Source organism: Brienomyrus brachyistius, chromosome 18 (assembly GCF_023856365.1).
Source record: "Brienomyrus brachyistius isolate T26 chromosome 18, BBRACH_0.4, whole genome shotgun sequence".
Lineage (NCBI taxonomy): Eukaryota > Metazoa > Chordata > Actinopteri > Osteoglossiformes > Mormyridae > Brienomyrus > Brienomyrus brachyistius.
In genome coordinates, this window is record NC_064550.1 from 11,798,848 (window position 1) to 12,062,252 (window position 263,405).

The 263,405-nt window shown below is 43.8% G+C and overlaps 16 protein-coding genes, 2 long non-coding RNA genes and 6 other non-coding genes across 42 annotated transcripts; 10 read left to right on the forward strand and 14 right to left on the reverse strand.

Moving 5' to 3' along the window:
• Positions 1–21,011: 21,011 nt before the first annotated feature.
• Positions 21,012–26,794, forward strand: si:dkey-175g6.2 (golgin subfamily A member 6-like protein 7). Of its 9 annotated transcripts, none has more exons than XM_048983913.1 (6): positions 21,012–21,243; positions 22,955–24,873; positions 25,020–25,047; positions 25,194–25,238; positions 25,504–25,794; positions 25,896–26,794. In XM_048983913.1, the coding sequence occupies exon 2, from the start codon at positions 23,001–23,003 to the stop codon at positions 24,843–24,845; it is 1,845 nt and encodes a 614-aa protein (XP_048839870.1). In that variant the 5' UTR covers positions 21,012–21,243; positions 22,955–23,000; the 3' UTR covers positions 24,846–24,873; positions 25,020–25,047; positions 25,194–25,238; positions 25,504–25,794; positions 25,896–26,794. The 9 variants fall into 9 exon arrangements, with proteins under 9 accessions (XP_048839870.1, XP_048839871.1, XP_048839869.1 ...); XM_048983914.1 differs by having other exon boundaries at positions 25,197–25,238; XM_048983912.1 differs by having other exon boundaries at positions 25,194–25,794.
• A 2,144-nt stretch (positions 26,795–28,938) lies between these two features.
• ap1s1 (adaptor related protein complex 1 subunit sigma 1) lies at positions 28,939–35,704 on the reverse strand. The gene is made up of 5 exons (XM_048983918.1): positions 35,490–35,704; positions 31,853–32,031; positions 31,077–31,185; positions 30,195–30,332; positions 28,939–30,015 (listed from the first exon to the last, which is right to left on the reverse strand). Exons 1-5 carry the CDS (start codon positions 35,490–35,492, stop codon positions 29,968–29,970), a joined length of 477 nt encoding a protein of 158 aa, XP_048839875.1. The 5' UTR covers positions 35,493–35,704; the 3' UTR covers positions 28,939–29,967.
• Positions 35,705–36,453: 749 nt separating this feature from the next.
• On the reverse strand, positions 36,454–41,826 carry LOC125713204 (plasminogen activator inhibitor 1-like). The gene is made up of 8 exons (XM_048984164.1): positions 41,574–41,826; positions 40,637–40,861; positions 39,575–39,769; positions 38,820–39,018; positions 38,217–38,317; positions 37,577–37,663; positions 37,188–37,271; positions 36,454–36,991 (listed from the first exon to the last, which is right to left on the reverse strand). The coding sequence occupies exons 1-8, from the start codon at positions 41,824–41,826 to the stop codon at positions 36,951–36,953; spliced, it is 1,185 nt and encodes a 394-aa protein (XP_048840121.1). The 3' UTR covers positions 36,454–36,950.
• Positions 41,827–48,236: 6,410 nt separating this feature from the next.
• trnas-uga (transfer RNA serine (anticodon UGA)) lies at positions 48,237–48,318 on the reverse strand. Its single transcript has one exon. It is a non-coding gene; the product is annotated as a tRNA-Ser (tRNA).
• Positions 48,319–48,977: 659 nt separating this feature from the next.
• trnaa-cgc (transfer RNA alanine (anticodon CGC)) lies at positions 48,978–49,049 on the forward strand. The gene has a single exon. It is a non-coding gene; the product is annotated as a tRNA-Ala (tRNA).
• A 6,348-nt stretch (positions 49,050–55,397) lies between these two features.
• Positions 55,398–68,849, forward strand: zgc:152891 (uncharacterized protein LOC767741 homolog). Of its 2 annotated transcripts, none has more exons than XM_048984408.1 (15): positions 55,398–55,544; positions 57,230–57,408; positions 58,676–58,901; positions 59,047–59,128; positions 59,648–59,737; positions 59,922–60,037; positions 61,053–61,225; positions 61,480–61,623; positions 61,704–61,907; positions 63,695–63,781; positions 64,473–64,642; positions 65,989–66,110; positions 66,354–66,454; positions 67,436–67,606; positions 67,870–68,849. In XM_048984408.1, exons 2-15 carry the CDS (start codon positions 57,259–57,261, stop codon positions 68,047–68,049), a joined length of 2,016 nt encoding a protein of 671 aa, XP_048840365.1. In that variant the 5' UTR covers positions 55,398–55,544; positions 57,230–57,258; the 3' UTR covers positions 68,050–68,849. The 2 variants fall into 2 exon arrangements, with proteins under 2 accessions (XP_048840365.1, XP_048840366.1); XM_048984409.1 differs by having other exon boundaries at positions 55,461–55,544; positions 57,219–57,408.
• A 1,570-nt stretch (positions 68,850–70,419) lies between these two features.
• On the reverse strand, positions 70,420–70,501 carry trnas-cga (transfer RNA serine (anticodon CGA)). The gene has a single exon. It is a non-coding gene; the product is annotated as a tRNA-Ser (tRNA).
• A 2,600-nt stretch (positions 70,502–73,101) lies between these two features.
• Positions 73,102–73,173, reverse strand: trnad-guc (transfer RNA aspartic acid (anticodon GUC)). Its single transcript has one exon. It is a non-coding gene; the product is annotated as a tRNA-Asp (tRNA).
• A 2,286-nt stretch (positions 73,174–75,459) lies between these two features.
• On the reverse strand, positions 75,460–103,066 carry st6gal1 (ST6 beta-galactosamide alpha-2,6-sialyltranferase 1). Of its 4 annotated transcripts, none has more exons than XM_048984102.1 (8): positions 102,805–103,066; positions 102,485–102,583; positions 86,892–87,479; positions 86,484–86,742; positions 85,304–85,401; positions 84,967–85,068; positions 84,432–84,606; positions 75,460–79,210 (listed from the first exon to the last, which is right to left on the reverse strand). In XM_048984102.1, exons 2-8 carry the CDS (start codon positions 102,494–102,496, stop codon positions 78,951–78,953), a joined length of 1,494 nt encoding a protein of 497 aa, XP_048840059.1. In that variant the 5' UTR covers positions 102,497–102,583; positions 102,805–103,066; the 3' UTR covers positions 75,460–78,950. The 4 variants fall into 4 exon arrangements, with proteins under 4 accessions (XP_048840059.1, XP_048840056.1, XP_048840057.1 ...); XM_048984099.1 differs by lacking the exon at positions 102,805–103,066 and adding an exon at positions 88,698–88,829; XM_048984100.1 differs by lacking the exons at positions 102,485–102,583; positions 102,805–103,066 and adding exons at positions 88,698–88,829; positions 100,917–100,969.
• Positions 103,067–103,544: 478 nt separating this feature from the next.
• On the reverse strand, positions 103,545–103,616 carry trnae-cuc (transfer RNA glutamic acid (anticodon CUC)). The gene has a single exon. It is a non-coding gene; the product is annotated as a tRNA-Glu (tRNA).
• A 467-nt stretch (positions 103,617–104,083) lies between these two features.
• On the forward strand, positions 104,084–104,155 carry trnaw-cca (transfer RNA tryptophan (anticodon CCA)). The gene has a single exon. It is a non-coding gene; the product is annotated as a tRNA-Trp (tRNA).
• Positions 104,156–108,255: 4,100 nt separating this feature from the next.
• On the forward strand, positions 108,256–117,093 carry asl (argininosuccinate lyase). 2 transcript variants are annotated; one of them, XM_048983225.1, is made up of 16 exons: positions 108,257–108,515; positions 108,669–108,863; positions 110,881–110,964; positions 111,739–111,795; positions 111,946–112,043; positions 112,847–112,924; positions 113,302–113,379; positions 113,727–113,779; positions 113,910–113,972; positions 114,537–114,651; positions 115,675–115,759; positions 115,850–115,909; positions 116,002–116,085; positions 116,226–116,306; positions 116,387–116,493; positions 116,646–117,093. In XM_048983225.1, exons 1-16 carry the CDS (start codon positions 108,501–108,503, stop codon positions 116,788–116,790), a joined length of 1,398 nt encoding a protein of 465 aa, XP_048839182.1. In that variant the 5' UTR covers positions 108,257–108,500; the 3' UTR covers positions 116,791–117,093. The 2 variants fall into 2 exon arrangements, with proteins under 2 accessions (XP_048839183.1, XP_048839182.1); XM_048983226.1 differs by lacking the exon at positions 112,847–112,924 and having other exon boundaries at positions 108,256–108,515.
• A 703-nt stretch (positions 117,094–117,796) lies between these two features.
• On the reverse strand, positions 117,797–127,378 carry LOC125712787 (aldehyde dehydrogenase family 3 member A2-like). The gene is made up of 11 exons (XM_048983224.1): positions 127,209–127,378; positions 125,908–126,070; positions 125,322–125,553; positions 122,771–122,856; positions 122,449–122,657; positions 122,227–122,344; positions 121,989–122,130; positions 121,428–121,594; positions 119,981–120,080; positions 119,656–119,894; positions 117,797–119,147 (listed from the first exon to the last, which is right to left on the reverse strand). The coding sequence occupies exons 2-11, from the start codon at positions 126,067–126,069 to the stop codon at positions 119,133–119,135; spliced, it is 1,470 nt and encodes a 489-aa protein (XP_048839181.1). The 5' UTR covers position 126,070; positions 127,209–127,378; the 3' UTR covers positions 117,797–119,132.
• On the forward strand, positions 126,403–134,219 carry LOC125712789 (uncharacterized). The gene is made up of 2 exons (XR_007383400.1): positions 126,403–126,502; positions 128,850–134,219. It is a non-coding gene; the product is annotated as an uncharacterized LOC125712789 (long non-coding RNA).
• Positions 128,287–150,795, reverse strand: LOC125712785 (serine/threonine-protein kinase ULK2-like). 2 transcript variants are annotated; one of them, XM_048983222.1, is made up of 26 exons: positions 150,035–150,795; positions 149,602–149,736; positions 148,888–148,980; positions 148,677–148,718; positions 146,835–146,867; positions 146,151–146,187; positions 145,052–145,225; positions 144,498–144,571; positions 143,425–143,526; positions 143,160–143,218; positions 142,417–142,499; positions 142,154–142,204; positions 141,656–141,732; positions 141,147–141,261; positions 140,373–140,559; positions 138,737–138,838; positions 138,056–138,186; positions 137,710–137,957; positions 137,423–137,568; positions 136,054–136,157; positions 135,026–135,159; positions 134,398–134,555; positions 133,383–133,501; positions 131,623–131,780; positions 131,004–131,139; positions 128,287–130,247 (listed from the first exon to the last, which is right to left on the reverse strand). In XM_048983222.1, exons 2-26 carry the CDS (start codon positions 149,689–149,691, stop codon positions 130,207–130,209), a joined length of 2,694 nt encoding a protein of 897 aa, XP_048839179.1. In that variant the 5' UTR covers positions 149,692–149,736; positions 150,035–150,795; the 3' UTR covers positions 128,287–130,206. The 2 variants fall into 2 exon arrangements, with proteins under 2 accessions (XP_048839179.1, XP_048839180.1); XM_048983223.1 differs by lacking the exon at positions 148,888–148,980 and having other exon boundaries at positions 149,602–150,795.
• A 3,129-nt stretch (positions 150,796–153,924) lies between these two features.
• Positions 153,925–155,674, forward strand: LOC125713436 (homeobox protein prophet of Pit-1-like). The gene is made up of 3 exons (XM_048984559.1): positions 153,925–154,085; positions 154,468–154,649; positions 154,878–155,674. Exons 1-3 carry the CDS (start codon positions 153,959–153,961, stop codon positions 155,463–155,465), a joined length of 897 nt encoding a protein of 298 aa, XP_048840516.1. The 5' UTR covers positions 153,925–153,958; the 3' UTR covers positions 155,466–155,674.
• Positions 155,675–157,669: 1,995 nt separating this feature from the next.
• On the reverse strand, positions 157,670–163,541 carry vtnb (vitronectin b). The gene is made up of 8 exons (XM_048984558.1): positions 163,382–163,541; positions 162,406–162,525; positions 162,138–162,314; positions 161,258–161,397; positions 160,987–161,143; positions 159,691–159,843; positions 158,674–159,003; positions 157,670–158,005 (listed from the first exon to the last, which is right to left on the reverse strand). Exons 1-8 carry the CDS (start codon positions 163,464–163,466, stop codon positions 157,884–157,886), a joined length of 1,284 nt encoding a protein of 427 aa, XP_048840515.1. The 5' UTR covers positions 163,467–163,541; the 3' UTR covers positions 157,670–157,883.
• A 3,998-nt stretch (positions 163,542–167,539) lies between these two features.
• On the forward strand, positions 167,540–178,935 carry LOC125713466 (solute carrier family 13 member 2-like). 4 transcript variants are annotated; one of them, XM_048984628.1, is made up of 13 exons: positions 167,540–167,749; positions 168,045–168,199; positions 170,954–171,082; positions 171,253–171,389; positions 172,474–172,700; positions 173,566–173,749; positions 174,089–174,211; positions 174,807–175,016; positions 175,682–175,818; positions 176,212–176,327; positions 176,426–176,587; positions 176,891–177,028; positions 177,111–178,935. In XM_048984628.1, the coding sequence occupies exons 2-13, from the start codon at positions 168,098–168,100 to the stop codon at positions 177,240–177,242; spliced, it is 1,797 nt and encodes a 598-aa protein (XP_048840585.1). In that variant the 5' UTR covers positions 167,540–167,749; positions 168,045–168,097; the 3' UTR covers positions 177,243–178,935. The 4 variants fall into 4 exon arrangements, with proteins under 4 accessions (XP_048840585.1, XP_048840583.1, XP_048840582.1 ...); XM_048984626.1 differs by lacking the exon at positions 167,540–167,749 and adding an exon at positions 167,770–167,850 and having other exon boundaries at positions 175,745–175,818; XM_048984625.1 differs by lacking the exon at positions 167,540–167,749 and adding an exon at positions 167,772–167,850.
• A 2,064-nt stretch (positions 178,936–180,999) lies between these two features.
• Positions 181,000–195,626, reverse strand: LOC125713299 (protein unc-119 homolog A-like). Its single transcript, XM_048984303.1, has 5 exons — positions 195,117–195,626; positions 183,318–183,431; positions 182,521–182,620; positions 182,056–182,228; positions 181,000–181,390 (listed from the first exon to the last, which is right to left on the reverse strand). The coding sequence occupies exons 1-5, from the start codon at positions 195,412–195,414 to the stop codon at positions 181,278–181,280; spliced, it is 798 nt and encodes a 265-aa protein (XP_048840260.1). The 5' UTR covers positions 195,415–195,626; the 3' UTR covers positions 181,000–181,277.
• Positions 195,627–198,051: 2,425 nt separating this feature from the next.
• Positions 198,052–199,811, reverse strand: LOC125713301 (beta-crystallin B1-like). The gene is made up of 5 exons (XM_048984307.1): positions 199,743–199,811; positions 199,480–199,598; positions 198,879–199,011; positions 198,542–198,684; positions 198,052–198,220 (listed from the first exon to the last, which is right to left on the reverse strand). The coding sequence occupies exons 1-5, from the start codon at positions 199,809–199,811 to the stop codon at positions 198,052–198,054; spliced, it is 633 nt and encodes a 210-aa protein (XP_048840264.1).
• A 4,018-nt stretch (positions 199,812–203,829) lies between these two features.
• On the forward strand, positions 203,830–205,815 carry LOC125713302 (beta-crystallin A1-like). The gene is made up of 5 exons (XM_048984308.1): positions 203,830–203,883; positions 204,073–204,191; positions 204,309–204,450; positions 204,961–205,103; positions 205,668–205,815. Exons 1-5 carry the CDS (start codon positions 203,830–203,832, stop codon positions 205,813–205,815), a joined length of 606 nt encoding a protein of 201 aa, XP_048840265.1.
• Positions 205,816–208,104: 2,289 nt separating this feature from the next.
• Positions 208,105–221,988, forward strand: LOC125713300 (Golgi SNAP receptor complex member 1-like). Of its 2 annotated transcripts, none has more exons than XM_048984305.1 (9): positions 208,105–208,240; positions 212,606–212,702; positions 213,013–213,100; positions 213,471–213,578; positions 214,899–214,990; positions 217,998–218,072; positions 220,731–220,760; positions 221,360–221,442; positions 221,668–221,988. In XM_048984305.1, exons 1-9 carry the CDS (start codon positions 208,210–208,212, stop codon positions 221,790–221,792), a joined length of 729 nt encoding a protein of 242 aa, XP_048840262.1. In that variant the 5' UTR covers positions 208,105–208,209; the 3' UTR covers positions 221,793–221,988. The 2 variants fall into 2 exon arrangements, with proteins under 2 accessions (XP_048840262.1, XP_048840263.1); XM_048984306.1 differs by having other exon boundaries at positions 208,199–208,240; positions 212,606–212,872.
• A 610-nt stretch (positions 221,989–222,598) lies between these two features.
• Positions 222,599–230,903, reverse strand: LOC125713303 (trafficking regulator of GLUT4 1-like). Its single transcript, XM_048984309.1, has 3 exons — positions 229,741–230,903; positions 224,118–224,244; positions 222,599–223,814 (listed from the first exon to the last, which is right to left on the reverse strand). Exons 1-3 carry the CDS (start codon positions 230,149–230,151, stop codon positions 223,798–223,800), a joined length of 555 nt encoding a protein of 184 aa, XP_048840266.1. The 5' UTR covers positions 230,152–230,903; the 3' UTR covers positions 222,599–223,797.
• A 3,205-nt stretch (positions 230,904–234,108) lies between these two features.
• On the reverse strand, positions 234,109–240,805 carry LOC125713304 (uncharacterized). Its single transcript, XR_007383532.1, has 2 exons — positions 240,311–240,805; positions 234,109–234,636 (listed from the first exon to the last, which is right to left on the reverse strand). It is a non-coding gene; the product is annotated as an uncharacterized LOC125713304 (long non-coding RNA).
• Positions 240,806–263,405: the final 22,600 nt, after the last annotated feature.

Genomic DNA, 263,405 nt, shown 5'->3' on the forward strand with positions numbered 1-263,405 from the left:
GTTCATATCATAAATCACAAGAAAAGGGCAATATTTTTCCTGAAACCCATGTCACTGTACACTGCACTGTCCCTTGTGGTAGCAGTTGTCAAGGGGCCGCATGTTTGCTCTTGCCTGATGTTCTGGCTTGGTCCATGGAACAGATAACCATGGTTTCCAAGAGCACAAAATCTCCCTGAAGAATTACTGAATCTGTTGGTACCAGAGCCAATGGGCTTCCTGCTCGGACTCAGTGTTCAATCCACCTTGGCACGGGTGCTATCTTTTAGACCTGACACTAAATTTATAACTGCTATATATAATATAAAAAAGCAGACATGGGTATGTCAGGTCCAGAGAGTAAAAGTCCAGACCAAGATTTTGTTTAGACCGACCAGTTGAGTACTCTGTGACTGTGACTCCTTTACATTTAACTGGGTGGTTGAAATGAAATTTTGGTCTGGATTTTTACTCTCTGGACCTGAATTGCCCACCTCTGATAAAAAGCATGCACAATGGTAATAGTGAGATTCACATTGTCTGTTTTGTGTATTTGTCTTGCAAAAGAAGATGAAGGTTAATCCCTCAGGGCCAGATTTCGATTCTCTGGTTACCATCAGTTCTTGTAACTATCCCAGAAATTCAATCATGTGTCAGTCATTCAGGTATACAGTGTTGTCATTGTTGTTTGTGGTGTGAGGATTTCTCCAGGGAAAAGGTTTGTCTACAATGTGAAAAGGGTTTTGTATAATGTGAGATTTTAAAATTATTAGTACAGTATGTAAAAGCTTCAGCAAAAATGTGGAATTATTTCCGAGGAGTCTTTTACAGATGCCTATTTATGAAAAGGAAATATTTATACTGCCCCCTGCTGGATTGGACTGTGTCCTTGGCTTGACTTTCACCACAAAAAAAAAAAAAAATGTAGTGCCTTTTGTCTTAGAAAGTATAAAGTGATGTGATGCTAATTTGGAAATACAAGACAATGTACAGAGCTGTTAATGAAATCTCTGCCTGGGCTAAAAAATAATAATTCAGTCATTTTATTGATCCCCATGAGGAAATTTTTTGTCACGCATCCCTCAACTTGCCCTTGGCAGGTGAGAGAAAGCTGGGCAAGAAGGGTTAGCCCCCCCATAGCAGTGCCCAGGGAGCTGGGGGGTTAAGGACCTCAAGGCCTCAAGCCTACAGCTGCCTGCTCAAGCACCTGCAGGTGTGCTGAGGGCGGGCTCAAGCTAGCGATCGTCCAATCACAGACACAGAGGTTTAGCCCACGAGCCACGCACTATTCCTATCAACAATAAATGGCTAAAGAAAACCAACTAGTACACAAAATTCCTTTAATATATACAAGAAGCAAGCAATGCTCAAAAAGGTCTATAGAATGAAGTAAACATTTCAGATTTAAGTACTAGAAATCTTATTACAAACCTCTAACAATATTTCTCTTCAGAGTTAAACTGCTACTCATCTAGTTTCTATTCATGACCTTATGTACTTGTATTGGTGCAAATATTGATACAATCATCCTTATCTATGCCTCACAGGAGCCTGCATGGCTGGATTCAGGTCTTCCAGCCTGTCACAGTAACAGCAGGCCTTTCATACAGGGATCATTCCTGCCAATCTCTCGACTTTCTGTTCAGCAACAATAGCCTTTGTGAGGCAGTGTTTCATACAAGGCTCATCTGTACATGGTATGAACCGACTGCCCTGCACATAAACACAACAGGTTAAAACCATCCAAGAATTATGTTTGCTTTCTTAAGAAGGTATCATTCTGGCAGTGTGATGTTGCCAGGGAGGAGTCCATGTAAATGCCCAGATCTTTCTCAGGAAAGGCTGCTGTTATCTCTCCATGCGGAGCCCGTATAAAAACACAGCACTGCCTTCTGTGTGATTCATTCTGAATTAGTCCATATCAGATTTAATCGGCCACATCTCCCTCACTCTATGTTTCTCTTTCTGATTTAACGTCATCACTGCCTGTTCATTTCTGTTACGCTACTACAGAGCTTATTTCTATGCTATCAGCCAGTTCACCTAATTTTCTTCATAACTGATAAGGCTGACAAAACCTTTGTCATTTTATAGATCTGAAACATGAACCAGCCCAACACAGAACACTGATTGGTGCCCATGATTAATACAAGCTCAAAAATAGTCCCTACCCTCAAAATTATGTTTTACTACCTGTCAGAAATTTTTTGCTTAATGTAGGTTTGGTTCCCTCCACTCCATGCCAACCTGCCCTGACTTCTGCCACTGGACCTGCTCCTCTAGCTCATGGGTGTTTTACTTACATAAAAATGTTCTCAGAGCAGAACAAAAAATGATTGGTTCAGAGAGATAACCAATCAGATTGTAGAGGAGGTGGGTCTAACCAACTAGAGGAGGCAGGATCAAAACATGTGATTAGTTGATCTCTCCTCCTTGAGTTGCTTGGACCCACCTCCTCTACAGTCTGATTGGTTACCTCACTGAACCAGTTATTTTTCTTTCTGCCCTCAGAACAAGTAAGTAAAACTCCCATGAGCCCCTCTATATCCATGATTGCTTTCTCAATATCCACACCACAATTAGCTGTGCTCTTTGCTTCTTAAGCTCACCAAGAAGTGCTTTCCTCTGGTCTTATTTGTTCCACTGTTTCCATTAACCAGTTCATGATAAAATATTGATTAGTCCTCCCATTTCCATATGTTATGCTTCTGTCCAGCACCCAGGCCAGTACATTCTCCCATCTTCATCTTCTTGGGGTAAAATGATGTTAGAGCAGCAGGCCCACAAAGTGAAACTGCGGGATTACCTTTCAGCAGTGTATTACGGTAACCGGCCCTTTGTAACGCTACTGCTAGCTAATTGTTTTAAGTCTATTTGTAACATCGCCATAGCCCACGTGAAGAGCTCTGATGTAGCTTATGTTGTGAAGAGTGCAATTTAAAAATAAACTGAAAAGAACTGAATGCAACTGAATATAGCTCACTGGCTTCAAAAGAGGAATCTACAGCCACGTGTGGAATTCTGCTTCCTCTTCAACAAACACCTGTACAAAATATGAATGCACTCATTTACTACACTGCTGTCACCCTTCAGTACTGCGCCTGATTGGTTTATTTGCTCGCTATATATACTTCCTCATGATTTTTTTTACTACTCCAATTTTGAAGAATGGCTTAAAAACGTTTTTTTCTTTGTGTGATTGAATGCTGACTCTCATCGTGATTTATATACGTTCCTTCGCGTGCTGAACCGATCACTGAATATTTAGTCTTTTTTCACCGTACGTTGCAAACGGCATCTCTTTATGTGGATTTCCTAAGCTTCAGGCATCTAAAAATATACATTTTCTCAAAATACATAAATGTAGCCCTTCATGATATATTTGAAATTCATCCAGCCATCTTGTATGAATTACTTCTGTCTTCTTGTATCGTACATTTACTTTACTGCAGCACTGGATTTTCAGTTTAGATTTACCCATTAATGAGTAACAGTGTATGTCTAACATAAGAAGACCATGGCCTCAATCTATCATAGTATCTGTCATCCAGGTGCCATCGCTCGGTCCAGATGATTAAAGCCAGGTACCGGGTCGATAAGCGAATCTTGCTTGATAGGAGATTTCCCAGAAAGTGTCACCCAGCCATTGCTAGTCATTTCGATCGTGTCTTTGTCATTCAGCAAATTCACTGGAATAGTGGCACTATTTATGTACATGAATCATGTATCAGTTCATAAGCCTAATATTTGTTTTACTTTTGTTTATTTTGATATATATTCCATCCTCGTTCTATCTACTTGGTCTTTCTGAAGAAAAACACAAGCATTCACACTAGCTATATTTGTAGTGGATGTTCAGTGTGTTTAGTTTGTCTTTACATTACCTAAAAAGAAATGCATATCTCCCGGAAAGCCTCTATCCATAGATCCAAAGGAGCCAGACCATTCATGGTCTGTCTATGCCCTGTAGCGGGCAGCCATTAACCCAGGAATAACCAGCAGCAAGGCATTGCAGCACTGAAGTTAAAACTACAATTCCCACAAGGCAACATTGGTGAATCACTGATTAGCTAACTAGAACTTCCCAGCATGGCTTGGTCGTCAATTCCCAGGAAGGGTCTGATCATTAATGCGGTGGAAGAAGCTCTCAAAATGAGACACATGGTAATTTTTCAAGTACGTCACAAACTGATTCAGTTAATTATATCAGTCAATCATCAATTTAGCAAGTTAATCAGAAATTAGGCCACAGAACAATTCACTCATGATGTTATTTGAAGCTTTACGTTGGCAATGACTTTTAAAGACTTTTCTCAAGCTGCATGCATAAAATAAACTGCCTCAAAAACATTTTGCCATTCTTATAAGCTTATAGGACCAGACTGTCAATTCCAGCACTTTAAATGCTGCTGTAAAAAAGGACAATTTAACACAAATATCAGATACTGACTCCCAAAGCAAGAGAAGATGCTTTCTTGTTTATTAAAACAAGACCCCTTGCATTCCACTGTCCTGTGTCTCCAAAACACTCCTCCGATTCCCACTTACCGCCACACAGTCAACATGAGTCGCTGAGTCGCGCTGTGTTTATTTGATCATTAGCCGGCCAGCTGCCGGCAGATAAGCGGACTCATTAGCATATGAAATTAGCAACATTGCCATTCAGTTGGGGAGATTGAGAGAGAGGGAGAGAGGGGGCTCACTCATGAATGCATTAGTTACTTTGATGATTTTAAATGGGCTCCCCACTCCTACGTTCTCCCAAAATATGTAGAACATAAGAGCATCGAGCAGTTTAAAGGTTGCATGTGTTTCCTTGGTGACAACTGCCAATGAGATCCTGACTCTGGAAGCGTTATTTGTAGGATAATGTATAGAAAGCTTGGAACTGTGGATCACAGCTGTAGAGAGTGGCAAAGCTGTAGAATATGGCTGTGCTGTGTTAGAACGGTGAAACAGAGGTATAGTACAGTAGAGCCCATCGCTATAACAGAGGTAGAGTGCAGTAGAGCTCATTGTTATAAGAGAGGTAGAGCTTAGTATAAAGCTCATAGCTATAACAAAGTGTCATGACCTGCTCGTACAATCCTCCTGTGCGCCACGCCCCCTCATTTACCACGTGTGCAATCCCGATTGTGGCCAGCTGTTTCGTGTTATTTCTGCTTAGTCCTGTGTATTTTAGTCCACGTCTGAGTCTGTTTCCCTAGTCTTTTCACGTCTGATCGTGTAGTGCCGCCTGTTCCATGCCCCTGCTCCGTTTCCCCAGTAAATCTTTTGTATTCCTCTCCTGCTTCCTCGCTCCGTGCACCACAATCGGTCTCGACAGAATGACAGACCTCCCAAAGAAGACACCCAACCTCATGGAAGAGGAGTACCTCGTCCTCATGGAAGAGGTCAATTGTAGCCTTCGCAGCCTGAGATCCAAAAGCCTCTCGCGGCAGGGGCTTTAGCCGTCCGGAGCGAGGACATCCTGGAAGAGATGTCCCCGCCCGGCGACGCGCACCTAGCTGAAGAGGTACACGAAACTGTCCAGCGGCTTCGAGAAAGGACAGTGAAGGAGATGAGGTGGCAGGTGCCTCTCGACAGCGAACTGCCCCACGATCAGCTGTCTGAAGCACCCCGGAGCTCACTGAAAGCTGGGAGAAAGAAGTGAAAGCGGGGTCTCCGTAAACAGGAGGACACACCGGAGCTCTTCCTAGGGGCTACCTGGATCTCCGCTGTTCTCTCTGCCGCTATGCTGCCAGTGCCGGCAGCTTATCCCTTCCAGGGAATGCGCCTGGCCCTTAAAGGGGCCATCCCGAGGGTCCCCAAAACCCCCAGGAGGATGGCACCTGCGGCTGGGGTGCAGTCCCCTGCTCCACCCCCCGCGGTTAATGCACTAATCTGCCTGCTCCAAGTTTGCCTAATCTGCCTGTTCCTGTGCTACCTGACCTGCCTGTTCTGCCCGTACCTGCCCTGCCTGTGTCTTATCTGCCCATTCCTGTGCTGCTGGGCCCGCTAGTTCCACCTGCTGCAGCGCTTGAGGTCCTGCCGCCTGCTCCGCCTCTTGCACCGCCCGGGGGCCCAGACTGCACCTCTGCTTGCTGCTCTGCAGGAGGCCCCGGCTCCGCCCATGCCTGACCCTCCGCCTCCTGCTCTGCCCGAGGTTCCTCTGCCCCTACCTCCTGCTCCACCTTTTCTGGTTCATATCCCAGCTCCCGTGACACCAGTCCCAGTCCCCGAGGAGGTCCGGACTGTCTGGCCACCGCTCCTTCCCCCTTGGAGGTGGAGGAGCTCGAGTGGGACCCCTTAGGGATCTCCCTAATGGACCCTTCGGGTGCATCACTCCAGCCATCACACCAGCACGGTGGATCCCGGTCAGGGCCCCACCTTTCGGTGTCCCGAAGGGGGAGAGACACAAACGCAGGGGTCGGGTCCCACCCACCCTGCCCCCTGGCTCACTCTTGGTTCCCCGGGCTCCTTTTTGGCATTTGCCTGTGGATTCTCCAACCTCTGCTCGGCTGTCGCCTGCGGTCACGCCTGCCACACCTCCTCGCCTACGGTCCTGACTCCGCCGCCTTGTCAGTTGCAGCAGGCCTCTCTGCTCCAACTCCTCGGTCGCCTGCGCCTTCGCCAGCTGTGGCGTCCCCTTCGCCTGTGTCGGCTCCTGCTCCCTTCTCTCCTTCGCCAGTCAGCCCTTCGTCACCCTCCTAGCCTTCATCCCCTGTCCCTATGCCTTCCTACTTGGCCACTCCGATGCTTCCTCCTGCATCCTCCTTGCGTCTGCCGAGGATCCCTTCGGCTCTGACCTTGCGGTCGCCTGCTGCTCCTCCGGCTTCCGCCTTCCGTCCTCCAGGGTCCCCTCGTTCTCCCCATTGTCCTCCATCCTTTCCCTTTCGGCCTCCTTATTTCGTCCCTCCTGTCTCTGCTCCTTGTCCCTCTGGGTCTCCTCTGTTCACTCCTGGTCCTTTTGTTCCTCTGTTCTCTGCGCCCTCTGTGTCTCCTTTCCCGGTCTGCCTGTCTTGTGTCAGGTGTTGTCTTTCTTCCTGTCTCTGTGCCTGTTCTGTGTGTCTGGTTCTGTTTCCGGTCTCCCATTAATATTCCTGCTTTTGTCTTCCATGTCCGGCGTTCCCGGTTTCGTCTCGTCCTTCGCCTCCCCGGAATGCACGCCTTGGGGGTGGGGGGGTAGGTTCTGTCATGACCTGCTCGTACGATCCTCCTGTGCGCCACGCCCCCTCATTTACCACGTGTGCAATCCCGATTGTGGCCAGCTGTTTCATGTTATTTCTGCTTAGTCCTGTGTATTTTAGTCCACGTCCGAGTCCGTTTCTCTAGTCTTTTCATGACTGATCGTGTAGTGCCGCCTGTTCCATGCCCCTGCTCCGTTTCCTCAGTAAATCTTTTGTATTCCTCTCCTGCTTCCTCGCTCTGTGCACCATGATCAGTCTCGACAGAGAGGTAGACTGCATCACCGTTGAACACAGATGCAGAATGGAGTCAAAGCCACAGGACATAGATGCAGGAAGTGTTCACGCTTTGGAACATGGGGTAGAGCTCTTATACAGCCTGGCTGTGCTTTGGAACACAGTTGTACACTGTGACTGAGGTTCTGAACACAGTTACAGAGCTGTCTAATGTGGTTGTGGAAATTGGTTGAGCTTTGGAACACATTTACAGGAGACCTTTAGAATACATTTACTGGAGACCTTTGGAATACATTTGTTTAGCATCCTAAGAATAGTATCCATGCCATTGGAGTCAATCCATATATCAATAAAACAAATGTAATTTTCTTCAGTACGTTCATAGATGGCCGACATAAAGTATAAAAAAAAATACATCGTTGACAGGTAATCGAAAGCCCAGGAAAGCACAGAGACATCTATCTGACTATCGATTTATTTTCTAAACTGCCTTTCTATGTGACAGTCCAAAAACAAATGTACAACATATGAAAAATGACTTTCTGACACCAAGAAGATACACTTGGGTAAGACTTAATGAAACACATAAACGAGACAGCAGATAATTATGCAACAAGCTCCATACAGTGATTTGAAAGTTCAAGCTGCTTGTGCCTTAAGAGATCATCATTGATGGGTTTTTGGGAACATGAGATGAGAAAGACATTTGGAAAGACATTTTTATCGAGACCTCATTCTTATGAGTGGCCTAGTATGTACTTGTCCGTCAGATTGAACAAAGAGGAAAAGACTCAGTACAAGCAGGAACGCCTATGCATGGATGAGGCGGACCCTGTACAAATCACTGCTAGTTTATCATGTCTGTGCAGATTTGTCACTAATAAATACCAAGTGTGCTGGAAAACGATGATAATATCATGAACAGGATGTTAAAAAAAAAAATCCTTATTGTCATACTGACCCAGCAACCCACCAAGGAAGGCAGTTGGGTCTGTGAGTCACTCGGTCTATTCGTCCCAATTAGCCATGACTGCACCTTGACGGGGGCCGAAGCCGGATAGACAGAAGCGCAGAGCAGTTGGGCCATGGAGCGTGATCATCCTCCCCAAACTTCTCAGGTCCTGATTAATAATAAAATACACCGAAGAAGATGACAGCACTCATGTTTGGATAAGCTGAGGTCCCACATCAGCACGTTTTGCCTTAGTAGAGAGAAACATTCCTGACATTTACCTGCAAAAGACCAAGTATATATAATACAACAATATCATATATTAAGTATCATTCTAATACTTTTATCTTACACGGCCGGGTGCTTGCAAACTCCCTTTCCCCCTCCACTGCCACAGAAACAGGGAGATGTTGCCTCTCTCTCCTTCGCATGGATCCGAGGCTTGTAGTTGTGGGTGTCTTGGATGAGTCACACCGTCAAATTACCCCGTTTAAAGCGTCTTTCAAATTACTTCCCTTCCAGTCGGGTGCAGCACTGATAACCGATAACAATTTTCATTTCTTCAAGGAGATTTGGAGGACTCCAGCGCGTTTGTTCTGGGGTATCATGTGTGTGTGTGCGTGTGTGTGTGCGTGTGTGTGTGTGTGTGTGTGTCCCACACATTCATTTGTTCAGGCTGGACAGCCCGTCTGAGTTGGTTTAACACTTCTGCAGTTGTTTCATTCAAACATTTTTATTCATTCTTGGCCAAATTTGATTCTAAGCAGAATGTTGGTCCTTAAACAGATTTCTCTTTTTTGTCTTCGAAATATTTGGTAACAAATACTTTGAATAAATAAAAAGAACAACAGGACCACCAACCGGTGAGATGGAATTAAATACAGGTTTGCCAGTTCTCATGCATCTGGTGTGACTCTCACGCTCATGCAAGAAATCTTATGGCAAATCTAGTTTATTCCATTGTAAACCTAAAATTAGCTACATCAAAAGCATTGTGGTCGTTTTCAAACCCTACAGACTATTTACAAGGTAATAACACTGTTAAATACATGCAAATGGTTGCAGCCTTGTCTCAAATTGAAAATCTCACGCCAGCTAGCTGACCGAAGTTGGCAACCCCGTAAATGCAAAATGGTGCACTGTGACTATTTGACCGCTTGCTTCTGGAATTAATTTAATGAATGATAAGTTTATACATTCCAGAGTTATCGCTCTGAATACTACTGCTCAAAAACATGAAGAAGAAGAAGGCAGCTTCCTGTATTGGATAGAGCATTATTATTGACCCAGCATCACATGTTTAGGTGCTGTTACTTCAATACTGGGCATTGCATTGGTATTTAGATGTATCTAAGTTTGAACACCTTTTCAGTTGCCTCTATAATATATAATATATTACTTCAATATATAGTATAAGTTGTTTATAATTTTTCATGCACGTTTTTTAGATAATTGTGATACAAGATGACTTACTGGTACAGGTTTACAATGGGCTTTAATCATTTTAAAGTGCAGCGCCGTATGTAAAAAATTACATCCAAAAACCAGTTTGCCGTTTTGTCGTTACCTACAATGTGCTACAACCTTCACGTTCTCGAAATAGTAATATATAAAATAGGCCTAAATATTAGTTAATAAGAAACAGAGCTTCAGAATGGCAAGGATTATCTTTCAGTTTAGACCTTGTTGAGATTTTAATGGCGAATACAAATTCTTCACATCTTGAATCATGGTGAACTGAGATTGTTAAATAGTTTGATTAACTAGGGTGCCTTCCTTGCCAGGTAGAAATAAACAATACAGACTCCGGGGTTAAAACCATGTCTGGAAATGGCTGTTCGTTGTATATTTCTTTTCTATGTATCATTTGAAAGCTTTGTAAGTATTTTTTCAGATGTTCACACGCCTGGCGGCATTTGTGACAGCTTATGCCTCGTTCGCTCGTCTTGTTTGACAGCAGTGTCACGCGTTGCTTGCACACAGCAGCACCCAGAATGAAAACATACTGTATCAGTGGAAACAAGATGTCTGACTCCCTGCTTTGTATATGCAAGGCTGTGTTTGCCGTGTTGATCAGCTCCGGTAAAGGCGGGTGCTCATGAATATTCATTAACAGCAAGGGCCTTACTCGTCTAGATCTGATTCCAATCATTACATCAGTTTGGCTAGAAACGGTAAAACCAATCTAAATCAGAATACATTCCAAGCCCGCCTGCTCATGAATATTCATTAGGGTGGCTTGCGGCTGTACCTCCTTCAACAGCAGTGGAGACCTCGTAATGCACATGCATCATAATTATATGCATGGTCAGCCTGGATAGAATTACGAGGTACAACTCATGGAGAAAACTGTGGCTTTCAAAATGTTTTTCATGTTTTTCAAAGGCCTGGTGTTTGTCCTCAGTCACCTCCTTGGCTCCAACCTCCGTTGCTGCTCCCGACCAATCAGGGGAGCCTGTGGCTCTCTGACCCCCAAAACAGTAGGGTGGAGGTCTCATAAACACACTGTGTCCTTGTTGTTTTTTTTTTATGTCAAGCTGGCCAAAAAAACGTGGTAAAACTAGGCTGAATTTATTTCTGTTTCTATTGTAACTGTGATGCTGGACTGGGGTGCTGTGTTGAAACAAAGGCCATAGGACTGGTCTAGTTAGAATGATTAGTTGTGGTGATGCTTGTCTAATCACACAGAACAAAATTCAAATGCAATTAAAAAAGAACTAAATACACAAAAAAAAATCTAAATACACTAAGTGCACAAACACTAATGTGGTTTAGAAGTACTTGCTAAAAGAAAAGTTAGTACACTGCTCCTTGAGCATTGGGTTTTAAATTCAAAGTTCAGGATAACACAGCATGCTAAACAGTAGTGAAATATTATAGGCTGTAGCCTGAAGACACAAAACATTATCCATTTTCGACTGATGTAGAGCAGTGTCTCCCAATCCGGTCCTTGGGGACCCAGAGACAGTCCATGTTTTTGCTCCTCTCCCGGGTCCGAGTAGTAACACAAACGTGGACCGGCTTGGGACCGGCTGAGGACCGGCTTGGGACCGGCTGAGGACCGGCTTGGGAAACAGTGCAGTAGAGATGCCCCTTTCAAAAGAAATAGCTGAGATTGTCGACAGAAGACATCCAAAAACCTGTTTGCCGTTTTGTCGTTACTTTTACTATCATTGCTGCATCAATTAAAAAAGGAAAAAATCTTGGATAGCGAGCAAGAAATCCTTTTACAAATATTATTATTCCAGTAATGAAGACATTAGCATGGCAAGGCTGAAATCTTTATAGATTGCATAAAAAAAATATGTGTGCAAAGCCCTTTGTAGCATTGCTTTACAAATACGACAGCTCTGCAGAAATACGAATAATCTTACTAGACATCTTTCATTATAAACATATTTTTATTTTCTTGACATGAGGTGAGATTTCCTCTGTTACCCATTAAAATAGACTCTTAGTATAATAAAGAGGAGCAGATTCCAAGCACCGTGATATCTTACGCTGTTGAGTTTATCTTCTCCTGAAGAACTGTATGTGTATATACTGTTCTGTAAGGTGTAGACCACGGAGACTGGGGTGCTGGAGGCTGGGTCTCTTGGGAAAACTGTTACCATGGCAATTGAGCGAGAACCTTTGACTGACAGAATTGCATGTAACTGTTCAGATATAACTACACTTTTTCTGAAAGGACAGACAAACTCCCACCTCTCTAACCCTGGCAAGAAAAAAAATCTCATGGTCAGGTTTTAAGTAGCTTTAAAATATATGAGTCAAGGGCCATCTGACTTGTGCTTCATGGGACAGACTCGAAATCTATGATGACCCTGTCCAGGATAAATGGTTGTATGATAGATGGATGATTTCTCCAAGCCCATTAAGAAGTCAGTCAGGAGACCCAATGAAGTAGATCATCTGTGCTATGAAACAGTCAGAGATCTCGGAAGCTCACTGCCTCTTTAGCCTTTATATATAGCGGGTTCTGTTGCTGGTTTGGTCTTTGTTGTTCACTCATCGCCGTGGCGATGCGTGTGTAGTAATCCCTGCAGAAAAAACAGCAGGACGAATCCCCGCTTCAAGTTTGTCTTTGAATGAGTGACACTCTACGTGCCGCCCGCAGGCACCGTAGACACCTTTGAAAGATTCAGCAGACATTTCAGGCATGTTTTACAAATTCCACCGCAGGCTGGATTTAAAACCGGGGTGGCACAGCGGAAGAGTTCCTACATTTGCTGAGGGTTTAAGCAGGTACTCCGGATTTCAACCACAATCCAAAGGAAATGTTACAGTCCCTCGCATGCTGTTCTTCCTGGGATTTGCTTTGGATCACTGCAGCCCAACCTGGATAAACAGATACCGAAAAGAGACGGCTTTAAGGACTGACTCAGCCTGACTCCTTCAGAGGAATTCCAAGGTCAAACGCATAATCTCTATCCCTATAAAATATTGGCTCAGAACATTGAAGAGGTTCGGAAGCAAACTCCTAGAAGAAAGCAGTAACCATTAGCAACCACTGTCTGTGCTTTTTTAGCAAAAAATTCTGTCATTCAATCTATGGTATACACTGGTATATTTTATTATAGGTGTTGTAAATAGAAACATGACACTGAAAACATTTAAGATAAATATAAATATGCTTGTAAAATTGCTGCACTTACCCAGTCAAATCTCATGGCTCTGGATATAATTTGGAACTATATATTAACAGCAAGCATGTCCAGTACAAAATCCATAAGGCTGATTACTTCTGTTGCCGACTAGAACCATTGATTCAAGAATTCAAAACTAATCAATGGAGAGTCACTAATGGTCATTTCTCTCCAATGAATGTGAGAAGGTGCATTAATTTTTTTTTTACGTACAATAATGTGCAAAAATCTAAGGCAGTCAAATAAAATAATGTTTAAATTGTCTTCACGTTGGTGTAAAACTACGATATTTTGTCTGTGAAAGTGTGTCAGCTTAGCCATTTGGAAACCTCTCATAAAATTGCCCCAAAATTTGCAGCAACAATCCAACGGATAAATGGACCTGCTCTGAGGCCCCTGAAGGGAGGCATGGAACCAAAGCAGCATCCATCCAGTCGTCCAATGAGATATCAATAACTTTTCGGAGAACAGAAGAAATTCACGCTAGTGTTCGTTTGCGTATGAGCTAATGCTAAATTGGATTTTTTATTCGTAACAAATATACACTTTCTACTCAGATGAATAGCCTTAAAGATTTCTTTGACTGTATAACACTTTTTTTGCACAGTGCTGTACAGCTATGAACTTTACAGGATGAAACTGCCAGTGTTAACCATCGGGTTTTTTTACAAGTGATTTAATAACAATAACAATTAAATCACAATAAAAATGAGTGTCTGTTACCATCTCATGTTTAGTCTGTCCCCTTTATAAGATTAAGCACCTGTATTGCATTCATTTTGTGCAGTTTTATGATTATCCATCTGTTCCTCCATCCAGATCCTAATCACCTATCTCAGTTGGGGTCACAGGATTTAAACACTAAGTTGGGAATTTGGGACCTGAACATGCTACCATTTTGTTACCGATAGATATCCGCAGAGGTTTGAGGGCAATATTGGAGACGTCAGCCTGTATGTTCAATATACTTAACTGCTAAAGATCTTTCTTATTGTAATTCTGTAGCTCTAGGCTTCCTCAGTCTAGCACATTATTTCCCAACCCGGTCTTCAGGGACCCCCAGACTGTCCGTGTTTTTGCTCCCTCCCAGCTCCCGGTAGGACAGTGTGGCAGGAAGCTGGGAGGGAGCAAAAACGTGGGCTGTCTCGGGGTCCTCAAGGACTGGGTTGGGAAACACTGGTCTAGCAGGCACAGTCTGCTGCTTCTCCCCTCTCCTTCTGCACTGCTTGTCAGCCCCGATGTTGTTTCTTCAGATCACATACGCCGCACTTGTCTTGCTTGACAAGGACGTGTCTTGTGGACAAGAGTTTTCCTTCTCAAATGTCAGTACAAGTTTAGCCCCTGGATCCTGAGAGATGTGGCTTACCTGGTCTGCTCAGCAATACCATGGGCTGCACGGATCCCTCCTTAGGATGTAGCCCAGCTAATTAAATCTCCCTATTTAATTCGCAATGAAATTGCAATTCTCACTTGAAAATATATATAGCAGGGTAGCATTCGGGACAAACTGTGCACACTTTGAAGTAAAGAAGGTTAGTTTTAAAAACAGCAAGACATACTTGTCTTTTGTGTGACTCTCTGTCACCTACGTATCTGGCCTTGCAGGTCAGCGAATGTTCCGCTTTCAGCTCACAGGAGTCATTCTCACACTAGGAATTGTTGACGCAAGACTCCCGCTGAATGGGTGTGAGCATATTCACTGTGTCAAACAGCGCCTTGTTCCCCTTCCCCTTATGAGAATGCAAAAGTGATACAAAATCCTTTGTCTTTTGAATTAACAGTACTGTTCACTCAGAGGAGGCTCGTGTTTACATCACGAACTTAATCCTGTAACCAAAAATAAAGTACCATCAACTCTTCCCTTTGCAGGAGCACCTTTGTGGGTCCTGTGCACGCAGGAGACAAACCCAGTGCCAGGGGTGTCTGGTTCTGGTGCTAGTGGAGACAAAGTATGTGCTGGTGTTCATTCCAGATCAGCAATTAAGAAACTAATGGGACTGATTAAGCCTCACTGACACAATGTTTGCTTTTCCTTAAGAAGGCTGTTAGCTGAAGAGAGTTGAAAAATCTGCACATATACTTGTCTTCCACGATCAGCCCCTAAAAAGCCTTAATAGCCTCCAGCAGGGCTGTGTCACTCTTTAAAAACTCACAGTTTCAAAGGGCAGAGCCAATGAATAAGAGTCAATGAATAAACCAAGAATCAGATATTAGTCTATATACACATATATATATATATATATATATATATATATATATATATATAGGGGCGGCATGGTGGTGCAGTGGTTAGCACTGTTGCCTCACACCTCTGGGACCCGGGTTCGAGTCTCCGCCTGGGTCACATGTGTGTGGAGTTTGCATGTTCTCCTCATGTCGTCGTGGGGTTTCCTCCGGGTACTCCGGTTTCCCCCCACAGTCCAAAAACATGCTGAGGCTAATTGGAGTTGCTAAATTGCCCATAGGTGTGCATGTGTGAGTGAATGGTGTGTGAGTGTGCCCTGCGATGGGCTGGCCCCCCATCCTGGGTTGTTCCCTGCCTTGTGCCCATTGCTTCCGGGATAGGCTCCGGACCCCCCGCGACCCAATCGGATAAGCGGTTTGGAAAATGGATGGATATATATATATATATACACATTAGAACCCAACCCGAACATACACAGATATTTGTTCATATATTAATATAAAATTAAATGTAAATATTTTCCACTTTTTCAGTCCCACAATGCCAAAAGTCTTGTATCTCATGTTTGGTTACTTATGGTTAAGGTTAGAGCTGAGTAGAAGTTACGGCTGTCATTGTTGAGATTAGGGTTTTTGCCCATAAAAATTAGTCCCCACAAAGATATGAATACAAACATGGGTGTGTGTGTGTGTGTGTGTGTGTGTGTGTGTACAGACACTACAGAATTCACTTTGGATTAATAGATCTATTAATTTAATGTGAGGACAGAAACAATAATTAAATTTGCTTTCATGCAGACTGCTGTTCAGAGGATGAAATCTGCGTACTAACCATTCTTTGGCCAGCGGCACTATGTGCCGTTGATGTCGCGCATGGGAATGCTGATGCTGAATTCCATTTGAATTACAAAGGGAAAGCAGAATTAAACGTTTAGTTTGGAGTACTTCAAAATTCGGAGACGATTACGGGAATTGGATTCAGTATTTCCTTCTGTTAAGATCAACAACTTTGTTAATGCTTTTTTAAATGTTATTGGGGGGGACAGTGAACTGGTATTCATATCAATAACATTGAGGAAATAAACGTGACTTTTTGCAATAATTATCGCATTCATTTCGTCTGGAATATAGAGAATTTTCTGAGAATGATTTGCACTCATACGTGCCTGCTAAAATATTTTGAAAAGAGAAAACCCTTATAAACGTGATTTTAAAAAATATTAAAATCAAATCGCGCAATGGAACGGACAGAGAATTAAAAGATTTGTCGAGAGGCATATCCGGCAGAGTTTAATAGCACTGTGAGTAACGTGGCCTTAGAATGACTGCAATTGCTGCATTTATCTCTATCCCTCAGGACAGAAATAAAACGGCAGCCGATCGCAGACGACGTGATTCAGGTGATCGCGTACCAAAACCGAAATACCAGTCACACGCAAAAGGAAAAAGTCTATGCTGCCCGGGAATATAAATGGACACTTCCCCGTGCTCGTATTTGCGCTTCATGGTGAGCTATGATAAGCTGTGAAATAAATTCAAATAATGATAAAAGGTACTCTCCGTAAGCGCACAATCTGCGCCTGCTGCAGAGAACCCAGCTTAGTTAAACGTTACTTGAGACACGTACATCCCAGAGGCAGGGCCGGTTGCCTAGGGCGCCATGTCTTCTGAGGGGGTGTCGACTTTACCCCCCACCCCCAAATCTCTGTCACACACTCCCGGGGCGCACCGTCCGAGACAATTTTTGGTGAAATTGGGCGGTGAAGTTTGCCCGGGGGCGAGGGGCGCCAACTGTGAACTTTGCCTAGGGCGCCATATGGGCTTCGACTGGCGCGTATATGTGTGCTTTTTTGCCCCTAAGGACTCAAATAAATAAATTACTTTTACTATTAGGAGATCATAGTGGGTTATTTGCCACCAGCTGTAACTGCAAAACGCCGGGAGTCGCACAAGGCAAAGTGCGCCTGGGGAATTTAATGAAATATCCCGTCCGTTATTGCTTTGTACAGAGGTTACTGCCTGTTACTTTTTACGGTCTGCATTACTTCCTCTACAGAAGTGTACCTGCATTGAAAGGGGTGTTTTATGTTTCGGGGATGTGAATTTTGAAAGAGTGTGTGGGGAAACAGGCGAGAAAGAAATAGGGGGAGAGGGAGAGATTAATAGCGGGGAACACCACCGCCGCGCTGCTATCGCCCACTGATCTACATCGCTTCATTATCTCCACTTCGAAACCGAACTCCGAGGTTATCCATCAATGGTGTCGCTGGTTCCCGTAGGGTTCCGGCGCGTTATTCCGAGCCAGAAGGATAAACAAGAGAGACTGGCTTCATGACGAACCTTACAATGGGCTGGATACGAACCATCCGCTGTATAATAAAGTCTGAAGCAAAGCGGAAGCATATATACAGTGCTTCATTAGAGTCTGTCTCGTTATAGTGGGTTCATTAGATCTGTGTAGGCAGGGGGTAGACACTGAAGTACCAGCATCTCTTTTAACTTCGCCAGCTGGGTCAACATCTGTTTTGCTTTTTTAATGTGGCTTCGGCGTACCGTTGTATATAAGCGTGGGGAAAATGTGTGAAACACAAGCGCTCCCTTGCACAGCAAAACAAGAAAACGCGAGAAATGCTCAAAGTAAAAAATAAATAAATAAAAAAAACAGCTGTAGGAAGAACGAGACAAATTCTTAACTGGAATTTAAGCCGTAAATTGTGACGTAGCGGAGTGCAGCCAACCACCCAGGTCCCGGTCGTTTTATGAATGAATGCAGGACCTGGGAGGGTGCTGTGGGCATTTCCCACATTTAGAATATTAAACAGGGCGCGCTGAAAGGTTGCCGTTTTGTTTTCAAAATGTCAGTATCCGTTATTAAAACAACAGCATGCAAATACACACGTGAGATAACGGGGGTTGTGTTGTGAATGAACGGTGGGTTAATAGGGACTTCTGCAGTCTGCCATAAATACAGTATTTCATGCAGGACTGAAATGCGGTTTTCGCAATTAATTAATGTATTTCCTCGCGTTTGGCTTTAGATTTTTTTCTCCTGCCCTCAAAAAGGTCGCTGTGCTTTCTTTTACAAGGTGAGCAACGTGACTCTTGCAATTTGCATTTTTCAGTACAAGCGACGAAAGTAATTTTCTGAAGCCTGTGATCTGCGAGTCGTACACGAAAGAAATTTTAGAAAATCTTAATAATTGCAATTTAGCAAGCTGTCGCAATTGCAAAGCCCCCTGCCAGCGGCTGCCAGTCTCAAATGCGTATCCTGGGATTATCAGGGTGAAAGCTGCCCCTAAGCGGCGGTGGGGACCCTGAGCCTGTGCCGCGTGGTGTGGGCGCGAGGCTCCTACACGCCATTAAGCGCTAGCCGAGGCGGAAAAATATATTGCGAGGTAGAATTAATCGCGTCAAACATTTTCTCCATATGTGCATATTGTGTGATTCATAACGTATGTCATTACCATTAACCCGCATATCTGCAGCAAGGTTATCTAGATTCGTTAGATCTATTTCTGTTAAAATAAACCAATTGGTGTTTCGGGATAAGATTTCGATGGAGAAACAAACGTAACTTTTTTTCTTCCCTTAACTTCTTGGTTATTATTGATACTGCCAAATTTATTACTATAATTAAGTGAAACAATTCTGGTAATGACAATGAGTCGTACATTCTTAATACCATGGAGCATTGTTTCCAAAATTTTTATTGCTGTGTAACATTAATCTTGCAGTAGTATGTTCGTTGCTACTCTCGCTTATTTTCTCAGTGTAATGCATTTTCAAGCATTATCCGTTAAAAGTGTTCGGGCGGGAACGGAGGAGGTGAGTCACACTAGGAATGGAAAGGAGAAAGGGTCTGATCAGTTGGAATTCTGAGTGGCAGACCGGAATGCTAAGCCGTTATATCAGAATCTGGCTTCAATAACACCCCATTAACCATGGCTACTCATGCAACAATGCAGCCACACTTAAATTCCCATTCACACACACACACGCACGCTCACACACATACATACATACACACACAAACGCTGCACTCAGCATGCACTCTGAATCAAATCAATCACAGTATGCAAAATTGCACCAAAAGCGATCCTAAATTAATTTCTTTGAGATTGATGCTATTTTCTGTTTCGAATATAACCCGCGCGTATTGCAAGAAACGAGGTCTTGGCTCAAACAACTTGACATCGTCGATAGGGTTTTAGCAAATTTGAATCAGGAAACAAGTTTCTTCTAATTCAAATCTTCAGCATATCCAATGCATCCCCATGAAGTGTCCTTGTAATTAAATGCAAGGCTAAGCTATTAGTGAACGTCAGTATGAAGTGTGAAATTATCAGTGAAACATCTCGTTTAATGCATGGCTTTTTTGGGGGAAACGTATTATAGATTGTTATCTAGAATTCTTTCATGCAATAGTCTCTCTGTTAATGACAAAACTATTTATGGATTCTGAGTCCTACTCAATGGGGATTAATAGCAAAATCCCACGTGGTAAGAACCCCGGGTGAGTTTTGTTGTGGTTCCAAAACCTGTTAGATTTGTGTATTTTATTGCGACCAGATTTCACTCACCATTTTATTGGGTTTATACATGAGAGTCGGCCAAGTATCTGCAGTTATTACAAACATGACACATCAGCCAGTTCATTGTCTACTCTGTTATATTGTGTTAAGCAATTAATTTAGGTGATATACTGATTTTGTAGTGCCTCTGTCATGCGGACAAATGCGTACAGACTCCGTTGTTTATAGAGAGATCTACTCTATATATGTAGGTAAAGAACCATATATAACTAGTCAACCAGAATTAAAATGCCGTCTCTGAACAACTGGTTAAAATTCATTGAATTGCCAAGGCGCCTTGCTAAACTCTTCAATGTGCTTTTTGACTGGTGCTGTGCTCTATTAAATACAATCAGGTTAATCAATTCGTTTGAAATTTGACAATTGAGGGTACATTAAATGTTTAAATAGTAGGCAATCTCGAGGAAGGAATATTTCATTACAAAACAGCTTACTCTGGTTTAGCACAGGTGAGAGTGACTACACGTGCGCGCCATTTCTTTTAGTATAATCTGTATCCCTTGTAGCTGTCCACCTGTGGGCGTGTGTCTGATCAATGAAATACCTCCAGGCGAAATCAAGCAGAAATGGGAATTATACAGAATGTCAGGAACCGAAAACGAAGCTTGACAAGGGAGAGACTGATGGCGGTGAGTGTGTGTGTGTGCTGAGAGTCAGAGACAGCGCGAGACAAAGAGCAGAAAATTGAAGGAGCCCAGGAAATTGAGCGGAAATTGAGCAGCTAGGCTGAACTGTATGCGTCATGGCCGTTCCACTGGACTGACGCCCCTCGGAGTGCCGATTAGAGGCACCCCAGTAGCCAACTGATCGATAGGTCGAAGAGTAGAGTGGAGGATGCTTGTGTATGGGTATTTTGGGCGTGGGGAGAGAAGCACTTGTAGTTCTCCCAGTTATCCTTGTCACGTACTCACATTTTTGATAATTAATGTCACAGTTTAATTATAATTCGGCAATAGACCCAAGACAGAAGCGGAGGTGCCAGAAGGATTAAACGGCTACTTTAAACATGCTTAAAACATCTGCCATCTCGGTATATTTCCCCTCCCTTTTCTTCCTTCAATGAAAAAAATAGTATTTCATTCATCCTGTTTCCGTTCATTCATCAGGGCACTGCAGCGTAGCGAAGACTAGGAGTTCGTTTCTGACACGAAAATTCTTATCAATGGAAAGGCTGACGTCAATGAGGGACGCTAATGTCTGGTCACGTGGGCATGCGGGTATAAATACATCGAAGTGAAGCTGGCCGTGGTTCTGAAAAATACTCTCCAGCGCTGCACTGGCGAAGTTACTCTTTTTACGTTGTGAATGACACGCAAAGATGCGAACACATGAAGTAGTTTTTAATGAATAAAATACATCCTATTGTTAATAAACACTAACATTTCAAAGGAAAGTAAATACAACATTTGATCAACCATTTCAGAAGAATCGACAGAGAAAAACCGAAACTTTAAAAACAATTTGCACTTACCACCATAGGATTTCAGGTAAGAAATCACTTTTATACGCACTACAATAATTATCTTTCAGCGGCAGAAATTTTTATTGTTGAAGTAAAAATTGTAGCCTACTAGTAGGAGTAAGACGTGTGAAGTTATTAATATTCTAGTAAATGACACGTGCCTATTGATTTTCCTCGAAAAGCTTTGTTGATTAATCTCATTATGATAGGAAGATTAATTCAAACTGAAATGGGGATGGGGGAAAGGCGAATAGATGGAAAGCACAATAAGCAACAGATACAACGGGGTGGATCGGGCGCTGGCAGTATTTACAAGGTGTGACTGTAACTGATGATGCGAACCTAGTCGCGGATTTTCATGAAGGGATTCATACTGCGGCTGATAAACATATCGGCAAAAGGAGACGCACTATTTAAAAGTGACATAGTGTAGAACGCAAGTAAATACAACTTCTGCGCTTTAATCAGTAAGATGACGCAGCGCGTTCATGGGGGTTTTCAGTTGCATCCAACGCCGAAAGAGGCAGAGTTAACAGGGAGATATGCATTATTAATATTATATGGGGAAAAAGCGCCAAATGCTCAACCTGAGCGTGGTCTTAAGTAGTTGAAGGGCATCGAGAAGCATGGAGCCAAATAAAAGGAGACAGAGGGACGTTGTTAGAGACGTCCAAGTATTGAGCATAGATGGCCGTAACATTTGTAATAAGTAAAACGGATGAGTGAACGTAAGGCCGAGGGTTAGACGTGATTGTCTTGTCATTTAAAGTTACCTAAATTATGTTTACGGACTAGTCCTGGCGTCAAATGATTGAGTGAAGTATTTTTTCACCAGATCATCTGGTCACTTGAAAAGACTCTCGTGCTGATACGAAACATGTTTTAAATAGAATGCATTGGTTTGCAAGGCGCTTATTTGTAGCTAGTATGTTGTATATGCTTAACGAGTGTATTTTCAGTTTGGTACGTCGCTATTAGAAACGGATAATACATTTTCTTATTGAAAATTTTGAAATTTTCAGCTCGTCAGGATATTGATGTCCTTAATGCTGTTTTCTTTTGGGGACTCTAGGTGAAATTGCATCAGTTTTATTGTCGTTTTGTTTGCTGCAGCACTCAACAAGTAATTGTGCTGAACTTCAGCGTCGAAGTAGATTCTTATACTGAGAAGAAAAATATGTTCGTTGGTGAAAATATCCTGCGACATCATCAGCACGAATTATGCCTTAAATATAATAAGCACGATTCAATATTAGACCGACTAATTGATTGGGTTTTTCTGCAGGCAGTCGCGCGGAAAGGCGCCCTACGCCTTTTAGGCTGATGAGTAGAACGACGCAGAATAGCATAGACTGGGAAACGCCACATTTTCCCGTTATTAACGTGATTACCTTTCTCACCAAATCATTTAAACAACCCGATGAACTCGATATGTAAATAAAGCGAATACCATATTGCTACAGTTACCAAAAAGTAATGTTGTAAACACTTTGGTTTTTTTTCAAGCTGTTTTGTATGCGCTCATGCACTGTGTTAATAACAGGGATTATGCAAATGCAACCATAGTGAATTTGACAATAATAAATCAGTTGGTGGTACTTAAAAAGATAAAAGAGCTTTAGAATTCAAACTGGCAAACTATAACCAGTCATATTTAACCTACACTGGGTCTGTTGCCTTACTCTGAAAAAAAGGTAGCTGCCATATGACTCTGTATGTGTGTGTGTCTCTGTCAGGTGCTTCAGTCCCGCCCTTTGCCCCCATTCTTCACTCTGATTGGTCATGACCCTGTGCCAGCACGCCTCCAGAGCTCCGATCCTGCTACTCCTCTTGTACGGTGTTGCTCAGCGCCTCAGCATCGCCGTCCCTGTGGTCGGCGACCGGGACAGTGATGCAACAGCTGCCTCGGAGCAAACAATGCAGACTGAGGCCAGGGAGCAGTGGGAGAAGGAGGTGAGCCTGATACAGAAGATGCCGGAGGAGGAGCTCCTGAAGGATATGGATCCCAGGACCCTGGCTGTTGCTTTGCTGGACACCATTTCCCAGCCGGTGGAGAAGGTGGGGGACGAGAAGCTCGAAGCAGTAGGGGGCATGCAAAGGGTTCTTCGAGGTCTGGGCGAATACATTATGCCCAGCCCACCTACCATTGCTGAAAATGTGTACAAGGAACCTGAAGGAGGGGAAGAGGATGAGAAAAACAGGCCAGGGGTGGGACAGCAGGGGTTGGAAAGGCTGACGAAGGAGGAAGCAAATGATAATGAAGCTGAGACCTCAAAGACAGAGCTAGCAGGTGAGGAGAGGCTGGGGAAGGAGGAGGAAGAAGATGACGGGCAGCAAGATGAGGCCATCAGGAATCTACAGAGGCTGCTAGGGCAGTTACAGAGACATGATCTGGGGACAAAGGATCTAGAGAAGCCGGTGCTTTACAGAGAGGTCCGGGGGTATTTCCCAAACATAGACTTGGGCCTCCAGAATAATGATATACTGCCCCCACTGAAGGGTTATAAGCTGTACAACCAGCAACTTGCCAGGGCGGGGAAGAAACTGAAATGGCAAGAGGAGAAGAGTAGGAAGACACAGCCGAAATTCAGTCAGATGAACTTCATGAGGGACTTTGAAGAAGAGAATGAGGGAGATGGTGAGGAGGAGTTCCTGACACGTGAGGAGGAGGAGGCGCAGGCCCGGGCTGAGCAGGAGGAGGTGAGGAGACAAGAAGCCGAGGCCCAGAGAGCGCGGGCCGAGGAGGAGAGGCTGGCCGACATCGCGTCCGACCGCGTCCTGCAGTACATGGTGAAGAAGCAGGCGGCCAGTTACGCAAATCAGCGGAGGAAGGCTGCCCTGGCCACCAACGCCGTGGAGGACAAGCGATCGGAGGAGGAGGACGACGACGAGGACGACATCGACCCTCAGACTATCGACAAGCTGATCGAAATCTCCAGCAAACTGCACCTGCCCGCTGACGATGTTGTTGACATCATCAGTGACGTGGAGGAGAAGAAGAAAAAGAGGAAGGACATGCCGCAAAATTTGCCTCGCTATCGCCCCCTGGTGCCCCCCCCAATCCCAGCCTCCCGGTACTCTTCCACTGTGAAATCACCGCCATTTAGCCCTTATGGCAAATGGTTCAAGGGCAAAGCTAAGCCTTGGAAGCAGGACTTCTGGTCCAAACCTCAGAAGCAGTTCCTTGCCTACCCTTCATACCCATTCTACCAGAAACCATACCGTGCTTACTATCCCGTGTACTTCCCACTCCCAAATCCCAAATCACGTTACTTCTCCAAGCCAGCACTGTCCTTTGATGAGCTGCTGGGAAACTCCATGGACCGTGAGTTTGACGTTCCGAAGCACAGGTACCGGCCCTGGGGTCAGAGCCGCCCCAGAAAGCGTCCTGCACGTTTGCCGGGTCCCTACATCCCCAACTACATCCTCCCCCATCCCCGAACTTACATGGTTCCCAAACCTCGGCAAACACCCCGCCTTCGCCCCTCCCTCTACTATCCCCCCCCAGCCCCTGTGGCTTCCCAGGATGACAGCTACTACAACCTGAGAGGACAACAGCAGGATAGTGACGAGGAGCTAGAGAACTTCATTGAGAAGGTCTACTTGAAACGCAGACTGTTTCAGTAATAACCGATAATGAAGTGAAAACTGAGAGGTAAACAAGCTATAAAGGACTGAGAGAAAGTGAGACAACTGGAGAGATTGCTCTGATTTTTTCCACTTTCTTGTATTGTATTGAAAACGGGAGACATTACTTGATGATTTGATTACTTGATTATATGACCTTCTTGTTTCATTTAGGTAATCTCCATCCTGACCTGGTGTTCAGGTATATCCGACCTGGGATCCATCTTGCATGCATTGACTTTTCTTTAAACCAATGAAATGCAAGAGAAAAAAAAAAAACGTTTACACCTTTTCTTTTTGTCGAGTGCCAAATACACCCAGAAAATCAAATGCTTCTCTCTCCCTCAGAAGGACACACACACAGACACACACACCTAGACAGTCCCTAGGCAGGTAAACCTGTTAAATTAATATAATAGTTTGTACTTTGAGCATAAAATATACAGGTATGAAATAAAGGGGGATCAAACAGTTTCATACAACTTCAGACCTTGACTCAAGCATTTCTGTGTGCCTGGAAGTAACATATTGCTCTGTGACCTAAGTGTCTGTTTCAGTTTGTTACACTTTGATCAGTGTCATCTGTGTACAGGGTTTTTTTTATGATCTGTTGGTCTTTTTGTAAACCAAACACTTGGTGTATCTTCTTTTCATACAGCGGTGCGAAATGAATTCATACATTCCAGCAGTTAATGAGAAACGAAACATTATTAATGCAAGCTGTGACCAGACCAGAGTTCTACTGCCTTACTCTCCCTTATGACAAGGTTGCACCATGAAAACATCACACCAAAGCATCAGGAGGTGCAGTTTTTAACATTTAGGGAGAAGCAGCTTCCTTTGGCCTTGCTCCTGGAGCTTTGCTGAGTATTGCTTCTTCATAGGGCTGTACTGCTCCTCTCACTGGAGGGAGTGGATTGGCCCATCTGGACCAGTTTTGGTTTATAAGGTAGACGGGGCCGTGGGGGGGGTTGCGTGGTCTTTTACATAGGAGTGTAATAGGTTATTTATTGAGCTGGCCCTCTCTCTGTCTGCCACTGTCTGCCCCAGTGCCCCTGCTTTCTCCTACCTGACCCCATTGTCTTCCCTCCAGGCTCAGAACATTCATCAGCTTGGCGAATCACCATTTGCATTCTTTATAGCATCCTCACACAAGCCCAGGCGATACTTGTATGACAGTAACACTCATGCAACGCCGCAATGACAATCCACAGCTAAAGATCCCAGCATGACGACCGCACAGCGGAGGGCCCACTGAGACTTCACTCTCTGAAGCTCTTCGGCGGCCCACGCGGCCAAACCGAGGCACTTTCCTCACACGCTTGTCCGTTTCATTCATAATTACGGCATCCATAGCATCCTGGAGTGGCAGATGCAAGGGGTGTGATTACCGCTCACGTGGAAGTCCACATCTCCTTTCTCTGTCTTGCGCTCTCAAAATGACCACAACAGGTTAAGCCGTTTTTTTTTTTACAGGAAGTCATGAATGTAAAACGTATAAAAACAGGGGGAAGTCACGGGGATGTCTGTTTTATTCATTTTTTTTTTTTTTAAAAGAACTTGGAGAAAGGAAAGTGGAACAGTGGAGAAAGTAGGGGAAAGGGAAAAGAGAGGGATCGTGCAAAGGAGAGGAAAGGAAGGGCGAAATCGATTGCACGTATGTGTGTACTTGCATCTCTTAAAAACTAAAAAAAACTGTGGGAAAACGTTGTTTCTTTGAATAAATTTGCTCATTAAAAAAAAACGTTAAAAAAAGAAAACTTGTGACAATGACTAGCATACACAAGTAAAAATGTTGAGTCTTGTAAAAGGAAACTGTCCTTGATGTCTCTTCCAAATTGTGAATTGTACAGTATTTAATAAACATGCGTCTGCAGTGTGTAAATAAAAGCATGTCGATTACTAGTTTTGCTAAAAGAGAAAAATAAAAGCAACTATTTTATTAAAAATCAGCTTTTTAATGCCTTTTTGGAAAGATACACGTTAAGTTTATTTTGGTGACAGAAGAAACCTGGTAATCTAAATCCAGAAAGAGAAAACGACCCACACCCCATAATCTGTAGGGGTGCTCCGTATGGCTTGTGCACTGGACCAGACACGCTTAGGCCTAATAGTCAAAGTGGAGGCCATATTATGCACATTATTCTGTCATTGTAATTTTTCTTGACATTGTTTCATCCCAACTTCCAGCTTCAAATCACTGGAATCTGACCAGCAAAACAGAGCAGTTAGAATCAAATCGGCACACGGGACGATGAACGGCCTGTGTGCTCCTGTGGCTCCCCCAGTAGGTCTGTCTCTGTGCTTATTTTTCATCACATGAAAACAAGCTTTTCATTTATAGCACGGGTCTGCCATAAAGGTTGCAGAGACTGCTTGAAATGGAACGCAGAAGTGCACAAAGGCACAGTGATATCTGCGCAGATGTTTCCAAAAAACATTAAGCGATAGACCGGAATGCACATATATATCAGCTGGAAGGCTCTCACTAACACACAGGCACGCACGCATGCATGCGCACACACACAGACAGTTTCCCACGTGACTGGCATATAGAACGCTAACAGAAGGCACAGAGTGAATAAAAGAGGGACGGGAGCGCAAAAAAAAACAGCCTAGTCATAACGTGTGGAAAGAAGATAGAGGGAAACAAAAGGAGATCTGACCAGCGCCCCACGTCCACAAGCCAGGGAACAACAGAGAGGGGGCGAGGAAGGCGATGATAACAGGAATGATTGATAGGTCACATGGTGGAGAGGTGAGTCATCCACCTCCAAGCATCACGGTGGACCCCGCGTGCTACAGCCAAGCGGCAAGACACGCAAGGGGGGAGAGAGGCCATGTGCTCCGAAGGGGCCTGAATGCAGACCACACCCTATGCTCCATTATTACAGCTGATGAGCAGCGGGGGTGGGGGCAATTTTCAGCAACCCATCTGCGACGCAAGCTGGCGGACCGGCCAATCATCAGCTTTATTGTCGAGATCTAATGCCGGCCTCGGCGAGGGGAGGGCCGCTTGATCGCCTGTGGATCATGGCGCGAGTGAAATCCAGGACAACGGACCTTCGATACATTTATAGGTGTCACCTTTTACTGGAATAAGCCGGAACAGCTATAAGAGAGGATTTTGAGGATTAAAAAAAAAAAAAAAAAAAAGTGATCATATGACCCTCAGAGAGCCACTCCCTCCAATGCGAGACACACACACACACATGCAGGAGCACCATGTGGATGCCGGATCAGAACCCTGTGTGGATTTGTGGATGGGTTGGTTTAATGGTTAGGGAAGCGCACTTGTAATTGAAAGATCGCAGGCTCAAATCCCTGACCAGCAAGGCACCACTGAGGTACCCTGAGCATGGTACTTCCCCCAAGCCCTGCTCCCTGGGCACTGAATTAGCTGCCCCCTGTTATGTCACGATGTCACATATGGGTTAAATGCAGAGGACACATTTGGTTGCTGTGCACTATGGTGTGTCAACAATGACAACTAATCTCTAAATTTGCTCCTCACCCTGCCTCCAGTCGTCTACCTGCCTGCACTGTGCCGGTTCCCACATTCTCCCATCCATGTCACTGCAGCTTCCTTTCTCATTTATTCTTTTTTTCTATTTCATTTACACACAGCAGTCCCTATCTAACTACTGCAACACACACAGCTTATGACACACTGTTCACAGACCCAAACACAGGGGATTAAGCATGGCAACACACACACACACACACACACACACACACACACACACACACACACACACACAGACAAAGAAATTATTTGACTCTGTAAACAAAATACTGGATTATAGACATACATTTCCCCAGAGGAACGAGCATTAAATGATTGGTTTACGCACAAACATAAGATTATACACACACTTTCCATTACCCAGGCCGAAACACTGACACACAAACAGAGATAAACTCACCCCCCCCCACCTCCCCAACTGAAGAAACAGGCAGATAATGACACTGACTCAGAGTAGAGTGACAAAATGGGCTGTTTCCACCCACACACACGAGCAGCAGCTTACCACACCTCACCAGCACAACAAAGTCCGTCTTTTCAAAGCACCACAAATGCTAATACATGGTATGGCGTTAAAATTCTTTTTAACCATTTATTAAAAAAGAAAAACAAAAAAAACTTTATTTGCACATGGCTCCTTTGCTTTTGTGCGCTGTCACACAGTAAATTGAAATGCCTTCCCAACCTGACCCTTTCCCAGGAAACCTCTCATGTTAGGTGCACAGAAGATAAAAAGAAAACTGCCTGCGAGATGCTGTATCTGATTGGCTGCATCTGCCAGCCCGCTTCAGCCTTTCGATGCATTACCACACCAAGGCATTTTATAAACGGTGCAGTGGGTTTGAAGTATTCGGTCTTTTGCATCCCTAATACCGCAGTATTAGATTACAAGCAAAAAGACCGAAAGCTCTTTGGAAAATGCAGGATTATAAAACATTTGGGAAGGGGATTTTAATGATCTCCCCCCAATCTTCTAAAGGTAATAGATCACTCCTGTAAATCTCTCTCGACTGCCCCCCGCCTCCCCCCCCCACCCCAACAACCACTGCCACCCCAATGGGAAGTGACTTCCGACTTCGAATAAATGTTCAAAGCCATCGTCAGACTGTTTTGTTTTGGAAGGAGTCCACAGAAACATCTGATGCGGCCCCTTATGGGGTAACACCACCAAACACTTCCCAGGGATTTCATTTCATTGTTTTTCCACAGGGTCACAAATGTGTCTTGATTCGGACATGCAAAGAAAAGGCAGGAGGACCCGAGAGCAAAATCTGATTCTAAATGCGTTCCCTCTGTTTTTTTTTTTTTTACACATAACACAGCAGCCCAACCCACAAATCAATTCCACAAAAAAACAATACAACAGAAACAATTTCACATTATTTCCACAAAAATAAAACAAAGCCAGAATTGTGAAAATTCCCCCCCCCCCCCTTTTTTTTTTTTTTTTTGCAAAGTTCAATGGCAGCTTCTCTGGTGCAGGTCATAAGTCACACCACCCTCTGTGTTTTCGATTGGCTCACCACGCAATGCCAGGACACCCACTTCCTCTGATGCAAGCCCCTCAGCCCCCCCTCCCCCACCCCAAGATGAAGGTTAGGCCAGACCCATCTCCTCCAGCACACTCCTCGGAGACTCATCCTCCTGTGATTGACGGCGGTGTGGAGGATATCAAAAAAGAAGAGAGAAAAATATTATATCTCCAGCATCGTTACCAGAATGATGCCACAGCCTGTGCAACCACTGTCAAACAAGCATGCACAATCACACCACTGGATAAGTATACAAGTAAACAAATTGACCAAACATCTAAGGTTGGCTACCTCCTGTAGCAGGTCGGCCTGCTCAATGGCCTTCAACACGCTCTTCTTGGAGGTGTCTTGAATCTCACCCCCCATGAGAAACTCATCCAAAATGAAGTACGCCTTCTCAAAGTTGAAGATGATGTCCAACTCGCACACCTGGAAGATGAGCAGCCCCAAAATGATTAGTGGAGGCGAGAACAGATGAATACTTCACTCAAATCCACACATCGTCCATCCATCCATCCATCCATCCATCCATCCATCCTCTGTAACAGCTTGTCCTATTCAGAGTTGCAGGGGGTCCGGAGTCCATCCGAGGCTACGGACGGAAAGCAGGGAACAATTCTACACACATGGAACTCTGGCAAAGACAACAGTGGCAGGCAACATTGCTAAGCACTGCACCACCATGCCGCCCCTCAAATCCAAATGTGTTTGTATTTTTTTTTTACCCAGCTGTAAAACTGAAGTGCAGCCATCTGTCATGCTGTGTTTCACTGCCTTGTTTATGCTCATACGAAGCAAAGCATGTGCTCATTATAGAAAACTTCAGGCCAGACTTAAGTAAGCCCAACAGAAATCAGTCTGCACCAACTGAAACTGGACGACTGGGCAGTCTGCTTTCTTTAGGACTTGTGCTTGAATACAGAATTTAAACAATCGACGGTTATGGTTTCTGCCCTGTCGTCTCCATTTCCCAGTCAAATCTGCATAAGAGAACATTACAGGTCACAGTTAAATTAGCTTAGAGAGAAGGACGCGAAACTAATTTTGTTGGAGTTAAAGGTAGAGGAGAGGGGGCATGACACGGGCTGACTCCGGGTTCTGAGAGAAAGGATGAGAGGACGAGAGAGCAGAGAGAGCGTGAGGAGGAGGATGGGAAGGCAGCGGGTGACTCACGCTGCCAAAGTACTTATCCAGTAGCTCCACAAAGCGATGGATGACTTCCAGGGTAACCAGCTCATTGTCCTGCTCCTCCACAGCACAGCAGAAATATAGGCTGGCATACCTAAAGGGGGGGGGGGGAGTTAACACACATACAGGACCCACGCATGCATGACTCCGTTTCCAATCTCGCAATAATGTTCCGTTTCCATGGATTGTTTATCCAAAGTCGTCGGCCGACACAATCTGATACACACTCATACACCGATAAACACCCACAAAGAAATGCGCAATTCATGTGTGCCCCCCCACACACACACAAACCAAAGAACTGCCTTACAGATAGTAATCGGCAGATAATTTGTACCCGCATAATTATCAGCTGTGTAACTGCAGCTAGATACCCCCCCCCCAGCTATGTTCTGTAACCCCACCCACCCAGTCATGGAACTTATTCTCATTATGATCTGTGTGTATGTGTGTGTGTATATTATATATATATACACACACACACACACACACACACACACACACACACACACACACACACACACACACACACACACATATATACATACACACACACACACACACACACACACACACACACACACACACACACACACATATGATATTACATTCACTTCCATTTAGCAGACATTTGTCCGAAGCAACATACAAACGAGGCCAACACAACATGAGCAAATGCAAAGCATACCAAAGCATGTGCGCGGTATTCCGTGTTGTAAATGTGCACTGAAATTTACACTCCCCTGCATAAAAGCTCCTACCTCTTATAGACAATCTTGAGGTCCCTCCACTCCAGGAAACTGCACATCTTCGGTTTTCGCGCCAGCACCACCTGCATGAGCTCGCGCACCATCTTCTTCCTGTCACGCTCGGCGGCGGCCGTGTACCACTTCTGCAGACGCAGCTTTCCTTGCCGGCTGAACAGAAGCATGAAGCGCATCTGCAAGGACCGGGGGAGTGTTAGGGATCGCTACAGGGAACAGGGCCTGCATCACCGGCCCGCTGCAGGCTGCTACACAAAAAGCCCATGGCCACGCCAAGGGTCCACTTAGCCATACAACACAGAACGGAAAGTCAATACTGCTCAGCAAGTGAAAATGATACAAGACAGGGCTTTTGACCAGGTTAATGAGCTCACAAGCACTACATATAGTTTCATCCAAGGGTTCCTTAGTTTGTGGTTTTTACCAACTTTTTTTTATGGAAACACACGTGTGAGAATACAGAGGTTACTTCACACATGGACACACGCCACAGCAGATGGCAGATCCCAATGAAAACACTGTTTGCTTCATATTATTCTGACAGCACTGATATCATCCATAACATGGTGACTGGCTTTTCATTCCCAGGTTCCAGAGAGCATAGGGGTGCTCAATACTTACTTGCAGCAAATGTGCCTTCAAGTAATGCATCAGAGACACTCCCATTACAGCCATGGTTGAAATCGAAATCCCAATGCATTATGTCCTACTAGGTACACATCTACCTGGTAGCTAAGCCTCAAAGCTTTGATCTCCAAGCATGTATCTAGTAGAGATCTGGGGGGAGGAAGGAGGGGATTTAACCCTATTGTATAACAATAGTCACCATTTTAGCTTTAGGGGAAAAAAAAGATAATGAGAAAATCAAAAGCAGTGTTAACTAGGAAGGCTTGTCCAATGAATTATTTAAGCGGCTCAAAGAAATGGCAGCCCTCCCCTGGGTCTCGCTCTGCTGCCTTCCCATTGGCTCCCTTCTGCCTTCCAGTGCTCATGTGCACTGTGAATGGCCACTATCTATGCAGCACCCAACTCAGTCATCCCTGCTTCTGGTTTGAGCCACCCACACTTTTAATCACTCAACTCGAGGACCATTAAAGCAAACCAATGCATGCTTTGGTTTTAAATAGAATACTGTGGTTTTCTCACTAGCTGCTTTTCCAGTACTGAGAATTTTTTTTTTTAATGCAAGGAGTCAGTCCAGACTTAGAGCAATTCCTAAAAAGCAGGATTCTTAAGGTGTCCGTATGCCTGAAAATGAAATTGATGGAATCAACACAGTTTTAGCGGCACGATATCATATGAGCCATATTCACCATGGTGATCGCAGTTTCAACGTACTGCCCATGCAGAGTCCCCAGACTTTTTCTTTGGTTCTGATCCCACTCACTGTCCACGACTGACTGACATAATGTGATGCCATGGGCTGCGCATCGACAAATAGTAAATTACCATGTATTTATGCTGTAACTAATAAATGCCATAACCCTGTAATGTTCGCCGCGGAATGTGTGTACTTTGTTAGCACGTGACCGTGAGCGTCGCGTAATTTGCCGGCTTCCCCGTCTGTGCCGCTGTAATACTAAAGCGATCGCGATCGCCTAATAAAGAGAGCGACCTCCAGTCTATAAGAGCTGCCATCTCCATTATCAAAATGCCTCATGCATTCGCCATAATACTTTTTTTTGCACTCTTTATGAGTTCTCTAGGGTTGTGGAGTGACGGTACAGATGAGATGATTTAAGTATTCATTATCATTCTGTGGGGATGTTGCCTAAAGTATGCAGCCACCTTAAGGGGGGGGGGGGGGGTAGGGGGCAAAGAAAAAAGCAGGTCAGCATGCACAATAAATAGCTACAGTAAAGGCACAAAGGAAGAAGAGCATCTGAAAGACAGCACTGGTTAGTCCAACATCTGCTATTACAAGCTGAATTCGAAAAGGCTGTAGTGTTTCTCACCATTAATCCCGAGTGTACACAGTGGACAACAAAGGGCCCAGGTGGGGAACAGGTGAGCAGCTTCTCATAGTAGGCTGAATTACCATGTATTTACAGATCTGATAGCGATAAATGTTTATCTGCAATGACTAACAGAGCGTACAGTGTCACACACCTAATGTTCACAGTTTGTATATATATTTGAGGCATTTATGTAACAGCAGCAGGTTAACTAGCTTCTGTGATTTTTAAACATTCTGTATTGAAAAATTTCTCTCGCATTTCATCCAGTACTCTCCTACATATATTCATGCCACCGATAATTCTGCTAAGAAAGTTAATGGCGGCCATATTTCATTTTTTTTCCTTTTAGAATTTTACAAGCCTGGGACTGCAAACTTGACACACACGACACACTGTCTGTGTCACTAACTTACATACAGAAGCACACCAGCAGGCTGGCACTAGACTCCGACTGCGAAGATGAGCAGGCCGCTCCTACTGCTATCCAAATGGAACACTCCGCTCATTTAGCCTGACATCAGGAGATAAAATGACACAATGACAACGCTCGGCAGTTTTTCGGGGATGTCTCTCCGTAAAACATGGATGCGAGACATTATGCTGATCGTGAATCAGTGTTCAAGAACACTTTTTGACTAGGGCAAGTTTCACGGATGTGGCAAAAAGGAGGAGTAAACACAGTATTGTGAGAAGGCAATATCAGTATGTCTGTACTTGGACAAATGTCTGTGGCAAGACCCATCAGTGTTCACGTAGAAAAAAAAGCTTAGAAGGATACGTTTTTAAATAAAATGATGTCTGACGTAAAAATTGCATTTTGATGTGTCATGGTGTTGACATCTGATTGTGAGAGCCCGAACAATGCTCAGACGTAGCACTTAGCACACCATTACATTTCGGCCAGCGAAGCTGGAGATCCAGAATCTACACCGGCCAACTTGAAGTGGCGTGCGCGAGTTGCCATGGTGCGGGTGCGCACGAGCTGTGCTTTCTGGTTCACGCGTGTAAATTACGTCATTTATTAGCGCAGCGACATACACGTCAGCTCCCGAGGATCACATTATATGGAACGCGAATATTTCTTATATATATATACAGTGTATATACTGTGCCCATAAATTAAGACTTTAGCTATGGAAATACTTGTCCATTCTCCTAAAATTCAGTAAACAGTGAGTCAATATATTAATGATTTAAGAGCAGATTGACAAGGTTGGTGCAACTATCTTCAAATAGCCGAAGTCTGTAAAGAATGCTACAAAGCACTGAACAAAGGTAACACAATGTTAGCTAAAGAACTGTCGGATACTCCGGATTTTCGGAGAGGACGGCTCAATCTACGATGTGACATCTGAGCAAGCCCAGACGTATCTTTAGTGCAGTTAATGAGCCTTGCCAGCATTTGATATTCCTTCCGTTCACTATACCTACCGGGGCGTGACAACTCAGCATTAGCTGGCTAACTAGCTATCAGGCTAGCTGTTTCCGATATCGTTGTCACTAAGTCTTACAATCACTGTTGGGCAAAAGGCGCACAAAAATAAGTTTACTGTGCATTAATGTGAACTCACAGCTCTCTGTCCATATCGGTGCCTAACAACCACCCGTATCTGAACAGTCACCGGGTCGTTATAACGCTCACATACACTCTTGCTAGGTGCGATAAGCAGACTTACCATCTTGTACGTTTCTCTGCTTTTCCCCCAGATTTCTATTTACCTTTTTATCCAGTAGACCTTTCCTTAGAGTCTACTAAAATTTTAAGTGTTTTTATCTCTTTCAGAAAGCGAAACGGTTACCATTTCAAATGTACATTGCGTACAGGTAAAGGGTTCCAAACACCTACAGCGAAACGAAAGGAACGAGGGGAAGCGTCGTACACCTTCCGCACATGCGCATTGCGTCTCGTGGCGGAAGGTCCCATGCTTTCCATTCGGTGTTACCAAGGAAACCCAGCTTCGTCTACGTATTGTAAGGATAAAGATTACGTGGTTGTCAGGGCAACCCGTCGTGGAATTTAGCCAGCGTTGTCAAGCATCATCAGTTGAGGAATTAAAACAATAAATTTATCCCTAAACACATCAACAATTCCGCCGTTCATACAGTATAACGCAATATCAGAAAAATCTGGTATTGGTAAGAAAAGGCATGTTTTATGTAGCGCGTGCGATGTATTATTATTTAAAAATTTCTGAGCACTAAAACCTGCAGGAAAATAAATCTGTATGGTTAGAATAAGATAATATTGTGTCATCATAGCAATAAAGGTGAAGTGTCTTTCAGATACAATAGCAGTGATTGCACGAGGGAATTTAGTGTGATTGGGCTTGTTAAATAATCAAATACTAATCCAAAATCTGGCAGCAATTATGGCAATAAGAACAAATATAATTGCAGTAAGAATAGCAAGCAGTTCGTTCTTGAGACTACAGGGGTCATTGTTGGTTCACACAGCCCTATACTTTAATAGTAGCCATTTGTCATTGTAAAGATTTGTGCCCATGCATAATAACATACAAATATGTCGCCAAGAAGAAATAAATAGATTTATTATAAAATATAAAACCTTTGACAAAATTGGAATGTTTAACAAGCATTAAATTGCAAATAAAATAAATAATCAATTAAAATGTTATTTTTTTATGTTATGGTTCTCAAAAGGATATGCATTTTTGAAAGATTAAAAAACACAATACGATAACAAGAACAGGTGAGAAAAGAATAAGCTAAACTGCTTTGAGCTGCCAACTGTCTCCTTCAGCTCAATCCCGGTGTTTCCTCCACATCTTCCCCACATTTTGCATGCATGCAGTTCTTATTATCCTGTGTTTATTGGCATGAGTCTGTCACTGCATCGTATGTACACTTTGAACTTCAACAATTCAAGGATGATCCACTGCATCTATTGCAAAGGCTTGTAGCTCAATGCAAGTGAAGCACGATCCAATACAGAGTGGAGTGATATCAAACCCTTAAAGAGTGAAGTCACCCCCCTTGGAGTGGGGGGGGATTTACCACCTTGGGTAATTTGCCATCCCGACCTTGCCAAGATCTGTCACTACCATCATCCAACAGCATTTTTTTCTGTATTTGAATGTGATAATCAGGTTCTGGGGGGGTGGGTGGGGGTGTTGAGTTCACTGAGGCCGGTTGACCTCACCCATGAACAGGATAGCACCTGGGGGCAGACACACAAACCGCAAATGTTGAAAGACATTCTATGACATTTTCCACGATTTCGTTTTTTTCCGTTTTTTCTTAAGCTGCCAGTGGTCTGATAAGGTCCATGTGACTTAATGCAGGAGGACGACAATAAAGAAAGTGCACAAAATAGATGGAGTGATGACAGAGAAGGAAAATGTTGGCTGACCGACCTGTTGGCATGTGTTGAATGAGAAAAAGGAAAGATCTGTCCAGGGTTATCTCCTGAACAGCCATCCGGGCGAAAAGGATTGCAGCTAAAAGGTGGGAATCATTTTAGAGATGATAATTATTAAGCATGTAGACCTCAAGTAGACCCAGGCATAGCTAAGAGAAGCTTTTAAATATCTCCCTCTGATTGGCTACCTAGCGCTCTGAGTCATCCTGAATAATACAAATCTACGTCACATCGTTGTCTGTGTTCATTGAACCATATAATCGATTGACCCAGAAGTGTCACACTTTCATCACCCCCTCCTCACAAGTGTTTTATTTTCAGGGCTAACATTTTACATTCAGGGTGAGAGCTGAGAATGGGAAGGCTGTGCAAGTGTAACGGTACCTGTGGCTGAGGAACCATCGGTTCCCTCTTCATTCACCTCCACTTTCACTCTCTGCAGCACATTGGACACGTATAGCTTCTCCACAGCTAGGATCAAAAAAGAATCAGGACCCGTTTTCAAAAACATTGCCACAATGTAGAGAATATCTATATTGGGAATGATATGGACAGCTTTCAACAGTCCAAGGGAGAGAGGATTATCTCATTGGGTAATATCTGGAAATATATTTCAGATGGACAAGGGGGTGAGAATAAAATATATTCCTGGTATAGTAATATAGTAATAAGTATAGTATAGTATAGTACAGTATAGTAAAGTAGTAATAAGGTATTAAGGTATATACAACTTTAAGTGTGATGATGACTTTTCTTTCATGAAAATTTGATATCAGTGGAAGACATAATTATTTCCATCCATGTGGCCTGCAGAGCATGCTTAACAATTTTCTTTGTGTGGGATCATCATAATTTGTACATCAATCTAGCTGATGTTGTTAGGATGTAATGCAAGGATATGTGGGAGTGAAATATATTGGTTTAGTCCCACTTAGGGAATATTCCACCTACGTTTACATTCAAACCAGCTTGTTTAGCAGCTGCTGTAACACCAGTGCCCGACTGCAATGCATGTGACACTCACTGGTGATGCGTGAGAAGTCAGCATTCTTCTGGCAGAAGAGATTCCCCAGGCCCTCGCTGGAGAGACTGGCCTTCAGGTCCAACTCAGACTCTATGATGAACCTGCAGACCACAGAAACAGGCACATGCTCAGTTTAATAAGTATACTGTTTACCTTCATACTTACTTTGTGTGACAGAAAAATAATCATACATATAGTTTTATATGATCAATACTCACCAATACTCAATCAGTACTCGCCATTTCAGTTTTTATGGGCACTTCTTAATTTACACTCAATCAAGCTCAAGAGACATCAAAAGAGAAAAGCTACAGTATATACTCCTATACTCATAAATTTTACACTGTCACCACACAACTGCAATTTTGCCCACTGCACTGTGAACTTATAAAGGCTAAAGGAGGTGGTCATCACTTTAACGCACTAAGACAGTACCTATCCCAGCAAAGCCAGTAATATTACCAAGGACTCCTGCACGTGTTCAAGAATATTTTACCCTCAAATGAATGAATGACAACAGTACAATCAGCTAATTAGACAAAAGACATAGATGGACAGAGATACCTATGGATATGAGTTTAATAAGTCTAAGTCTCTCCTCACCTGGGCAGGACTAGCTTCAGAGGGACCTTTTCTAGCTTGGCTCTCCACTCCTGGAGGCTGTGGACTGAAAGCTCCTTGGTCAAGACTGAGAGCGGGACATGCTGAACAACGGGAGCTACCAGCAACATACTGAGGTTGCCCCGTGCGTAGGGCAACTCCACCACATTGTACTCCACACTGGCTGCAGTAACAAAGCGACCTGAGGGGAGAAGAGTCTTTTTGAAATCACTTCCACCAGTGGAAGTGGTCTGGTATTGTATGCTTCCCTGGCCACCAAGGAAGAGTTATCTGTTTGACTAGTTATTAATCCCCTACAGTCTTGTACTGGATTTATGGTTGGAAGATAGGTGGATAGATGAATGGATAGATGGATGGATGGACAGATTGATGGATAGATAGATGGATGCACAGATGAATGGATAGATGAATAGTTAATAGTTAACACTTCCCTTTTGGCATGGTATCGAGATATTAAGCAGTATTTGGATTATCAGTATTTCCTGTAGTTTTCGTTTTTAGCTATGCACAGACGTCACAGGAGATTTCAAATGATGAATGACAATCCTGATAGGATAGATCATTAGGTGTTTAAATCACTCTGCGTAATCAAAATAATTGCACCTGCTGCTTAAACAATGCTTGATTAATCAGGGTTCATTTTCTCTCAGTCGCTTGTTTTTTTCTTCCTCGATCTTTCTCTCATCCCCCCCCACCCCACACACACGCACTTCTTTCCAACTTTATTGTTCTCTCACCGCAATAATGACGCCGGATATTTTTCATCATGGGCACAACAACAGAACTTCCATCGGAAGAGAGAAAAGGTTGCTCCTGAGTCAACTTGGGATCAAAGGGAAACTTCCAGAGCCCCTTGAAGTTCATGGCATTCAGCAGCACCAGGCGGCTGTCCTTGGTGAAGATGCCAGGCTGCAGAAAAGCAGGAATTGTCCCTGCGAGAGGGGAGGATGACACAGGAAGTGAGGGATCAGTTGTCAGAGAGTGGCTTACACAGAACAGAGAGGACACTTAGTCTCACAGGAAGGGTATGTCTTTGCAACAGCTCATGGGAGTTTTACTTACACAAAAGTTGAGGGTAGAACAAAAAATGATTGGTTCAGAGATCCAAATCAAATTATAGAGGAGATGGGTCCAAGGAACTAGAGGAGGCAGAACCAACCAATCAGATGTTTTGGTCCTACCTTTTCTAGTTGCTTAGACCCACCTCCTCTACAATCTGATTGGTTATTTCTCTGAACTAATCAGAACATGTCCCTGGCAACTAAGAACACTTTTGTGTAAATAACTCCCACAAGCTCTAAAACACTGTTTTATACAGAAATTGACAAAATAATCTCTATGGCAAGTCTTGTCAAATTACATACACCTGGATAATTATCACTGAATTCTACAGCAAACGATCACCAACATTATTTACAGTTTGAGCTACTTTTTGCAAGTACTGAGCAACAGTAAAAATACTGGGGGGGCTAATCACCCTAGGTATATTTTGCCTACCAGGTAGTTTTTGGTCTGATTGTTATAATCGTCTATGAAGGAAGATTGACCAGCCCATCGTGATTGACTGGTTGCCGACCATTGCTCTATAGGAACACATAGACTGTTCCAAACTAAAAAAACAAAGTATTTAGCTTTTGTTGGGAAATCTTCTGCGGGTGCATGACAAATATTCATTGATCTGTGTCATGAAGTGCAAGTATACTTGCATCTCAAAGGATTTTCATTGTATGACGTAAAATATATCACAGCATAGACACGGTTGCCTGACACATGGCGGGAGTAGGGGTGTCCATTCTCACCTTCAGTCTGCTCTGAGACCCAGCTGTTGACAAATGAGAGAGCCTCGTCTGGCCTAGAAAAGTCCAGTGGCAGGGGGCTACTCTGGAAACCCTTATCAAGGGCCCAAAGGAAGCCCTCCTGCAGAACCATGTCTTGTTCTACCAGCATTATGCTGGCCATCTGAACCACCTGTTCACTGGAGAGCTCAACATGCAGGAGATGTTGTTTTTGGAGGGACATAGGATCTGATGGTTGTTGTGAAGGGAAGAGTTGGAATAAGTGAGAAGTGACATAGAAATAAATTGAGAAAAAAGATGTTTACATTGGGCGGTTTGAAGTGGGTGTTTTTTCAGTGAGATCTGTTTCTTTTTAAATAAGTGACCAAGACGCATTTATCTGCTGGTCTATGTCCTGCTCAATCTGCAGGTTTGCCTGTGGGATTTACACAACTGCAATTCTGGCACATCTGCAACAGCATGTAGTTACTGTAGGCAGCATTGTCTAGTGTATTAAAGCCCAAAATCAGAACAATAATGACATTATCCTAATAGTGAAAATCATTAAACAGCTGCATTTGAGATAAAAGACAGTGAAAAATAACAATCAACCACATTTATGACTCATTATAACTAACTTTTTATATATAAGTTGTGGCAAGGATATGAATATTCATGAGCAATGACACCTACATCACTTCCTAACAATACATGCAAAACTGTTGTAACTTTGCATGAAACTCTGTAATAATTCTTTCATCCGTACATTTTTAATAAATGGTTATCTAGTCCGTTACTTGGACCTTGGTTCGCATACATTTGGCAACACATGGGAAGCCAATCTATCACACAAGTTTTCTTGTTAAATATAAATGTGCATTGAGCCTTAATCTTAATCTTTACAGAACCTTGTCAACACAGCCTTTCCTAAGAGCGTACAGGGGTCCTTAGGTGTCCTCACCTTGAAGAGAGTAGCCCAACCTGGAGGTCAGTGTTGTCAATGTCTCACCGGAAGAACCTAGCTGTAGTATTCCCAGAACAGAGGACACTCCATAGGGTGAAAATACCAGGTTCTGCTTCGGGGGGTTAGAATAGGAACCAGGCACCAGTCTGGAGTAGATCTGCAGGCCAAAATCTACCTGGCTGTCCAGCATACTGATGTAAAGTCCCCGCACACACAGGCTGAGGCACAGTAAGATGTAGACACACTGCATTCTGGGAAGAGGTGGGATGTAGGGAAACAGCAATGGGATCAGGAAAGACGTATTATATGTTTGATTTTTAATTTAGTCTGTTTTTATATAGCAAAAATCCCCATAAATGGACTGATTTATGAGGTAGTTAAAAATGGTTTAAACAAAAAAAATAAATCAAAGTATTGCTAGGCCAAGTGCTTGCTGGAGATGATTGAGGGGAAGAGGCAAACAGGAACCGTCAGATATGCTGCCTGTTCCCCAGCAGCCCTTCTTTTTCATGCAGGTCCATCATTGTTATCTTTAATCAGCTGATTATTGTGCATGTCGAGATCACAGCATAGCTTAAGGCCAATAACTGAAACATGGAACAAAATACGGAATTTCAGGACGGAAAGTAACCGTGGGTAATGAAACACAGAGAGTGCAATTTACCTTTCAAAGCTGAGCAGATGGAAGATCTGTACCCTTCTGACTTTGAGATTCTGGCTCCAGAATATTTTCCAACCTTATATAGAAGCTGAAAAACACTCCCCACGACTGCCCACCCCCCCCCCCCCCCCCCACACACACACACACACACAGGGTACTCAAACATAAATACGACAGCAGTGATATTATGACTTTGAAGTCAACTTATTGTACATGTAATCATGCAGACACTAGCATTATCTGACTGGGTCGCACACACACAGACAGTGGGTTCTGTTGGCCACTGAGAGGTGTCCTATTTTCCACTCTCCCCTGGCTGTCTCTGGCGTACGTGCAGATAAACATGCTGACTCATCACTGCCCTCGTAGCCCAATCTTTCACCCCCTGAACCCCAATCCCACAGGACCGATCCTGCCTCAGGGCCACCTGACAGCTCTCTGAGGTCTTGACTGGCCATACTATTGTTTGACAATAAAACACCGGGGTGCTATGCTGTAAATAGTATGTATCTCTGTGATTGGTTATGAAAAGCTATGAAAACCAATCCTGACCAACACTCATGGATGCGATCCAGGCTTCAGTGAAGGACCTGTCTGGTTGCGCATAGCCCTTACTGTCTTTCCTGGAGATCATTATGCTTATACAGAGACAGAAACCTGCGCATCTCAATCACAGAGATAATCTGTTGCTGGCCATTGCACTCATATATACAGGTATACAAGAAAACCTAAGAGCGTCTCTTACAATACCATGTGGAAAAATATTTTCAAAATGTGTGATCTTAAGGTTGTGGATCTAGTGTGATTTACCTTGGCTATACTTCTCAAATATACTGTGTATAAACAGGACACAGTGTACAGTTAGCTGTATAATAATCTGGGATAAAAAGAATATATATTGGTTTACGTGATAAACCTGAAAAATGATTAAAAGAAGAAAATAAGATCCATTAGTTCCGTGAGCATAAGACAACTTGTTCTCAGAACAGGCGTGGATACCATGTATCTGTCAACGATAAGGCAGAGGATGAGGGTCAGGTCATCAAGTGTTTTCAGGAAGTTACAGTGAGGGATGTTGGACAACTGTACGAATGTTCCATCTTCTTTCATCACCATGGTGATTGGTAAAAGGAAAGTACTGAAGGTGTAGGGGAGAAAGCTCTCTTAGCTTTGAAAATGGTGTATCTTCTATTATAATTTATCCAAATCAGTCATTTTTAAATTCATTTTTGCAGGTCGATACGTTTACTGTAAAACACACTGACAATCAAGTCAAAAGCAACAGTACCCTTGGGTTCTTGTGCTTAGCCAGTCTGCATTCATTTACATTTTGGTAGGTATATATTCCTTTACGTTTCTACTTTATTTGTGTTTATTGAGTGTATTTCCCATTTCTCATTTTTTTCACTTCATTGATTTCAAAATAGATAATGTGCAATACTCTGTTGACACCAGAAAGGCCTTTGGAACAGAGCAGCCACCGGGTAACAAATTCTTTTTATGTGTATGAATTTAGAACATCTGCTCTGTTGTTTATCGGAACAGGCACAGAAATTGACTCTGGAACCCTGAACACAGATCTCTCCGTTACCATGGGCAACAGATACGGAACGCTCCAGAAAAAGTAAGAAATAAAAAAAGAACCAAAAGGGAATTAAACACTGCAATTTGCACAAACAGTTTTTGTGCTGTGACAGAACTTGAGTTGCTCAAGTATTAGATGCACGGTAACATCTATGACAGGCTGCAGCTCACTGAAGAGCACTGTGACATTTTCACCCCCAGCCTTTCCTGCAGGTGCGAGTCCTTTGATTTATGGCACAAACCTTTTGTGCTCAGTTTCTGTGCTTGTTTATGGCTCTTCGGGTGATATAATGCATGGTTACACTTATAGTTTAAGACGCACCTCAAAGCACAGATCAATACCTGTAACCCAGGTGAAATTTACCAATGCAGGGAATCTAGACCGTATGCCAAGAAATGTTTGTACTTCAAACTAAATTTTTCGTCATTCAAGGTTTTTGAGATATTTGACTTCGATTCGTCTACACGCCAAACTAAATATTTGAATAGCATTAGTTCTGCTTATCTGAGAACTAGTTCACAGTTTGTTATTTGATTTTGTTCCACTAGGAGAAATTCTAACATCAAGCAGGTAATAAACTTTTTTTCCCACAACTACTTTTCACAAGATCTTTCAAGTGTCATGGGAGCTGAGGGTAGATTGGATCAGATACAGGTAATGTGGAGGATCAAAATGATGAGAGAGAGGTAAGTTTGTGCGCATTTGTCTGGCAGATGCTTTTGTTTACAGTTGCAGTGAGATTTGTATTACTGCTTAAATACTGAATAATGTTACTGCATGAGGCACTGAGCTGAGGAAGGGGGAAACACAAAAACATTTTCCCCAAATACCCACAACACAGGAGGGAAAAGAACAGCATACGCAAGACATGCGGGGCCGGTCAATCTTATAGGCAACATAAGGTGCCACCTTTTGAGGGGGTGCCAACTTGCCAGCCAATTCCATTTCACCTTAAGTGGGGAGCGCCAGCGGTCAAACTTGCCTGAGGCTCCGCATCGGCTAGGACCAGTACTGAAGACGTGCATCGCTTAACGACAAGGAGCAGAGTATACTTACATACTATGCGTAACATGGCACACTACTTTATGGTAAACTTTATTTATAATTAGAAAGTAAAATAACGATAAATAGTACAGTAAATACATAGTATACATAAGTATAGTAAATACAAAAACCAGTAACATAGTTGTTTATTATCATTACAAAGTATTACGCAATCTGTGATAGGTTGGAGTCCCATCCTGGGTTTTCCCTGCCTTGCACAGGATAGGCTCCAGTCCCTCCCTCCCCCCCTCCATGACCCTGAATAGGACAAGCGGTTACAGCAAATGGATGGATGGAAGCATTACAGTATGTACTGTACAAAACTGTATGCGCTATTCATTTATATGACTGGCAGTGCACTAGGTTTCTTTACACCATCATCACCACAAACCCGTGAGTAATCCGTTGCCCTACGACGTTACGGTGGCTTTCAGCTCCATTATGATCTATAGTATAATGGGACCACTGTCGTGTATGTGCTCTGTTGTTGACCGAAACGTCATGGGATCCATTGTTATGAATGAGCTCTTGGCACAAGTCATTAAACAACATAATTGACTTATGGAAAGCTTCTCCCTTCTATCTGCCAGATCCAGATAGTCACCGTTCCCTGCAAGTTCAGCAGTTTCATATCATTTACATTTAAGTCTGTTTATGATTTTGTCCAAAGCAACGTACAAGTCAGTGCAGTAAACTTCAAACTATAAATAAAGGAAACTTTGCACTGCTTAAATGCAGCACTGCACAACATGAAAGCACTATATGTTGGGCCAGAGGTAGAACAGTGTCTCAGGGCCAGGTTGGGTTACCATAGCAATTGATGTGCCTATAGAAACATTATTAAACTCCAGCTGGCCCTGATTACACTAAGTACCTTGTTAAAAACAAAATAGGGTTAGCTAGGCACTTGTGAGGAATAAGAAGAAAGTAAGAAGTGTGTTTAGGTGTGTGTGCTTGGGTATGTTTGGGAAGTGCCAGAAACCAAATATAGTGGGAAATAATGTCTTCGAAATTAGTTTCTCCGTTCAATATGTGTGATACAGCTAATGAGACTGCATGTTGTTCTCATTGCCAAGGCTGTCTGGTTGTGATATTACTTGCATGATATAAACCTTTTCATTTCATAATCTTTGTCCTTGTGTTTTTTCTTTGCTAATGTGAAATGTATGGTGTCTACCATCAAGTTTCCATCCCTGCTGGGCGTAGAGTTTACAAATTCTTACATAAACAGCAAGGTATGCACCCCAATGCCATTTGCTTTGTACTGTTAGCTATATACTAGAAAATAATCACAATGCCTGGTTCATGATATCTGTCTTTCTTTGATCTCGGTCCCACTGTGATTCTGATCTTAAGCAAAGAGCCTTTCTAAGGTACTGGACAAAAAGGAAGGTACAGTTTTGGTCTTCTACTTTCAATTTACTACTACTAAAAAAATTGCACACATTTTCTATTCTTTATCGTATTCAGATTTTTATAAATCCAGTAAACACCATGCAACGCGTATTTTGGTTTTCTGAAACGAGAAAGATTTTCTTGTGACAAGTATAGTAAGATCTGACTAAATAACCAGCAGGATATTAGCTAAATTAGCCAGGGTACGTATTGTATGAGGTCCGAAATTGTGCTTAGCTTAGTGGATTTCCGTGTATTTCTTTTTATTCGAGTACGGCTGCTCAAAGAACTGAGATGTACATAAGAAAAATGCATTTTTAAAAATTATGAATATTGTAAGGATACGGGACCATATATTTCGTAAGCTATAAGCAAATAGGAACACTTTTGATCACGATTTGGCAATGCAGGAGCTCGGAACCCCAACAAGGAAGGTTGACTTGCTTGGGAAACTGTCGTTTGCGGAACGCGGTATACGTGGGCACCGTACTGTGAAACGGCTTATTCCTAAACCTACTTTGATTACCTGGCAATAAAATACCAGCATATACTTACATGGCACACTATACATCATTCCCTTGCATCACATTCAGTAAAATGTAGATCTTATTTTATGGATCATCGACCTTTTTGTCTTACTTCAGTGGACACCAAAACTACCCTGTTGTTTCTCACGACAAAAAAAAAAGCTGCGCTTACTTTTCGCAGGACCCGTTTTATTTTCGTGTTCTGGGGTTTTTGCCCAACTGGAATCTTTAAAGAGCGACGATTATTTTCTCTGCTATTATTACCATTATTTCGCAGAGCGTGAAGTGGGAGCGCAAATCAATCCGACGGTTTCCACGGTGACGCAAGGAGCGCAACGGACAACCATGAAGAGAATATGTATAATAACCTACATAAAAATCACGAAAAGAACAGAAAATTGATCGCCGAAGGGTTTTAATGTTACAAATCACATCCAGTACACTGTTATATGTGTATATCATACTCGTGACTCATCTCAAGTTCTCTCTGCAGCTGTTTTGTAGTTCACACCAGGGTTTACGTGGCGAGAAGCATTAACTTTTTATGTAATCTAAAAACATAACAACACATAGGAGTAGCGCAATGCACTTCTATATATTTCTGAGAAATCATCCTCTCGCCCCAGGCACCTACACTTACTTCCATGCCACAAGGGCCTCCTTCGCTTGTCTCACTTCATTGTAAAAGGGTGATGTACCCCTGAGTTAATGGCGTGCAGCAATGCGGCTACGTTCTCATCTTTAAAAATGTAACCCTTTTTGTCTCATTTGGTTTTGGGGTATAATTAAAAAATATGCTATTGTATTCTGGGTTCGATTATAGTATTCACGAAGTCCAAAGCTTTGACCTAAGAAAAACTTACGTTTTTTTCTTTTTTTTCAAAGCAACGCTAAAAGACGTTTGTTTCTCATTGATATTTGGCTCCATCTTGTGCCTGAAATAGAAACTGGAAAGATTTCAGCTGCCGTCAGAAAATATTGGACAACTAGTCGAATATACGCGGAAAGATCCGTCAATGTTTTTTGTCTGTGCACTGGTTATAGGCCAGAGGGATTTCGAAGCTTGTACTAAATTCTTTCTTTAAAAATCTGACGGCCTTTATCTTAAATTTATAAAGAGATTTCTGAGGATGTATTGTACTCATAAGAAAGCAAACGACGAATATTTTCTTTTTAGTGTCCCTTAATTAAGTACCGCACCATATTCTGTCAAATAGATCTACTTAATGATAAGTAGCCAAGTGATTGATTAAGCAATAGAATTGGTCCACTTAGGCGTACGTATTTTCAGAATTAGAATAGCACCTTTAACTAGAAAGATATGTGGATTGAGAAAGTTCATAACTAAGACAAAGGACCAAAGCGGTCGACATGTACACAGTAACGTCCAGCAGGTTCAGAATTCAATGTTTATGGCATTGACTTCAAATAAGCAAAAAATCGACATACGCTGCGAGCAGGGTTCGAACCTGCGCGGGGAGACCCCATTGGATTTCAAGTCCAACGCCTTAACCACTCGGCCATCGCAGCTGAAGCTACCACAATACGTATGTTTGTGCCATTAAAAATGTAATATTTGAAATAACTTTCTTTTTATAAAGTAAAAATGCGCTGAAGCATTAGAGAAGGAAAATTCATCGTCCTAAGGATGTTTACAGTGAAACAGAGATCCCGAAGTCTGTTCCCAAAAGTCACAACCACCTAAGCACAAGCTTACGTTTCCCTCTTGGTGAAATGAACTACATCCGGTAATCAGACTCATCGGTTTCAGAAACATCTCTATTAGCTTAATCCCACTCCATGTTCCCTACATGCGTTGATTAAATGTTTGTTTTCTGGTTATTGTTTTTGTTTAGAAGATGCCGTTTTAAGTCATGCTCAGGTTTTGGCATTCATTAGAAATAGCTGAGCTGCAATGATGCCTGGTCGACTCCTTATAATGTGCTATTTGCCTCACTTCTTCGTCACGTTGGACAAAATCTACCAAAAATGTATTTTAAAATATGTATAAATGAATGTGGACTGGTTTGACTGTTAAATTAACAAATTAGCACATTTCTCAGTATCTGGTTTGGAGTTTCTTATTTAGAACCAGTTAAAAAGAATGGACAATTTTTATGCTTCTGCATTAATTCCAGTGCCTTAATAGTGGTATACGACCAGTGAGGAAGTGATGCAGGGGCGGGTGTGGGGATGTAGCTCAGTGGTAGAGCGCATGCTTCGCATGTATGAGGCCCCGGGTTCAATCCCCGGCATCTCCATTCGGATTTTGTCCACTTTCGTTTAAAGCTGGTTCACTTCTCATCACTTCATGGAGTAATGCCGATAGCATTGAAACTGACCGAGTTACTAAATTGCCCATAGGAGTGAATGATGTGTGAATGTCCTGGCCCCCCATCCTGGGTCCCTGCCTTGTGCCCATTGCTTCCGGGATAGGCTCCGGACGCCCCGCGACCCAGTAGGATAAGCGGTTTGGAAAATGGATGGATGGATGAATGGATTAGAAAGAATGTCCTTGCCAAAAAGTTGCATGCACATCGTGAGGCGTGCCAATTTGAGGTTTACACGATCTATTTGCTCTAAAGAAATCATGCAATGAGACGATTCTGTCGTGACTTGCTCGTCCGATCCTCGTGTGTGCCACACCCCCTCATTAACCGCGTTTGCTGAGCCGGTTATGATCACTTGTTTCCTGTTATTTTCGGCTTGTCTTGCGTGTTTCAGTCCGCGTTCAAGTCACTTTCCCCAGGTTCGTCGCCGTCTGCCCTGTGTTCCTCCCAATAAAACCACGTATCCTGCACCCTTGCCTGCCAGCCTCGTCCTTATCCGCTGCCCGCATGTTCGCCGACCAGCGATCATAACAGATTCCTTTCTCACAAGTGTAAATTTGGGTTTGAGCATGTCCCTGACAATATTGTACGAGTACCGTGTGTGTTTAGAGGGATGGGGGATTTGGGGCCCGTATCATGAATTTCTTTCTTAGCTGGACAACTTGTCAGGTTTAGTAGGGGTGTAGTCAATGCATGTAAACGCTGTTTATGCATTTTAATAGCAAAACTCACCTTTTTTATGATAGTTTACTCGCTTGTCATTATGCATTTTAAAAACTTTAAGTCAAAAATATACCACGTCATTCACTGCATTAGCCTACAACAGCGCACAACACTGTGCACACTCCCTCTCCCGCTTCATTCGTTGGCAAGGCAGCCACTGCTTACAAACAAGCAAATTGATGACTGGTCCTGCTGTGTGCATGACTTGCAATGGAACATTTCACAAGAATTGCAATGCAAAGACGAATCTGCTTTATCTGTGCATTCTGTTCTTCACAAAAGTGATAATAAAGGTTCTGTGTTTATTAATTTCTCTTTGTTGATATTATTAACCTACACTTCACAGTAAAGGTAATACATTTTTCCATGCTGGGGGAGCAGCAGGAGGGTCCCATGGAGTTTTTTTTTGTCTAGGGCCCCCAGAGTCCCTAGAATTTCCTCTGAGTATGAAAAACCGCAGTAACCGTAACCCGATCAGGAAGGTGGACATCCCCTCCCAGAAGCTATGTGGCTATATAAGTGAACCTGCGAATCCGAAGCTATACAACCCGGTGATGTTCTAGTCTTGAAATCCCCAAATTTCAAGTTTAACGTATACACCTTAAGGAGTGTATTATTAATGTTTTGCATGAACTTCTTTAATTTTAATCCTTCCATCTTCGATGTGACAAGTCTTCCATTTCTTCGAGTTCAATTGCGTTGCCGTGTTGTATGCCCGATCATATTATCCTGTTGAAATCTCTTATTGCCAGGGCCGGTGTTCTGACGAGTTGAGCTACTTTGTCGAGTTAGGCTACCGTAGTGCTAATCGATAGCCCAAACCCTAACCCTAACCCTAACCCCGACCCCTAAAACCTAAATGGTAGGCAGTCGCTTACTGAGCGTCTCTTTCATCATGGGTTAGAGGGCAGCTTCATCTTGTTCGATTATGTATTGTACCCTAGATCTTTTTTATGTACCTTGTTAATTGTCTTGTTTCTCCATGGGCTCATTGTTCTGCACGTTTGTTTATTGCTGCTTGTGCCTCAGTTTTCTATGTCTTGCAGTCTTTGTTTCTCCTAGTGCATGAAGCCTTAATATTCGTTAATGACCCACCGCTCCCCGTGTTTGGTTGATTGTCATGAACTGCACCCACCCTTCAAGCAGCCTTCTTCGTTATCTGTGTATTTTAATGCCTGCCCACATTCTGATCCTCGGCTGGTCATTTTATTACAGTGGCACATGGCAGATGACAGACGATCCGCGCTGCAGCTTACGAAAAAACAAGGATTTTTATTAAAGCCGAACAAAAGAAATAAATGGCGGGGAGCTGCGGCAGCGATGAAAGCCAGCGCATGTGAGTGAACCATGCCAAGCTACGGTGGAGGCATCACTCATCATCTGAGGCCTCTTGCTACCGTTGGGGAGGTCAGGCAATTTGCATGAGATTGTCCTGCCCCAGGCCTTCAACGCAACTCCTCACAGCCACCGGAAAACACCAAGCAAGCAGTGACACGAGGGAGTCGTCACGTACACTGCCCAGCAACAAGGAAATAACCCAACAGCTCTTTGCCGTCAAGTTGGCCGGCAGGGTCATGACTGTGAACTGTATGTGAACTGCATTTTGAAGGGCACGCACTGCTGAGCCCTGGTGAATGCGGGGTCCACCATCACCCTCAACCATCTGAGTATTTTCCCAGACAAGAATCAGCCAGTCCCACCAGGAGGGGAGGGGTGACCAGTCCACCTCCATCACTAGCATGTGCACCCCAATGGAAGGGAGGCAGTGCTTCCGAATCACGCAGTCATGGTGAATCGTGGTGCAGGAGGTGCGGCTGGCAGACATCCAGGACGTCTGCATCATCGGGTTGGACTAGTTGTGCTGCCTGGTGTCAGTCATCAATGTACAGCCTCAGTGACGAACAAAGGTACAAATTGGTCCCCGTTTTTCTGACAGTGCAGCAGGAGAAACTGGCTTCGGATGCCCAGCCTAAGATTACAAGTGTAAATAATTGTGTAAATGATATTTGAAATGTGTAATTGTGTCTGTGAACTGTGTCGTGTTTTAGTGAAGTGTGAAATATAACATTTCCCTATTTAGGTTTAATCCCCCATGATTGTGTTTGATGTGTGTAGTAGTGGCTTCCTCTCTCTCTGCTGCTGCTAGCATTCTCCGGCAGTTGTGCACAATAAAGCGTTTTGTCTGCTATTAGCGGTTCTGCATGATGTTTTTCAATGAATTAAATGGCACAGTCTTTGGGGCACGGCACAGTGGGGCAGTGGCATCTCCAAACTGACATACAGTGGGGCAAAAAAGTATTTAGTCAGCCACCAATTGTGCAAGTTCTCCCACTTCAAAAGATGAGAGAGGCCTGTAATTTTCACCATAGGTAAACTTCAACTATGAGAGACAAAATGAGACAAAGAAATCCAGATAATCACACTGACTGAATTTTAAAGAATTTATTTGCAAAGTATGGTGGAAAATAAGTATTTGGTCACCTACAAACAAGCAAGATTTCTGGCTCTCACAGACCCGGAACGTCTTCTGTAAGAGGTTCCTCTGTCCTCCACTCGTCAACTGTATTAATGGCACCTGTCTGAACTCATTAGCAGTATAAAAGACACCTGTCCACGACCTCAAACAGTCGCACTCCAAACTCCACTATGGCCAAGACCAAAGAGCTGTCGAAGGACACCAGAAACAAACTTGTAGACCTGCACCAGGCTGGGAAGAGTGTATCTGCAATAGGTAAGCAGCTTGGTGTGAAGAAATCAACTGTAGGAGCAATTATTAGAAAATGGAAGACATACAACACCACTGATAATTTCCCTTGATCTGGGGCTCCATGCAAGATCTCACCCTGTGGGGTCAGAATGATCACAACAACGGTGAGCAGAAATCCCAGAACCACATGGGGGGACCTAGTGAATGACCTGCAGAGAGCTGGGACCCAAGTAACAAAGGCCACTGTCAGTAACACACTACACCGCCAGGGACTCAGATCATGCAGTGCCAGATGTGTCCCCCTGCTTAAGCCAGTACATGTGCAAGCCCGTCTGAAGTTTGCTAGAGAGCATTTGGATGATCCAGAAGAGGATTGGGAGAATGTCATACGGTCAGATGAAACCAAAATAGAACTTTTTGGTAAAAACGCTACTCGTCGTGTTTGGAGGAGAGAGAATGCTGAGTTGCATCCAAAGAACACCATACCTACTGTAAAGCATGGGGGTGGAAACATCATGCTTTGGGGCTGTTTTTCCGCAAAGGGACCAGGCTGACTGGTCTTTGTAAAGGAAAGAGTGAACGAGGCCATGTATCGTCAGACTTTGAGTGAAAACCTCCTTCCATCAGCAAGGGCATTGAAGATGAAACGCGGCTGGGTCTTTCAGCATGACAATGATCCCAAACACGCCGCCCGGGTAACGAAGGAGTGGCTTCGTAAGAAGTATTTCAAGGTCCTGGAGTGGCCAAGCCAGTCTCCAGATCTCAACCCCATAGAAAATCTTTGGAGGGAGTTAAGTCCGTGTTGCCCAGCGACAACCCCGAAACATCACTGCTCTAGAGGAGGTCTGCATGGAGGAATGGGCCAAAATACCAGCAAAAGTGGGTGACAACCTTGTGAAGACTCACAGAAGATGTTTGACCTCTGTCATTGCCAACAAACATTTCATTACAAATATTGAGATACTTATTTACCACCTTACTTTGCAAATAAATTCTTTAAAATTCAGTCAGTGTGATTATTTGGATTTCTTTTCCACATTTTGTCTCTCATAGTTGAGGTTTACCTATGGTGAAAATTACAGGTCTCTCTCATCTTTTTAAGTGGGAGAACTTGCACAATTGGTGGCTGACTAAATACTTTTTTTTGCCCGACTGTATATAACTGGTAAAATTATTCATGCATGATTAGTGTTGGAAATGATGCTTGTTGTCATTTATGTGTCGCCTGTAAGTCTGCAGAGTGACACTTAGGCTGCTCAGGAAAGAGTGCAGGCTAAAGTGCACAAAACATGTATTCTTGCTGATAGATGCTAACTGCCGAGTTTCAGTTAAAGCTATTTTGAAATGGATGTTGCGAAATCGCTTATACTTGTACGTCTAATCGTTTAGCATCGTAAGCATGGTGGTGCAGTGGTTAGCACTGTTGCCTCACACCTCTGGGACCCGGGTTCGAGTCTCCGCCTGGGTCACATGTGTGCGGGGTTTGCATGTTCTCCCCTTGTCGCCGTGGGGTTTCCTCCGGGTACTCCGGTTTCCCCCCACAGTCCAAAAACATGCTGAGGCTAATTGGAGTTGCTAAATTGCCCATAGGTGTGCATGTGAGTGACTGGTGTGTGTGTGTGCCCTGCGATGGGCTGGCCCTCCATCCTGGGTTGTTCCCTGCCTCGTGCCCATTGCTTCTGGGATAGGCTCCGGACCCCCCATGACCCAATAGGATAAGCGGTTTGGAAAATGGATGGATGGATGTATCGTGATCCTTCTACTGTTCTGTAATTAGAAGTGCTTAATAAAGGGAACTGTGAGAGAAGCTCTCCTCCGAAGTCGGCCGAGTCGAGTCAAGAGACAAGTCTCTGTGACCGGACCGGGCTTCCCTGCTGTGAGATAAAGAGATCACCGGTGTGGCGTCTTGCTTTGTATCCAGAGACTGGTCACCCAGCAGGGGTTCAACACCTAGGCTTGAACCCAACAATTAGAAAGAATGTCCATGCCAAAAAGTTGCAAGAGGCGTGCCAATTTGAGGTTTACACGGTCTATTTGCTCTAAAGAAATCATGCAATGAGACGATTCTGTCGTGACTTGCTCGTCCGATCCTCGTGTGTGCCACACCCCCTCATTAACCGCGTTTGCTGAGCCGGTTATGATCACTTGTTTCCTGTTATTTTCGGCTTGTCTTGCGTGTTTCAGTCCGCGTTCAAGTCACTTTCCCCAGGTCTGTCATTAATGTTAGTTCGTCGCCGTCTGCCCTGTGTTCCTCCCAATAAAACCTCGTATCCTGCACCCTTGCCTGCCAGCCTCGTCCTTATCCGCTGCCCGCATGTTCGCCGACCAGCGATCATAACAGATTCCTTTCTCACAAGTGTAAATTTGGGTTTGAGCATGTCCCTGACAATATTGTACGAGTACCGTGTGTGTTTAGAGGGATGGGGGATTTGGGGCCCGTATCATGAATTTCTTTCTTAGCTGGATAACTTGTCAGGTTTAGTAGGGGTGTAGTAAATGCATGTAAACGCTGTTTATGCATTTGAATAGCAAAACTCACCTTTTTATGATAGTTTACTCGCTTGTCATTATGCATTTTAAAAACTTTAAGTCAAAAATATACCACGTCATTCACTGCATTAGCCTACAACAGCGCACAACACTGCACACACTCTCTCCCGCTTCATTCGTTGGCAACGCAGCCACTGCTTACAAACAAGCAAATTGATGACTGGTCCTGCTATGTGCATGACTTGCAATGGAACATTTCACAAGAATGACAATGCAAAGACAAATCTGCTTTATCCGTGCATTCTGTGGGGTCCCTAGAGTCCCTAGAATTTCCTCTGAGTATGAAAAACCGCAACCCGATCAGGAAGGTGGACATCCCCCCCAGAAGCTACGTGGCTATATAAGTGAACCTACGAAACGGAAGCTATACAGCGATCAGGAAAATAGCCCGAGGTGTAGACAGCCGCTATCTCCCGAATTATTTCGGATCATCTTTCAAACAGCAGGTAAGCAACTTTGTGCCTTGTGTGTTTTGACATTCGGATTTTTTTCGATAGGTAATCCTGTAGTTAGTTAATGCCCAATCACTTGGCAGTTTGACACAACTGATGGTTAATTGATGGCATCACGTTTCGCAAGCTGGTACAAGCCGATAGAGATTATGACTGCAGTTTAACACCGGAATCGTAAGGTTTTGTTTTAAATAATAACGCCATGGAATCAACATATGAAATGTGCCCTTTTAGTGTATTCCTGGGGTCAGGCTGAAATAAAGGATATTGCTTTTCAAAAGCTTGTTTTCTGAATTAGTTAATGTTGGAGTTAGACTCCACCGAGTCCGTTGATGAGGGAAGGATGCAGTCTGAGGCGAAGGTTGGTTGCAAGTCAGCTCTCGTTAATGACGTCACAGATTTAAATCAGGGAGCACACTTAGATGCACAAAACAGTACATACCAAGAGTAGCTCAATATCTCTTGTCAGGTTCTGGTTTTTATAACCCAAACAGGGCGTTTGCCGTTCTTGTTGACTCTCCAGTTAGCGTAACATGCAACTATTATTTTGAAACTGCTAGTGTTAGTCCCCACACCCGTTCCCTTTTATCTTATCTTATTATGTTGCAATTAAGCAGCGTCAGCGACCCCCTCCCTTGTTATGTCCCCGCATGTCAAGCGTAAGCTTAATGTCACCGCGACCCTGTCAATGTACCTTCTGCTTTTCTAAATTTACTTGCACTTCGATGAGGGCCGGAGCCCCCCTTTTTGTCCTGCCTATGTTCCAGTTCCAGTTAGTTCCCCATTCTCAGTGTGACAAAGGTTATCACGCGGCCTAGCCCCCCTTCATTAAGTAGGACTGAAATACAGAAACAAAACTCATCAGAGAAGCCGTTGAAAAATCCCATTTGACTGGACGGTAAAACAACGTTGGCTTTGTGTTATTCTCGGGAATGGCATGAAAGTCATTTTCAATTCAAATAGGACACAAGTTCTGTATGTCCGTCGAGATAGCGCATGCAAATGTATTTACATTTGCCATTTTCCACCTAGTATTACATGATCGTAGATACAGCACACGACACTCCACGGAGCCGGTGGTTCCATACAGTTCACTACTGCTGCAGTAGGGGGCGTGGTGTTTAATCCACCGCGTTTTAATGTAAGTAATCAGCAGCTCATTACCATGATTCACCATCGACCGTTCACATCTACCCAGGGGCAACGTCGGTTCCCAGGTGGTGGTCTGAATCCTGACTCAGCTGCATTGTATCCAACACGATGATGTTCTAGTCATAGTTTTGCATGAACTTCTTTAGTTTTAATCCTTCCATGTTCGACATGACAAGTCTTCCATTTCTTCGAGTTCAATTGCGTTGCTGTGTTGTATGCCCGATCGTATTATTCTTTTGAAATCTCTTATTGCCAGGGCCAGTGTTCAAACGAATTGAGCTAATTTGTCGAGTTAGGCTACCGTAGCCGTAATCGTTAGCCCAAACCCTAACCCCCCCCCCCCCCTCAAAAAAAAAAAAAAAAAAACCCTTACCCTACGCCTAACCCCTAAAACCTAACCCTAATCTCAAAACGGTGGAACTGCACATGCGCAGAAAGGCTCGATAGCACGTCTCGATAGGTAGCATTGGTCGATAGAACACCGGCCCTGCTTGTTGCACTACGTAATGTTAAAAGGTTACCTGCAGACCATACACCAGCAACTATACGAGCTCTGATGGAGGAGGAGTACCGGGTCACTGTGAGGACGGCGATGACCCCAAACGCTGGTTCCTATGGTACAGCCCAAGTGACGCTCCTCGGTACCCAGGCAGTGAGCCCGACTGTCTCTGTGGGCAATGGGAAGCAGCGACTGACACCTGGTTCGGTAAGTATCAGTTTAGAGTGTATGATAAACTCCAATTGTTCTATGAGGGAATCTTTCTCCACTCACACAAACACTCGCAAATTTTTCAAATCCTTCCAACATCCACTTACGTTAGTTCCAAGATGCCCAGACTGACTTGGTTTTTGCAGGAAGAAAGAATAATTGGTATAATTTATACAAGTCTTTTCAAATACCCAAAACTACAACCTCTTAAAGCTACACTTTTGAGGGGATTTTTAACTGACAAGTTACAGTCATTTCAAGCTATAATGGAGAGCTATTTACCAGAAAATCTTGATCGTAAAGGGTCTCGGTAACATTAAATGTGAACGTCTATTTCCATTTTGTCGCTGTCCAATGAAAAAGCGCATCTCCAAATGTGACGAGACAAGCTCAGCACCGCAAGTAGAAACCTGTTATACCAGATAGGATCTGTGACCACCAGTGAATGCTTTAAATGTTTATATTGCACATACATGGATTGTTATCAGGAAGACGAAAATGTCAGTGTCAACAAGATACACACTAATCTTGCTTTATATTGACAATTAACAGTGATGTTAGTTAGCTAGCTATCTAGCTATCAATGTTAAGTTATTCAAATTAGGGATATAAAGTAATGCACACAAACTACCATTAGGGGAAACTGCCATGTTCCACACACTAAGAGCAGATGCAAAATTCAACCCTCCGGTGCTGTTCATGTACATATAAATATAGGCATTAATCTTAAGTAGTACAGGCACAAATACTAGTTAAATAGATGATTTCATAAAACGTTTTTCCATTGGTCAATTATACAAAAAATTAAGAGACCACAGCACATTTTTTTTGCTTCACTCATTTCTCAATTTATGACTACATGTCTGTGAATAATATATTTCTTTTGCTAACTGCAGCCTGGTTCTGTTCGGTTTCTCACTAATGGAAGTCTCTGGCGTTAGGAAGTTGCTTCACCTTATTTTCGTGTCCTACTGTCTTAGAAATTCTGAACCTTAACGCATCCTGCTGCTCATGATTTAAAAATGCAGATTTGTTTAAAAATATAGAGTGGTCTCTTAATTTTTCCCCAGGCTGTATGTCAAATGCTATTAGTAGATAGAGGATAATGAGCATATCTATAGTAAAAAGTCACTAGGGTCAAAAACTGGACATGTGTGGTTTTCATCAGACAGCTACGAATTGAAAGATCTCTTTTGGAGACTGGGGGGGGTCAAGGGTGTGATTAGTTATCTGGCCCTGCCTGATGGACGCTCTCACGTTGCAGGAGTGTGTCATCACTATTAGGACGAAAGAGTCCCTTGGATCCGTAGCATTGGTGCGCCTGTGTCTGGAGGGCCGGTCTGGCTTCCCTGACTTAGACTGGTTCTGCCAGGGAGTGGAGGTGGCAGCACTATCCTCTGCTCGCAAAAGAAGGCGGCATATAGAATATTTCCCCTGCAGTAAATGGCTGCGGACAGCAGATGGCAGCATCGTGCTGTGGAGTAGACGAGGTCTGTGTTGTTGATTTTGTTCTTTTGTCGTTTTCGGGGTTGCTTCTAAACGTGCCCCATAAATAATAATGGCATTTTAAAGATTCTTCTTAACGATAATTTCATGCTGACTGATGCATCTGTCACCTTTGTTTCTTCTGTGTAGTTTGTATCGTGAATTTGGAAACTGTAAATGTGCTGAAAGATCACAGAGTTCAGGAACTGCAGATCAAGCAGAAATATTTTAGGTACAAGAAGTTCTCCTTTTTCCTGGACCTTTGAATGAGCTTCGCTTTCTCATTTTACCTATGAATGTATTTTGGCCTTTCTCCTCACTTATGAGCATGCTTTATTCTCAGCCAATGAACATGGTTTGCTCTATTGTTGTACCTGTGATTGTATTTTACTTTCTATTTAAATGTAAGTGTTGATTCTGTCTCTGTGTTCTTTTGAGAGAACTTTGGTCTATCTTACTGGCCAACTCATATTTATCATTGTGGTTGAGTGGTCTAAGACAGTGATTCTCAACATGGTCCTCAAAGGGCCCCAGACAGTCCACATCTTGCTCCCTTCCAGCTTCCTGCCAGACAGTCTACATTTTTGCTCCCAAAAACATGGAGCATAAACATCGACTGTCTGGGGGTCCCCGAAAACCAGGTTTGGAATCACTGGTCTAAGATGTAAGAACTAGCTTTAAGTTTCCCTGAAGGCCATTTGGCTTATTGCGTATTTGAGGTATCCGTGTCCATTCTGTCCCTATCCTGCAGGTGGAGCACTTTTGCTGAAGGTCTCCCACATTGTGTGGACATGACAAGCGTGAACCAACTTGGCCCAAACATGAGCTACATGCGTCAAAGGTCTTTAGAGAGGACTTGCATGGGGAAATCTTAATGAAGCACATCATAGAATATTTGTGTGCCACACTCCAGTGGGAACAATGAAATAGATGGAAAACACACAGATTTTCTTTCCTTGTTTAGTGCTAATTTGGGCAAAAAAAAATATACGCTTACGGCCTCCCCTACTGTTGTGTCATCTCAGCCCAGGTTCCAATCTGCTGTATCTCAGAGGGTTTGGGGAGATGGCATGTTCCTGGTCTAGTCTGGAGGACATGGAGATACTGTTTGCTCATAACAGTCAGGGGAAGACCACTGCCAGTAAGCTTAATCCTCCCCTTGTCTTCTACGGCCTGATGGTCTGACTGCTCTTCCAGTTCATATTTCTCCCTTCAACCTATCTCCTCCTTCAGTCACTATATATATATATAGTGTAAATATTTAAGAGTAAGACTCAAACCCCTACGGGTAGGAGGTGGTGATGCTATCCACCCAGCTGCCGTGCTGCCCTACCATAGCTTCTACACTCTAAAAAAAATTACCATGGTCTGGTTAAAGTCCGTGCCCCCACGATTCAAGTGGTTTCATAAAATGCATGGATGGATGGATGGATGGATGAATGGTTAAAGGGGAACTCAGCTCTTTCCATCCATCCATCATCCATCCAACCGTCCATCCTCTAACTTCTTATTCTGGCCTTGGTCAGGGGGACCTGGAGCTTATCTCAGACTTCACAAGGCTGGAGTACATCCTGGATAGGTTTCAATTTCAGGGCACTAGCACACAGTTACACTATGGACAATTTAGAAACACCAGTCAGCTTAGCTGAATATCTTTGTGCCGCAGAAGGAAATTGAAGGTAGCCTACATGATATGGGGAAAACATTCATGTTCCACACACTCAGAACAGATGCACAATTCAAACCTCTAGTGCTGGAGGCGTAAAGCAGCAGTGTTACCCATCTCACCACAACAGCAAAGACGTACCATAACTAGTGATGGACAAAATAACCATTTGCTGTATTTATAGATGGTGCTCTCTGTCCAAGAATGGCCACAAAACATGTCCGAAAGCAAACCAAGAGCGCCATCTACTGGGGTCAGAAAAATACAGCAAACGGTTCATGACATGTCATTTTGTCCATCATTACCCACAACTTCATCAAATGATTTAAAACTAGTCAAGATGGCTTGACCAATTTTTAAGAAAAACATATCGATGGAAACAGAGGCCATAATTTTCATGTTTTGAGTGACTGTGTAACCCACTCCACAACTAAGGCTTCCATTGTTGTTGGCTTCTACTTAACTTTTTGTCCACATTGCTGCTTTTCAGAGTATGTCCATGATCACTGGAAGGAGGACTCCTTTTTTGGCTATCAATGCCTCAATGGCTGCAACCCTCTCATGCTTCATCGGATCCAACACGTCCCACCCAACATGTCTATCACACCTGAAATGCTCCACCCTTTCCTGCCTGAGGACTCCTCATTGGAGCAGGAAATAAAGGTGTGTCTTTGTGTACATGTTCGATATGATGGTGCATAGTGCTGCTAATTTTGTGGTTTTCAATATAAAACTTTAATCTATTTCAGTTTGTGTATTATAACAATACCAAAGATGATACTGGTAATTGTGATAATTTAGGTTGAAATAATCATGAAATAAAATGTTCATACTCTTTCATTTCAAGTATCAGTCTTTGCTGTGCTATAACGCAAACCATGGATGATGCCTGTTTAATGTTATATTGTGTCTGGCAGCTAGGAACTATTTTCCTCCTTGATTACAAATTGCTGGAAGGTGTCCCACCTAACACAATCAACGGGAAACAGCAGTACCTAGCAGCCCCTCTCTGCCTTCTACACTGTGACCACCAGGGGGTGCTAAAACCAATTGCAATTCAGGTACTAAGCCCAAATTTCCTGTTTTCTACTTTGAGGTTATTCCAGATATTCCACCCTAAATTCGTCATATTTGTCTGCAGGTGCAACAAACTCCCGGCCCTCAAAATCCAGTGTTTGTTCCCTCTGACCCTGAATTGGACTGGCTGCTGGCGAAGACCTGGGTTCGCTGTGCAGACTTCCAGTGCCACCAGCTGATTTCTCATTTCCTGCGCACCCACATCCTGGGGGAAGTTGTCTGCATCGCCACCCTCAGGCAGTTCCCAGAAATACACCCTTTATATCAGGTATGTGCACTGTGGGTAGCTTAATTTTACTCCTCTTTATGATTGTAAAAAGAAAACGTTTTCAAATAGCAAGTCATTGGATCACAATAGAACTCATTAATATGATATATTTATAATTCTATTACAAATAGCAAAAATAAAACAATGTTAAAACTGGCATCCAATCTAGGTTGTACCTCACCCTTGTGCCCTTTGCTACCTGGGCTGTGTTTCTGGCTCCTATCTAATAATAACCAGGATAAGCAGTTAGAAGACTGAGGGACAGTACTGAAAAGAATCTGGCTTTTTGTATTATTGAGCTACTTCAAGAGAGGGGGAGGTCAAGAGGCATGTCAATATAGGAGTGGGAGGAGGGGCGGAGTAGATGGCATCCAATTATGAAGTCCTAAATTTTAAGGGCTGTCCAACAAAAAAGAACTTTGTCCCTAACTGGTGAATATATCACAGAGGTGTATTTAAAATCGTTATTACTCAGCAGGCAATTTTTGGCATTAGTATGAGATGGCATGCTATGTGGCTTACATGGTATGAACACCAGCTTGTCCAAAATCTTATCCTGAAATTAAGCGTAATATTGTCAGACTGGTCCACCCTTTGTTGTTTTAATAGCCTCAGCTCTTCTGGGAAGGCATTCCATTAGATGTTGGAACATTGCTGTTGGGATCCACTGCTATTCTGGTTGGCTATCGGTGATGTGTTAACGGACCCTTTTCCGTGAGTTTGTGCAGCCTAGCACTTCCCAAATGAACCTGTGCCCAGATGTGTCCACTTTACTGCTAGTGACCAGGACAAATATTGGCAGTGATTTGCTGGAATGATAGAATTACATCATAAAAAAGTCACTAACCTCTTCTGTACAAACACCCATTCTGCTGCTAATGATTGTAGCTAGAGATTGCATGTCAGTAATGGGTGTGGCTTAATTACACACAGGTGTCAGTAATGGGTGTGGCTTAATTACACACAGGCGTCAGTAATGGGTGTGGCTTAATTAGCCAGATTCTCTCATTATTAGGGGCGTCTACATACCTTTAGCCATGTACTGAATATTAAAGCTGTATCTCAGTTGTGGTATATATGTGGAGATTTAAAACAGAAAGTCATGTAGAGATGCACATATCATATTCACATATCATATTTGATGGGTATTCAGGACTTGAATGCAGTTGGCAGTGCTTATATATTACTTGGGTTAAAGGCTGCAACAGTTAAATGACTTTCTTATTGTAGAAGTCAGGTATTATTCCAAAACTGTTACTTCTACTTTGAAGCACCATAAAAGGCCGTAAAGACCTAACAGTGGTGTTCATTGAGTTATTTTTTTAATATGGGACCCTACTAAGCACGTCTGCACGAAAAGCACTTAAAAACTTTGCAAGAACACCGTTATAGATGCATAATACAGCTAATGACACACAGTAATGAAATGCAGAGAATAAAGAAAGCAGAAACTCCACTCTTCTGTTCATCCGGGGGGTGGTTAGCGGGTTAACCCGCGGCGTGGCTGCATCCGTGGTGCAAGTCTGGGTTGTTGGCTTGGCATCTGACACTCAGCTGATGTTCTCTTCAAGCCGAGAGACAGCTAGGCATGGGGGAGTAGAAGGAGACAGTGGGTTCCTACTGATGAAGGTGTATGTCAGACGTGCATAAAAGTATGCAGCAGGAGGTACATAGCAGCAATAGAAGTGTTATTTTACAGTCAGATTGATACTGTAGATCTTTTTGATTGGACTGCTGAGTTAGGTTGATGCTGAGCTCTTGATGCTGACTGGTTTATTGTGTCCTAGCTTTTGATGCCACATATCTGGTCCACTCTGCAAATCAACATCCAGGCGCGGATGTCCCTCCTGGCTTCTGGCGGAGTCTTTGACAAGGTCTCTAAAAATGAGTTTGTGTGTTAATGTCCGAGCTGCCTAAGACTGTGTGTTTCACTATGTCGGGTCCAGCCTATGTGGCTGACCCTCGCTGGGTAACCGATCTCTGGGTACAAAGCAAGACGCCACACCGGTGATCTCTTTATCTCACAGCAGGGAAGCTCGGTCCGGTCACAGAAACTTGTGTCTTGACTCGACTCGGCCGACTTCGGAGGGGGGCTTCTCTCACAGTTCCTTTTATTAAGCACTTCTAATTACAGAACAGTAGAAGGATCACATGATACAGCTTGATTTCCTTTAATACCATATATAGTTGATAACACATGAATGTATCTATTAGTACCTGCTGTTGCCAAGCGGAATAAGACAATTGGCCGTATAGGCACATATAATCTATTTCGAAAATAGCTTTAACTAAACTGAAACTCTGCGGTTAGCATCTATCAGCAAGAAAACATGTTTTGTGCACTTTAGCCTGCACTCTTTCCTGAGCGGCCTAAGTGTCACTCTGCAGACTTACAGGCGACACATAAATGGCAACAAGCATCATTTCCAACACACTATATCTGGGATTTGTTTTGAATGGAAAAGCAGTGTGAAGTCTCAATAATGCCTGAAACAAATATTTCTAAATGGTGTATATGTTTACACCATGCGTGTGTGTTTGCGTGTGTGTTTGTGTGTCGACTAGTCCATCGGCTGCGGCCTGAAGGGGATTCCGGTTTTGCTGCGGAATGCCACGCAGCAGCTGAGCTACCGTTCTCTCTGTGTCCCAGATGATTTGGAAGACCGGGGCGTAGGTTCACTGCGCCAGAGCTACTACGCACAGGATGCCCTGAGAGTGTGGGCCATCCTCCACAGGTATGATGAGAATGACAGAAAAGAAGTAAGAGTAAAGGAACTGATTGTGATGTGCTGCCGGTTCCTCATTCACGGTTCAGTTTATACACTTGGCCAGTCAGAAATGTATTTTCCTTACTGATCACTTCCTGCCAATGGACAGGTAGTGAAACCTATTACAAGACCATAAATCCCATTGTTTATTATCATGAGCTGTTACTGGTTAAACTGGGCTTGCAACCAAAATCTCTGACAGTTCAAGCTCTGACAAGATTTATATTTTTAGGAAGAACCAGTTTCTCTCCAGCGAAATCCAGTCTCCAAATGTCTTTGAAAACAAAGATAGGAGAAATGTACATATACACTAGTGGCCAAAATTGCAGAAACACTTCCCAGTTTTTAGAGATTGCAGAACTTTATTCCAGTTACTTCAGTTACTTATTTAAGTATATAACCAATGTATATTTGTAATATTCTTTGATTGTTTATAAATATTTCCGATGGGCTGGCCCCCCATCCTGGGTTGTTCCCTGCCTCATGCCCATTGCTTCTGGGATAGGCTCCGGACCCCCCACGACCCAGTAGGGTTTGGAAGCGGTTTGGAAAATGGATGGATGGATGGATGTTTATAAACATTACCGCTAATATTCATGTAGTAATTTTTAAAGTGTAGTGCCAAACATGCTACGTGTTTCCACAGTTTTTGCAGCTAGTGTACAGGTATCAATGGCTGGTGGCTGTTTTGTGGAAGAACTCACTCATAGTTGATACAGTCAAGTTCATAGACCGAGTAGAGTAGCAAAGTAAAAATGCTAAGGTTCCCATCAGGCAACTCCAATATCTCCACCAAATCAAAAAATTTCCCACGCTTATTTACACTTGATAGATCATGTTCACTGCATGATACTAACCAATTACATTAACACAGAAAATGCTGTACTCGCTCAGAAAACATAAAACATGTGCACGTGAGACAGCCGTTCACATACCCGTTTATAAAGGTCAATAAGGTTATGGTACTAAAAGGATTTTCAGAACTTTCTCATAAACTTCATTTAGAGTCTCATCCAGACTCAAGCTTGAAGAACTATAAACTAGTATCCTTTGTATGTAGAACAAAATTGCAGTGTCCCACTGCACAAACTCTTCAAACACACTTCTGGGATCTTTGCGCTCTCTAGCCTACAGCCTATTTATTACTAATTACTTCATAATGAATAATTTTTGAGCACAATGTAAATTTCAGGTCATCAAGAATAATAGTTAAGCACAAGACTAATATAAATCCCCAAATCCCAGTCGATTAGTCTGAGGTTATTCATTGGAAATGTAAGACTGCAGACCTGAATGTTGATCTTCACTTCCAGCTTTGTGTCTAACTGGGTGGACCTGTACTATGACAGCAACTGCAAGGTCAAACAGGACGTGGAGTTACAGAACTGGATTCGGGAGATCTTCACACATGGTTTTCTGGAACTCAGTCAGTCAGGTCAGAAATGAATGTAGGCTTCCATGACTGAAAATATAGTAAAACTGAATGTCGTTTAAGTTTAAAGTGTGACATTTTTTGTGTCTGTTGGACCATTTTTGATAAAACTAAATAATTTTATCTACTGTCAAATTTCCCAGTAGACAAAAAAGAAAGTTACATATGATGTGGATGTAAGGAACACATTGCAATGGCCCTTGTCATCTCATCTTGTCTATATTAACTTGAGGTTTTAATTCTCAGGAATTCCACAGTCATTCCAGACTAAAATGGAACTCAGCAAGTTTGTTACCATGATTATTTTCTCCTGCTCAGCATTGCATGCTGCAGTCAACTTCTCCCAGGTTGGTGAAACTGCCCATTCGTTATGACTTCGAATGGCCATACAGCAGCGTTCAACTCCTAATCTAATATGAACAAGAACACGGGCTTAGTGTAAAGCAGTGAAGTGCTTAATGTAGGGCAGGGTGTGTAATGGTAATCCTTGGTGGTCAGAGCACTTGGAGGAGATCTTGTGTAGATAAGTGAGGACAACAAAAGGGCACAGAGAAGTTATGGCAATGCAGTCATAATAGAATAGGATAGAAAGGTGACCACTGGACATCAGGGAATTAAGTGCTCATATGCTAATAGCACACACATAGCGTGGCACTTTAGCTTTGGATTTGCTTTCCCAGAAGCGTGATCTTGACACCAGGAACTAGATACATAATGAAAAGGGGTGCTTTAATGCATAGGTTTACCTGGGCTGAAGTGCAGGGGATTCAACTAACCTTGTTTAATAGAATTTTAAAGCTGGAATTGCCATCCATCCAGTATTTTAAAGGACTGATAATCCCCCTAAAAATTTTTTAATCTCCTGAAATAGCCCTGGGCCTCTGACCACATTAATGTGACTCCTGCTGACTACTAGTGATGGACGAAATCATGCTTCATGAACAATTTGCTATTTTGTTGACCCCACTATGTGGTGTTTTTGGTTAAAAAATGTGCACAAAGCATGCCCCAAAGCAAACCAAGAGCACCATCTAGTGGGGTAAAAAAATACAGCAAATGGTTCATGAGGATTCATTTTGTCCATCATTGCTGACTACATACAGATAGTCTTTATAACCAATCAGATAAATCATTGTATCTTTGAAGGTCCTATTGAAGTTGCCAGTCCCTCCAATTCCCTGATTGTTTTCATGTATTACGAGACTTAGTACTGCAAATACAAACATGTTGATGCAGTTTCAGACTTGGTGGGGGGGAGATGTTAGATATGTGAACTTTAAGCTAAGTCAAGGCAAACCAAACCACTTTTCTGCCCAACATGCCCCCAGCTGGAATTTAGCCTGTGGATGCCGAACAGCCCGACAACTATGAACCGCCCTCCACCCCAATCCAAGGGATCCGTAACCATGGACGACTTCCTGTCCATCCTGCCAGATGTCAACGTCACATGCAGTGTCCTGACTACCCTATCTCTGCTATCCCAACCAGGAGCAGACTTTGTAAGTTTGATCCAGTGTTGCCCAAGAGGTTAGCTAGTCATAAAGAAATCAGCCCACAGTCAGCTGGCCCATATGGTAACCCCACAAACACATAGTAACATAATAACATTTAGAACACATAATTACCAATTAAGATAATCTGGAAACAAAATATTATAAATCACTGCAATGAACAAAGAGCTTCTTTCGGGTCCTAAAATACCTCTTCATTTAGCACTGATGAACCAAACATTACATTGAATTACACTTCCCTTCACTACCAGATCCCTCTGTGCCAGTACCGTGAGGAGCACTTCAGCAGTGATGCCCCCCGCAGGCTGGTAGAAGTACTGCAGAGGGAACTGAACTCTCTTTCTGCAGAGATAGCAGACCGAAACAGCCAACTGGAGCTCCCATACCCTTACCTTTCTCCAGACCGCATTGAGAACAGCGTGACCATCTGAGACACAAATTCCAGTGTCTTGACAGAAGTGCCAGTGAAGCTTTGCATCCAGTTTCCACTATTCATTTGAACTACTTAAATACCTTTTTTAAGAGCTTTTTCTATGTTTTTTTATGCTGTATTGTTTTATAAGGCTGCACTTCAAGTGAATTGGCTGCACTGCAAATGAAGTGCACTGAATACGACTGAATCGCACTTATGCGATACACGTCATATTAATTTTAGCAGATGATTTTCTGCCTTTAACCTGCATTAAAAGGACATAACTCTATAAAAGCATTTTGCCGTTTCTTTCGACATTCAAAGTTTGTCACTGTGGTAGGACAATAACGTGCATAGCGACTTTCCATAAACCATGTAATGTAAAGAAGACAACTATATTAGCGATATGCAACACCGCTACGGAATAAGTGGTGCAAAAGCAAAAAGTAGCGATTATTCATTTTTGTTGGACCGAGTAATGTACAGGATAGAAATGGGAGTATTGCACGTTGCAATATTCATATTTTTCGTATCCATTATTATTGATCATTGAAATTAATTTACCCTGGAAGTGCAATATTGTTGAATGAGCAGCAGCTAGTAGCAGCTGAGTAAAGGAACATAAAGACAGCGTGTATATACAGCATGACCATGATAAAGAGCTAAACAAGGGAGCAGTTGCTTTTGTAAAATAAGAGCGGAGGTGGTATGACTGGGGAATCGTTTATAGTAATGGTTACGACATGTTTGTATCTTTAAGTTGGCATTAACTCACAAGCTAATAAATAGGTGAGAACTGGCAGATGCTACTGAGCCTGTTTTCAAAATAAGTATATTGGTATGTGTTATGTAAGAGTGATAGTATGTTCATATTGATGATGATATGTATTCCACCTGTTTCTGGAACTGCTTGCCCTAGTTGGGGTTGCAGGTCCAGAGCTTATGGACACAGGAGAGGGACCTACCCAGGATGGGGCACCAACCTGTCATAGCGAGTGGTCATGTATCGTTCACATGTAGGCAACTGCAATCAACCTTCACATGTTTTTTGGGCTGTTTGGGGGAGGTTATCCAGGGGAAGCCCCACAACAATGGGGGGACCATGCATGCTCTACACATGTGGAGCCATAACAGTGGTTTTAATCATGGCCCTGCAGGTGTGAGGAAGCAGTGCTAACCACTGCACTGCTGTCACCCCACACAGGTATGGTGTATTTACTTGTGAAAGTTTCCCTTTCCTCAGCTTGGCTGGCATGAGAAAAGTATCTAGTTACTTGAATAGCTTTGAATTTAGAGGAGGCTGTACCAGTTTATAATTAGAATTGCTCAGAAACTTTAGATTTCAGTAGCAATTATGATCTGATTTCACTAACAACCAACAGCAATTCGACATTGACGTTCTTCAGTTTAAAAATTTTACTTAAAAACTATACATTCATACACAGATTCGTTCAGTTGCAGAGCATTCTGTTACAGGGCTCCAGTGTTGTTGAATAGTCTACCAGTCAACATCCCAGATTCAGACTCACGCACGATATTTAAGTCAAGGCTAAAAACTCACTTGTTTGGTCTAGCATATGGTGACAAAGCTGATAGCTTGTTCTTATCTCCAGCCAGGGTTACAGTCTGTTAATTGGGGATCAGCGTCATTGATTTTGGATGAACTGTGTATTCAGTGCTGGTGCCCCAATGCTTCCAGTGTCCCATGTGCTGGTGGAGTGCTGGTGCTCAGGGATTCCTCAAACCTGTGTCTCCCCCCCCAACTAATTAAGCTGCTATAGTTAATTAGAACTACCAGAGCCTCCTTATCTCCATACCGCACTACTAATTACTTAATATAATTTAACCTGTTTGTCACACAGTTTTATTAAGAAACTGCTCATTTCTCCCCAACACCGTAAGGGATTCTGTTCTGGAGCTGTTCTGCATTTATGGCTGGTCTACACACACTTTGAGACTTTGTTATTTTGGACTACCTCTGCTGGGTCAGGGAGGATGGTTCCTCCCAAGGTGGCTTCTAATGAAGGAGTTTCTTCTTGCTACTGTTGCCTCTGGGTTATGCTCTGGGGGATTTGGGCGGGGATGCTGTAAAGTGCTTTGAAACAATGGAATGCTTTGAAAATGTGCTATATAAAAATTGATATATGGATTGATTGAACCTCATCTAAAGCTAGATGTAGCTTGGATAGGTTATCTTGGGGAGACTGTTGCCCAAAGAGCAAGCATACTACTAGATTAGTTACTGACAATAAGGCCCAGTAAAGATAACTTTCGCATTCGTTGCGGGCGGACAATGAGGATCTCTGGGCGGCCAATAGATTCAGATGAGAAGGAACCGGTTGATCACTGACGTTGGTCAATATGCAACGGACATTGTTTTTAAAATCGACGCTGCGAGCAGGGTTCGAACCTGCGCGGGGAAACCCCATTGGATTTCGAGTCCAACGCCTTAACCACTCGGCCATCGCAGCCGACTCCATAGTGGTTTGGTCGCCGTGATGCATGCCCTCGATGCATGCCCGATGCGTGCAAATAGGTTCGCTGGGATTTGGTGGCGCTTCCTATCGGTGTATGACTGCACAACGGGGATATCAGTTTCACATCTGGTTATCACGGATTATTGTAATGCATCCAAAGTAAAATATAGAAGCCTTTGTGCGTGCACGTTTTACCATTTATGGCTTTAATTTGTAATTATTGTCTTTGAATCCGCACGTCGCTCCGTATTCCGAGCATGAGATTTTCGACACCGTTTTCCAAGGAATTTTTTGTTGTTTGTTTTAATTAATGTGTCGTTAATACATTTTAATTGGATGGTTGCGCATGGTCATGGGCAAACATAAAACAAATCAACAAAAAACTGACACATTATTTCACAATTAAACATTTTTATTGCGACATTCGCAGTATTGTTAATGTTTTACGGGAGCAGAGTCCTAAACATCCCAGAAGTACAAAGAAGGCCACAGTCGCAAGATAAAATGTGAAGCTATTTGCAAACAATGTAAGGTCAATATTCATAGTGTAGCGAACAAAGTCAGTAGTACCAAATTGCGGAAAACTCGTGTTGATGACTAAGATGGGAAATGAACTTATCCTCCCCGGTATGTGTTGTGTCACTTCCTGTATTGTCATTTTTCTCCTACTGATTTATCTCTGATTGCACTGTAGTTTATCTTGTATCCCCCAGGCACCGGTTCCCTAACCTGTACGTGTTGTAATCTAGTAATAAACCATACATGAGCACTTTATAAGGGTATTCTTGTTAACTAATATGGAAATGTGATTGGGAAAAAAGCTAGTCAGTATGCCACATTCATTTGCATACACACACACACACACACATATGTGCGTGTGTGTCTGTAATTATTTTACTTTGTCCATGATATTGGAACTGTTGGTGTTACAAAGGTGATGAACTGCACAAAAGATTACAAATGAACAGGACATTTTCCTGACGCCAAGACAACCACATAAATCATCTGCAGCATGAACAAGGCCAATTTTTAAAAATATCTGTCAGTATAAGTCTAGTCTGAATATGCTCTGGCAAACAGAGTGATCATAAATAATACGTTAAATGCTTTTAAAGTGAATCACGTGTTTAATCATTGTTAGCTGTCATTACTGGTGGGAGGGGTGGCCTCGGCCTCCAGCTGTCTGGGAAGGAGAGAAGGGTAATTGGTATATTTTTATATGCAATCCAGGGCCTGTATCATAAAGGGATTCATTGGAAAGAAACCGGATTTAGGTTCAATCTTTTTAGTTGGGTAAGTTGTTATGGTAACAGACTCTGCATGAGAAACCTCCATGATTTTGGTTGAAATCTAACAGATGAAAACATATAAAAGCCACCTATGACATCAATAGGAATCACGACCTGGCCTTTTTGTCAAGAATTGTGTGGATGTGGTCCCTTTTGAGGTCCCTTTAGAGACAGGTGAAACCCATTAACCTTCATCAAATACCTGGATGAGAAGTATCAATTTTCCTCTGACGATATAAAATATTTGTGTCAGTCACTCACCGAGCGACCTGCATGAGCTGCGTAATGACGGCCCCAGTAACTACAGTTACTTACTTCAGCATGACTCTCCTCCAATTTGGAGAAATAATGGAACTTGTCATTGCTGTTGTTTTTTTTCGTGAAACCGTTTCATTAATTTCTTTTCTTCATCTTTTCTGGAGCACTAATTTTGTCTTTAATCATTTTTAATTATTACAGAAATATGATCCTGTAATATCACCGTCAATGCTTTCAGTATGCAGATCGAGTGGTAGGGCTGATTTAAAACTTGCATTGTGTCGTACATCACCCCCAGCTCCGGGTCAGCATATAGTGTAGTTTAATCGTTAATATGAAATAAAGTGCGTGTGTATAGACGCAACGTTTCAGGATGCGTTAGCAGAAGTTTTCTCTATGAATTTCGTGAGCCACCAATCAGCTCCAAAGAACTCTGATGTCATGTGTGCTCTTGCCTAGCGATAGTCTTCATCCCGCCGTTCCTGATCTACATCACAGCTACGCCACAAGAGAGCAAAACCGGATACTTTGCTGAGTAAGAAAAAAAATAGAACGGATGACGCAGGGTTGCCAACTTTGGTCATTTGGCTTGCGTGAGATTTCAATTTTGGGACGAGTCTGCAGGCTCATTTACATATATGTAAAACTGTTATTCCCTTGCAAATAGTCAGTAGGGTTTGCAAACTACCCCAACGCTTTTGATGTACCTCATTTTAGAAAAAAACTAAAACTCTGATCCCTCATACTGAATATCGTTATTATACATGTACTCTGCATGCTTTCCCCAGCGATGCTACATATTATGTAAAATAATATATTGCAGCATCTGGCGTACCAAGGAATCGTGGCGTCGGCAAAAAAATTAGAAAGCTTGTTTGCAGGGGAAAATAAACGCCCTTTTATTATTGGATTAGCATTTCGGTTTTGTAAAAGGTAACTGTGATCATGTAGTTTTACTTCACTTTTCGTAAGGCGCTCTATTTGTAAAAGCCGAAGCGAGAATATTTTTGCATACAGAAATCCAAAGAAGAAAAAAATGTACTTAGCCTCCCCGTCGGGGAATCGAACCCCGGTCTCCCGCGTGACAGGCGGGGATACTAACCACTATACTAACGAGGAAGTGGCGTTAAGTAACCTCCAAGAGCTTTTTTTTTTAATGATATATAGTACTTTACCATGTCCAAAGTGTGTTAAAAGTTTCGCATTTCAGAACTGAAGAGTTTGGTTTTTTAGTAGCGCGCTGTACGAAAGAAGAAACAGTTGGTTCTACTGGGGCTTGAACCCAGGACCTTTTGTGCGTGTACCTTCTAGCGACCGGCCTGCTGAACATTTCCTAACAATGTCCTAACGCCTCCTAACGATGTCCTAACGTTTCCTAACAAAGTCCTAACCATTCCTAACAACATTGCAATAATTCCTAACATTTCCTAACGAGGTCCTAACTCAAATCCGAACACTGCGAACGGAGGGGGCAAAAGAGCCAATCAGTTGAAACAAACGATGGGCTAAAGGAACCAATCAGCAATCAATGTTTTATGATTGGATTTTTGTCACGTGACAAGCACAGTGCGTGACAAGCGCATCGTATTTTCTCAGAAAATTATCTTAATATTGCTGAATCGAACTTAGCTACCTGTCAATCGCTAGCTTGTTATCCAGTTGTTAGCCAGATTTATGGAAACGAGCAATTTGTAGTGAAACGAGGATACGCTGTTCAAGTAGAATGAGTCTAGGCAGAGGAGATGGAACAAACTGGATTACTGTTTTACTTATGCTGCACTTTCCTCTGCAAGTTACTCTGACATAAACTTACCTGTCAATCACTGATATTTAACTACAACATATTTATTTTACTCATCTTGTTTGTTGGAATTATAATTAGCTTAGATTTTAAGAATTTCTCAAATAATCGTTACTTAATAAACCCACTAAAGTTATTCATACAAACCTTATTTCAGTTTAAAACTATTACTTTGCCATCAAATGATAAAGCTACTAGATAAATGTCAAGTTTACAGAATTCCTGTTCACCCTCCTGACCCATGAATGTACTGCTGTGTAGAGCTCCAATATCACCGTCAAGTTTGCTGACAACACAACGGTGGTGAGTTTCATTGACATACTGGATGGCGATTCACCAACTAGTGGGCTGGTGAAAGTCCAGCAATCTGTCTCTTAACATGGACACAGCTAAAGAGATGATTGTTCACTTCAGAGAGCCCCATGCTGGTCATCCCTCACTGAACATCCAGAACTCTGCTGTCCACCTGCACTTTGTCATTTTATTGCCTTTTTAACCATTACTGCCACTGTTACTAATACTCATTATTTATCACTATTTATTACTAATAATCTTTTTTTTTTTAAATCTCCCTGCGAAGCTGGAGGAGCTGGCTGGTGAGAGGGAGGGCTGGGTATCACTGCTTAAACTGCTGCCCCCGGATAAGTGGCAGAAAATGAGTGGATGGATGGATGGTGTGACAATAAAGCTGAACTTGATTTGACTTGGTACTTATGTCCATAGGACTTTACAGTACACCAGATGGAGTCACATATAAAAATGCCTCATACGTTTGCTCTGTGGTTACTTGAACATACACAAAGTCAGTGTTTAATGAATGGTTGGAATGAGAAATGCTGCCACCACAGAGGTAAAGGTGCCTGCCTTCCTTCAGAATATAAAAGCCCGAATCAGCTGCTTATATGAGGTAATAGAGTTGGAAGGCATTCTGAACCGTAATAGGACATCTCCGGTGGTAATTTTTCTGAGCGGTTTTACTTTTTTCCATTTGGCACATTTGTGTGTGAGTGGAGGAGGCGTGTCTACTTGATTTCTTGAGAGAGAGCGTCAGGTGACCAAATTTACAGCTATTGATTTGCCCTGGCCCTGGGTTCCCTGCCGGTGCATCCTGCTTTGTTTGCCCTCAGTAACCCTGCTGACATCATCCCCAAGACTCAAAGCATGTGATAGATTCCCAGTTTTCTTCTATCATATGTTAATTCTGGTTTATTTATCAATTAATTATAATTTAAAGTGCTGTTGAACTCAGAATTCAAGAGAACTTTTGGATACTTTCTTGGTGAGGCAGTCTTAACTTTTCAGCATAAAGGCAGTTCTGTTTCACAGAAAGGTGCGATACTTTGCTGTCTTATCATTGGAGTGACATATTTAGGAAAGAGACACATCAACCTGAAGGAAGAGAGCAAATGGTGTCCCTCAGTCTGAGCATCGCTATTTTGATTATATCAGCATCTTTCCATTCATCCTTAACTCAGAGATCTTGTGATTGCAGACAAGATTAAAATAAGTTCTGCCTTAACTAACCCTCGCGATGGTACTAATAAACCGTTCTACTGAGAAGCCAAACCGTTTGTCAGCACAATGATGCCACGGGATGCCCATCATGCAAGCACTCATCTTTTTATTTTGCATGAAGTAGTCTTTAGTTATGATCCACGTACTTTTACAGAAATTATAATACACATATTCAAAGCAATAAAACTTAGAAAAAAAATAGAAAAACAATAGACTACATTGTCTCAATGCTCAGGGGCGGATTAATTTATCTGGGGGGGGCCCTAGGCCGACACTCAGGTGTTTCCGTTTTCATTAACTGTTCCTTTATTCCTGAGGTGGAGCAGGAACATAATGTCTGCCAGAGCCCTGGGGTTTCCGAGCCTAGGGCTGCCTACACATTAATCCGTCCCTGTCAATGCCGACTGAACATTTTAGCATCAACCATTTTGGCAGTACTGGGGATAGTCATGAATTCCTGCCAAAGAGACAGTTAGGTCTAAGTTAACGTTCAGCATCTCAAATACAGTCCTGGTGGCGTCTATTGATCGGTCAGTCGGCCAACATTTCAAGCTGAGATTTTGATCAAGACCCCACCTGCTTTGCGGCGAGGGAAGGCAGGATTGGCAGCCATTTGCAAGGCATCCAAAATACTGTAGGAAACCAGAGGTTTTTCAGTGTGCTCTGCTGTTTCAAGGATTCTCATTCTAATGGATGAATGAGATATAAAGAAAGACTCATACAAGTGGGAGACTGCCTTGGGTTTGTCAGACACAACATTCACTAGATTAGATTAAAATCACATTTAATATTCAGCACTCATTTAAAAAATTAGTCTTTGAGTATCTAAATGCATAATAATATCCTTTAGTAGCTTTAAATAACTTCAAATAACTTTAAATTTGGGAAGTGCACTAAAGAAAAACGAGAATGAGTCACAGTTTGCCACAGAAGTCAAACAGTTCACAAAATATCTGTACTGTAGAAATCAGGGTTCAGATAAACATCTTATCAAGCTTTTTCCCCGGTATAAAACGGCATGTTCAATACTTCCTCGTCAGGATACATTAAGACCATTCATTCCCAAAGACTGATCTCTCAACAGTGACCTTGGATGTCAGGTTTCAGCAGGGTTCATCGACATGGGGGCGGGCGGGGGGGTTCCATGGCCATCTTCTCAAGGGAACTGATCAAGGCCTCAGCAGATTCCATAACACGCTGCTGTTAACGCTCTTAACTGACACTTGGAAATTTTGGTTAGGAAAGATATAAAGTTACTATTTTTTTTTTTTTGGATTTTAATCAATTACCAAGGCAGACACTACAAAATCTCAGGAACAACCTGTTTCAGGGGGGGGTCCTGCAAGTTTGGTTTAATTTTATATTGTTATGCAACGTGCAACTTCATATAAAAAAATAAACGAAATTTAACAGATCATTTCTCAAACAGAATACTTAATAAAAATACTAAATAAAATATTAAAATATATATTTTTCTTGTGAAGCAGGCAAACAAATATGCATATATAGATTTTCACATTTATTACCCAACAAGAATACAACAAGAATACAGGGCTGGTGTCACAAGCAGGACTCAGAATGCTGAAGTGAAAATACGTTTATTCAGAATGCAACCCAGAGCACCCTGAATTGGACAGCGAATCCACAGCTCCAGGTTATCTGCCTCATGGTCCCTGAGACCAATCGGTGGGAGCCTGCAGGACAGGAGTAACCAATGACACTTAGGGCTGCTGACTAGATGTGTAACTCTGGCACACTGGGTAAACCAGCAACAAAAGCCGGCATGCACCGATCAGGAAATGAGACTGGAATAACAAGACAATCCTAACAAACCTAAATCAAGATGCCATTTGTACAGCATAGCAGCTAGGGAACTTGGAATTACTAGAGTAACAAGTATACAATACAGATACCCAATAAAAAAAAACATGAAACCTGAGACAAGACATCAACTAACTTAAAACAACATACAATCACATAGGGCGTTTCTCAATATCAAGAACACAAAGATCATACTTATTACTTCACTGGACTGGTGTTGCTAACTGAACCAACTTGGGGCGCAATGAATTATAGGACTGGTTTCGTTTGGCAAGGATGCAAACGATGCATCCTTGATATCCAGGGAGTGGCAAGTACGACATTCGAGGATTTTTTATAATCATCTGAACTTTTGTCCTTGAGTTTTGGAGCTGGTCTTCGGCGATGGAAGATGACATAAAACGGGGACATGAGAACACATGCACGGTCAAGTGTGCATACTGAGATGCACCCACAGCAAGCCAGCAACCCTAATCAAAATCTGGAAATAAAACACTGATCAAACCCAGCCCCATATATCAGAACCCTACACCCCTCACTGAAATGAACACTGAAGCTCAAACACTGGATACAAGACTGAGCCTAGAACAAGGTTCACGCCTCAGTTTAAATTCTAGATTTGGAGCGAGCTACTTCCAGTTTAGAGCATGACCACATAGCCCTTGCTCATATCAAGGATTCAATGCAGCACAGCTATAACAGTTGGAGGGAGGATTCTGGATATGTAACAAGTTGGGGTAATTATGCGAAGTTTTAGAAATAACATGTTTTGCCATATGTGCATTGTCATGTAGCTGTGAGCCAAACATCAATTCATCATTTCTATGTACCTGTTACGTTACTGTGTGTTGCATCGTAGGTTTTTGTATTGTACAGGCCTGAATACAAAAGGCCAGAGTCCATGTACGTGGTCAGGTGTCTGGGATCTCGTTCCATTCCATTTTTCATTGCATTGTCACCCGCAAGGTGGCCCGATAGAATTCTCGGATTTCAGAGACTTGGCACTCATTATGCGGCTTTATTAATTCACATGCACTTTGTTTATTCTGCAAAAAAAATCCTTGGTTACCTTGTGGGATGTGAAGTCATGGAGGGAGGGGTGTCTGAAGTTTAATTTGGGAGACACCTTCCTGACGTCTGTCATTTTCTGTGCTTGATTTCGACAGTAAGAATCAACTGAAGAGTGTCATTAAATCAGGACCTCGTCATAAGGAGTCTTTCTTTCCGTAATGTTAGCATAGGAATTGATTTATGACAGCTCCACCCCACCCCCGTCCCCCAGATATTCAAAACAAGCAGGTGTTGCATTATGTTAAAAAAAACAAACACAATGAACGCATTCCAGGAATCCAGAGGATGGCAGCAAAGCTTTAAAGCCTGTTTATCACAGTGTGGAATCTATGTACGTTTCATAAAAAGCAAAGGCTGTTGTGAAGGGTGGGGGCGGAGTGCTGGAAAGCCCCCAGGTGATGTGACCCACATCCCATATGGAGGAGGGACACCAGTCAGCAGGCGGCGGGGGCGACGGGATGGAGCTGTGTGATGCCTCATTCAGTTACAGAGGATGCCGCTGCAGCGCGGGCAAATGTGACCATCTTTGTGTTGTTACACCGCAAATCTGACGGGTTGGAGTGAGGCCTCCCAAGTCCACAGGCTAAAGCATGAGTCACTCTGCGTGGCTGGCAGTGAGGGAGCCAGGAAAACTGTAGATGAGTAAAGCTTCAGTTACAGTGTCGCTCCACCGACACAATCCGGTTTCTCAGTGGGCTGTGCTAGGTGTGCAATTAAAGGTGCTAAACCCGGGAAGAGTGACCCGGCCGAGGTTGTAGATGTCCTGATCTGACCCCAGATTCATCCTCTTCACCAGGTTCTTTTCGTAAAGCAGGGGGTGGTACGCGCCGAGCGTGCACGCCGCGTCGTAGAAGTGCTGGTAGTAGTGGCACAGCTCTGTCTTGCGCTGCGAGGGCAGGAACTCGTAGACGTGCACCACCTCACATATGGACATCATCAGCATTGTTCCTTAAGGAGGAAATGCAAAAATAATCAGAAGACAGACCGCTTAACTGTTTCTGCTTTTTATGACGTAATCTAGGTTTGTCCTACAAGGTTTCACCGATTACAAATGTCAGAGTGTTTTTACTGTCTTTCTAGCCCTCAAACTACTTTTTATAGTTATTGTTGCTAGAACTGAGGTAACGGTTAATGTCCTTAGCTGACTGGCAATTTACAGTTTGACTTTCCAGTCAAGCTAAAATGATGCTGTAGGGGAATGAGCATTATAGTGAAACTTTGGAGAAAGAGAAAAGGACACAAAACACGCCTGCCATTCATCACTGGGCAAAGAACGGTCCCTGGCAAACAACATGCATGAGCTCTCAGCAGTTACCGGGAGCAACGGGGAGCACAGAATGGGCTTTACAGAAACTTGGCTGAGATGTGAAGCTCCCAGTCCTGCAATGGCACTAGACATCTTTCATACTGTCCAAGCTAAAAGGCATGAGAGTAAAAAGCGGTGAAAAGCATTGACTGGAAGTGGCTATTTTTGCCAACAACAGATGGCGTAATCTAGGGCACCTCACTGTAGAAGCCCAGGTATTTGACTGAGATATTATGGTCTAATTCGATGGATTGTGGCTATATTACTAACCATGGGACTTTTCACATACCAGTTCGCACTGCGTGTCCCTATCCCCACCCCCCCGCCAATGCCATTACTGCAGGCAAGACGATGCACTGCATCTTCAGTGAATTTCTCACAAAGTACGCCAATGCCTTCCTAGCCATTCGCTTGTTTTTAAGTTACTAGTCTTAGTTCTAGTAGTGCGATAACGTTCTGGGAACATCAGGAACTTTAAACGTTTCAATACCTTAATTGTAACGCTTGGTAAACATTCCTAGAAAGAACAACTATTATGGATCATGGTGATCGCCGGGAATTAATAACATCTCCCTCAACCGTCTTCTCTCACTGTGATAAATGTCCAACGAGAAGGACAGAGATACTGGGCTTATGCTACTCAAAGGTCAAGGATGCTTACTGCCCTTTTGCCTCGGACAGAACAGATGACAGCTTGGTACATTTAATCCCTGCTAACCCCAACTAGAAAACGAAAGGTATGGATAAATGAACCCAAGGAATCTATGAGAGGCACCGTAGATGTGATGGACTGGGATACATTTCATAAGACATGCATTAAGGAGACTGATGGATTCAGCCGCTGTATTTCAGATGATATCTCTATTTGTGTAGACATCACAGTTCCCATAAAACACTGCACTGCACTGCCTTCCTAAGCAGGAACCATGATGTGAGAGATTAAGGGTGTGCAGGCAGAGCCAAAATAGAAGCTCAGTGAGGGTGGGAATGAGCACAGTGACAAGCACAGAGTAGAATGAAGGAAATCACAGACCACAAGCGGAGCAGGGGGGTGTATCCAGAATCACACACTTGTTTGTGCTCGGCGGTATGACCAAAAAAATCTGCATAATAGTATTTTTAAAAAATCAGGTGGTTTCATAGTACATCACAGTATTTGGTATGGTTTTATTAATTATTATAAAAAATTGTTAACGTTTGGATTGAGCGTATAATCAGCATGTTTTATTAGATTATTAATGTATATTCAGCTCAACAGCAACGGTTTATTGATTATAGCCATGTACTTAACTCGATAAGAATTGTTTCATTGCCATGTTTTGTTAGATTAACGATGCACATTTACCTAGACAGCAACTAGTCTTATTGATTATAACCATATATTTTGCTCCATAGAGACATAATTTCTGATTATTTAGCTTGATAACAGCATGTTTGCTTAACCGGCATGATTTTAATAATTATTACAACAAAGTATCAATATTATTAGGGATTTTTGCTTCACTGATATGTACTTAATTGCAGACCTAATTATATTATATGTAATCCAAAATTTTAAGGCACCGATTGAAGCAGTAGCTATAATTGCAAAAATGCCGAACAATTACATACAGAAAATTGTTGTGTTATAAAGTTCTCTCTTACTAGGAAGGGTATGTACAGTTAACAGGGGTCCCCTCTCAATACACTCCGCACAGCGATCCATAGTGCTTCTGCTAGCGAACAATATTATATTATTTGGTGCCTATTGAGGTGTTGCAGTTGTTGTTTCAGTTATGCTATGGTATAGGAGTATACATAGGTGATTCTAGGGACTCTGGGAGCCCTAGGCAAAAAACTCAGTAGGGCTGTCCAATTCTTCCTCCTCCAGCATGGAAGGAATATATCCAATATATCTGTGTACATTAATAATATCAACAAAGAGAATTTAATAAACAGAAGTGCATTCAAAATAAAAGACCAACAGAATACACAAATAAAGCAGATTGTCGATGCAATGTACTATGTGATTGGCCGCCCTCGGGGGCCCCCCTCCCAGCTCGGGGCCCCAGGCCATTGGCTGCCGTGCCTGTCCTGTCGCTGCGCCTCTGACAGTATATGAATAATTCATACCATACCAGAAATTAAAGCTGACATATCCCAGCACTCCAATGTAGTAGGCAAAATATAGTATGTGAAGTGAGCAGTATGTTTGAATGCTCAGTATGGATGAGAGGGTACACCAACGATACCTGGATGACATTTTGTGAAATTGCAAAGTGTGCAACCGATGGACATTATGCTATCCCACAAGGCCGCTGGAGCCACAACCAGAGATGAAGATGTGTGTCGTGTGAATGCAATTTAAGTAGAAAAAAACTGCTGTCATAAGCTGACTCAAATATTTATTTCTTTTGTTGAAATAAACTGTTTTTTTAAAATAGCTTTTAACTTTCATTGGGGTTAAGCTACATCATTAATAAATATCAAGTAATGTACAAGATGGCAATTATAGATAGTGCATGCTTACTGTTCTCATGCATACCTACAGTACATACTGCAAGTAGTAGGTACCTAACAAAATTCAGTATGTACTGTGTAAATGTGCAATCTGGATTCACCTCAGGATAGTTATATTAGCACTTATGTCTTATTTGTGCCTTAAACTGGTCGTTCACACAGTACTGTCCAACCGCTATCCGTGGACATGTTGCTATGATGTCTGTATGCACAAAATATGGTATAATGTGTTGTAATTAGCTGCTATTACTAACAACAGCTAACAATGAACCCATTTACAACTAGCATTGCTAAATAGCTTTCCGACTTTTTGCACTGAAACACGGATAATTCAGGTCTGATATCATTCTTAGCTCGGACTTCCAACCTGCAAGATAAATACAGCGCAGCATAATTCATCCCTTCCTCATACGCAACACCCCGTTGTCTCCACCCTGCGCATAGCATACCACTTCCAAGACCTCAAGGCCTTCTTCCTCCAGAGACTGCATATTACACTTGACCAGGTAAGTCTATAACTAGACAAACTCCCCACAGGCAATGTGGGCTCATATGAGATTTGTCTACTGGGTGCTCAAAGCATGTGCTTGTCGGCTGTGTGGAATTTTTCAACACATTTTCAGTAGGGGGGTGGCAAGGTGGCCTGGTAGTTATCACTGCTGCCTTACACCTCTGCGTCTAGTGTTAGGGTAAGTCAAAGACCCCAGCTCTATATGTGTGGAGTTGTTGGTTGTTCACCCCCCCTCCCCCATAGTCCAAAAACATGCTCTGATGAATTGAAGTTGCCAAATTGTCTATAGGTGTGAATGGTGTGAGTGCCTGTGATGGGTTGGCGCCCCATCCGGGGTTATTCCCTGCCTTATACTCATATCTCTGCACCCGTGCTACCCTGCATATGACAAGTGGGTATAGAAGACTGATGGACCTTTTCAAAAGGTGTCAGAGCAGTGGAACATATCCTACATAGTTCCAGGGCCTCAAAAGGGTTATCCCAGGGCAACTGAGCATTACAGCTCAGTAGCTTTAACATCACAAATCATGAGAAGCTCAGTATAACTTAAAGGGTACAACTCAAACAGCTCCGATCACTAGCCAAGGACTATGTGGACACTCTGCAGTTTTTCTACCAGGCATACATAGGGGTAGAGGATGAAGTGATCTGCATGCTCCTGTCCCACTTAAGCAGAGTTAGCAGTTTGTTGTCAGCCTGAGGCCCGGAAACTGTGTGTTGATGATGAATGATGAGCAACATTAGAGCACTCCAGTCCACCCTCTTTGTTCACCCTCTACACAATAGTCTTCCGGTAGAATTCCAAGCCACGCCTTCCTCAAAAAAAAAAGACTCCTCCAGTCCTCAGAGTATCGGCACTGCTTTTGAATACCTTTCGTAAGACATCGACAGAAATAATACCAATGTACGCGTCAGCATATCAGGGAGGATATTTGGCCCTGTGTCACAGCCTTGCCTGGGAATGTTTCTCAAAAGAAAGTTCTGCAGATTTAGCAGTTTCAAAAATTCATAGAAAACTAAGGAAGTGAAATTTTCACAAGAACGTACAGCTCTAAACACAGAGAGCCTGGAGGCAATTTCAGAAAAGGGAACAATAAAAAGGGTATGTGTCACAGCCTTGCCTGGGAATGTTTCTCAAAAGAAAGTTCTGCAGATTTACCAGTTTCAAAAATTCATAGAAAACTAAGGAAGTGAAATTTTCACAAGAACGTACAGCTCTAAACACAGAGAGCCTGGAGGCAATTTCAGAAAAGGGAACAATAAAAAGGGTATTTCCCATCATGACCACTATTGGCTCATGTCTGTCAGCACGCATCCATCAGATCAGTGTCCTTAGCCACCCGCCCATCCAGCCCTAATTTGCCAAGCAGTGCCTTCACCTAATAGGCAGAGATTCAATCCTGCCAAGAGTAACTGGACAGTATTCTAAATCACTGTCTACATTTGTGTGTCTACCGTTGGCCTGGCTTAGTACTACCATGCACGGAATAATCAGCATCTTATTTGCATCACCGTTCATGTGTTAGTCTTTTTCCCCAGTCTTTCCTGCTTGGGAACGGTAAAATCTATCTGTCTATCCAGAACAGAATGCCTTTATTGTTAATGTGCAAGCAGCAAGTACAATAACAATTTTGTCTTCTCATATCCCATCCTGTTCTCCTACGAGACACACAAAGGTCGGGTCGAGTCTTTTCAGACCAAGCCAATCACTGTCTAACAATTGCTCCTATAGAGACATCAGAATTTCTTAGTGTTTTTTTTTTTTTTATTGATTACTCTAGTTTGACTTGAAAGCATGTTATAGACAACGGGAACTGCCATTACTGTGTGCAGACACAAAAGCAGACACATACCTAGCAGGCCAGATGAGGGTGGATTCTTCTGAATGGGCTCAGCCATATTGTCTTGGATTCGCTCCCATAGTTGCCACTCAACCTGCGGGTGCATGATGTAGAAAGGCTGCTGAGGATGCAGCCGGCGGTACTTCTGGTACTGCTGGAATATGGGGTAGTCTGTTCTGTTGTACCACTGGAATTTGGAGAGAAATGCCGGGATTTACAGTTCAGCGATCCAAACGACAAGGCCCAAACAAATATATCCAGCAGCAGCCCTGTTTCAGAAACAGGATGCCTGCTGATATGGCGACTTGGGAGCTCATGGGAGCTTACACAGTAATGAAGAAAGAAAAATGATTGGTTCAGAGAGATAACCCATCAGATTTTGCTTACATGTCAGACCAACCAATCAGATGTCCTGGCACTGCCTCCTCTAGTTGCTTGGAACCCCTTCCTTTACATTCTCATTGGTCATCTCTCCAAACCAATCATTTTTGTGCAGCTAAAATTCCCACCGTGGCACCTCCTCCCAGGTTACCTTGGGCTTGCTTACCTCCATCAAGTTAGCCGAGTAAGGAGCAGGGTCCCACCCCACCAGGATCCCAGCACTATAAAGGGAGCTGGATAGGAATCGGTGATCTTCTGATGCCATCACCTGTACAGTGCAGAAATAATGTCCATCTAAAATGGTCGCAATAAACCAGTGAATCAGCCCTTATTTCACCACTAGGAGGACCTGCCTTACAAATCCTCTCCAGCTTTACTCCTACACAAACACAATAATAAGGTCCTTTAAAATAACAAAACACCTTCTTTTCACAGTGTGAATCACAAGACCAGTTAGATTAAACAGGGGGACAGACGGAGCTACAGACACAAGCAACGAGAACCTGGGAGTTTATAAGGCGAACTGTGGTCTTGGTGCCGACGTCCTTCTCATAGCCAGCAATGGGGGCGGCGTTGAACCTCAGCACCGCATCATGGGAGTCTGTCAATGACAGTCACGTACCGTCACCATCTTCTACAAAAACACACCCTATTGAAGTAATACATTTTGCAAGCCCTTTCTTAACTAACTTAGCATTGTTGTTGGTGAAAAGTAACAAAAATGCAAGGTGGTAGGAACGCGTGAGATTCCCCACAGCGTCTCACGCTTCTACAGGTCCTGAAGGTTTATGGTACATTCTGCTCATTCCCGATTTACACCTGAAATCCAGAACTATTCAGTTAATTATTAGTGAGCTGAGGCATAAAATACAAGGTGCAGAAATAAAGAAAGAAATTAATAACCTCAGGAAACTCAAACCAGTGTCTCTCAGAAAGACGCACCATTACGGAACATATGGACGCTTTTACTCTATTGTTTAAACTATTGTTTTTTGTCACAGTTATCAAATATATATTTGTGTATCTTCAGCAGTGTGGGATCCCTATAAGGCAATGCTTCCCATCCCAGTTATCTGGGACCCACACAGGGTCCATCTGCTCCCTCACTGCTGCTAGTGGACAGAGCAAAATCGTGGACTGTGTGCTGGTCCCTGAAGACCGGATTGGGAGACGCTGCTCTGAGCTGTTTTCATTTATTAACTGCACTGCTTGTCGGCGAGGCGGCTGCCAGATGTGAGCCATCGAGCCCTGAGTCATCTTCACAGAGGCCTCCGTGGCTGATGAAGCAGACGGTGGCATCTCGCAATGGCTCTTCTGTTTACACACAAGCAGGTGATGATGCTGGAAGGCATCCGCTGTCGCCTACCTGTGTTGTTTACGTGATCTAGGGTGTGCTTTTCGGTTATAACAGATGGGAAAGCAGAACCTCTGCTGCCTAAGGCTGAGCCAGGAGTGGAATGGACTGTCTGAATATGGATATCTGTCATCTGCTGTCTTCACTCACATCACACTTTGTTGTGTGACACGAACGGATGAAGCAGAATCTATGTAGGTCACCAACCTACACTTTCAGCTTGATAACAGATGCTGATAACAAAAACTCTCAGTGTTTTTTACGAATCTACACACACAACTAATACTGTGAGGAAGGCAGATTGTTAGGTGATGGGGTGGCTCTCTCACCAATCTCTCTCCCCAGGCCTGAGTTTCTCAGCGAACCCGCTGATGACACGACCGCACAGCTCGCAAACGGTCCCAGGGCAGAGGTCAGTTGTAGGGAGGGCAGCTCAGAGCTCCAGGGCAGCTCTGAAAAAGGCTTCAGGTTTGGGGTGATTGTGGTCACCTTGATCCTCTCCTTCAGCTGGCATAAGAGCTCTGGTCCACTCAGCTTGCGGCCCCTTGAAGTGGAGCCCTTAAACTTTACTCCATACTTATTCATGGCCTAGGTGGGGGGAGGAGGTATTAGAAAATAGGTTATCATCAACAACTTCCCGATCAGGCCCACAAAGTTACTTTTTCAACTGAATGGACTGAGCAATCATATTATAAAGCCTGTAAAATATAATAATGTCCTGAGCCTCCCCTCCATACCTGGTAGTTCTGCACCACTTGCTTCAGTCTTTTTCCAAGCAAAGCAGTGGACATCTCGTCATTCCACACCTCCCCCAACTTGCTGTGGGGCCCGAAGAGTTCGGGGTCTACCGGACCCCAAGACCGACCTGTCCCAGGCTTCCTTTCCCTCCCATACAGGAGCCTCTTTAGGGGCCCTGGAAGCAGCCAGGAGAGGCCCCACCTGGAGCCCCTGTCATCACTCTGGGATCTGGCCACCCCTGGCTCAGCTACCGTGCCATTGGACGCAGGCAGGCGGGAGAGCACAGGAAGAGGGCGGCGCGGGTCTCGGGGAACAATGCCAGGCAGGCTCAGAGGGTCAACAAATATGGACTTGGCATTGGCGCCGGCCGACCGCAGTGCTTTGGCAACGGTGCGGGCGCGGGGCTGGGCACGGGTTCGGGCCCGCACACCGAAGATGGCGTCTGTTACGGGAACACTGTTCTCAGCACAGAAGGCGTAGAGGAGGCCCATAGCGACGCAGAAGACAGCCATGCAGAGCACCCCCCGACGTGCCCGCCGACGCATCCGCCAAAGTAAGCTGACACGGTCTATTGCTGCGCCGGAGATCTGCAAGGAAAAAATAATGCAGCCACTGTGACAATGTTCTGTAAACCTTGAGGAAACGTCCTACCCATTAACATGGATTCTTATCTTCGCCATAACCACTTATCCATCACAGGGCACGGGGCTGGGGGACAAACTGGACGGAATGCCTGTCTTACTACTTCACTACTGCAAAGAAAACTCAACTTCAATTTTTGGTTAACTGGAAACTCTAAATTGTTCCTAATATGTGTGACTCTGCATGCATGTGTGTCCCCTCCAGTGCTGCCAGTGCCCGTCCTTGTTCTAGTCCTCCTGTTTCCGATCCCCCGTGATCCTGTTTGTTTACCTTTCCTACCCAGTCAGTTCACTAAAACCCCTTTCTGTTTCGCCAACACGCCTGCCCTGGAGTCCCTCGTCCTTCAAGTCACGGCATTTCAGGTAGTCTCCCGCCGTGTGCTTCCTGGAAGAGGATCCAGGTTCACAGTGACCCTGTGCTGGATGAGCAGTTATGGAACTTAAATGTGCAAAGGAAGCTTAAGAGAAAAACAGCGGGGTTGGCAACACAACCAGCATGTGCCTGTTCCTGCGGCATCACACTTGCAGCCTAATATATAGACAAGTTTCCACTGTAACGATGCTGGTGGAAATTTCCGGTGGCACAGCTTGATAACATCGGTGACGCCATGACAATAGGCAACAAACAATTAGGGCATAATGCAGACCTTTAATAAATACAAGATCCTCAGCAAGGATGAGTAAATGCAAAGTACATCGATCAGCCATAACATTAAAACCACCTCCCTAATGTTACGTAGGTCCCGGTCATGCTGCCAAAACAGCTCTGACCCGTCGAGGCATGGACTCCACAAGACCTCTGAAAGTGTCCTGTAGTATCTGGCACCAAGACATTAGCATTAGGACCTTTAAGTCCTGTAAGCTGAGATTTGGGGCCTCCATGGTTCAAACTTGTTTGTTCACACTTCCCACAAATGTCTAATCTGGGGAGTTTGGAGGTCACATCAGCACCTTAAACTCTTTTTTATGTTCCTCAAAGCATTCCTAAACATCTATTGTAGTTTTGTGTGGAGCATTATCCTGCTGAAGGTAGTCACTGCCATCGGGGGATACCCTTGTCATGAAGGAGTGTAGTTGGTCTGCAACAATGTTTAGGTAGGTCATACATGTTAAGGTGACATCCACATGAATCACAGGACCAAAGGTCTCCCAGCAGAACATTACCCAGAGCATCGCACTGCCTCTGTTGGCTTGCCGTCTTCCCATAATGCATCCTGGTGCCCTCTTTTCCTCGATGAACAACGCACACGCGCCTAGCCATCCACATGGTCAGGGTTCCCACTAGTCATAAAACACCTGGAAAATAGTCAACCAATTGTGAGTGCTCATGTAACCGGTCCCACTCTACCTCACGCCGTGTGGTGAGACCGATTAATAAAAGGGCAAAAATGTCTATTCAGTTCTCTCTGCGTTGTGTTGAAGTTTATTGGTGGTGTGTGTATGGAGGACGGAAGAACCGCTTAACCGCTGCTGTTGGACATGCGGCATAGTCCATTTATTAGCTGATGGAGTTAAACAAAACAATCAGTTACATTTCGATTTCCCAAACTGCTGAACTCTCCCGTTCACCTCTTCCCGCGAACTAGACACTGTTCAGAGGAAAATTTTGTGTACATATGTATACAAAAGACAAAAGAAACTGGACATACATGATGGAGTTAAACAAAAGTTACATTTCGATTTCCCAAACAGCTCAACTCTCCCATTCACCTACAACATATGCGTAAATGCGTATGAAATGTACATTGTGTTCATTATTTTAATTTTCTACATCCAATATGCCTTTATTAACAATGGATTATTAAGAGAACTCGCACCTGTGCTCTTATCTCTCCCCACGAACTAGACAATGCTGAGAGGAAATGACGCAGGTGGAAAATATAAGAGAAGACAGAGCGGCATAGTGGGAAATGTAGTTTCTCCATCAGATTAACCAAATAATTAAACATACTATTAACTATTAATTAAACTATAAAGCAATTTTTGTATAACTAATATCCTAATATCAAAACCAAGCCTGTTCCACTCGCATATTCAAAACTTCACATGGCAATATTATTTGTTTGCTGAAATATTTTTCCAGGATATTTCGAGATTTTCCAGGATATTTTACTTTTTCTCTCAATTTCCATGTGTTTTCCATGACTGGAAAATCGGTTGACTATTTTCCAGGTTTTCCAAGGCGAGTGAGAACCCTGATGATGTAACATGACTCTTCATACCAGGCCACCTTGCACTGTGTCACGATCGGGTACAAGCAGGCAGGCGATCGTGCGGGCAAGGCGTGCAAGGAGCAAGCGGACAGGTAAAAACGGGGCAAAACGGGAGTTTAATTGGGAAGCGTGGACAGGGAAACATCTCACGCATACAAACATCAATGACAGACAATGCTAACAGGTAAGACCAGGACTTAAAACCAGACAAGACTAATCAAAGTAATCAGATACAGCGGGGTACAATCAGGGAAATACACGTGGGAAGGCAGGGGGCGTGGCACACACGAGGAGCAGACGAGCCGGGCATGACACACTGCATGTTCTAACATGTTTCTATCATTGCCACCACTAACATATTCAGCAATTTGTGCTAAAGACGCACCCCTGTGGGATCAAACCAGACAGATCAGCCTTTGCTCCTCACATGCATCAGTAAGCTTTGGGCACCCATAACCCTGTTGGTGGTTCACTGGTTGGCCTTCTTTGGACCATTTTTGGTAGGTATTGATGATTTCATATCGGGAACTTGCTGTTTTGGGGATGCTCTGACCAAGTCATCTAGCCATCACAATTTGGCCCTTATCAAAGCATATGATCGCCCATTTTTCCTGCTTCCAAAATATCAACGTCAAGATCTGACTGTTCACTTGTCTAATATATAGGTAAAGCGCCATTCTATAAGACAATCAACGTTATTCACTTCACTCATAATGATATGGTTGATCGGTGTATGTAATAAAAACAGTATTCACCTGTTTGTTTTCTGCAAACACTCATCCTATTCATATTCAAGGGAGGTCAAGAGCCCAATACACTAGACAGAGAACAACCCAGGATGGAGCACCAACCCAGTGCAGGGCACACTCACACACCACTCGAGAACTGAAATTAACCTCAGCATGTTCTTGCACTGTATGGGGAGACTGGAAGAAAGCCACAACAACATGGGGAGAATACGCCAACTCCACACACACACACACACGCACACACACACGCTAGAAACTTGAACCAAGGTTCCAGCTGCATAAGGCAACAGTGCTAACCACTGAACCCCAAAAAAATACACTAGTTCTGTTCATATATAGAGCTTCATTATTATGAGGGATGATGCCAATGATGGTGGCATCGTCTGTCTATCTTTTATTAAGCTATCCTCTGATGTGAGCTTATTAGTGGACATGGACAAGGAAAGCAGGGAGAGTGTAGATAAGGTAGGATTACTCGGGAAGTATAGTAGCTGTTTTAAGGCATCGTGGCACCTTGCACAGTCGCAGAGAGTGCTTAGAGACGGCAGTAGAGCTAGGGGTTCAGCAGGAGGCACAGTGACTGAGCACAGCGGGGGTTTAACTTGTCGGGACCGGAAGCATCCTATTGTTCAGCTTCCTAAAGGCATTGATGCACCTCTTCCGCTGTAACATTGAAACAATATACAAAAAATATATGAAAAAAATACACATGCTGGAATGCAGGAATCGGAACATGTGCTGCTCAAATGAAGGATTGCAGCACTTCCTCAGTTATCCTGAGTTTCTTCACTGAAGATTTTTCTTTTATATTCACTAGCGACTAATTTAGATGCTGGATTTAGGCGTACCTGCAACCTGAGGCCTGTCTTCTAATGTGATTTGCTTCTGCATTCAAATATCATTGGGGGAAAATAGGCCGCTTGTTCAGAATCATGGCTGGGAGAGGTCCAGCTGCACTAAGCGGGTTTGTGGGTCAGGAGAAACGGGGGGGGGGGGGGGGGGGGGGGGGGCACAAACAGTCCGAGTAGGCAAAAAGGCATCTTTATGCTGGTTGAATCTGATCAGGGCTGAATTTGGCCATGAAGACCTCAGATCCATCTTGGCCTGGCTGGTTGGTACACTGTAAAAACGAAAACTTGAAATTGTTCACCTTATTGTGATTTTTTATTGCAGTGAACAAAAAATATTACTTTGCACTGTAAACTGTATCATATATTGGTAAACCCCAGTTGGAGGCAGGTCAACTACATTGCGCATGCTCATTTCAGCTCATGGGTTAAACGGGGTCTCGAAGCGATACTGTGGGTAGTTTTCTCCAAGCAACCTCATCTCAAGTTAAAATTGACATCCAAAAGGTAGGGTTTTTTTCATTAAATATTATTGCAAATGCCTTTGCAGTAATAACATGTATATTAATTTTATTTACTCAATTGTGTTTTCGATATGCCAACTCATGCTGCAGGATAGATAGCGGCATACCTGATCTAGCTTAACTGGTAAACAATCGGAGTCTGAGGAGCATATTGTAAGTACAGTTTCGCGAACCGATTGTTTAAACCAAGTTTAAACTCTAACGCAGCTGCGGACGTCTGCTGGTTCACGTTTTACATTTTACAACCGTAAATGTGTCCTTACAATTGTACATGCAGCAGTAATAACTGCAGAAGATATAGGATTACGGAGCGCAGCTCTGTTCTGTAGTTTCACGAGAAGTCGTATTACAATAATAAGTATCCTGCTAAAACTGATGAACTCAGACTAGAGGGTGTACGTAAAATATATTATTATCTACAGTCTACATCGTTTTATTTCAGAAGAATTAAATGAAAACTAGAAAAATGTATAAATATCTGCTGTATGTGTTGCTGTACTTTCAAATGTAATTTCTAATCTCATCCTCTATAGTCAAATAATGCAGTTACAAAGAAGAAAGTATAATCAGATACCTGTTGCTGTAGTTATGTAAAATGAAAAGGTGTTTACAGAAATAAAAATATAATAGAATGTGTGCCTAAATAATAATTTGATTCTCCACAAAACGGGTAACTTATTGCAAAACCGTTTAAAAGATACTTTATGAACATGAGCATTTAGCATCATTTCAGTCATCAATTCATCTGCCAATAAATGTGGCCACAATGGATTGATTAAATTTTATATACAAATATTCACCACCCAGGCTAGCCTTTTGTCATGAAAACAATGACAAACATTGGATTGGATTGGATTTTTGCTCTTTTTACACTATAAAGAATAATGTGGTGTGAATAAGTATGGACAGACAAATGTTTTTATCATTACTGCGGTTTTCCTAATCTGTCTTGAATAACAAGGCTCTTAATTCTCATTGCAGTTGTACTGTATGAAGTGCCACTTCTGCAGTTTTGCCAGGTTGAGTCAAGAAGGCCTATTGAGGCATCACCGACTACGGCACGTAAAAGGAGCTTATTGGCCCTGTGTCTACAGTGTCTGTGTGTGTACCTTCACAACACCAGCTGCTTTAAAATCACATCTCACCAGATTACACTGCGGGACTCAACAAAGGCAAGACATCAACTTTTTTTTGTGATTTATGTGAATTTAGAGAAATTTGTTCAGAGCGCACATTTTTTTCTCATTGGACATCATTTAAAAAAATCAAGAGGCTGTGTGTTGTCTGATTTTAAAACTAACAGTCTAAAAACCTTTAGTTCACACAGTAGAAAGTGGAAATCATAAGAATTCAAAGGAGATTAGAACTCGTTTAAGAGTGCATTCTGATAATGAAACCCTTGCCAATGACCCTAATGCCACCGATCAGCCCTTACATGTATTTGTTGAGGTAGAGACATTACAAAGTGCTTCCCGGAAGCAGTGGGCACGAGGCAGGGAACAACTCAGGATGGGGGGCCAGCCCACACCATTCACTCACACATGCAAGTCCAATTAGCCGGAGAAAACCCCACAATGACATGGGGAGAACATGCAAACTCCACACACATGTAACCCAGGCGGAGACTCAAACCTGGGTCCCAGAGGTGTGAGGCAACCGTGCTAACCACTGCACCACCATGCCACCCCCTCAAGCCAACATTCAGGTGAAAATGGAAAGGTTGACTATGTAGACAGTGAGACTCTTGAACTTGCTGCTCTTTTTCTGTGCATGCAAACAGTTTTGCATGTTTCTAAAAGTGCTTTACAGAAAACAGTTTTTGAGCTTAATGATATTTTGCACTTTTCAAAATTTCAGTCCCTTCAAAAAAATCAAAGAGGTGTCAGTACTTCAAAAACAATAAACTTTTGGGAGTGCAAGAGACAAGTATTTCTATAGGTCTGAGCATTGATGACTTTGAAGTATGTAATCCTTTGGGAACATCTAGAAAAATTCATAAGATTATTGCTGTCTGCTGGGTTGTGCTTAATTTACCATCTACATTTCGCTCTACACTGCCCTTAATTCAGCTAGCTGTTCTTGGAAAGAGTGTTGATGTTAAAGTGTCTGGGTATGATGCATTTCTTTATCCACTGATCAAGGATATAAAGTCTCTGGAAAGGGATGGGGTGTTTGTTAAAGGAACAGTATTTTGTGTCTGTGCTGATAACCTTGGAGCCCACAGACTTGCAGGCGTTTTTGTCTTTCAATGTAGACTAGTTTTGCAGGTTTTGTATTGATCGAGATCAGATTGCAACTGTTGAACCAAGAGATTTTCAATTAAGAACTGTACACAGGGTTTCCACGCGGTAGTAAAAAGTAGTAAAAGGCAGTACATGAAATCAGAGAAAATTAAGGCCCTTGAAAGGTATTAAATGGAATTTGACTTGGTAGTAAATTTTTCAACATCCAGCTCAATATATTACGAGTTTCCCATTTTCTACGTGTTTTAACGTCATCTAATTAAAAATATATAATATACATGCTAGCAGGACCTGAGTCGGAATTAATAGCCTATCAGAGTGACGCGGATGCCATTTCTCCGCCTTTTACCTCAGTAGAGCCAGGGTGATCTAACGTGTTCATTTTAGCAGAGCCTCTGAAATTACCTAATAGCCACTTGGTGGTGAAATGGGGAAACGAAAGTTTAGTAAAAATTGGCTTCATAACCCGTCATTTAAAGACTGGCTTAAGCCGATCATGGGGAATGACTTGAAAGCATTCTGCAGTATATGCAAAAAAAAAAAAAACACTAAATCTAACCTGGAATGGCGTTACCACAATCAAATCTCACCGGGAATCCGCCAGTCGTCAACAGCGGATTCGCGTGCGGGGGGAGCATTTCCCTACTTCGTTGTTCGGTGATGCTACACGGACCGGGGCAAATGCAAACTTAAGGTCAGCTACGAGCACAAACATTGACATCACACCACCTCAGCAGCAACCTAGTGCGACTAGCACCTCAGTGGCTGCAGCAGACAGACCGCAGAGCTTACTGTCATCAACGTCGGCTCTCAGAGCTGAAGTTCTCTGGTGCCTGAACTCCGCAGTTAGCCGTCATTCGTACAATTCGAATGAGGGTATTGGGGAACTATTCGGAAGCATGTTCACTGACTCCGATATAGCTAAAAGTTTTGCATGTGGCAAGGATATGACTGCATACATGATTCAATTTGTCATTGCATCGCATTTTAAGAAATTAATTGTACACAATACAGGTACTGTATATACAGGTAATATTGTTAAACTTTTCTCTTAAGATTTATTTTGGGACATGTTCAAACTTTTATCTCACGTTGCATCAACCAATAAATACCAGTGGTTACCACCCATTACTATTCCATGGACTCTTTGGACAGGTTTTTAATCCAAGGTGTTACCTTGTGATGAAATAATTTACTACTTTAGTCTGTCTGTATGAGAATATGTGTCTGTCTTAGTGTGTGTGAATGTTATTAATGTTTATGGCTGTTGTCAAGTTTCATTTGTTTTAAGAAGTGTGAAGTTGACTTTATTAGGTGGGGTTAAGGGTTATGGTTAGGATAAACCCAAGGGCTAGAGGTAAGGTAAGGACAAACGAAACTCAGCTTGACACTGCAAAAAAACCAATAATATTTAATGAAAATACTCAATAAAAAACAGTTAAACTATGAGAAAGTGTCATTTGTCACTACAAAGCTTTCATCTTGGGTTATGGAACATTACAGATGTTATCAGCTTGTCAACAGCAGCACCACAGATATTGAAATCCTGGATCCAGAGGCTATGAATGATTACCACCCACTGGCTGTGTACTCTGAAGCTGGAAAGTTGATGGTGACTCCAAGGATGTGCTTGCTGCACTGAATGTACTGGTTTGTGCCATGGTTTGCTATTTGATGTTATGTAGAATACTTGTGAATTGTAACACGGCTTTCAATTATTAATCAGCATATTTGAGCTCAGTTGAAAACTGCACAATTAATCTCTTTCTTTTCTTCACAGGCTTTGTTACTGCGAGTTAACACAAATCCCAAACTCATCCGCAACATCCAGTTGACTAGGACCCCTGAATCTGTAGAGCAGCTGGAAGAGGAACTACGGGAAAAGCTTGACCTCGAAGGTGAATTCTCTATACAGTATGAAGACCCTCATTTCGGTAACGCATTTTGTAACCTGATGGACATTGCCGAGTTGCCTGCAGAAAGGGCTGTCTTGCACATCCTTTGGAATAATGATAAAACGCCATCACCACCACAAACACTATCACATGCCTCCTCCATCCCCTCCCTTGATGCAGCCAGCATCAGTTCTCAAGCCTCTTCACACAGTTCATCTTCATTTATTCAGACCTACATGCGCAACATCTCACAGTGGCCTGATCCACTTACAATTCCATCTTTCTCTTATGATGTTCAGTTAAAACCCCGTAAGGGCATCGATGGGCAGGAGAAAACTGGGACAGGTTTAAGCGTAACAAGAGATTTGAAAATGGAAATTCTGGACAAGCTGGCACAAGAAATATTTGCCTTGAAGGCATAACCCCGAGAAATATGAAATTGAATCTGTAGCCTCTGAACTTCTCAGCAAGCACCTGTGCCTTAGAGAGCCCGGTAGTGGCTCAGGATATGACGGCTGGACAACAAGCATTAAGTACAAGCTCGGAAACTACAGATCAAAGCTGCGTCAGGCTGGCTCTAATGAAGTTAGTGTAAATAAGAGAAGAGGGAGGGAAGAAGATGGCAATGAGGGTAGGTTCTCCTTGAAGAAACCTAAGAGAGGTGACATTAACTATGTCCCCGAACATGCAGAAAAGTATGATGATGAAACACTAGAAAACCAAAGATGTGTCCTAGTGGATGCAATGAAAACGAAAGGGAAAGACATGGAACTCATAAGACAGAAGATGGACCTCACATTCTCCCTTAGGAGAAAGGAAATTGTGGAGGTGGAGCCCAAGGTCTTAGAAGTCCAGGAGAGACGGCCCACTCTGTTTCTTGAAGAACTGGCAAGGAATTTTTTTTTTTTATCTATAGTGTTATTAATAGTTTTATGACATCAAAGATTTCCCTTCATAACTGCCAACATATGCTAGATTGTTTATCATCACTAGGTTGATGTGAATGGGTTTTTCAGGTACAAAATAACTGATTTTCTAAATAAATCATTAAATATAAAAATCATTAAATGTTTTTTTTTTAATATTTTCGTTTTGTCTGCTTTTGTTGTTCTATGGATTTGTGCAGAGTTCCGCCGTGTCACCACTAAGGACCTGGTGGGGACCTTTAGAGCTGCGTTAGGCATGTACTCTCCTCAGCTGCTCAAACTGTACCGGACAAGGAAGGGAGCCTTTATGCAAAACATGGAAAACCTTCTGCAAAAGCTTGATGAACAGATAAACTTATGTATTAAGCATAGCAGAGACACTTAAATTATAGTGTAACAGAGTACACTCTGCTGACTGGACTGATGGCGGGGGGGATGGACAAAATCATTGTCACATCTGTCAGCCTTCACTGGCAAACGGTACTGGAGCCCATTGTCTAAACCCTAAACAAACATTTTTTTCCCCTCATTCAAAATGTTTATTTGATTTGATTTAGTGATACAGGCAGTCTCTGAAGTTCCACATATTCATCTGTTATTCTGTTTCCGTGGTTGAATGCATTTGCTATATTAAGCTAAGAATGTGCATCTTCAGTGGATGGAAGTGGGGAGAACAGAGTGTGACATAAAATAATAATCCAGGGCATTTATTGTCATTTTAGCCCTACTGCATGCATAGTTTAAAAGCCCTGTAGTTCAGAGGGAGCCTGCAGGTTTTTTGTAGCAAGTGTTTTAATTCTAACGCGCTCCGCACAATAAACGTTGTTGTTCTACTTGCCAGCAGACACCACGGTAAAAAAAAGTCTGCCAACTTGAGAAATGCTGTTATTGGTAACTAAAGGCCCGTTGTTTTTTGCCTTTTCTTTTTCGAGACATCTGACATTGTCCTGCATCGAAGAAGAACATCTCTCGAAGGCCTACCCATATTTGTCCGTGAAAATTCAGCAAAGCTATTCCTGACATGCCTGGCGAGTACAATATGGGTCTTTACCTCAGTTATGCATACACATTATGTACGTTCATTATGAAGATAAACACTAGATCCGCAAATAAACTATTGGTAAAAAGAATTTGGCAAATCTTTTTGTTTCAGCAGGACACAAGAATAATTGAGAGGGAGATCAATGGTGTCCTCACTGTTCTTGAACATGATGATGGATCTACCGCACTGTCCACTGTCATCAACGTTGTCATTGTGTTAGAAGAAGGCATAGTTTTCAAAGATCTTGCAGACCTCCCCACTGCCTTTGCTTGGATTTTGTTTTCTCTATGCCTTGAACATGGAGTTCCCAAAAGAACACAAGTACAAATATCGTCATGTTTAAAGGGTAATTAAAATGATTTGTAAAATTTAAAAAATGTCTGGTGCTATTTGTAATTCTCAGTATATTCAACTAAATTATGAAGTTTTTAGTCATATAAAAGATACTCAACAGTAGATATTAAGTTGGCACAATGTTTGTTACAGTATACAAAACTCACAATTTAAAGTTTTTAAGTATATAAAAGGTAAATTAACAAATGATAGTTGGCACAAACTTAGGTATTTGAATTGGCCTCAAAACTCAAAAATCGAGTACAGTAAGTTGCCTTGAAATTTTAAGTTTTCTCAACTTTTTTACGATGTACTAGGATTGGATGCTATTAAGGTAACAGTACACTGAGGTATTCTGAAATCTAAGCAATAAAATTCACAGAGCTGGGGGTGGTGATATAATTAGGCACCTCGTTCGGCAAATTTATCAGAAGTGCTGCTTTTGAAAATACTGTCAAAATACCATATACCGTGGTAAAATGCCTGGAAAGTATGACCGTATGAGAAATTGGGTACCACTCAAGCCTAGTTGGTACAACTCACATGTACATCTCCTACTGCGGGGACGTGAGCCAAAGCTACCCAGCTCCTTCTCTGACTGTTAATGAAGCTCAGCTCATTGTTAGTGTTTCCAGGCATCCAGATCCAGCCAGGCGTAAAATACTTAACACTAAGGCATCTGAATGTGGTCTTGTGACGCATGGCCTTCTACAACCTGTATTTTCAGTAGTGGAATGTCAGGAACACCAGCACCTCTGGCTAAAGTGGGTGAGGGGGCTTTTACCGGGCTTTCTCTGAATCTGTCACACCGCATGCAGTCACGAGAAGTAAATAAACCCGAATGGAAGTCAGAGTAAGATAAAAAGGGATAGAGGGAGTTGGTGTACGGAAAATGAGTTTGCATCGGTACATATTTGTTTAAGAGACACGGACAGACATTTTCCATGTTTTTCTTTTTAAAAATCACTTTGGGTTACTACACAAAGTCATTTTATATCAGGGTGAATCTCCACACAGTTCAATGACAGGACAGGTAACACGCTACTATTACTGTCCTAGAGGTACATTCTATTACCTATAGTTCTAGGATACATCTACCATTTGCTAGGGGTAAATAATTCAGGACATGCATAATGATGGCCTGTGATGACGTTGTCCTGTCCAGGGGGTTCCCTGCCGCTCATTTTGCTCTGCCAAACAGACGTTTATACCCATGTATATATGCAGATGATTTGGATCAAGTACATTTTCAGGCACATTTAGAATAATTAGGACAGTTAAGAGGCTTCAGGCTTCTTCCATCTGAATGCTCATATAACACTTAGGCATCTGAATGTGGTCTTGTGACGCATGGCCTTCTACAACCTGTATTTTCAGTACTGGAATGTCAGGAACACCAGCACCTCGGCTAAAGTAAACAAGTACAGTAAGTAAGTAAAGTACAGTAACCCTTTATCCAAAGTGAATTAAAGATTATATTGATGACTATATTATATCATGGAGTAATCGTTTGTAACTATATGCAGTGTATGTGCAATAAGGGAATCATTGTACGCTTGAATGCATAATCTTGAACAGTTTTACAGTTTTGTGCGAAGATTACATTAAGGAATTAAAATACTGAATTTTAAAATAAAATGATAATACACAGAAGAGATGCGTTTGGTTTACAGTTATGCCTGTAGCCTCCTGGATAGTCTACGAACCACCGGTGACCCTGAATAGGACAAGCAGTTACAGGAGATGGATGATGGATGGATGGATGGATGGATGCTAAGAACTGTAAACTACTGTAAACAGTTTCCAACTCTCACACATTTGACATGACACTCGTGTTTTCAGAAATCTTACAGCAAAACTATATTATTCCATTATAAACCTAAACCTAACTACATCAAAAACATTGGGTAGTTTACAAGGTAATAAAACTTTTACATACATTTTTTAGATTTTACAAAAATCTCACCCCAGCCAGCTGGCATAAGTTGGCGACCCTTGCGTACATTCCTCTATCTTATTTATTTTTTGCATTTCCTGCTTTAACACCGAAATTTCCATTTTTTAAATAATTAAATTTATCTTATCTTAGTTCAGGTTTGGTATGTCCTTCAAGGATACAACAACTAACCTCAAGGCTGATTTATGCTGCATAAAATATATGCTATGTAAATGTAAACCATGGGTGACTGCATATCCTACCGCCATAGCCCGTGTTTACATTTCTAGGGGAGATGCGTGTCAGGCTACGAGTCTCCGCGGTGCCTACACCCTGAAGTATAAATCAGCAGTATAAATTTGCAACCCTCATATTAATAGGCATTACATGACAGACAACACAGCCGCCTTTCATGATTCTTACAGTATTCCTGGCTGAAGCGGTGCTCCATATTACAAGGGCTACCTGTGCTTCAGAAGCACCAGAAGTAATGCACCCACAGATTCCGTGACGGATTGTTCACAAAACTGCCACAAATTTGCGACTCCCTTCAAAAACAAACTATCTAGGTTGCGATGAATGTTTACAATACACAATATTACACGTTTTCCTTTAGGAGAAGGCGATCACTCAGAGATGTATTCGGCTGTACAAATAAAGTCAAGTAAGCCTACCATGTATCGGAGAAGTAAGGCCTGTGTGCTGTTATTCCACCAGCCAGATAAATTCTTCTTCAAGACGCACAATCTCAAAAGCCTTATCTTGACCTCTCACACAGACGCGTTCTTAGGGCGGCGCAACCCGTGCGACCGCTTCGAGCCAGACTCTGCTGTGGGCCCAGCTCAAACGGGGAAACTTGCCTAGATATTGATAGGCTAAACAATAAGTTATTAAATACATTTTCTTCATTGGCTGCATGCAGCTACATTTCACCAGAGCACGTTATTTTTTATTAAATAATCGGGCTGTAACGGTACGAATTCCGTATAATTCGGTACGTCATTTTCGGTTCTGTATGCAATATGAAATGAATACATTTATTGACACGGGCAGAACTAATTTTACAAGCATAAGTTCCACGTGAAAATGTGTACTAATTGTGGTTGTGAGTTGGTGATGGCTAAGGTAGGTTACAACGAGCCAAATATGGATGTTTCTCAATCCCAAGAACTCAAAGATCGTACTTGACGTTTTCGCAAAACCGGTCTCCCAATAGGCATCTTTGATATTTGGGGCGGGGCAAGAAGGATATTCGGGGATTTTTACTCTCCTCCGTACTTCTGTTCTTAAGTATTGGAACTGGTCTTCGGCAACGGGAGATGACGTAAACGGGTGCCGGAGAAGACGTCAAATATGCATAATGAGATTCACGATTTGGGAAATTTTAGGTTTCTCAATGAAGTACACAAGAACTGGGGAGAGTTAGAGTAGTTGATTAGGTGTGCAGGACCGAAGCAAGGCAGAAATAGACTGCAAGTTAGTCTCCCCATGGCATTTAAGACGTTTTTATCAGGAAATTCTGACCGGGCTGAAAAATGGTAGGGGTAAGTTTTAGGGTTGTTTAACGGTACAGATATGCGGTTATACTGGGTAATAAAGAACGCGCGATTTAGTTGATTGTGATTATGATATTATATATATATTTTTTTGTTTTACACATGTTTTTTTACGATGTGTAAATAAGCGTCTCTTAAGTTTTGTTATCCAGAAACATGCACGGGTGAACTGGCTTTGAATTCTGGCTGTTACAAATTGTGTTTCTGTTTGCGGTTTTAATAGAACTAATAAATAATTTCAAAATAGATGAACATTACACCTCAACAAAATATACACTGGAAATACACTTTAAATCCTATCAATCGCGTACATAACCTAGGCCAACATAATCTGTGTGGCCAAGCTGCCATTTGGCGCCAGCTAGTCCAGAAAGTTATTCATCACAGCTGCACCTGTCTTACAATGACCGAGGAGCAGCAGGCACAGTGATCTCCAGTACTTGGTTTATGTTGGCCTCAACTGGGCCCCAGAATAAGTTGGCTCGCCCTGGGCCCCGCCCCTACTAAGAGATGTGCATGCTCTCAGATAACCAAACCAATGGTTTAATTTACGTTATCTAATACTGGACTGCGTGAGTCAGATCGCAAGGAGCGCTTTACACGAAAAAATCTGCTGTTTTATTACTTGGAGTGTCTTATGTATAAATCTCCGCTCGTTTTATGTAATATGTGGAAACCGTGCTTACCTTATACCCCATTTTAACGGTTTTTGTAATCCTCTCCTTAACTGCCAGTTGCTTTCGGTTCAGTCATCTCGCATTAGTGATCACTTTCTCCCGTGCAGACTAAAATAAAAAGTATCGCAGGAAAAACATCTATTACCGTCTTCGACATCAACATTTAAGCAATTGTTTTGTACGCCGCATCTATATAACAGAGATGCTATGAATACCGTACTATAAGAAGGGTAGCACTGACATTGAAACTGAATATGAAAAGGTCATAATTCTTTAGGCGAAGACAGATCTAGGTGATATACAAGTGATACATGAATGAATGGCCTTACCGTTCGAACTCTGCGGCAGTTTCGTCTCAGTTGTATGCAGTAATAATAACGACGTGAATTTTTTCATATGCTACTGCATCACTATTCCGGCGACAGCTTGATAGACAGCGCTACGGAGTCCGGAGCGCTGCGGCAAAGCCGGTGAGACAGATACGCACCAGCACCGCACCAGCTGCGCAGTGGAGACCGCACCGAGATCTGTGTTTTACTGCAGAGTAGGAGAGCCGGGTGGGGGAGGAGGGAACGTGTGCTGTGTTACGTGTATTAATAAACCCTCCTAAGGCTGTAAAAACAATCACGCCATCCCATTTCAGTCCCAGTTCAACGGTAAACCAAACGCGAGCCTTCTATTTTTATCCTTTTATTTTAAAATTCAGTATTTTATTACTTAACGTAATCTTCGCACACAAATAAAGCACTAAATGCCCAACTGTGTATCGGTTTAATTTCTGGTATTTTTAATCCAGCATCTACAGGGCAAGATCTATCCTAGGTCCACTGGCTCAATGGCCAAAGACCACACGCATACCCGTACGCTACGATCACGTCATTTAGCTCGTTCGTTGTATTTCATGCAATTCGTTTGTCGTAATGTTAGGATTTGTAGCACAGGGAAATCACTAGGACATTTTCTCATTTGGATTTTGTTTGCTAACAGCCGCGGTTTAATACGAAACGTGATATAAATTCGGCGTGGCTTGGACTTCATAATAAATACCAAAACTCGTGAAAAGCTTTCATTCCCTGACCGGGAATCGAACCCGGGCCGCGGCGGTGAGAGCGCCGAATCCTAACCACTAGACCACCAGGGAAAGCTAATGGAAGCTTTCTCAAAAGTGGAATATAGATTTAGTTAGCCATTTTACTATTGGCGTATGTATTTTTGAAGGGATTAATTTAATTTTCTATTACCGTTAGCCTGTAATCAAAGTAATATTCATCGAGCAATTCCTAGACTTAAAAAATCCTGAATAGGAGTTGCAAGTTTTTGTTCCCAGAGAAATGCTATTCCTGGCATTTATTTGGAAAAGACCGTTTTGAATTATACCGTTTCAGTTCTCTATATTTCAGGCATAATTATTGTTACGTTAAAAACGTTCAAATCGTGGGATTACTTTGTAATGATACGCTCTAATTTATAATTAATTATAATAAACCACGCGATTAATTATTTGTTGTTTCCCATAGTCTCAGAACACTAATTCAATTATATAATTAAGTAGTAGTTTGCTTTATAGCTATTACTTTAGGGATACCCTGGCCGTTCCAAATAACGGAAGACCTCGTGGCGCAACGGTAGCGCGTCTGACTCCAGATCAGAAGGTTGCGTGTTCAAATCACGTCGGGGTCATACTTTTGTTTTCTCAAATTCAGTAAATTGGTAAGGACATTGATATGTTCGCTACTGTCACGCTAATGTCTTCTCTTAGATGTACTGAATACAGAACAAGAATGAAAGAGGGCACGGTGACATTTCAAGTTACACTATTTACTGGTATCTATAAACATTTATTATAAGAATTAACCCTTGAACCCTTGCAGTTGTAATCATATAGTACACAATGCAGATATTTCCTCCACAACATACATAGCATTAAATGGATTTGTTCAGTCCTCTCCTCCTCTATTATCTTCATATGACAAAGACACCTGTTACTATGATTATCTCACTGACAAGGAACTATTTATAATTTCCTAATTGCATGTATAATTTGAGTGCCTTAGTTCTGCATTACCTCCTCCCTTCTGGGATTTGAAGACCTTCCTGCACAGAACCAAAAGAAAAAATTTACATGTCTCCCGGTGAATTAAAAATTCCTCACCAGGCACCAGATAGATAGACTTCTGTTTCTGTGTGTCCCGGTGAACGTTACGTGACGGAAAACCAGAAATAAAGGCATTCTTTCACAGCACTCAGTAACAAACAAGTTTGCTATTGCCTGACTTTGGCAGTCCGGACTGCGTTTCCATGGAAGCGGACTTGGCCAGATGTCGGGCCAGGCAGTTGGATTTCCCAAGAGGGCGTGCAAAGGGAATCGCGGTTAGACTACGTTATGGCTTGCCTGACCATTTTTCATCCTGTCTTGAAAAATCAAGAACAGTCAGGACATAAACGGCCGGCTGAGACAGCACTATCGATGTAAATATTGAGGGTATGAGAAGCCCAACACTCGGCAGAAAACAGGCACCGTAAGTCATTAGTGTCAGTTGGTAGCACTGCTGAGAGCGGCAGCTGTACACAAGTATGAGGGTGAGGATTACAGACACACAACACTACAACGTTCCACACCGGAGGCTTAGCATTCAGTCAGCGGCTCACATGCTTCGCTGACTATGACCTACTATTAAACAGAGAGGAAAAAAACGCACAAGGCTGGAGCACAAATTGACACTGTACACGCATCTGAGGAATGTCCGTTTGAGGAGAAGTCCATGTCAATGGTACTGGGTTTGTTCTATTTCACATTACGCTGTAGTCCCCTTCAGCATTGATAGCATTATAAAATAATACATTCTAATATCTTCATTTCCATTATAGGAAAATAATAAAACTCTATGCATTCCGCATCAAAATAGAATAAAAGATAGATAGGTTAAATAGATGGATTAGATAGCCAAGTAAATTTTACTGTGATATCATCTATATACGGCAGTAGGGTCTTATGAAATTTCGTTCCCCAGGACCACAGGGCAATGTAGCACATGAATGAATAGACAGACAGACAGACAGACAGACAGACAGATGATAGATAGATAGATAGATAGATAGATAGATAGATAGATAGATAGATAGATAGATAGATAGATAGATAGATAGATAGATAGATAGATAAAATAAACTGAAGTGCAGTAGTGAACTCTTGAATCATACTTTATCTCAGACTACTGTTGACTGGAAACCAGTAAAGCTGCCAATATACTGAAACAGGCACCAATAGAGCTCCCAGATGAAATCTCCTGTCGGTGGAATTACATTAACCAGCTATAAGAGGGAATTATTAACGCAGTGCGCAACCTATGACATCAACCCGCCAAAGAGCTTTATTAAAGGAGACGTCCTTGTTTAGCTCCATTAGATGGTGACTGACAGTTGACTCACCTTATTGGTTAAAACATTACGAGCTTAAAGGAGCCACTGAGAGTCTCTGAAAAAAGCTTTGCGACTTGGGGTCATCAGAGGCAGAGCTGCAGGCAGGAGCAGTTTGGTGATATAACTACTAACATGAATCCATTTTATTAAAAGGAAAATAAAATGCTGACGACCATGAAAACGAGGCAGACGCTTCAGTGCCTAAATTTTCCCAAAAAACAATCCACGCATTATTTGGTGTAGAAGAACACTTAAAATCTGCTGCAGCAAGGAATACACAGTGTAGCCCTGGGGCTGCTTATGGCTGCAGAGCTCCTTTCTGGAACAGTTTAGTATGTGATGGATATGCGCTGTAGTACATTCAGTGCAGAAACTGGGGTACAGAGATCTTAGTGTAGCAGTAAGAGTTTGCGGGAGCAGAAATGATATGACAAGAGCTCTAGAGATATCAATTTTAGCACCAGACCCCAGGGGATTTGCTGGTCTTTTCTTTAAAAACAGGGTTAGACAGACAGTTACAGTGCATGGGGATTTCCTGTTTGTTCGTCTAATTTGAATGAATGAATATCTTCATAATCATTGCACATGTACAGGTGCCAATGCACACTGTAACAAGATTAAGTTTGCAACTTTACTACACAATGTTATAAAACACAATAATTTAAATAAAAATAGAACAAATAAGATAAAGTATTTTTTAAAAAGTCACCAAATCCAATACTAAATAACTATAGTTTAAAGCAGTATGTACAATGCAGACGTAATAAACAGCAAGGTTTTGAAATGGCTAAGCTAACGCACTTTGACAGACATAATATCATAGTTTGACACCAATATGCATTTAAGCATCATATTCTTTGACTACCTATGATTTCTGCACTGTACTGCATTATGGGTAAATTCCATCATTACATTTGCCAGCAGAAGTATGGAAATTGGCATCACATAACAGCAAAACTTCCTCAGGACACTGTAGCTAAGGGCATCCAGGGGTGCTTGGGCCAAAGCGGATCAAGGCTCCCCAGGGGGAGGGAATACAAAAGAAAGGCAACTCTGGATCGAGCAACTCCCAGAGGAGGGGAGGGACACATAGTTCTCTTGTCGTTTTCTGTCGAGCACAGTCGCATGAGACAGAAGCCAAATGAAAGCCCAGTCTACACAGATAAAAATGGCCGCCGTGTTGTGATTTGGGTGGGTCGTCTTCTAAGCTACACAGCTTGATAGTGCAGATAGACAGATTAGGGGATGAGGCTTAGTGGCAGGGAGGGGCAGAGCTGTTGCGAATGTGTGGTGGATTATTCAGCTCTGGTACACAGATACAGTACAGCATAAGAAAACAGCACCTGGCCACTGCGGGGGAGGTGCAGGCCTGGCAGCCCGGATATGGTGAGGGAGTGTTATTTACCACTATTTACATGTTTCAGATACTCTCTACTTATACACCAGAAGCTGATTCCTGTTTAGGAAACACCAAGGCCCCATACAACCTTCATAACAAATTGTCTGTAAAGAATATTACGTTTCACTGTAATGGCACTGAAATGAATCAGTAAAATTTTTCCCCACATATTGACACCTTTTTCTTATTTAATTTCCCGCTGATAAATTGCTGCAGAGTGCTTTGCGGGCATTTGCTTTTACACAAACATCTGATGAATTTATAGCAGATTTCAAGTGGAAAACCTTGCTTTGTAGGAGAAATCAGGGCCTTCTGTTTTCTGGACAAGAAGCCCCATAGCAGCGCCCAGGGAGCTGGGGGTTAAGGGCCTTGCAGACAGGCCAAGGCCAGGCCTAAATCGGCAACCTCCTGACCGTGGACACAGACACTGAGCCCACTGAGCCCCGCGATAGAACAGACCACAGAAATGAGGTACACTCTCATGTCTGCACCCTCACCAAAATCTTCTTAGCAAGCCAGGGCAAAGGGTTTCCTGCAAAACAAAGATTGATTTTTGCAATGTTCACCTACTGGAAAATATATTTTATTTCCCTGTGAACAGACACTTTACCAGAAAGGGTAATTAAACACGTCTAAATACCTGCGTGACAGAAAACACAGAACATTACAGGACATTCTGTTTGGAGTATTGTTCAGGATGCCAGTGAACATTTCTGTTCTGTATAATCAGATAAGATGAGAGAAACTTAAGAAAATAAATACAACCGCTTGGTTAAGGTACATGACTGGGCTTGCATGTGAGGCGGTAGGCCTATTCTATTTTAACGGACCAGAACTATGCAGATCATATCACTGGATGGCATTCAGGTGACAGCTCTTTTATGGTCATTGTCTGTATTACTCGGCAGCACCTTTGAGTCTGATTCGCTATGAATCGTGGTTTAAAGTTTAGGAGGGGGCGGGCGTTTCATACATAACCTACCTGTTGGAAACCTTTACTGAGGATTCCAGGAAGATATCACATTTTGTTGCACGACATGCATCAGCAATTTTGTAACTAAAATCAAAGGCATAGAGGTATAAAGATCTACACTTCGGTAAAATTTAATTTACGCTTTGAAGCTTTTGAGTTGCTCAGAGATCCAGCAGAGTCTGGAGATAGTTTCAAGGGCATATCCAAAGCCTGCGATCGGATCCCCGCACAATATGACAGGACAGGAGGTAACGTCACTTTATCTTTACTTGGTGCGCGCGATTTGCCTTCTAGTTAAGTATCCGAAATATTCACATGGAGTCAGATTCCGTATTGCTCACTGTTATTTAATCTGTTGTGTATGTGGATAACGTTGCGGTTTGGGATTATAACACAAACAGGGAAACAAGCTGTGGGGCGGGAGATTTGCTGGGAGCACTGACCCGATCATGGAAAAGTTCAACGCCTCCATCAGTTACGACAAGCGCATGTGGGACGCAGATATCCGAGGCAGCAAGGGCTACGTGAAGGCACTGCAGAAAGCCGGACTGGTCAGTCAAGAGGAGATGGAGAAGATAGCGCAGGGCTTGGACAAGGTGATCGCTCGGAAGAGCTTCATAGCATATGTCGGTTCTAAAATTAACTACAGATTTCTGCTGGTAGTAAATGCTGTTTATTATAACGAATACACATGTTGCCTCAATAAACCGGGACATTCAGCGCTAAATCATAACCAAAAAATAACTCAAAAACAAAGAAAATGAGCAGCAGAGTAACCCTTCTCATGATCACAGCACCTTGAACAGTGGGCGTCGCCCGAGACGCTCTACCGGGTTTGGTTTCCATGTTGATGTGCCTGTTTGTCTATTGGCTGCTTTGCGGTTTTTCTAGGTACAGAGTCATTTTGTGAAAAATGTGTGTGTGTGTGTGTGTGTGTGTGTGTGTGTGTGGGGGGGGGGGGGTCATTTTAACTAGATTGCTTGGTTACAGGTGTGTTAGAAGCACGTGGTGTAAATTTATTCTTCAGCAAAACACTGTACCAGCAAACATTAAATGTAAGGGCAGGGTTGCCAACTTCGGTTAACTGAGATGTTCAATTCGAGGCAAGTCTGCACACGCATTTATATGTATGTAGCAGTTACCTTACTTTACCTTGTAAATAGTCTGTAGGGTTTGCAAACTACCCCAACGCTTTTGACGTAGTTCATTTTAGGTTTGTAATGGAATAATATAGATTTGCTGTAAGATTTTTTAAGTGCACATGAGAGTCTGAAAGCATGAGTATCTCGACGGGTGCGTGAGAGTCAGTAAACCTATACGCTTTTATCAGTATCAGCCAAATGGGCCAAAGCAGTTACAGAACTACACCTATTTTTTGCATATGCAGCTGCACTGCCTCCATCTCTCCATCTTTTCATTAAAGTATTTCACCCACGGATCAATAAAGTATATCATCCCAGCCAGTGCCATGTAAATGTACTGAGTGCATTTACAGTAAATGATTACACGTTGATATGACTAACACAAGACACATTCTCAAATAAAATTTTGCAATATAATGTTATGTCGTTGAATTTCCATCCATTTTCTGAAACTGAATATCCTATTTGTGGTCTGGAGCCCATCCCAGAGGCTACAGGCATAAGGCTGGGAATATGGGGCACCAGCCCACTGCAGGGCACACCCACACCTAAAGGCAAGTTGGTAATTCCAATCTACCTCAGCATGTTTTTGGGTCAGGGAAACCAAAAGAAACCCAACGACGACCCCGGGAGAACACACAAATACCACACACACAGAACTCTGGTAGAGACTTGAACCCATGTCCCAGTAGTGAGAGGCAACTGTGCTAACCACTGTACCACTGAACATCTCTGGTGTTAAGTTTAGTATGTTCAAATAGTATTTTCATCTGACCAGTAGGGGGCACACCCTCTGCACCCCCAGTAACATAGGCTTTGGCAGGAGTCACCAACATGGTGCCCGCGGGCACCAGGATGCCCCCGAGGACCACCTGAGTCGCCCGCGGACCTGTTCTAAAAATAGCACGACTCACCAGTGAACAGCATCTAAAATTTAATTTGATCCTGTTGCCATTCTTCTTTAATCACATTTGCATTTATATGGATTTGAAAATGACAATATCTAAAAAAACAAAAAAAGCATTTAAAGCATATTTATTATACATGACGTTTATATAGGTTTAGAGGGTGTTTCAAACTGGTAGCCCTTCGTATGGCTCAGTACCTGTGAAGTAGCTCTCAATTTCAAAAAGGTTGGTGGTCGTACACAGACATCACACTGGTACACACAATATAGGCAATTTGGGGATTCCAGTTATCCTCACTGAGTCTTTGGGCAAGCAAACTGGCGTTCCTGGAGAAGCTCATTTGACGTAGAGAGAGCATGCAAACCTGAATGAAAAGTGGACGCAGGATTCCATGCTCTCAGTCCTGGAGATGTGAGCTGATGCAGCTTCCCCGTGAGCTACTGGCTATGCTACCTGTTAAGCGTAAATCAAACAGTGTCTGCCATGCTACTCCATCTTTGGGCTGTTGTGCAAATAATACTCAATGTATTTGTTGATCTTATTGTCTTTCTGTTTGCCTGCAGATTTCTGGCGAGTGGGCAGCAGGAACCTTCGCGATCCAGCCCTTTGACGAGGACATTCACACAGCCAATGAGAGAAGGCTGAAGGTTAGGGTCACTACCGGGGAACTTTTTTCATGCCGACGTCCTAATGGAACCGTGTCCTCAAGAACGTCTGAGCAGAACAGCTTCGGTATACAGTCGACCCTTCCGCTTCACAGGGGTTCGGCCCCCTCCATCTGGAAAAGCCCTGTGAAATTTTTTTGGTATGAGAAAAGCGAGATATCGATAATACTGCCAGATATAGAAGCGATTCCTGGGAGACTGGGGGCCTTTAGCAGCAAGCAGGCTAAAATTTATGGCCAGTATTTTAGCACGAAGTCTAAATCAAAGATATCAACAAAGCGAGTTTAATAAACACAATTACTTTCTTTTCACTTTACTGCGAAAAACAAAATACACAAATAAAGCAGATTTATTGTTGCAATGTACTATGTAATCAGCACAGCTCAAGGGCCCCCCGGGCAACTGCCAGCCGCTGCCTGTCCTGTCCCTCTGGTTAGATATGACATGAGAAGCTGTCAGAAACATGGCTGGGGTTCCCCAATCCAGGACTGTACATATATTTTACGTATTTGTGAGTCATTATGTTTTTGTACGGTATCTTACGGCCACGTCATGCCGTCTGCAGCTTTTGCAAAATTCCCCCCAAAATTCCTGTTTAGTTTCTCATGCTGACCCTGTGCTGTCTGAAAACCGTGATAGGCAAAGTCGCGACGCAGAAGGGTCCACTGTATTCTTCCACTTTTGCTTTTGGGATTTCCTCAATATAGCCATTCCTAAGTTAACCGTTTAACGTCCGTTTCCTGTCCTGATTGTTAGGAGCTGATAGGAGACACGGCTGGGAAGCTCCACACTGGCCGAAGCAGGAATGATCAGGTCTGGTCGCCTGCTGTGCCGGTCGTCACATAAACACCTCCCGTGGAATATGACTGAAAATGACACTGGGCAGACCCAGTGGTCTGTTCCGATGTCTGTTCTTGTCTCCCGTGTGGTAATTCCAGCCCCGCATTCTGATTGGCTTGGCAGGTGGTGACTGACATGAGGATTTGGCTGCGTGATGCCATCTCAACTCTGAAGGGTGACATCATGCAGCTCATTAGCACCATGTTGGAGCGGGCTGCAGCGTAAGAGACATAATATGCAGAAATACACTGTAGAAAAATATTGGGATACCCAGAGTAATTACTGCCCACATAAACCACACCCGTTGCTAACATGCAGGTGTTTAACTCATATGACCTGTTAGCTCCTCGTTAGTATAGTGGTGAGTGTCCTTGTCAGTCACGTGGGAGACCAGGGTTCTACGAACGCGGAGAGCTTGAGGTTCTTTTGGGGTTAGGGAAGGTGCTGCCCCCTGCTATGTCACATACGGGTTAAATGCAGAGGACACACTGGTTGTGTGCTGTGGTGTGTCAACAATGGTCACTGATCACGAAAGAGCCATCAAACAATGGCAGCAGAACAGGTGGTTGGATTGAAGAGGTTAGTCAGCCTAGTACTGTAATGGGGTAACAGCAGACGCCTTTCCAGCAAGTCAGGACTCCGCCTCTCCGTCCTGCTAGAGCTGCCCTGGTGAAGTAATTGTGATGTGAAAATATCTGGGAGCGAGTTAAGCTGCAAAGTGGTAGCTGTGCCCAGAAACAATGTTCTGACGTCTGATGTGAAGCCTTCCCAGAACTGTATAACAACGAAGGGTTAGTCAGCTTTATATTAATACCCTTTGATTCAGAGTGAGATGTTGGGCAAGTTGGTGCCGCAATACTTTTGTCTGTATAGAGTATATATATACATCTCTACCAGTGAGAAAAGTCAGTGGAAAAAGCCTTCATAGCTCTGTGGTGGTATTATTAAGATTTCCCAGTAAAATACTTTTTCTAAAATCAAATTTGACTGGCTCCATTCAATCAACAAATCTCTTGGCCCACAGAGAGATCGACGTCCTGTTTCCTGGTTATACCCACATGCAGAGGGCCCAACCAATCAGGTGGAGCCACTGGATTCTCAGGTTGGCTGCTAGCGTCACTGTTACGGCTCACAGCCTGACTGACCAGAGACCCTGTGTGTTACCCCAACAAGCTTTTCCCACGTTTAATAATCAGACAATAGCAACTGTTTGCATCCAGTGATGTTTCTACTGCACTGTTAGACAAAAGTAACTGTGAGGGTATAATTACTTATCACTGGGGCTGTACCCTGTAGGGTCTGGCAGTTGTACCCTAGCTGTAGGTACCTTTCTTCCCTTACTTCTGACAGTGTGCTGGTGTTGGTCCTGTGTCTGCTATGCCTGAGAGACTCTGCTTTGTTTTCTATTAGGCAGGTTCATGTTGAGTTGATTATATAAATCCATTCCCCCCCCCCCCGCCCCCCCCCCCCCCCCCGCAGCCATGCAGTTGCCCTCAGCAGAGACACGGATCACCTGGTGGAGATTCGAAGACGGGTGAACATCTTACCCTTAGGAAGGTAGCTGGGCTGTTGGTGGCATTGCAACGAAGGACTCAGATTTGTGACATATTAAACCTGATTGAGTTTAGTAAAATATCTGGTTATTCTAATATAAACGAGTAACATTAATCAAGCAATAAGACAACTAAAAAAAAAAAATTTACAAAAAAGCATGTGCAGTCTGTTTTCTGTTTCCAGAGTTTTGCTTTCCTCCTACCGTGGAATCGATTAAATAGTGTTTAACAATTATTAATGATTGACTGTGCTATGAGTGGTAAATGTTTATAGGAAATGTCTGGGCAAATTTCTTGTGGTGCTTTGTGACACCCAGATCATTTATTTTGGCTTCACATTTTGTGTTTCAGTGGTGCCATTGCTGGCAACCCATTTAAGATTGACCGGGAGCTTCTCCGTAAAGGTAGGCTCCCATCACACAGCCACGTAGGATCCTCCTGCGCAAGTGGTTCACAAAGCAAACCGGTTGTTGTAGTTGTCATTGTCACTGCAGTCAGTAGGCACCCTCTACTGGTCGGTCTTTCCTTCTACAGAGCTGTCCTTTGACGATGTCAGTATAAACAGCATGGATGCTATTGGACAGAGAGATTTTGTGGGTGAGTCAGCTAATTTGCATAGTACTTCACTTAGATGTGTGTTGTAAAAATGTACAATTGGAGTAGACCCTGTATTTTTATAATTTTCAGAATCCATAAGAAACTAAGGATTACAGCCTGGGAAGGGAATTGGAGACCTTTACTGTAAATGTGGTGTACAAATGTTGTTTAAAAGGTAAACATGTAGGCCATATAGTTAGGGCTGCATGGTGACTGCACAGCTGCATGTAGACCAAACAATTAGGGCCGCATGGTGACTGCACACCTGCATGTAGACCAAACAATTAAGGCTTCATGGTGTTCAGAAAAAAATACTGGAAACTTACAGCATGCATATATCATATATTTTCATACAAATGATAATGGAAGATTCTCCTAGTCACATCACATGATGACTATTTTTAATTCACAAATAATGATACATACCCTTATGTTTGCCTTCTGCATTAGCATGAATTTTACAAATAATAAGTTGCAACATATAAAATACATCAGTTTGTATTAATTTTTGTGTATTTGTGTATAAAACTCCATTATATAAAGTATGTATGCCCTTCTCTACAGCTGAATTTCTGTTCTGGGCCTCTCTGTGTCTGACACACTTGAGCAAGATGTCCGAGGATCTCATTTTGTACACCACAAAGGAATTTTCCTTCGTCAGCCTCTCTGATGCCTACAGGTGAGGGTACTCACAGCATTTGGAGGAGAATGGTGAATGCTGACCTCCTGCTGAAAAGCATGGTAATGTTACACTGAAGGAGAGTGTGGTGACTGATACCACCGTGATGGAGAGTTTGGTGACTGATACCAAAAATGACTGAGAGTGTGGTGACTGATACCACCGTGATGGAGAGTGTGGTGACTGATACCACTGTGATGGAGAGTGTGGTGACTGATACCAAAATGACTGAGAGTGTGGTGACTGATACCACCGTGATGGAGAGTGTGGTGACTGAAATCACCATGATGTTGACAGTAAAAACCGTTTGTCAAAGAGCACAGTAGCCGCCTGTATCCACGGTTTCAGTTATTTGCGGTTTACTGCATTCTGAAAAAAACTGTAGCATGTCTAACAGTATGTTCCTTTGTCCTTGATCAGTATATTAAGCATGATTTTTATTACTCCATCATCATTTGATACATGACATTATTTCATTGCTCAACTATCCCTTGCGAATTAAGCAAATATGTCGGAATCCCATTCATTTGAGAGTAATTTTACTGCATAATAACGTAAAATGTATTTTATTATTACTGTATGTTAGTAATATCTTACTATGTGTAATTTATAAATTACCTCCCGTAAATACATGAAAAAGACATATATATGGAATCTGCAGATGGTTCAGTATTATCCATGGTTTCAGCTACATGCAGTAGGTTTTGGATCACCAACAGATACAGGGAGATTACTGTATAGTAGTGATGGACAAAGCAATGTTTAATGAACCATTTGCTGTATTTTCTGACTACACTAGATGGTGCTCTTGGATTGCTTTGGACATGCTTCGTACCCTCTCTTGAGCAGAGAGCGCCATCTAGTAGGGTCAAAAATACAACAAATGGTTCATGAAGCATCAGTTTGTCCATCTACTGCATAGTAATTTTACCGCGATGGTAGTAATAGTGAGATGTTTTGGACACTGAGAGCATCCCTGTCATCTTGACGGTGACAGTAATGGCTATGTTTTGGACTGTGCAGCACCGGCAGCAGCCTAATGCCCCAGAAGAAGAACGCAGACAGCCTGGAACTGATACGCAGCAAAGCTGGACGAGTGTTTGGTCGGGTGAGCAACTCATAGTTAAAGTAAGCAGATTAAGACATATTTTGTTATCCTGAGCTCTTTTGCAGCATCTTCCTCCCATCTTTGCCCTAGTGTGCTGGATTTCTGATGACCCTGAAAGGACTCCCCAGCACATATAACAAAGACCTGCAGGTAAGGCACATGTCCAAGCTGACTCTTATTTAACACATCCGAGTTCCGCCCGAATGACAAAGCAGTCATTATCTTCCTCTGACCGACTCCAGGAGGATAAAGAGGCAATGTTTGATTGCTATGATACGCTGCATGACGTCTTCCAGGTGGCCAGGGGGGTCATTTCCACACTGACAGTGAGTGACAGCATCCATGCCAAAGACACTTCAGCATGTGTCTTGATTGTTGCGTCTCTTACAATGAAATACTGATGCCAGAGGTGACAAAAGAAATGTGTCTCACAGCAGCAGTGAAGGTGTCTTGCTATCCCTCGCAGATTAATCCCAGAGTAATGGAGGCAGCTTTGAGTCCTGATATGCTGGCCACTGACCTGGCCTACTACCTTGTCAGAAAAGGGGTGAGTGCAGCCTATCTTTGTCTTGTCCCCGGTGCCTGTACTGTCTCATTTATTTTTCTGCCTCTTGTCATATACTGTAGGTGCCATTCAGAGATGCTCATGGCTGCTCTGGGAAAGCAGTTTCCCTGGCCGAGTCCAAGAATATTCCCGTCAACCAGCTGACTCTGGAAGACCTCCGTACAGTCAGGTGAGAGCGATGAGTGATCACCATTCATCGATGGAAGATTCACTCCCAAGAATCAGTCTTCTATATGCATGAACTATTCTCGCTTGTGAGTGTGTATTGTTGCATGCCTGCTTCCTCACTATCCCGGTAGCCAGTCTTTTCTGTATGTGCAGCCCCTTGTTTGACAGCGACGTATCTGTGGTGTGGGACTACACCAGCAGTGTGGAACAGTACAGCGCCCCCGGAGGCACTGCCCGGAGCAGTGTGTCTGCCCAGATTCAGCATCTTCGCGACTGGATGAAAGCAAGCGGGAACTAAGCTATCCACTTCATTTCATTGTGTGCCCCAGGGACATAGTTAGAGATGGATGGAGGGCTGAGTCTTTACTGGAGGGGGCGATGGCAAACAAGCATGTATAATAATAATAATAATAATAATAATAATATTATTATTAAAATAAAAATTCATGACTTAAGTCAATAGACACGCATTTATAGGCCTAATGACATTCCAGGGGTGCCTCATGTTTCAATTAGTAATACATTCACTGCATTTATTTTTTCTGAAAAGTGTAAAACAGAAGAAAAATAGCTTTTATTAAATAAAAAAATAATCACTTGTCATGTTCTGCTGTTTAAATAGATGACCACTAGGTGGCAGCAAAAATCCCTTTTTCATGATCTGGTTAAGCTGGCAAGTCAGGACCAGACACAAAATCAACATACAAAAATATTGGGCAGTGTACATCACATTATTAAAGACCAGTCTGCCTTGAGCCCATTTTCATAATGGGGAGCTTTATAACGTATAACATTTGTGGCCTAAAGAAGTCCTCAGTCCTGAAAATAGAAAAAGGAAGGAGAACAAGTTTAACAGGACAGCAGGTCAAAGGTGACAATATTCTGCAGTGTGCTGGTGGGTGCAGGCATGTGAGCGTAATACAATAGGTGTCTGTGATGAGTCGCAGTGTCCCTTTCATCCTCAACAGTACAGCTATTATCCCCTAAATAATGTGAGCGCAGCCCCTCAAGACGTTTTACCTGCACCAACAACTCCCACGTCCCCTCCAATCCCACCACAGAGTAACATTCTTCGAGTTAATGGAGTCATCCGTTCATTCAAATGCATGAAATTTGTGTATTTCTGTGTAAAATTTACTTGGGATATAATGTGTCAGCCTCACCAGCCTAGACTTGGCAAAAGAGTGAAAGCATTAAACGATCAAAGGATGAGCTTTCATGGCCTTGCATTTAGCTTATTCTCAAAATATGCAGGTTGCCAGATTTGAAAAAAGTCTGGTTCCAAGATTACACAAGAAAAAACATTTTTAGGGATTATCTAATTTATTGAAATGCAACAGGTTACAATGCAGTAAACATCTGAACGCTTTACATACACTAAAATCCATTCGAGTGAAAGAAGGATTCATTAAAAAAATGAAGTAGTGTGTCAGGAATGAAGACTGCATAGTATTGCCATCATAAAGACGAACAGGCACATTAAAATGAGTTATTTTTCCCTGAATTAAATATTATTGTTGCAGCTTTTACCTAAGCTAAGTCTGGACATGGGATCCAAAGCTATTTTCACTGCATCAAAAATGCAATATGATCAAATAATATGGGAGCTGGTTGTGTTTAATACTGTGTACAAAACAGTAGTCCATGTTCTGATAAGGCAGGGGTGGGTAATCTTATCCAGAAAGCACCATTGTGTTTGCGGGTTTTTGCTGAAACTCCCCAGTTAGACTACCAATTAGAGGACTGATTGGCTGAAGAGTCCTCACACCTGGGTTCAAACAGCTGACCTAAAGGTCACCCCAAATACCTGCACACACACTTGCCCTTCGTGAATACGATTGCTCACCCCTGTGATAAGGGTTTTGAGACAAACTACACCCTGTGCCACAGCATAAGGGTGGCCAGCCCTAGTGTGATCTCAGGCCTAAACGAGCAGGTTCCTGTGCATTTCTGGATCTCTTCCTTGTTCCCATAATGCACAGCTCAGGGTTTTGGCACGTCCAATTGTGTAGCAATTCCTTGATCCCTCATAGAAACCAGGGTGACCAGATAATCGATGTCAGGGAGGACCCTTTGAGCTAGGACAAGGTTCGTAAACTATTATTTCAATTAAAAGCACCCGGATTTCTCTTAAGCACTGAATTCTTGCTGTGTGCTGATTGGTCAGTCTCCTATAATCACACATGTTAGTGTGAAACAGCTGGATGAGTCTCTCAGTCAAGGAAACAAACCAGCCACTGAACAACTGAGCTATTTAGCACTGAAGCCTTTCAGTTTTAAAGTAGTTTGTAATTCCTGAAGTAGCATAAAGCGTCCTTGACATGGATTATCTTGTCACCCTAATGGAAACAAACATATATACCTTCTAATATAAGAATACATTAGAGTCAGAGCGGCAAATCTCTTTCCTTCCTTAAAACCGATTTATGGAGAAGCACAAGAATGTTAATAAAGATGTAAGGAAAATCAAACAAACATTCAAGGCATTCTTTGTGCAATATAGCACAATTAAAAAAAAATCATAAAACATTATCAAACAGTTTCAAGCGTGCCACAGTGTTCTGGTAACACTGGTGAAAGATATAGCGGTTACATCAGCATCTGGACCTGGTCGCAAATAATCAGCAGATGGCAGCCGCCTCACCACAAAACCCTCTGAAAGGAAAACAAACCCACAAAATCAGTGAGACACAAAATACAACCAATCAGCACACAGCCCCAACAAGCATACAGTACAGTAGCCAATCAGCACAAAAGCCTACAGCTACTGATCAGCTTTCATAACTGGGCATGGATTAAACGATTAATCTGCCTTCAGCCTCATTCAAAATAAGCCAGCTACACAATTTTAGAGCTCAAACAACAGTTGGACTGCAGCAAGCAGGGTGTGGTAAGCATTTAACCAGGAAATCCGATCTCAGTTCAGATCACAGCATTTTCATTGTCCTTAAATAAAGACTATTCTGTGAAACCCATGCCCTCTAAAATTACATCCTGCAGGTCATCTGATGACAAAGCTTCTGTGATTTGGGAAGCTTAAGAAATAGATCAATTTGTTTTATTATTATAACCAAGACAAACATAGTCACGTGTTTTCTTTAAATCCCCACTGAGCCCCCAAACTAAATGGATTAAAAAAATAGTGCACCTCGCAACTGCTCACCTGAAGCACGACAGCGGCGATTATAGCCAGCAGGGCCATCTTGGCCAGCCACCCTAAATGGCTCACGTTAACCTGCTTGAGCATGAAGAAGCGAGCCCAGCCCAGCTTTTCCACCGTATGTGGTGGGTAGCGCATCTTGTTCAGGCTCTCCATGGCCAGTGACTTCAGCAGGCAGCTCTTTAAATGGCTCAGTCGATCAAAGGTGTGCTTGCCATGGTAGGTGCCAATCCCACTGTTGCCTGTAGGGGGAGACAAAGTTCAGAATTAAGAACAATGAGTGACTATAAATTCATCTAACCTGCAGCACATGTCCCCCCCGACTTACCCACTCCTCCAAAGGGCAGTGAGCTGACAGAGTACTGCACTAGGCAATCGTTGGCCAGGACACCCCCACTAGACGTCTCGGCAATAAGCCGCTGGATCAGCTGTGAGAGTGACAGAGCTGCTTAGCCAATACACAGTGTCACCTGCATCACACCAACTGCCGCTGTTACATACTGGGTCTCTGCATTATTTGTCTGTATTAGGGGTGTAGCGGCACACAAGTTCCATGGTTCAGTACAAACCTCAGTTTTGAGTTCACAGGTCGGTGCAATTTTGGTACGGCAGATGAAAAACAGAATTTGTTTTTAAACTGTTTATTATTAAAACCGCAAAGAGTTAGACAACTGTTGTAAACCAAATAAAACAAATGCTCATTTGTCCATAGTAAAAACAAACCAGTAAAATAAATAAATAGACTGCAACATTGTAATCATAAAAAAGTACATCCCATCTAAATCCTGTGTTCCTGACTACTGAGTATGGTCATATACTCAAAATGATTAGCACCCCTATAGCTTTAGTTACTCATTTACACTACAGCAATTCCTCGATCCCTCAAAGAAACCAGAATGACCAGATAATCCATGTCAGGGAGGACCCTTTGTTCGTAAACTACCATTTCAATTAATAGGACCAAGACATGACTTAAACACTAAGTTCTTGCTGTGTGCTGATTGGTCAGTGTCCTATAACGATGCACGTGTCACTAACATTAATGTGAAACAGCTGGAAGAGTCTTTCAATCAAGGAAAGAATCTGAATCTCCTGGCAAAAGCACCTTAAACGCCATATTTGAGTTTGATATAACAGAGCCGGCAGACAGTCTTAGTCTTAACTATTCTTTCCAGTGTTGCTGTAATTTATTGAGAAACAAGAACGTTCCCAAATTGTTAGACACAGTAGTAAACCAAACATAAGGGCATGTGCCCGCCAATGAGTATGTATAACATCACCTAAGACAAACTTATAGTACAGTGTAAAAATAAATATGCAAAATAAAAATTCAAAACTGCACCATAACAATTATAATGAACAAAATCCTGGTTGGGTTTCCATTTTCAAGTATTTACAGAAAAATTATACGGTATAAAACATGAGAAAGCCAAATATCCAGCAAGTAATCAAACTTTAGACTTGCAAGGTAGAGATCGGATTTCAGCTATTCCCTTCCTGGAGGGACAGTCTGCTACACACTTTGCAAATTTCCCTGCTGAAACACCTACTAAACCTGGCAATTAGCTGGTGAGCTGAATAAGGTGGGTTTGAGCAAGGATGTCTGCAAACTGTGGTGCAGACTAGCCCTTTAGGACTGGAACTGGAGAACTCCGGTATAGAAAGATCTGCACAACGTGTGGGGGGGCCTTTACAGCATATGGGTGGTGCCTCACAACAAACAGGCAGGTCCTCATTGTATGTGGGTGCTACCATATCATGCCTGGGGACGCTACCTTGTTGTCTGAAGAAAAGACATAGAGAGTTAGCGGCTTCTCCCTCTCGTTGATGAAGTGGATGGCCTCGTCGACACTTTTGACTGGCACTATGGGTAGCAAAGGTCCGAAGATTTCTTCCTGCATCACCTTGGCGTCAGCCTTCACATCCCTCAACACTGTAGGACCTAGACAGAAAGAATACAGATGTAAAACCTGGAACTGAACCTGTATAACTACAAGCATGCAGCTGGCCTTAACTAGACAGAGAATCACTCGATAGGACCCACCATGTAACTGCAAAAGGTTCATACACTGTTAATACAAAATCTGTTTTTTATAAAATCTATGACATGTACAACATGTAGTGTTACCTAACAAATGGTAAATGTTTTTTATAAATGGACGCAGCTTCATAAACCAATTGTTCTTTTAACCCCACTAGATTGTGCTCTTGGTTTGCTTTGGGACATGCTTTGTGCCCTTTTTGAATGTAGAGCACCATCTAGTGGGGTCAAAAAAATACAGCAAATGGTTCATGCAACGTCATTTTGTCCATCACTAATAAACCAAGTTACACACCAATGTAGCACTGGGACTCTTCATTCTCCCCGCCCAGGGCCACCTTGCTGTCCTCCATCATTGCCATCACCCTCTTGAAGTGCCGTGTGTTAATGATGCGGCCGTAATCGGCACATGTCTTCGGGTCATCTGTGTAGAACTCCTGAAAGGGTACAAAAGCAGCAGATTCATATCTATTGAAACATAGGAGACCTCGACAGAATACAGAAGTTTATTTTTGGTTTTCATTTTCTCTGACCTTCGCTGCCTTCTTGATTTCCTCTATCACTCTGTCCTGGATGGAGGGGTCACACAGAACATAGTCTGGGGCGATGCATGTCTGACCGCAGTTGGTGAATTTACCCCAGGCAATACGGCTGTGGATCCAGGAACAAGAGACAGACAAGGCTAGAACAATTTATGTCCTTATCTATGCACATTAGTTTCTCTTTGGCCTTAAACCTGCAACCTTCTGGCGTACCGGCAAGCAATGGCAAGGTCGCAGCTCTTGTCGATGTAGCAGGGGCTTTTACCCCCTAACTCCAGGGTGACGGGGGTGAGGTGGCGGGATGCAGCCTCCATCACAACTTTACCCACTGTGCTGTTCCCCGTATAGAAGATGTGGTCGAAGCGCTGCTTCAGCAGCTCTTGGGTCTCCTGAACCCCACCTGTCACCACGGGGTACAGCTCCTGGAGCAATGAGAAGACCTTGTCGTTCATGGTGGACAACTCGCACAGACATAAACCCAGGCAGGTCTCATTCACACAGAGACACAGGCAAACACGCATTCCAGTCTGCGTACCTTGTCGAGATAGAGGGGAAGGAGCTCCTCCATCACCTTGGCAGTATGAGCGCTGACCTCTGAAGGCTTCACTACCGCAGCATTACCTGGAAAACGCCAAAACAGCCCAGTTAACATCTTTATCAAACCAATGCCATGTGCTCGAACAGACTCGCATTTCACTCAGCGCGCCACAAATCACGTCATACTCTTTGCACACAAGCACTACAGTATTAATAACATTTTGAAATTACTGCCATAATGAGTGCATTAACAGCTGATCAACGAATGTAACACTTGTGTAACTGAGGAGACATTATATACTTGCAAGTATTGATGGTGAAATGAAGCTTTATATTTGCTGTATATTTTAACCGCACTGATAGTGCTCTTGGTTTATTTGGGGTATGCTTTGAACCTCTGGGGTCTACGGGTAGGGAACACACTTTCACTGACTGGGGCATGATCACACATTTCATTCAATATCATCAACTTAATTCATGGCAAATAAATTATTTCTTATATATTTGTTTTTGGCATTAAACTCATCTTAATCTTAGTGTACTTCGTAAATATGTCAGATTTATGTGAAGTTTGTAATTTGACATCAAAGTATAGACATTACAAAATGAAGTTTGGAACACTTGCAGAAAGATTATAAAAGTACATAGTAAGCAATGGTGGCAGTTTGTTTTGATCCCAGATATCTGATCACCAAAGTCTTGGCTGCATGAAGATGACTAAATGGTGTAGTTGCAACATTCAGTTTGATAAATAAGAAAAACCGAACTCATGTCACTATTTCTGGCTCTTTTCACTGAATATGTAGTAACTTTCATGTGTATGCATGAGCCATTCACACCTGGCCACACCCCCCCCCCTTATGGCGCTGGTAGGGATGTATGTGGATCGCGTTTCACCGTTGCGTTGTTCATCAAATTACCATGTGAATGTGATTTGAATACGCGGAAATATTTATATAAATTTATTTATAATAGCGATCATTTGGTAAGAGCGGTACTGCACGCCCCTGATAATGGACGTTTTGAAAATAAGACAGATTACAGATGTAGTTAACGTTTTCTCATGTTTCCACAATAAGATTTCAGCGAGTTATGAAGTGAAATACACGAGAAAAATACGCGGCATTGCCGATGGCGTAGACTCCAGAGGGTTAAGCCCTTTAAAACAAACAAAAAAAATATTATATATATATATATATATATATATATATATATAAAAATATAACAGAGCGCCATCTAGTGGGGTTAGAAAATACATCAAATGGTTCACGAAGCTTCATTTGGCCATCTTTATTTGTAAATGACTTTTGTCCAAAGTCCAAAAGTTATATTTTTCTTTCCTTCCTTGCTCTGTCTTCCCTTTCCCCTGTTTTTGAATTATTCTGTATAAATGATGCAGGAAAGCATTACTTTACTAGAAAAGTACCCTGGGACAAGTCGGTTTTGAAAGGCGCTATATAAAAATAAATTGAACTGAATCGACCATATACAAGTGTGCGAGAAGTGTGGGGTCAGGGTTTGGGTCGGCCATTTATCCAGCCTCCCTGCAGTGGTTTTTGGAGGCCTTGTTCAAGAACTCAACAATGATATGATTACTCTGCCAGACATGGGGATTGAACTAACAACTTTCCAGACACAAGCAGATTCCTAATTTGCAGAACCACACACTGTCCCTAAAGCAGAGCAGCATGCCTGGGTGGAACCTCATGCCTTTACTGCAGAAACAATTCTGGCCCTTTCTTCCCTACACATAAGGACGTCTGAAAATACATTTCACATGGACCTCTTCCTGGCACAGAAGGCGTCATTTACAGATCAGTCTCAGGAGCTCCTTATCACAAGCATTTTTGGACCTTGGACCGTGTAGAATAATTGTTAAGAAACGCATTTTGTCACCAAAAGCTGACACGTTCACGTCCCAAGCAATTCTTCAGAACAATAGCTTTAGTAATATCAAACGATAATCCACAAAAAGTGCAAAACTGCACTTTTAAAGTTACTGAAACATCACCTAATACATAACGGAGAATCGTTGGAAGTACACAACAGCCATATTCAAAACCAGACCGTCACGTATACGAGTGGGCAGCCCAATCCAACAGAATGCTGGGTCATGTTTACCCTGGCCGGTTATGCAATAGTCACACACCTTTCGCAAAAAGTCGGGCACACAGTGCAAACCATTCATGAGTCACCGTGATGCGTCGCTACGGCGGTGTGAGGCCAGCAGATGGGTAAACGTGAACCGCAGGGAGGCACCCTACAAAAGCCCTTTCACTGGAAATAATCAAATTATGAAATGATACTTCCTGAGGAACATTTCTCAACAATACTGCTCAAAAAGCTGCCCTAACTGTCACAGAGTGAAGAGGCCTTGCCCTTGTGGTCAAGTCTTTGCAGCTCTGTACAAAGTTCACGTTAAAGGTCTTTGGATCACTGGTAATGTGATGGAGGGAGCGAGACAGAAATGTTACACCAGAGTCTTTATGGGGAATTGAGCTGAAAGGCTGGCTAGCAGAGGAGGGCAGCTCCAGGCAGCCAGGACGTACCTGCGGCAATGGCTCCAATGAGGGGATGGAGGGTCACTGCCCAAGGGTAGTTCCAAGCCCCGATGATCAGTATCACTCCCAGTGGTTCGGGTTGGATGTACACCTTGTCTGAAATGGTGAGTAGGGTCTTCTCCACCGGCTGTGGCGCCATCCACTCTGCCAGGCGGTCTATGGCCAGTGAGATCTCGCTCTCCAGGCCCATCGTTTCGTATAGAGGTGTTCCGTGCTCACTCTGCATGAGGAGCGGAACACAGGCATACGTACGAAAGCGTCACTCACAGACACTTCTCATGTGCGGTTTGCCGATAGTCCAATGAACACATTGCAAAAACAGCTGGGCTAATGAAAAAGATTCATGTTCATAACAATCCAGGACGAAAATAAATAAATATATATCACAGGATGTTTGATTTTCATAATAAAATTTAAGAGATTTGAAATTAGTGGTGCAAATATCATATCAGAAATAAGTGCTGAAGCAAAAAAAGAAAATACTGCACCACCCCCATATGCACACCGGGAGCCTTGAAGCCTAATTCAGGGAACAGGGACAAATCAAAAGAAATTGGCCACTGCTGTCACCTACCTTGTACAGGTCATTCTTGAGGGCCAGAGCGATGTCCTTTTGTCGCTCCGTCAGGAAACGCTGCAGAGACTTCAGCTGGTGGATTCTGTGCTCTAGCGGAATGGACCTCCCAGTACGGAATGCCCTGCGGGCTGTCTCCACTGCCAGCTTCTCCCGGGACATGCTGCATTTGGAGAACATCACCAGGCTATCAGCACCATATCTAAATTAGAGATTAGGTTCCTCCTGTGGCCTGTACTACGAAGCTGGGTTACTGGCTTATCGGTAACTTGTCGGATTTAAGGTACCACAGTTTAAACGGACTTCATATCTGTTCACTTACATTTTGCCCAGACTACCTTAAATCCGACAAGTTACCCCGATATGCCAGTAACCTCGCTTCATAGTACAGGTCCCTGTGTAGGGGACGCTGACCGGACCCTGAAGCAAATTATGGGTGTATCACTTTAAGACTCTCAGTGGTTGCGTAATTAATGCCACGTTTTTCCTAATCAGCTACTGCTCACCATTCATGTGAAGTGACGCACTTTTCGTGGATCTCTTCCTATTCTCAAACCACTCATGCATTAGGTCCTCAAAGCTGTTTGATAAATGGGTATGTTACATTCGCTTCTTTCCGTGTGATTAAAATTTCACCAGGTGATATTAAAATAAAAGTCCGCTACTCTTAAACTGTCTTAAATTTTCTTGTCAGCGCTGAAACGTCTAAATAGAAGACAGGGGCATTACTTGTGTTGACATCCCTTGTTTGTGGTTATTTATATGTATTTTGACAAATCAGTTGCGTTTTAAGCCCAATCTGTTGAAATAAAAGTGGAAAAATAACTGCAGAAACATCGAGTTAACGTACTGCATAATACACGAAGTAATTCGATCGACGTGCTATCATGTGATGCGTATGTTAGAATACGTCTAATAACGCATTTTAGAAAATCATAAATTGAACTAGGTTATACCTACATATGAAGTTGTGTGTTACATACATGGATGATAGTAGCGTGCGCCACTGATCGCTTTATTATATATAAAGTAGAAATAAAGTCTATCCAGCCGCACGCGACCTTCAGCCTCATTCCATTATACTTATCATGATGAGTTCTCTTAATAATTACCAGGGGCTAACACTGTTGCGAAATCTGACGGGTCATTTTGATCAAAATGCATTTTTTATCACCGGTAAGGATATTTAATATCGGAGCCCACGTTGTTTTTTTCCTCAATCAAAACATTTTGCAACGCAAACAATCGAGTGTTGCCACGGACACGTTTGTCCGTGTACGGAGAGACTGACAATTCTTTACCTTGAAACGTTTTATGTGGAAACAGTCTCAGCAGAAGGGACCTCAGAAATCGGCTGCAAACGTCCTCTTGTAGGCGAATCAACAAAAACCAAACAAACTGCTTCTGGTCGGGTTGGCTGCAGTTCTAGGCTGTGCTGCCTGGGGATCCGTTACATAGGTCCGCTACCAGCCGGCTAGACAGACCACGCCCCCGACGACCATTTTGGTCCCAGGCCACATCACGATTGGTCAGAACAGCTGTCACTCAAACGTTTCCAGAATGTTTCGCCTCTGGGCCCAAATGACTCAGGAGCCGTGTTCTTAGAACGATGAGCAAAGGTTCCCGTTGTTAGTACGATAAAATAATTGCACAATACTGTATACTGAAGTAGTTACCCGCAGTCGTGATCATTTATTTAAAATGAATATAACGATTCCGTGCAGTGACCTAGAAAATACACAATATTGTGGAAGATGTAGCTTACAATGTAATAATTTAAAAATATTTTTTTAAAATGTGAATTTAGTTTTGCCCTTTTTTCTAATTCCAGCGTTTTGCCTGCTTTGTCGTAATATTTGTATTGTAACAACTGGCAAAATTATGCCTATTTCACTTAACACTTTGTTCACCTCGGATGAACGTCTTCGTACAAAAACAGCAGGAATGTCTCAGATGGAGGTGCAAAAATGAGAAAAGTAGCCCACTGAAAAGTGTACCCCCCACATTTGATACGAATCAGCCTTATTTTTAATTTAAACTTACATGGGGAAGCACTTTGCTCAGTGGGTAAAAAAATCCGGTGTTGCCAGGAAATGTGATATCCACGTCTACAGAAATCCACTTGTGTATTTCATGGAGAGAAAATTTACAGCTTGAAACGTTCACACCTCTGTCTGACCTTCCTCAGCTTCCTAACATTCTTATGCCAAAAGCAGGACAAGAGAGGCAAAGGAGGCCTCCCAGAATTTGGGGGTATAATTTTGCAAAAGGGCATATTTTTTGTACTTTTTGAGTACTAATAAGAATTCACTGCAAGCATGAGCACATAATAGGCTACTAACAGACTACTAACATTCTCTCAAAAGACCACAATTGACATGAAATTCAAGGTTCCTTTAATCATCCACCTGGTAATTAATGCATCTCCAGTGATTCCTCTAGTTAGAAACTGAACCACACAGTACCGTTTTCATTTTAAAAATAGGTCGCAGACCACAGAAAAGTGAAATACCTACATCCATTGGTGATGTATATTCCCAGGTATAAATATTCTGTTGAACAAGAAAGATTAAGAAAAGGGATTAATACATTCTGTCATTTCTTGAACAGTACAGTACACATTTACACGATTTTTCCTGGCAATTATCTAAGCCATCGGTATAACAGATACACCAGGCAAAAGTACCAGGGAGATACCTAACCCTAACCCTCTTCCACTTCAGAAGCTGCTTTTTGCTGGCCCGTCACACAGAAGCCTTCCACGGCTCAGTGGAGCTGAGTACGGCATCCTTCATGCTATCTCATAACTTGGCCATAGCCTGCGGTTAGAACAGGAAGCACTCAATGCCAAATACCCCCCGCCCTCAGTAGATTGGCTCTGTGGCACAGTATTTCCTGCGTCTGTAACGGAGTGTTATCTCCTGGTGGTGCCTCTCCTGCAGGACCGGATCTGACAGCACAAAATCGTTCAAGAAAAGTACCACCTGGAGTTACCATACAGAAGGAGATGCCCATCGAACGACCCAGTAACAGCCATCTTGGTTGTAAGGTTTTCAACAGCAAAACACATCCCATACTGATCTTCACGAATATTTACAAGAGTAAAAGAATCTTAGGGTCACTGAGATGGGACAGTGGATGTGCAGGATAGTAGAGGGATTCTGAGAGCATCAGTAATGCTGAGTTCCAACTGAATCTCAACACAGTACCTCTCTAAAGCAGTGTTTCTCAAACTAATTCTTGGGGACCCCCATACGGTCCACGTTTTTACTCCCTCCCAACTCCCAGGGAATTGGGGGGAGAAGAAAAATGTGGATCGTCTGGGGGGTCCCTGAGGACTGGTTTGAGAAATGTTGCTCTAAAGAACATCTGGCTTTCACCTGCTTCCTCACACATTCATAAGCATGATATGCAAAACAAAATATTTACACTGGAAAAACGGTCAGCTATCGTAAGTTATAAATATATCAACATCTTCTAACAAATGTATATAATTTAATAAAAATATTGTTCCGATGCTGTTTTTTTGACTTTCAGATGTCCCGTTTTCCCGTGTCGGAAGACTGCTGACGTGTTGGTCATTGTGTTTCTGTGTTGATCTGTTTTTCCTGAGATGGGGTCGTGGTCTTCGGCAACAGTGGGCATGTCGCTCACCATGACGTCACCACCGAGGAGGTGGAGCCAGGTGAGGACATTAGGGATGGAGTCAATGTGTCAGAACTCCAATCATACTGCAGCACTCCCACCATGTAAGTAAACAGCTGTAGTCTCCTCCGCTGCTGATACTGCTGTCGATATTTCCGTGATGTTTGTATTTGTGTGTGTTCTGGCATTTATTAGTATTCCTGCCAAACACAAATAAACCCATCTGTTCATTCAGCACAGTGAGACAAGTTCCAACACTCTCTGCAAACCTTATTACATTTTAAATTAATAAAGTATCAGTGCTTCCACTTCCTGTGGCGACACTCTGAAGTTGGCTAACCCTAAACCTAACCCTAACCCTAACCCTAACCCTTGCCCTTTATCATCTGGTTCCTCTGTGTTTGATACCACATACTGTATGATTTCCTTTCTCGTCACGATCCTCCGTGCCGAACTGGTCGCATTTTTCATGTCAGCGAGCCGTTCGGCACCTGGGATCTGCCCTCCAAATTAGTGTCCTCCGTGTTCCTCCGTTCTTCAGATGTTCTCTTAGGTGTTTCGGCTTGGTTTTGGCTTCTATCCAAGCAGCGTGTGACCACGTGGTTTCGGTAAGGGGAGGGGGGTTCTGTCCACCGAAACAAGACGTGGCATCTGCTAGGTCAGTGCTGCTATCCGCCGGTCCACGCTGGCTTTGCCTGTACAAGAAGGAGTACAAACATCGGTGTGCTGATGCATGCCAACTCCCACACACTGTATACCTCAATGCTCTGCAGGTATGTACAGGTTTAGTTTGGACAGGTACAGCTTCTCATATAGAGATGCTCCTCGCTTTACGATGGTTTGACTTTTGGCTTTACGGTGGTACAACAGTGATGCATATTCACATTGATCTGTTCCCAGTTAGCGATATGCTGTACTTTCTACTAAAGCAGGATGATGGCAGCATTCACCCCGTATAATCTTGTATTCCTTTATTTACTTTTCAGTTGCTGGTATTTAGTTAGTTCCAGTAATTATTCATTTACTTTTACAGTGACAATAGTTATTTACTAATTCATCCATCCATCCATTTTCTGAACCGGCTTTTTCCAATTCAGGATCGGGGGGGGGGGGGTCTTGAGTCTATCCTGGAAGCTACAGCCTTAAGGCAGGGAATAACCTAGGATGGGGTGCCCACCTATCACAGAACACACTCACACACCATTCATTAATTTATTTGTCATAAAATATTCATATTTGACTTAAGATAATTTTTTTATGTTGGGTTCACTGGATCATAATCCCATCGTAAGTCAAGGAGCATCTGTACTGATTTAATAAAAAAGAATTTAAAGAACACTTGACTAACAAGTGAATGTTTTATATGTGTGGGACACTGACCATCCCTCAGTGCATTATGGGATAGTGTCTTTATTATAGAAAGGGCCAATAGAGAGGCCAGACACACTCACACTTGTTGACGTTCTCAATATCGATGGGGTCCTGCAGAATTTTGGACAAGCCCTGCAGGAGCACAGACGCCGCCGTGTAGCGCTGGCTGATGTCGGCCCCCTGCTGGAACATCTCGTCCAGCGCAGCAGACTTCACCTGAGCCGGCAGCAGAAGTGGAATACCACAGTAAAATATTATGGCACACAGATGGGTTTAACAGATATGGTGGTTCTGCGATAGTTACGTTGTAAGGTTGGCTGTGTGGTTGCGCTGGACAAATGAAGCTTCATGAACCATTTGCAGTATTTTCTGACACCACTAGGTGGTGCTATCTATTCAGAAAAAGGGCTCAACTCGTGCCCCAAAGCAAACCGAGAGCGCCATCTAGTGGGGTCAAAAAATGGTCCATGAAGCATCCTTTGGCAATCACTACTAGACGGAACTGCCGATCGAACCATGTCTCAGAATCATATCGGTAAGTACCTGATTAGGCAATATCATTCAGGATTTGGTATTTGCATTATTCACAGTAGGTAGCTGTGCGGTACTAGACTCAGACTCATGCTTCTGCATGAAGAAGGACAGTGCGGGGATGTGGGTGTCAAAGGCAGCTCCAGGCCAACGCACACGGAACCTCACCATGTCCACCGCGTGGTTGTAGATGAGTTTCTCCGCAGCTACGCTGGCGACCTCATCCACAAAGCGCTGCTTGTCAGAGAAGAAGCCATGGAGCTGCTCAGTGAGGAGGCGGCAGGACGCGACGCTGGTCTTGTAGCGATCGTTCAGATCCCTCACCACTAGGACAGTGGGGTAGAGAGACGTGACAGAGCTTCTGAGGAACACAATGCTACACAGAAGTAGGTCAGCCTGTACCACAGGGACGTCATATTTAGAGCATCATTCTACTATAGAGGAGTGAAAACAAGGACGTTTGGAGGGCGGACGTCTGTTGCTATTAAGAAACCGTCTTTACAAGCAGGGAAAACCACCACAGACCCCTCACACACAGGCCACAACCTCTTTGAACTTCTCCCTTCTGGTGAGCGCTACACATAGCTTGTGCAAAACAATTTCGGTACCAGGACACAAGCCATCACTCTTATGAAGAGCTGACCCAGTTCCCTCAGCCCAATTGCAGTGTTATCACACCCATCACCACGCAAAACCTGAAATAACTCTCTGCTTATTGTGTTGTATGCATTGTATTTATTCCAACATTGTTTGCACTGAAATGCAGACTTGCACTTTTCGTACATCTATCATCCACACGTGCACAGTGTATATGTCAACTGGACTGTGTGTGACCATCTACTGTTCTGACAGCCATAGACAACCAGAGACAAATTCCCTGTGTGTGTGTGTGTGAACATACTTGGCCAATAAACCTGATCCGAATTCTCAGACTGTGTATTTTATGGAACTCCTGAGAAGACTGAGCTCTATAACCCAGATTTCTCAGCATCAGTAGACCGTGATGCCCTCACCGGCCATCTGTGGCATGGCCCCAAGGACTGGGGTTTAAGGGGGCGTGAGGTCTCCCTTCTGGTCTTGTTGCTTAAGTTGAATCACTTCAGTAAATCCCACCTGTGCATTTTAAAGCTTCTGAGGATAAGATGCGCTACCCAATGAAATATTCTTACATAAGCATTACTATTTATGTCTCAGACTTTACTCTTCAAATTTTCATCAGGACTTCGCAACCTTGCAGCACGCAGCACATTGCTGGCTGTCATTCAGTATAGCGAGTCTTTGATGAACATATTGGATTAAAAAGCACGGGGAAGCATTCAGTCAGCTTGTCAGTAAAACCTTCATCTGCCACTAATGGTGCCTTTCCACTGACATACAGGAACAGCATCACTGCTAGCATTTTTTTAAATAGGAGGTTGGAAATTCTCAAGTTCCGATTTATCGGAAATGTACCAGTATATTGCGATGTGTGATACTAACAATAATGAATAATATAGAATATACACTTTTTACTTCAGATAATCCCTACACAGAAGACTGGTATCTCCATGCATTTCCACCAATCAGATGGTGATGAGGCAACCAGCTCAGTTTGGTCACACGTCGGCCCTGCCAGTAAGCTGAACTACGTCAGCGCAGTTACAACTTGAGTACGGCTTGGGTATTACCCAAGTGTGGCTCGGGTACGGCCCGGGTACAGCTGGACACTTGGTGGTAGTGAAGAAGCGTCATAAGAAGCCTAATTTGCCATGAAAATTCAAGAACGTACGGCAGGGCCTGCTCAGGACCCTGAGAATCATTCAGTCAGCTCCTCCGTTAAGTCATAGTGAAGCGGAGGTCCTGAGGTCCAGAGATCATCCTCAGACCCGGAACTAGCAGCTCTGCAGCCCGGGGTTAACAGATGAACTGTTAACCCTGCAGGGACCCACCTTGTTTGACGGCAGACGAGGGCTGCAGCTTGGCCGACGTGACCTGAGCTTTGGCGCAGTGCAGAGCAGATGCCAGAACCTGCGCCAGCTTCATGTGGAGGACGAGCTGCTCCACCTGCCTGCAGCGGGCAACACAAGGCACAGGCGCCTCTTACAGTGCCGCTAAGGACGGATGCATGCAAAAAACCAAGATAATTACAAAGCATTTCCATTGTGTATTATCTTAGAGAATTAAATGGGCATTTCCCCTGCGTTCTATGTCTATGTCTTACTATATGAAACATGACACAACTGCCCGGATTTACAGTTGGGCTGTGACGGTACGCATATTTACTGGGGGCCGTTCTGTTGCGTCATTTTTGATGCGGTAAGCACAATAAAACAAATGAACATGTTCCTTGACGCAGGTGGATCCTGAATTCACAAGCAGATTTTTGACAGCATTATGGTAATGTCTTGGGTATGGCTAATGCTGGTTAGGGTCGGTCATAATCAGCGGTTTGGGACCAATTTGGTTTCTCAGTAAAGTACACCAGCACTTGAGAGAGAATAGTGGATAAGACCAAGACTATCTGCTAGCAGGTAACCTGAAATCAGATATGATTTTAAGGCCCTAAATAACTAAAGCTACAAGGATGTTTGTAGCTATGGGGTTGTGGCCAAATTCAGCAGTAGAGAACAGGATCATTTACTTCATTATAATTGCTACTTATTTTACATTTATTTTTACAGTATGCAAATAAACGTCTGTTAGGTTTTGTTATTCAGACACATAAACAAACGCACTGCCAAATGAATTCTAATTGCACTTCTAATAATAAACAATTAAAAAACAAATTGTGTTTTCCCTTCTGTACCAAAATTGCTCCAAACTACGAGCTTAAAACCAAGGTTTGCAATGAACCATGAATTTTGTGTACCGTTACATCCCTAATTTACAGATAAACTATTTGTAGTTTACATAGGAATGATGAAAACTCCTAAGTCCCAGAGGGCTGGTCCTCCCTCAACTCACCCCCACTGCTTGCTAAGCTGGCCGACCTGGTCGACCACAACACTATCCTGGGGACCATAGAGTTCGGCTCCGCCCCCTCGCCTCGTCACCATCTCCAGCACAGCATCCGCGAATGACAGCATGATCCGCAGGTGCGCTAGGGTGTCCGCGTGCTCCTGCTGTGAAAAGAAGAACACCGCAATCCAAGCTGAGCAGTCAAGCACCATGATGATGATGATGATAGTCTCCTAGAGCAGGGTTTCTCAACCCAGTCCACAGGGACCACCAGTCGGTCCATGTTTTTGCTCTCTCCTAATTCCCTGGCAATTGGGCGAGAGCAAAAATGTGGAGCGTCTGGTAGTCCTCGGTGACTAGGTTGAAGAACCCTTGCCTAGAGATCCCCACTCATTCCTACTACTACCTAAGCTAGGTCAGTTGGTTCACATCAGCGCTGTCATAGAGTTGTAGGGTCCTAGAGGTCACACCCGTCCTCTCAAGGGAGGAATGGGGGTGCAGAATTTGACAAGTGAAGTCACATTTCCAAGGTGATATTTGTGCTGATAGACCGGGCAGCGATTCCTGGCAAGAGCATGAATTCAATGGGCAGCAGATCCTTAATCTTATTCTGAACACAGGGGGTGAGGCTTACCTCCATAAGTGTCTCCTCAGGCAGCTCAGGAGCCTCAAACGTAACGAGGTTCTCCAGGCTGGGAGGGGGGCTGGTGTAGGTCGCGCCCTGGGGGGGATCTGGCGGCAATACGCCGACCACCCCTCTAACAGTCACTGGGGAGTGAAAGCAGAGAAACACGGCTTAGATATGCTCTAGAGCAGGGGTGACCAATACGTCGATCGCGATCTACTGGTTGATTGCAAAGGTAGTCTGGGTAGATCGTACGGTATAAAAAAATAGAGGATGGATGATGCGTTCAACTGCACCAGCTGCTGCAAAACTCTAGTCTCCAATCTATTTCTACTAAACTTCAGAAATGGTATAAAACTGAATGGGGGAGCTGGACCAAGTAAGAAGCCAGAAACCTACCACTTCCATACGGAATGGGAGGAGGATTTTTTTTCACAATGTGATATTCGAAGTGCGTTTGCCTCATCTATCAGTCTACCATTGCTATTCCGAAGAAGCGAAATGTGGGGCGGCATTTTCAGACTGTTCATAAAAACTACAACATCGACTTCCCTACGAAAAGCGAGCTGAGAAAGAGAAAGTGAAGGAACTAAAATCCCAGTTCAATTAAAAAAACTTTATTCACCCCAAAGGGAAATTAATAATAACAATAGCAATAATAATAATAATAATAATAATAATAAAGCATATTCGATATTTTTATACATAAATATATGTTTTGTATTTTCATAGTAGATAGATTATTTTGACATATTTATAAGTAGCTCGCAAGCTGAAAAAGTGAGGGCAGCCTTGCTCTAGATACAGGATTCATAGGGCCAGGATACTCTATATCAGTGTTTCCCAATTCGGTCTGTGGACACCCACAGACACTCCACATTTTTGCTCCCTCACAGCTCCGGAGCAAAAATGTGAACTGTTGGGCAGGGAGCTTGGAAGGAGCAAAAACATGGACCGACTGTGGTTCCCCGAGGACCGGATTGGGAAACACTGCGCTATGTATACTGGAGTGACAGGAAGTTGCACTAGAAGCCTACCTGTATCCTCAAGCCTCTCCAGGCTGTCGGTGCTGCAGTAGAGAAAACGCCTTCTCAGACCGGGCCCAGGTGATCGATCCGAGATGCGACCAGCACTGACGGACCTTCAGGTGCAATATCAAAAGGGTGACTAACATATTAATGCAAAGACTTAACAGCACAAAAATAACCGTTCAAAGTAGGGCTGCATGATATCACATCATGATTACATGGTGCCTGCATAATAATCACCAAGGCTTTAAATGATGGACACAACCATTTGTCCAGATGCCAGCTTTTTGGTGCCATATGGACAGGTACTTTCGCTTTCCCATTGACTTCCAGTCGAGCACCAGTACCTAAAGTTCCAGTATGGAAAGTGCCAAACCAGCTGGGGTACGTCTTTGATACTTCAGCACTTTGGGTGGGACAGGAAGTGTTTTCTTTGTTGATTGGATATGCAAATAGCTTGCCTCTGAAACGCAACTGCAATCTTGAAAACAGCTGGGAACTCAGAATACAACGATAAACAAAGTAAAAAAGAAATAAAATAAATTGTGATCTGATCAGAAGAACAGATACCTCGAAAAGATCTGCATGGCATGATGAGAAGCGTTTTGTTTAATATACTAGGACAACACACATATAGCAAAGTGATTTTGTTGTAAATATAGCGATGTGATTTTGTTGTGAAAAATAATGGGGTATTTATAAAGCCAAAAGGAGTTAAAAATTTCTCACAAACCCATCTAGGAGTGAGGTAAACAGCAAAGATGAAAATGATTATGATTGTCTCAGAGAATGCATGCAGCGCTCATGCAAAAGCAGCGGAAGTTGGTGTCGGTTCCAATTTTTATGCCAGTGGAAAACCAACACCTAGAAGCGCTATCTTTTTGGCACTTTCTCGAACTACCAAAAGTTCGGTACCTGATGCGGTGGAAAAGCACCGTTAAGTAAGCAGATTATGTTTAATCAATATGTCGGACTTTAAACTGTAAAAAGTAGCGCCACACCCTGACGTCTTTTTACCTTGTTTTACCTGGTTTTACCTTGCTTATCCACAATGTTGTGGCTGTTCAGCTGTCCCTTTCTTCACCGCCACTTCCATGATTTACCAAAACGGTAGTATGTGGCGTGTTCCACTAACTGGATTTAATTAACAGAAGGATACACCTGATATTATACAGAATACTAACTTTTGGGTGTCACAAATTACATTTCAGTAATATTTTAGGCTGAACTTCTAATGTTCTTACCAAATTGTGGGAGTTAGTAAACGTCCATATGGTAGCAAAAAGCCAGCATCTGGACAAAACCCCTCATCCGAAGCTCTGGTGATTATTGTGCTTGTGTCATATTGTGCAGCCCTAGTTCAAAGTAGAGTTTCTACCTGCCAAAGTGACTCCTCGTGGTCCTGGGGTCTGGCTGACGAGAGCGGGCACCGTGCATGTTTACATACTGGGGGCAGAAGCTCTGACTTGGGGGGGCCTGGCCGCTGGAGGCTAGCACCTGGGGAACCTTGAAAGATGCCACGGTCTGCAGGACATCAGAGTAAAACACCTGCTTCATTAATCCGTCCTAGCGCTCGCAATAAGAAGAAGCGACAAGGTGTGAATTTTGCCTCGGAGGAATAACATTCCGTTGCAATTTTTGAGTTAGGAAGAGGGGAGGGCCTACTTTTGTGGGAGAGCCAATGATGGTGGGGAGCGGGGTCCTCAGGAACCAATCAGAAGAGCGAGGGGTGGCGGCCAGCTGCCAGGTTGGGGTGGTGCCCAAGCTGACAGGACGGGGCTTTTGAGGGGATGGGCAGCTGGACTGGGTTGAGCGGGCAGAGTGCAGGGGGTCGGAGTGCTGCTTGAGGAGCTTTCGCTGAGGTGGCTGTACGTCGGTCTGAGTGGGAGCCCAGTGTATCGGAGATGGAGGTGCTGGAAGGCATGAGAAGTACAGGTGTGTGTCCTGTCTGTAAAATCAGACACAAAGCAAAGGGCACATCCATTACACACACACACATACACAGTCTTACCCAGTGGTACAGGGGAGAAGGTCCGGGTGGAGCCTGTGGACCGGCGCCGACACACAGGTCGGGATCGGTCTGTGGAGCACACTCTGGGGAAGGCCACAGGACTGGTACTGGAACGACACAGTGGGCTGGACCTGAGGGAGACCCAGGCAGACAGTCATACTCACGCTCACATGCAGTACCAGTCAACAGCCAGGACACACCTGCTTTTCATGCATTTGATGCATGTTATTCACCTTATAGCAAAAGGCCAATGAAGTTATACACGTCAAATATTGCAAAGACCAATAAGAAGTGTTCAACATCTCAAAATGTTCTTAGACATTAGACTCCTCAAATTAGCTCCGTTTTGCTTCATGACAGCATTGCAGACTCTTGCCGTTTTTTCAACCAGCCTCCAACAATCCTGAAGGAGTTTCCACAAGTTCTGGACACAAGTTGGCCCAGCTCTGTGGGGTTTAGGCTGGGGGATTGTGGGGGCCAGGTCGTCTGTCACGGCCCTCCAGGTCAATCCTTGTTCACATGGTAATACAGAATACGTCACCTTGAGGTGTGCCTAGGGTTGCTATTTTGTTGAAAAACTATTAACGGTCAGTAGGTGTCTCCAAACCTGTGACTGGTACTGCACATTATCCAGACCTGCTCTGTTCTGCGAAACACTGTAGAAAATCAGACAATGTTTACCTGGGGGTGATGACCAGCACAGGCTGGGGGGTCATGGGTCCGGGTGTTAATCTCCCATGAGAGCACTCTGAAACACCACGTCTGGGGGAGGCCTGGGGCATTCTGGGAGGGGGGGGGTCCCAGAAACAAACCATTAAAAACATCTGTTTTCCCTCCTCCTTTAACCAAACTGACCATACAGTGCCCCTCTATCATGACGCAGCGGCTGAGAGAACCTGCTCTCTGCACACACAGCAAGCTTCACAGAGGGCGGAGCCTGTACACAGGATGAACCAATTACAGGAAGACATACCATGGAGGTGGAGCCTATCGTGTAACAGGCCTCGTATACATCAAGGGATATTCCCAAGCTCGAGACATATCTGGAAACGCACGCATCACACTTTCAGATTTTATTTTTAGTACTTATTTTTTAGTCCTTTTATTTCTCCATTTATTTGCAATAAGGAAAATGCACTTTCATGTTGTTGTACTGCAGTGCAATGACAATAAAGCCTTCTATTCAATCCTACTGTTTCCCCCCCACCCGACACGTCCCCTCCCCTGCAACTGTGGCACAAAAATATCACTGTGCTCCTCAGAACACACTATATGGACAAAAGTATTCGATCATTGGCCATGACAGGAATTTTCATGACATCCCATTCTAAACCCACAGGCATCGATATGGAGTTGGTTCCCCCTTTGCAGCTATATCAGCTGCCACAAGTTTTTGAAGTGTGTGGGAATTTTTGCCCATTCATCCAGAAGAGCTTGTAAGGTCAGGCACTGATGTTGGACGTGAAGACCTGGCTTACATTCTCCGCTCTAATTCATCCCGAAGGTGTTTGACGGGGTTGAAGTCAGGGCTCTTTGCCGGCCAGTTAAGTTCTTCCGCATCAAACTCCCCAAACCATTTCTTTATGCACTTTGCTTTGTGCGCTGGGTCACAGTCATGCTAGAGCACAAGAGGGCCTTCGTCAAACTGTCCCCACAAATTTGGAAGCGTAGAATTGTTCAAAATGTCTTGGTTATAGCTGCAAAAGGTGTCCAACTCCATCGAATGCTTAAGAATTTACAGTGGGAGGTTAGAGAAGTTCTAGTATGATGGCCTGGTAACCTGATACTTTTGGCGTCTGTGACAATAAAAAGCTGAAATCTGAAGGACAGCAGAGTGAAGAGGAGACCCAAGGATGGGGAGCAGTAGGCAGAAAAGTGAAACAGCTGCTCAGTTTTGTGTGTGTGTGTGTGTGTGTGTGTGTGTGTGTGTGTGTGTGTGTGTGTGTGGCGAGGAAGGGGGTTACAAAACAGTGCTCATTGTTTTGACTTAAACGCTGCACGTCATAGGCTGTTTGCCGCACGCCCCTGCCCCCATTTCATTCTTAGCTTGTTTTGTGACCCCCCCCCCACACACACACACACACACATTCACAGGGACGCCATGTTCTCTGGAAAAACTGGCAAAAAATGCAGCCAGAAAGGAAAGCAGCGGGACAGATTCCACCGCCCTGCCAACCAGAACTCAGACTCAGACTAAAGCTTAACCTGATTTTGACTCGGGGGCAGAAGACCTCTCGCAACCTGAGGGAGCAAACACATTTGGGGCAGGGGTCTCTCACTGTTGGAGGCTGAGCATCGCCAAGGATACCCCACTCACCCCGGGAACAGGAGGCATTCGTTGGATGGATATCGGCCTGCCTTTCCCATTGGTCGAGCCTCACTGCAGGGAACTTGGCCAGCCACTCTCAGGGGCTGGTACTCACTGGAGGGCCTTCGGCCAACTGCCTTCATTGGCTGAGACTCAACAGATGGCCTGCGTATGACTGCTCCTATTGGACGACTGGCTGAGATGAGAGCAGAGAAGGGTTGGAGGGTACAAAGAAAAAATAAAAATGCAAAAATGTGTGTGTGTGTGTAGATTAGGGTTATACCCATAGAAATGAATGGAGAGTCCCCAGAAAGATATGAATACATGGATTGTGTGTGTGTGTGTGGATTATGTTTATATTACATTGTGGGGACCATTTTCAGGTTTCAAAGATCTGTGAATGCAATCCAAAAAAGAAAAATGCCAAAAGTCTTGTATTTTTGTTTGGATACTTATGGTTACAGTTAGGGCTGGGTAGGGGTTAAGGTCATCATATTGTGATTACAGTTTTCCCCATAGAAATGAATGGAGAGTCCCCACAAATATATAATTATAAACCTGAGTGTGTGTGTGTGTGTGTGTGTGAAGCTCACAAAGACAAATCCGTCGTGAGTTATATGAGTGAAAGTTATAGGAGTTGTTTGTGAGTGTTGCTTGTGAGTGTTGTTTGTGAGTGTTGTTTGTGAGTGTTGTTTGTGAGTGTTGTGTATGAGTGTTGTGTATGAGTGTTGTTTGTGAGTGTTGCGTATGAGTATTGTGCGTGAGTGTTGTAGTTCATCTTACTGGAAGGAGTCACCACACAGAGGACCCTTGTATCTGAGGCGGTTGCTCCTGTCTTCCTGGACCCACACATGTCATGGGCCGGTTTAATAAAGGTCACCACCGGGTCTGCGAGAGACTGGACCAACACAGTAGTGAATGCTGGGGTACCAAGCCAGGTACAAGGAGAACGACATCAACTCTCAGTAGAAACCCGTTCGCAGGCGGCAGAGGGGCCAGGCCCTTAAACTCTTTCAAGTCCAAGTTCAATTCACTCCAAAAATCACTAATATGCACTAAAGCAAAGAGAAGCAAAGCTGTACATAGAGGAACATTTTCATAAATGTGTCTCCTAGGCAACCAGATAGCGCAACGGCCACTTTGTGAAACTGCCGTGACTCAGACAACCTTCCAAATTATCATACCCCCCATGCCTCACCACTGAGAAGCTTGTTTACCAGCCTCCTCACTCATTCCTCCCTTCCCACCACAGGACAGGGGCAGATGCGACCAGGCAGCGAAGCAGTGCTTACCACAGCAGAGGCGGAATGACAGGAAGGGTGCCGTCCCAGGAAGGGATCCGGGGGCCTGGCCATGAACACCAGGCAGGCTGTGGGAAAACACAGATTTAAACCCCCGCACACGCGCAAAGAAATAGCCACATGAATGCATGTTCAAGCATGTAACGCTATATTCAGATGTATAATATATGCATATTCATTTTTACATTTTGTGCACTTCGTTGATTTCTCCCAGCCCAGTATCAATAATGAATTAGCGTACTGAGTGCATCAGCACTGGGAAAAGTGCCAAAGCAGCTTCTCCGCAAATAAACCACCCACTGTTTCCAGAACGAGGGACACACCTGGCCAGTGTTGCTCAGAGAGAGGATGACCTAATGCATTACTGATACATCAGTCAATCTGAAAGTAACCTCGTACATTAAAGACACTTAATGGTGATATGTATCAATGTAAATGCAACCTTGTTATTTATAATGTCGTAAGGATCAAATGCATCACTGCACTTACATTTCTGGACCGTTTCACTGGACGTAAGGAAGGGGTGGTTAAAAAAGGCACCTGGATAAAGACAAGGACAGGTTCTCACAGGGGTGAAACGTCTAAGTGCGCTTTGGCTTCAGTTCCAGCTGGATCCCATCCCAATCAACCGCACGATCGCAGATCTGATGACAGGTCTGGCCAAGGGGCCAGTGTCTGGCTGATTGATTGTGTGGGCATGTGGCTCCCGAACCCTGCGGCTGACCATGTGACCGTGAAGCTGGCTGACTGACCGAAATCCATGCGATCTTTCTGGTCTCGTTGCAGCAAGCCAAGAAGCAGGTGTGCCAGATGTGGAGAGGTGCCGCTTGGGATGCTGAGACACAAGCAAGCACAAACCAGCGTTTACACACTACCCTACACTACCAGATTTTATATATCAAATAACGTTTCATTTACACAGCGCCTTTCCAGAGCTCAAGGTCGCTTTACAAAATTTTACATTCTACAACAAACTAAGAACATACACCGAAAGCAATTTAAACAAAAAAAAAAAATCTAATAAAAAAATAAAAATGTAAACAAAACATAACAAAAATGAAATTAAGTAAATTTAAAGCAAACAGTACAGACATTATGAAATGTCAGCCTGAAAACCAGAGAGAGACTTTTGGAAAAGGCGTTTTTTAATGCCAGCTTTGCAGGTGGGGAGAGTGTAGAGGCTGCGGAAGAGAGTTCCAAAGTTTGGGTGCCATGATATCGAATGATCTACTGCCTATGGATGAGAGACGAAAGTTGGGCACTATGAGAGAACCAGCATCGGAAGTCCTTAGAGTACAGACAGCTCAGTTAAGTACTGTGGTACGAGGCCACGAAGGGCCGAGAAATGATCTTGTATTGGATGTGAAAAGTGATGGTTATACAGAAGAGAAGTGGCATGAGCATGATCTCTAGTGGAAGAATTTTGGACAGGTTTTTTCACCATTTCAAAAATGGATAAAGCACAAAAAAAGGTAGAGCAGTCCATCCTACTCACTCGGGAGCCAGGATCCGGTTCTTCTCATAAAACAGCCTCAGTTCCTGGGGACAGCTCGCCTATGAAGAGCCCAAGAGTGGCGTGAGTGAGGAGAAACGGTTTCATGAAAAGTCACTCATACTCAAGTTCAGTAGAGGTGGAAAGTTCAGGTCCAGAAAGTAAAAATCCAGACCAAGATTTTGTTTCAACTGAGCAGTTGAGCTGGATTTTTTCTTTCTGGACCTGAACTCTCCACCCCTGATAGTTGAGGCAGCTTTACGCTCACCTGGAATGGTGGCCTGCCCACCAGACACTGGTAAACCACGGCCCCGATGCTCCACAGGTCTGCCTTGGCACCGTAGTTCTGGGACATGATCACCTCTGGAGCCTGAAGGTGAGCAGACAGAGGGGGTAGGAGCATAAATACTGAAGTAGAGTTGATTTGTGTGGAAAGGATACCAAAAACATTACTCTGATTCTGAAATACTGGGCATGCTCTCCTTGGGGGTGTGGTTATTCAGGACCATCCAAGGAACATCTACAATCCAATTTAATTAAATTCAAAATTGTTTATACACATTTTCACAACATTGCAATGTCTAAAAGCGCTTTACATCGTCCCTGCCTGATGCCCCCCAGAGAGCAAGCCAGAGACGACAGCGGCAAGGAAAAACTCCCTAGTAGGAAGAAACCTTGAGAGGAACCAGCCTCAAAGGGCACAAGACCCAAGGTGTCTTGGTAAATCATCATCTTAACTCCTGTCCAGAACCCAGATCACGGCACGTGGCAGTGACTCCCGTCCAGAACCCAGATCACGGCATGCGGCATTGACTCCCATCCAGAACCCACATCACGGCATGCGGCAGTGACTCCCGTCCAGAACCCACATCACGGCACGTGGCAGTGACTCCCGTCCAGAACCCACATCACGGCACGTGGCAGTGACTCCCGTCCAGAACCCACATCACGGCACGTGGCAGTGACTCCCATCCAGAACCCAGATAACGGCACGTGGCAGTGACTCCCGTCCAGAACCCAGATAACGGCACGTGGCAGAGACTCCCGTCCAGAACCCACATCACGGCATGCAGCATTGACTCCCATCCAGAACCTACATCATGGCACGCGGCAGTGACTCCCATCCAGAACCCTCATAAAGGCACATGGCAGAGACTCTCATCCAGAACCCCTATCATGGCACGTGGCAGTGATTCCCGTCCAGAACCCACATCACTGCACGTGGCAGTGATTCCCGTCCAGAACCCACATCACTGCACGTGGCAGTGACTCCCGTGGAGCTCAGCATTCCGCCCACCAGCCCCGCTCATTGCTGACGATGAGCTGAGGTTGAACACTCACCATGTACATGGGAGACCCACAGAGCGTGGCCGCCGTCATGTTGTTCTGGAGGTGCCGAGCAAAGCCAAAGTCACCTGAGGGACACAGGGAACGTCTGCTTACTGGTTTCACTAAATGGGGACACCAGTTAACGTGGTGTCATTTCACTTTCCAAGAGACTGAGAGTTTGTTTCAAAAATTTTGGCTCTGTGTCTTTTCTGACTCTATTATGTGTGATTTCCAGAGGCGGACATTTCTGGTCCAGAAAGTAAAAATCCAGACCAGGATTTTGTTTCAACCAACCAGTTGAGTATAAAGAGTCACAGTCACAGAGAACTCAACTGGCTGGTTTGAAACAAAATCTTGGTTTTGATTTTTACTTTCTGGACTGGAAATGTCTGATTTCTTCATCAACCCCCCGCTCCCCCATCCCAGCTGACTTCATGAGACCTGAATTCCAGGATTGAAAGGTGCAGAGAGCAGCCTGGATAACTAATGGGCCAGAGAGAATGACTGGCAGAGGCACATGCGCCAATGGGCAGGCCCCAACTTTAGGCTGGGTGGGGTAAGCTCACCTATCTTGACACGCATCCCAGAGGGACCAGACTTCTTGCTGCCTGTGTGTGACAGCAAGATGTTCTGTGGCTTGAGGTCCCGGTGAACGACTCCCCTGCTGTGGAGCACTTGCATGGCAGCTGCAATCTGCTTGAGAAAAGCTCGCAGAATGTCTTCCCTCAGGGAGCCGTGGGCTGGGGGGGGGGGCATAGAAGGCCGCATATGGTAGTCAGGATTGTTATCTTTCCTCGTCTTGCAGATTTATCTATTCGTAATATCCCTATGCTTGACAAAAGGCTTCTATAAAATACACGCTGGGTGTTTCTCATTACCAAGAATGCAAAGATCGTACTTGTGGTCTTGGCAAGACCGGTCTTGCTAACTTGCCTCCCAAGCACGAACTTGGGCTGCAATGAATCCTGGGATTGGTCTTGTTCAGCAAGGATGCAACTGAAATTTGGGACGGAGCAAGACCAACATCCGGGGATTTTTACCATCCTCTGCACTTGTGTTCTTAGTATTGGAACTGGTCTTCGGCGATGGAAGATGATGTTAAACAGGTCCAACGAGTAACAGGGCACCATTCAGAAGACTTAGCACCACCTTGTGGACCCCCCGGGAGGTGTCAAGAAGTCCGACTCAAGCTCCCCCCTTCGTCTCGAGCGATGCCTTTCGCTTACAATCAGGGGTCTTGTGTGCCATGGGGAGGAACATCCCATCTGGGATCACAGCTGGTCTCCATGGTCACACACTAAATCGTTCACGATGGGATGCCTCCCGAGCAGCATGCCGATGCATCACTTTTTCAAAGACAATTCCTCCTTTATTTTAGCAGGAAGTCCCATCTGAGACTCATCTCTGTTTCAAAGCAGGCTGAACACTTACACAGTTACCGAGAAGACAACAAACACACAAACATACATTTACAGCACTAAATGTTTAAGAATACCACAAGGCAGAAAGAGCTAACCTGTGTTTGCATACATTTCCAGGACAATCTTAACCCTAACCAGTAACAAAAAGACCATTTGCCAAAAATAAACACAGCGGTACCTCACACTGGCAAGAGTGACAGACAACAGAGCTGAATATAAATGCAAACACCCCCGTGCCACTCACCATGGAGGTAGTCAGCCAGATCTCCTCCGTTGCAGAACTGTGGGGACACAAAGGAGGCAGTAAGTCCATAATGACAGGATGACAGAGGAATGGCGGGAGCTGCTGCTTGAACACGAGACATTCATCGACAAGTGTCACCAGGCAATGTGACTAAATACCAACCCCCCCCCCCCACTCACCAAGTTACTTACAGAACCAGATACTCAATTAACTTATCTTGTGTCACGTCAGCCCTGCCACTCCAAGCGGAAATGCGATATTTGATTAACTTTGCCTTGCTGCTGTGTGGCGTGTTCTGTGCGCTGGTTAGATGCAAGACTTTCCCAGCATGCCCCACGGCAACCAGTCATGGTTAGGTGCCGCTCTACTTGTCGGACTGGCCACCTGACAGCCCAAAGCGGAGGCAGTGAGGCTTTGAGGCAGATAGGGGGGAGTGGGGTTGGCTGAACCCTGGCTCCAGAACTGCAAATCGAGCTTCGCTTGCATCCCCGAAACTCAGGGACAAAATGCAGCCTATTCTCAGGTCGACACTCAGGCCTTTATATCAGCTCACAGAGAGCGCTGCCCCCTGGCTTCCTGCACACACACTGCAGGCAGAACACCTCAAGTTACTTCTGCTACAGCAGAGCCGGAACACAAACAACAGTGCAAAACAATCTGCAAGGATTAAAGAGATGAGCGTACCTCCATGACCAAGAAGACCGAGGCGGCCGTTTCCTAAAGGAGGAGAGGAGAAAAGAGAATAAAGATAACAGTCTGACAGTTTTCGCTTTGTTAACGTGCTCTGCAGTAAACATTCACAAAGAACGAAAATGCAGTTACATTTTCACTAGACGTGAATCTGCGGTTATGAAGCAAGGTGACCACTAGCAGTCACTGGTGTGCTTCTCGCCCTCACACTCAAGGTCAGGTTTATGTAAAAATCATGGCTCAGCAGAAGATAATTCCAGCAAATCAGCAGGTCTTCGGTGTCTGTAGACATGGTGATGCTGGTCAAAGGGTAAGGGAGTGTAAAGGAGATGGGAGATTGTGTGAACTGGGTGGAGAGAGGACCCAGGAAGAGCCTCTTTCAGAGCCCTGAAGACAGATATGGCAACCCTGGGGATTACGGGTTCAAATCCTGAGCTGTACTCAAACCCATCCATCCATTTTCTGTACCCACTTGGCCATGCTTGCAGGTGCCTGCAGCCAATCCCAAAAGAAACAGACGCAAGACAGGGAATAATCCAGGATGGGGCACCAACCAATCGCAGAACACACACACCATTCAGAACCACGGGCAATTTGGCAACTTCAATTGACCTTAGCATGTTTGTGCTAAAATAAGTAAATGAATAAAAATGACATGGAGTGAACATCACACAGACCTGAACCTCAGAGGCACGAGGTAAAAGCGATAACCACTATACCACCATGCCCCCCATACCCTGCTTTCTAAATAAACATTTTTCTTCCTAGGCTTCTGCTCCAGGTGATTCTCGCCCAATCAGCCTCAGGCTGGGAATTAATGACACGCCCGTCCATTCAGCACCCACCCTTGCTCTCGCAGAGTCTCAAGTGAGCCCCGTCCAATGGGAAGTGACGTGGAGATCATGTGACCATTCTCAAACTGCTCACGCATATCCCGTCTATTGCTGCCTCATCCTTACTGGACACCACACTGGAAGATGCCAAATAACCTCCTTAGATGTGCTTCTAAAGGAAGTTGAAACAGCAGGAGAACCACAGTTTCAACTTTTCCTCACAGTGGCTTATCAGAAATTATCGGAGACCCTGCTTATGTAAATTACCTCAGAAACAACAAGAGGACAGGGAGATTGGTGATGGTGCCAAGCATGGAAGATCTGCAATGTGATTAATTTAAATCAAATGGGAAATGTCTTAAATCTGACCAGTAAAATACCAGTTGGGTACAGAGAATCCAGCTGTGACAGAATTAAACTTCTCTTTTCCTGTTATTCTCTTTTACATCTTTCCTTCCAAACTGTGATGAACGATTTGCATGTTGCAGTGCATGAGCAAATGTAGTCAATAAGAGAGAGGATATTCACTGCAAGCCAAAAGCTTCAAATTAACCAGTTTGTGGATTAGAGTCAGACAGAACTATAGCTTTTGTCAGGGGTCTCCAGCCTCCAGTATTCCACCAGACCAAGTAATGCTGGAGGTGACGTCGCCATCCTTCCCATACATCACAAAATTACACCGTAAGGAAAAGCAAAATGCTGCGTACCTTATCCATCCATGAAAATATACTTCTCCCACCTCCCCCAGCTTAACAAAGTTTACTTTGGGGTCTCCCTTCCATTTTACTGGGCCAGGAGTATTTTCCACAACATGAGCTGGTTTGTGGACATCAAAAGATTGGGAGCCCTTAGCCACGCAACCTTGTCTGAGCAGGACGATCACTTTCAAGCTGAACACTATTCTTGTTTGTCTTCGACAAACCCAAAACGAGACATCAAAGCTCGTTTACTGGAGGACAGACCTGCATTCGACACACAGAGTCTCTTAAGGAAGAGAACCTACCTGTACATCGTAGAGCCCCACTATGTTTTCATGCTGAAGCTCCTTTGGACAAAAAGAGAAGAGTGATCGTTAACTTACATATATTTAATAAAACCTACAAGACAAACTTCTTCATGTCAGCCTTCAGTAAGTATTACACTATACAAGTGAAACTACATTCTGATTTCTGCGGAATGCAGTGCATTTCACTTTGCGACAAATCTTCATTCACCTTCAATATTTTGATCTCCTTGCCCAACAGAAAATGAGACTTGGAGAGATTCTTTTTACTGATGCTTTTGATGGCTACTTCCCAGCCCTTTTTCTGTAAGGAGTGCAGAAGGATAGAGGGGGAGAGAGAGCGACACACAGATTCCCAGGGGGTGAGAAAAGATATAGAAGAATGTGAAAAGACGGTACAGGAAGGAGGGCAACATATGGGAGGGTGTTATGGCTCATCTCAGCCACTGCAACTGCTGCCTGGTTATCCTCAGCCATGGGAATCAGTAAGAGGACAATAAGGTCTTTAAATGTAAATTATTCAATTTCATACACATAGGACCGCCTCTGTTATTATGAGTCTTCTGAGGTGTGAATGTTCCTCCTGTGTAGAAGATGCCCCCCCCCCCTCTCCCGACAAAGGCCTGTGGGACACACCCTCAGGATCCCGTTAAAAAGGGCCACAGGAGATTTTATTGGAGGGGGCCACTCAGCTACATGCCCTAACATATTACTGAACCACTTCACACCTTCAGCCTGGCCAACTACAACGAGGTCTACAACTCGGAAAATACAATCCCATAAAGACCTGAAATTCATTTTTGTAATCCCGAAGGAGTTTGCTAGTTCCTGCAACTATAGATTTCCATTCCTTGTGGAGTACATACGCCAAACATACTTTATAGCTGATTTCTCAGTGAGATGGATGACAGGATAACAGTTTTACCTTTTTGTGTCTCCCCTTGAACACCACCGCGTAGGCTCCGTGTCCCACAAGGTCCTTTTTGTTATACTCAAAATCTCCTACTGTCTCCATGCCGGACACCCGCGTCTCACCCTCGGCTGATGGTGGCCGTGCTCTCTACCGAGGAGAGCCCACGGTATCTCGTGTTATTCCTCGCGGGATGCTCTGATGTGCGGGCTGCCTGTATATCTTGCACTTTATTGGGTAACATTTCGCTCCATCACCGTATATTAACAAGATCGCCCTAGAAGCTATTTGACTAAAATTCAAACGGTAAACAAACCATCTTTCGATTGTCACATGCAAAACATATTTAATTCAGTTCATTTAAGTGGGGGAGGAGCGGTTCAAGTTTAAACATTATGCAATGCAAGAAAATATGTCATGCACATTTGAGGGGAATTAAAGACCGCACCTGCAGACTCAGTCAGTGGGTCAGTGTGGGTGGCCGGGTGTCATTTCTGTCCCAGATAATCACAAAACCATCTAGCTATAATTAAACAGCATAATCCGCGAAGAGGGCTTTATGATTAATTGATAAAGCTAGGTAATATCAACATCGCGATCTCTCAGCCGTGACATGATACGCAATGGAAATACCCCCCAAAGTGTGCAGTTCTGTCTTCACTTGGTTGGCCACATCTCGCCTCCGGCTAAGCGCTTCTGTTTCAACGCTTTGTGTGCGTTCCCATTTCTTGACATAGCAGAAAATTAAAATCTGGACGAAAAACTTCAAATATTTAAATCTGGACAGCAGGAGAGAAAAAGTGCACGTATAAAACGATGGCTGTCATTATGAAAGGGCGTCTTCATTCATTTCAGGGTCCTCCGATGAGCGCAGTTCCCCGGATCGGCCGGACTGGACATCAGTGTTTATCCAGGACCGAAGCGGACACATTTCCGCCGATGTATATTTAGTCGTGCTACGTATTTACTTCCCAGTATCCAGTCGATTATTTACGTTTTGTCAATACGGCAGCATCAAGCGTACTGATATGATTTCTTACATGCTGTATATCAAATTACTGTGAAAAAGAGCAGGAAGATACAGAGATCAATGCCTTCTCTTCTGCAGCAAGGCACTGTCGTCCTGCGTGACGTCTACCTACGAATATCCACGTGCTGCGAGATGCCAGCCTCTGACAGCGACTCTGCCTGCATCCCGCGGAAGGAAACGCCAAGGCAACCTCACCGAGGGGAGATGCTGCTGGCTGTGCACCCTGCGATCGGCTCGGCTCCTCCGCCGTGAAGAATAGTCCGCTCTTGTCTGATTTATTCCTTGACCTGTGGGCTGCAAGTTCTTCCCGGAATCGGGAACGTCGTTGGGTACATTTTAGGGGGGGGGGGGGTTAGCTACACTAAAATGTTTTTACCGCCCCCTTCAAATAAATGTGCATCTATTTGTCTTAAATCATGAATAGCTTTTTATATTATATAGGCCAGTAAGTTTGCATCGCCCCCCCCCATCGATTCATGTCTAACTACGCACCTACCAGGAATCAGCATCTTTCATATCTGTGCACTTTTTCAAAGAGTAAAAACTTAAACCTTATAATAGTTGCGTCAATTCAAGTGTTCAAAGGGCCGTTTTGCTAAAGTTGCACGACACCTTTTCCAGGAGTAAACAGAGTTGACTTAATTTCCCGGGATGCAAATACATAGCGAAATTCACACACTTGACTTTTCCCCAAAGATATTGCAGTAGCCTAGTAAATCTTTTGCCATTATTTCATCTTTAATAAATAGTAATTGATTACATTTGTTTCAATGAATAGGATATGAGTAGGCCTATGTGACTAAGCCTGAAAAATTACAATATAGGTCCACGTTAGATACGTTTAGGACGGTTGAGAATATATGTAGTGTGTTTTAATAAATACAAACATAAAACGTCTACAAGCTTTGACCCATATTGTCTTATAATCTAGTGCTGTTGGCGAATGTTCAGTGTAAATGTCAATATATTGTTATAATTGCTTATAATGGTGCTTTGTTAGAAAGGAAGATGTTTGAACGGTATGTTTTACTCGTTTTACAGTTAAGTTACATTAGTGCACGTGTAGTTGTAACGTGAAGCCACAGTATCACATATTTTAAAACAACCGGCAGATGAATTGTGAATATATTAAAATTTTATCTCTCGTTAAGCAAGAAAAGGAGACTGAGCGTTTCCTAGGTGTCGGTTAAAAAGGTCAATTGTTCACTGAAATATGATACACGTTTCCAGAACAACAAATTGATATTGCAGCACTATTGAAGCGGTGTTTGGTGGGCGCAGTCGTGACTGTTTTAGATAAGAAAAATACGTGTAACGATAAATATATTTTTGTATATTCGATTATATTAATGGATAGTATTATTTATAATGCTCAGTGTTGTACCGGGTCCCGGAACGTGAAAACGTTCAGATTCGAATAATTGCAACCTTTACTACAGCCCCATCTATCGGCGGTGCTTTTTAGTACTTGACTGTAGTTTAATGGCGTCTCCGGAATTTATTTTGACAAAGACACGCATCCCTGGCGCACACTCGTAGTGTTTCAGGAACATCTCATGACGAAAACTTTCAGTGAGTCACCATTAAGCGCTATTAACAGCTCCAGTTACCTGCTCATTCTGCAGGCTAGGTGTTTCTTTTAAGTTTTAATCCATGTGAATGGTAGCACTTCAGACAGATCCCTGGAGAACAATGGAAGCACTTCGTAATCCGTTGCAACAAAGTTTGGAACCACAAAAAACAAGATGAGCAAAATAAGTTATAGGCACCACGTGTAAACGTTTTTACATTTTTATGGAAAACAAACGTTGATGGACTGTTAATGTCAATATCTAAAAACACAGGCCTAGATAAATAAAACAATATTCAATGACTATTACCCTGAAATTAAGAACTTTACGTATAATCTATTTATAGAGTCCTATATAGGAATACATTCTAAGGTAATTCGACTTCATTGTTTCACATGGATTTTATGGTGGTTTCCCCAAGTCTTGGACATTAATTTAAACACTAGTACTCGATCTAGGCCTAAGTCTTATAATTGCAATGAGAAACGGTTAAGTTAAATGGTTTAATCTGATGCATGGGTTTATAACGGAATGAAGGTTAAATGTTCATTTTTATTTGTCAGACATTTAGATGCAAAATGCAGGTACACCTAAACGAATCAATCGCACATCAAACTTCGATTTGCTGTGGATTATATCATATTAAACTAAGATGTTATTCACTGTCAGAAAAAAAGTACAAATTTGTACCTTTCACTATACAATTGCTTGTCACTGGGTCTGTACTCTTGGTAAATGTACCTTTTAGTCTAATTACATTTTGTATCATTGGGGGTACATTAAGGCTCCGGACACCCCGCGAACCAGTAGGATAAGCGGTTTGGAAAATGGATGGATGGATAGATGGGGGTACATTAATGTTTTTTTAACCTTGAGGACAAATTGATCCTGGTATTTTACGATAAATAAGTAAAATTTCATCGACATTATACCTCATTTTATTGTTGCTACATTAGTGAGTTTAGTTAATAAAGACGAAGAGTTGGTGTAGAGAAAATCTGTAAAACAATTTTTAAAATGAGTAATTCCATATTTCATGAGACTCGGCAAATGCTTGAATTATGTAAAATGTATGGCGAGTTAAGAAAAGTATGACAATAGCAACGAATGTTGGAATAGTATCACACTTAACCTTAAAATTATTCTTTTATATGTTTTTTAGAATTAACCTTGCACCCCTTAGGCATTTAATAAACATCGACAAACGAGGCGTTGTCGGACGTCTTATTTTTAAGCGACAGAAAATGTATGTCAGTCAAAAAAAGAGGACAAAAACTACCGAACCCCCTACGATCTAGCACCGCAAAACAATAAAAGTGACCATGTAGAGCCATTATACGAAGCTTGGAATATACAATCGCAGCCTTGTAATGCGCTTTATGAGCCTAAAGAGGTTACCGGTCTGGAAGGATGTACCACAGACACGGACAGGGTTCCTGCCACACGTCAGAGTGTGAGCGTCGCTTAGAAATTACCGGGACTGGCCTAATGCTCGTGTGGCGCTCCGGCTGGCAAGAAAACGGGCCATCGCAGTCTGAATTGGATCAAACGGGCACCTCGTTAGCGGCCCGACATTGTCTGACGGGACTGCACTTCAAAGCTGCGCGTAGGTGTGGCGCGACAGATAGTTAACAGTTACCAGTTACCATCAAGCGGGCATTGAGGAGGGAGGGGTCAGCAGGGATTCTGCGGGGTATAAAGAAGTCAAGACCCGAGTGGGTATGTCCACATCCTCACTGCATTTGCGTTCAGCGACCACTTGGAGTGATTCATGGAAATGGCCTGCAGTTTGGATTATGCGAACTACTGCAGCGAGATCAACGCACTTTTCCCCCAGTACTGGCCTGCTCAAGGTTACTCCGAGATAAACTGCAACCACACGAACGATTCGGGCAAAGGTAAGACTCCAAGCTTTTAAATGTCGTAAACTCCAGATTCTACAGAAAAGGCGGACAGTATATATTTGAATTAACGGACTTATAGAATAAATGAATACGTACCGAAGTTGTTAAATTGATAACAAAATCTCATTATTTAAAATGTATGACTTTTGTATGAATATTTTACTTCCATAATGAATGTATTTATGAATGAATGGTTTTTCCTGTATGCTGGTCGAAAGGCTAGCTTGTTGCCAATAGGAGGCAGTAAAACCGGCTTTGCCAAAGGCCTAAATTAAACGCAGCCGATGTTAAGTTTGTTTGTTGCTTTGCAGCTGATTGTACGTTTGCCGTGGTAGCGTGAGCCTCCTGGTTGCTCATTTCATTTTCTGTCCATCAGCGGCATGCCGGGACTTCCTGCGAGGGGTCCAGAAAGGGACCCAGAGGCGGCGGAAAAGAACCACATTCAGTAAGGGGCAGCTGGGCGATCTGGAAAGAGTCTTTTCTCTCACTCACTACCCTGATATCAAACTAAAGGAGTCCTTGGCTACAATGACTGGACTTCCCGAGTCCAAAATACAGGTATGTGCAGATTTTTTTTTTATTATTTAAAATTCTAATGGATATATGCAAATGTAAAATGGAGCCTCTAACCTTATCTGAAATTCAGTATCCAGTTTCATATGAATGTATATAAGACAAGCTAATATAATATAAAACAGTTAGGCTGGTAAGTCGGTCATAGCATGACCGTAAGAATGGAGATGGCGTTTGATGTCTCATTGCTAATCTGCCATTTTCCCTTTTCAGGTGTGGTTCCAAAACCGACGCGCTCGCTACTTCAAGAGCAAGAAACAGGCTACTCTGCAGACCCCTCTGCCTTCGAGGTGTCCCTCTCCTAGCCTGCTTGATCCTCCTCGGGTAGCTTGTGGCTTTGGGGCAGACAGCCAGCTCCAGGCCCAGACTATGTCATCTTCTCAGGTATCGGGCTGTGCAGCTACGCACAGTTTGCCAGCTGCTCTGAGCCCTGTTCTGCAGCAAGGAACTGCGCAACCCAGAAACGGCGCCCCCTGGAGCTCTGGAGGTACTTCAAGGCCATACTGGGATTTTGACTCCTGCCAGGGTGGCAGAATGCCTCCTTGTGCACCCAAGAGTGCCGGAGACATTGTTACCTGGGGAGACCCATGCGGAGATGCCCTCAGCACGTGCTACAGTGTGGCTGACCAGACTGTACCATTGGTTGCTCAACCACTGCAATACCACGATCATGCCTACAGGGGGAGCCAGCAAGCACAATTCCATGATGATATGCCTGAATTGTGTTCTCACGTTTACAAAGACTTTCATTTGACAGACCTAGAGTTTTCTGTTGCTTTGATGGATTACTTTCTCAGCTGAGATTAATAACAGTGGCATTAAATTTAATTCCATAGATATTATCATTATTCTTTGTAATTATGCATTTATAATAGGCGGTATGTAAAACAAAATGGTAAAATGTTTATTTAATATTGGCACTTTAGGAAGTGTACCTGATGTCGGCAGTGTGTATGCTGAATGGAAACTTTATTTCAATTCTAAATAAAAAAAAATACATCAGTCATTTATACCACTTTCCAGTCACATTCAGTTTGTCATTCAGTTTTATGTCAAATTCAATCCGCCGTTTGTAACCCTCGTTGGAATAATTAATCGAGATTATTATGGAAATAATTATAGAAATGCTTCTTGGTAAAGAAAAGAGTGGTATTCATACTGATTGAATTGTATGTATACAAGAAAATGTGAAGTGCATCTCCTGCTTAAAAGCTTTTTCATAAGCCCGTCACATTTCATTAAGCAAATAATTCCTCAGTTTTATCCACTAATAGTCATTACCACAGTACCACGTAACAATGATAACATCCTGTCTATTACTGTGTAATGAAAGGGTAATGAGCTTAATGGTATGTGTGCTCTCAGACAAGCAGATGTTTCTCTGACCAGTTATCCCAGTCAGTGTTGTGGGGAGCAGTAGGAAGTCTATGAAACACACACACACACACACACACACACACAGAGTCATTCAATTCTAGCTTAAATCTGCATGTTCGTGGCCTTTCAGGAACAACACGTTTTAAGAGACATTTTGCCTGCCGCTAATTTTCTTGGGTGTGAATCACAGCTTCTGTCTTTCATCTCGAGTCATGAGTCTGTGGGAGGAGTTTCTGCTGCGAAGTGTCACATGGATGATCTGTGCAGGTTCTGACCTGGGCAAATAGTACAGATGCTCCCTAGGCTACAGTAGGGTTACGTTCCGATAAACCGATAAATGCATTTTAATATGGGCAACCAACTCGGCAGGCATCATAGCCTAGCCTATACCCTACTTCAAACATGGGTAGGACACTTACCTACAGCCTACAGCTAAATCATTAACATAAAGCCTGTTTCCCCCCACAGTCCAAAAACATGCTGAGGCTAATTGGACTTGCTAAATTGCCCGTAGGTGTGCATGTGAGTGAATGGTGTGTGAGTGTGTCCTGCGATGGGCTGGCCCTCCATCCTGGGTTGTTCCCTGCCTCGTGCCCATTGCTTCCGGGATAGGCTCCGGACCCCCCGCGACCCAATAGGATAAGCAGTTTGGTAAATGGATGGATGGATGGATTGAATATTTCCTGTAATTTATTGAATAATATATTGAAAGTGAAAAACGGAATGGAATTGGAAAACCCAATTTTGACGTCAAAATCTAGTAACATGGGCCATTGAAACGAGGGAGCGTCTGTACTTGGATTTCACTGCTCTGCCGACTGTTAATCCGGCACCCAGTGGGGGTCAGCAGGGAAGGCAAATTTTCATTCGCTCTTTGTCACAAGTGGTTTTGTCCATGGTTCATTTGATCATTTGTAATTTTTCTTAACAATGAACAGTAGAATATGAAGCAGTGATCAGGAATGCAGTTTTTGTTCCATTTCCTCCTTACACTTTCGCTGCATATTACTGACCAGCAGGTGGCGCCACTGTAAACCCTTTGATCTCAGAACCTTCGTAGCATCTGAATATTGGGCTGTGCAAAGGTGACTTTATATACATTTTACAGAGGACCTCCACAAGCCAGCAGTTGTACTTTTCTAAAAAGGGTTTAACTGTATTAAGACTAATATATAAATATATATATATATATATATGTGTGTGTGTGTGTGTGTGTGTGTGTGTGTGTGTGTGTGTGTGTGTGTATGTGTATGTATATGTGAGGGCAGCATGGTGGTGCAGTGGCTAGCACTGTTGCCTCACACCTCTGGGACCCGGGTTCGAGTCTCTGCCTGGGTTACATGTGTGTGGAGTTTGCATGTTCTCCCCATGTCATCGTGGGGTTTCCTCCGGGTACTCTGGTTTCCTCCCACCGACCAAAAACATGCTGAGGCTAATTGGACTTGCTAAATTGCCTGTAGTTGTGCGTGTGAGAGTGAATTGTGTGTGAGTGTGCCCTGCGATGGGCTGGCCCCCCATCCTGGGTTGTTCCATGCCTCGTGCCCATTGATTACGGGATAGGCTCCGGACCCCCCGTGACCCAGTAGGATCAGCGGTTTGGAAAATGGATGGATGGATGAAGTTATACATTTACAGTTCGTGTTGCTTTATTTACATTTACTCATGTCACGTAATGATGTTGAGAAAAACTGTTACGGGTGGACACAGTTTGAAGATGGAAATTATACTCATGCATGCTCATTTCATTATCATATTCTCATTTTCTACTCGGCTATAAAATAGCAATTTGAGTTTGACTTGTCTTGTTTGTGCAATTAAGTAATTTTTTCCAGGGTAAACTGCTTATCTCTTCTCTGCCTGGGAATTTTCCTTGCAGCCCAGCCAGTATTTAGCAGTGGATCGTGGGTAGCGAGGGTTCGCATAGTCCACTCTTTTGGTGTTCAAATTCACTCTGTAATATTTATCTGAAAACAACAACATCAAGAGAAAGTTGAGAAAAATAATGAATACACAAGCTGTGATAAGTTATACGTTTCCAAACAGACACTGGAGTGTGATAAATATGGTTTGGTGATAAATAGTTATTATCATTATCTGTCCGTCTTACATAACAATCCAGTACAGGCAGCACAAGGCAGGGGATTCCCCTGAACTGCATGGCAGTCCATGAGGCAGGCCAGTGTTTCCCAAACCAGTCCTTGGGGATACCCAGCAGTCCACATTTTTGCTCCCTCCCAACTCCTGCTAGGAAGCTCGGAAGGAGCAAAAATGTGGACCGTCTGAGGGTCCCCCAGGACCGGGATGAGAAACATTAGAGTAGGGGCTAGGACCCCCTAAATTATAAGATACACACACAAAAAGGGCGATTTAGAGATGCCATTTTGCCAACAAATTACCAGTTTCCTGGTCTATTTTATAAAAATCCGTGACTGCAATGAACAAACTATTGTTGTATTTTATTTGGTTATTTATGGTTATAGTTAAGGCTGGGTAGGGGTTAAGGTTGTCATAATTAGCATTAGCATTTTCCCATATAAATGAATGAGCGGTCCCCATAAAGTTATCAGCCTTAATGTGTGGATGCGTCTCCCCTGCATTGGTCTGACACTGGGTCAACATTTTAGGTTTTTACCTTCCTTGAAGAAGTAAACGTTCTGCACAGGTTGGCGCGTCTGCTCGACCTCGAGGTCATCTGTGTCCCACATCCCATATCTGTAATCGAAATCATAGTCCTGCACTGGGAGGCGCTGTCTCCGGCCCTTCCTGCCTTTCTTGCTCCTCCGTCGGCTGCTCCTGGTGAACCGTCCCTTGGCCAAAGTTGGGGCTTCAACGGAGGTTGCCGAGAGCTCTTGGGTGGGGGCAACACTTAGGTAGAATCGCCCCATCATCACAGCATCCACAGGGCTCTGGATGCCCACCCAGTCCTCACTGATTGAACGGGGGCCAAGCTGATGTCCCTGGTCTGGGCGTGTAACAGAACACCATAGCAAGGGTCAAAGATCATAGGTTAAAGGTTAATCCTGTCCTCAGATACAGTGGGGGAATCTCAATATGCATACTTGACCATACTTGTGCTCTCGTGCACCCATTTTACATCTTCAACTGTAGAAGACCAGTTCCAATACTAAGAACACAAATACAGAGGCTGGTAAAAATCCCTGGATGTCGTTCTTGCTCTGCTCTAAGCATCAAGGATACATCAGTTGCATCCTTGCAGAACGAGACCAATCCCATGATTCCTTGTGCCCCAAGTTAATTCTTGGAAGGCAAGTTAGCAAGACCGGTCTTGCCCAGACCACAAGTACGGTCTTTGCATTCTTGGTATTGAGATAAACCCAGTGGCTGTTGTGGTAGCGCACCTCCTTCTATAGCTTCCTTTTAAATTAGAAATCCTTTATTTGTTATTTTCAGAAGTACACTGGAATTCTTTTCCTTGACTACCATATCTTGCTCTCTATAGTCTGGAGATCCCAGTGCAGGGAAAGCCAATGTCTGGCATGCCTGGAGCTGGGGATGAAGGGAATCGTTAAAAGGCCCATGGATATATGACTGCTCTGCTAAGGCTGGGGCTTAAACCGGCAACCTCTCGGTCACTGGTACAGAGACTTCACCACCTTATCTCACACATACACATATTCAGGGCCCTTACAGCCTTGGAACAGCATGCCGAGCAGCTCCTCCCACTTGTCACAGTACAGGTCGGCGAAGTCGGTGAAGAGAACAGATGGGCCGGCCTTGGTCATCTCCGCACACTCCTTGTGGGATGGCTGGTTCTTGAACTCGTATTGATAGTATTGGCCACCTGTGAGCGGCATTGCATCGGATGTCATGTCGAAACACATGCGGCAGTAACTGTGATTCCTCTTTCGGTTAAAAAAAATGAGAAATGGCTAATACCTGAGGACAGATAAGGAATGAGGTTGTACTATGGTGCCAGTCAAAAGTTTGGACACACGAAGCCGCTGACAAAGTCAGTCATTTCACATAACCTGGCCACCTGACCTAAACACAATAGAAATGGTTTTGGAGGAGTTTGACCAGAGACTGAAGGAAAAGGGGCTAATGAGAGCTCAGCATATGTGGGCCCTCCTTCAGAACAGCTGGAAGTAGAAAAGCATCCCACCTCATGAACCTGGCATAGAGGAAACAGTAGGGTTAGCCAGTTCCTGGAGCAATTGGGGTTAAGGGTGAAGGGCCCAAGGCGGGATCACTCTGCCAACCCAGGGATTTGAACCAGCAACCTTCTGAATCCCAACTCACAATGCTGCTCTTAAAACAAATCATAATTTTTTTGTTTAATGCTTTTTTGGTCAATGCATAATTTCAGATATGTTATTTTATTGTTTTGATATTTTTATATATATATTCCAGAATGGGGGCAGCATGGTGGTGCAGTGGTTAGCACTGTTGTCTCACACCTCTGGGTCCCAGGTTCAAGTCTCCGCCTGGGTCACATATGTGTGGAGTTTGCATGTTCTCCCCATGTCATTGTGAGGTTTCCTCTGGGTACTCCGGTTTCCCTCCACAGTCTAAAAACATGCTGAGGCTAACTGGGGTTACTAAATTGCCCATAGGAGTGCATGTGAATGACTGGTGTGTGAGTGTGCCCTGCAATGGGCTGGCCCCCCATCCTGGGTTGTTCCCTGCCTCGTGCCCATTGCTTCCGGGATAGGCTCCAGACCCCCGCGACCCAGTAGGATAAGGGGTTTGGAAAATGGATGGAAGGATATTCTAGAATGCAGAGAAAAGTACAAATAAACCTTTCTATGGGTAGGTGTGTCCAAACGTTTGACTGGTACTGTATGTAGATCACTGCTCTTGCCATATCTAAACGGCTCCTTTCTGTTTATGACAGGGCTTATTGTGCTGACATTCATTCATTGGACTGGACACACAAATCACTTCTCTTGGTTCGTCTTGCAGACATGACATAGGTGTGCAGTACCTTTGAAGAAGTAGACCTTCTCTTTGCGACGGTACCCTGGAGAAGGAACTGCAAAAGCGGCATCTACATCATCAGGAATGTTACTGAATCCAACAGAGATGTCCCGGGGGTAATCCTCATCCAGGACATCGCCATCAAACCGCCAGTACTTGTTGCCCTGGGTTTGGGTGGGTGAGAGTTAGGGAGCGTGTGAAAATTCACTCACTGCATTTGTTACATTCGCTAGAAACACAGATTCCACCCCATACCATTCAGGTTTTAAGAGACTGACCTTGAAAATGTAGGTTTTGCCCTGACAATTGATGCGGGTGAAAGCGGCATCTATGGGGCCTTCGATGCCCCAAACATCCTTGATGAGCTTGGGGTACCCAGACATCACTGCCGTGTCATCTAGCTCAAAGAAGTACTCCCCTGGAGAAAGGCAAGGCACAATAAGAGACTTCATCTCTCCCACAAGTATTTAGCTTGTTTTGAACCATAAAGTTCCATATTTCATCAAGACTTTTGGTTAGGATTCCAGTCTAAGTCAAGATTCAGGATTCAAGAACGCAGTGGAACGTCAACAGTGAAGTGAAATTGCAGCTATTCCAGACCATGCAGCAAACAAGGCAGAGGATAGCAAAATAAAAATCATGTGAATTAACAAAATAAGAAGAAAAATAAAAAAGATATTAAAAGCTATTTAAGAAAATATTTAAAATCCAGGTCGCAGTTATAGCTTAAGTGTTTAATTGGTGTTAATGATCCTATTGGCCTGGAGACAGAAGCTCCTCCTCAGCCTCTCTGCCCCGGCCATAAGGTTCCGGGGGCGGCTGCCTAACCGTAGCCAGTGGAAGAGTTGATGGCTCGGGAGCCGAGTGTCTTTGGTAATCACTAATGGTGCCTATTTTGTTCCACATCAGCCTTGCAGATTGCAGTTCTTCACTGTGCAAATCAGCATCTGTCCGTGTTAATGCCTGTTAATTTATACATTCTGCACAAATTACAGTTCCACAGTATGTAGTAATGGTGGTCAAATGAAGCTTTATGGACCATTTTCTGTATATTTTAAACCCAGAAGATGGCGCAGTTGCTTTGTTTTGGGGCATGAATTGAGGCCTTTTTGAATAAAGAGCCAACACTAGTAGGTCAGTGAGCTTGCCTGCACTTACCCCTGAATGCATAGATGGATCCATTCTTGAGCTGCATGAAGGCGTCAAACGGTCGGCCACTGCAGGCGGCAGCATCCGGGTCTGGCTCATTGAGGGGAGTGATGGCCGGCTCCTTGGTGACGGTCACATTCTGCTCATCGCTCTCCTCATCAGGGCCCACGAAGGTATCACCCCTGGCTGCGCAGAGGAGCTCCGTTGGGGTAATTCTGTCCTCAGGCACTGGAACACGAGCGGACAGGCGGCACAGCGCGGCTTCCGCAGGGCTTACACTTCCCACGGCACGTCTCCTCGTAATCTGAGCAGCAGCTGCTGTAGAACTTGCAGAGGCTGTCGCACTGACACTTTATGGTTGCGTCAAAGCCTTTGTCGCAGCGGTCCACGCAGGACTCTGAGGATGGACGGGGTCACAGAGCTCAGACTCACCCCCCACACTCCACATGCTCTGCCCCGAGCACTCACATGCCCCAAGGAGGTGTTGGGTCATCACTAATTATTCTCAGTAATATTAACAACAGTGTGTCCATCTGGCATACTGTACATAAGCATAGATCTCAGCCTCCTAGGCAGGACAAACAGGGATGCAACAAAGAGGGAAGTTAGAATGATTCCCCCTAAAAAATTTGGAACATAATTGATTTGGTCTGGGTTGGGGGCCCAATATGATATGCTTTCTTGGGGCCCAAAATCTCTAGCGGGGCCTCTGCAGACTGGACCTGCACATGGGCCATTATCATTCGCTACGAACTAATGAAAAAAACCAACCAGTTTCGAATCATATTAGTCTGTAATTAACAGCTTAGCAACGAATTGAAACCAGGGCTGTAGTCAAGCTATGAGGTCACTGAGTTCCGGACCCTAGTACTTTTTTAGGAGATAAAAATGAAATCTGAAGCTAAATATTCATCTGAATAGAAAATTAGGCTAACTAATGTTTCACATAACCAATTAATAAAAAAAAATAAACAGCTTATTAATGGGACAGCTTATTAATGGTATCAATCATGTGATTTATGAGACCCACCCCCCACCCTGGGGTCCCGGACCTCACTATTTTTCAAACCCTGCCTACAGCCCTAATTGTAGCAAGTAATGCCATTAAATTGAGCAATTTATTAGTAATAACATTACAGTAGCCAAGCAGTAAAGGTAGAGCAGCAAATAACATAGTTTAGCAGCAAGTAACATTGTATCAGAAGGTCCACAGGCAGCCAAACGCCCCATCTGGCCAATCAGAGCTGTCCTACCTTCTGCGGCCTGAGCGACAGCCAGCACCGCGGTCAGGAAGATCAGCGCCGGTTTCATGCCTCCTGTCCAGGCGAACATAAGCATGAACTGGGCTCTCAGGGCGACAGGAATGGGAACAAGATCGTCTGCCCAGCCAATCGATCGCTCCCAAAGTCACTAACCTTCTATTATTTGCCGTAGGTTGATTTCAGGAAAGTAATCATTAAACTGACCAAAGTGCAGCTTTGTTTGTAAAAAAATAGGATTTGTTTTATGCGATATTAGATAAAAGTATATTGTCTATCGGTGGATAATTCTGATACAGAAATGTGGAGACGCAAGTAGAAAATGTATTTATTGATGCACTGAATGTAATTGAGGTGCATCTCTTTTTCTACACTCCCATGTAAGTTCCAAGTTAATGCCGGTGTTTGTGGTCAACCAGCCAGCAAGCTGCCGCTGTAAGTTCCTCCCCAGTAGTTTGCGTTTGAACAAAAAGTACCTAGTCTGGAGAAGGTACTAAAAAAGGGTTCTGGGACTGCCTCCCAGGAACTACAATCAGGCTGAGTTCCTGTGGTATGAACGTATCAAAAGCCCCCTGACTCTTTCACACTATCCTATGCGAAAGAGTCCAATGGAAGTGGCTTTGGATAAAAGCATCAGCGAAACAGCGACATAATGGCAGTTACAGTTGGGGGAGTCGTGGTCTGAAAACACTGGGTCTGGTCCAAACTGCCAAGAAGGGGACACCACAACCGACCCAAGCCTGGTGATGGGTGACCTGCAGCTGCCACTACTGAGCTCTCTGCAGTTCACTGTGCAAGGGGATTTCTAGGATACCCTATTAATCTGTCATGCTGAAGCATTATGTGCAGCCAGGTGGTTACATGATATGGGGTTGATAAACTGGTCACAGTTATACAAAGTGTCCTCGGGGTGACGGCAGGTTGCATGCAGAGCATCATTTGTTGGCTGATGCTAAAAGGCAATAATGGTGGGTGAGTCTGGAGAGTGACATACCCCTGAGATTTAGTTTGGGGGTTGCTAGCGAGATAAATATCGTATTTCCAAGAGATTACAAAGATTTTTGGAGAGAACCGATATCCAAATTATCTTGGGTTAGATGCCAGATGAAAAAAAGCCGGCACTGCATTATTTTTGTAATTGTATTATTTGGTATTCATATCAATTGTTTTGTATTTGCTGCCTTTGTAATTGTTTTTGTTAAACCTTCACACTGCATTCAAATGCAGAATAAAAATAGACCTGTCAGGATCTCTGTCATGCTCTCATTTAACCAGAAGGTGTCACTGGTCACCCCGTCCCATCCCAATGTGTGAATCACCTCCACCTGTCCCTTGTTACTTTTGTATATATGTGTCTGCCCTTGGCTGATTCCCCAGCTTCGTGATTGTTGTCAATGTAAGTAATGCGAGGGCTCGATGTTGATCTTGGACTCCTGTTTTTGACCCCTCATGGTCCTTTATTTTGTGGGTTAGGACCCTGGATCTGTGATCAGTAGGGTGTCGGTTCACATCCCGTGGCTAGTAGAATCCATACTACTCTGACTCAGAAACAGTGCGTGAGTAATGTGAACACTATAATACCAGTTGAAACCAGCTGATAAATTTTACTGGTTTCTCATGGAACATTTGCTCCTTCCTTATAGCACTCCTCCTTTTCGAGAAGCGTGTTTCTTCAGGAGGGGAAAGCTGGTATTGCGACACATAACAATAACTCACATTATGAGGTCAGTGACAGGGATTAGCAGGTCGACATCTAACATTTTTATATGAAATAACCAGTCATGATAAGTTTGTTAGTTCTCATATGTATGTATAAAAATTATCTTCTGTTAAACATTAATCTTCCCCGCTGGTTATAAAAAATCTCCCTGTACCTCCACATTTGGGCATGAAGGAATGTTATACAGAGAAAATGCATTCTGAGAACAGTGCAGATGTTTGAAGTTCACCTGATCAGGCAGGAACAGCCTCCTGTGTAGCCATCACAGGATAGATTCAAATGATCAGCACAATCGTGGTAGACTTTTGTTTTACATTCTATTTATTTAGTAGACAATTTTTCAAAAGTGGTGTAGGGTTTGACAGTCCCTGTAGCAACTGCAGTTAATAGCCTTGCATAAGAGCCTAAAAGTGACATCACTCTGCCAAGTCTGGTATTGAATCAGCAACCATCCAATCACAGGAACAGCATCCCAACCCACCTAGCAACACAGTGCCTCACACTGCTGTTGTTTCTACCTTCACATTAAAACCATAGAACCTGTTTTAGACATACATTCACGCAGATGTACATGTCACAGTCACACTGTGGCTGACATTTGCATAAAACGTGCGAAACCATGCAAAACATGCGTCAGGCAGACACAGTGCATTTCAGCAGCACCGGCACCCCACTGATGTGGCCATGTGTCCAGAGCTTGGCCTGAGTCACCGCATGGTCGCAAGTTTTAGCGCAATTGTTTAATTTGTGTCATTTTGATACATCGACCCAATGTGGACAGTCATCTTGGACAGGCAGATGAGTCAAAGTTTAGCTTTAACAGCATTTTGCATTTTATGTGGGACTTTTAAATCACTGGCACACACACACACACACACACACAGGAATGTCAATCATGGAATGCATTTCAAATTACATTTATGGGTCTTTGCAGAGACTGCATCTCCATGTAGCAGTTATAATGGGGCCAGTGATGGGTCGCAATCACCTGCCTGACTGCATAATCATCCTGTTTTAGCCATCATTCATTTAAAAGACCAATATTCAATAAATCGATCAATCAATCAATTTATTTTGTACATTGCATCACATTGTCACAAAGCACTTTACATTAACTCCACCCAACACCCCCAGAGCATAAGCCAGAGTTGACAGTGACAAAACTCCCTCATAGGAAGAAACCTTGGGAGGACCCAGCCTCAAAGGCAGAGCCCATCCTCCCTGGCCCGGCAGAGGAAGTCCAAATTTATATTTAGTTGTTACCAAAGTGTACGACAAGAAGATCTTGGTTAGGTCTCTTCTGCTGTTGGTATACTTGGGTTTGGTCCCATCTAAACAGAGGTAAATAGTTCACATCCAGAAAGTAAAAATCCAGACCAAGATTTTGTTCTAACTAACCAGTTGAGCATAAAGAGTCACAGTCATGGAGTACTCAGTTGGTCTTGATTTTTACTTTCAGGACCTGAACGATCCACTGCTGCTTCTAAAGCTGACAGGTTTTGGGTTCTCTCACGGGAAGTGCTTTGCCCTGGTCTGTTTGGGTCAAAGTGCACATTTTTCTGCAGTTTGCTGCGCAGCTCTGGGCTGTTGACCACCCAGGCAAACACTCCTCCCATTCTGCTGAGCAGATTAATGATCCAACCCAGAAGGCACCAAAATCAAGCTCCAAAACAGTTTTTTGAGGCTTTTGTTTCTACTAGCTTCTTGCTGCATGTTAACTGCTGTGTTCAAATATTCACATTAATAAGTAGTCAAATTGTACATGTTGCATTTACTAAAACTCCAAATTCATAAATTGTTTTTACCTCAGATAATCAGGCAAAGCGAATGTCATTGTGTGAATAACATTTATAAGAAAGTCCACCCGTGTTTGTGTTATTATCAATACATTTTTAGTACATTCTATTTTGCTTGAATTGGATGATGTTATCTCTCACTGACTATACAACACTACAGCAACAGTAAAATGGCAAACAAGTTATCTAATCTAATATTTACACTGAGTTAAAAAGTAATAGAAATAATATTTGCATTCTTGTTTAAGTTAAACTGAAGAGTGTAGCTACTAGATATTTTTCACAGCTTGAAAAAAACATTACAGCTGTATACTTAGAAATGTATTAATATATTTTTATTTTACTGCATATAAATAGTCATCAATATCCTAATCTCCCGTGCAATTAAAACAGCTTGTACTTATTGTAGAAAAATATTTTGCACTTTCAACATGAATACTCCTGTTTAATGCTGCCTTTCAGTCGGACAGCATAAAGAAAGAGAAGGTGCTGGGACTGGTCTGTCTGACAGGATCCTAATCCATTTCAGTGCTGCTCTTTGTCCAGCGCCAGCCTGATTGCTTTCTGGCTTGTGGTAAATGATTCAGGGTCTCAGGGTAAACCCTCAGCGGACCGATACTCTCTAAACTGCACCTCGTCAGTTTTTTCTCTTTCATAAACCTGCTGATGAGAACATCATGAAAAAGATTTCAGCTCAGTTTTCAGAGGAACGTGTTCTAACAGAGTGGGAGTGATGGTCACTTTTTCAAGGAGCCCATGAATGTCTGAGGCAGAACTTTGTGGTCCTGCAGGGGGCAGCATTGAGCTCATTCTACGCCTGCTGCTGTGTATAATTCCTTATTTCAGGTACTATCTGCACCAGTGAAGAAGCACCCTGCGTACGTTTGGCAAAAAATCTGGGATAGAGGTGGAAATATATGCTGGTGCCTGCATGCGCACACGCGTGTGTATGTGCCTGTCTTTGTCAATCAAATGCAGTGCTCTGTAAAACTTAATCTCAAACATCATAAACCTTCATTGTTTTGTGATGCCATGCTCTGTTTCACCGGTTAATGTTTAATTCCACTCTTGCGATACATATAAATGCCCAGGATGGATCCTGCAGGTTCCAATAAGGTATCTGACCATTATGATATCTCAGGCTTGCATGAGCCTGACTGTCTTTCAGATGTTGGTTTGATCCAGGTCTCCACAATGGGGGGCTGTTTGAAATGGCTGTGGGCACACCGAAACTATTTGATCATCTTCATCATTCCACTCCTCATCCTGCCCCTACCGTTGGTCATCAAAACTCCGGTAAATGTGCTCTGAATTTTTCTTCTCTTTGAAAAAAAAAACTGTTCAAAATAAGCAGCTGTTGATTTATCTGAAACAAATAAACCTTGTATTTGTGAATCTAGTAGAAGTATCTCCTGCCATTGTAATGAAAATATTCAGCACAGACTGAGAAGTAAATCTGTGACAAACAGGACAGATTGGAAACAAAATATGCTGAATACAGGAAGTAATGTACATCTATTGAAGTTGTGTAGTGCAATGAGGAATGATACAAGGAACGAGATATAGGGAATAAGGATTGAGGCATAATTATTGTCTTAGTTTATAACTGTGAAGAGCACAGGTTTCTGAAGCAATCCTTTGATCTGATGTTTCTGAAACATTCTTACCCAGTTTCCTGATCGTTAGCGATATACCTAAAATTTCCCAAACTTCACAATGGCCGGTCCGCACCTGCACTGAACCTCTCCCCCATTCTCCCTGACCTGCACTGGGTCCCCGCGAAATTTCACTTCAGATTCAACACCCTTCTCCTGACCTATATTTGGGGAAGATGGTGGCACAGGAGGTAGTGCTTTCGTTCGGCAACTGGAGGGTTGCAGGTTCGAGCCCTGGTTCCTCCTGACCCCATCAAAGTGTCCTTGAGCAAGACACTGAACCCCAAATTGCTCCCGGTGAGCAGGTTGGCACCTTGCATGGCAGCCGCTGCCACCGGTGTGTGTATGAGTGTGTGGATGGGTGAATGTGAGGCATGAAATGTAAAGCGCTTTGAGTACTCGTAGGAGTAGAAAAGCGCTATATAAATGCAGTCCATTTACCATCTATAAGGCCCTCATTAATCTTGCTCCCCCCTATTTGTCTGATCTTCTCCTTCCCTACCAGCTCTCTCATGCTCATAGATCATCCTCCTGTGGGCTCCTCATTGTTCCTTCTTCCACAGCTTGGGTGACCAAGCCTTCTCTAGGGCGGCACGTCTTCTTTGACATTTCCTTCCCTCTGACATCTGTATCTTCCCTCTCCCAGTCATCAGATCTCATCTTTAATCATTTGTATTCTCTGAAACTTTCAAGTTCAGTCTTTGTGTTTTTTTATGTTGTTAATATTTTTGGGTTTTGAAAAGCACTGTATAAATCTCAAGTGTCATTAATATTATAAATATTAAATGTTTTGGTGGGGGGGGGGATTTTGACCTTGTAACAATGCATTATGTAATAACACCACATTATGTAATAATTCAACAGATTGTCAGTATTGTCAGATTGGTTGTTTATTTTATACTGCACAGTAATAGATTTTCATCATTAAAAGTGCAACTCCCACATTTTGTAATAACCACCATAATATGTAGTAATTCATTACAAAATGCAGGGAAATTTATTACATATTGCAGGCAAGCTGCCTATTACACAATGCCATAGATTATTACAAACGAAGGTGCTATTATTATTAAAATTTGTTACATTTTGTCGAATTATTACATAATGCAGCATTATTACACTTCAACTAATGGAGTAATCAAGACACGCTGAAGGCTCTCTTTGGATCTCTCCTGGCCGATATCTTCACTCACTCATTTATCCATTCGCCTCCTCACATAATCAGCAAGTTACTCGTGGCTTCAGCTTTTTCACTTACAGTTGGCAATCACTCAGTCACTCGCTCACTCAGTCACTCGCTTGCTTACTCACTCACTCACTCACTCACTCACTCAGTCACTCACTCACTCACTCAGTCAGTCACTCACTCGCTCACTCAGTCACTCACTCGTTCACTCAGTCACTCACTCGCTCACTCAGTCACTTGCTTGCTTACTCACTCACTCACTCACTCACTCAGTCAGTCACTCACTCGCTCACTCACTCACTCACTCACTCAGTCACTCACTCGCTCAGTCATTCACTCACTCAGTCAGTCACTCACTCGCTCACTCACTCACTCACTCAGTCACTCGCTCGCTTACTCACTCACTCACTCACTCAGTCACTCACTCACTCACTCAGTCACTCGCTCACTCAGTCACTCGCTCGCTTACTCAGTCACTCACTCGCTCACTCACTGTCACTCACTCACTCAGTCACTCATTCGCTCGCTCAGTCAGTCACTCCCTCACTCACTCACTCACTCTGTCACTCACTCGCTCACTCACTCACTCAGTCACTCGCTCACTCAGTCACTCCCTCACTCAGTCACTCACTCACTGTCACTCACTCACTCACTCACTCACTCACTCACTCACTCATTCACTCACTCGCTCGCTCAGTCAGTCAGACACTCATTCACTCACTCCCTCATTCAGTCACTCACTCACTGTCACTCACTCACTCACTCACTCACTCACTCAGTCACTCACTCAGTCACTCACTCGCTCGCTCAGTCAGTCACTCCCTCACTCAGTCACTCACTCAGTCACTCAGTCACTCAGTCACTCACTCACTCACTCAGTCACTCACTCACCCAGTCAGTCAGTCACTCACTCACTCAGTCACTCACTCAGTCAGTCAGTCACTCACTCACTCACTCACTCACTCACTCACTCACCCAGTCAGTCAATCACTCACTCACTCACTCAGTCACTCACTCACTCACTCGCTCACTCACTCAGTCACTCACTCACTCCCTCACTCACTGCCTTACTCAGTCAGTCACTCACTCACTCACTCGCTCCCTCACTCATTCACTCTCTCCCTCACTCACTCACTCACTCACTCACTCGCTTGCTTATTAGCTTACTCACTTACTCACTTGATCTCCTACCCTGTGATCATGATTCAGGAAGCAAACTGTGGCTTCGTCATCATCCTCATGTCCCTGTACTGGTGCACGGAGTGCATGCCGCTGGCGGTCACCGCTTTCCTTCCTGTCATCCTCTTCCCTTCGATGGGCATCATGGTGTCTGAGGAGGTAGGGTGCAAAAGGAAGGTGAACCGAAGAACTAACATGACTAAAGCTGCATGGTCACAGACATACGTTCTTCCCACCATTCAATAAGCTTCAGTTTCACCCATGACTGCTTAAGGACCCAAAAGAACAGGCTGCTTGCAGCTGGTCCCACACACTGCTTCCTCCCTTAGGTTTGTGTGCAGTACCTGAAGGATTCCAACATGCTGTTCATCGGTGGCCTGCTGGTGGCCATTGCAGTGGAGTCCTGGGAACTGCACAGGCGCATTGCCCTTCGCGTGCTGCTGCTGGTGGGAGTCAGACCTGCACTGTATGGACCAGCCCGAAACACATGCACATATGCACTGGCACTCACATGGGCACTGGCTCTCACATGGGCACTGGCACTCACATGCGCACTGGCACTCACATGGGCACTGGCAGTCACAGGGGCACTGGTATTCACAGGGGCACACTCGCACAAATGCACTCTCAAATACTCATACAGGCAATACATATACGCACACATGCAGTCATACACACGTTTGTTTATTTATGTCCTGCGATGGGTTGACACCTCATCCTGGGCTGTTCCCTGCCTTGGCCCCTGTTCCTCAGGTCCCCCAAATCTGCATAGGACAAACGGGTACAGAAAATGGATGGATGGATGTATGTATGGATGTATGGATGGATGGATAGATGGATGGATGTATGGATGGATGGATGGATGGACGGACGGACGGATGGATGGATGGACGGATGGATGGATGTATGGATGGATGGATGGATGGATGGATGGATGGATGGACGGATGGATGGATGGATGGATACCTAGCTTCTCCTCAGCCAAACTGAAAACATGGGGAAGTATATAACAAGCTTAGCTTTTTGTAAGCTCATTTAAATAACAAGCTTTGTTAATAGTATGGACACCTTCAAAGGTATGTTTTCTGAGTGTTCACTATGCCCCTGCGGATATTCATCTCAAAAACCTCCAAAGAACTTTAGCAAAACACACCAACACATACCTGCACACTCACACACATTGTTTTTCTTTTACTTATTAATTTCAGGTACATGCACTACATCTCAAGCACAGCTTGCTAAGTTAGTTTGATGCCTTTCCTACGGATCAGTTAGTGCCTGTTCTAAGATTTAAAGATCTAAAGGTTTCCTTAACCAGTGTTTCTCAGCCCAGTCCTCAGGGAAACCCAAACAGTCCCCACTTTTGTTCCCTCCCAGCTCCCAACACACCTGTACCAGGAATTTGGTGCTCCTGATTGGCTGGGAGTGGGGAGGGAGTGAAAATGTGGACCTTCTGGGGATCCGCGAGGACTGGGTTGAGAAACACTGTCCTTAACCGCCATTTTGCCCCATTGTAAGCATGAAGCTCCACCCACTGGTTCTCCTCCCAGGCTGATGATGGGCTTCATGGGCGTAACAGCCTTCCTATCCATGTGGATCAGCAACACGGCCTCCACAGCCATGATGCTGCCCATCGCACAGGCCGTCCTGCAGCAGCTGAGCGACACAGAGGCCCGGGCGGACGAGCAGGAGCTCAACCAGTCTGTCCATGACAACCTGGCCTTCCAGACGGACCTGGTCATGGACCAGAAAGTCAGCCTGCAGGACTTGAAAAAAGGCAGGAACCTCACCCTCAAGATGGGGCCACCAGAGACACAGGAATAGGGCTAGTGCTGCCATTTCAGAGGCTCTAGGCAAAGCTTTACCTTCCAAGAAAACTGATGATCACTTCATTTCCTGCACAGTCTTGTTAATTCAGGGGCCCCAAGCAACTGTCTATTCCACCTAGAGATGGAGTCGACACTGCACAGAACAGAAGCGAGGTTACTCAGTACAATGCCATGTTACCAGATGCATTTAATTCTGAAAAGAGCAGCGATGCATCATACAACAGAATGACTGAATTACATAGCAAATTAGTCACTTTCATTATGCATCTTTTTCATCGTGAGCATCTCCAGAAGAATGGAAGTGCTGGTTTACCAGACGTGTGCAGTGATCTTCTATGAAAGGCCAAATCTGAGCTTCACCAAGTCAGCAGGGGCTGCTTTAGGTTACTATTGTCCGGTGAAAGCTCCAGTAGAAGAATAGGTAGATTTTACATTCCCCCTTATGAAAATGCATGCATAAATCAAAAGAATTCATGCATTTTCTATGTTAACTTGAACATAAGACATTACCCTTTTTCATTTTAATGATTGTGCAGGACATTAAAAATAGCTTGAGCTGGATATTGCTGCAGAACAGCCTTTGCTCAAGCCTTGCTTAGATTCAGCAGGTCAGACACTAAAGAACACGATTCTTCTGTTAGTCGGTATTCGGCATTTTGCACAACTTGACGCACAGTGCTGTGATTTGATCAGAGGGATTATGGTAGAATATAAATTGCAGGGAATTTTCCAGAGGGAAGCTTCTAGAAAGAAAAGTCATTGCATTGGTGAGGGACGTGGAGATGCGGGGATATAACGGTCCGCTCCCCTTAGATGAGGCGATGGAGACTGAAGTGGCGGACAGCTTCTCCGAGCAGAAGACGCGGGCCCGAGAGGAGAAGTACTTACAGCTATCCAAAGGGCTGAGTCTCAGTGTGTGCTACGCAGCCAGCATTGGCGGTACAGCTACGCTCACAGGAACCACACCCAACCTTATCCTCAAGGGCCAAGTGGACGAGTGAGCTCTCTTCCTGCAACCAGCCTTTCAGAGCCATCTCTGATCAGATACACACAGAGAGATCCGGGCTCCGGCCTACTAGAACTGACACCATTTAGTTGAATATTAACACAATTACATCATTAGATGTTGAGGCGTTAACTGAGTAATAACGTTAAAAATTAATGTAATTAAATGCAGCATTTAGAGCTTATGCCTATTTCCAACTTGGTTTCCACATGAACTTCTGTAATTGGTTCTTCCACAAGCTAAAGAAAAATTACACCCATTTAAACGAAGACTTTTAATTGTATTTGTAAGCATGACAGTCATACACAGGTAATTTCCCTGCTGCTGCAGGCTTTTTCCAGATAACAAAGGCGTAATCAACTTTGCCAGCTGGTTCGGCTTTGCTTTTCCCAACATGCTTTGCATGCTGGTCTTCTCCTGGATGTGGCTACAGTTCATGTTCCTGGGATTCAAGTAAGTCCATCTGCTGTTAAGATCTACTGCCATGTACTTTCATCTTCAAGGCGACGCATCACGTCACACTAAAATTCCAGCACAGAGGCAGGCAAATACATAAAACATTTATGAAATACTCCGTTAAATATAAAACTGACCCATACACGGCACATGCAAGCAGTCCCTTGATACAGATTATGCATTTTAATGGGTTTGCAACTCGTTGCTGGTGCCCCTTTGACAGCCAATGGGAAAGCAGGGTTTCAGGAACTGGAAGCTTGGCGGCAAGTTTGCATTTTCTGATCCCTGGGAAACATGTTATTTTGGAGGAAACTTAAACTGAATTACAGTAAAGCTGTAAAACTGTAAATCTATGTGCAGCTATTGCTCTGGATTGAAGCATCTCATCTACAAGATGCATGACTTGTGTAGGAGGCCCAGCTATGGGAAGGATGCCCCAAGCTCTGGTGTTTAATTTATTTTTCAGCTGCAAAATCATGTAGCCTGCAAGACGGGGATCTTCGCAGTGCTACTTGGACTAGTAGTATCTGGTCAGTTATATAGAACCATGATTAGCAGGTAAACGCAACAGCACCCTTTCTGCAAATTTCAGCCTGAAGAGATCTTTTGGCTGTGGCTCAAAGAATGCAGGAGACAGGGAGGCCTACCAGGTAATGCGTGCGGAGTACAAGAAGTTGGGCAGGATGAGCTTTGCAGAAGCCGCTGTCCTCATCATCTTCATCTTGCTGGTGCTACTCTGGTTTACGCGGGAGCCTGGATTTATCCCTGGCTGGGCTACCGTGCTCTTCAACATGGACAAGCAGTGAGTTAATGGGTCTTATGAGGGACTGTAGAAGAGGGTGCTTCATATCATTGCTTTTCATTGTGTCTAGTTATCGACTGTTGTGATTTTGAGTATGTCCATTCACCCATGATAGCATCCGACATCTAAGTGATCAATGGAAATATGTTTTATGAAGTCATCTATTTAAATAGCACGTTTGTATTCATGATGGTTGTTTACGTGAACTACTTTATATAGCTAATTTAAACAAGGGACAGTCGATAGCTAGATAGTCAGCTAACTATCATCATTGTTAATTGTGAATATAAGGTGAGATTAGCTCGCATTTTATCGACGCTGAAATTTCTGCCTCGCTGACAAGAATCCATGCGAGTCCATTTAAAATGCTCAGCCGTCCACTGATCGCAGTGTACAGATTGATTTCTATTTGTGGCGTTTGATTATGTTGCTTTAGGTTTATTTTGTAGAGTAGTTTCTGAGAAAGTGTATTTTTTCCACGCTCCAGAAATAATGTAATTTTAGTGAAATGCGTTTTTCATTGGAGAGCCAGGAAATGACTCCCGATTCGTGATAAACCCCACAAGAAGAGCGAATCGCATAAAAGAGAATCAGTACCTGTATTAGAGACCCACCGTTGTTTTCCGCGCAGCCTTTGCGTTAACATGCCCGTCTCTGTGTTGCAGGTATGTAACTGATGGCACGGTCGCCATCTTCATGTCTACACTGTTCTTCATAATCCCCTCCAGGCTGCCCAACGCCTCCTGTCTCCGCCACAGTGATGCCGTCGATGGTGATGAGAGCAGCAGAAATGGATGCGAAGGCAAAGCCGATGAAATCACACAACACTCATGTGCCAGTCACAGAATTAGGGTTTAGCTGCACGTTTGCAGATACCCTGCAATGTGTTATTTTTCAGCCTGGCCTACTTTCTGAAATCTGCTGCACTTTTACCAAGCTCCCAAAGGCCAGAATAATTAGACCACATTGGTGAATTAACATTTGTGTCATAATGGTAATGATCAGTCGCCGCGTCTGAAAGATCCTGCAGTGTAAATTAGGATGTTCCGTTGCTTAATGCTGCTTTTTAAGATTCTCACTCTAATTATACTTCAAATGCACTTAAAATATTTCACCGACCTTGGTAGGAATTCCAGTCCTCGGTTCCCAGTGCATAAAATCCACATTTTCTGTACCTGATTCCAACTTCCCTCAGGTGAGAGCATGAAGGCCCCGCCCACCCTGCTAAACTGGCAGGTTGTACATGAGAAGATGCCCTGGAACATCATCCTGCTGCTGGGAGGGGGCTTTGCTCTGGCCCGGGGCAGCGAGGTTTGCATCTCTCTCTCTCGGTTCTCACTATTGGAGTGCGAGAGAACCTGCACCTGTATTGTCGTGATTACGCTGAAACCCGGTGTGTCTGCATTCAGAAGTCTGGCTTGTCCCTGTGGCTGGGGCAGAGTTTGGCCCCCCTGCAGCAGGTCCCACCCTTCGTGATCTGCCTGCTGCTCTGCCTGCTGGTCGGGACCTTCACAGAGTGCTCCAGCAACTCGGCCACCACCACACTCTTCCTGCCCATCCTGGCCTCCATGGTGAGCCAGAGCTTGCCGACACTTACGGCCAGAACATAGACGTCACTTTCGAAAAGAATCAAAAGCGAACGAACATTCATGAGGCCATTATGTATCCCTATAAAAAAACAGAGCACGTGTAGCTTTTTTTCTCCCTTAAAACGTTGCAAAGAGTAGGCAGCCGATTGACACGCAGTGTGTGATTCTTCAGACACTTTGTTAACGCAGAGTAGGGGGAGGAGTTACTGAAATAGCAGTTGATGCAGTTCTTCACTTCATGGATTGAAGTAGAATGGTCTTCAGACAGTCCCTCTCTATCAACAGGCTACTGCCATTCACCTGAACCCACTCTACGTCATGCTGCCCTGCACCATCTGCGCCTCCATGGCCTTCATGCTACCTGTGGCTACTCCACCCAACGCTATTGCCTTCTCCTATGGCAAGCTGAAGGTCATGGACATGGTAAGACCCTTTAACCTTCAGAACACGGAGTTGCTCTCCTAAAACTCCAGATTTAAAGGTCATTATGTATCTCCATCACCAGGCCAAGGCCGGCCTTGGGCTCAACGTCGTTGGCGTCGTCATGATCAACATCGCTATCAACACCTGGGGCACAGCCATGTTCCAGCTGGACGTCTTCCCTTCCTGGGCCAATGTTACCGTGACCACCCCCTGAGCATGAAGGACAAGGGGAGGCAAAGATTATGGTTCTCACCATGGAGGGGCAGCAGAACTGATGCATGCTGCTGTCTAAATGCTCATGTGGTGTGGTTCTAGAAAACAACGCCTGCACCTTTATCACTACTGCTGCAAATTGTACTACTAACTGGACGCCTTTGGGTTTGCGCTACACAGGGCACACAGTGCGTAAGGGGAAGAGAATCAATGTATCACTGCCCCGCGACCATGTGACCAAAGAGAACAGAGCTTATTGGGCAGTTCAGTGTTTCGTTAACTTCCGTCAAATTAATGTAAAACTGATTTCGGCCGTTCGCATACAGGTTTTTGCATGAATCTCCTCTTTTATTTAGTTAACTATATATTAATATTTAACAAAACACCAGGAAGGGGCACAGTGGTGCATTAATTAGCACTTTTGCCTCACCTTAGGGACCAAGGTTTTGCGAGGCCGCCGTAGGTCCATGTACGGAGTTTGCATGCTCCCCCCCCTATCGTTGTAGGGTTTTCTACTGGATACACTGGTTTTTTCTGCCCCCCCCCAAATCCCAAAACATGCTGAGGTTGTTTGGAGTTGCCAAGTTACCCATAGCTGTGCATGTGAGAGTAAATGGTCTGAGTGTGCAATGGGTATGTGCATTCGGGGCACAGGGGGGTGCTATTTGTACACGGCTGGGCTCTCACCAACAACAAGATAGTGACTTCCGACGACCCCCCCCCAGCCACCCTGGATAGGACACAAATTTGCAGAAAATGGAAGGACAAAATGCTGGTTTATTTAAAGAAGAAACTGTGTTTGAACATCATAATCTACATGAAATGCATCAGGGCAAATAGACCAAGACATCCAGAACGGGCCGGAATAAAAAATAAGCAGGAATTACTGCAACTCAGCCCCCCCAACAGAATCAAACTAAAATGCAGCATTTCATATAAGGAGCAAACAGCAGACACTGGCCAGAGTGAACGAGAAACAAGAGACACTCATAGGCCTGGAAATCTATCTTGGGTTTTGCCTAAAACTAGGAGCAGCCCCCCTTGCCCACTGCACCCCAAGGCTGGCTGCGTGCTCCTCTCATGCACGGCCTACCAAGCTGATTACTTTCTTTACACACTATAGCCCGTGAAGTCTTACGACTGGATGCTGCACAGTGGAACTGCAGCACATGTTGTTATGGCAACGCCTCTGTGAATGTGATCACAGCAGGAACACAAAAGTGAATTCACCGTGTTCCGCTGTATGACGATTTCAGCTTTGACTAATACCTGTGGGCAGACATAGTAATGATGCTCTTCCACAAGGTGGCAGTATAGCATCTTATTCATTCGCTTATGTCAATATGCCGTTTCTCTACAGTCTTTTGGATGTTATAAATTGCATTTTGCATGATAAGAACAGAGTGCTATTGCGTAACGTCTTCTGCTGAAAGCAGACGTTGTACTAAGAAGAGAGGAACAGTTCCGTGTAATTTCACATAGATGTGGCGGTTAAGCTTTCCGGTGAAAGCGAAATAAAAACAAGCGAAGACACAAATGATTAGTTGAGAAAAAAAAAATCCACATATTTATATAGTTTTTATAATGCCATTTTAATTGTCCAAAACTTGGAAAGAAGCAAATTAATCAAAGTAAATTCGTTTTACAATAATCACATTTTTAAAATATAAATAAATCTCTTCACATACATTAAATCATATACTGAAGTCTGTATGTATTTTTTATATATATATATATATATATATATATATATATATATATATATATATATATATATATATATATATATATATATATATATATATATTTTTATTTATTTATTTTAACACCCAGAGTTAAACTCTACGGTATCAAATTGTCTTTACTTCACATATTGGATTTCTGTGAATCATCTACAGAATGCTACAATCCAGCAACTACATACACAAACCGCGTCACCATACTCACGCTACAGAATGTCCACTAACAGTCAGCGGAGGATTGTGGAACGTCTCGCCTCTGCTCCATCGTTCCTTAAATTTGACGGCTGTTTGAATTCATTACAATTCATTGATTTGCATTTGCGGAAGGATGCAGGGATCAGTAACATTCTCAAGGACTATTATTCGATGGGCAAGGACTTGGCGATTTGATCACACAGTTTTAAACGTTGACGCTACACACATTTTCATCAAAAACACTACTAAAACGATTTCAGTTCGTGTGCTGTTGCTTTAAATTCGGGACAGGCCACCCTCAAAATAAGTACTGATAAGCCATGTCGGAATGATTCTTATTCCTTCAAACATTATGTTAATTGTCAATGTAAAGCAACATATCCAAATATGAATCGATATAAATGGAAGTGGATGCAACCTGGATGCTACCAGTGGATGCAACCATGTATTTTACCCACCGGTCACAATTTTGACCACATTTTTTTTTGCTCATTAAGCTCCAAACGAGTGGTTGTTGCCTGGGAGCCCGAATGACTTCCTATAAATGAAAGCAGATGTGCTGATGGTGCATGAGCAAGGTCAGGTCACTAGTGTCAATTGTCACATAACCGGAGCTGATTCCTTCATGCACTCTCATGGCAGGGAAAACTTTGAGATTAGATGTGTTAATGTGGGAGTTAGACTCAGACATATCAAAAGACATATTTCTTACACACAGATTTGGATTGTCTTCTTAAAAATGGCAGTGAGATGCTGATGCAGGTTCACAAACAGGCTTGGCAGAGTCATACGGCACAGAACTGCTGCAGGACCCTAGATCCGGAACCTTGGAAGAGTTCAAAGGTCATACACGGCACGACCTGCCGAGAACAGCCTGCGATGTAATATCGTTCGGTAGCAGGGATTATTAGCCAGGTCATATACGAGAAAAGCTTCACTGCCTAACAGTATTTACTTCACTATGGAGGTGAGGGGATTCAAATACTGTTACACCAGCAATTTCTAAAGCCCATGGCAATTATAGAGAAATTACAGTTGAAGATTCATCCTATCAGGTGCGGACCTAGAGAACAGAGAGGGTTGGGAGGCCACTGTATGGAGTAAGATTACAATGCATAATCAATTCTGAAATAACTAAATGTGACTTTACTATTTATTGACCTGAGATCGGTGTCACAAGATCACATGACATTTCACATGGTGACACTGGGGCATGAACACATGGGGTGTGGACAGCCTGCTGGTTATCATGGCTACCAGTGACTCTTACTAGGGCAGATTTGAGCCCCTCGCTATCAGTGTCTGCTTGTGGCGATGTGTCAGCTTCATACAGACACGCACAAAGTTAGGAGAGGAGTCCATGATTCACTGGAGAAGTGAAACACGCTTCCCTTTTTTCTTGGCAACTTGTCTGGAACAAATTAGTCAAACGCAGCAGTTTATAGACACATCGGACGTAACAAAAGAGCAGCGCTGAATACAACTTTGATGGAAAAGGCATGACCTTCAGCTAGGCTACACTCTACACACTGATGGTATCACTGACTATAAACATGTTAGTGTTTCAGACTATCCAAGCAGGAAGTTATTCTAACCATGGGCTGACTTGCAGATTTGTGACCTACTAGTTCTGTCTAAGGAGACAACGCTAAGGGTGACTTACACCAACGCTAGATGATGCACCTGGGATGGCTTTCATTCGAATGTTCTTAAATCATACAGTTCGGTTACTTCGACCATTACAAAAATAATTTGTAAATGCTACTCAAAGGGGCTGTGTGTGTGTGTGTGTGTGTGTGAGAGGGAGAGGGAGACTGGGAGACGTATCCACAGTTGGGGGGGTGGGGGAGAGACAGATTCAGCAGTTTGAAGGGGAATTCTGGAGCTGCAGGTGACCAGGTAACCAAAGAGAAGATATGAAAATAGTTCTGCAATGTTAAGTCCCACTAGACAGACGTGTCGAGAGTTTTAAGCAATGCTTTGTAGTTCACTGGTGTATGGGGTGGGGGAGCCGGGCTCCGGACCTGGTGGGCGCAGTGGGACCTCTGATCTCTGTCCTTGGCCTGTCCATCCATCCATATGTCCGCCCGTCCATCTGCCTAGGGTCCGCCACTGTACGAATAATCTGCCTTGTTATGCATCACCAGCTTGTTGTCCACAAAGTAGAAGCTGTCAGATTCAGTCTCAAATGGATGCAGGATCATCTCTCGCACTGCAGGGGGCAGAGGAGAGGGTAGATCAGCCATGTGTGGCTCACCACCCCCACACATCCGTCATTACACACACTAAACACCAGGGGGCAGACTCCTACATTTGTTTGTTACAAATAAGTAGCAGTAGGTTAACCCAGGCAAGGTCTCACTGATTATTCATTGATTACTCACTGATCACTCACTGATTATTCATTGCCGGTGCTGAACAGTATATTTGTAAGCAGTTTTTGTAAAATGTTATCAGGAACTGTAGTAGACATGGATTCGTATTTAGAACAAATGTCCAAAACTCACACAGTCCACAGGATACGTTTTCATGCAAATTTAGATGGAAATTTAACTAAAGTTCTTTGTTGGATTACATGAGGACTGAATGAGTTTTAGATCGAAATACTGTATCACATGGTGAAGAAGCCTGACTTTATGTCATTGGACTGAGTGAGTTTTGGAAATTTGCTCTTCATTTTCAAGGTTCAAACCTTGTGATTCTCATTTCATTTCATTGCTCCAGTAGAATATCCTACTACATAAATCAGTAAAATTATAAACCATATCTGTCAAACAACAGCAACTGCAAAATAAACTGCAGCCACGGCACTGTTGCAGGAAAGCTACTGTATACTACATGTCCAATTCTCACGCTATACGAATGTCTGATCCTTACTGAGGTCCTCGGAGAGCGGTGGGAACTCGTAGATGTGCTCGCAGGTGTTCTTGCTGCTGGGGATGCAGAAGCCAAACTCAAAATCGAAGCTCTTGAGGAGTTGCTCGCGGAAATAGTGCCTCTCGATCATGCGGAAGTTGTTGATGGGCTTGTCGCCGACAGTGAACTCTACCCTGCAGCAGAAAGGCGAGGTCGTTCAGCATCCCATGGGATGCCCCCCCCCCCCTTCTCGTCACCCTTCCCCTGCCCCGCATCCACTGGACGTCATTATATATGGCTTTCTTACCCGACTGCGGTCACGTCATGGTCGCTAACTCTGGGAAATGAAATTAGATGTGGAGCAATGCACACACACACACACACACACACAAACACACACAAACACACACAAACACACACAAACACACACAAACACACACAAACACACACACAAGGAGACGATCTGTCTGGTGTATCGATACTTACGTAGCGCCAACCTGCCGCAGCCGCAGGAAAGCAGGGGTGAACTGGTAGCGTACAAATCGTCCAGCGTTGGGGTCCAACTCCTTCTTCTCACCAGCTTTGTCTGAGGAGCACACAGAAGAATCACGCTGAGATTCTCGCACATCCCTAAAAAGACAACTCCCTTCTCCTCCTACTGAGACACCTATAGGACCTTGAGAAATCTGTGCTTCTCCTACATTAATATGAAAAACGTTTTAAGGATGCTGCTCCTTTAAGAGCGGTCCGGTTTAGGTCAGCTTCATCATGTGTAAGGGGGAGGGATTTATTTTGGAACGTCGGTTTGGCAATGGACAGAAATTTTGTGTGGCTTACAGAATAATTTCTTTAACTGCATTTTATCGCATTTCACTGCATTATTCAGAACATGTTTTTAATTTTTTGTATATATATATATGCATGTTTTCTTTGAAACACAACAAAATATTGTACATAGTTTGATTGTTGGAAAAAAGAGTCAAACTAATCAGAATTTAATATCCCTCATAGGCGTCGTTTTGCATATAATAATCTCACTGGATAAACATGCACCACTGGAAGAACAGATGTGAGTAAGGAATGCTATTAAGCCAAATCATCACCCTCCGGTAATCCCCACGCTCGCCTTATGCTCAGCCCTCCGCTTTAGGCTCTCTCCTCACCCACACATCTTCTCCTTGTCCTCAATCCCAAGCTCTCTCGTTCCCTTCAACATCTAGCCTTAGTTTGGTGGGGGAAGTGACCCAGGCATGTCCTCTCAGACAGAGAATATCACGGCTTACCAGTGCTCGGAGGCTTGGTGATTTCAAAGAGCACGGTCCCTGTCTCCAGGTCGCGTATCTTGAACCTCGTGAAGTCGATATTGTACACATTCTCCTCCGGGCTGCATAAGTAATCTGAAAGAGAGACCAGTCACCTCACATAGTCGCAGTGTCACCAACACCCCCCCCCCCCAAAGGCCTCTTGAGGACTTTATCAAGTGTCCTTCCTAAATTCCATTCTTTCACACCTGCTTTACTGATCTTTCTATGTGAAGCTACTGTTTGCGCCTTACCACCGTCGTATTCCTCATAACTAGCTTCATATTCTCAACGCTCACCTACCTCAAACACTGACAGAAAAGGTCTCCACCCGCATTTGTACTATAATGTTATTTTGCAGTCTACTGTCCATATGCACCAACTCACACCTACTGTTTACTTGTATTACTGCACTGAGCCATTGTTCTGTACTGCTGTGTATCGCTTTTTGATGCAGTATTTATTGATCAGTGTTTATCCTTCAGTTGTTCTTTGTTCTTGCTGTCTGGTGTTCTGTAGAAACACAATTGCGTTTCATGTGTATAAAAAGATAATAAAAAACGACTGATTGAACTGAAAACAGTGCCGACAGAACATTTCAGAATTTGGATTAACACACACATACACACACTGAATTCTGTTACAGCAACCCGAGGATTATTCATCTTAAAGATTAAGGAACACCGAAGGTCAAGTTACAGCATAAAAGCACAACAGCTGAGCTGACCGGGAGTGACTGACTGTCTGATTTACGGTCTGAAACTATATAGTGGATCTTTGATGAGTGAAACATATCAGTCTGAAATTTCCCTTTATCGCGAAATGGTTTTTTGTTTCATAATATCTATGATTAAAGCTTTATCGAGCTATTTAGGGTAAATATTTTGGGAATTTGATTTGAATTTTGATTTAAAAAAGGAGTAACATGACAAAAATGGACCTTCTAAGGATATCTAATATAATTATTAATATCACTTAATATAATATACATGGATGGACGGATAGCTCACACAGACATATACATATATATACACAAACACACACACACAAATACACATACATATACATATATATGAGAGAGAGAGAGAGAGAGAGAGAGAGAGAGAGGGAAATTTAAAAAAAAACCAACACACTAATTTTCATGAAATGGTTCTGAAGTATGATCAGGCCCCTCCCCCATTATGCTGGCCAATTCTAGGAACAGGTGGGACCTCTGACCCCCAGGGCTGGTCACATGACTATATTACACCAAAAGAGGCTTAACAAAATTCAGCATCACATGTGGAGGAGCAAAGGACTATGGGATTACCGATAACCATAGCCAGCCACCCAGGAAGGAGCAAGGGGCTACTAAACGTTATGAAGGCACACGGTGTGCTGAGCAGGAGTGGTGCCACTATACTCTTACAATCTGTGTGTGCAGATCCCCAAACACCAGGTGCTCTTAGACAAACACAGCCAAAAGACATTTCAAACGCTGCCAGAGGTTGGACAGAACATGGCTGGAGTAGATGGGTGCATCACTAGGTCAAGAATCTCTTGAATGCTGAGCGAAGATCCCTACAAAAGTGTTACGTTTTCCGAAAGTTTCCTTTAAAACTTGCAACGGGTCCAGCCTGTCACCCAAGTGAGCTGAAAATAGGGCGACATAAAGCACGTCAGACGCTCAGCCTGCTTTGCAGACCTTCGATGGACTCGGGCTGTTTAGGGACCTGTCAGAAAATTCACAATGGGAGACCTAGCAACCGTCTCAAAAGCAGAGTTTGATCATCACCCACTACTTGGTCTCTGTTGCTTTCTTCTGCTCGTCTTATTCTCGCTCCATTTCTCTCACACTGATATTTGTCTACTGTGCACAACCACGGATCAGTAATTGCCATCATAATCCCTCCTCTATGCACCCTTTGCTCAACTGTGATACACACTTAGGCTAAAACACTCCCTTCCAGGATTCACTGTCGTTTGCCCTACTTCATCTAACAATGGGGCATATACAGCAAACAGAAGCATCCGAACCAGCAAGGACGAGTCAGGGAGGCAAACACACACAGAGACATTGCCAGGAAGACGCTGCGTCATTAGACCTCACATCAGCAAATGCAGGCGTGCAGACGTGCAACCGCAAATCGACAGGAAACGGAACAAGAAGTAACAGTAAGAGACTGGGTGCAGACCCAGTTGACATTTTTGTATTCATATCTTTGTGGGGACTCTCCATTCATTTCTGCAGGCAAAACCCTAATCCTAATCCTAACCCTAATCCCAACAATGACACCCTTAACTCCTACCCAACCCTAACCTTAACCATAACTAAGTCAGAGATTTTTTAAAATTGAGTTTCCCCTTGTGGGGACCAAAAAAAATGGTCCCCGCGATGTGATATACACATATGACCACACACACACACAAACCTTGGTCTTGCATGCCATGGCAGTGTCTACCCAGTTCATGTGATGAATCATCACACAGTTCCGAGAAGCCAAAAAACAGATTGTTTCATTTCACTGAGCAAGCAGACGGCTGACACATTTCACTGTGACCGTCACCTGCTAGTACGCACCAAGATGCCAACATATGACACAACCACAAAGCACCCTGACAGCAACCATTTGCTGCTTCTGGAAATCGGCAGGTAGATCCCTGTAGACAGCCTACCCTGGAAGGATGCTGGATTGTTAAAGGGTTTGTGTTATGACTCGGTGGGTTACTATATGCTATCACAGCACAGTCAGTCACTTCACAAACCAGCCTTTACTGGAAACTGTGTCATCCATTGCTGCGAGGCATCAGCGTTGCGAGGGACAGGATGTCTGATAGGAAAAACTCCCCCACCGCTGAACCTCAGAAGCTCTACTGATGGCAACAAATATCAGAATCTATTTATATTCTTTAGCAAAGTTAGTTGTTTTCCTGTTAAGCTAAATCTGTGATTTGCGTTTTCATTTGTCACTTCATCGATTAAAGAGCTGATATGTTTTTTTCTCAATAAATTAAACCAGTGTTTCCCAATCCAGTCCTCGAGGACCCACAGACAGTCCACATTTTTGCTTCCTACTGGTAGCTAGGAGGGGGTAAAAGCATGGACTGTCTGGCAGGGGGATCAGAGGGAGCAAAAATGTGAACTGGATGTGGGTCCTCGAGGACCGGATTGGGAAACACTGGATTAAACTAATAGGTTGTAGCTTCTCTTTAGTACATGCTTGGCACGTTGAGCAGATTTTAATTCTTGACTAATTTTCGTTTAATGGGACAAAAGCAATATCTTCTGGGAAATAGATCCAATACTGTACAATTCTAGTTTCTCATCTACTTCAATACAATCTGACCCATGAACCAGCAGTGGGGTATATTTTGATTGTGGTTTTAAATGCCTTTTTCACAGGTCTTTGCAAGTGACAATCTATTCTAATCGGCCAAGCTGCTCTTGAACCGACTGAATCGAGAGGCAGAACATGTCTGAAATGTTTACAGAGGAAAAGTAGTATAAAACTTTCCACTAGGGCCTTAAAGGTATAGGCATTTGTTGTGTACTGTACGGTACACCATTTTCTGTTCAGTATGCACAATGAGTCAAACGAAGAGATTTATTGACATGGGTGGAACCTAAATTCACAAGTTTGATGTTCTCACGGAGAGCATTACGCTAACCGCAGCTGCGAGTTCATTATAGTCAGTTATCGGCAGTGAATTAAACAAACACTGGACAGAGAGAAGTAAATAAGATCAGAACTGTTTCTATATTTAGATTTTTCAGTTTTTACATATTTATTTTTACAACTTCACACTGTTCCACTGCATTTGAACTAGAGCGGTGCTGAGGTTCCACCCACCACAGAACTGGCCTCGGGTTCTCGTCCCTGAGGTGGTGCATCATACGGTGGGTGTGGCAACGCGCTGTATAAGCTCACGCTGCTCATCTCTCTTTCTATTTTTACAAAGTGCAAATAAGCATCTTTTAGGTTTTGCTATTCAGAAACAAATCGGCAGATGCATTGCCTGTGGTTTACGACCGTTACTAATTGTTTGTGTTTGCAGTTGTGATAATAAATAATTTAAAAGCAAATTGTTTTCCCTGCCGTACAAAAATTGCATCCAACCACAAACCCAAAACAGACATTTCTCCTGAACCGTGAATTTTGCATACCCCTGCCCCTCCACCCTGAACAAGCTAGCAGTCATTTGTTATTGTCCTTCATCATAATAAAGAACATTTGGGTTGACAAAGTAATGGTTTTAATAATCGGACATTCTCTGCACGTTGCGTGTGTTTTTTTTCCCTTTAGCAGCCCAAAAATGCCAACTGTCATTGATTTGAGGCACCCTGCATGCCACAGCCTCGGTGATGAATAATCATTACATTCTGACTGCTCTAAAACAGAAGGATTCAAATTCTACAAGCGTCGTCGCAATCAGTGTCATCACTTGTGATGGGCCATTCTCTGAACTGAACCTGTTAACGGAAACTCTTGGAAGGAGGCTTATTGACACATTTTGGGAGGCTCCCCCAATCTACCACCCACTCATCCCCATAACACGGTCACCTAGCAACCAGCCTTCATTTCTCATCGGCAATATTTCTGCCTGTGTTCTTCACTAGCTGATGGCATTCAATGAACGGAGTAATTGCAGGCGGTACTAACAAACCAAAAACGGTAAACACATACTTAAACATACTGAAAGTGTGACAGTCTGAATATGTGAGATGTATAATAATAGTTCTGGGAATTTTACTTGTGTATTAATACAAGAACTCAAACTCAAGAATTCAAATGTGAAGCACTGACTAAATGTAAGCAGATGTTTGTGTTGGACGTGTGCTTTTCTGTTCCAGGATATGAGCAGGATTGCCCATCCCTGATATTACTTATATTACGACATTTTTTTTTTGTTTTATTAAATCGCTGGAAACCAGAATTGTAACAGAAATTAAAATTTGATGAAAGTGCCTAGCTCTAGTTTGAGTGAATTACAGAGAGAGAGAGAGAGAGAAAAGGCTTTTCTGCTTTTCTGGGTGGTATGTTGGTTCATTGGGTTCCGCTGCTGCTTCAAACCTTCAGCCATGGGGATTCAAAGTCGTGCTGCTGCTTTGTGTGGAGTTTGCATGTTCTCACCACGTCAATCACCTTCTCCCTGGGGACTCCGGCCTTGTTCCTAAGACGCGGCTAAGCTAAGTAGCATCTCTAAATTGCTCTTGGCATTTGGGCATGTACCCTGTGTCAGAGTGTCATCCATCCATCCATCCATTCACCTACCAACCAGGGTAAGTAGGTACAAGGTGGTTGAATGTACTTTCATTTTTATTTTCTTTCACCCTCTGATCCGACTCCATTTATAATACATACCCATGGCACATGGAACTTAGCTATAAGGCTTTGCCTCGTCACCCGACACCATCTAGTAAGTGACATCCCTCCTTATGCAATACTCCACATCGAACAGCACACTGTACAGATATAACATTCCTAGACTGCGATCAGTCGTGTGTGTGGCGTACTGAGGAAAGCTGCACGGTGGCTCTGCGAAATCCAACTTCAACTCCACAGCCGACTGCAAAAACAGCAGCAGCCGGAACAGAAGCCAAGCATCGGCAGTCCCTAATACACCTGTAACAAAATGGCACCCAGCCTCTTCTAAGCTGACGCCCACGTTCACATTGTGCGAGTGGAAGCGTCCATTTATAGCTACTAATCTGGGAGATTAGCCAGGGGGAGTTGGGGGGGGGGGGGGGGGGGGAGTTCCCGGAGGTCTGAGTCCACAAAGACAGTCGCTCAGCCGGTTCACATCACCATCTATTGTGGCTTACAGAGCCAAGACTGGGCCGCGGTAATGGGCACTAACTGGTTTGACGATATTTTACTCTCTTAAGAGTTTGTTCTTCAATAGGGCAGCTTGGCTTGGCCTCCATTAGAGCAGGTAGTCGCAGGAAAGTGATTTACTGGAGGAAATATCATTTCTCGGTCCAGAATTGTCGCATTAAAACATTTTTCCCCCAAAATAAAGCCTATTTCTCACTCTTTTGCCAACTTATGCCTTATTATTTTTCAAGAACTGCACTAAAATAACCGAATGAAATGCAATGATGTTCATTATTCTTCAACTAAAATATTGGTGCTCTACTTTATTAAGGAAACCTTAAAACCTCCATAGACTAGGAACCAAAATAAAGTTAGAAAAACGAACCTTTTCAAGAGGTTCACAGCTGCCATGTTCAGATCCACCATGGAAATGAAGGCGAGGTCCTCCAGCCCATCAGGTCAGAGGGTACCCCTGTACCCCAGTACCCCTGTACCCCTGTACCCCAGTCTCAAAAACTGTTACATTTAATGACTTGAAATTTCTGTCTTTTAGTATCAAAACAAAACATTCTGACTGAATACAACATAGGCTAATTTTCATTTTTTTTTACCTGTTGGTACCTATCCATTATCTCTGCTTGCTTGTCTTATGCAGAGTTGCTGGAAGCTATAGGTGCAAGTCATGGAATAACCCAGGATGGGACGCCAACCCTTTGAAGGGCACACACATGCGTTCATACCTATGGACAATGTTGGACTGTGGTGGGGGGGGGGGGGGGGGGGGGAGGTGCGAGAACTTGGAAGAAGCATGGGGAGAACATGCAAGCTCCATATATATGGAGCTAGGGTGGAGACATGAACCCCAGTCTCAGAGGTAGGAGGCAACAGTGCCAACCACTGCTCCACCATGCCACTCCAATCAGTACCTAATCAGAGCGATAAGTTTGCCCTCCATCAGTGGGTCGGTTCAGACATCAGACTGGCTTTCTATAGTCTTCATCAGAAGACTGTGTGTCTGGTCTGCACCAGTTGCATCTTGGCTCCACCTGCATCTGGACTCCATCTAATGAGGATGCTTTGATATCCACAAGGGCGATTTCCAATGTGGTTCTATCCGGGATTGGCTAGGACATTCACTCCAATTCTCAGACTATCTCAGATTAATGTGCACTTGCTATGCTGTCATCCGCACAGAAAGACTTGCATACGGAGACCCCAACAACTTGGTGAGCTGTAACGGATGTCTGTGGGCAGACATCACAGTGAGCAAGCGTAGAAATATGTACATCTGAGAACCTCTCCCTGCATTTATTCTGCATTCCTCCCTCAGACCCTTCATCGCGGTGACAGCTGTGACCCATAATGCCATAGTGCTCGCATTTATACGCTCACAGCCCCATGCCCACTCGGTTCAATATGAATCATGTCAAATACACATTTTACCCGCTACAGCACAAACATATAAGAGAGAAATGCGCACAGCATGGATACCACTGTGCATAGTGGCAGGAGTTCTGTCCAATAGCAGCCACACTTACTGTGTGTCACATTCTGATTGGTCAGGAAACTGAACCTGTGCACACTTCTTAGGACTAAGGAGCCTGTTCAAGAACAGGGGCTCTGATACCATGTCAAGCAGAATCAGGCCAAATTAAATGCATAAATACATACTGAAGAACGAGGTAAAAACAGGACACTCGGCCTATAAAACTAAAAGATTTTTGCTACTTAAATTGCACCACTTAATTAAAAGCATGTAGAATGTTAAAAATGCATTCATAGAGAATTCATAAGCAGAATGCAAGTATACCATACCTTGACCGCTTTAATATAAACAAATATAATTATGTTTGTTATTAGTGATCATCATATAATGTTATAACAATCATTCAAGGTAAATGCACTCAATGTTTTATAAATGCATAATTAATGCATTATGAAGGTGCGGATAATGTGAAGCATCCCCATACTAACTCACATACACTAGAGCTGCACCACAGGTCAGATATGCTAAGTAAGCATCAGAGGCAAAGTCACCCTTCAGGCCGCAATACCGGCCAGACAGACTCCATATTTCTCATACTCATGCCTCTGCAGGAGAACAAGGCCTCATGCTCAAACAGGCCAAGTATGAATGAGATGCTGAAATGGGTGCTATGATGGAACCTGACGTGTGGCTTTGGGTCCGAGTGCCAGACTGGACTTTGCTGATGTACTGTTAAGTGAGGCTCTTAACAGGCACTGCTTCGGTAAACATCCCACTGCATGCGTGAGCAAATCGCTGACTTTTCCACTAATACAATGATGCACCACCTAACTGCAACTATAACATGCCTTTGGGGAGAGCAGCCCTACTCTGTAACCCTGTAACCCGCCGCCCCCGATGTAGGGCACACTGATCGATTTCAATGAATAGCACAGCAGCAGAGAGAAACGCATGTAGAGCATGACTGGGAAAAAGTGTGGCTGCTCCTGATATTGTCGTCAACTGGCTGTTACAAGATACAGTAACGCTTCACATTAACTGGACCTTAATAATGCATTTATAACACATTCATAGAACATTCAGTGCACCTTCATAATGCATTCATAGAAGATTTATAAGCAGTATGTAAGTATACCAGGGCGGCATGGTGGTGCAGTGGTTAGCACTGTTGCCTCACACCTCTGGGACCCGGGTTCGAGTCTCCGCCTGGGTTACATGTGTGTGGAGTTTGCATGTTCTCCCCATGTCATCGTGGGGTTTCCTCCGGGTACTCCGGTTTCCCCCCACAGTCCAAAAACATGCTGAGGCTAATTGGAATTGCTAAATTGCCCGTAGGAGTGCATGTGTGAGGGTGCCCTGTGATGGGCTGGCCCCCCCATCTTGGGTTGTTCCCTGCCTCGTGCCCATTGCTTCCGGGATAGGCTCCAGACCCCCCGCGACCCAGTAGGATAAGCGGTTTGGAAAATGGATGGATGGATGTAAGTACACCTTAAAACCCTAACATACCTTAATAGCTTTAATATACATTAATAACAAATATTATACGATATAATGATTAATAACAAATATTATGATAACAACAATGTATATTAATAACAAGCATATATAACATACATATAAATGCATGTTAGGACATTAAGGTACATGCTACTTATGAATGTTCCATAAATGCATTTTGAAAGTACACTGAATGTTCTACAAATGCATCATAAAGGCATTATGAAGGTGTAGTTAGTGTAAAGCGTTACCCAAAATACTTGCTGGTATATATGCACTGACTGGCCTATATGTGGCCCTTACTGATGCCTTAGCTGGGTGATGCAAGACACGTCCTGGTAGAATATTTATGATTGACCTACATGTGGTGCTTCGAGATAAATGCAACATCATACATCACCCTACCAAACTCATCTTGGAATAAATCGTCGACATTATCAATGACACAGAGGAAAAGTTGAACCTGGGATAATTCAGGTCCCAGGAGAGGAATTGCTGGTAGCCTACACCACTACTAAGCAAAAAAAAACAGTAAAATTTAAGTCACTTATGCAGAAGTCATGCGTTTACCAACATCATTTATCTACACTGAGACATAAAAAGGGACACGCGTTCCAGGACCATGCTGGTGTGCTGTCAGGTGTGCTGTTTGGTGAGGTGTGCACCTTTCCCCTATACTCTGAGGTAAGCATGCAAAAGCTCAGTATGCAAAAACATACACTTTCCCCTCTATACCTTTCACGACTGCGTCAAAGCAGCAGATGAACCGGTCAACGGTAACAAAGGGAAGCCGTGACAAGCGAGTTTCTGTATATACAACATTAGGCAATTAATAAGGATGAACGCAACCACTGTAGTAATTATTGGCATATATATGCACTGCAAAATTTCAGTGTCACCCTATCTTTCACAAACAGAGGAAATACTGCACCGTACTGCCAGGAAATTCATGGCTTGTATTCCAGAAGCCTGTTTAAAAACGCGGGTGAGAATGAGTCAGTGCAAAGTTCCAATACTCACCCTGATTATCAAAGGGTCGTTACATACACACATCTGGCATTATCCCAGAAGCACTCCATCCCTCCATCCATCTGTTTTCTGTAACCGCTTGTCCTATTCAAGGTCACAGAGGGTCCCGAGCCTATCCCAGAGGCTACGGGAGCAAGGCAGGGAACAACCCAGGATGGGGGGCCAACCCATCACAGGCCACACTCACACACCATTCAGTCACACATGCGCACCTACAGGCAATTTGGTAATTCTAATCAACTTCGGCATGTTTTTGGACTGGGGGGAGGGGGTTGAGATCGGAGCACCCAGAGGAAACCCCATAATGACAGGGGTAAGACATGCAAACTCCACACACATGAAGCCATGCAGCAGCCATGGATTCTGGTGTCAGAGGTATTTTCAATAGGAGCCCCTCCACCCTGCCAACCGTACCCTAATACACAGCACAACAGCATGTCATTATAAGAGTGGGAGCTCCTTGCATTTTAACCTCTCCTCTTCACCTCTGCAAACAATCTAGAGAGCTGCCATTCTCTTCAACTGCTTGAGGGAGGAACAACTTATCCTTGCCTAAAAATCTGTTAAATAAAAAGGAGAATACGTTGATTTTTCATGGAAAGTCAACAAATGGGCAGTTGCAAGTGTCACCTGTTAGCTAAGCGCATAAAACATACAAAGAAAACGATTGCCGCCCAAGTTATACATTAAGTATTTCGTAAACATTTTTATCCAAAGAAACTTGTATCTTTCCACTGTCACCTGTCTACAGAGAGGAATCAATTAGTAGCATTTGAGGTCAGGTGCTTTGCTCAGGTGTGAGAATCCTGTTAACTAACCAGAAGAAAATCAGCCAAACAGGCTCACATGGAAAGCATTAGTCAGTCAGACAATAGAGTTTCTGTGTAGACCCAAAAAGTAATTCTTATACAGTTCAAAGGTACCGGATAAAAACCATACAATCCGATCGGTCAGTAAACAGCTTTAAATTGTCCTAACTCCTCATGGGGAGGGTGTCTCCGAAATACCACTGACTACCCGTTATGTAATCCTGTCCAGGTCTGTTAGGTAAAGAACTGAAAAACAAAATCGCTTAGTGGATTTCAACAAACACACAACCAACCACATGTGCACCCCCCACCACTCCTGACTTTGTGGCTTCCTTTTTAGTGCACGGATGTTTGTCTACTCAGCCTCCACTGCGATTCCCAATTAAGAGCCCAGCACTTAAGCCCAGTAAATAATGTGAATGTATTTTTTTTTCACACTTTTTCAAAGGTAACTTGTTTTTAACAACATTAGAAATTCCCACAGAAGTTTTGTATCCAAGATATTGGCTCTGGCTTTGATTTTGAGGCTAGTATTTCAAAACATTGAGGTCTACCGTGCTGGCAAATAAGAAAAAACAAATGCTAATGTATAATGAACGTGAAAATGATTTCATTGTAAATGAAAATAGTCGGTTACACAACAAAAAAGCCCGGACTGATGGAACGATTAATCGCGAAATGACGGTGCCGAATAATCGGATCAACAACACCATCATTTTCCCTTTACGCGGTTATTCTAGCTGCCTATATATATATATATATATATATATATATATATACACACACATACACACACCTCTCATTTTTTGTCATACACAAGAATATCTCAAAAAGAGAATGGCAATCGTGATAGTTACCCTGTACCAATTTGATGATCCCTGTGGACACATCTACACCATATAAGCATTTTCCTTTTAATAAAGGTCACATTGTTTAATAGCATCGCAAGCACACAAAGTGGTAACATGTATTAGTAATCGGAGTGATTATAATTACAGCGCAAATAGTGATGGGCTGACCATTAAACGGTCACCGCGGTAACCGATGGACCTTTAAACCTTCGAAAAGCCAGTGGTATGACATTTTAGAATATTGGTGTTTAAGGAAATCTACACTTTAACCTTTATTCAACTTCGCGCATCCGTATGCATATCACACGACTTACTTTTCGTGATCTTTTGCAAGCCGAGGACATCCTCGGGAACTATTACGGAGTTGGAGCGCAATTCCTCTTCCATGGTCGCCGGGACCCCCGAATCCGACGAGCTGCATCCCTTCTTCACTTTCATTGCCGCCTGCGCTTCTGGGCTCGGGTTCGCCTGACTGCCACGGGGTTGGTTGCTACTGGTGCCGCCGCTGTCTCCACTGCAGCTGCTGCCAGGATTACTGCCACAAGGTGTCCTGGCGCTGGACGGATTCTGGCTATTGCAGACAGCCTCTCTGCTGGTACAAGAATAGCTCATCCTCCTCCCTCCCCGGTCCACTAAGGTTAAAAACACGGCCTCTCTCCCTTCCTAACTCGAACGCTCAGCTTGCTTAATTAAAATCGCCCGTTTGCCCCGTCTATATCTTAGGTTCCCTCTCAGAAAGGACAGCCCCGTCAATGCAAGTGCAAGAGCTCAGCGTAAAGCGTTTCGGAAGCAGCGAGCGGCTGCGCTGTCTGCGCTCTTATCTGCAGCCTGACAATCACCGCGTTGTTTGGTTCCCTCCGGCGGAGGCATGACGTTGGCGGTATGAATTCGTATTAAGGGAACTACACCTCACGCTTCTCAGTCACATGCTGTGACAGGGATTCATATTTGAACAATGAGGAATTTCCAATGAATTTGGTGATTTCCAGGTATCTACGTTGGTAAATCTGACATCAGTGTATTAAACTATTACCCCTCGGAAAACTGTGGTACAACCCAGTCTGCTCGGTTTGCAGGAAGCGAGAACAAGTAGTTTAAAAAAGAAAAACGGGTTACACCGCTTCGTAATGTTCCAGGTGCCTGCTGTGTAGGAAGTGCACTCTCCCCTTCTGACTTTCTCTCTCTGGCGTATAAATAAAGCCATTTACCTATCAACGTGTAAAATAATCGTTTGTAACTGGCAGGGGGATATTCCCTTCCTCTGACCTACGTTCATTCATTCATTCATTCATTCATTCATTCATTCATTCATTCATTCGTTCGTTCATTGACTGCACACTAAAACTGGTTCTTCCGTTACATTTCTTGTATAGTACATCTACATAATGATATGACTGATCATAAATTAATATATGGGTTCCAGACTTCAGGCAGTCATTTATTAGAAATGATTTGTAATCAAGTATTACATATGGCAATATTCCTTAAGATAGTGCAAATTTGCCCAAACACTTTCGGTCCCTTAAAATGGGGATGTCTATGTATAAAAATGGTTACAATTGCCGCGCAATTTACCCGGAATAACTGCTTATACCCTTAAATAAAAGTTGGCAGTCTGCACTTCAAGCGAGTAATAGGAGTTTCATTACATATTCATTGCGATACAGAGACAAAACAAAAAATAACGAAAGTCTCACTGTCTGAATACTTATGGATGGCACTGTATGTGATGGACGATGACATCACCGTACTACGTATGAGATTTAATAGGCATGTGATTCGCTTACTGAGGTTTTTATTCATGTAATAAATGCATGAATGATGCATGATAGGATCCAAACTCACAAACTGCTGCCAACATGCGTAGTTCTTTAATCACACAACCATTCCTCTCGCTTCCCAGTTCTGTTTTGTCTCATTCTTCTACACAAGCCTACCATCTATACAATGAAGCTGAATTGATCTTTTCCCGTGGGGACTCATTACACAGAATCACACTGACCGTTGTGGGCCGTGTACTTAAATAATTGTAAAAGAGAATATATGATGGTTAACAAGAGGGCCATAAAATCATTCTCAGATTCAGATGGTAGTGATCTGGATGTTTTACATCCAAAGCTAAACTAACTTGAAGGCTATAGTTGATCAATAAAATCCAATATTCATTTTGGAAATTACTTTATATATTACTAACAGGGGTGGCCAGTCTTATCCTAAAAGGACCGTGGGGTATGCAGGTTTTTATGCAGGTTTTTGCTGCAACTCCCTAATTAGATTACTAATTAGAGCACTGATTGGCTGAACAGTCCTCACACCTGGGTTTGAGCAGCTGTCATAAAAGTTATCTCAAAAACCTGCACACACACTGGGCCTTTGAGATTGGCCACCCATGGACTACATCATATAAGAATTATTTTATATGTGATTATACTATGTATCATTTGATTACATTATATATTATAGGAAATGAAAAAAATCAAGTGATGACAGAAATGAGGACTGTGACTGATATGGCTGTTTTGATGTTTATTTCAATTTGTGAATGATAAATTTAAAAGCTAAACCTAGACAACTGTTTTTTTTTTCTCGCAAATTTCAGGATCCCTGAGGAAATATTACAGATTGGAAAGACTCTCTGAGATCAGCCAGTAACAGAGTGACATGCTTCTCTTTACTGGCTTATCCACTTAAAAAAGATTATACTTTTGTGGTCAGCCAATCACAAACAGGAACGTTACGGTCTGAAGCCTTTGCCACAAACAGCCAATCGACAACATGGTAACCCTGTGGCCTCTGATGATGACACCTGTCTTCTGTGACCTTCGTGAAGGACACGGCAAACTGGGAAGGAGGTCGAAGAGCCCCCAGCTGATCGTGGGACAAATGATCTCTTGCTGTGCGTTTGCTGGGATGTGCCGCAGGGCTGCTGCCCCCTTAACAGAAATGTTTAAGGCGTAGAGAAACAGACTTACTTCTTAATAAAAACACAAGCTGAATAATCTTCTTTACTAATAATAAAAACTCATCCTGAAGCATCCTGTTTTTTATCGGGGTGAAAGAGAACATGTTACAGAAAATGTCATGAATATTGTAAGTGATGGAGCAGACAACTATTCAGTGTGGCTCACTGAATGACAAATAGTGTAGCAGCCAATCAGCTGCAGGCATCCGCAGCATCAGTTCGCCCCCTCGCTTAAAGTGGCAGTACTGGCATGTGGTGGCTGGTGGGGGCACGTCTCCCACCGGGCTCTATGCCGCCATGTCAAAGTGACCTCGTCGATGAGTCATCATGTCACGCACACGCCGGATGGCCTGGATCTGGGGGTGCTGAGCTCCCCATTCACTCCAGTTCTTGTAGGCGCCATGTTCGAACACATACTGGTAGCCACGGTAACCGGGGTATTGGTACCCCACCCATCTGCAAATGGAAGTAGATAAGGAGGAGGATTAGAAATGACGGTGATTGTCAATCATACCCTTGAGAGATTAAGGAAATTTTATTTCAGGAAATTATTATGAATGAATAATGTATTTAATAATCAAGGAAAATGCTTTGCATGAGACAGCTTGCATGATTGTCTGCTGGTCCCATATGTGCATCGGATTCTGACATATGTGCAAACTTCATAGATGAATGTAGGAAGCAGAGAAGGGGTCCAACGTCCCCGTGTCCTCAGCTGAGCAGACACCTAAAGGCAGAGTGTAGCCTGCAGGGGGCGCCGGTTCGGACGGGACTCACGTGCCGCCGGTGACTTCAATGCTGGCCACATGGCCCCGGAAGCCATAGGACCACAGGCTGGGGATATCCTCGTCACACACCTCCATCCTTCGGCCCTCGAAGCTCCTGCACTCAAAAAGACAGATCCTATGGTCCCGGGGGTCCTGTGCAAAAACCAGGGTGGGTGTATGAGGTGGAAACAAAATACTGAAAGGTATAAAAAAAGGTGTAATGTGGCCAAACAAACCTCAGACACACGATGTAATGGACACTAAAGTTAGATGGTAGACTCTCAAATATGCCAGTATATAGCGATACAGCTGAAGAAGCATGAGGAACAGACCACGGTGGGACTCACCATGCGGACAGGTCTGACCGACATCAAGCAGTCACTGCAGTAGCTGTTGGACCAGCAATCCCAACGTGGATACTCGCCTTTCTCCAGTATGAACATCTCCCCCAGCATGTTCTCCAGCTCATAGCCCACCCAGCTGTGCAGTGCACAGTGACAACCAATCAGTACTGAGTAATACTCGGAACTTGCCCTAACTTGCATAAGACTTGGGGTGAACCAATCAGTACTGAGTAATACTCGGAATTTGCCCTCACTTGCATAAGACTTGGGGTGAACCAATCAGTACTGAGTAATACTCGGAACTTGCCCTCACTTGCATAAGACTTGGGGTGAACCAATCAGTACTGAGTAATACTTGGAACTTGCCCTCACTTGCATAAAACTTGGGGTCAACCAATCTGTAATCGGTAATGCTCAAAACCTGTCCTTGGATGTGAAATATGCAATATCTGCAAATCAATAATGCATATTACAGAGATATTCACGTGGAGGTACTCCAAGAGTGTTCAGGTCTTTCACATGGATGTACAGGAAGTATATGTAGTTTGAAAGCAGTCTCCTTGTCAGTTTGTGTGTCTGGGACAATATATGCGTAGGTACTCACACTCCACACTCGACCCGAATGGAGCGGATCCTGTCCATTCCGCGGTCACACAAGTTCCGACACTTACTGTTCAGCTCCATGCACCGGCCTTGGAAGTTTTCATACTCAAACAGGCAGATCTGGGGCGAGATGAGTATAGACTGAGCATGTGAACTGGTATTTACTGGTTACCCCTAAGGCCACACTGTCTACTGTATGTGCAGACAGTCTATCTTATCTTATAGTGCAGCTGTGGCATGTCTGCGCAGATGACAGAGACCTACCTTGTAGTTGCGCAGGCCCACAGAGGCAGTGTGACTCCCTATGCTCCCTTGAACAGCAGTGTGAGCCATGGTTCAATCTATGAGGGGGGCAACTTCAAAGAAATAGAGCAAAATGTTTTAAGGGAAAAACAATGGTAACACATGCTTTCTTAATGCATTATAATGGTCGGTATAAGCATTAAGGATGTTTTGTACTGCATTATGAAGGTATTATAGTGCATTATAGATGAGAGCCTCATAAAGCATTCATAACGCATAATACACATGGCTATAATGTCTTATGCCTTTTAATAAATATATTATACCCATGTTTATAATGCTTTATAAAAGCATTATGATGTGTTATGAATGTGTTCATAGATTATTATAGACATGATATTCATAAAAAGTGTCGCAAAAAAATAATGTAAGCTATGTTTTAGTACCATGTCTATGAAAAAATGTCTGTCAGAATTTGCCTTGGTGTTGATCCTTGGTTCCGATTCAGGAAGGTACTCAACCCTAGTCCTAGCATTAAGCTCAACCCTAACCTGAACCTGAGTGCTAACTGTAGCGTTAACTTTAACGCAAGACCTAACGCAGCTGTTGTAACTCTGTGTCACCAAAACCTTACTTAGACCTGATGCTGTTTAAGGAAATTTGCACCGTCTGAAACTATTTCGTTTCCTCTTTCCTGCAAAACGAGGTCTCTCAACATGGCATAAACACCGAATGTGATGCCATGGGCCGTGTCTTCACAACGTGAACAAGCTGACACATCCTATACATGAACTTCTGTCCATCCTGAGTCCAGTAGGAATCTCACCTGAAGGTTGCCAGCAGGTGTGGGGGAGAGGGGACCAGGGTACAGGATTCTGCCCTTATCCCAGCCTTATATATACAAATATAACCCCCCCTCACCTAGATTGGATGACAGGGAGAGATATTGTGGGGGCCAGGCCTTTCCTCCTGCCTCGCTGACTCTGCATCCCTTTGTCCTCATGTTCGCTGAGCTGCAACCTGGATCAGCAAATCCCCCCCACCCACCCCGTGTCCTTTTCCAGAGTGGGACAGGGGGGGCTCACGCAGGCCTGCATGTGAGTGCAATGTGCTGACCTCAGGAAACGTCTCTGGCACTTCCATTGTGCGAGTGCACTTACAGTGAGGCCGCTTTGTGTGTGTGCATTAGCCCTCCTTCGTTCTGCCCCCAGCTGCCGATCTAACACACAGATTGCGAGGTCAGGGCCGGGATGTTACACCATGCGCTTTAACATGCCGAACATGCTGAGAGACAGCGGCACCTGCAATGTTTCGCCTGAAGCGCTTATTGTAGCGCACATGCTCAGTTAGGGCTTTTAATTCACTGTCGCTGCTAGGGAACAGGGCAACGATATGGAGTAGATTAGCTGAATTTTTCTCAGTACTGAGGAGCGGAAATGAGAAACTGTAAAATACATAAGCTGATCTGGATGGGGCTTATCTGTCTATCGCTTCGGTCGAGGTCCTACCTAGATCACACTTTACCGAGATCTCGGACACTGTTTATTTCCCTTTGAGTAACTCCCTTTATCTTTTCTGTTCTGCATTTCTGCGTGTTTCAGTTCTACTCCTCTTAAACCGACGATCAGAACATTTTTTTGTTAGCTGAGGACTTACATACCAACTCCAAATAAACCACTTATGATTAAGCCCGTGATTATTTGAATCACATGTATTACGGCTGGAACGAAATACAACACTGTGTCTGCCCTGTCTAGCTCTCTTCTCCACCTTGCACTTCTCCAGATCATCTTGCATATCCTAGGATATAAACTGCTATACATGAAACTTCTATCGCCTTCAGATTATGGTCATCAATCAGGGTTGCCAGCTCTCACGCCTCTGGAGTGACTGTCACGCTTTCAGACAGTCACGCTCACGCAAGGAATCTTGCAGCAAATGTATATTATTCCATTATAAACCTAAAATTAGGTACATCAAACGTGTTGGGTTAGTTTGCAAACCCTACAGACTATTTACAAGGTAATAAAACTGTCACATGCATGTAAATGCGTGTGCATTTGTGTGCAGACTTGTCTCAAATTGAAAATTTCACTCCAACTACCTGACCAAAGTTGGCAACCCTGACAAATTCTGGCCTCATTTGATTCGTCTGCCTTGTGCACTGTAACCGGCGGTATTCTACTTCCAGATCCCACCTAATAACATCCACAGTTTAGTGAATAACTCCATGTACTGTATGACAGTGCTTTGTGAAAAAGGCGATCCTGATTATTTAGCTGTCTGGCAGAGATTCCCTCTTCAAGTGTTTTTAGAGAGAGACCAATGTTAAACCACATTTACATTTAGGGAATAAAATCCACCTCGTCACTCTTGTACCCAGAGCCGTCGCTTGGATCTTAAGACATCTGGGGCTTATCCCAGAGCCCTAATCTGTCTGAGGGTTCAGTCTGAGGCATGGTTATTAAAACATCAGAGCTAAGCAATTATCCAGGCCTTGTTCGAATTCTGTGCCAAGCTCGTGACGGATCTGCTAACACTTGGAGGTGTTTTCTGCTCATTTCTCGCAAGAATACTTCCAATAAAAGACCCTGTGGTTTTGAATGTTTGTATCTGCAGATGGGTGTTACATACAGACACATAAAAGCCTGTTCAAAATTGGCTTAAGTGTTCAGGGGGGTCCCCATTAATGCTCGTGTCACATCTAATGTGTAAACGAACTGGCTTCTGAAAACAGTTTGATTCAGTTTCACACAGAGGAAGCTGTCGCCGCGTTTTTGCATCAGTATTTTTCGTCTCACCTGATATTTCTTGCTGTTTTCTTGGCTTCTCATGGACATAACGTATGAAAGCACATTCATTTATTTTCCTGATTTCAGATGTGTGGCACATTGTAATGCAAATTCAGCCCAGCCTATGATATTCTGGTAAACAACTCTTTAAATATCCATCCATCCATCCATCCATCCATCACACTGCTTACTGAGCACAGGCCTATTAAACTCACCCCATTATAAGACACATCCTAATTCTCATGTGTTCCTCTATACCAGCACTTAATCACTTTATTGCCATTTGCACCAATATTGCCACGCTTACTGATATCCATGATTTTTATTTATTTGATCGTTTGTTTGTTTGTTTGTTTGCTCCGAAATGCCTCTTATATGCTCTGCTGCTTCCATCATTGCCCATTGCAAACATACCATCATTGTTTAATTTTACATTGTGTCAATGTTGTTAATCTCCCCCCCCCCCAACTTGTCCTATTTTTATGTATATATGTAGCACTGAGGTCTGGGGAGTGTGATTTCGTGCCACTGCATGCTGTGTTACTGAATATGTTTGGCGTAACAAATAAAGTCCCACTGAACTTGACTTGATTGACTTGAGTTTGTTTCCTCCTAGAACCGTGTGCCCTGTATACGGAACCTTCCCATCTCAGACACTGTGAGCCCCTCTCTCTTGTAGTGAGGGATCTACCCTAAACCCTAAGGCTCAGCTGGGAACAATGGGCCCCACAGCAATGTGCTGACTGCAGTCCAGCAACAACCAGCCTGGGTATATATTCCCTAAGGGTGCCAGTGGCTGGATACCACCGCGTGGGAGTCTCTGACGAACAGACTTTATATTTCGTAGTTCAGGTAGGCCCTCTCCCCCCTCCCTCCCGGTTTCACTAAACCTTCCCGGCTCTGTAGTCGCCTCCCACTAGAGGAGTCAGCACGTTCCAACCCAGCCGCGGATACCTCCGCAGCGGCTGGGTCAGGTCTGTAGGGTTCGTCTCGATGACAGCAGGGGAATATGTGGTAGCGGAAGGATGACAGTCTCACGCTCGTGTGTTTGTGCCACGACGCCTAAAAGCACGTGGAAGGTTGAGAGGCAGCTGGGAGCACAGGTGGCGTGGTTCTCGTGTGGAAGAGAAACGAAACACCATGCGACGTGAACGATGAGACGATTCCCGATTCTTTTATCAATTGTATTTGTTGTCTGATTTAAGAATGTGCCATAATATCCATTATCAGATCATTTCTGGACTCTACACAAAGAGACCAAAGCTTGTGCACATCTCTTTATGTGGCCCACAGATCAGTCGTCATAGTGGTACCAGATGGACCAGACCAACCCCACAAACACCAGCATGAGTCCCATGGGGCCGTTCAAGGTGAGTGCCCCTCCTCCGCCACACACACACACACACACACACACACACACACACACACACACACATACATACATACATACATGCATGCATGCAACTTCCTCCAAATTGCTGTCTGGAGTCCTGCGCAGGGACATGCTGAGATCACCAGGTGCTTTTAAAGTACCGCGTGTTCCGTACATCTCCTTCCAGATCACCGTCTATGACCAGGAGCACTTCCAGGGCAGACGCATGGAGTTCACTGCAGCCTGCCACAACATCATGGAGTGCGGAATGGACAACATCCGCTCCTTCAAGGTGGAGTGCGGCGCGTAAGTTCCCAATCGCAGCAGGGTGGGGGGAGGCCGGCGTGTAGTACTGCCTCACGGGGCTTGGGGAGGGGAGGGCGATCCCGTTTCACCGGCCCGCCGGCTTGTCGCTCTCCGCAGCTGGGTGGGTTACGAGCACTCCAGCTTCTGCGGGCAGCAGTTCGTCATGGAAAGGGGTGAGTATCCCCGCTGGGATGCCTGGAGCGGCAGCAACGCCTACCACATAGAGAGGATGATCTCCTTCAGGCCCATCTTCTCTGCGGTGAGCATCTCATCGCCTTTATCCTGCTTGCCACCAAAAACAAAAGGTGCCACAGGGCTGGTCAGGAAGCTGACACATGAAAAATCTAATGAAACTGAATACATCTGATTTACATTAAGTGGCCAAACACCTTATTATTCTCAAATCACAGATTCTATATAAATGAATGATTGTGGTTCTTTCGGTAACTCAGTGTACTTAAAGCACCCATGGTGTACTGACCATTATAATGCATTATGAAGGTGTCTATAAATTATGGATTAGAGCTTCATAGAGCATTCATAATGCATAATAAACATGGCTAAAGTGTGTTATGCCTTTTTATAAACACCTATAGCCACGTTGAAAATACTTTATGGATGCATTATAATGCATTATGAAGGTATCTATACCTGCTTTCACTAAAGTGTTACTTTCTGATTTTGCCATAAGAGGTAATACAGACCTTTCTGCCTAGCCATGTGTGACATGCTGGATAATCCACTCTGCCTTTTCTTTGTTTGGGAGCAGTGTCATAAGGAGTCTAGGATCATTGTGTTTGAGAGGGAGAACTTCATGGGGAGGCAGTTTGAGATGTGCGACGACTACTCCTCCCTGCAGGCCATGGGCTGGTGCAACAACGAGGTCGGATCCATGAAAGTCCAGAGTGGAGCGTAAGTACTCGTCTTCAGGCGAGACGTTGGCAGACATCCATAGATGCTTGTGTAATGTGACCAACGTTCAGGGAACCTGGAACCATTCTAGAATATCTAACACATTAAACGATTGGTAATGGTGTGTGAATGTGCCTGGAAATAGGCTGGTGCCCCTTCCTGGATTATTCCCCGCTCTGTACTCATTGTTTTCATGATAGGCTCCGGATCCCTGCGACCCTGCATAGGACAAGTGGGGATGGAAGATGAATGAATTAGAACAGTGTTTCCCAATCCGGTCCTCGAGGACCCGCAGTCGGTCCATGTTTTTGCTCCCTCCGAGCTCCCTGCCAGACGGTCCACATTTTTGCTCCCTCCCAGCTCCCGGTAAGAGAGCAAAAATGTGGACTGTCTGTCAGTCCCCAAGGACTGGATTAGGAAGCACTGAATTAGATGATTTGTGGCAGTCGTGGCATTTATCTGAAATCCCACATTATGCAGCACAGTATGTTTGTATGGAGGTTTGCATACTGAATCTATATTGAAGGCTATATTGAATCTTTTCTCTCATAACCCCCTCACCAGGTGGGTGTGCTACCAGTATCCTGGCTACCGTGGCTACCAGTACATCCTGGAGTGTGACCGGCACGGAGGCGGGTACAAGCACTATAGGGAGTACGGCTCCCACGCCCAGACCTTCCAAATCCAATCCATCCGCCGCATTCAGCAGTGAGCGGATCCCCCAGTCCATCCCTCCTCCTCCTTCGCCTCTCACTCTATCATTCTCGCTACACTGGCCCACTCCAATCACTGGGGCCAGTGACCCTATGACCGTGGGGAGCAGAAGAGTCCTCAGTCCAGCACCTAGCTTCCAATTTCACAGCAACGTTTGTATGAAGGTGATCAATAAAGAGAATGACAGAAAAAATCTTCAGCAAATGAGTGAAGATTATGTCTTTTTGTGTCCCTGTATTTTGCTCCATCCATCAACACTGAGCAATGACCATATTTACAGTGACTTAACAGATGGTACACTTTAGTGTCTGGTACCCTGTAGCGTTTTAATCTTGAAGAAGTTCTCCAGCATTACGGTCCTTTTCATTCGCTTCACCCTTTTCATGCAGGAGTCTGAGTGATAAGCCATTGTCATGAATATTCACGCTTCCTCTTTAATTATTCATGAGAATCCCTGTAATTGGTTAAGATCAAACAACTTCTGTTGCCTAGCACCCACCGGTACAGCTAACGTAATAGTTCTGAGAGCATGACAGCACCACCAAAACCAGAATCTTCCAGCCTGCGATGATTTAACAAACCGCAGCGTCCATCATTCTTGAATTCTGTGATGCTACAGAATAGCAAAGAATACTTAACTAGAAAAATTTGTATATTTGTATGTAAGTGATTTAACTCTTTCTTTTATTACTTTATTGGTGATAACATCATTACAATTACAGATTTAGTCATACAGTTGTGTTTGTCATTAAGCAAACCCACAGGCTATTCTGCAGAGGCTTCAGAGGCCAAAAACACAGTTCCCCCCCCACTCGGAATCAAAGCCCACTCTCCTGTGTGACAGGCAGAGACAACAACTACACTAATAAGGAAATCCAAAGTTGATACTGTTATTATTTTTTGATGCTGTTATTTATTGACATTCTCTGTAAAAGCCACTGTTAACTGACAGTCTGCAGGAGGAATGCAAGTACTAAGTATTTAATCTCAGTTTTAATCTTACGTAAATCAATGAACTTGAATTGCATCTGCTTGTTGGAAAATAAAATCATCACCACTAGGAGGCGCTAAAATCACTCCTATACAATCGGTGTCCGCAATAAGCCCTGCAGTCACGCTCCACAGCAAGCTATACGTCGAAATGACAATACTCGAATAAAGAACAGTGCCTTCAGATTACACTGGGGTCACAGACAACCCACGGACAAGTGTATTTGGACACACTACACACTACATACAAATAAGTCACAGCCTTTGTAACACCTAGTGCGGTGTTTCCCAATCCGGTCCTCTGGGACCCACGGTTCGTCGATGTTTTTGCTCTCTCCAGGCCCCCTGCCAGACAGTCCACATTTCTACTCCCTCAAGGAGCAAAAACATGGACTGTCTGCCGGTCCCAAGAACCGGATTGGGAAACACTGACCTACCATATGAAAGGACCACCGGTTGATCCCAACAATCTTAGGAGCTATAAACACGCTAAATATATTAACAAGACTATGTTAATTTTGCTAAGTACTCTGGCTAGGATACACTAGCCATACCAAGCATACTACTAACTCAAAAACTTTCATTGGCGAAGTGTATCGCCATAGTGAATGGTGAAGGGTAATTCCCAGAAGGTATCAAGTGGGATTGCTCATTCTACAGCACTGATTCAGCCAAAAATACGAGCATCAGAGGATGATGTATAACGATTGGCCTGTCTACAAGGGTCAGCTGCTTGCTTCATATAAACAGTGAAGAACTCCTTCTGCTGTTACTATGGAAACAGGAAATCCAGGCTACTTTCTCGATTACCACTGACTCCTTGTTCCCAGACCTCAGACAATAACTTGATATTTATGTGAGTTTTCAGATCCACAACCCTGGTTACAGTGTAGAATCTGGAATGCTGTAACATTTAAAGTAGACAGGTATCCCATTGGTTGTGCAATTATAGCAATGCTTTGCTGTCCTCCATAGTATATTTTAACAATTCATGATAACAGCAACGGCATGGTCATCTACCTATCGGAATTCTTCATAAAAATGAGGTTAATTAAAATCCAAGTTAGTGCCAGCTCATGGTCAGAATGCGGAATCGCTCTGTCTTTAAATCTCGACTCAAGACCTATTATTTCAGTTTAAATTACCCATAACTTAATATAAACACACCGTAATAGTAGCATTATGTTCGAAACAGAACGATCATGAGCCGGAAATACGGGACTAATCACGTTATTCAGATCAGCTGGTTCCTAGATTCTCTTCTAGATTTTGACTCGTGCCCTGTACTTACGCGCGCCTTCAATTGACAGTTCAGTGAAATGATCTTACATCGTTCACCCACAGGGGGCGTCAGACGTTTCCTCTCATTTGCGCTCATTGCCGGTGACGTCAGACAACAAAGATGGCAGCTGGGAGCAGCAATTACTGGGAAGGTGAGGCGATCTTAAGACACGAAAGCGGTTTTTGTTTTTCACTGCCTGTCTAATCAGTTTCACATCGGGTGGCCTGAGCAACTGTTCACGACTGTTGTACTTCAGCACTACGGACATGGCCAGAAATGTTGTCTCCTTCGTATAGAGCCAGTTTCAGGCACATATAGGGTTCTGTACGGCACCCTGATCGTTACACATTTGTTTACGGCACCATGTCCGCGGTCATGATTTTCATTATGACAGTGATTCTAAAGAAGACTTCCTATTATCTGCTCGGGACTGTTTGTTAAAATGCTGAGCTTTTGACGATGGTTTTTCTTAAAACCGGGTTTGGCCTAAATCGGGAGTTGTGCCGTAAAAATCCTGCCGGAATGTGCACATGAGCTTTTTTTGGTGCTTTCTGGCTGCCAGGCTCACACTTCCGCAACCGTCATCAGTACCCTGTCCCGTTTAGTTCCTACGAGTTAAAGTAATTCGCCATCAAACTCCTGGCACGAAGATCACCGCCCACCACTGTATTATTCAGACTAAAAAGGGTGATTCTAAATATGCGTATTTGACCGCGCTAGTGTTTTTGTGTATTCGTTTTACGTCATCTTTTATTGCCGAAGACCAGTGCCAATACTGAAGAACAGGGTTGAATCTCAATACCAAGACCGCGAAGACCGTACTTGTGGTCTTGGCAGGACCGGTCTTGCTAACTTGCCTTCCAAGAACGAACTTGGAGCGCAATAAATTATGGGATTGGTCTCCTTCGGCGAGGATGCAACCTATGGGTGAATCTCAATACCAAAAACGCAAAGACTGTACTTGTGGTCTTGGCAAGACCGGTCTTCCAACCTTGTTTTCCAAGAACGATCTCGGAAGATCACGAGGACAGAGAGCGCACCAATTGTGAATTGAGACAGATGTGTACTTGTTGTTCCACTATGCAATACGCCCAGCTGATTACGCTGGCCATAATTTTTATTACTTAATAAATCACGCATTATAGAAATGTCCAGTCTAAATGAATAATTATTCCTGGTATGATTACTTGTGCTTTTTCACAAATAATGTTTATACTTAAAATGGCCTATTTGACGGTGTTTGATGTCAGGATTGTGAGTAATAAAAATGATGTGGTGGTTATGGGTGATTTTAATTTACCTGGGATTCAGTGGGACACAGTCTCTGGCTCTTCTGTAAATGAACTTGAGATGGTGGAATTAGTACAGGATTGTTTTTTTACTCAGTTTGTTAATAGAAGAATAGAAGAAGCCCTTCTTGGTCTTGTTTTCTCTATCAACCAGGATAAGATTGGAAAATTAGAGGTTTTAGAACCACTGGACGGTATACAGCAATCACAACATGATTAAATTGGTGGTTAATTTTAGTGTCTGAAGAGCAAAATATACAATGTTAGGAACTTTAATGGAATGAGACTGAAACTAGAAACTGTAAACTGGATGGAGTTAAACAGCAAACCTGTTGAAGATGCATGGGAATTCTTTAAAAGCACATTGTTGCAAGTGCAAGAGGACTTCATACCTGTTTCCAGCAAAACTAAATCTAGGAAATTGCAGCCAAGGTGGTTTACTACAATTTGTCTTCCACAAATTGAAATTAACTAACAATTTCAAAATAAAGCAGGAGTATCTAAGTCTACAGGTTGAGTTAAAAAAAAAAAAAAAAAAAAAAAAAAACAGACTCGCTAAGAGGAATTTAGAAAGGAAGATTGCATTGGAGGCTAAGGATGACATTAAAAGTTTCTTCCAATACTTTAACTCCAAAAGAGCTCTAAAAGCTGAAATCACTATTCTGCAGGATAGTAAGGGCCTTATAATTGAAAATGAAATTGATATAATAAATCAGTTTAATGATTATTTTACACGGGTGTTCACAGTAGAGAACACGAGTAACTTGCCAACATTTAGTACAAATACAGCATCGTCTATTACCAGTATATGTACAACTGAGGCTGATGTGGCACTAAGCCTACCTAAGCTCAAAATAAATAAATCACAGGTGCCTGATGGTATCTTACCTATAGTTTTAAAAGAGATGAAAGGTATTATTAGCCAACCTTTAACTTTACTATTTCAGAAATCCTTATCTACTGGTGTGATTTCTTCTGATTGGAAGCATGCTAATATAACACCCATATTCAAAAAAGGGGATAGAACCCAGCAAACTATAGTCCAATCAGTTTGACTTGCATAACTGGAAAAGTAATGGAAGCTATAATCCAAGGGAAAATGGCAGATTACCTGGATGCAAATAACATTCTGAGGGATAGCCAACATGGATTTAGGAGAGGTAGATCCTGTTTAACCAATCTACTTGAGTTCTTTGAGGAAGCTACAAGAGAAATTGATCACAGAAAGGCCAACGATGTGATCTACTTAGATTTCCAGAAGGCCTTTGATGTCCCCCACAAATGGCTCTTGCTTAAGCTCAATTATGCAGGGATTTTAGGAGCTGTAGCAGCTTGGATGGAAAACTGGTTAACAGACAGGAAGCAGCGAGTAGTTATTAGAGGCACAATGTCACAGTGACCCTGTGTTCATAGCGGGGTACTGCAGGGTTCAATTTTAGGGCCACTATTGTTCCTAATTTACATTAATGATATACAGTAAACTGGTTAAATTTGCAGACAACACCAAGGTGGGTAGTGTAGCAAATACTAAACTTGCAGTACAGAGGCTACAGTGGGATCTTGATTTAACTAGTGACTGGGCTGATACCTGGCAGTTGAAATTTTACGTAGATTAAATGTAATCCATGCAGGGAGCAGAAATATAAAGTACAGCTGTTTTATATCTGCAATAAAGGTAGCTGATTATGAGAATGACCTCGTGCGTCATGTTGATGCTTCCATGTCCCACTCTCACCAGTGTGGGGAAGTAATAAAAAAAGGCCAATAGGATGTTGGGTTACTTCTCTAGGTGTGTGGAGTTTAAGTCAAAGGAGGTGATGTTACGATTATACAATTCCTTGGTTAGACCCCACCTACAACATTGTGTGCAAGTTTGGTCACCATGCCTTAAAAAGGACATTGCTGCCTTGGAAAAGGTGCAACGTAGAGCTACAAGAATGATTCCTGGTCTTAGAGGAATGTCTTATGATGAGAGGTTAGCTGAGCTGAATCTGTTAAGCCTCACGCAAAGGAGACTAAGGGGGGACATGATCTAGGTATATAAGATTCTAACAGGTCTGGATGCTGTTCAGCCAAATGGCTATTTCAATTTTAGTTTAAATACTGGAACTCATGGCCATAAATGGAAATTAGCAGGAGAACATTTCAAAATGAATTTGAGGAAACACTTCTTTACACAGTGTGTAGTTAGAGTATGGAATAGTCTTTCTGCTAGTGTAGCGCAAGCTAAAACCCTGGGTTCCTGTAAATCAGAGCTAGATAAGATTTTAACAGCTCTGAGCTATTGGTTAAGCTCTCCCGAAACGATCTTGATGGGCCGAATGGCCTCCTCTCATTTGTAAATTTCTTATGTTCTTGAAATATTTATATTTATTTCAACTCTGTACAAACACTATACCTGGGTGTTGACCGTTACAGTTCAACATTCTCATGAGCCAAAAAAGTTAAAAACAGCAGGAAAATACTGTCTGACAAGAATGTTAGAAACATTACTCCAATTAAGGTAATCCTGATTAAGGTTATGATTATTTTTTGCGCCTTCTCCCTCCGCCATTACAACAGCATGCACTGATTCATGGGATTGTTCTTGTTTGACAAGGATGCACCCAGTGACACAGATGCACCCAGTGCATCCTTGATATTTGGGGCGGAGCAAGATCCTAGTATTGGAAGTGATCTTTGGCAATGAAAGATGATGTAAAATGGGTGCACGAGAATACAAGTACGGTCAAGTTCACGTATTGAGATTCAGCCTATATATCCTTTGTATTTAGGATGGAGCAAGACCATCATCTGGGAACTTTTACGGTCCTCGTGTTCTTAGTATTGGAACTGGTCTGCGATAGTGGAAGATGATGTAAAACGGGTACAGAAGGTCAGAAATATGCATATTGAGATTCACCCTAGAAGTATATAGGACAGTAAAAATCCTCAGATCGTGGTCTTGCTCCACCCGAAATATCAAAGATACATCAGTTGCATCCTCACCGAACGAGACCAATCCCATGATTCATTGCTCCACAAGTTCATTCTTGGGAGTCAAGTTCGCAAGACCGGTCTTGCCAAGACCACAAGTACAGTGTTTGTATTCTTGGAACTGAGATTCACCCTAAATGTGTATCAATGGTGTCCTGGCTTTTTTTTTTTGGTTAAAATTGTCAGTACGGGAGAATATTTCTATGCCGGTCGCGTTTTTAAGTGGTGTCGTCTTGCTGTATTGCCTCCAGACCTGAGGAAACAGGCGCGGCAGCTGGAGACCGAGCTGGACCTGAAGTTGGTCTCCTACAGCAAGCTGTGCACCAGTTACAGTTGCCACGGAGATGGGTGCGCCGCTCTTCTGGCCAGTCAGCATATGAACTGGAACTGGGGCTGAGGGCAAGAACCAATCCATGGGCAGAAGAGACTGCTTTCCAATTTGTGGGGCTCCCGCTCATGCTGCTCCAAACAGCATCTGCTGCAGTCCTCTACTCAGGCCACATGTGTCTGCTGACCCAGTACTGACACTAATGGATGCACTGTTTCTTAATTGATGTGTTTGCTGTTTTAATAGCATCAAACCTCGTTGTAATCTTTATTAAAGCTGCCATGTGTCCAGTTGTTCACTGAAAACTTCATATTTACACCCCACCCGCAGCTTGGACACCACACCCCTCTTGAATGGCTCCAACCAAGACAGGATGTTTAACACGATGGGCGTTGAGATTGAGCAGCTTCTGGTAAAGGTGAGGGGGCGGGGCCATGTCACAATTGGGTGTCACGAAGTCATTGGGTATTTATAAATATTCGCACCATACTTATGTTCTTATGTATCTGTTTTACGTCATCTTCCGTTGCCGAAATACAGTTCCAATACTAAGAATAGAAGTCGAGAGGACGGTAAAAATCCCCAGATGTTATTCTTGTCCCGCCCCAAATATCAAGGATGACACCAATCCCATGATTCATTGCATCCCAGGTTCGTTCTTGGGAGGCAAGTTAGCAGGACCATTCTTGCCAAGAATGAAAGTACAATCTTTCCGTTCTTGGTATTGAGAAACACCCATTGTCATGACTGCTTGGTATGTTGATATTATGTGTCCCCCCCCCCCCCAGTTGACTGGCATTAACGACAAAATGGCCGAATGTACCAGTGTGTCGGGCATGACGTCACACAATGCTGCGCTCATGCATACGCTGCAGAGACACCGAGACATCCTCCAGGTGGGCACCCTCCCTCTGTTTAACCCCTCCTCCTCAGCTGCTTTCCCCAGGTCCAGGGCTGCACAATACATTGTGCGAATGCACACCAATCACATTCGCAGTCGTTGGCTCCGCTTTGCGTCCTTTGACACAACTTGTGGCAACACCACCGACTAATTTGACACACTTTATTGGTAGATAATAACAAGTTCTATTTGCCTATAGTTTATTTCTGGTAATGTCATCTTTTTTTGTTTTATGAATATTGCAGTTTTACTCTCAGATATTTGCCATATCGCATAGTGACATCGTACCCACGTCTGAGTCCCTCAGCAGATGTTACTGGTTTCTGTGGCATGTAGACTGGTAAACGTGTTAGATCCGCATGTCACATTTTGGATTTTGCTCCCCTCCACCCTGTAGATTTGGGATCATGAGGGATGAAGTGTCCACACTTCTCGTTTTGTCCACGCCTTCCCGCTTTGTCCTCTAGGCCGCCACCCCCAGCGCCTTCCCGCTTTGTCCTCTAGGCCGCCGCCCCCAGCGCCTTCCCGCTTTGTCCTCTAGGCCGCCGCCCCCAGCGCCTTCCCGCTTTGTCCTCTAGGCCGCCGCCCCCAGCGCCTTCCCGCTTTGTCCTCTAGGCCGCCGCCCCCAGCGCCTTCCCGCTTTGTCCTCTAGGCCGCCGCCCCCAGCGCCTTCCCGCTTTGTCCTCTAGGCCGCCGCCCCCAGCGCCTTCCCGCTTTGTCCTCTAGGCCGCCGCCCCCAGCGCCTTCCCGCTTTGTCCTCTAGGCCGCCGCCCCCAGCGCCTTCCCGCTTTGTCCTCTAGGCCGCCGCCCCCAGCGCCTTCCCGCTTTGTCCTCTAGGCCGCCGCCCCCAGCGCCTTCCCGCTTTGTCCTCTAGGCCGCCGCCCCCAGCGCCTTCCCGCTTTGTCCTCTAGGCCGCCGCCCCCAGCTCCTTCCCGCTTTGTCCTCTAGGCCGCCGCCCCCAGCGCCTTCCCGCTTTGTCCTCTAGGCCGCCGCCCCCAGCGCCTTCCCGCTTTGTCCTCTAGGCCGCCGCCCCCAGCGCCTTCCCGCTTTGTCCTCTAGGCGGCCGCCCCCAGCGCCTTCCCGCTTTGTCCTCTAGGCCGCGCCCCCAGCGCCTTCCCGCTTTGTCCTCTAGGCCGCCGCCCCCAGCGCCTTCCCGTTTTCCAGCTGCCTGGGCCCTTGACACTTGCGCTTTCCTTGTCTGTTACTTGATCCCCGGCTAATTCTTTTTCGCCATTTGCTGGGGCTCCACGGTCCGAGGTTAATGGTCCTCCGCCTTGTTTACTGGACACGGAGTGTCTGGTGTTTTGTTTTCTAGGACTACACTCAGGAGTTCCACAAAACCAAGGGCAACTTCCTGGCAGTGCGGGAGAGGGAAGACCTACTGGGCTCGCTCAAGAAGGAAATGGAGTGAGTGCGACTTTATGTGTGCGGAACGTATGAAAATGGTGTTTAGCTTAATGGAAACTAATAGGAAATCATTTTCATAAACTGAAATTAAAAAAAGATATGAAAATTAAAAAAAAAAACAAGTAAACGAAAACTGTCTATATTGCTTCCAAAATATAAAATAAAAACAAAGTTTGTATACTTACTTATTTTTAACACTATTTAGCTAAAATACCTGGTATATGTTCTGCCCATTTTGAGGACATTAGTATATAATGTGTGCTGTGTATTCATGTGGGATTCTCTAAAGATTCGATATGGAAAATAGTTCTACGACTTTCAGTCTATCCCTGGAAATAAAATTACTAAAACTTAAACTGAAACTAAAACATATAAAAACTAAATTAAATATATCTTTAAAATGAAAAACTAATAAAACCACACTATAACTAAAATTAATCTGGATTTCAAATGAAAATTGATATACAAACTGCAAGGTGAGCTGTTGGACTAAAGATAAAGGGATTCATCTCGGAAACATTTTGTTCATATGACAGTACATTTCCTTTTATTAATATGTCATGTCCTTCTAAATTTGTGCTCTTTCCTCACACTAACTTTTATGTATTCTCTGAAAGGATGTACAAGTAGTTTAGGAGAAAAATCACGTCTACATTTGGTGCCACTTTTTTTTTGTTATTTGGTGTTTTGTTATTTGGTGTTTGTTTGTTTATTTGGTGCTTGTTTGTTTTGTTATTTGGTGTTTTGTTATTAGGCTATTTGTTTCGTTTTTAGTGACTGATCGTTAAGTGTGCACCTATTCACCCTGCCCATTTAATTCCAAGTAAAGGGGTAACTGCAACCTTGCCTTATGAATACTTTGGAGTTATGTCATAACTTCAGTCTTTATTCTGATTGTATCTGTATACAAGAAAAATGTCACATCTTAAGAGATACTGATGCCTGTTAGTCTGCAGAGGGTTAGAAAGCTACCCGGAGGTCCTGAGGTGTCCCAGTGTCATTCTGTCATGGCTTACAGGGAACAGAGTGAAGACAGAGGAGCAGGACGCAAGGAGTCGGTGAAATAAGGGGTTTAATGCAGGGGTAGACAAGCACAATAATCACGATGACGTTAATGACCGGACTCGGGAAACATACTTAAACGCGGACGTAAATACGCAAGACTAATGAAGACAATGTGGAACAGCTGGTAAAGACGGGGAATCCACACGGGGTTAACGAGGACAGCGTGCCACACAGGAGGATCGGACGAGCAGAGCCCGACACCTAGAGCCGTAGGGTTTGAATGCACAATGCGGAGGTTAGAGTGGTTGAAGATCTAGTGAATTTAAGGTTTTACACAGATGTATAAATAGAGAGAGTCACAGTAACAGGCTGCTGCTTGTGGTATCATCGGAAGTTGAATTTACAGAACTTAAGATCTCCCCCCCCCCCCCCCCCAGATCCATTGGGAGCAGCTAATACGAGTGGCTTATACTCCATAAACTAATTTGAAATGGTTTCTAATGGAAGAGCCCACGGAAATTCTTCCATTGCACCGAGAGACTTTAACCATTTACTGCAAGACCCATTTGGGTACAGTCATCACTGCTGAGCATTGAATAATTTAACTCCAAACAAAATTGGCTACATTTGTGTTAAAATGGATCCTGTGTGGGAATTCTGCAGATATTCAGTTCGGTTAGAATGCCGTCAAGCATTCAGGCTTGCGAATGGGCAGACAGGAGTATGGTCCAAGAGCATAAGTTATGCTTTGTGGTTCATGAATTTTAAATTTCCAGCAAGACACTGTGTACAACAGCAGCAATCTACAGGTAGTCCGATAATCTATGATGTGGAATAAGCGGGTTTAGCTGCCTTTAGCTGCACAGGTTCCACACAGCTGCCCTTGGTGCGCTAGTCCCGTTTTGGTCTTTGTCCAATGTGGTTTCAACTGTTTCCATATGATCTGTTACAGCTTCTGTGTGGGTGTCAATACATTTAGGTGCGTGTTTGCTGGCAGTACAGCTGCTGTGAGCCCAGGAGACAAATATATGGGCCTTTTTGTTTTACTCTGAGCTTTAAATGCCTCCTTGTAATCACATATTGCATCTGCAGGATTTGTTGTGTCATCGTCATGCTAGAAATTGGCCCATAGGAGAGAGCAAAGCGGTTTGGAGAATAAGATCTATTTTTCCTGATAGGTTTTTTTTTTTATGGTTTGCTTAGCCAGTGTTGGGGTTAAGGGGACATTGTAAAATAAGGCCTGGGGAAGGAGAGCTTCTCTTTGGTGCTATTTTTTTAATCTCTGTGAGGATCATTCTGCTTGGGTCACATCCAGAAAACCGTCACACACACACACATGCACACACTCCCTTCTGTAAAGTAATTTCACTGTTTGGCCACATGGGGTCCCAAAAGGCTTTTCTTTTTCTTCTTGAACCCATTGATTCTCTTCTCGTTGGGCTTTGGCAGGGAGGACGTCAAACACCGCCGAGTTCCCCCTCAGCATTTTATTTTCCTTAGTGTCCATTTTCACAAGCGAAGCGTTTGCGGTTGTCACTGGAGTATGGCCGCGCTGCATTGTGGGTAATCTCTGCTCATCAGCAGATCCGAAATGCAGCCGTGTGCCAACGACTTAGACGTTTCCCCTGAATGTAATTCACATAAGTGCCGGAGCCTGGAGGAATAACAAAGGTTGTGCAGCAAGTGTGATCGTGGCTCTTTAAGACATTACTGACAGGCCACTATGCCTTAAAAAAATGACTTGGTCAAATGGAACGGTTAAATGGGTTGCACAGCCATTCCGTACAGCACTGTGCGGAAGGCATATCTGTGTGGTATCATTTTCCTTCATTGCTTCGGTTTCGCTCGATTTGTTATCTTGTGGCTGCAGTGTCAGCTCGTTTCAGAGTGCAGCTCATTTCCGTACGCTGACACACCCAGTGGCCCTCTAAGCCGTGGGTTTTCCTGATACTGTCTATCCCTCTGACCAGAGTGTGTGTGTGATGTTCTCTTCCCAAACCAGGACGTACAAGAGCAGCTCAGGGATAAACAACAGGAGGACGGAGCTTTTCCTGAAGGAGCACGAGCATTTGAGGAAGTAAGAAGGCGCACACACACACAATCACTCTGTTTTTACACATTTGTAAATGCATACAGACTGGACTCTACAGTATAAAGACAGCACACACACACTTGCCTTCAGTGCCACTGTGCTGCTTACCTTTTCACACATGAACCCTGAAGGGAGGATCAGTGGGTCAATGGTTTTGACCAGATTCCTGCCCCCCTGAGTCCAGTTCAGAGTGGTGACCGTAGAAGCTGGCTCTCTCGTCTCCCCACCATGAATTAAACATCTCGTAAGAGCACAGAAAGCCAGAAGCATCATTTAAAATCACCCTCAGCCTTGAGGCAATGAGCATAAAAATAGCTATGGATTGTAAACGAATATTAAGGATGTGGATGAGGTGGGATGGAGTGTTAGCAGGTGTCCTGACTGAGAGTCGGAGCGGAGTTTGGCCACACCCCTGCTGGGGTTTTCTTTGATAGCTACTCTGTCATGTCAGCATTCTTTGTTTGAACAAAGTCTTCCAGTCTGCTTCTGTTTCCTGGTCCGGTAGAGCCCGTTAATTAACCTCTGTTTTGCATGACGGATGATAATATTAAGAAACATTTTTCTTTGTGTCAAACTGCAAATGGTCCTGTCCTCCACACGCTAATTGATAGATCCTTCCAGTTTTACGGAAGTTGTACTTGGGAGCCGTTGTGGTTAGGGCGAATTTTCCTACAATGCAAATTGTTGGGACTCAAGATCGCCAAGTCCTTATTTCAGGGGGGTTGGAGTGAGATGGCCTACATTACCAAGCCTAGCCTTAGCTTCCTCTTGAAGGAGGAAGATGATGTTTCAAAGGCCTCCTGGAACATGTACCTTATGCAGGGACCTGCAACTTTAATAAAGTGCTGCGGGGAAGCTACTTCCTGTTCAGGGCTCTTTCATTCCAGGGGAGAATGTTCAGAACCTTCACGCCATCACTGAGCATGTGCACATGCTTGCCTGGTGAGACATCAAATGGTGAGAGGGAGATGTTGTGTTGATTCTGTTCATTGGCCACAGTGCTGTCTTCGTTCCTTTCAGCAGTGGCTAAAAAGTAACCCTACAGCCTGTCCTGGACTAGTCACGGTGGACTGTTCGAGATCCTTGGCGATAAGAACCATGCAGGATATTCTGGTGGTGATGAAAACGGGTGAAGAGACTGTAAAGAGCTTCATATAAAGAACAGATTTGGATTGTCGGAAGCCTGTTTTGAAGCTTAAAATAATTTTATGGATTGAATGTTTTAAGTTTGGTCCCAGTGCAGCCTCTAAACCAAAGGTGAGACTTGGCATAATGAAATAAGGGACACATTTGTCCTTTCGGGCACTTCTTGTCCCTTTTATAAGCCTAAGATTAGGGCTGCTACTCCTCTAAGAAACACTAAACCTATACAATCAAGGAACTGGCCGAGCCTTCGTAACAGAATTAACAGCAGCTCTAATTCCATGTGAACTGAAGGAACACTTTCCTCCTGATCGCCCAAGCCCTTCTTTGCCTTCGGAGAAGCCGGTCGCCCTATTTCATGTCAACAAACCCCACGAGTTCCCTGCCCTGCTCATTTGCTGCCATTCCATAGCATGTCTGAGAGTAAACGGCTGCTACTCGTGCTTTCACATTTTTGTCCTACCCTCTCTCCGCTTCCTACTAAGCATGTTTAGTCCCACCCTGATCTCGGTTCCCTGGAGTTTTTAAACTGCTCAGACCAGCGAGGAACATGACGGGGCTGAGAAACGGAACCATGGTCTTGAGGAACAAACTAAACCTCTACGGTCGTGGACCTGCGTGGGCCGCCAGATCTGTCTGTGCTTCGCGTTGCCTCTATCTGTGCTGCGACAGATCAACTCACCCTATTATCTCGGCTATCGTTTCATCTCTGCTGTAGTTATTTCGAGCACGTACAGCAGAAGCGCCTTAAGACAGCTCCCTGATTGTGGAGGAAGGTCCAGACAGGCTCCTGGCTCTGAAATGGATACAGCTCCCAGGTGCTGAAATAGGTACAGGCTGTTTACTGATGCTGAAGTAAGGCGGATGTTTAGGATCGCTGTGATGCTGCACTGCTTCTGGGAAATCCACCCCCCGGTTTCAGGTGTTGACCTGTTCTTTGGCACCAGGTGGGGTGTCAGTGCCTGGAATATGGGGGCAGTCTGTCACCTGGTGAATATTACGGCTTATTTACTGCTGGCTTTCCAGTGATATGCTGTGTCCAAGTGGAACCATCTGACTGTCTCACTTCAAAAACGTCTTGTGTTTAACAGTGGAACATTGTCATTGGTCTAGTTAGCCCCCATCTCTTTGGTTTCTGGTTTGGTTTCTTCTGGTGTGAAGCTGTCTTGCTTCATGATAGTACCACCTCCACATTTCTGTGACAACTTGAGCTTCTGGATGTTGGCAGTGGAGATCAGGAAAGGTACTGTGCTGGAACAGTTGTATTCCGAACAGCTGATGGGCTGAGAGAGGTGGATCCTACCAGGACCTAAATGGGCGAAATCTTCCCCAAATGTTGAGGCCAGCAAATGTTGGACACCCAGCAAACGCCAACACATTCATATATCTGTCAAAATGCACATTATTGGCATTATTCTGTATATAATGCTTTTCTATATGTGCATGTTCCCTCGCCCCTCATCTCTCACGTATGCTTCGCCTCTACCTTCCTTCCCGCAGCTCAGACCACTTGCTGGACGACACGATAAGGTAAGCCTGCTGCCCCTCACCTGTGAAGAAGGGAGTCAGAACCTGCATTTCTGTCAGGTGCATCATAGGGGGGGCTGTATGTCTGCTGGCCGGTCTTTAAGGGAGAGATGCAAGTTTATCCTGGGGGGCCTCAGTTGGGCACCAAACCGCCCAATGAGGTACAAACATCCCCCCCCCCGGTGAATCCACTAGAGCGGCTAAAACTAGCTAGATGAAGCTGGGGAGTGAGGATGTGGTCCAGACTTCCCGAAGCTTGTGTTTCCAGAAAAAGCTGAGTCATCGCTCTCCCGGACGCGCTATGTGAGCTCCTGAGAGACAAACGGAAGTGTGGTCTTACCCCCAATCCCCCCCCCAGCATGGACCTTGTATGAGGCATCCATTCAGATTCATGTATGATCTGCAAAAGGCCGCTATTATATCAATTTGCTTATTCTTCAGTCTCTCTCTTTGCCTTCATCTTCAGCCATATTTCCAGTTCTTTGCAGAGCTGTTTTCGTGTGAGCTGATGTATGACAGCAGGAGACCCAAGACCGTTGGAGGATATGTGGGAGCATATCTACACATTTGCTCATGCCCTGATGTTGCTTATTTTCTTCCAGCATTGCTATGGCAACCAAAGAGAACATGACATCCCAGCGTGGGTTGCTGAAGTCCATTCAGAGTCGGGTCAACACTCTGGCCAGTATCCTTCTTGCCTCATCTGGAGCTGGCCATAGCTCAGTAGAAATGTTATGTCATTTAAGTTGGGTGGTAATTTCAGTTATTTATTTTTTTTTTTACAGTGTTCTAGGCTGAAATGTCATGTAAACTCCTAACGGAACTAAGAGGGTTGTTCAGTCATTGAGCTGGTTGGTTTTCAGAATGAAGTGATTAATGTTTATACTTCTTTAACCAGCTTTCACTGTAGACCGGTTCCCAGCCATCAACAACCTCATCCAGCGAATCAACTTACGGAAGAGGCGGGACTCCTTCATTCTGGGCGGAGTCATCGGAGTCTGCACCATTCTCCTCCTGCTCTATGCATTTCACTGACAGATTCCCCCGCGGTCGGGAAGGGAGCGGCTTTTTAACTTATGTGACCAAATTGGATGGCTAGGGGTGTGGGTATGCTACACTGCTATTTTTGCTTTTGGTACCGGAGGAAGGCGAGCCCAGCCGAGCCCAATGGGTTTCCCCAGACAGGATGAGCTACAGGGGCCTGACAGCCTCCAGGTGGTGGTAGGGGGTGGGGTGGGGTGGGGGGGCATTTACTGCTCTAGAACGATTTATTAAAATGATATATTATTTAAATATTTTATGTTCCTTGTAAAGAGGAATATGTGTGTTAATACACTAAGTAATATATTATATACATAGATATACACACATACATGTAGAACAAAGGCATGTGTGTGTATATATATTTGTACCAGTTATTTGCATCTATTTTTTAATAAGTGTTTTATCGTGTGAAACCAAAGCTGGCTGGAATACATTCAGATCCCCTGTGGGGTTCCTGTGCGCTGCTGATTTGGACTTCTGTCCTGGCTCTGCACAAAGGGGTGGGCGGATCCAAAAGCAGGGACAGCAGGGGGCGCCGTGTGACAGGAAGGGCTTTCAGAATCATTACCGGACTGAAATCGCCCCCTGCGGCAGGTTAACGCAGACTTTGGTTTTTCGGCAAGAGCGGCCTTTGGGCCGTCAGATCGTGTCGCGTTTGTTTGGGTCTTGGTAGCTGGTACTGCTGCCGTTCGGGTTCACAGAGGACGTGTCGGCTCTCTGTGGGTCACGGCGTGGCCAGAACCAGTCCGTGTTCCGCCTGCTGTCAGGTGTGGCACTTCTGTTCTTCAACAGTGTTTAATGACTAGTCTAACCCTGTCATTAGATTTTAACACTGTATGTGTAAATTTTCACATAAAATTAATACATTTTTTTAAAAAATATTGATCTGTGCCAGGTGTATTCAGATCACTGTTTTCCCAATGCCCTTTAAAGTGTGAATTTCTGTGTGTGTGTGTGTGTGTGTGTGTGTGTGTGTGTGTGTGTGTGTGTGTGTGTACGTACACAAGTGAGCACTCCAATACAGACCATGCACATATACCTTTATTTCAGACATGCAACCAGCGCAGGAAGAATGCAAAGGTCAGCAAGACCCTATGTCTATGACCCAGGCTCACCCACAAATGCAGCCTGGATTGAACTGACTGCATAGGGCTCCAGTGTAAACCTCACATGAGCTGCAAACGTTGCCCTGCTGGCTGAAGAGCACACTAATAATCACGCTAACCCCCCCCTCCCCACAGGACTGGTAGGACTATCCTGTAGTATAGGGGTGATCTCCCAGTTACCATTTATTCGCCCATATAAAGGCCTGGCTACTGTTCTGATTTGACATTACTGCTGCCAGACAATGTTTACAGCTGGCAGATGGGTAGGAGGCGGAACTAGCTAAGAGACGCAAGTGCAAACAAGCTTGTGTTCCTGGACCAATCTGAGCATTCTGGGCCACTGGCCCATAGGCTTGGCTGCCTCCTACGGGTGGCTGTGACCCTCCCCACAGGTGTCAACACATCCAGAGGGATCAGAGTTAGTGAAAGGGGGGCAGGCAGGTGGTCAAAGACACCATCTTTGCCTCACATCCACAATCTTCTGCCTACAAAACGTTTTTCCGTAGAAAGTACAAAACAACCTTAAGAAAACATGCAGTGGCATCTGCTGTAAAGTGATCAGAATAAAACTTACATCATGCATATAGTTAATAGTTGGAGTCATGAGCAAAGGTGTAGATTAATCCCCACTGCTGTTAAAATTGCTTCCTCCACATTCCTAGTCAGACACTTCGGGTTTGTTTTGTCCCAGGTTCATGCATACATTACCTGAAGCATGCATTTATCTTATTTTTGCTTGTTTTTGTCCATATTTTGCTTGTTTTGCTTGTTAACATGGTTGTTTTGGACTTTCTGGAGGACGGTTCCTGGTTCCTTCATTTTAAGGATAGTTTTTCCCTTTTCTCCTGTGTGAGAGCTTGACTTTGGCGGCTTCCTCGCTGTCCTCTGTGTCAGTAAACGTTCGTAACTGAGAGAGAGGAACACAGAGTGGAAGCGAGCACTTTACACACGACCATAATCCATCAGGTAGTTCACATCACCATCAATGAGTGTGTATTTTTAGACATGAGGGAAAACGTGTAGCTGACAGGGAGAAGACGTATTGTTCCTGAGAGATTCTAGCTCCTCATCGTGCTTTATATTCTTAAGGAGTCAAACATTGCATTGTTGACTGAACCACTTAAGCGACAGGTGTGAGGACCGCCCCTTTAAAAGTGATAGGTCTGGGGCTTTTTTCAGTGTTCCGTGACGGCATGTCGAGGTGGCGCACCTGTAACTGTGATGTAGACGGCAATGATAAGCAGGCCGAGAATGATGCAGAACAGGCTGAGGAGGCGAGCCAGGCGGCCCAGCCGTCGGGCCCCATCCACATCCCCCTGCTGTAAGCTGTTTCTGGACTGGAGGGGTCACATCAGATGAAGATCATTCACTGCATATCCCATAAGAGGTAATAACAAGAATATTTACAAATAAATGAAACATGAGCTCCATGGTCACACCCTTAAATACACAAATAAGTGAATACTCAGGAAGCACTGCATCTTCCATTAAGTGAATAGTCAGGAAGTACTGCATCATCAAATAAGTGAAAACTAGGGAAGCACTGCATCTTCCAATAAGTGAATACTGGGGAAGCACTGCATCTTCAAATAAATGAAAACTAGGGAAGCACTGCATCATCAAATAAGTGAATACTCGGGAAGCACTGCATCTTCAAATAAATGAAAACTAGGGAAGCACTGCATCATCAAATAAGTGAATACTCGGGAAGCACTGCATCTTCAAATAAGTGAAAACTAGGGAAGCACTGCATCATCAAATAAGTAAATACTCAGGAAGCACTGTATCGTCAAACAAGTTGGTCATATTCTGATCGTGACGTGTGACTGTCACTTGTCACAGCAGGTCACAGTGCGCTAGGCTACATCAGTGTTCTTTGCTATGTAAGTGATGGGCTGTTCTGAAGAAGCTGACGCATGCAGTGATCCCTGCACAGTTACCAGGCAGAGTGATCCTGAAGTACTCTGAGTACACATTTCTCACATTTTCTGCTGATGTTGAGTAGCCTTAGGGTGACGAAGATGAAGATGAATGGGAACACGTGCACACAAATTTCTTCTGACATACAGTACTGTGCAAAAGCCTTAGGCAAAGAAAATTATGGCGTCAACTTTAAAAACTCTCCTAAAGTCACCCCAGTATTTGCAACATCCATTCAATACACCCCTGCATTTTTCCTCTCAGCCATTAACACACCTTGTATACGTAATCAATACACCACTGACTTTTCCAAACTTATTCAATTAATTAATTAAGTGAGCTGGTGGTGACATGTAACAAATACATGGAGGTGCTCCTGAGGAGAGGTTTCGGGAGTGAAGCGGTGTTCATCTGGCCATCTTTGGTATCTTTAGAGAAGAGAAAAAAATCTTGCTAGATTTTACCGTGTCACTCTTAATTTGCTTATGTTTTAATGATAATTTGTGTTCTTTGATCTGAGCAAATACACATTTACTACCCAGATAAATGGCGTTAAACAATTTCACTGCCTACAACTTTTGCACAGTACTGCATATTGCATCGTGAATACTCTGCTTCACGCACATATTTTGAGATGCTTCTATCTCTCTCTCTCTCACACTATATTGCATACCTGCTCCATCTTACACAGACAGGCGCTGTTCACATATCCCTGCTGCACTAATGCTCGCATTGCTTTGTATCCCGCCAGCTGGCTCTGTGTGTGTATGTGTGATCTCTCATTGATGTGAACCAGCAAGGCTTCCGATCTGGGTCAGACCTGCTCCTTTGATCCCATCAGGGTGTGTGGGGGCTGAGGCTTCACCGCTGTGCTTGCCTTCACGCTGTGCCCCTTCCCATGCCCGCCGCCACGTTCCCAGTTTAACACCTTCAAATGGTGACTTTTTAAACTCTGCCTCCGTGACTGCAGGCCCATGAGTGAAGCTGCTGGAACGTTAGCAGTAAACCTGCTGGTTCGAGTACCTAGATGACATCTGTCCGTGCTTCTGTGTGTCACATCGTGTATGACTCCTTTCTTATGACCCCCCCCCCCCCCACTTACTGATGGTTTACAAGCATACCCATGTACACCCTTGTGCAAATTCATTGAACCAAGTTGCGTCCATATACAGACAGACTGACCACAGTTAAGACGGTCATCGCAGTCATATTAATTCATACTTATGACCCTGGGTCCGGATTTAGGACCTGGTGGATTGATAAAAATTGTATGGGGAATAATCCATGATGGGGTGCCAATCCATCGCAGGGCTCACACACCATTTGTGTCTGTGAGGAATTTGGCAACTCCAATTAACCTTGGGATGTTTTTTGGACTGTGGGAGGAAACCCTACGACAACATGGGGAGGCGCCCAAACCCCGGAGGATTCACTTATAATATACATGGATGGCTGAAGCACAGTCATAGCACCCAGCTCTAACTCCCCCCGAGCAGGCCTGCCAGTCTGTGGGCACAGTGCCTGCTCTGTCCATCCACCCAGCTCTAACTCCCCCCGAGCAGGCCTACCAGTCTGTGGGCACAGTGCCTGCTCTGTCCATCCACCCAGCTCTAACTCCCCCCGAGCAGGCCTGCCAGTCTGTGGGCACAATGTGTCCTCTGTCCATCCACCCAGCTCTAACTCCCCCCGAGCAGGCCTGCCAGTCTGTGGGCACAATGTGTCCTCTGTCCATCCACCCAGTCATACCACCCAGCTCTAACCCCACCCAAGCAGGCCTGCCAGTCTGTGGGCACAGTGCCTCCTCTGTCCATCCACTCAGTCATACCACCCAGCTCTAACCCCACCCAAGCAGGCCTGCCAGTCTGTGGGCACAGTGCCTGCTCTGTCCATCCACTCAGTCATACCACCCAACTCTAACCCCACCCAAGCAGGCCTGCCAGTCTGTGGGCACAGTGTGTCCTCTGTACATCCACCCAGCTCTAACCCCACCCAAGCAGGCCTGCCAGTCTGTGGGCACAGTGCTTGCTCTGTCCATCCACTCAGTCACACCACCCAACTCTAACCCCACCCAAGCAGGCCTGCCAGTCTGTGGGCACAGTGCCTCCTCTGTCCATCCACTCAGTCATACCACCCAACTCTAACCCCACCCAAGCAGGCCTGCCAGTCTGTGGGCACAGTGTGTCCTCTGTACATCCACCCAGCTCTAACCCCACCCAAGCAGGCCTGCCAGTCTGTGGGCACAGTGCCTCCTCTGTCCATCCACTCAGTCATACCACCCAGCTCTAACCCCACCCAAGCAGGCCTGCCAGTCTGTGGGCACAGTGCCTCCTCTGTCCATCCACCCAGTCATACCACCCAGCTCTAACCCCACCCAAGCAGGCCTGCCAGTCTGTGGGCACAGTGCCTCCTCTGTCCATCCACTCAGTCATACCACCCAGCTCTAACCCCACCCAAGCAGGCCTGCCAGTCTGTGGGCACAGTGCCTGCTCTGTCCATCCACTCAGTCATACCACCCAACTCTAACCCCACCCAAGCAGGCCTGCCAGTCTGTGGGCACAGTGTGTCCTCTGTACATCCACCCAGCTCTAACCCCACCCAAGCAGGCCTGCCAGTCTGTGGGCACAGTGCCTGCTCTGTCCATCCACTCAGTCACACCACCCAACTCTAACCCCACCCAAGCAGGCCTGCCAGTCTGTGGGCACAGTGCCTCCTCTGTCCATCCACTCAGTCATACCACCCAACTCTAACCCCACCCAAGCAGGCCTGCCAGTCTGTGGGCACAGTGCCTCCTCTGTCCATCCACTCAGTCATACCACCCAGCTCTAACCCCACCCAAGCAGGCCTGCCAGTCTGTGGGCACAGTGCCTCCTCTGTCCATCCACTCAGTCATACCACCCAGCTCTAACCCCACCCAAGCAGGCCTGCCAGTCTGTGGGCACAGTGCCTCCTCTGTCCATCCACTCAGTCATACCACCCAGCTCTAACCCCACCCAAGCAGGCCTGCCAGTCTGTGGGCACAGTGCCTCCTCTGTCCATCTACTCAGTCATACCACCCAGCTCTAACCCCACCCAAGCAGGCCTGCCAGTCTGTGGGCACAGTACCTCCTCTGTCCATCCACTCAGTCACACCACCCAACTCTAACCCCACCCAAGCAGGCCTGCCAGTCTGTGGGCACAGTGCCTCCTCTGTCCATCCACTCAGTCACACCACCCAACTCTAACCCCACCCAAGCAGGCCTGCCAGTCTGTGGGCACAGTACCTCCTCTGTCCATCCACTCAGTCATACCACCCAGCTCTAACCCCAGCCCTGCATGCATGTCTGTGTGACAACTTGTTTCAATTAATTTGCACAGGCATGAATTATGTTATGATGCTACAATAATTTTTTTCCTGACAGGTCACTAAATTACAATGGCTACAGGATCTGTGGCGTTACTCTGAACTATCTCCATTTCATAACTGTAACTCTGATCTGTTCATTGTACATTTCAGACACTACTAGTCCCCACCAGTCTCATGACTAAATTCTAAAGATCAGACAATATTTCCTCAAACCTGGCCTTTGTTTTTCAGTCACTCTGCATGCAGAATCTACTTCAAAATCCTCTGACAGCTGCCTGCTGACACTGTGTTAAGCACGTTTGATTAACTGACTGGTGAACTATCATTCAAATAATGTCTTTGACAAAATATTTTAATGCAGAAGCTGAGCTAAACATTGCAAAGTCTGAACTCCTCTGCTCCCGACTCCAAGCAGGAAAAGGGCTTCTTTGGGTGGTGTGGTAAGTGCTTTCTCACTGGCTTCAGCTGGCATTAATAATGCAGGCCCTGGAAAGTTTGATGGAGGTGGAGAAACTGCTTTTAGTTGGGGGTGGGCGAATAGTATATTACACTGGAAGGCTACTAATGCAAGCATATTTGCATACCTATGCATGCGCGCACCACGTCATATTTCATTCCTATAAGTCTCATTGTTACACCAATCCGAGGTCGGCACAGCATAAATGCGCCATGAATGACAGACAAGTACCATGTACCATAGTACATGCCGCTCAAAGTACCCAAGGTAAACTATCTGTGACTTCGTTATCAGGGTGTTAAAACACTTGTAAAATCAGCCAGAAGCCTTCAACCCCCCCTCCCCTCCCCTCCCCTCCCCGTCCAGGAACCCGTGCCAAACGTTTAGTCACGCAGCTTTTGATTGTGGGTGAAGCATTCAATTTAGCGTTGAAGGAGAGAGCAGATCGATACCTCTGCCAGTGGGACCACAATCCGTGCTTGCGGTCCATGCTGCCCTGTTTTCAGATTAGCTCATTTTTCATGCGCCGCACAAGAATGAACTCGGGCCATAATACGATTTGCGCATGTTCTCCGGTGGCTGACTTGGTAAATATTAACTTACTGCTTGGTTAACTTGAGTAAAATTGCGTCGCCCCGTAGTCGTCGCGCAGTTTTTCCTGCTCCTGGTTTAATGTAGACGCCCTGTACGCCGGTAACGTAGCTGTATCGTATCTTAATCCATCCTCATCTGTCACATCCACGTAGTATCAATTAGTCGGTTTACAGTAAAACGCACACCAATTTTTAAGCACCGGCCGTTTTAATCAAAATTTAGGTTTCCCATACTATACGAAAATGTATTAAACACTGATGAATGTAAATTTAACCGGTATCTTCAAATGTAAATGGAGTGATGAACCTGGGACAGCCGTCAATTTAGTTAAGCAAATCGATTCAAGTTTCGGAGATTCAACTATAATTGTATAATTTAGATTAAGTTGGGACACGCATTTCATGAGTTTTCAAGGTATCTTAATCATATCAATTTATGCATTTGGAAATTAAAATCATATCCAAATCGGATCTGTTAATGGCACACAACCGGATAAGCGCCCCTTACACATTAACTCACCATGATCGAATAGACCAGTGCAACTATATTGATGGGCCAGACCGGACAAAAGCAGGAGAGGGCGGCCAATAGCAGATAATCCCGTGGCTTGGGCTGGTCACCGGCGGCCGTCCCCGTGGAGGATGCACGGCTCCGCAAGCTGACGCGGGACGGGGACATGGGCGGCACCCGAAGATGCCCAACAGACCCGGAGCGCAGTGGAGCGCTGTGTCCATTTTGATCCGCATCCAGGGACTTGGTGCTGCCCAAGCTGGCTGTAAAGGAGCTGGAGAGCCGCAGGTCGTGTCGGCGAGAGGGGTCCGGGGCCGCAACCCTTAGAAGTTTCTCCGTCTCTTGGGACTCTCTGCTCGGCGCTGTCCCCTTTCCTCCAGAAACAGCCTTCTCAAATTCCGCATCTGTTTCTATTGCCATGTTATATTTTTAATGAAAGTAAAAAGCACAAAATATATATGCCCCTGTATAGTTATCGAAATATCCAAACTACCAACTACCCATGCGAGAGGGGTGTTATTATAGCCTAAATGATAATAAATTTGATTTTTAAAAGGGTTTTGTCCGAACGTTTTTTAAACACCGCAACAAAACCTCCGAATATCTTACCGCGACGTTAGATTACTTAAGTGACTGATTTGAAATATATTCCCGTATATTGCAATATATTCCAAACAACGGGATAATAAATTGAAAATGGTCTCTTCGTGGACCGCGAAGCCTAAATGCCAGCAGTCCACAACTGCATCGAAACCGGCGGACGGGACGGGAGCGACCCCCTTCCACCGTCAATGCGCTTTCCCAGCGCCCCGTTTTTGTCTGGCTGCTATGTCGTCGAACTCCAAACATTAAAAAAATATATACTCAGGAAAAAAAAGAAGTTTATGATGACAGAAAGTGGCAGGAGGTTTAAGAGTCAGCAGCCAATGGGAGTGATTTAAGACGCACGGTTCTGCATCAGCTATGGAGTGATGGAGATGAGCTGGTCCCGGAGAAAGCGCGTGTCTTCCAGCCTGGCAGCTGCCTCACATGGTCCCGAAGCCGATTCTGTCCTGTCCGACTGCGACTGCGACGTAGGCATGTGTTCACCAAATGTAAAAGTACCATCTGCAGCCGTTCGTTGGTCAGCTGCCCAAGTCCGACGGAATACAACCCCGCAGCCTGACGCACACCATGCTGTACTACACGATTGTACCAAGAGGCTCATACAAAGCAGTCTAACATCCGGTCATTTTGTCGATATTCCTTAAGAAAGATTGTTGATAATAAATTTCTCACTGTGAAATGCGATTGCAACTTTAAAACGAAATATCGGTAATTATATCAATAATTGACAGACCGCATATGCTACTGAATATCATCCATAGAAACATCAATTATTTAACTGCGTAAATGTGCGATAATTGAACTCCTAACGGTTATATTTTTTAAGTGATTCAGTTTATTGGGCTTTATCTAGTCAGCAGTGTTGCCCCTGCCGACAATGCAGGGATTCCCACTCTGTGGGCGTCCCGTTCGAGGTATTTATTCAGCTCCTACCCTATGAATCACATCATTTTACACATCATCATCTAAGTTTTCTATTTAATACTATTTAATATAATGTTTGAAGCATTAGCAGAAAGGCTTGTATTCTATTATTTGCTGGCGATTGATTTTTTTTATGTGCAAGCGGTTTTGTACGGTCGGACTAAACCAATAAATATAGAAAGATCGCCATCTAGTGACATTACTACCGCACCGCATCTGCTTTACGGTAATGTAGTATTTTTTGTTTCTGTAGGTCCACAAATATTCGTCTTATGATTGCGAATGATTATGGCGTGTGTATTTTATCGTTAACTGTGCGGTTCTGTAAAAAAAAAAAAAAACAACAAATAAGTCATGAGAGGCGATAAGACAAGACTGTAACCATCGGTGGAATTCTTGTGTTTTTTTCGTAGGCTTACATTACTCGCCTTAGGTGAATGGGCGAGCATAATTTTTAGCCTTGTATACCTCACAGTAGAGAGTAGTGTTCGTGATTTTGACTGTCAAAGGCCGGGCGCATGATAATATTTAGTTACTTGTGTTGTTCGTGAACGTTAATTAGTTCTTTTCGAACGAATATTTTAAGTGAACTAATTGATCGCGTTCAGTTCGTTCACTGCACGAACATAAGAGGTATTATAAAATTAAACAATAGTAAAGATTATTAACTGGGCTATTTTATATTGTTCAAACAGTTGTCCGTGTATTAATGATAAAATCTTAAAAATATCTTATTACAAAAAATTATTTACAATAGTTCTTTTTGAACTATCTATCCAGTTCACTCATTAGGAAGGAAGGGACTGAAGTAGCCTAGATCTTGAGGGCGCACAGCTGCAGTCCGTGACTTGTGTGATTCACGGATATATAAAACATTGACGAACGAAGACAAACACGACGACATTTAAATTTATAGTCAACTCAGTGTTGAAAATGACGTTTCCAGTTACATTGTTATTCTGTTACCTAGAAACAATACAAGACTCGTGTCTTCTGGGAACACCATAACTAGCTGAACACACCCTACTATTTGAACTGTTGTGTCGTCTTGTGGCCGGGGGCGTAGGAGTCGAGGGGAAGGGGCGTGAACCCCCAGTATACAATTTGCCTTCATTCACCCCCAGTAAATAGGTCTTTGTGTATAGATTATTAAGTTGATCCCTTCTTCCCATATCAAACTAGGTTGTTGCTCGTAGCAACAGTAGATGCTCTTCTTCCGTACCTATATGTATCTATAGTGGAACGTAGGGCTCACTGATTTTTATTGGACTAGATCTTCTGATTTTACATTGTAAAAAATGTTTTGTATAGCTACAATGTTGCAATCCACTTGTTACTGGTTGGAAGGTCTGTCAGCACTCATACCTACGGCTGGCTCCTTGAACAGCTATATGCCTGTGATGTATAGTATTGTCTCCGTCACTTGACAGGACTTCCGATTCAATTACTTTTTATTTTCGAAATAAACCAAAAAAGTCACACGAGAAAAATACAGGCAAATAAAATGTGCAAATACACGAACACAAATACTAGCAGAGATGTTTGAAAACTATATACAAAATAAAACAACGAAATATTCTGTTTTTGCCTCAAGGGGTAAAGGTAGTATACCTACCCGAAATTGGCGGCGGAATATAACGAATGCCTAATCGATTTGGAACGAATCGTTTGCGTTAAAAAAACATCGTGATTTCTAGTAGCTCTCTAGTAGATGGCGAATAGGTGGATATCAACGTACGCGCCACAGGTTGCTTTTCTCAGCAGCACTGGGGTAATGCGTGTTAAAGGTACATTTTAAGGAGGGTCATCGCATGAAAAACAACTGACAATGAACGATTTTCATACTCAAAAATGACACACATCCACACAGAACCTCAGCGGTTTACAGATCTATTACTGATACCACACTAGTATTTCAAACATAAAACTACAGTGCAGTTAAGCTGTCCTGCAACCAGCTGAGCGTGCCGGGAAAATCTCTTATAAATTTCCCTCGGGGTGCCCTTAAATGAGACTCACTGTTGTGAGACTTCCTGCAAAACGGCTGAGAAATGCACGTATAAAACAACATTGTAGACAGAGCACTCGCGCTGCCTTGGCGGAACGCGTTACTACGGTGGCCCTGAAGAACAAAATACCACACATTAAAAAAACCAAAATACAACTATAAAAAAATATTTAAGAACCGGGGGGGAAATGGGTACACGACATGGTACGTAGAGAGTCATTTGGCTGTTAATTTCTCCTGGAGGGAATATTATGCTACCTCATCTAATTTACACTTCAGCTGGGACTGTAGTGTTGATTCTCCTTATTGCAGTTAATGGGTAGGGGCTGTTCAAACAGAGCCAGGCAACAGACCCTCAACCTGGACACGCCGGGCAGAGTAGGGGCCTTGTTGGTGGGGTAAAAGAGCATGATTTGTAATAGATTAACCAGCCACAGGATAGAGGCTCGTGCCCCTCCAAATTACCCTTCTCACACATGACCTTTTACATACATACCGCTGTTCTCAGGTTACAGTAAACATGCTTACACACACACACACACATGCTCATGACCCTTCAAACGGCTATTTCATGACATGCACCCCGATGCACATGTACGTATATTTTCAGTTTCATATTTTCATTGCAGCCTCCATTTTCCAGGGTCGGCAGGTTCCTCTGAGGTGCACCAACCTGCTTGACGCTCTCATGTTTGGCATCATGAGTGCACGATGCAGTGACTGTGTACAAAACAGCAGAGTCAAGAGGTATGTATGAATTCCTGAACGATCTGTGACATCCAGAAGAAGTCAGTAGTGTTTTTTGTCAGTGACATGGACAGACTTGACTAAAATCAGTCTCCGGACAAATTCAGTCTTTATTTACAAGACAAAGTTAGAGAGACATAGATGTTTTTTATACAGTTAGGGGAGCAAGTCACTGTACAGCAAGTTCACCAAGCAATGAGGAGATAGGTAGCCTAAGCATGAGAGAGACTGTCTCTCTGGAGCTGCAAACACACTCTCCTGTGGTCACACACTTCTTCGCACTTATTTCCAGCCTCTGCTTTTAGCCTTGCTTTGCTCACTGTTTTCCCTCTGCAGCAGCTACGTTTCCCATCCCCACCCATGTTAGGTGTCACCATAAAGGGAACCAAGGCATCTTCTGCACCAACAGGGTCAATATCAGCTTGCGGCATTTGTTCTCATCCCTTGTGATCCTCTTTCGGCGTGTTCTCCTGCAGGTCAGAGCTGGGCCCAGCAGCTCTTCAGCGGGCAGCTTTAGCTGGTGAACATGGACATAAAGCTCGCCGGTGAAGAACTGCCGAGCACCTCCAGCAGCGGGGATGCAGGCACATGCATGTCTGGGTCTGCGTCGGGGTGCAGACCTGGTGGGGACACACAGGGACAGTCAGCAGAGGGTGGTCAAACAGCTAAACGAAACTTACCACCACTAAGGAAGTTCATCCTAGAAAGACCCCAGCCATACAGACCCCTGTTCTTCTTCAGAAGCTTCAGCATAGACCAATGTTTCCCCACTGTGGACCCACAGAGTGTCCACATATTTGCTCCCTCCCAGGCTGCTAGAAGGGAGCAAAAATGTGGACTGTCGGGCAGGGAGCTCGGAGGGAGGAAAAACATGACCTGGATTGAGAAACACTGCTTTAGAGGCTTCTACATAAACACATGGACCCTCTCTGCCACAGCAAGCCAGCAGAATAGCACAAACAGGCAGGGACTCACCATGGGAACAGCTACACACATACAAGTTCCTAACAGAAGGGCAAGTGGAGCTGGAAGGGCAGTACTATTGCTGTCCCCAGAGGTGGAAAGTTCAGGTTCAGAATGCACAAATCCAGACCAAGATTTTGTTTCAACCAACCCATTAACTATAAAGAGAGTCAGTCAGACAGTACTCAACTGGTTGGCTGAAACAAAATCTTGGTCTGGATTTGTACTTTCCACCTCACTTCCTAGACATTCACGCAAGAGTCACTTTGATGTACTACTCGGAGGCCCATGCCAGGACTCGCTCTTTCTGTGAATTTACATGCGGCATCAGCTGCTGAAATTCCAGCCCGTTTATGTCAGCCCTGAACAGCCAGCCCTCTAAACTAGTCCAGGGCCATGTCTGTGTCCTTGTTCCGTTCCTCTTCTGAACAAGATGCTATTTTCTGCATATTATTTGTAGTCAAAGGATATCCCATTTTTAAAGTACTTCAGGTAGAACACAAGCATGCAGACAGTCAGTGTATTCATATCTTTATGGGGACTGTCCATTCATTTATATGGGCATAACCCTAATCTGAACAATGACAACCTAAACCCATACCCAGCCCTGACCTTAAGTAACCAAACAAAATACGTTTGGCATTTTTTTATTGTAGGTCACAAATTTTTATAAAAAAAAAAAAAATCCTAGGGAGGACTGACAAAAATGTCCCCATGGGGTAAAAAGTTAAAGGTGTATGGAGAAAATCTGGTTCCTACAATGTAATGATTACGGAAACATACATATATACATACACACACGCACAACAGCCCCCCCGACACCTAAGCCCTCAGGTCAGTGTTGTATAGTTATGACAACATGACCAAAATCTTACTGTATCCCAGTTTCCCCCTATAGACTTCCCAGCAGTCAGCTGCCTAACGGTCGAAGGGTGTCAGGTCGCCGAAAGCCATCGGTGGTGCAGAGCCATGTGGGTGTCCGTTAGTGGGCGAGACTGCCAGTCACTCGGAAAACAGCTGGAGGCAGGACAGCAGTACCAGCTGAGGGACAGTGACAGCAGGGTGACCTGAGAACAGAGCTCAGATCGGGCGCTCAGATTACCCAGCCTGCCCCAGACCAGGAAGCAGAGATCAGGAGGGAGAAGTCAGGCACACTGGACTTCCAGATTAACACTGACACACAGGCTTTCGATCTGAGGGAATGAGGACACACACACACACACTGGGGCCCAGAATTTAAAAAAACAAAAAACAAACCAAGGCCATAGAGAAGCAGGTAGAAAGGCTGTCATGGACAAGGCACTGTCAATGGAAGGGTGTTTCAGATCCCATAACATCAAACAGCTGAGGTACTTGAAGTCAGGTGAAATGTCGCAATATAATCACTTTGGGAGGAGACCAAAAAAAAAAAACACATTTCCCGAGTTGACATTTGTTTCTGAACTGTACAAGGACAGCAGCCCCCCAGCTACAATTTAAAGCTACAGTGTTTTTGTGTCTGGATGTTTAAGAAACTGTACAGCCAGCTTCAGAAAGGAAATGGCTGAATCAGGGGTGACTACAGCACAGTAGGAAACGTCTGTGGCAGGGACGCTTCACTCAGTCTTAGATTTCACTTTGTTCCAGGCTGCAACAGGACTGATGGTCAAGGCCCCCCTAGTGGCCATCCCTAGTCTTGGCCTGCACCCAAAGGGCCTACTCAAACGATCAGGGTCATTTCATCCTCCCAGTCATCTGCAGCACACAGCACCGCAACCCAAGTCAGACACATGACGATGCCCCACTGGGTATGTGTCAAGCGACACTGATTGTCAGTGTACTAATCTTGTCTGACTTATCACTTTCCCTCTGTGCCAGTGTATCCTGGGTAGCTTAGCAGACGTGCACAACCACATAATCTGTCCAAACTTGTCACCCCTGGAGAATGGGAAGGCAATACTGGGTTGGCAAGCAGAAATACCTGAAGGCTGGGGATTCCAGGGGTGACCTAGGAGACTGACAGTACAGATGCTAAATGTTATAGCGAGTAAAAGTAGCTATAATTCGAGTCTGCATATTATATGGGTCAGATGACTGGGAAAAGGCCTGCTACATTCGGATGAAAGGACACCACAAATCTGACCCCTAAATCAGTCAACAAAAGGACACAAGTTTACAATAATAAACGGAAACAATGGACTTGTATCCATCTGGGATCTGATCTCCAGCCAACCACAGGAGCAGAAGTACCAACACCAAGGGTTTGGGTAAGTAGTATTGTCGAGTTAGCAATCACATGATGCTGATGGCGGTAACCATGGATACCGCAGGTAGCTCATGGGGTGACACCGCGTCCACGACGCTCCGGAACTATGTCATGGCCACAGACATCGGACTGCGGGATTATCTGAGCTTGTTTGGGTTTCAGCAAAAAAAATCCAATAACTGGAAATATTTCAATAGAGCAGACCAATCGTTTTTCAGTCCTCACGCTCAACCAAACGCAAATACATATAAAAAGACTCAACATTGCCATCAAAACCTGTTCAGGTTAATTGTACAAATCCATTTATCCCAAAGCTAAAATCATTGCTAATTAAGTTCTCGCCATGATTTACTCCCATTGTAACCCAGATGCCTGAACCCCCAATTCATACAAGATGCAACAACTTCTCCTTCTTCAGGAGATAAGGAATGTTTTCCTGAAAAATTATGATTAAAATTTTGGATCCCTGTGGGGAAATTCTCTTCGCGCCTACCCCATCTTGCTCTCTGTAGGCGAGAAAAAGCTTGGCAGTGAAGGGCAGCCATCAAATAAATATGTTAAAGTCTATACCTCTGCTTCCATATCTGTACCCGCGTCTCTGACCAATCAGGTACCTGAGAAAACCAGCAACTAATTATAAAAGCACAGCCATCAGAGTAGAGCAGTGACTAACCTGGGCAAAACACTAAGGAAGCAGGAGAGAAATAACCCCATATCATTATAATGTGTGGATTGACTAAACCTTCCCCGCCACTAGCTTATCCAGTTACCATTTGGAACACTTTGCCTGGTTAATGACCTCAGTACCAGTGTAAACCCAATTCCCCACAACATTAACTCAGAGGAGAGGAACAGTTTAATGTGGCAGTACTGTAATCCAAACTACACGGCACCGTCCAGCCGTAGGCAGAACCTTGCGCTGCATGGCGGCCTAACCGACAAGGACGGGCGGAGGAACAGTGTCAACGGGCAGCTGAGAAACAGCAGGGAGGAGCACAGCATACCGGCCGTCGGCTCCCCAGGACAGACCACAGTCGCGTCTCATTATGGAAAAAAATAATAATAAAAACTCAGACAGCCGCCTCCTGTCACATTCCAAACAGATGGGGAAACTGAACGCAAAATGCCAAGTCATGCTGGCTCATAAAGAGGGAAAATCTGCATTTTCTAGACTCCTCTAGAACAACAACCCAATTTTCTACACGTTAGGTGTGTGTGCAGGAATGGGGGCGTAAGGGGGTTAACAACCAATCTCCACCTCCCACACACAAGGGAGAAGGGAAAAGTATTTGAACTGTCCAAAGTGTTAAGTCTAGTAGTTGCATAAGCATGAGTTGCATTAAACTTACATAATTCCTGTTTCCAATTAAGAGGGAACAGGCGTCTCGGGCCGTTACAGCGCCCTAAAGGAGAAACATGTTCGCCATTCGTCCGGCAGTGAAAGATAACGCCGTTTCGAAGCTTTCTGGGCCGGACTGGAATTTCCCAGGGTTAACGCAAGATCGGGATCTGATCCAGGGCGAATCTAACATGCGTGAATTTTCCCTGAAAATACGACGTTTACTCTATATCTTCGGGTTAGTGCCAGACTCGGGAGAGTTGTCCATCCCACATAAAATTTAGCTTCCTATTAAATAAAGCAACAGTTCAATATATTGTTACATGTCTTTGGGGTAAAGCTGATCACGTAGCATCGTGAAGGGTGCGGTCTGCAGGAATTCACCTTCAGGCACTGGGGGTGTACTCTGTCAAGATCTGTTCAGTTTAAAATTATACTGCTTTAGTCTAACTCATCTACGGAAGGTTTCCGTGACCACGGTATCCAACTAGAGGCGCTAGCGTTAAAAACCAAGCCACGCCGGCTATTTAAATGTACATTTAACCTCAAATCCCGCGACCCTCAACAGGAAAAGCGGTCAGAAGACCGATGGTCGGAAGTAATCCTAAATTAAAACTCAAAGGCCTGTTTGATCTAAATTATTTTATATCCGTACAAGTTAGGGAGGACAGCTTTAAAGTCCGCATCTTACTGGATTTGAAGGAATCACCTGAATATTAAATGTTAAATGTAAAAAATAATGTAAAAAACAAAAAATCGTAGCGACATTTTGAAGATAACTCTCCAGAACTTTCCGGTTTGGTCTGGTCAGACGATCCCTCGGCACCCTGGAGACACTGCGCTGGAAGGACCGGTCTGGTCCAAACGCACTGGCCGCAAGCGCTTACTTCTGGGGAGGACAGGGTGTTTCCCTGGCCCGCAACCCGGTCGCCGAACTGCGTGCGACGTCTTGGATAATATCCGCCGGTTTTAGCCTCGGCTGAAATAAGGGTGCATTACGGTGCGTTACATCGTAACAGTTGGTAAAGTGCGAGCCGAGGAGGGGGGGGGGGGGCAGCCAGCTCGGCAGCCTCGCCTCTGTTATAGACGCTGCCTTTTATAGAGTTCTCTTCGCGTTAGACACACATGCACGGACAGCTTGGCCTCTCTGCTTCCTGAAGGTATCTGTACCTACTTTCAGTCCCGACTCGTCTTCCGCTAAACCCAGCGCTATCAGGATCAAGCATCGAGGGTCACTGCTATACTTTTGCCACCCGATACGGGGAGGGGGGCTGTTTTACCACATCGCTGTCACCCCCAACCCACCCACCCAGCCCCATTTTTTAAATAACGTTTATCTCCCAGCAACATTCGGTTTTGTTCGGCACCTAGTCTCACTAACAAACTCGGTCATTTATTACCTTAGTTGTAACTATATTCGGCCTAAATTTCGGAAAAAAATTTAAAGCCCTCGGCAACTTCATCAGAAATCGACACCGAGCGAGCTGCGTAATATGTTGGCCAATTTTAAGGTATGTGAGAAAGAATACGGAATTAACGCAAACGCCGACTGAATAAAGTCATTCTATCGTTGTACGGAATCATTAAATCGTGAGGAGGGAATTACCAAAACAGATTTTTGCCCCACCTTAACCTTCGCTCAACTCGGGACAATTCATGAAAAAGCGGAAAAATTCCACGAACCGATCATCACCATAACTAAAACGGGTGATATTCTACCCGTTTATAAGTTTCTTGGTCTACTTACGCGGCAAAGTTGAGCTGTCACCGTTCCCTTAACCCTGTTATTTAGTCCCACTTCTGTCGGTTCTCAAGGTTCCCAACGAAGATCCCAGCCCGACTGCCTCCCAACCGGCTTCTAACTCCGATCAGCTGGCCGGGCGGATGACGCGATCAGCAACGGCTGGCCAATGGAGCCGGACGTCAAAGCCCGGCGGTGACGCCCGTCTCCTAGTGCGCGTGAGTGCCAGGCTCACGAGCCAATGTCCTCTCCCACACGGCAATCCGTGGGACCGGACGCGGACGGCTGGCCAGGCGAGCTTAATCAGGAACACATGCGGTTTGACGCTCGGATCGTCTTGGTTTTATTCCAGCGTCTCCGAACACCTCGAGCAGCCCAGTGAAACGCGGCCCGGAGCTTCTCATTTCGGGGCGTGTGCTCTTTAAATATATGGACTACACTTCCCAGCAAACGTTTACGTTGGTGTGAGCTGGCAGGATTTTCGCTGAACTCACATCTCATTTAGTGCAGTTATATGTTTTTTTGCTTGCTTGTTTATTACCCCCCGTTTCATTAGTAAGTTCGCATAAATTAAGCTAAGTAATCTACGTATTCTTGGTGGTGCATACACCCCCAGATGAAAAATACTCGAACTAATTGGCCAACCCAGGACTGAGACGGTATAAAGGGCGTCAGTTTAGGTTATATTTCTACTATGAGTCGTTTGCCGTGAATTAAACTGAATCGTTATAAATCATAATGACGTTGATACTTAGCATGTTTTTGGACTGTCCAGACTAATAAATCTAAAGAACTCACATGGACTGACCTTAATAATTACGGTCTCTAGGCCTGACATTTCTACAAGAATTTTCACCTTTCAAGAGTGTATTTTTCTGCCGCGTTAATATTTCATTATTTTTTTAAATGGACATTGGAACGTAGAATTGGTGTTAAGTCCCACTGTTGTGGAATACAGCGATTAATGTTTCACCAGGTGATACTAGATGGGAAACCAGATAAATAAGGACAGAACTTGAATATTTAGCGTCCCCGGGGTTTCTCAGAAACAACTAGTCGCCCTGGGTTTCAGAGTTTATACAGCTCAAACTGCACTTAGATTTACCTCAGAATGGAAATGGGTAATGTTAATTATACGTTAATACATGGTTGTCGTATTTGTATAATCATAATGTTTATTCAGCATACACATCACTGTATTAGTATATTACGTGAATAAGACTTAATTAGTATAATTATAAAATTACTGAACATGACTCATCCCATATTGAAATGAACAGAATAGGCTAGATAACACGTCTCAGTTCTGAAGACGAGGAGGAGGAGGTGCCTGATGAACGGCGTGGTGAACCACTTGTCTGTGCCAGACGGAAGCTGGCACGAGTCGCTGACGGGAAACGTGTAACCTCATGACGAATAAAAAATGTTTCAAAATATCCCATGCGACTTATTTTCTTTTCTTCTTTCCCCCAAAAATATTTAGAGTTGAACGGATATTTTTTAATCAAGTGGCATTGACTTATGTTCCACTGAGGTCTGTCAGCACAAATTTTGTCAACAAAATATGTATCTGATTATTAGTAGAAAATAAAATGATCATGACTATAGTCTATTGTTAAGTCTCACTGTTAAGCATAAGATTTGTTTTTTAATGTTATGTAACTGTCCTTGTTCCTTTGGCTCAAACACAAAACAGAACCTGAACTACTGATGTTTGTTTTTCCGTCAATGTGTTTCATCTGCGCAGAATCTTTGATTCTAATAAACTCTGGTTTCTTTATGCATGATGAGAACCAGGGGGAGCAGAATTACAGAAGGTAAAAGAGTGATAGGCCTGTGTTTGAAGTCCTCAGAGGGGTACGGGATAGAGTGGGGCATTGAACAGTAGACGTATAAACACCGGCCATCTCTTGTACTAGATGGTAATCCACAGTGCGTGGGATTACGCAGTACTGTCAATTACTGACATGTTTAAACAACTTCCCATTGGCTTCAGCCTCATCGTAATTCACAGCACACAGTCAAACCTTTCCAGCATGGCTTTCGAAACCTCGTTTCTCCAACCTTTGCTGGGAAAAGTCTCCATGCTATGGTCTCATGTCAGAGGTCAACGTGCCATTTTGGAATTTCAAGTGTATTGATATTTCTACTGGAAGGTTTGCTCCATAGCAACAGGTGAGTAAAACTAAGGTGTTTAAGGAATTTCTTTACTCCAAAACTGACATTTGGAGTAGGCAAGGACAAGCTGCATATGTGCATATTCACTCTTACAGGGGACCATTCACTGGATTCCCAGGTACCCTCTTTTGGAGGTCAATGTGACTTTAAGAACCATCTCTGGCAAAGGACAGCTGGTTCACAGATACGGCCAATCAGAAAGGACGGTGTCAGAACCTCCGGCCAATGGGAGGTCACACTGGGTGAGGCTTGCAAAATTAGCCTGAACAAAGTGACTCAGCAGAGAGGTGTGTGACAGATGAGACTCAGCTGCATTTCTAAAGGGTTGTTTCTTGCTTCCAGTAGTGAAACGATCAAAATCTCAGGGAAAAAACAACGCCCCTCCCCTCATGCATTGTAGCACTGACATTCAAGGCAAGCAGGTTTTCAGTCATTGGACTTAATGTTTCTGCACCACATAAGATGTCTTGCAGTGCACTGGCTTTTGAAGTACAGCGCTGTTACAGTGACAGCCCTACTTTTACTGGAAAGAGTTTACTGTGATTCGGCAGATATACTGCAGTTCCCGATGTTACAGAAAACACTCCCACCTTCACTGGAAGGAGCATTTTGACTCAGCAGATTCAGGGATATTACTGGAGTCACACTGAAGCGGCTCCTCACACTGTGGACAGTTTGCCCATGCAGCCAGAAAGCTCCAGGCGGATGCTGATCTAGTTCTCGAAATCTCATCCCTGATTTCTGTGCGCTGGATAGACGACAGAAACAAACACTCTGTTCTTTCGCTTGCTTATTCGTTGCCTTCGTTTTAAATACCCGGAATCCGACAAAACAAATAAAACGTCTGGAGTTCATGTTGTAGGAAAATCCGGAACACAATAACGCAGAGGGTTCTCTTTCAGCCTGTGAATTTGGCACAGAGACAACGCTGTTTTACGAGTGAAACGAGGCCAGCAAGTCTGGAAAGTTCCAGAAGCGTGAGCTCTGCCGGGAGTGCTCTTCTAGACGGAGCTGCCATCGTCAGCAAAGCTCTCCTCTGTGACAAGGAACCTACTATATATACACAAACTCAAGGCCCCAGCCCCCCCTGTCAGTGCACTAAATGTTTGTACATCACTGAGGGGTGGGGGCGTCCTCCAATATATGGCCTGAAAGTTGTTTGGTCAGATATTCTTGACCGTTCAACAATTCAGCTTTTTAAGAAAGACAAACACCAAACCATAAAGGGAAACTAATATGAATCAACTAAAAACACCAGGTATTTATAATATATTCAAAATATATACATAGTTTTGCAATTCAACATGATTTTTGCATAATTGGTAATACCTAAATAATATTTTATTACTTAATCGGTAATAAATTAAATACATCGATAAATATTAGAAAAGTTCAGTAGTTTATTGATAGTAAATATAATGAATTAGTGTGATTTATATGTTGCGGTGAATTTTTTCTAGTATGTTGTGCTTTTCCATATGATGTGCTGAGAGATCGGAGAGGTTTGCAATGCACGCACACCAGAAAACGTTCACACTGCGTACAGCAGGAGGCCTGAGATTTCGCTCTGATAATGGGGACTCGGTCCTTGCTGTCAGTGCAGAGCATTTAAATCTTTTCCTCCCATGTTTACCTGTGCAACATCGTAACTTCCACTCCCCATCATCACCTTACTGGAGGTGCCTGTCATCTCATTACGACAGAATGCAATTAATATTTAAACAAAAAGGAGACTCAGTGAGGAGACATTGGTTGGATTTCAGCCTGAGAGCAAAAGCTGAAATCAAACCCAAAACACAACAGCTCCTGGTACCTCGGTTTAATGAATGACATTCCTATAACTGTTTCTCTGTGGTTCCTTGGTTATTTAATGCACTCATCCAGAGTGTCAGTGGTCACAGTACTCTCTTCTGCAGAGATAACACGTTTCCTGTCACATGTGTGGTGATTATGGGGCACCGGAAAAAGCAAAACAATTTACTTCTAGGAGAAGTCACACGTGAAATTTTAGACAGTGCAATCACGCAACGCCCTTTAGAAGGTCAGCTGGCCGTGGCAGCCAGCGATTCAGCCGTGCCCTTTCCTACTGCATGCATATTCAATGTGTCACCGGGAGCCTCTCGGCGCACCGAGCGAAATCCAATACCGGTCCTGTGACTTTAAGAAACGTCACCATAGCCATCAGCTGATCGCATGAACTGAATAACCTTCCAGGACGAATCAGCTGTTTCCATATCCCGGCCATGTGACCCCCTCCCCCACGCAGCCCCACCCTCTTCCGTTTCTCGTGCTCTTTCTGGAAATGATGCAACGAAAAGTTCGCTTCAGATGGGGAGGAAGTAGAGCCAAAGGGTGTAACGTTACCTTTCCCAGCAAAACTCTGGGAAACACTGAGGTCCACTCTGTACCACCATCAGTTCAGTCTTTTTTTAGGCATTTACTGCACGAACGTTCCACCAGTAACAATTATATTCTTAAAAAATCCGTGTATTGCGTTACAGTTCTGTTCGGTCCCGGTTTAGCTGTGAGCGTGGAACATTAATCCTGTTTGCTTAATAAAGCGCCTCCGTGGCCGAGTCACGATCCTGGAACGAACCCATAGTGAACATGACTTACATGCCTTGTTTTACTTGTTCCGGTTATATAAAACGTTCACTGCCACTGAACTGTAATGATTAATTGAAAAAAAAAACCTGTTCATGAATGGTTTCCTATCTAAACTAATATTGTAATCTAAAGCGCAGGGACGATTCTTGGGACACTGGGGGCGCTCCAACGAACCCCGCCCAACGGGGCAAAATAAATGGCCATTATTTTAGCGTGAAGTATAAATATCAACAAAAAAATTAATAAACACAAATACTTTATTTTCACTTTACTGTGAAAACAATACACAAATAAATCAGATTTGTCGTTGCAATGTACTATGTAATCAGCACAGCTCAAGGGCCCTGGGGAACTGCCAGCCGCTGCCTGTCCTGCCCTTACATCCCTGCTAACGTGCACACAGAAATAAGCATTTCTTTCAATTTTTCTACTTGGAAAGCTAAATAGTTGCTTACAAGGAGTAAGATGTTTTAATTAGAGAAAACAGTAGATAGTTTTCATATTTCGGCTCTGCTCCAGTGGTGCAAGCAGGGGTGAGAGGATCGTGGAGGCTTGGAGCAGCAAGTCCGTTACAGGTGACGCCCGTATGTGTCATGTGCCACACAGGTGTCCTGTCCTGCCTGTTTGGTCATGCAGAGGCAATGCTGCTTCTAAAGAATCAGGACTTCACAGCCGAAAGGTCAAATGCTCAGAACAGCCATGGTTCATTATTAATTAAGCACACACTCTTCACTAAATATTTAACTCCAGAAGGACAGTAGGTGGCATGGTAGTTATGGGTAATAAGGTTCTCAATTTATTTGATCCACTCTTCCAAACTGCTGCTTACTTTTTTTTTGGTAAAATGTTCTTCTAAAACATTATGAACTAAACTAAAATGCAATTCAGTTTTTGGAATAGAAACTTTTCAGAAATTTGCCATTAAGATAATTACCAGATCCAAATGAATGGAGCGCTGAAGATCATGAATATTTGACTTCAGGTGGACTTTCCCAGACGCTGAAACAGAACGTCAGTGTCACATAGTCATACAATATGTAGTGTCTACGTGTTTTTGAATAATCAGTGTCCCCACTAGTGGTTCCCCTGTGCATCTTATAATATTCTGGCTGGCTAGTGACAGGTCTTTGGGACCTGTAGTGGTGCTTTTGGCATAATGAGGGCAGAATCGGGGGGGGGGGGGGGTTGTTCATTCAGCAGTTTGTTTTCTTCAGCGCGGAACATTCCATAAGAGTTTCTCCTGCACGATAATGTAACCTGGTCGGAACGTGCTGGACCGGCCAGCATGGCTCAGCATGGCTCAGCATGGCTCAGCATGGCTCTCCTCAAGCAGGAGGCAGGAGGGGCGCCGTCTGTTCTTCAGTTCCACGGGTAAACAACAGGCTGCAGTTATCTTATCTTGGGTAGACACAGCTGCTGGAGAGTAGTGGAACCTAGCGGCCCGGCCTTTGAGCCGATCCCAGTTTGTCGGCACTGCTGGCTGCTAGCACCCGGACTAACCTAGGTCGCGCCTAGTTGCGTAAGGCTGTTCGTTGCACAACATGATGCATGGGGTGTGGGAGGTGACGGGGGTGGGGGGGGGGGGGTATTTTCTACTCGGCAATCATTTCAGAGCCCAAAATCTGCCACTAATTCCATTCTCATATTCCTGTGTGTGTGTTACTCTGCTGTGTCCACAAGCCAAAACTCATTCTCCCATTTTGCTTTGAAGCAGGGTCTGTTTGTTTTAATCACAGCTTCTGCCCCGGATCCCTCTGCTTACAGCAGAGTCTGCCGTACACACGGGTCTGAATGGGAAACAGCCGCCGTCATGTACCGTGAACAGTGATGCCACACGGGGGCTACTGTCAGGAAGAAGCCAATCAGCTTGCAGATGTACTTCTAAGCCACTGCTACTGTTTTCTTAATTAACTAGCTGATGTTCATCAAATGTTTATCAAGCAGATATTAAATGTCTCTTCATATTCTTCTGAAATGACTGAGCGATTTATATATATATATTTATACCCCCGAACAATTTATGCATATCATGCATCCTGTTAATTTTTATGTCTTGTCCAGAACTATTTTAAATGTGGAGATTTTAACTTAAGTTAACATAACCAAGGAACATCCCATAAGAGTTTCTCCTGCACGATGATGTAACCTGGTCGGAACCTTATAGAACATAACCAAGGCCTACACTGCAAGGTCCCATCCATTAATAAATTGCAACAGTTGAATATTTTTTTCAAAATAAGGTCGTTCCTGGAATTAGAACTGGCAAATTTAATCCAGTTCTGAGCCTTTTTTCTATGATCCCACCTGCTTTCTTTCTATTTGAACATGATCAATGTGATTCTCCGGTCATTAGTGAGGCACCTTGTATACTTGCTTCTCTTTATTTCAATTCTGCTTCAGTACTTTGCAAAGAGTTCAAGTAGAAGTATGTTGCTGGGAACTTTACCTGTGAATTTATGAAGACCGTCCTTCTGAGGAATCGAAATTAATTAGCTTTATTTGTCCGAGTTCTTCGCACGTGCAGTTTGCTTTGTCATGTTAAGAATTTGAACATGTATGTGTAATAAGCTGTGTGGACAGGTGTTTACATTAAGTGGTCATAGAGAACATATGGGAACGAGACAGACAATAGAATCTATATAGTCTCGATAACGCATCACGGAAAAGCGCCGGTGATTGACGACACAAAACAAACAAAGGCTGATGACGATGGAAAGTAACACCACGATGAATCACTTGGGCTGTATGGTGTCAGATGCGAGCAAATAACTATACAGATGAATAAATATATACATCAGGAGTTTTTAAATTATACATCTGAGTATTTATCATAGCTTAGCAGGGGAGGTGGTCAAACACGAGAAAGATGTTTGGGTACTCGGCGGTTCTGGTTCTGAGAGTCCGATAACATTTTCCCGAGGGGAATTTATTGACGAACTGGGTCTTTCCTGCTCAATTTTTTACCCTGGGGATTTATAGATTTGCAGTGAAGGGCAGCCATTGACTTTCTCCTCCCACGTCTATGTTGCTAAACGTGTCACCACTGCATCGTGTGGTGGAGGATGCCATCTGTGGATCCCTGCAGCATTTGAGTAATTTACAGGTATCGGGTGCATTATATCCCCCATATTCCTCATCTTATTGTTTATAGTGTTGAGAACTGCATGGGTGGTATGCAAAATGAAGTAGTCTCAAGGATGGAAGTGCAGTGGTCTGTTTACAGAGAATTGGGGAGGGCGTTCAGCCTTGATACTTAGTTTATCGAGAAGGACTATGGCAGATTGGGGCCCAGCCACATGCTTTCTGAGTGTCAGTGACTGAGATCCACTGATGATTTGATGCGTAGGAGTTATGGGTTGATGGAACAGAGATAGCTTATGTATTGAGGAAGTCGGGTAGTTGTCACATTTCCCATCTTGCCGTCCATGAGAGATGAAGGAGCATATGTATATACAGCTTAGGGCAAATTTTGGGGTCATAGAATAGATTCAGGCCTCATTCAGCACCCCTGGGGCACTTAGAGTTAAGGGCCTTGATTGAGGACCCAACAACAATACGATCAGCAGTTTGGGGTCACAGGATTCGAACCCCCACTCTTCCAGACAAAGGCACAGGAACCAAATCTCCAGAGCTTCTGCACTACCCCACCATTGTTGAAAGCCAACAGCAAACAATCTACAAGCGAAATCCTCACATATGTGCCTGGGGAATACAAATGTTCTAGGACATTGTGTATGCAGACTGAAGAGAGATGTCTGGAGCTGGGAAGAATTTTTATCTGAGAAAGAATGAGTCTGTCAGAGTGTTACACGAAGGCAGAAGCAAGTGTGTCTGTAGTTAGTGAGGCTGAAGATTTGTTGTCTTCTGAGGAATGGCGAAGATGATGCAGGTAGGGGCTGAATGCTGATTGAAGCACTGCTTGAAGGGGTCAGAGACACTGAGCTTAGTACAAGAGTATAGTAGGGGAGGAACCTGGACAGGGTTGGCTATGGAGGATCCAACAACACACCCCCCCCCACACACACACTCACCTCCTGAACCATCATCACCTTCCGCCCCCAGCACATCAGTGCCAGACTTTGGAGGGATGTAATTGTGCAGGACTGGCTCTGGTTGTCCTTTTTCATTTATCTAAAGAGATCCATCCTGTTTAATCTATGCTGCTCATATTTGAAGAAAAGGACTAATACACTTCATTGCACTGGAATCATAGTGGTATAAAAAGATCCAATAATTAGCAAGGCCTAGTAATTGGACATTCGGGCTAATGGGGTGAAATGAAACTCAGCGCACTTCAGGCCTGTTAGGAATTGAGTTTTATGGCCCTGGTCCCTAGAGGGGTAGTAGGCTGAGGTTCCGTGTTCTTGCTGAGGGTGACTCTCCCAGAAGGACGACCTGCCTGGCCACGCTCATGAGCCTCACACGCCCGAGCCAAACAGCTTCTGCTGACACTCCCAGGTGCTGTGTGTTCAGTGCATGCCACGACTTGGCCTCTGGATCCTGAATGAGATTTGCATTTTGACCAAAAAATAAGAGTCGTTGAAATAACCTACTTCCTCCTAGTTACCCTGGGATTTTTTGGTTAATGCAACTGACATGCATTTCCAAAAGTGCCTTAAGTGGGTGGCACGGTGGTTAGCACTGTGACCTCACACCTTAAGGACCTGGATTCAAGTCTTTGCCAGAGTTCCATTTGTGTAGAATTTTGCATGTTCTCCCCATGTCGCTGTGGGGTTTCCTCTCGGTACTCCAGTTTCTCCCCCACAGTCCGAAATCATGCTGAGGTTAATTACTAAATTGCCCATAGATCTACATGTGTGAGTGACCTGCAACGAGTTGGCGCCCCGTCCTGGATTGTTCCGTGCCTTGCGCCTGTAGCCTCCAGGATAGGCTTCGGACCTCCCGCAACCCCGAATAGGACAAGCGGTTTCTGAAAAAGGAAGGGAAACTGCCTCAGTGGTCGGTTAGCATGAAAACTTGGGGGTTTGGAATCACGTGTGTCCAGGTGTTACCTCCTGCCCAACATGTTTTCTCCCTGATGTGGCTTTAACAAGCCACACCTGGAGGTCTTTGAGCCTTATGTCTCATTCCTGCCCTGATGTTAATCACTCCCAGCTGCCTCCTGTTTGCTCCATGGTTGATCTTGTATTTAAGTGCTTCCCAGTCCTGTGCTCTCCAGTTCTGTCACTGACATTGTTACCCTGCATGCTCTGCTCCCTGCTGTCCTCTGTAGCCTCTTCTTTGGATCCCTTGCAATCCTGCTTTTTCCCCTTTTGTTACTATAATCCCAATAAACTCCTTTTACTTTGAAACCTCATCTGCTCCCTCTTCCTCCGTTTCCCTTGGATATGACACCAGGCCACAAATGGTCCACCCTGAGGGCAGAGAAGATGTACCATCTCTCAGTTCCTCTCTCACCATCCCGGTGTTTTCCGTCCTATTTAAGCTCCGTGTGGGTTACAGCCTTTTTAAAGGCGGCTAAATTTGTTGCCTAGGCAGCCGCCATGTGCCAGCATTATTTTTGGTGACCATGCCTTCTAAATGCGTATCTTGCTCCCAGAGCCAAATGGGCACAGAACCATGCCAGCTGTCCGTTATTCCCGTCCGGTACCAATGCTGTAGATATTAAATGACATCCGCCGAGGAAGGAAGCAATGCTCGCATCTTATGATGGATGTGATTGGATTACAGATAATGTACAGTAGCACACAATGAAAACCCTCCCAACAAGTGTAGATGAGACTGCATGAAACTTTTTCTCGCAATTTTGACTGTATACTTCATGGCAGACGTTCTATTTAAATTGCGAACTTCCTGGTGTGATTTGAGTAATTCTCAAAAATCACCACATCTTCGTCTTTGAACCATATGGCCACATCAAATGACTATACAAAAACTGTTTCCAAAAGATCGAGTGAGTTGGCCTATATTTGGAGCAGCTAAGCCATGAGAAACCTTTGGAATTTCTGAGGAATTAATTGTTTTTAAGATAATCCATGTTATCGATTTGGAATTTCACCAAGCGAATCCATGCTGACAGCTTTTAAATCGTTCCGTAGTTAAATTTAGTTTTAGTTCAGATGGTTATTCAGAGTGGATGCACTGCGAATATCTCCTGGATAAGCAGTTTGGGAAAATGATAAAAAGTTTGGAAAGTGTTTTTGAGGCCCTTAGATTTTTGTGGTTGTGTATTTCAATAAAATAACAGAAGTTTCACACGGGGATTATGAGTTAAATGAACCGTATGCAGCTAAATAGGAGAGAATTATGCAATCTGAAGAGCTGGGAATCCACACCTTGTAGGACCGGAATTTAAAAGATTAAAATCCATTTTACCACATTACCTATATCCCCACCTTGTGGATGGCTGGTCTAAGACTGGGCGGGTCCTTCAGGGTTCGCTTTAAAGGGAAATTAATATATGCTCACTATACTGTATTGTCTAGGTATTTGGAAGACGGGTGGATTGCGTGTAATATGTGAAGTTCTTTGTGGTCTCTGAGGGAACTAATTTGCATTAAGCCTAACCAACAACTTTACACTTACGTATTTGAGAATACACTAAAATGCATGCGGAATATTAGAGACACACTAATGAACATACTTATGCTTCTGCGTAATCTTTACCAATATGGCATTTTTATAGTTACATTACGTGTTATTTTAAATTATAGTATATTTTAAAATGAATCTTCGTTATTGACAAATTCTAACCGTTGCATTTATCATTAAAATGTTAAAATTCGCGCTTTTGTTATTTTAATTTTACTGGTTATATAGCTTTTGCAATTATGAGTTTAGGTGACGTAGTCTGCGTCGCTATTAAATGTGCTGTTTGATTTATGATGGGCAGTACAGGTCCTAGCCAATGTGGTGCCCTAGGCGAGCGTCACCCCGAGCGCCCCCCGTCCGAAGCAAAGCGAAATTGACTGGCAAGTCGGACCCCCCTCACAATTTGGCGCCCTAGGCGGACACCTCTGTCGCTTACAGGACTGACCGGCCCTAATGATGGACTTGATACTCTTTGCCATGTTCAGCAGAGGTGTTCGGAGATGGAGGTCGCGCGTTTTCTCTTTGCTATTGAGGCACCCAGGCTCTTGTTCCTGACTCAGTAACTGACATCATCGAAAAAATATGAACATTCTACTCTATGTAGCGAGAAATTCGTATAACTGACAAATACTTCATGTTCTGTATTTTTGTACAAACAGGGAGAACGTTTAGAATTTCAATATGTTTTCCAGTGTCTGCATCATAGATTGTAGCGTAGTATAAATTCAGTAATGTTTGTTTCTTGAACTTAAGTAATTAAAACATTTTAAATTATTTTAAAGAACTTGAGTTGAGTATCTTGAATAAAGGATATTCCTTATTTCCTTACTTTACTAGTTATCTGTACATTTGTATAAAAATAAAACCGCATTTTCTTCTCTTAAGTGGAACAGGTCTCCTTCTATGAGATCATCCACTTCCTCATTTGTCCTGTAGGGGTCACTCTCATCCTACTCTGTAAACTTAATGAGACGATATTTCTATTCGTGTTATGTGACGTAAACTGTAGGAACGTAACTAAGGTATCTGCAATGAAACTAGCAACTGATAATATACCTCAGAATCCTCTAAAAATTGCGTTAGTATTTTTGTTTGTGGTAGTTACCCTGATGTAAGTGCTCAGTTAACTTCTTATGGAGGATTTTCAGTTCTCATTCAATCCCTAAAAAGTTTTCACGCATATGCAGAAATCTACACTAAGATTACCGACTATATAGCAGGTACTTCATGAAAAAATGTAACTGAAAGTATATGGGATAGTAAGTTCACTTCTGTGCCATTGAAGTTGTACTGTTTTTGTAGACATTCATGTACTTTCTGGAAGTATTTAACAGACCCTAGCCGACAGAAGGTCAACACAGAGACAAACATTGTGATCTTCCCAGATGTTTTTCAATGAACTAATGCTGTCTTTGTTTATTCCTATGATTGTACTGTATGTCACTAGCAGTAATGTACACATTTGAATCAGTACAGAAATCTGCGTCTTAGAAAATGACAGGATGCAATGAAAAGCAAAAGTACTGCAAGACTATTTTTCATAACATTTCTAAGGTTTTACAAAAATTAAGTAACATTTACCGTATGTCTAAACAGAGGAACAGAAACTACATTCTGAGCAAAAGTACAATGGTGACTGTAATAATCAAGATGGAAAAAGTGTGTTTCAAATTAAGTGATCCTTTGACAACTCAGGTTTTGAAACTGTATGACTCTATTAGCCAGCAATGGAGGGTGATGAGGAGGAGAGATTTTGGGATGCCAAAAGAAAAAGATGTAACTGCATCCTGTATGATCCTGGAGGGCCAGTCTGTAACACAGTTTGCAGATTTCCCTACTGAAATGCATCTACTAAATCTGGTAATTAGCTGCTGAGCTGAATAAGGTGTGTCTGAGCGGGTAAATCTACAAACTGTGGTGTAGACTGGCCCTCCAGGACTGGAGCAGGAGAACACTGTCTATAAGCTGAGTTGGAATGCTGTAGGAAGCTGGTGGAGTGATCTCACTGCTACAGATGGTGGGGCTGGGATGACACTGGCCCCCATGAACTTGGATAAGCCCCCTGGGATCCTCCAAATTCCCATTGGCTCACCTAACCTTGAACAGTTTTTTTTCCAAACGTGCATATGTGATACAGCTTTAATGTTAGATGTTTCCATAATTGCAAGAATATACATGAGTCGTATCGTTTTCATGTGTGTAGGTGCTAACGAGTATCTTGTGATCTGTCACTGCGAACCTTTTTAAGCATAAATGCAGCTTTTTATCATATCTATGACATTCCACTGGTAGTCATATCCCAACAATCCCAATTGTTTCGGCATTGCAGAATTTTAAGGCTGTTCAATGGAGAGATCACTTTCAACTATGACTTATCAGGAAGTAAACTTTGCACAATAATAGTTACTCTCTTCACTTCTGAGAGGAAGGCTGGGGGGAAGGAAAGGAAAAATACAACACAAGGGGTAAGAGGAGGTGGGTCGTCATCGGTGCCAGTGGGCAGAGGCCGCATAGCTGTGGGGGGTCCAGGCCCATTCTTTCTGGTTCCGCTTGTTAATTCTGGATTTAGCATTGTGACTCCCCCCCCAAACACACACAGCAATGATGTAAAGTTGTAGTAATCCATAGTCATCCTTGCAATCTCAGGCCACTGATTTAGGAACATTTTCTGTTGGGCCAGCAAGGTCTATAAGGTCTCTCATCATGAGTCACGAGGTCAGCAGATCTATAATGTCTGTGAGGTCTTGCCCAGCTTGAGATCAGAGTTGATGAAATACACTGTCAGTTAAGGTCAGTGTATGTGCTTTATTAACAGAACTGTACATGAAATCACATGCCATTGAGAAATTAAAAAAACATTATCTCATGTATGTGCGTATGTGCATCATCTTAAGAAAAAACATTCTTTTTAGAATTACATAAAACGGAACATTCATAGGCCTCTGATGCCAGCACGAATTTTCCCTCTTAAACCTGGTGTTATATGTTAATCTTTATATTACTTTTTCTATAAGAAATCATTTCAGCTTATAATATCTTTTTATTTACATGTATACACACACAAGACTGAATTTTTTCACTCATTTTTCCTCACTCCTCATGTTAAAGGTCACATGCTTCTTGGGTAACCAGAGGTGCTCAATGCCGAATGTTACAAGGTGTTTGTTTTCACATACTGTATGCGGTGGAAAAATGTTCATCACCACTCGGGGTGGCCATATTTTACACAAATAATAATTAGGTATTTGCTCAGTTGCAAATTTATCATTGTGGTCAATATACTAAAGAATACAAATAACAGTATTTCATTTTAAAGTCATTCATGAGAATTAGGAGCTTCTTATTGTCATTATACCATGTAATGAAATTGCAAAGCAGGTGCCCCTTAGAGTACAACGAAAAACAAACATTCAGTCATTTACTCAGTAAATGCAAAAAGTGCTTAATAAAATGTATATAAAAAGTAGTAACGTTGCTGGGCAATGAAGTATTACGGATGATGCAAGTATCACATAAAGAAAATTGCACAGAGAATTACTAATAATGTAAAATATTGAACTTGGCTATAATTATCACACAGAGAGAATTATTGCACATCCAGAGAAGAGGTGGGGGGGGGGGGGGGGGGGAAGAGAGACAGAGATCCAGAGAGAGATAGTCAGTGCATGTTGAGGTTCAGTGTTGTTATGGCTCTGGGTAAGAAGCTGTCTCTAAGTCTGTTAGTCCTTGATTGCTGTTTCATGCAGCATTTCCATCCATCCATTTTCTGCCACTTATCCAGGGTCGAGTCGCAGGGGCAGCAGTCTGAACAGGCATGCCCCCAGTCCCCCCTCTCCCCAACCACCTCCTCCAGCTCCACCAGGGGAATACCAAGGCGTTCCCAGGCCAGATGAGAATTATAATCTCTCCGGCATGTCCAGGATCTGTCTCGGAACCACCTTCCAGTTGGACATGCATGAATTACTTACCCAGGGAGGCATCCAGGAGGCATCCTAGATAGATGCCTGAACCACCTCAACTGGTTCCTTTCCATGCGGAGGAGCAGCTCTACTTGAAGCCCAATGAAGTCAATAGCGCCACATCATCTGCAGGAAGCGAAGACGCGATGCAGAGGCCACCAAACAGGAACCAGTGACAAAGGGCAGCCCAGCTGGAGTCCAACACCCTCCAGGAACAAATCTGACTGTTGGTGATGCAAACCATACTCTCACTCCGTTTGTACAGGGACCCCATACCCCATACTCCTGAATCACCCCCCACAGGACCCCCCAAGGGACATGATTGTATGCCTTCTCAAAGTCCACCAAACACAAGCTTTGAAGTTTTCTGAGCTTTTAACGTGTCAGTAATAATGGCTTGGGTACCTGAGTAATTACATATGTCTGTTGTATCGTATTTAATATAGAAATGTACCGTTCTGCACATCAAATATATTCTACTTATATATTCTAGATTTATCCTGTTTATCCTGCATTATTAGATGCTGTATAACTGTCAGAATTATTGGTAGTCTGGTGGAGATCAAAACATTGTCTGCAGGTAGAAATATCCCAGGCATTGCATAACCTTATTTTATTGTGGTCTGTGTAGTCTATCCCTTAATGTAGCTTTGCATCAAAGTTAAGTCACAGTACTTCTGGTAGGTTACATAAAGACACGTCAAGGGATATAAATTCACATTAGTTCGTTTGTTTTGATGCTGCAGCTTTTAAGTCCTCTTTACGCACGCACCTCCCCAACTAATGGAACAGAAAAAGAAAATTTTGTTCAATTCTGGCCAGGCAATGTAGAACAAGAAAGATGAGTCAGAATACTTTCAGATAATGTCAGAAAAAGTCTTTATGTTGGTATTGTGTGAAAATGCTAAAATCTAGTTAAAAGGCATCATATTAGAAAATATTACTGATCCCATTTGTCAGGACCCGCACATCTTGTCTCATTCTATCCATTGTTTTCTTGTTTGGCCAGCAGGTGTCGCAGTTCATCCCGCTGTTTTCTGCGTTTAGTACTCAGTAGTCACAGTCCCTAAGGTGTTCCCCTGCTCCCTCGACTACCATGTAGCTAAATGGACTCAAGGCTGCCCTGAATCGTGGCGGACATTTTAAGTGTTGTTGTTCCCTGGGTTAATTATGTCCTTGTGTTTCTGGCTATTTGTTTTCCTGTCTTTGTTTCTGGTTATCCCTGCCTTTGTCTGGTTTTGTGGTAACGTTTTGTTCCACTTGTATTCCTAGTGTTTCAGATCTTAGTGCTTGTTACTTACACTCACCGGTGCCTTGCATCTCCTAGTCCCTAGTATTTGGTTAATCGTCAATGGCCTGCGCCTGTTTCTTGTCTAACCTCATTACATGTGTATATACGTGCCTCCCTGTGCCCTATTCTTCAGTCAGTCATTGTATGTGCTGCATTGTGTTTCCTTCTGGTTCCTGTGCACATGGTTCTTTCCTGTGTGCTCCTTGTCTGTGTTTCCCTGCTTGGTATCTGTTTTCCTTGTGCTTAGTTATAGTCTAGTTCTTGTTTTATCTATCTGCCTTTGTTAGATCCCTCGTGGCCCCTTCTGTTTCATGTCTTTTTGAGTTTTGTTCCCAGTAAAATCCTCATCTGTCTGGAGCTGCTCTTTGGTCTGTCACTCACCATGCTTTACCGTAATTCCCAGATAAAAACATGGAGCAAGTTGGAACATGTCATCCATCTCATCTGGAGAGGCCCTTGCATTGTAGACTACTAAGCTCTCTGTTATGGAAGCTGCTCGCTAACAGAATAGCGCGTTGCATTCTGGAACAGCATTGCCATGGATACAGTCATACAGGGAGATGGATATAAATAGCCCCCATAACTGACATCTTCGTAACCATGGCAGGTGTCACCATGGTTTCCATTAGCGGTTACAAGAAATTCTGTAGATACCTCTGTAAGCAAATATTTTATAAACAAAAAATTTTGTAAAACGCCTCAAAGATTACACCTTTGCCTTGTACTTCAAGAAAACAATTAGCCAAAACTGTGGGCTCAAGTTTCAAGGATTTAAATCACTTCAAACTTCCTGACTCATTGACATTTTTACTTATATACTCTCTAACTCGTTCTTTCACTCATTCCCAACGTGCACACACATTGACACATTCTCGTTACATTATGGATTTACATATTCATTTACTAACTGACACATGCAATACTGTACAAAAGGTGTAACAGCTCAATGAATTAACTAACTTAGATGTCATGTGATGAGGGATTGTTCAATCAAACATGACAGTTTGATTGGTCGAATCAACAAATACACAGGTGTCGCGCCTAAATCAGAACAACCAGCACCACGCCCATCCTGGCCTGAATTACCTCGCCTACAATGATCATGAACCCCAGAGTTCTGAACAGCTGCAATCCATCTCACTAGATTGCCTTAATACTTTAAGTCAGTGAATTCACTACTCAGTGCAAAGTGCCTGCACCTTACTAAATGGTTCTATAATCTCGTTCACTGTGCCGTGAATGACCTGTGTGTTTCCCTGGTTTTGGTTGCCTTGCTGATGGTTTTCCTGTTACCAAGCCTTCTCCATGTACCTGCATTTTGTCCCTTAGATTCCATTTTTTGTTGATTCCTGTGTATCCACTTTTGACTCTGCCTGTTTCTTGACCACTTGTGTTTCCGAAATAAACAACCAACATCTCTGAACTTGGGTCCTGTTAGTGTGATCATTATAGTGTGTATATTGGACACATGGAAAATGCTAGGGTAACTTTTGGAGAGATTTTGAAATGGCTATGCTGCTCCACTTTGACAGATGCAGCGTTATAGTTTTACAGCAACGAGAAGATAATTTAATCAATCTAACAGTAGAAAGTTTAAAGGTTAAACTGCTGGTTCCTCAAAGTCCACAGCCACACCGATCACCCACATTTGCAGAGGGGGGAAGTGCAAGTCCAGAAAGTACAAATCCAGACCAAGGTTTTGTTTCAACCAACCAGTTGAGAATTAAGAGTCACAGTCAGAGAGTATTCAACAAAACTTTGGTCTGAATTTGTACTGTCTGGACCTGCAATTTCCATCTTTGCAATTTGGTGACAACTCTTAAAGTGCTATATAAAAAATAATCAGACACTTCTCATACTTCCATTGTTGACATATTCTTCAATCACTGGTTTTGCTTAGGCTGAATCTCATTAAGCGGCCTCTGGATGAGTAGACCTCTAAACCTTTTCGCATCCCTAGGCTTTGCCCTACATATAATGTAATCTGATGCATGTTCAACATTCAAGACTGGATCTGGCAAGCCCCCTGAGAGTATTCACAATGCTATGGAGCCCTCGATTATATAGTCAATCAGAAATCGAGTATGTCATAAATTAAGAATAACTCCTGTGTAATACAGGGACATGTTCTGGTTATAAAGTTGCTTAAAAACCTTTCAAAAACTGATCTGTCATGAATCACAGATATCTGTAGCACAATACAAGTCAGGAATAAATCAGATACACAGTTCATAGAGGGGCACAGGGCATCCTCACAGGGCCCCCTGTGGGCGGGGAGGGAGGAAGGGGCCTAATATCAAGAGAGTATCCCGCCTGAACACTATTGCACAAGTTTATTTGTGCCTGTGGCTCATGCAGCTGCAAAACAATGAGGGTTTGGAGGCCATGGCCCAGTTCCAGGATTCATTCACATTGACTTATTCACATGACTTACCAGTTTCAGGATGAGTTGAAATGGATTGTCAAACCACTGAGTAGAAAGATTGTAGATCACAAGATTTATATCTAGAATACAGCCGGTATCTGTCTCAATAGATATCAGCTGAGAGTCAGAAAGTTCAATATCTTGAACAGCATTCTAATATCTTCACACAGCATTGATTTACCCCCCCCCCCAAAAAAAAAACAAAATAATAGCCTGAAATGGACAAATCTTTCTAGCCCTAGCTGTGCACTGGAAAATAACACTTGATGTGCCCCAGAATCTTTCAAAGGCCATACCCAGGCTTGAAATAGAGCTGCTATCTCATGCCGAATCTCTCCAAGCCAGTGCCTGGACTTTCGCCCATGCTGCTGTGAGAAGTAGCAGGCAGAGTGGTGGCTCTGAGGCCAGGGATCTATGCTAGCAATCGGAAGGTTGCTCTTTCACATCCTGTAAATGCCAGAAGTGATCCTACTGTGTTGGGCCCATGAGTAAGGCCCTTAACCTACATTCAACTTCTTCTTCACCCTGAGACCAGATGATGAGATGTTCTCCTTGCCTATTCTGGGCCTAATGACTACGAACATTGTTCAGCAGAAGCCATAGCCTTCCCATTCCATGTCCATGGAAACGATGGGATGTCTGTTATGTGTGTCCAGATGTGCATATTTAGATGGTCAGAGCCCCCTGTTTTCTATGATGGTGTTGCTATGGTGATTAAACAAGGCTAGTTGAGGCCCATTTCTAACAGAGGCCCCTGAACTTCAGTCTGGGAAAGCCTGCGCATTAAAGCCCTGCTATCTCTTTGTCTCCAACTTCTTGCAACCCTTTTTAATGCCATATATGCCCTTGGCTAATTTTTTAGATTATTATTTTTCCCTAATATATTGTGGCCCAGTATTGAGCATACACTAATTCCGAAAAAAAAAATGAAATGCATTTTTATTATATCTAAAAATTTGTGTTCACCATCTAATCTCCAGTCTTCTCAGCGGTCACGTTAAGAATCGACATGTTTAGGTATTGGAAATGATCCTGTCAGTCAAGATCCGGAAAGCAGACCTGTCTGCTGTTTCTGTTCCGCATATCGATCCGGCTGTCGGGTGATCGGGGAGGTCGGGAGAGAGGGGGTCCGAGCGGAAGTGCCGAGCAAATGGGTCGCACTCATCGCGTTATTCGCAAACACACACCACGTCAGTATTACTGTATTTTGTTTTTCTCACATCTTGTCCTTAACTTTGACTTTAATATCATCGCTGTCTTTATAAAAGATAAACAGTCGATTATCTAACAAGTAGGTTAACCCACCAGCATTAAAAATTCGACGCTTTTGAATTAATTATTAGGTAACACAAGCTTACTGCACTCCAGGTAAACAAGTAATACATTTAATTTGGGAGAAAACGAATAGGACAAGAAGGCTATAGTTTTAGATTTTGGTATATTGACCGAATCAGGCCCGGATCCCCGCCATCAATCCCACAATGTCATCCATTCCTAAATCTACGCCCTATGGTAACGTTCTTTTATATATTGCTTTGATCTAAATTGCCACTCAACCTATAACCATGCATTACTGGACTATTACCACTGTCACTGTATAAGAACATCATTGTTACTATGGTCAATGTCATATGAAGGTCGTATGACCCCCCCATGAAAATGATGGATTCATATTATTCAGGTTATAATAATTTCTAGGGTTATAATGACTATTGCATCGTATTGCTGTAAATGTATTCAAAATGACCTTGGTTGTCATTGATCACTGGTCATAACACAGTCGAGAGAAGCAATTATTATATACCTTATTCAATTATTCTAATTATTCAACCAGCTGTGTCATGACAAACTGAATAGCGTGTGTACACTCTTATAATGACTTCTGCCATAATTTATTCCTATGAACATTAACTTCCATAAAATGTGTTCCCTTTTGACTTTGTAGATGTCAAAAGAACTCGCCTAAAACGTACATATAGAACAGTCCTCATTTAAAGTGTTTTTCGAAGTTGAAAATAGCAAAACAACTGCTGTCATGTTAGTTTGTGAAAAACACTTTTTTTTAAGGTTGTGGCATCCTGTGTGCATGATGAGGACTTCCATGCTTGAACCAGAGGTGCAGAGTTTTGAGCAGGACCCGTGAAGTGAGGTCACCTGAGATTAGATTTTTATGGACTAATTAATTTGACAGTCTCATAGGGCATGCTGTTATTCTGAAAAACTGATGCTGCAGATAGCAGCACGGAGAGTTCAGTAACAAATAGTTATGGTATAAAGTTATTAATTTCTCAATCTTAGCTTAGGGATCAACATCTAACAAGCAGCCAGCAGCGCCTTCTAGTGGATGTGTAAGGGACCTACTGTATAGTTAGGAATTTTAGCCAAGATCACCTTAACCATCAATGGCAGTCTAACTGTCAATCATAAAGGGCTGAAAAGAGAAACCTACGAAGGAATGTTACTCGGAATAATTTACATTACATAAGGCCTTTTCTTTGAGCCAGTTACACTGACTTTTCATATATACGGGCATGGCCATTCAGACAGAAGACTGGCTGTGCTGAGTGGATGAGCAGTGCCTGCTGTATCACACTGTAGCACTGCAGACCCTTGTACAAGTTTTTAAATTTCTGCAACTTTTTCTCACTAGGAAGAGTCAAAACCACAAATGGATTCTTGTATTTTCTAAGTCTCAGTCTTAGGCCACCTCCTGCAAATCCCACTGCTGTCCAGCAGGGGATGTAATGGAGATTTTTTTTCCTGTTTGAATTTATACTCTACTATTCATATTCTGTTCATGAAAATAAAGAAAATTACAACATAAATTGCAACAGTTACTCTTTTGTGCCATTGTATCTACATGGCAAGGACAAGAGAGACGATTTGATAAGGAACTCAGCTGCATTTAATCTGGACATATACACCAGTCAGCCATAACATTAAAAGTACTGACAAGTGAAGTGAATAACATTATATATTAGGCAAGTCAACAGTCAGTTCTCGAAGTTTATGTGTTGGAAGCAGGAAAAATGGGCAAGTGTAAGGATTTGAGTGACACTGACAAGGGCCAAATTGTGATGGTTAGATGACTGGGTCAAAGTATCTCCAAAATGGCAGGTCTTCTGGGGGGTTCCTGGTATGTACTGGTCAGTACCTACCAACTTTGTTCCAAGGAATACCAACTGGTGAGCCGGTGATGGGCTCATGGGCGCCCAAGGCTCATTCATGCACATGGGGAGTGAAGTTTAGCCCGATTATCTAACAGGACAGCTATCTTGCCACAAATTGTTGAAAAAGTTAATGCTGGCTGTGATACAATGGTGTCAGAACACACACATCATAGCTTGCTGCGTATGGGGCTGGCTAGCCGCACACCAGTCAGAGTGCCCATGGTGACCCCTGTCCACAACTAAAAGTGCCTACCATGGGAATGTGAACATCAGAACTGGACCATGGAGCAATGGAAAAAGGTGGCCTGATCTGATGACGTTTTCTGTGACATCATGTGGAGGGCCAGGTACATATGTACGTCATTTGTCAGGGAAGAGATCAGGATGCACTATGAGAGGAAGGCAAGCTGGCAGAAGCAGTGCGATGCTCTAGGCAATGTTCTGCTGGGAAACCTTGGGTCTTGGCATTCATGTGGACGTTACTTTGACACATCCCACCAACCTACACACTGCTGAAGGCCAAGTACACCCCTTCATGGCAACAGTATTTCCCCCAATGGCAGTGGCCTCTTTCAATAGGATAATACGCTCTACCACACTCCAATAAATGCTCAGCAATGGCTTGAAGAACATGAGATAGAGTTCAAGGTGTTCACTTGGCCTCCAAATTCCCGAAATCCAAATCCGATAAAGCATCTGTGGGATGTGCTGGACAAACAAGTCCGATCCATGGAGGCCCCAGCTCACAACTTACAGGACTCAAAGGATATACTGTTAACATCTTGGTGCCAGATACTACAGGACACCGTCAGATGTCTTGTGGAGTCCATGCCTTGATGGGTCAGAGCTCTTTAGCCGCATGAGGGGGACCTACACAATATTATACAGATGGTTTTAATGTTATGGCTGATCAGTGTAT

Coding starts and splice junctions, on each gene's coding strand:
- si:dkey-175g6.2 (XM_048983908.1), top strand. CDS start 23,001: ATGACCCTGTGCCAGCACGCCTCCAGAGCTCCGATCCTGCTACTCCTC.
- ap1s1 (XM_048983918.1), bottom strand. Junction 31,186..31,852: donor CTCAAGATTGTCTATAAGAG/GTAGGAGCTTTT, acceptor CCCCCCCTTTAG/GTATGCCAGCCTATATTTCT. Junction 30,333..31,076: donor TGGATAAGTACTTTGGCAGC/GTGAGTCACCCG, acceptor CTCATCTTCCAG/GTGTGCGAGTTGGACATCAT.
- LOC125713204 (XM_048984164.1), bottom strand. CDS start 41,826: ATGCAGTGTGTCTACATCTTACTGTGCCTCAGCCTGTGTGTGCGGGGA. Junction 37,272..37,576: donor CGATGGTTCCTCAGCCACAG/GTACCGTTACAC, acceptor CCCACCTTTTAG/CTGCAATCCTTTTCGCCCGG. Junction 36,992..37,187: donor CATTCAACACATGCCAACAG/GTCGGTCAGCCA, acceptor GTCTGCCCCCAG/GTGCTATCCTGTTCATGGGT.
- zgc:152891 (XM_048984408.1), top strand. CDS start 57,259: ATGGAGGAGGAGTACCGGGTCACTGTGAGGACGGCGATGACCCCAAAC. Junction 61,624..61,703: donor TAAAACCAATTGCAATTCAG/GTACTAAGCCCA, acceptor ATTTGTCTGCAG/GTGCAACAAACTCCCGGCCC. Junction 66,111..66,353: donor TCTGGAACTCAGTCAGTCAG/GTCAGAAATGAA, acceptor TTTAATTCTCAG/GAATTCCACAGTCATTCCAG.
- st6gal1 (XM_048984099.1), bottom strand. CDS start 88,739: ATGGGAAGACGGCAAGCCAACAGAGGCAGTGCGATGCTCTGG. Junction 86,743..86,891: donor AAGTGGTGCAGAACTACCAG/GTATGGAGGGGA, acceptor CCCCCCACCTAG/GCCATGAATAAGTATGGAGT. Junction 79,211..84,431: donor ACCCTCATCTGGCCTGCTAG/GTATGTGTCTGC, acceptor TTCCTCCTTAAG/GAACAATGCTGATGATGTCC.
- asl (XM_048983225.1), top strand. Junction 116,307..116,386: donor ACTACCTTGTCAGAAAAGGG/GTGAGTGCAGCC, acceptor CATATACTGTAG/GTGCCATTCAGAGATGCTCA. Junction 116,494..116,645: donor GAAGACCTCCGTACAGTCAG/GTGAGAGCGATG, acceptor CTGTATGTGCAG/CCCCTTGTTTGACAGCGACG.
- LOC125712787 (XM_048983224.1), bottom strand. CDS start 126,069: ATGTCCCGGGAGAAGCTGGCAGTGGAGACAGCCCGCAGGGCATTCCGT. Junction 122,345..122,448: donor GACCTTGCCATTGCTTGCCG/GTACGCCAGAAG, acceptor CTGGATCCACAG/CCGTATTGCCTGGGGTAAAT. Junction 120,081..121,427: donor TCTTTTCTTCAGACAACAAG/GTAGCGTCCCCA, acceptor TCACTCTCACAG/CTGATCCAGCGGCTTATTGC.
- LOC125712785 (XM_048983222.1), bottom strand. CDS start 149,691: ATGGAGACAGTAGGAGATTTTGAGTATAACAAAAAGGACCTTGTGGGA. Junction 144,572..145,051: donor TGGGATGCGTGTCAAGATAG/GTGAGCTTACCC, acceptor TGTGTCCCTCAG/GTGACTTTGGCTTTGCTCGG. Junction 143,527..144,497: donor GTGGGTCTCCCATGTACATG/GTGAGTGTTCAA, acceptor GCTCACCTTCAG/GCTCCAGAGGTGATCATGTC.
- LOC125713436 (XM_048984559.1), top strand. CDS start 153,959: ATGGAAATGGCCTGCAGTTTGGATTATGCGAACTACTGCAGCGAGATC. Junction 154,086..154,467: donor CACGAACGATTCGGGCAAAG/GTAAGACTCCAA, acceptor TCTGTCCATCAG/CGGCATGCCGGGACTTCCTG. Junction 154,650..154,877: donor TTCCCGAGTCCAAAATACAG/GTATGTGCAGAT, acceptor TTCCCTTTTCAG/GTGTGGTTCCAAAACCGACG.
- vtnb (XM_048984558.1), bottom strand. CDS start 163,466: ATGCTTATGTTCGCCTGGACAGGAGGCATGAAACCGGCGCTGATCTTC. Junction 161,398..162,137: donor ATCCATCTATGCATTCAGGG/GTAAGTGCAGGC, acceptor GCCTTTCTCCAG/GGGAGTACTTCTTTGAGCTA. Junction 158,006..158,673: donor CGTTTACTTCTTCAAGGAAG/GTAAAAACCTAA, acceptor TGTTGTTTTCAG/ATAAATATTACAGAGTGAAT.
- LOC125713466 (XM_048984625.1), top strand. Junction 175,017..175,681: donor CTCTTCAACATGGACAAGCA/GTGAGTTAATGG, acceptor TCTGTGTTGCAG/GTATGTAACTGATGGCACGG. Junction 176,588..176,890: donor TGCCCATCCTGGCCTCCATG/GTGAGCCAGAGC, acceptor CTCTATCAACAG/GCTACTGCCATTCACCTGAA.
- LOC125713299 (XM_048984303.1), bottom strand. CDS start 195,414: ATGAGCTATTCTTGTACCAGCAGAGAGGCTGTCTGCAATAGCCAGAAT. Junction 182,621..183,317: donor CACCAAGCCTCCGAGCACTG/GTAAGCCGTGAT, acceptor TGTGCTCCTCAG/ACAAAGCTGGTGAGAAGAAG. Junction 182,229..182,520: donor CTGCGGCAGGTTGGCGCTAC/GTAAGTATCGAT, acceptor TTTCTGCTGCAG/GGTAGAGTTCACTGTCGGCG.
- LOC125713301 (XM_048984307.1), bottom strand. CDS start 199,811: ATGGCTCACACTGCTGTTCAAGGGAGCATAGGGAGTCACACTGCCTCT. Junction 199,599..199,742: donor TGGGCCTGCGCAACTACAAG/GTAGGTCTCTGT, acceptor ATCTCGCCCCAG/ATCTGCCTGTTTGAGTATGA. Junction 198,221..198,541: donor ATTGAAGTCACCGGCGGCAC/GTGAGTCCCGTC, acceptor TTCCATTTGCAG/ATGGGTGGGGTACCAATACC.
- LOC125713302 (XM_048984308.1), top strand. CDS start 203,830: ATGGACCAGACCAACCCCACAAACACCAGCATGAGTCCCATGGGGCCG. Junction 203,884..204,072: donor GTCCCATGGGGCCGTTCAAG/GTGAGTGCCCCT, acceptor ATCTCCTTCCAG/ATCACCGTCTATGACCAGGA. Junction 205,104..205,667: donor ATGAAAGTCCAGAGTGGAGC/GTAAGTACTCGT, acceptor CCCCCTCACCAG/GTGGGTGTGCTACCAGTATC.
- LOC125713300 (XM_048984305.1), top strand. CDS start 208,210: ATGGCAGCTGGGAGCAGCAATTACTGGGAAG. Junction 213,101..213,470: donor TTGAGCAGCTTCTGGTAAAG/GTGAGGGGGCGG, acceptor CCCCCCCCCCAG/TTGACTGGCATTAACGACAA. Junction 218,073..220,730: donor GAGCACGAGCATTTGAGGAA/GTAAGAAGGCGC, acceptor TCCTTCCCGCAG/CTCAGACCACTTGCTGGACG.
- LOC125713303 (XM_048984309.1), bottom strand. CDS start 230,151: ATGGCAATAGAAACAGATGCGGAATTTGAGAAGGCTGTTTCTGGAGGA. Junction 224,245..229,740: donor CACTGGTCTATTCGATCATG/GTGAGTTAATGT, acceptor TGACCCCTCCAG/TCCAGAAACAGCTTACAGCA.